A 288,358-nucleotide genomic window follows, 5' to 3' on the forward strand; every position below is an offset into this window, starting at 1 on the left:
TTTGTGATATGAATCCTCATACTAAGAGAAAGAAAAAAGTGTAGCCTATTTGAAACCGAAAGAGTATGACCGAAAATGCTTACACAGATATCCACCTTTTGATTTTTATATCATATATAAATATCTTTATCTTTGATATTTTTCAACCAATGGATTATTACCGATCGAAACTTTGTATTTACTAAAACATTGAAATTTTTTTGAAAAAATTAAAGGACACTTTTATTTAGAATTTGAAATTCCCTATCAAACGACACCAAGATCAAAAATATCGGATGGCAAAAAACTTAAATAGATTCTGACTCAGTTTTTTGCGCTGATTACGAATGCCGGGTGCCACTTTGGCACCCTTGGGCAAACGCCACCATATTGGAAAAAAAACAAACTGATGTTTCTCAAATACTTGAAAACCGTTAATTTTAGAGATTTTTTGAAGAGACATAAAATAAAAAGAGTAAAATTTTACACAAAAGAGACGCCCTCGGTAATTTTCGTTAACCTCATGGTTTTGATAATTTTTTCAACCAATGGATTATACCGATGGAAACTTTGTATAATTCAAATTACTAATTATTATTTTTTTTTGAAAAATAAATGCAAGGAAACTTTTATTTAGAATTTGGGATTCCCTATCAAACCCACCAAGATCAAATACCCTCGTTGCGCAGCTAAACCTGCCGACTAAACGAATTTCCATTTGTCTGGATTGATTTTCAATTAATATATTAAATTAACATTCATGTTTAACGATTACCTAGGTTAGCTGCTACATGGAAACAAATAAAGTCTGTTTTTTTAATTAAAATATCAATAGCTTAGTATGAAATAAATAAATCCGCCAAGTTTGATCAAAATATATCCATAAACAAGCCAACTACAACATTTTACAATATTCTCCCTAAGAATAACATGAGAATTATAAATTTACAATTTTGTGAATTTTTTCCTTAACCAATCACCGTACAAAAACACTTTGATATACTGTACTAAATTATTTGTTTTTTAAGCACCTTAAAAAGGTCTGGGGAAAAATTGAAAAATTTTGTGTTTTAAGGGTAAAAAAATGAGAAAACCCCATTTTTACCCCACAAAACTCCCCGTTGAACCCCGTTCCCATGGTGTGATCATGCTGGTTCGCGAACTCATTCACGTGTATCCCGCCTTACGCCTTCAAACCAAATTTGATCAAAATCGGACAAAAATTACTCAAATTATCGTATGGATGGACATATATAATACATATAAATTTGAACGAATTGTGTTTTTGGCCTCTGGTGACATCAAAATGCAATGAAAAAGTAAATCGGTCCCGGGCCTAGGTCTTACCACGAGATCTACGGTAATAACTACTTCCCTATAGGGGAATTCGCTAAAAGATCGAAATAACACAAATAAATGAAATATAACGTGTTTGTTTGGTGTAAAAATAAGGCAAGGTTAGTCAGGGTCCACTTTATTTTGCCATATCTTACAATTAAAAAACTTAAAAATGCTAAATAAAAGTGTTCTTAATTTTTTTCCCATAAAATTATCCATGTTTTATTACCCCCTAACTTAGGTCTCTTTAACTATGATATAAATATCAAGTCTAGTATCATCAAGATCGGTTAGAAAACCGCCATAATAGACTAAGAATGTTTATGAATAGGCCTAATAAACAAAGTGGCGGATGTCTGGGTATGCATTTTCGACAAACCTTTACATAAACATTTTTCTTTCTTTCAGTATTAGGATCCATATCCCAAAGTCCTGAAACGTTTTTTATGGACATCCTAAAACGTAGAACTTTAGTTAGATAGCATAATGATAGATAACGCAATAAAAAATAGCATTTGGGCATAGAATCGATCTCACTTGAAATAGAAAAGTCGATACTTACTTTCCGTGTCTGGAAATAAGACTTCGCTTTTCTAAAAATTAGCTACCGATATGGCTTTGTCATTCGATTGTAAAATATCATCGAATGTGCAAGACTGGTCTAGGCGTGGACAGATCAGCAGATGGCCAGGATCCTGAACAGCACTACACACACACACAAGATGTTTTCTTCGTCTGGTAAGAGACCCCATTTCTGCATGTTTGTCTTGCATTTTGGTACCTCGAAAATGCAAGACAAACATGCAGAAATGGGGTCTCTTACTTAGAAAAGTCTATCTTCATACTATTCTAAATCTAACACAACTCATCAATCACTCACTCACTGACTCACTCGCTCACTGTATGACTGATCATGTATACAAATTCTAACATACTGTTTATGAAAGAGCAACGCATCTGAAATTGAAATCTGGCACGATTATAGCTTTTGGTCCTAAACAACCAAGAAGACTCCAAAAAATGATTTTCAAATTCCACCCCTCCCAAAATCAAAATGGCAGATTTATAAAATATCAACAAAAGCGTTTTCTATGCTTGTTGCGGCCAAGCCGTTGGTCTAATAAAAAGGAGAGTCCTTTATTTTAAATTAGCTAAAACTTACTTACTAGAGTAACTCTTAAATTTTAAATGACACATCTTTTCGAAGGTTCAAAATCACCCTTAATTTATCCTTTTATACCCTAATTTCGAATCCGCATTGAGAAATAATCTACAGGCAATTATTGTTTCTTATGTGTACCATTGTGGTCTACATTGAGGTCATGATTTGGAATAAGGTCTAATATTGGCATTGGGAATCAATTATTTAGAGATAGCTCGGGTATTCGATGAGAGTCTTGTGTAGGTTAAGGTCCTCAGATATTTGCAACCAGTCATCAGCATGGATGGTCGAGCATGACATGAGCCTGGGAATGTGAAGCCTAGGTCATCTGAAGGCCATTCACCATCAGGATCCCGATCAATAATAACATCACATATCAATATCAATATGTAGCTTGATTACAAAAATGTAGCGGTAGCGTGATATTTCAACCTCTTCCATCACTGATCAAAATGACAAAAAAGTAAATTAATATACTATTACATAATTTGCATACTTGTTAATAAACAAGACATGTCTGCAAAATGTAATATTTATCTTACTACTCTACTAGTTGCTAATGTTTGGTTCGCAGTTCGGCAATTTTCTCGCTGCTACCGCTAGTAAATCAGTGCTAATACTAGCACCGTCTGATTACGGCTTTACTTAATACCTTCTGTTCAAGTAGGACCTTTATTTCAATCGAAGACTAAAATTACAATTTGTGCGTGGACAGTTGATTTTACAAGATTTAAAAAATTCATTTTGGTCGATTCCCGTGAAAAATCGTCTTTCTTCTTAGGATTCGGCCACTATCATACCTCGTCCAGATACTCAATGAGTTCAAAACCCTGTATGGGTCCCTTCCCCCTACCACCCTGAGCGATAGGGATCATTTGGATTCGCTCTAACCTCTCCTCGCCTCTTCATGGGAAAGTTTTCATTCCTTTTCCTTCTTTGTTTTTGCTTGTTTCTTTTTTTTTTAATTTAAAAGTCTGTATGTATCCTTGGTTCTTCCTATTTCCCTAGCCACTTTCTTAAACATATCAAATTCATTGTCCCTCGTCGAGGTTTATTTTCTCATCTCCTATCCAAAACTTCTTCATGTTCTCTCATATTTGCCTCCTGAAGTGGACAATTCATCAATAAGTGACTCGTGGTCTCTATTTTTTTGCACACCTGCTTACTTCCTCTTCCACCAAGCTAAATCTCCACAAATTCGCCTTGAAAACGTCATGCCATGTGACAAACTGCGTTCAATAATGACCCATCTCCCAATATTTTTTCAGTCTCCTTCTTATGATTGGCATATATCCAAACGTTTCCCTTTCTTTCTCATCTGCTCCCAGCTCAATTACCACTCATATAATGTCTCCTGCCTTCTGCCACCCTTGCTTTCCCACAGTCCTACCCGCGGCCTTCTCCTTCAAAATCCTAATCCCTTCTTCAATGAGCACATTGAGTGGTATGGCTCCGGTCAAAGCCCAAATCCTGTCATGTGATACTGTGTTGTATGATTCCCCTTCTTTCAACAAAACTCTTCTTTGAATATTCAAAAGTTTCTTTTTCAATCTTATCTTCTTAGCATCCTTACCCTAGAACTCGCATCCGTAAAGCATTTTTGGCTCAACACCCTTTGTACTGCGTCATCAAATGCTTCAAAGACATACCTGTATTGGCTCTGGCCTTTCCTGCCAATTTTGCGAAGACTCCTTTCATTATTTTGTACATTTCCTACGCATGCTTTTCAAAAGTAATTCCTTTACATACATTCACTTATCAATCAAGCCTGACGACATATAAATATTCCTGTTTTACAAAACAATGGCATTTTTCCAAATTTTTGGGACCCACCCATCCTACCTTCCGTTAAAATAAAATATTTTGTTCGGAGATACAAAAATGATTTAAAATAATATCAATAACCTCTGATCATTATTCCTGTGCATCCATCATAAATAATCATGTATAGAAGAAGGCAGACCATCCCTCACAATAGATAAAATTGTCTAACAAATTATTTTTCCTTTGACATTGATATTTTCCACTCATTTAATAATAACCTGTTATTTAGTTTCAGTAAAACAAAGATCTTGAAAATCACAACAAATAGTGTAACTGTTGTACTTATTAAGATGACTAAAAACCATTGAACCTTTATAAGCGATGTTTGCAGTGATACACCAAATTTTAAACCACAAAACAAGGCATATTTTTGTACGATAGAACAGGTTCACCGAGTTGTTGACGTGATACAACAATGTATGGGGAAAAAATTGCTCAGCTGCCTTCTTGGATGTTAGCCAGGCATTCGATAAGGTGTGGCATGTTGGCTTGTTATATAAAGTGAAAATGTTTTCACCCCATTCAATTTTTTACCATATTAAAATCCTGCCTTAAAAACAGGACTTACCAAATTAAATATCAAGATGTTCTTACTGACCTACATCCAATTAATTTGGGATTCCTCAAGGAAGTGTCCTCGGCCCCCTTTTTGTATTTTCTCTACACAGCATACCTCCCGGGAAACGAGTTTGTAGAAATTGCTACATTTGCGGATGATACTGCAATTTTGTCTGTTGATCAAGATCCAGTTCAAGCTTACCAAAACTTCCACAAAACCTGAATATAATAGCTGATTGGTTTAAAACATGGATATTAAAAAATAATGAAACTAAATCTGTTCACCTTTCTTTTACTCTAAATTGAAATTCTTGCCCTTCTGTCAGAATAAACAATATGCAGCTTCCTGAAGTAACTGAGGTTAAATATTTAGGTATCCATTTAGATTCAAAGCTAACATGGAAAACTCATATTTGGAGAAAATTTCAACAATTGAATTGAAGAACTAACCAGTTAAATTGGCTTATTGGATGAAAATCAAAACTCAGTCTGGAAAATAAATTATGACTGTATTAAAAATATTGAAACCGATATGGACATACGGAGTGCAGCTCTGGGGATCGGTGAGTGCGTCAAATATACAGTAGATATAATCCAACGATACCAATCCAAATTACTGAGGACGATAGCCAACGCGCCTTGGTACGTAAGTAACAGAACACTGCATGAAGGCCTTATGGTACCTACAATCAAGGAAGAAATAACGAAGTTAAGTGAGAAATATATTTCCAAATTAGAATCTTATCCATATCATTTGGCCTTGAACTTGCTCGACAACACAGACATAATCTACAGACATTCAGATCAAGATATTCAATTCTGGACATGCCCTTTCGATTTTTGTGAAGTGTTTCGTCGTTTCGTCTCCTAATAGGCTAATTATTGTTTTTGAACAAGAAAACTACAACAGTTAACGTATTCTCCATAAGAATGGGGCCCTTTAAAGTTTCGTATATCTCCATAAGATTGACATGGGAAACAAACATTGTTATGAAATTCCAGCTGTTGTCAGAAATTAAAAGTGCGAAGAAGAACATATGTTAATTGTAAACAGCCAATAAGATTGTTACACACATTTACTGACTTGGTTGAAATGAAATATACTAGATGAAACCCGTCGAAATCGACGGTTACTGTCAAGGCTTACGCTAATTCATCTAACTGCGATAAATTGAGTGAAATTATACATATTTTGAGCTTTTAGCATTGTTTTTGTTTAAAGAGTAATAATTGTAAAAACAATAATGATATTAATTGCGTTAGTTACCAAATTAATATGGTTGATCATTCAATGAATAAAATATTTCCCATACCGGACGTCATCGGAGTTATTATTAGTATGTTATCTGGTATCTCTTGCTTTGGAAGAACCTTTAAATAGTATTAAAATCGTATTGGTGGATCTTTTGTAGCTATATAAACACTTCCGTGATTTCATCAGTGTAATGCAGATAAATCTATGATTTTATTTGAAAAAAAAATATCTGTTTGTTGGGAAGACACGTTCTAACTTCAAAGGGAGGTATATTCGTTACAGTGTAAGTGTGATTTTTCCTTAGTCATGTCGTGTCATTTCATATCGTACTTCTGTGCCAATGAATAACCCTCTAGCATAGTTTTGAGAAATTGGTTGTGTGGTTACTGTCAAAGCTAGAGTTCATTGACATGGAGGATGTCATTTAGTTGTCTCAGCCTTATCAATTACATAAAGTTGTCAATAAAATCTCGCTACGGAATGTTAGGTGTAGTGGAATATATACTTGAAGTGAAGTTGGCTTTTATTCTTGAACTTGGGGCCTCCTCGTTTATATGGTTGCGCGGGTTCATTGGCAACAAATAATGTAAATAACATAGCAATGTGACATTTCCAAAGAGCAAAAAATACTGTAAATTGGCCGTTAGGTAAATATTGACGTTTACATGCATTTTAAATCAACGTATCTTATGAAGGATGATGTAAACTAGTTTAAAAGGAATATGACCTTTCTGTCATAACAGTAGCTGCTTAAATAGTATTTACTCATTGTGCTATTTTTTACAGCAAAAATGTCGTGTTATTTTCAATAATGTTACTAACCCAGTGGGCCACGGTCCGTAATATAAGCCACTGTAAATAATTTGTTGAAGATAGGTACCATTTTAGGCAAGGTATCTGTGTTTGGATCTTGTTAGACACGGTAAGAGCACAATAAACTTCATCCGCAGATGAATTATCTGTTGGAGAAATATGAGCCGAATTATAAATGTCACAATGCGAGTTTGAGAATTTTGTAATTATATGGGTAAGTTACAGAGATTTTTTTAGGCTGCTGCTCAGTGCACTTTAAGAATATATTTTTTATAGATAAATTAAATGGTTTTTGTTGCTGAGCAGCGCTAGTAAATATGCACAACCCTTTTCGTTAGTCTTGTAAAATTCAAAGGCTCTCTTTGAAGAGTTCTAGTTCTTATTTGTATACATATCTATATTATGTTTTCTCTAAGCTGAATGAATACATCGAAATAACCTCTCTGAAAAGTCTGCAGTATATTGCAGTTTTCCAGCTTAATAACTTTCTAAATCATGCACATTTTCCTTCACAAATATTGTAAAATGTTTGTAACATTTATGACAATAATCTCATGAACCTATGACCATCTGTCTAGAATGATATGATAAAATATAGGCAAAAGTGGTGAAAAAGTCAGATACCGACCCCTAAAATATACATAAGATAGTTCAATAAGAAATAATTGTAAGAGTTACAATCATTACAATTATAAATTACAAATAAATTATAAAAGGATTTTCCTCTGATATCGTAATGGAACGTTGTACAGTAGTGCAAAACATGACATGATACAGAAGAAAATCTTAAAATTTTAAAATCAAAAAATAACATTGCAAAATATTTTTTTTGGACAATTTAGTAACTCCCAATAAATGTGTGTTGTTTAAATTACAATATTTAAAAATTAACAGCTGTTTCATCAAAAAGTATTATCCACATGGCCAAAATGTAAATAAATCTGTGGAGGGATCTTTAAAGGCTTCTGGGGCAGAGCCCTAAGGGAGTTTACTTCGTTTTTCTTTTGATAAATCATCTACAGACCAAGACCTTTCTTTGGACACCCATACCATGTTTCTACGCCCAACCATCCTCTCAAATTAGTGGAGACAAAGTTTCCAAGTAAATATTTAGATTCCCCCATGTTTATCTTATGGGAGAAAATCCAACTTTGATGGAAAATCCTGCCCAAACTTATAAAGATTTCAAAAAACGAAAAAACTTTGCAAAACTACAGATCAGGGAAATTTTTTTACACTTTAATCATCAAAATCGGTCGAAAAATGAGGGAGAAGTCCTGTTTACAAAAATCGGCTTAGCGTATTATATATAAAGATTTGAATTTGGGTCTGCGTAAATATTGCAATGGAAAAAACTAGAGAGCCTGGATAAATTGATATACTAAAAAGAAAACTGATTTAACACCGTGCTGCATTTCTTAGTAATCATTGAAAGAGCCGATTTGCAAACTATGCAAACATAGGAAAGTCATAGAACACCACCAAGGAGAAGAAATAGAAATAATGTTTTTTATATTGATAATCGTTATTATTGACAACCTAATGCGGCTATGAGTAAGGCTATTTGTAGAAAACACTAAAAAACAAGATCAGCTTTTAAAAAATGATAAGATATTAACAAGAAATGTTGATTATATCGATCCGTTATGTACATCTTGAGTATTTCCATAATATTTGAGTCGAATATTTAAAATTCATCAGAAATTATGACTTTTATTCGTTTTAAAATAACGCCTGTAATACTTAGCAATTGCTAGAATTCGTAGATAGCATTGCTGTAATGCTGTAACAGCATTGCTAGAAGCCAATGGGGCAAAGCCCTCGGTCACTATCGACGCGTGAATAATGGATCTTAACGGATCCTCGGTATAGTAGTTATATTGTGACAAAATTTAAGCCCAGACGGTTCAAAGTTTTTGCTGGTTAGTAACACACACATAGACAGACACCATTCGATTTTTATATAATATTATCATGGATATGTCCGCATGTATTTCCATTTCCATCAAGCAAATTTGCAGGATCAAATTAGCTTAAATTTAAATGTACTAGAACTAGACTGAAGAGAAGTGCCATTATGTATTTTTTTTGTCCCCTGGATATTGTTATTGGAGCCTTTACTCCAGGCCCTCAATGTTCTGAATTGTGGATTTAATAGGGGTTGGTTTTAATATGAGATAAAATAAAAATGAAAATAATAAAATGTTTACATCTGCTTCACTTGCATTTTCAAACTTTTCATAAACTCCCACTACAGCAGAATAAAACAAATTAAAATATCAATGTTGTAAAACTGAAATGGTAAGCTTTGCTTTTTTACTATGTATCTATCACTGGAGCTGTAGAATAAAATATGGAGCTATGGAATACAATGTATTCCCTGATCTATTAAGTATTTATTTGGTAAAACTTTTTAGTGTAATATTAGCTCAATTTTGCAGCAACATAAAATTAAATATTTAGTAAAATAAATTTTGCAGCCAATTTTTTAAATTCCAAGTTCAAGATGCTAGCACAGTGTTTCGTAGACAAACTTGAGGTCAAGGTGTTTGAAACGAGGAAAACGAAAGAGTCTTTAAATCACAAAGTGTGTACAAAGAAAAACGTCAGGAAGTACCCGGTAAAGCAGGTTGCCTTGAAACCCGACACCGTTTCCAGAATACATGATGCGCTCGGAACTATGGTGATTTGCTACTTAAAAAAACAACATACGACTAATAGTGAGACAAATTAGTACTTTAAGTAAATTAGGCCTAGTTCAAGTATATTGGTTCAATTGTAGAGCGAAACACACGAGTCAAACTCCGCGGCCTTTGTCTGTGATTTCAGTTGTTGTATTGGAAGCTTCTTTATCATATCTAGCATTCATCTTGGCATTGTTACAACACTAACTTAACCTTGTCTTTGCTGATCATTTCACTAATCAAATATACGTGTCTTGGCTGAACAGATTGTTCTGTGAACAAAAAGACCACTTCTAGGCAGATCGGTGATACCACGATCTTGGCAGCAGCTATATGACGGTTTTCCTGTTAACAAGTCTGTATTTTTAAGGCCATGCATGGTCTTTTGTGACAGCGTTCAACGATCAAAACTTTAGGCTAGACCACGAATACTAGAAAAATACCGGTATGGATCATAAACATAAACAAATGACTTTTTTGGCATGAAAATAAACATTATTTAACATTGCATAAATGGAACTGCCAAAACATATTATGTTAATGCTATTAGTATGGGATTCGGGCCAACAACGTCATTTGTTTATGTTTATGATCCATGCCGGTATTTTTCTAGGATTCGTGGGCTGGACTAATCCATAATCTTCTAGGGACCACATAAGTTTGCAGTTGAGGGAGGAGCCTATTTACCATATGGTTTTGAATGAACCAATGAGAACCGTGTGGTGTTGCCAAATCTAATAATACCAGCTGATTTGAAAATATTGCTTAGTATATTTTTATTAGTGTTGTCATTGGCGATATGGCAACGTCGCACTAGCCTTGTCTTGTGATTGGCTGCCACCAACTGCAAACTTACGTGGTCCCGACACATTCGTTGCGCTCTATAATTTAATGAATACCATCGAGTTCCTATTATTGCCAGCAAAAGTGAAATATTATCCAAAAGGAATACAATACTAAATAAGGTCTTCATGTATAAGGTAAGTTACAAGGTAGAAAGGGTAGTGTAATCTTACTATTAAAATAAATATTAAATAGTCTCCGTCTGTGTGTGTGTGTGTTACTTAATCACGTAAAAACTACTGAATCGACTATGCTTAAATTTCATAAAAACATAGCTACCATACCAAGGATTCGTTTAGGACTATTTACGCTTCGATACTGACTAAGGGATTGGTTTTGGTTTTCAAAGTTCTGATGTGAGGGTTTAAAAGTAAATATTGTTTGATGTCCATGGCTGCAATGAGAAAACTCACAATGTTTACAATTGCTATGTCATCTCCATGTAAACAATCAGAACTGCCAAACTAATTTCATTTGTCAATGCCACACAGCAGACTTAAACAAATAATAAAATGTAATATTCGGCAAAAAATGTGGCAGGTTTATTTAATTTAAGATTATAGACATTGATTAAGGAAATAAGCAAGATTGTAGTCATTGTCTGTTACGCCAACCCCATACGAAGAACGGGTACCCTTCTAGTACAAAAATTAAACTTTCTTCTTACTTAACTGTGTAATATTTATAAATAAAAACATTGTTGAAACTTAGAGAAATTGTTTTTATAATATGAAACTTAACTTCAAATGGAACAATGCATTACTTAACTAGCAGCTTTGACTAACGCAGTGTAACAGAAATTAATTTAATTAAACTCCACCTCTTAGTTTTTGTTTCGCGTTAATCATCGTCAGGTCAGTAAATGAAAGAGCCAACCAACACAGGAATGAACACTACTTATAGAAAATACAAGGAAAACGTGTATTCCTTTCTAAACGGGTCCAGGTTTAGAGGGAAACATTGCGTACTGAAAATGCAAAAATAAATCTGTTTGGCAGCATCAACAATAATCGGTTAACTGTCTGGGTAGCCGATTGGTTGACATTTAAGGCTATACGATCACATTGTACGCACGCTTGCGCAAGTATTTTGATGGTACACGAGTGTGACCTCTGGGGTGTCCTCCTGATTGCGAACAGTCCTGATTGCGAACAGTCCAGACTGCGAACATGTTTGGTTCTACGAGGTGGAGGGGGTCGTCCGTGGGGTGGGGAGGATTCCTGATTGCGAACACATTTTGAGTGGTCGGGGTTTTCAACCCTTTCATAGAAACCCTTAACAGAATGATTTAGCCTAAATCACAACTTAAGACTGGTAATATACATAATGGAGAGGATGAATGTTCTTGAAGACATATCTTTATGAGACGTAGTATAATTTTACGTAAAGCCGCTTGTATATTAACAGACAGATTCTTCCAGACTCACAAATTCGTTCTGATAATAGGTATTTAACGTGGCTGTTTATTTAAAATTAATTATAATGTGTTTGACTTGAACAAGCAACAACAATAACTAAACAAACTCAGAGTAAAAGAAATAAAACAATAATTTCATATGAACTGGGGTACCTGATGCTCGAAATCAAGCAACTGCCAAGTACCGGTATTATACAGAAGTTATTTTAAAACTACAGTAATAACAGTCATAATTTTCGATCAGTTTAAAGACCCAACTAAATGCTTATGATTGTAACTAATTGAAATACTCACGCTGTTTAATAGCGCTTTGTAATAATAAACACTTAGTTTATTTTAGCATTTTTTGGACCCGGCCTTATTTTTTAGTGTTTTCTACAAATGTTTTCCGACGTAAAGCTTTTTACCAGTAATTCATCTCCCCAAGTGATTGTGTACCTGGATCCCTTACTGTGAGACCAGGCCTCTCCTCTACTCTTCTCATACGTATAAGATTTCCTATCAATTGTCTCCTCCACCTGTTTTCAATATTTCTCCTTTAAACTTAAGAAATTGTCTGTTCTTCCAACAAAACTGATTGAGTTTAGATTTGTCTATAACCTATTTACTCCCAAAAATCTGGTGAGTTTCTTTTTATATACAGTTGTTTTTGTTTTTAAATTTGTTTTCAATGTAATTCTTATGGGGAAAATGCGACCCTTGAGAGCGTTTCATGCCCTTAAGGGTAAGGGTTTTTAAATTCTAAACCCTTTATGCAAAACTACAAATTGAGACGAATTATTTGACACCTCAAACGTTAAAATCGGCCCAGAAATAACGGAGGAGTTTTGTTCACAAAGAACAGCCCTGACGTATTAATATAAGAGATACTGACTATAGTTTAACATAATTAGCCGAAATAACATGCATTTGCCAATATCACATTCCAAACTCAATCATTACCTAAAAAAAAACATCGTCAACGAGCAATTTGAATATCAACTAAAACAAATACAGTACTTACATACATCTTACATCCTAAATAACATGTAGCCTATATGCATTACACATTACAACATCAATCATTCAATCACATTCCAACTCAATTATTACCAAAAAACATCAAAAACAAGCAATTAAAACTCACGTTCAACAACAGCGATTAAACCATCTTAACAGATTCCAAAATATTTGTTCGCAGTCTGGACGACTCATGTTCCGGTAGTCCACAGCATCTGGGGTGTCCTCCTGATTGCGAACAGTCCTGATTGCGAACAGTCCAGACTGCGAACATGTTTGGTTCTACGAGGTGGAGGGGGTCGTCCGTGGGGTGGGGAGGATTCCTGATTGCGAACACATTTTGAGTGGTCGGGGTTTTCAACCCTTTCATAGAAACCCTTAACAGAATGATTTAGCCTAAATCACAACTTAAGACTGGTAATATACATAATGGAGAGGATGAATGTTCTTGAAGACATATCTTTATGAGACGTAGTATAATTTTACGTAAAGCCGCTTGTATATTAACAGACAGATTCTTCCAGACTCACAAATTCGTTCTGATAATAGGTATTTAACGTGGCTGTTTATTTAAAATTAATTATAATGTGTTTGACTTGAACAAGCAACAACAATAACTAAACAAACTCAGAGTAAAAGAAATAAAACAATAATTTCATATGAACTGGGGTACCTGATGCTCGAAATCAAGCAACTGCCAAGTACCGGTATTATACAGAAGTTATTTTAAAACTACAGTAATAACAGTCATAATTTTCGATCAGTTTAAAGACCCAACTAAATGCTTATGATTGTAACTAATTGAAATACTCACGCTGTTTAATAGCGCTTTGTAATAATAAACACTTAGTTTATTTTAGCATTTTTTGGACCCGGCCTTATTTTTTAGTGTTTTCTACAAATGTTTTCCGACGTAAAGCTTTTTACCAGTAATTCATCTCCCCAAGTGATTGTGTACCTGGATCCCTTACTGTGAGACCAGGCCTCTCCTCTACTCTTCTCATACGTATAAGATTTCCTATCAATTGTCTCCTCCACCTGTTTTCAATATTTCTCCTTTAAACTTAAGAAATTGTCTGTTCTTCCAACAAAACTGATTGAGTTTAGATTTGTCTATAACCTATTTACTCCCAAAAATCTGGTGAGTTTCTTTTTATATACAGTTGTTTTTGTTTTTAAATTTGTTTTCAATGTAATTCTTATGGGGAAAATGCGACCCTTGAGAGCGTTTCATGCCCTTAAGGGTAAGGGTTTTTAAATTCTAAACCCTTTATGCAAAACTACAAATTGAGACGAATTATTTGACACCTCAAACGTTAAAATCGGCCCAGAAATAACGGAGGAGTTTTGTTCACAAAGAACAGCCCTGACGTATTAATATAAGAGATACTGACTATAGTTTAACATAATTAGCCGAAATAACATGCATTTGCCAATATCACATTCCAAACTCAATCATTACCTAAAAAAAACATCGTCAACGAGCAATTTGAATATCAACTAAAACAAATACAGTACTTACATACATCTTACATCCTAAATAACATGTAGCCTATATGCATTACACATTACAACATCAATCATTCAATCACATTCCAACTCAATTATTACCAAAAAACATCAAAAACAAGCAATTAAAACTCACGTTCAACAACAGCGATTAAACCATCTTAACAGATTCCAAAATATTTGTTCGCAGTCTGGACGACTCATGTTCCGGTAGTCCACAGCATTTTTGAGGTGTTCGCAGTCTGGACGATTTTACCCTTGTTCGCAATCTGGACTGTTCGCAATCGGGACACAACCAACTCTGGAGGTCACTGGTTCGACTCCAGCAAGGATGACGTTTTTATGGGCCGAGATTCCTTTTGCGTTGGGATATCAATAAATGACGCTGCTCTCTCACAACGATAGGTAAACGATAGTAATAAAAGACCAGGGTCTGGACCGTTCCCTTACGAATAAAGGGTATAAAAAAAAACGGACACGTACTTTCTACCATCAGCTTGTCAACAACACTTATGTTGTTGATGGGAGTAAGCGAGGTTAAAGAGATTTCATGTAGTTATTTTGAGTCAAATAAGGATATTTATATATGAGTCTTAAATTCATTGCACTATTCTGCCAAACTGAATGAAACAACTAATCATATGGCAGAATATAAAGTTTATATACACACAGAACACAGAAACAGAAACAGAAACAGTTAATATAACATAATAAACTCAAATACATTTTATATTCATTACTGTATTGTAGCCCCGGGGAGTAACTATGATGTATTAGGTGAATTTCTATTATTTGTGGGTGAAATCACAAAAATATATGTAACATTTATTCCGCTATTTTTAAAGAATTTGGGGTTGTTCGATTTTGTTTAAAGTTAAATAGACCATAACATACTAAATTGTAATCAAACTCATACGAGCCGTTTTTGTGAGAGCTAACATTTCTATTATTTCATAGGTTTTACGTGAAAATCGCCATTAAAATCAAAACTTCAAACAAAAATTCATATAGATCCCATAACATTTTACTATTATGTATAGTTAAGGAAAGAAAAAATTGTAAAAATGCCAATGCCGTGATATCGTACTTGAGCGTATAAATACGAACAAGTTTTGTATATCATATCTTCCTGCATCGCTCTGTCTTTGCCTTGGTGACTCTCGTTGGCATTTCCTGCATGTTCAAGACTTGACCGTGGCCGTGGCCGCTGCCCCAGACTGACTGCCAGACACGGAAGGAGGAAGCCACGGGTATGTCTGTCTGTTGTCGTACCTCTACCAACAATACTGTCCTTGGTGATCTCTCCTCACACCTTCAACTTTTGCATATATTTATGATTATTAATTTATAGTAGGATACACTTTAAGTCCAACTTTTCAACCGACCTTTCCATCGTTAGTTCAGAAATAGTTCGGAATAAAAATTAGTTTAAAATCAATTGCATTACAACAGTAGCCATTTGGGCCCTGTTTCATAAAGATACTAGTCTAGTAATTACTAGTCTAGTAAATACTAGTCCCGTATTTACCTGTCCTACTAATTTGTGTTTCATAAACGTTTTTATACCGCTAGTAAATACTGGCGTATTTTACTAGTCACGTGACCAAAACTACTAGTTACGTGACCAACTTTACAAGTTAAACTTTCAAAACAAATTTCTAACCTCAATCACGGGTTTTCAAACCCTTTATAAAGGGTTTTAATTTTGTTTTCATTTCATACAAAAAGTAAATAGTTGTAGAAACGCAGTGTTTTCTTTTAATTAATAAATATATAGACACATAAGTAAAACAATCACACATTATTTATCAAACCGCTATTATTTATGTTCATCAATGAGCCCGACGACGCGCCGCGCGCAATCAACCAACACGGTGATTGTAGGCCTAGTTGCGGCGCTCAACTGTTGGGTGGAAGTTGATCTGTGTCTGCCGCATTCGCTGTTATTTGTATAGTTTTCGTTTTATTCTGACATATAAAATTAAGCTTGCTATGAGTAAAGAAAAGAAGGCTCAAATTTTGAATGTAATTAAATCGTATAAGGACATTTTGTTAGGAACGTTTTCAAGTACCCTAACCTATGTTTTCAAATATTCGAATGCATAAGACTATTTGGGTTAAAAACCATTCTGTGATATTCTAATTTTGAGTCTACAAACCATGAATAATAAGCCTAAACGTTTATTGATGTAACAAATAATTGCAACGCCGTTACAAGCAATGGAGAAGTAGGTTTTCAAGTATAGTAAAACATGGCATATGCGCTATTGCAGGGCGTAGCTCAGAGGAAGAGTTTTCGCTTCTCATGTGGTGGGTCCCTGGTTCAAATCCGCACCACTCACTATACTTTAGTTCCATTAATTAAACTTTTACATGTTTTACATTTAAATAACAGCTCTAATCAACATTTAATTTTTTACTAGTGTCCCTGTTGCTCGAATTCGAGCAATTGCTATTACAGGCGTTATTTTAAAACGAATAACAGTCATAATTTCTCATGATTCGACTCAAAGATTATGGAAATACTAAAGATGTACATAACAGATTATATCAATTTATCCAGGCTCTCTGGCTTTTTTCCATTGTAATTTACGCCAACCCGAATTCAAATAGTAAATATTTAATTTCAACCAATTCAGTAAATGTTTATAGCAAACTGTTAAATTTCAAACTTATTGACTGTTTACAATTAACATAATATGTTCTTCTTCTCACTTTTAATTTCTGACAACAGCTGGAGTTTCATAACAATTTTTGTTTCCCATGTTAATCTTATGGAGAAATACGAAACTTTAAAGGGCCCCAGGGCCTCACTCTCTAATTATTTCCCTAAAAAGAAAGTTTCCTGCACAACTTCAAGTTACGCTCTTTCCAATGAGACCAAAAACATGTCAATCGGTTCAGTAGCTTCGGAGGAGTAATTGTCACAAAAAACCTGCTTGCGTATTAAATAAGTATAGATTACTTTGAATAACAAATTCAGAATACCAAAGTGGATTAAAAGTAATTTTTAATGATAAGCAGTTCAGTCCAAAGCCCAAAAATCAAATATAGACATACAAAATTGTTATTACATCACAGGGTTTTAGCTATTTAGGGAAACAAATAATGAGCACCTAAAAAAATTCAATGCAACCCCTCTTTAAAATTGTCTTACTATTATTTCCTATTAAAATGTCTTTAAATAAAACCGAGAGCCTTGGGTGTAAAATAATCTGATTAATGTTGCAATGTTGGATACATTTTTGTACATCTTTGTATGCAATACGGTATGCTGTTTTAATTTGGTTTCTCTCAAAGCTTAAAAATCTTTTCTCTGTGATAGCTAAACAGTTGATATAACCATGAAATTTAACTCAAGTAAAATTAGACTAAAATTGCACAGAAATTGATAACTTATAATTATAATTAATTCTAATAGGGCGATTGTACATACATTATCAAATTCAATTTCACTCTTTTTGTACTACGCCACATTTATTGATTGTAATTTATATCTAATAATAATTATAATTTTAGCACTCATTGATATATTTTTATCTTAAATTGCAAACGTGAGCCAATTCGCACTTGCAAAAAGAACCTAATAATTCATTTTTTTTCAATGATGTGAGTAATGGAACTCTCTTTCCAAAAATACTAGTCTACTTCAAATAATACGAGTGTAGAGAGGTTGTTAGAAAATGGCAAGTATTTACCAGTGTAATTTACAAGAGTAAAACTTTATGAAACACATTGCTGTTTACACTAGTAAAAACCACTAGTAATACTAGTCCCTACACTAGTAACTAGTATTTTACACTAGTAGGTTTTTGAAACGTAGACTTGTAAAATACACTAGTATTACTAGTCCATGGACTAGTAAATACTAGACTAGTAGTTTTATGAAACAGGGCCCAGGTATTATCCTTTGAGGCTGACGAGGCATTTGATGAATCTATATGCATCGCCAAATGCTGCAATATCCATAAAAGACATTCGTCGTCTTCGGAAAAAATCACACTAGGTACCTCATGTCTTGACATTCTACAGCTATGCGCTTTTCCACAGTCATGTAGTGCATGGTCACTTTACGATACTCCTTCTCTTCTTGGTGACATTACGTTTTAGTCCAGGGAGCTAAAACCCTACTGGACTGAGGCTGTTTTAGGACTATTTCCTCTTCAGCCAGTCCCGAGAGAACCCTGACTGCACACCACGTGCTGCATCACCAAAATAAGGCACTAGATTAATTGTACAAACAATGTGAGTACTGCCGACCCATTTTCAAAGTCCTTAGGGTGCTCACAATAGGGTGTTTCAAAAAACGGTTTACCGAGTAAGTGTATTTGTTTGAAGCAAATAAAAATCTACTTTATTTTTATTATAATTTTTTTGAAACTGAATTTACACTACACATAGGTTGTAAACTTAAGAAAGATTTTCAAAATGATTTCCACTTCTATGCAGTTTTCACGGCGTTTTTTTAGACTTCCAACAATCTTTTTGCATAGATCTTTATTGTTGTTTAAGGCTTAAAATTCTCTTGCGAATTGATTGGCCCCCAAGATCCTGGGATCCTGTGACCGCTTAGACTTTTCTGTTTAGGGGATAATTAAAAAATAAGTTTATTTCAAAACAGAACCTAGATGTTCTGTGATTGAGAGCAGCCATCGCAAGATAATTTGAAGCCTTTAACAACAATAAAAATCTATGCAAAAAGATTGTTTTAGGTGTGAAAAACGAGGTGCTCACGTGTTTCAAGGCGCGGCTCTAACTGCAAATATGAATAAAATAAAAGATTGAGAGTGTATTTTAAAAATAAATAAATTATAGCTGGATAACACAAAAACCATACTGAACTGTTTTGTTTATATATCAAAGGAATTATTTTCTTGTAGTTTATGTTTACTTCAGAATGAATGCATTATGAAAATAACACATAAATGTTCTATATGAATAAGAAAATAATTTATTTTGATATCATGATAGGGAAAAGAATCTAGCTTAATATTAAAACGTTACTTTTCCAAGTTAGAAACATTGAAATGCAATATAATCTTTTTTTAATACTATGCATTTTTTTAATATTATGCAGATTAACACCTTTAGTTATAGATAGTAATCCTGCAATTTGGACATCCTCTTTAAATTTTGTATCAAACATCAACATAGAGACGCGCCGACTTAAACTACGTGAGCTTGACTAATACAAAAGTTTACTTTATTGAACTTATTTCATTCTTTTTTGAGCGTTTGAAGTCGGTTGTAATTTTTACAAAAATAAATTATCTAAAGTCAGTGGTACATCTGTTTCTCGTAAATGAAATATATACTTATCTCAGTATCCAGTATCCAATGCCAATGGTATATTTGGTTCCCATAAATGGAATGTCTATTTGCAGTATCCAAAGTACCCAAACTGATTTTTGAAACACCCGGTATAATTCAGCATGTTCTATTCTAGTAGTCTTGGCAAAGAAAAGAAGAATCCAATTAAGGGCGTATTCAACGCACTAATGTAGTCTGCTCATAAAGATCATGTGAGGTAGAGATCAATGTCGATGACAAGAAACTGAGGGATCGCTGAACTATGCAGAATGGGTTGTCTCGCACCGCCACCCAGCCAATCAGCGTAAACGGTAGAGGCCAAAGCAGGCCATTTCACGGCAAAATCGGTCATGTCGAGTTTTACTTCCGATCAAAGACAAGATGTCCTTACTGTTTTCCGATCATGACGCGCTTCAGCTGGAGGAAATCAATCCTCTAGAACTACTGTTTATCACGTTTAGTCTAGGTAGGTTGTGATCCCATGAATCTGCTTTGTAGTGAATTCCCCACAGTATCAATACGAGATACGTTATGAATCGAAAAAAATCGCCAAAGCCACAGATATAGATATTTACACTCATTTTGCACCACATTGCACATCTTAACATTTTATATGAACTTCCAAATTTAATTTTACAAATTTGAAAATATGTACCTAAAAAAACAACCCAAAGACAAGTTGTTTAAACATATTGTGTTTATATAAAACAGTGTTATTATATAAAATTCTAGTAAAAGAAAGTGCAAAATATTACAAGAAAAACTGCGGTTGCAGTTTGGTAATACTTTCACATTATGAGTCGGTAACTGTGGTTAGGGCCTACACTACAGAGTTTTGTAGTCGTGTAGCGGTTTGTTGTTGTGGTCGGTCAGAAGTATGACATCAATGCGTGAATTGTTTCATGTGACACCAGTCACCACTGACACTTATAAGTAAGGAGTCTGGAAACCTGATACACAACTATCGACGTTTGTGCTTATATCACTGCCAAAAGATCAGCTAGTTAAGACCGTCAAGCTGTGACGTGTTCATTATTGCCTAAACGTAGTTCTGAAGTTAGTCGTGTGAACCTGAATACAACAAAAGTTCATCACATAGACGACTAAAACGAAAATGCACAATGTACAACTATTTTGTGAAAATTGCGTTTCTTAACACATATGAGTAACGGTGTACTATTTTGTATTTTCCGGCCGGTTTGTGAATTTTCTGTATTTCTTCCTTGAAATTGTCCCGTTTTATTTTCCATGTAATGTAAATGAATGTGTAGAGACTGTAGTTGCTGGAAGGTTGGAGCGCGAACATGTATCTGCCATGGGTACTCACGTTCAAATCCCGCAAACCACTGATATAGGTTTGTACCATTTTTTATTTACTATTGACTTCACAGTTTACGCTGAAAGTCATTATAGATTCTAATGTACACATTATGTTTAAGCGAATTCCCCGTATTGGGAATAAGCTATTACCGTAGTACTCATGGTAAGACCTGTCCCGGGATCGATTTACTTTTTCGTTTTGAGGTCTCTAGAGGCCAAAAACACGTCTGTTCAAATTCATATTGATCCGATTTAGATGAAATGTGGTATAAAAGTGTAAACCTACATTTATTCGAACGAGTTCGCGAACCAGCATGATCGGACTATGGGAACGGGGGTTTATGGGGGTTTTATGGAGTAAAAATAGGTTTTTCTCATTTTTCATTTTGACCCTAAAAACACAAAATTTCACAATTTCTTTCCAAACTATTTTGTGGAGCTTAAAAAAACAAATAATTTAGTATATTGAAGCGTTATTGTACGCCTAATGGTTACGGAGAAAATTCCAAACAAATTTTAATTTAAAATACCCATGTTATTCTTATGGAGAATAAGTAAACTGTTGTAGCTTTCTTGTTTATGAACATATTTTGATAGAATTTGGAAAATACATTCATTTCTTACTAAACTATTTATCATTTTACAAGAAAAAACACCTTTTTACCCTCCCTGTTGCAGCAAACCTAAGTACTCGTTAAACTAATTATATTTAAATAACGAATAAATGTGATATTTTAAAGGAGGAATTTTAGTGTAAATCTAATCAGGCTAATGGAAATTCGCTTAGTCTGCAGGTTTGCTGTGGCGGGGGTATTTTCATGTGCATCATTGCCTGTGTTGAAGTATTAAAGTAGGTATAATGTTTAGCATCGGCATTGTTAAACATAAAATATATATTGATTGCTCGGGATTCCTCCACATTGTCGTGCATCTTCCATCTCCGCTTAACATGCTAGTTGGCTTTCTATACGATACTAGTGTCCCTGTTGCTCGAATTCGAGCAATTGCTAAGTATTAAAGGCGTTATTTTAAAACAAATAACAGTCATAATTTCTGATGACTTTAAAAGATTCGATTCAAAGATTATGGAATGCTCAAGAGGTACATAGCAGATCGATATAATCAACATTTCTTGTAATTATCTTATCATTTTTCAAAAGGTGATCTGGTTTTTTTAGCGTTTTCTACAAATAGCCTTACTCATAGCCCCATTAGGTTGTCCATAATAACGATTATCAATATAAAAAACATTATTTCTATTTCTTCTCCTTGGTGGTGTTCTATGACTTTCCTATGTTTCTATTGTTTGCAAATCGGCTCGTTCAATTATTAATAAGAAATACAGCACAGTTTTAATTCAGTTTTAGTTTTTGTATATCAATTTATCCAGGCTCTCTCGTTTTTCCATTGTAATATTTACGCCAGCCCAAACTCAAATAGCCTAGTAAATATTTCATTTCAACCAAGTCAGTAAATGTTTGTAGCAAACTGTTAAATTAGCAAACTTGTTGACTGTTTACAATTAACATATGTTCTTCTTCTCACTTTTAATTTCTGACAACAGCTGGAGTTGCATAACAATAATTGTTCCCCATGTTAATCTTATGGAGAAATACGAAACTTTAAAGGGCTCCAGGGCCTTACCCTCTAATTATTTCCCTAAAAAGAAAGTCTCCTGCAAAACTTCACGTTACGCTCTTTCCAATGACATAAAAAAATGTCAATCGGTTCAGTAATTTCGGAGGAGTAATTGTAAAAAAAAACTGCTTGCGTATTAAATAAGTACGAGCATAAGGGAGTATGTTTTATCTATGGTACGAGTAATGTCCAGTGGTCGAAACTCGACCAAAAATATGTAATGTACTCACTTATGTCAATGTTTCACCCCACACTGTAAATAAAACATGTGATTGGAGTTTCTTCCATTTGTTTTGATTTTCTGTTTATATTTCGTTGTTATTTCGTCACCAGCATGGCAACGCATAAGATCCATGTAAATTTTTTCAAATTTTTAAACTCATTTTTTGCGCTTATCTTTGAGCCTATTTAAATTTATAAAGGGATTCTGCATACCTACAGGAAAATAGCTTTCTAACGGTATGCGTAGATTTTCCCTACGATGCACACGAGCTGAGAAAAAAGGTTTTAAAGAAACATGCTTGCCTATTATAGATAGATAAAGGGATTCTGCACACCTACAGGAAAATAGCTTTCTAACGGTATGCGTAGATTTTCCCTACGATGCACACGAGCTGAGAAAAAAGGTTTTAAAGAAACATGTTTGCTTATTAATATATAGATAGATAGATAGATTTGATTGTACAATCCATTATATTCGGTGGAGCTTTAAGAGACATTGGCTAACATAAACTACAGCTGCAGCTGATGGTTTCCCACAGTTACAATTTGATCTCATAATCACCACTTCGCCATCACCGCAGCCTTGCAGCTTGCAACAGTCGCAATCCACCAAACAGTGACCCATGACTTCCGTCTGATACCACAACTGGGCCAAAGGATGAGCATCCGTCCATCATCACACATTATACTATCACTATCACATGGTTGATAAGCCAACAGACAGACCATCCCGCTTAAAACCATGTCTTAGGGTATTCAAAGTATTGATGTGCGGTTTTTGTTAGCGAATTTCCCTATTACCGTAGGTGGCACGGTAAGACCTATACCCGGGACCGGTATATTTTTAATTTTGATGTCCCTAGAGGCCAAAAACACTAACTTGAGTAATTATTTGTCCGATTTTGATGAAATTTGGCTTGAAGGTGTAGGGCGGGATGGACTTGATTGAGTTCGCGAACCACCATGATGGGACCTGGGGTAAAAATTGGTTTTCTTATTTTTTACCCTCAAAACATAAAGTTCCTTGAAAGTAACCGTCGATTTCGACAGGTTTCACCTAGTCCTTATACGTGAAGGCGATTTCTACGAAACACTACTCCTCCGTTAATAATGGACGGATTTTTACAAACGATGTGTCACAATATAGTAGTTTACGCAACGATTGCGTTAAGTGAGTCTTTACGACACGAGTAGAAAATTTAAGGCACGAGCCTTGGCGAGTGCCTTAAAAACTTCTACGAGTGTCGTAAAGACTATTAACGCGAGTTGCGTACACTACTTTACCTACGACCGTTTTTTAATTACTATCAATCTGGATTTAATTACTAACAATCACTACTGATAACTTTTTAGAGAGGTTATGTTTTCGTGTATTGGTCATTGCCACTGAAAGTGATGCAACGACTTGTTGTATAATCAGCTGATTTCCTGTAATTACGTGTTTGTTAAACTTCGTTAAATATTACATTGCTAGCAGCATTCTTACCATAAATAATATTGTATCAGGTACAATTCGGCAAATATTTCATTTATTTTTGGACTTCCACCAACTTCATTAAGAATACGCGAGTATCAACATGAACAAGTCGGATCAACAATTAAATTGGTCAACTGATCAGGTGATCAGCTGATTAGTTGACGTTCGAAGCATTACAATTTTAATTCTTTTCTCTCAATACTTGAACCTCATTGGTCCGTTACCTGTGTGGATATGAGACAACTATGCGGATATGAAATGAAACTATGCGGATATGAAAGTAAACAGCTGTAAAGTGAAACTTTTCAATTCTAAGAACTGGACTGAAATGGCTACTTTAAAAAACGGTCGTAGGTAAAATTATTTTTTCTATATACGCCCCCTTTCCCCAATCTATACTATTATATAAAAATCTAATGGTGTCTGTCTGTATGTGTATTACTAATAGGTGCAAAAACTACTGAACCAACTGGGCTTAAATTTTACAAAAATATAGTTACCATACCAAGGACCATTATAGGACTATTCACATTTCGATACTGACCGTAGGCTTTGCCCCTTTGGCTTTACAAGTTCTGAGGTGAACATTTTAAAAGTAAATATTGATTGGTCTCCATGACTAGGATGAGAACACTAACAATGTTTGTTTACATTTGCTTTGACACTTAAATGTAAACAAGAAGAACTGCTAAACTGCATATTTCAAAATTTCAGACAGCTGACACAAAGAAATTAAATATAGTATTTTCCATAACTATGAGCCAGGTTTATTTTAATCTAACCTTTTATTATGGATTATTTTATTTTATTAACTATGTCAATGATTATAAAGAAAATTCCATAACCGTTGCTGTATTAACTCCGGCTCTGCTTTGGATTTTTTTAAAGCGTCTAAGTTATGAAAATAATGTTATTGATATGTTTTCATGGAAACAGTATGGAAATTACAATGTATAGATGTTTTGTATGAATTTGGAGGCTACTTTGAATGAATTCTAACTGCTTATTAACATGTGTTAGATTAACTTAACATAACTTGCACATCACATTGTTTTTCCTATGCATATTTAGGTAAATTAAGTTATTGTGTTTTGCTAAACCTATGCTTAAATTAAACTAAAGAATATCATTAATAACTAAATTGTACGTCGTTGATATATGTTTTCTAAAATCTGTTGTATATGTGTAATTATATTTAATTATCAAATGGTAATACAAAATACTCTTATTTTATCTTAACATAGCTTTCAGTTCACATTTACTTTATTTGATACATTTATTTTGTGTGTTTTTCCACACCACTGACTAAATTAAACAAAGGAAAATATCATAAAACTAAGCAGTACACAGTGTTCTTTTGTTTCTAAAATCAATGAAATATCTGTTACTATGTTTACTTAATGGTAAGTGTGAAAATGTAAAGGCAATGGACGATGGAACTGATTAAAAGAACTGGTTTTTATACAGGGTGAATAAAAAGTCAAGACCCCCCCATCTAATATTTTTCCAAGTAAATATACAGAGATATCCTTTTGGGGGTCGTGCAATCTTAGCAGGAAGTTTCTTTTTATGATTTTGAAATTTTTGAGTGTCCCCCCAAAAGGGGGGATTTGGGGGGTAACTCAAATATTTTAAATGTAAACCCCCTTCAAGTGACACCTCATTTTAAAGTGTTTACAAAAACTTAAATAATGGTGAAAACTAGAGGTCGCTATCTCTTCTCTGTCCAAAATGGTAGCCCGTCAAATGTTGTGGAAAATCAATGGTTAATATTGGTTCATAATTGTAATATTGGCTACCATTTTGGATAGAGAAGAGATAGCGAACTCTGGTTTTCGACATTCTTTAAGTTTTTGTAAACACTTCAAAATGAGGTGTCACTAAATGGGGGTTTAAGTTTAAATTTTTGAGTGTCCCCCCAAAAGGGAGGATTGGGGGGGGGGGGGGCAACTAAAAACTTTTCAATGTAAAACCCCAACAAGTGAAACCTCATTTTGAAGAGTTTACAAAAACTTAAAGAATGGTGAAAACCAGAGTTCGCTATCTCTTTTCTATCCAAAATGGTAGCCATTATTACCATTATGAACCAATATTAACCATTGATTTTCCACAACATTTGACGGGCTACTATTTTGGTCAGAGAAGAGATAGCGACCTCTAGTTTTCACCATTATTTAAGTTTTTGTTAACACTTTAAAATGAGGTGTCACTTGAAGGGGGTTTACATTTAAAATATTTGAGTTACCCCCCAAATCCCCCCTTTGGGGGGGACACTCAAAAATTTCAAAATCATAAAATGAAACTTCCTGCTAAGATTGCACGACCCCCAAAAGGATATCTCTGTATATTTACTTGGAAAAATATTAGATGGGGGGGTCTTGACTTTTTATTCACCCTTAAGTAGTTTGTTGATATTTTTTTAGAGTAGAATCAGAGATGCAATGAAACATATACTGTATTTGCTATTACATTTTTAGTCCTTGATGCTTTAATAATCATATTACTTTTGTCTGCTGTCGTTAATGCTAAATTATTTTTAAAAAAATTTTTATAGTACCTATAGATATTTTTTCTTTAATATTTCAAAAGACTGTATTGATAAGGCACAGCAATATTTCTTAAGTTTATAACAGCTGACTTAGTTTTTCTAATGATTTATTGTGAGTGAAGAAACTGAAGATGGAAGGATTTGTGATTTATTATAAGGAAGAGTGAAATTTAATAATTAGTATTTATTTTAGCAACTTCAAAATTTAAATTTAAAATGTCTATAATAAATTAAAAGATATGTAATTAAGGGAGATGAAGGTAAATCATGTATGTCAAAGTTTCATTCGAAGATTTGGTCAGTTTTTTCTAATATCAGCCTACACAAGATTTAAAATTAATCAAAACCAAAATGGTGGTATCCACTACTTACCAGATTTAAAAGTCATAACTTAAACATTTCTATTAAGGCTATAAAAGTTGAATTTTGTTTCTAAAAGTGTTGGCGGATGTGTAACTATTATATGCAACAGATGTAAAGATTAAAAGGTTTATATTTTGTGTCCTCTTCCCGTTGCAAAGCACGGGTACAACAGCTAGTTTATGCAATAAAAGTCCTGTGGCTTTGCCCCCCAGGCCATCAAAATCACAATGTATTTCTTATGCAGAAAAGATTATGTTTACTTAAACAGACGAATAATTTGTAATAATTACAGCTGTTCGTAGTCAATACATGATACTAACAAGAGCGTTCGTTTTCAATTTGGATAACTGGAGTGGAGTGAGTGTTCGTTTTCAGAATGAGTTCAGTTCGTTTATAGATAACTGTGGAGTAATTGATTATTTATCTTTGAGTTGACTCTTTTAAGTCATCGAAAATTATTACTGTTATTCGTTTTGAAATAACGCCTGCAACATTTTTCAATTGCTAGAATTCGAGCAACAGGTGCACTAGTACATATTAAAACGTGACAAGGTTTTTTATTTTACTATTCTGAATCAACCTCTTGACGGATTTTCACGATTTTTGTGTCGAAAGAAAGATAATTTTGAGAACTAAGGATTGTTGAAGCCATAATTTTTAGTTTAGGGTTTCAGTTTTTTAGAAATTAAGTTTTAATTTTTAAAAAGTCTAGCAGCGACCTTCTAGACTAGCTTTTGCTTATCATGTGCTTAACGTAACAGCTGGAAACATTCAGCGTTTGCGACACAAATTCAGCATTTGGATAAAAATGAAATGACATACGTTGATTTATTTTATACTATGTGTATACTATAATCATTAATACGTTCATTTATTCAGTGAGAGCATCACAGATTATTTAAATATACATTGTAAAATACAAGATGTTCCAATATATTTTTTGAATAGGTAGTCTTTAAAATCTTTAGTTTGTTTTAGTGCAATATAATTAGTTATAACTAACAGCTGGTTGATACATGGTGGTTTCTTCCACCATGGGTTGAATATGAAAAAATTCTACAGAACTATGAGGTTAGTTTATTTACTCTGTGACTTTTCATTGCTTATAAGAAATAGGCAAGTAAGATTCTATAACCATTGCTGTATACTAATCGAAGCTCACGAGTCTTCAAAAGAAAGCTTATGAAAATTACTCGATTTTTTTAGGAAAGGTTGGGAAAATAGCAATGATTACATGTTTTAATTCAAATTGGCAGCTTTTCTTCACGATACATTTTGAACTGCTTCAACTATGCTTGAATTAGGAATAGAAATAATGATATAAATATGTACAGTTTTAATGGACTACTCGATTCCCGTACGTAGGACGGGCCAACAGCTCGTAACATTTTAAGACAGCCATTTAGCAAACTATTCCTATTCACATCATCCTAACATTATCCTAACACAGTGGGCTTTTTTAAAATGTGGGTGTTTTAGTTATATATTTTTGTTGATTATGAAAATAATGCAAATTTATTTACAAAGGTTTTTAATAGCTTAAGCTGAGTAACTTGTGAGTATATCGTGTTTGAATAGCATCAATACCGTAGTATGATATAGTATATTCCGTATTTCGTACCTAGGGCCGAAAATGATGTTTTGCCGGCTCGAGATAGTTTTTAAAACGATCGAAAGCTGCAAAAACATTTCGGTGGTACGAACGCTATTTTTCACCACACTATTACCCTATTACCACTATTAACCACAATAATAATGCACGCTGATAGTCAACACAACTACAACTTTAAGGTTATGTGAAAAAATAATTTGAGGAATCAGCAAAAATAATAATAAATAGTTGCTAGGCAGCGATGACAATAAAACAATTCTATTGCAATGCTATGGATACTGATTGTGTATTTAATATGCACTAGATAACCTGTTGCTCGAAACCGAGCAAAACTGCAGGCTGTAATGAAAGAATAACCAGTAAAAAAATAAACAGCAAGACTTAATCAAAGAGTCACTCTCATATAATTTCTGACTGATTATAGAAATATGAAAAATATAATGTTGTAAAAAAATTATAAAAGTAGAATACAATCTTTAAATATAGATCCGCTCTCGTAACTCTTTGGCTATCTCTTATGTACTGTAGGCGGGTGCCCTCTATGAGAACGTAGATGTCAACCACACAGTGTAAAGTGAGTTGTTCAGACTTTTTTTTAGCAAGCTAAATATCTCTCTTGACACCAACCAGTACGACACGTACTACAGCATTGTTAAATTATTTGTACTACCTATATGTTCTGTTTTAGGCGTATTTAAATTAGGTGCGCCAACGAAAGTCTCCGGTTGGGAACATAAGAGGGTTAAGCAAGTAGATCTAACGACGGATCTAGAACGGATTCGCGTTTAACATTATTAGTTTTTGGAAAAGACCTAAGATTTATTTGGCCAGGTGGTACTCTGTTGTCAGCATTAAAATAGCTGCGACATTTATTTAAGTAGCATAAGTAAGCACATGAATCTCATTTGACTCCTCGGACCTCTCGTCCCTAAACATTTCTGCCACAAATTTTAAAGATTAGGCAAATAGATTGGCAATGTTCCCAATATTGGCAATGTTGGCTATTCCCGCATATTTTTTCATGGTATTTTTTGTTTGAATTGTGTTTCAAGTGCTGTTGGGTTCCAGCAGTGCCAACGTCGTACTCAACTATATATCTGTGCGAGTGCGGATTCACGATGACCTTCTAAAGGAATTAGATTATTTACTCGGAGATAACACGTGTCATGGATCTTTAAATTGTTGATCCCATGTGTGATCCTCACATCTAAATGAGCTTCAGAGCTGACCATGGCAAAGGCAAAATTGAATTGACGAATTTTATCCAAATAATTTCTAGATCTAAGCCTCGCAGCACTGTTTTCAGATTGGGAGTTTCCAATAAGTTTCTGAAAGTATAGTGAATTCCGCAGATGAGGTAAACGGGTCTTTCATTTATGGTAACGATGAGTGAAAATTGAACTGCTTCGGTCGTCTTTCCTTTGCTTAAAATGTAAGCCACCACAATGTAAACATTTAACGTTCAGAAAATTGTCTGAGGAGATGTATCCATGATGTATCACCACGGTGGTACTGCCACTCTGTATCCTTCAAATGTCCCATTGGTAGGTTGATGCAAGCGGTCACGCCCGCGTTCCCTCCAGCCACTCACAGTTCTTCATCTTACTGGTGGCTTAATTTTAAATTGAGATAAAATACGGAAGTTAACCAAACTACAGAAAACACTACAACGGAATTTTGCGTGATATGGTAATGCAACGGGTGGGTAACTGCACTGTGAATAATCACTTTCAAACATTCACTTATTCATAACACCGAACTGTAAACGAAACTACATGATAATTTAGTAAAATAAGAAGTAAGTTAAATTAATTCAAATATTAGGTACGAACAATTAATTGTTATCAAGTTCTGCTAGAAAACTATTTTATGAACCATAATTATTTAACAGATGTTTAAATGAAAATATATTACGGCTTTGCTCTGGAAGTTTTAATTCCTGCAGTCTGTGGCTAACCTTAAAAACTATTTAAACTACGTCCATACCATACCATATGTTATTTGTAAACAAAGGGAAATGAGTTTGATCAAATGTCAACAGATAGCGCCGCCTTCCAAACTTTGGCCCTTAAGTGTACTTAAGTGGTGTCCTTTCTTAATATTCTGAGACGTATTTGCACATCTACGTAAAAATACCTTTAATTTGACACCTCAAACTTGAAAATCCATCAAGCCTTTATTGAGTTATGACTGTGAAAAGAAAACTGCTTGCGTATTAATATATAGATTCGTGTTTTCAAAAAGTAAGCGGGCAGCTGATTTTGCGGCCCTGGGGATGTAAAAACCTGCTCGATCCCCAAATGACGATGACAGCTGGCATGGCCAGTAAAACGTAACTTTCAGCCAACAATTAACGTATGCAAAACAGCTAATAACATTATAGTGTGGTGAAATTTTTTTTCATAACATTTGTTTTATTACATATTTTAGACATTATTTGATGATATCTATATTATTGTTTTAATCAAAACGAAAATCGGTTGAAATCGTAAATATGTATGCTTAAAACCGAGCAATGCTTGGTCCCCCGGTACTTTGTTATTATCAACTCATTCTACCCTCGCAGGAAGACATGTGTCTACTGTCTGTGCGGTAACTCTTAGTTTTCTATATACCGGTAATGCTACTGTACCATGTTGGCAACCACTAAAGGTATACAATAACAAGTCACAGTAAGCAGCTAGAACATTTCTCCAAAAGTGGGTTTGTATTTGATAGATGTCTTAAACAATACAGTAAAATATAGGAGAAATGCGTCAACTGTTTCCCAAAACTGGGAGTTTGAACTTTATAATGTGTTTAACAAATAAAAGTTAAGTGAGGTTTAGATAAGCAAAGGTATAAACATTAGTTAATCAGGAAACGGGTCTAACCTTGATCGGTGTTCTAGTTTTCCTAGAGTGTATATTAAAATTGGCATCTCAAGAGTCACCGACAAACGCACCAATAGACAGAAATTGAGATAAGATTCGATTTGGGTTTTATCGTATGATATGAAACATGGTGACAACTAAAAACATATTGATTCTATACAATACAGTGCACAGACAAAACTGTATTTATGTTTATAGATGTGAAATAAAGCGACACATAACATTAAGGAATTGTCCTCGCTAAACTAATCTCAAGTTTGACAACAAATCTAGAGGAAGAGTGGAGCTAGAATACACCAGACGTACACGTAACACTTGGTATACGTGACCGTTGACCAATCTTGTCCTCAAACTGACATTTCACATGGTCGAGGGGTTCATTGGTTGATTACGACTTTTCATTAAGTTTTAGTGAAGTTATCTGACCAAGTATCAGGCTTCGTAACGTTACAAACACAGCAAGTCACGTCTAGAGAGCGTTATAAGATTGCAGCTTACAGTCATGTGGCACAGTAGCAGCACAACAAGAAAACCCGACACAGAGAGTGATAAAATTGCAGCTTACAGTCATGTGGCACTGTACAGCACAACAAGAAAACTCGACACAGAGAGTGATAAGATTGCAGCTTACAGTCATGTGGCACTGTAGCAGCACAACAAGAAAACTCGACACAGAGAGTGATAAGATTGCAGCTTACAGCACAGAAAACGTACTACTTTAACCACGTTTTCTGTGCTTACAGTCATGTGGCACAGTAGCAGCACAACAATAAAACTCGACACAGAGAGTGATAAGATTGCAGCTTACAGTCATGTGGCACTGTAGCAGCACAACAAGAAAACTCGACACAATCGCAAACAAAATAATTCCTCCAGTGTATTGGTCCTATTAATTAATTGTTACGACGATTATCACGAGACATTTGAAAGTAGGATTGGGAATATACATCGGTAAAACTAAAAGGTATAATGAGGCTAATGAGCCATCATTGTATATATTTATGTATTGAATAAATTCAATGTATTATCTTACTTACATCTTACCATTTCAATGAATAATATTGAATCAAAAGGCAAGTAGAATAGTTTCCAAACAGCTATACAGTAGTGCAATAATTATGGTATATAGTCAATGGGACAATATAGAACAAAAGTATAATTTTTAATATGTTAGGTTTATGTGTGTTTAAGTAATTCTTGCAGTAACGGTGTTACGTCTTATCAGTTTTACTTGTACGTATCCATACATTTAATTTTTATTCCATTTTCCTCATTTAACAAAAGATATATCGGTAGGTCAGGATTTCGGGATTTCAGTTAAAAATACTCTGGTTTAACGCAACATGTCACTGAGCAGAAGTGATGAAAGTACTTGGATCGTGTGTGGTGTGCGGCATTGAACACCTCAGACTAACAATGTACCTAATTTACAACGATGTTTCCACAGGAAGAGCCTAGTTAATTACTACGCCTCGGCCTCAGATGAGGTCAAGACTAGTTCTAGGTCCCAAACTATCTGGACCATTTAACAGTTTACAACCGTCAACAGTCGCGACAACAAGCTACCCTATTCCGTGACATATTTTGTTAGATTTAACACTTTAACCTAGTCAAACTATGATAGTTTAAAAATTGTGCTTCTTACTTTGTACTAGTGAATGAAGAACAGTGCATGACGCTGGGATTCCTAAGTATGTTTTAATATGCATAATTATTGGGGTTTTATGCTTACATGTATTTTTCCGTTAACCGACTTGGAGAGTGAAACCATTTTTCTATACATTGTTTATAAATCTAAAAATTTGAATTGGTTTTTTATAGTGTTTGTATGTGCATATACAAACCAAGATATATTACTGAAGTTGTACTGCACTTCTATTTGGTTGTTGTAATTAGTTCATTTAGTCTGAATCTCTGTAACCCTCTTTTTAAAGCTACACAGATCATATCATTCCATTCTTCACTCATCCTTCACTCATGTTTTGGTTAAAATATGCAATAACGTGGTGTCCCCATGGAAATAATACCAAAAATCTCGGGGTTTCTTTTCCGTGTCGTTGGCTCTTCTACCTGGCCGATTTTCATAATAAAGGTCTAAAGGTATGAACGCACAGATTTGCCATGACGCATGTCTTTTTTTATCTTACGTATAAATTTACGTACCCTCATTACAAATAAATTTAATAATTTACCAAACAAATAATTTATTGTTTATTTGACCCAAGAAACATTAATTAAATTTTTTTGTTTCTTAAATGTTTTGGTCTAAGAACTTTCAGTGAAATTCCAGTTTTCATTTGAGCTATTAATTATTAAGTTCGGACGTAGGCCTACCTGAAGCACGCTGCTGAATCACCAATCAACAATAATTTTAATTATTTACGTACTTATCTGAAAAATAAATTATGCGAAACTCAATTTTTAGTGAATTTCCCATATAGGGAAAAAGCTATTACCGTGTAGTACTCATAATAATACCTGGACCCGGGACCGATTTACTTTGTCATTTAGAGGTCCCTTGAGGCCAAAAACACCAGTCTGTTCATATATATATATATATATATATATTTATGGTATATACATATACAGAGTGTCCCACGAAGACCACCAAATCTAGAGGAAGAGTGGAGCTATAATAATACACCAGACGTATACGTAACACTAGGTATACGTGACCGTTGACCAACCTTGTCCTCAAACTGACATTTCACATGGTCGAGTTTCAATTTGAAACTTTACAGAATTTATAAAGTAGGGTTTAAAAATATTATAGGACAATTAATTTCAGCTCCCTAACACTAAAAAAAAAAAAAATGATGGCATGTTGATTTTTTTACTAAAGAATTAACTATATTAAATTAATTAATTGTTATTTATTAACTAGTGATGGATCACAGTTTGTATAGTTTTGGACTCAAATTTTAGGTTATTTACTAGGCTATGTTCTAGTTTCCTGATGAAAAGTCTTATTTCCCTTGAATGATGATAATACAAATATTTTACAAAACCAAAAACACGCTTTTTTAATGTTTTTGAAGTATCATTTATCAAAAATGCCACCATTTTGTTTTTACAAGAGGTAGGGAGCTGAAATTTTCCCAGAATATTTTTAAAACGTACTTTATGTATTGTGTAAAGTTTAAAAATGTTCGGGCATAAGTGGGAAAATAATGGTATGCTAAATTGTATATATGGGAAAGTCCTTTGCTTTTGTACTGTATTTAGTAATTTTACACTGTATTGTAGATGATTTGTCATAAGCATATGTTACGATTCATTTATCTTGGCAACCTAGCTTTCCATAAGACCAATGTTAAAAATATTAAAATTTTGATTTAAGTTTTTAACGAAAAACGAATGGACAGTGGCTGTGTGGACATTGTTTTTAGCCTGAAACAGATACTCCATGTATTTAGAAGAAATCATATGAGCCGTTTTCGTAATCATTGTGCGCAAACGTTACTCATATTATAGTATAAAGTGTTTTAATCGAATTTAAAAATATTTTCGTTGCATACTAAGCAATTAATTATTCAACAAAAAAGACCATATTACCTTCCCTGTTACAGTGTTACAGCAAACCTAAGTACTGATTTTTCTTAATAAGACTCATGGGTTTCAAATTACTCTCGTTCAAAAATTTCTTTGGCCACCATTTTGAACTTTTTGTATTGGAAAATTTTGATATTGTTTACAAAGTGACACCATAGTATAAAGAGTCATGCAAAATTTCAGAGTTTTAAGTATTACGGTTATTGGTAAAAAAATTAAATTTTAACAATAAAAATGGTAGCTTAAAACAAATTATTTTGAATATTGAAGCATTACTATGCGCCTAACGGTCACAAAGAAAATTCCAAAAAAATATATTTCAAATCCCCATGTTATTCTTAAGGTGAATAAGTAAACTCTTGTACTGTATTTTTCTTGTTTATAAACATATTTTGATGAAATTTGAAAAATCCCTTTTTCATACTAAACTACATATTAACATTTCACAAAAACCACTTTTAACCCTCCTTGTTTCAGCAAACCTAAGTAATCGTTAAACTAATGCTATTTAAAGAGGGAATAAATGTTTTTGAAATGTTTTAGTGTAAATCAAATTAGGCAAAAGGAAGTTCGTTTAGTCTGCAGGTTTGCTGTGGCGGGGGTATCATTTTCGTTATTTTACATGTCTTGGAATTAAAATTAATACTCCTATAAATGAAGGTTTTCATTTGAGATATTGGTCGTTTAAATCCGTTAAGTTCGAGATACTGCATTACTCAATTAAAAAGCATTTTCCAACGCTGCGGAGCAGCATTAGTCTTAATATAATAATATGCATACACAAAATATCTCTATTGGGATACTTTGGGGCACCCATTACCATTTATTCAGAAAATTTTATATTCCAATATATGTATGGAGGGAATTTATTAGTCCATTGGTAGTATTTACTGATACAAGTGTACATTCAGTAAAGAGAGACGCGAGAGCTCCTGACCACACCAATATCAAACCACGGTCCCCTTGAGGCGATGAGGCAGATCAGTCGCTACGTCATTGATTTGCTGCCTTGTTCAGGATGGTAAATGTGCCAAAATTATTTTAAATGTTCTCAAAAACTGGGTTTATATAATTTAAAAAATTGAAATAGTCTTTTCCAGGACTACGTATCTCACCCTGGTTTTAGCATAGGGTTGGGTTGCACTCTGAAGCGATTAAGTGAAAGGAAACTACTATAATACGGTTTGTATCGTCGTCCATTGTTGTTTCACCACTGATTGCAATATGATCGGACGCCTAAGTGACAATAGATTCAAGAGAGAACTAAAAGAGTCGTATCTAACTTAAAAAAAATAATTTGACGAACAAATAGTACGGTTTTAATTTTTCCTTTCATGTTGAACAAATTTTGATGTTTTTATGTACAGATTTATTGGATGTGAACGAGATATTGAAGCTTTGGAAATTACTATAAAGAGGTGTTTATTTTTTATTTTTATTAAAACGTTTTTATTAGCTCGCTTTCTTGTCCGGTACAAATTTTGCAATCGATTTTAAATCAACTTCATGATGAGCTTAAGGCTTGAAACCTGAAATATAGCTCACAAATGGAGGACAATGCAATAATAAATCATTTTATTTTCATATTTCCCTTGGGCTACGCCCCATGGGCTTCCAAATATTTTATGTTTACAATTTTGATGAATGTAAATATATCAATTTAAGTCAGCTGTAAATACTTTAATTTGACAGTTTGTTCAAAGAGCATAGGCTAAGAGGTACAAGTTCTGCTCCCGAGAGATTCTTAAGTTTTATGATTATTAGTAGTAACAACATTGCGATTACGGTTAAAAAAGGTTTGGTTATTTATTAATAAGCAATAAAATAGATTTTTCACCACACTATAATGTTTTTAGCTGTTTTACGTTAATTGGTGGCTGAAAGTTACGTTTTGCTGGCCATGCCAGCTGTCATCGTTATTTGGGGACCGAGCAGGTTTTTACATCCCGATTACTTACTTAAAACATGAATGCATATTAAATACACAATCAGTATCCATAGCATTGCAATAGAATTGTTTTATTGTCACCGTTGCCTGGCAACTATTTATTATTATTTTTGGTGATTCCTCAAATTATTTCTTTAAAAACCTTAAAGTTGTAGTTGTGTTGACTGTTAGTGTACATTATTATTGGGTTGAATAGTGGTAATAGGGTATAGTGTGGTGAAAAATAGCGTTCGTACCACGGACCGAAATGGTTTTGCAGCTCTCGGTCGCTCGAGCCAGCAAAACCTCATTTTCGGCCCTAGGTACGAAATATACTATTTAATAGATATTTTCACATTACAGTCTAAAAAGTATAAACTAGTTTATAAAAAAACTTTTTAAAATACCACGTTTTCAAACGCACTTAAAAGAAGAAAATAATTTATAAATATGTGGACAGAATAAACACTTGTAAGATTTAAATCAAAAACGTGGGACGCATGCAATAGATAATAATAATAATTTAATAGGTTAATTAAGATAATCGTAAATTAAGACACAAAATTTCCCAACTTCTCTCTTGACCTTTTTAAAGAGCTTAAAAGCAAATAATTTAGTATATCAAAGTGTTTTGTACAGTAATTGGTAACGGAGAAAATTAAAAAAAAGTTAAATTTAAAATTTCCATATTAGGCTATAGTTGTATAGAGAATATTGTAAAATGTTGTAGTTTGCTTGTTTACGGATATATTTTTATAAAACTTGCCAAATTTATTTATTTTTTATAATTAACTACAGTATTTATATTTTACCAAAAAATACCCTTTATTAGTTTCCTGTTAGAAGCAAACGTTAGCGGGGTTTTTAATTTTTGCCATCGCTGTATAACGCAAATAGTTTGAATGCTAATTGGAGACGAGTCCGAAACCTCATGTTTTATTCCAGTTCCGCAAGGGACTTGCACTCATAATGTTGTAGGTAGGCCCTACATGATAATTAATTAATGAGATGATAACAATGATTTATTTTTATTTTTTAAAATCTGTCAAGCTAAAACCCTGACAATGAAATAAACTGTCAATTAAAGCGATAAATCTGATTATGCATGTGAACAATCTATCACTAAGACCTTGCTGCATATTCGGCATTTAGGGTGCTGTACAATAAATATTTAATTACTATGGCAAATGTGGTGGTGTTGTTGGCAGGATTACTGAGCATTGAGCAGCGGCTACTGAAGTCAACCTCGACACTGTAGGCCTGCGTAGCCTTGACGCGCAGCTGATAAACTATAAGTACAAGAGCATCTCCAGCCACCGTTCAGTCACTGTCTGTCGTCGAGACTCTCCGTCGCTTCTCACGTTTTTCTCGTATAGGCGTGAAGTGTTTGACGATAGTCACGCAGTCGATATTTGTTTGACTTAGATCGATTAGAGCAACATGTCCAGGCTTTTAGTGATTAGTGTATGTTGTCTGCTGATGATTGGCTACGTCACATCGTCACCCATCTGGCTAGATCAGCTGTTCGGAGTGCCCGGCAAGTCCTACAGAGCCCCGCAGGCCGCCGCCCCCGCCGCCGGCGCTGGTCAACGTCAGCCAAGAGACAGGTTCAGGCCGATCTGCAGAGTCATCAGTGGAGACAACTACGTCAATAGGGGCGCGCGGATATATCCCTCCGCACCCTTCTGTCCGTTCGGCAGCAAGTAGATCCTGCGCGGGAACATGTGCCATGTGATACCATACCTGAGTACAAACGTAACTATGGTGTATTTATATTACCGGATTACATCTATAGATAGAATCTTTGACTTTTGGAAACTAAAGTAATTTTATTAAATTGAGCCACCGATAGAGTAATTATTGACATCAGCACGAATACTGTGAAAATGTTACCGTACTTAAACACTTTAAAAAAATCCAATTTTAAAGGTATGTATATAAATTTGATTTTACGAAACTAAATCAAATATAACATTACACTTTGAGTGACTCGAGGATGTGTGATTTGATTTGTATTCTATGCCAAAGGTATTTTTTTTTACATTTTGTATGGAAATAATCTAAACCTTGGTCTTGTTACTATCTAATAAGCTTTTGTTACATAGCATCTTGATCGATATCCTAATGACAGATACGTATATTTACATTGGGTCCAGAAACGAACCAGCAACCTTCAGTTTTGAAAGTTATCATCATTCAAAGGCTAAAATACATTTTCGACATCCTGTATCAAAACTCTGTAGAGAGTAAAAAGCCTTTTTAGTAACAAAACCTTTTTAAAACAAAATCAGCTGTTGTAAACTTCGATTGTAAGCAATCGCATGTATCGAAATTATGTAAAGATTAATTTAATCTGCTGTAGTTTATTGTTGCATTCTATTATGTAGTTCGACATACTGATAGTTATCATAGACTAAATAACACAAGGAGTATAATGTACACGAACACAATCGTAATAGACGAAATCATTTAATCACTTGCTAAACAGCTGCCAGTTTGCGTTAGCAAAAGTGAAAAAAGTTGTTAGTCTTTTTGAGAGCTTTATCTTTACATTAACAGTATTTTCGTTTTCTAACTTAGTTGATTAAAGAATAATGTTGCAATATAACGAAAAATATAGTTCATCACACTGGCATAAAGTGTCTTTTAAATCCTAGCTAATTTTCCTTAAACTTAAACTTGGGTCGAAAAAAATTACATTACGCCCTAGTGATGAAATTACTATTTCTTATTAGGTACTCATTCTACTTCAGTATAAATGTGGCTACAGCTGGTATTTAAAGCTGGCATGACTACTTTAGTATCCAAACATTCACATGCATATTACTTGCATATCTACAAGCATATCTACATCAGTACTTCATTTCAAACTTTAAATAATATACTGAGACCACCGCAGTTATACGCTCCAGAATAGAATGTTGAACAACTATCAGTATATAGAAGTCTTACACACTTTTGTTTGACTGTATTTTTCATTTACTCAAATAACATATTCAATACACATTTTGTTGGATAGTTAAATAACAATTTAAACCGTTATACTGTTATAAAGTTTTACAGGGACTTTAAACATTGAAGACATTTCTAAAGTACCGGTAACTAATATAAAAATCAAAACTACTTAGTTTTAGTGCTTCTTGTGATGTGTATTTGAAGGATTTAGGATAGGTATTTATTATATTTAGTTACTGAACAAGTAAATTGTAGGAATAGAAGAAACTGTAAATAGTTCTTGCAATCTACGTAGTTTGATAAATAAGTGGTAACCAAATAACAAAATTGGACCCTTCCTTGAACTAATTTAGCAGCATTGCAATCTTCCTTGACTTATTGTTCTGTGTCGAATTTTTTATAGGCACTTGTCCAATAATAGTTTTCTAATTCTGTAAAACTTTGCAATACATACTAAAATAAATGCATCCTACCCTAATTATTACTCTAGTCTTACTGTAAAGTTGTAATGCTCTATTTAAGTATACAATGTTAATGGTCAAAATATGCAAATCACCATTAATCATTCGGCTATACGACAATATTTTCACGTGTAGTAAGTACAACTACATTACTTGTATATTAATGTGTTACAAAATTGAACTGTTATTGCGTTTGAGGTAAGAGAACCTATCACACTGTCTTTATTAATGGGATTGTAAATAAAACGTATTTATTGGTTTTGGTTGTACTTCATTCTACCATTCTACCTCTTTATTATTTACTAATATACTTTTATGCTGGTTTTCACAAATTGAATGCTGAGCTTAGACATCCTGGATAAATTGTAAATATACCAATTATGTATCATCATGACAACTTAATTATAAAAGTCGAGAGTTTCATAGTCAACCTTCTTTACTCATCTAAGTTATTATATTTTATTACATTTTTAGTTTTAAATGTTGTAGGCCCTAATATATAAAATTACAATAAATTTTGGTAGTAAAATTTTTTATCTTAGAATATAATAGTACCTAGTTAAAATGTCTCTTAGCGAATTTCCCTATAGGGAAGTAGCTATTACCGTAGGTCTCATGGTAAGACCTAAGCGCGGGACCGATTCACTTTTTCATTTTGATGTCCCCAGAGGCCAAAAACACCATTTGTTCAAATTTTTACATATCTTATCTTACTAATATTATAAGTGTGAAAGTTTGTGTGTTTGTTTGTTTGTTTGTTTGTTTGAAGTTAAATCACGCATAAACCACTGGACGGATTGGGCTGAAATTTGGCATGATGGTAGCTCACATTCCCGATTAACATATAGGCATATTCTTATCTCAAAAATCCTTTCGGGCTCCGCCCCAGTGGCTCTGTAGTTCCCCATGTTAACCTTATGAGTATTCATATTTAAAGGGAATTAAAAAATTTGGCAGAGGATACACGTCCGGTAACCAGACGTGGATTAGACGTCCGGCAATTACTGTCATAACCTAACCTAACCAACCAAACTTGCTGATAATGAAAAAATCGAATTAAGGTTAAATTCTTTCTCTATAAAAAAAAATTATAAAAGCCAAAAATTCTAATAAAAGATGTACAGTTAAGAATAAATGGTATTCAATGCAAAATCTTCGACAAAAAGTTAAAGTCACCAATGGGACTCGAACTCTGGACTTCTTGCATATCAGCCGAGCACCTTATCCACTACACTACGACCACCGATGGCTGGTCATGGTATTGTTGTAGTAAAGGCGTTCCAGGCTCCCGCAACCCCATGACGTCATTGCCGTACGCCTTATCCACGTCCGGTTACCGGACGCGTATCCGCTATGAAAAAATTTATTCAGCTGTATCAACTAAAAAAGTTGGTTCTATGATATACAAAAGCAATAAAAAGTTATAAGATTTACCAACAGGGTGCAGCACTATATTTTTTTGCATTTATGTTAACAGCTAATTTGAACTAAGCAGCAACAAAAAACTGTGATACGCAATGAGAACGGTCAAAGTAGGATTGTTTACAGTTATGTTTATGGTAGATGTGTAATACCATTAGTATACCGTCAATTTAAAGAAGCAAATTTTATCAAACTTTGTCCTCCCCCATTGCAAACGCAAAGTTTGAGTATAAACTGCAATAAGTATTTTAAACTTATATGCCAACCCCGTACAAAGGACGGGTACTCTGCTAGTGTATATATATATTAGGATTAAACATTAACAAACTTAGTACCCAAGAAAAATTATTTATTAAAATATTTACTGACTACTGTTTCGGCTCCAAGGCCATTTTCAAAGTAAACAAAAATCGAAATAAAATATTACTAAGAATGGAACCCTTCTATACAAAAGACTTCTACGTAATAATAAAATTTCCATTTGTGTGACTTTTTATTTTCAATTAAATCTAATTCAATAATATTAGGTTTAACGAGTACCGGTACCTAGGTTTGCTGCCTTCAGGGAGGGTAACTAAGTGTGATTTTTAGGAACATATTATTAGCTTAGTATGAAATCAATAAATTTGCCAAGTTTGATAAAAACCTATCCGTAAACAAGTGATATTACAACAGTTTACTTATCCTACTAATATTATAAGTAAGAAAGTTTTGATGTATGAATGTATGGATGGATGGACGGATGGATGGATGGATGGATGTATGAATATATGGATGGATGGATGGATGTTTGTGACAAGTAAACAGAAAAATACTAAACCGACAAGGTTGAAATTTGGTATGATGATACTTAAATTATTTTTTATGAAATGGTGACCATACATAGTAGGTATTTTAAGCCAAGTATGAATGGAGATGAGTGTTATAGGATAGCAAACATTCCCGATTAACTAGACATATTCTTACCACAAAAATCCTCTCATGCTCCGCCCCAGTTGCTCTGGCTCTGGAGTTACTCATGTCAACCTTATGAGTATTACAGAGCATAGAATAAATATCGAGTCGCCGCTCCTAGACCTACAGCTATACCAGTAGTGAAGCCGATTTCCACCATCTTGGAAAGAGAGTCGGGCTCGGAACTTTGAAAACACGGCGTCATTACCACTGTGTTTCTATGCTACTTTATGAATTAGATGAAGCTACCGCTCCGAGTATACATATAAGAACTACCCCCCTTCTATATTGACCTAGGACTCTGCCTCGTGGGCTTTTTAAAGTTCTGAGGTGAGAGTTTTAAAAGTAAATATTGATTGGTGGTTTCCATGGTAACAATATAATGGTTTAAATGTAAATGCAGACCGGGCCACGAGAAGCCTGCTTCACTCCAGACGGCAAGTGCCGCCTCTACATTTATTCTATGCTCTGTAGGCTAGTCAATCTAGAGTCAAAATAAGCCTAACATCAAACTTAAAGCAATAGAAATTAAATATATGGGATTTTGTCAACAAAGGGGTCCACAACATCATACTAAAAATCGAGAAAAATCGAAGTGGCGGAAAGCCGCCATATTGGAAAAAAGCTTCCGCCATATTGGATTTATGTAAGCTTTTAGTAAAATGGATATAGTTTGACAACTAAGCGTCTTAAAAATCTGCGGTTTGTTTTAATAGCTTCCTCATTAAGTCTACTTCAAGATAAAAACAACTTTTATATCATTTATATATGGTTTTGTTTAAATGAGAAAGCTTTAAATTCAAAAAAATACCAAATTTTAAAGATTTTTTTAGTAAAACCTTTAATTCTTTTGCTAATATGAACTCAAGTGATATGAAAATACATATTTTGTGGCTATAAAAATAATCTGCATTAAATTTTGAACAATAATAACCATCACATCAGTTTGCATCTTGCTTTGAAGATGGGATATATTATGGGATATATTTGTTATCAGTCTTCAACTTGGAACGCTAGCCGTGACGCGCGCTGCACCGCTACATCTAATCCGGGTGAAATACAATTTGAGGGGGGAAAGATTGCTTAAAGAATATTTAGACCATTATTTTGAAATCATTTATACAGGATAATATACAAACAAAAATCCAAAAAAAAACCGAGTATGGGAACACTGAAAAAGTAGACGTTTTCAAACATAACAAAATTCAATTTTTCATAATAGACAACTACAGTAGTAGTCAGAGAAATATAGGATATGACCTTAAAATGTTTTCAATGAAACGTTTTATAGTTTTAGTTTTAGTGTTGGGGTGGCAGAGTGACATACTAAAAGTTGTTTAAAAATTATCCACGGGAAACCCCCTAAAACGACTATGAAAAATGGCGGCTTGACAAATTAAAAAAAAACACGTGCATATTATGAACATTTTTCGAGAAATTGACTTGGTACTACTGCTGAAATTTATTCATTTTCTAGTTCCTAATTTCGATAGATAATCCTTTTTTGACCACCATCTTGGAATGACATATTGGATATAAATAAAATATTTTAAATGTAATGATAGTTTTGTGACACATAAATTTAAACTAGATTTTTACGATGATTTCAATTCTAGAATACTTTTTTAGATATCCTTTTTAGTTTTCAAACGACCCCTTACATTTCTTATGAACGTTTCGTACTTTGATTTTTTTAATGATATTTCTTACATCTCCAGTTATTATTAACGCTTGCAGTCCGTTCTGGCCTTAAACTATTCAGTGATGTAAGGGCTGTCAGTTATTTGGGCTATTGATCATTAAAATCAGAAAATTTTGAGACGAGCTACAAACCACAACACAATATGAAATAAGACGTTATTATAATGTTTATATCTCGGGTTGTATTAACAACACAAGATATAAATCTTCACATATTATCTTCATATAAAACGTCACCAAGTTCTTTCTGGTCTGAAATTACCCAGTAAATGATTGGATTTCATTTTATTAATTACTAATTAAAATCTCAATCAATCAATCAAAATATCTTTATTTCATAATATGCAAACTAGTCCAGGCAACGAATGCTAAAAAAAGGGTATAGAGGGAAATGTTTGGAACACAATTTCTGACTTCGTAACTTTGTTTAGTATAGTTAGGAGGTTAACATACCAAAAGTCCCCGCCTCTAGCCCTTGTGCTGTGGGGGAGGGGGGGGGCTTGAATGTACTATTTTTCGGTTTTTTTGCTGATATTTCGGAAACCATGCGTCCAAGCGAAATTATGCTAATATACAAAATGAAAGCTTATTAAATTTCCAGCAAGTTTGTAATTTACCATTTTTTGATATCTTGTATAGTTTTCGTATTATTTGCTATCAAAAGTTTGTAAATTTGGAAAAATACATTTTTTTAAATGTAGTGTGATTAAAATCTAGTGTTGAGCAAGGAATTTGAAGTCTTGCAACAGCTGTTGACTACTTAATATATTTTTATTTATCACCTTACATTACTAATTGGTTGGAACATTCACTATCAAGTAGCTAAGGTAAGTGATGGGCTTCTAAAAAATAGCACAGATACCCTATAGAAAATATATACTTGTGGGCTGCCTAACCAGCTTCCTCACACTTGATGACCTAGCTAGACTATTGTAATGGGAAAATATGGTGTTATAACCATGTTATTGCATATAAGAGTGTCTATATGACACTGGAAACCAATCACAACCATAAAATTGATACCAAGACAATTGACATGTTTAAGTTGGAATTAACATAAAACATTACATTAGTGAGTAGCCTTAGCCTACTATTGAATCAATTCAGCCTTGCTATCTTAGTTTGGAAAGGACTACAATCCGTTTTTATCCTCTTATTCTCTAGGAAAGAAGGTAAGGGACATCTTTTTCTGGCACCATAAACTATCTAAACAAGGATTAGATGATATTTTGAACGCGATTCTACTTGATGTGACCAAAAATCTTCAGCATTTGAAAAAAACCAGGTTGCTTGTGCGAAGTTGTATCTGAATTCCCCAGTGGCCCAAAATGCATCATCTGTCTTTCACGCCCCCTCTCCAACACCACCCAAATACAAAAGGTAGGGAAAATGTACATCTTGATTTGATATGGGCTTCAGCGAGAGAGGTATCGTGCACTCAACTTCAATCTATACAGGTAAAAGTCAATTTTTAAATCGATAGTCTCCATCAAGCCTAATATCTCTTGTCTTCCTCCGACTGATGGTGCTTTCAAACATCGTTTCCTATCATGTACATTCCAAAAGGTTCAGCTGTGGCTGGGAAATAACCTGCCTTCTCTTATGTAAGAGTGGAAAAGAATAATAAAAACTCTGTAGTAACAGAGTACACTCAGCATGAAACTACACTGAAGGATATCCTCAAAACTGTTTTCTGCCTATGCACATAAAACTGTACTCGTGCAAAATCAGGTAGCAAAAAAGCAAGCCTAAAATAAGTATACCAAAAATGTCAAAATGTTGTCCCTGGAAAAGATGACTAAGAATATGAAGAAAAACAGTATACCTATGAAAAAAAGTATAAAAATGATGAGGATGGTAGTCCTTATTAAACTAAGATAGCAAGGGATAGAATAGTAGGCTACTTACTGATGTAATTTTTTATATTAATTCATTCAAATATGTAATTTATCTTTGTTTAAATTTAATGGTTGTGATTGGTTTCCAGTGTCATATATACACTTTTATATTCATTAACATGGTTATAACACCATATTTTCCCATTACAATAGTCTAGCTAGATCATCAAGTGTGAGGAAGCTGGTTAGGCAGCCCACAAGTATATATTTTCTATAGGGTATCTGTGCCATTTTTAGACGCCCATCACTCACCTTAGCTACTTGATAGTGAATGTTCCAACCAATTAGTAATGTAAGGTGATAAATAAAAATATATTAAGTAGTCAACAGCTGTTGCAAGACTTCAAATTCCTTGCTCAACACTAGATTTTAATTTTCTTAAATTTTATTTAAATTTTTTTTTTTTATACTGACAGTTAATTTGCTTTAAAATCTGAACGGAAGGAGGTAAACTAGTAAAGTTATATATATTATTGAAGGAAATTTAATTCTCTACAACCCTATGCCCAGCATTTATTTTTTGGGTGCATAGTTTGAGAGGCAACTTGTCAAAAAGAACAAAAAACATGAGAAAAAAATGTATTTTTCCAAATTTACTAACTTTTGATAGCAAATAACACGAAAACTATACAAGATATCAAAAAATAGTAAATTACAAACTTGCTGGAAATTTAATAAGCTTTCATTTTGTATATTAGCATAATTTCGCTTGGACGGATGGCTTCCGAGATATTAGCAAAAAAACCGAAAATGGTACCTTCAAGCCCCCCCCTCCCCCACAGCACAAGGGCTAGAGGCGGGGACTTTTGGTATGTTAACCTCCTAACTATACTAAACAAAGTTACGAAGTCAGAAATTGTGTTCCAAAAATTTCCCTCTATATCCTTTCGTTGCCTGGACTAAACATATAGTTACATGAAATAGAGTCATGGGAACTAAAACTAAGTAAGATGGTTATTCAAAGAATATATAAGGTTAAATTGTATTCTAAATTATTAAGAGAAAGAGTCAAAATCAAAAGAGTCAAGAACAAAACTCCCCGATAGAAAAGAAAGCTGATTGGATTAGAAATGCTTTTGCCAAATTTAAAAATCTGTTTGTATTATTTCTTTCTTTTTTGATATTTTGTGGCAAAAGATCAAAATATTTGTTTCCTTTATAGGTGATTTTTTTTTAAGAGCTCTAATTTATGATGTTCAACCAATCGATGGGGTCTTGTATTATAGCTATGGACAGTATTACCAAATGTTAGTTTATTGTTAGATACTACAAATTTTATTGTTTCAAAAATAAATAGGCTGTAAACTGTAAATATTTTCAATTTGGAAAAATCATTTTTAACTACATCAGATTTTTTTTTAGATTCAAAATTACCGTTAATGCCCTTTTCTGTTGGAGTAATATTCTATCCATGTTTAATTTAGAGGTTGACCCATAGATGCAGATACCATAAGACACATGTGAATGGATTAAGGCAAAATATATTGTTTTTAAAGTTTCAATATTGCAAGAGGTTGCCATTTTCCGAAGAGCATACAAACCACTTGTTGTTTTTTTAACTACATGATTTACATGGTCATTCCAAGTTAGGTTTTCATCAATAACTAATCCCAAAAAAGTTGTTTTCTCTAATTGATCTATTAAGTTTTCTTCAATAAATATTGTGGGATTTAATTTTTGCTTAGTCTGTTTGGTTGTAAATGTTACAAAATTTGATTTTTGTGAATTCAGCAGAAGGTTTTTACTATCAAAAAAGTCTTTAATCATTGATAAGTTAATATGAGATGCAATTTCTAGGTTTTCTTTACTATTGGCAGTTACAATCATGTTAGTGTCATCGGCATAGAGACAAATTTTATTGTTCTTGTCCCATATCACCCCTGGTAGACCCTTCAGGTAACAGAGGAATAACAAGGGACCTAGAATTGATCCCTGGGGGACTCCATATTGTATGTTTTGCAAGCTCGAACTATATGTCTCCTTATATATAGGTTTTGAATTATTAAAATAATGACTTATTTCTACAAACTGTTTCCTATCTGAAATGTAAGATTTAAACCATGCCAATTCTGTACCTTTAACTCCAAGAGAGCTTAGTGTATTTATGAGAGTACTGTGGTCTACAGTGTCAAAGGCTCTAGACAGGTCCAAAAAGATACCAATGACTTTTTCACCTTTATCAATCGAATTTATGATTGACTCAACAAATTCCACACCTGCTGTTATGGTGGACTTCTTTCGTCGGAAACCATGCTGCTGCTCATCTAAGAGGCAATTTATTTCAAGGTGATCTAAAAGTTGGTTGTACACAATCTTCTCTAAAGTTTTTGAAAATACAGGAAGCAATGATACAGGCCTATAGCATCTGACATCCTCGGGGTCCCCCTTTTTAAAAATGGGGATTACTTTTGCCACTTTAAACTGGTCTGGAAAAATACCTGACATTAATGAGTGATTAATAATATGAGTCAAAGGAATGGATATGAATTGCCATGATGCCTTAACTATTGTGATAGGAATATCACAATAAACCTATCAAATATTTTGTCAGATTAAATTTGTAATCTGACAAATTTAAAATGAGACATGGACTTTTATTTAAAACTAGCAGTTATCCAGCGTGCGTTGCTGTGCTAATAACTATTATTTGAAATTTTTTTTTCTTCTTTACGATAAATAATAAAAACGTATACCAAAAACAAAAATAGAATTGTGTTCTTTTAATTGCCAGTGGATAAAATATGTTTTTTTTTGTGTTTTTTTTTCAATTGGTTTATAGATATATACGTTTTTTAGGCGTCTACTACCTCGTGAGCACGCAACATACAGCTGTCCGTGTGTAAAGCATACATTTTCTAACTTAAACCGGCGACAGTCAGCGATTGCCCTTGTGTCTTATAATGGTGACTGCGAAAAAAAGACGAAAGGAAATTATAGTCGCTTCAATTCAAAGGGTAATTCAGATGAAATCAACGGTATTCTAGGGATTAAGACTATTTCTCGTTTAAACTTACTACTGATGATTGTTGTTTGGATAAGATTTGGTGTAATGTTTTTAATCGTCAGTTTGGTTCCGTTGCACAGCATCCGTGGATTTAAGTTTCGCATTAGTATTATTTGAGCTCTTCTTTTAATGACAGTAATGTGGTGGGTTAATGACAAATTGGAAGGCATTTGAATACCTGATATAGCTCACACGATTATTTTTCACTTAATAATTTATGTTAGATTGTGTGGGTATAGAGCAAAGGATAAAGTTATTTAGGCATTGCTATCTCTTTTAATGTTTACAATACTTTGATAAAGGTTTTGTATGTTTACATATTTAACATTGGAGAATTCAAACGTTGTTCAGTGCACTGGTATGCTGTGTTTAGGTTTTAGTCAATGGTTTAATATATATGGACTTATCGAAAAGTAAAATAGTTTTCTGTGCTGCATTCTGTGAAAACAGTGTGGCACTATTTCAAATCATGAGTAAAAAAGAATGCTGTGATTATTCAAGCCTACAAAGCAGTTGGTGAAAGTAAACAAACTGCTTTTAAATTATATTTATTGTATGAATTGTAGTTCCAAAAGTCTGACAATCAACCCCTTAAAACCCTCTGGGGCGGAGCCTTTATGACGGATCTGCACCAAACTTCACACACACTATCCTTGAATAATATCTGGAAGTTTCACTACAATCTGTCTAGCGGTGTCGGAGTCTATAGGACACATACATACATACATACTTCCTCTTTTATAGGTATGGATTAAATAATTTTTATTTTGCGAATTGTCTTCAGTTAAAGACGTTTCTTCAATTCTAAATAAATAAATACGTAATCTATAGCAAAAATAAGAGTCAATACTTAGCCGAATTATTTAAGGCCATAAAGCGTTTTTGGAGTTATTCAAGATTGAGGATATATGTATTTAACTAAAGACAGTTTTCAAAATAAAATAAAATAATTTTAAATGAAGGTTCATGAGTCAATTTAAATTTGTCAGATTTTATTTAGTGATCAATAAAAAAAGCCAAACATTTAATCAATACATTCAGACCATAAATAACTTGATGGCGTATTGGCAATCCAAAATATAAATCTTTTAATAAAAACTGACTTCCTAAAAAGTCAATTTAAGATTGTGTTGGGGTTTATAGCTCGTCTCAAAACTTTCATATTTTAATTATCAATAGCCAAAATAATCAAATGACAACCCTTACATCTCTGAATAATTTAAGGCTAGAACGGACTGCAAGTGGTAATAATAACTGGAGATGTAAGAAATATCATAAAAAAAATTTCAAGGTACGAAACGTTCGTAAGAATAGTATGGGGTACAGTTTTCGTTTTAAATTATCTTAAAAGCAAAAAATGATATTTAAAAACTCATTCCAAAATTGAAATCATCGTGAAAATCTATTTTAAAATGGTGTGTAACAAAAATATCATTACTTTTAAAATATTTTATTTATATCCAATATGGCGATCCAAGATGGCGGTCAAAAAAGGGTTATTAATAGAAATTAGGCACTAAATAACAAATAAATATCAGTAGTGTACCAAGTCATTTTTTTAAAAAAATTCATAAAAATGCATGTGTTTTTTTATTTGTAAATTTTAGAAAAAGTTGCCATTTTTCATAGTCGTTTTAGGGGGTTTCCCGTGGATAATTTTTAAACAACTTTTAGTATGTCACTCTGCCACCCCAACACTAAAACTAAAACTATAAAACGTTTCATTGAAAACATTTTAAGGTCATATCCTATATTTCTCTGACTACTACTGTAGTTGTCTATTATGAAAAATTGAATTTTGTTATGTTTGAAAACGTCTACTTTTTCAGTGTTCCCATGCTCGGTTTTTTTTTTTGTTTGTATATTATCCTGTATAAATGATTTCAAAATAATGGTCTAAATATTCTTTAAGCAATCTTTCCCCCCTCAAATTGTATTTCACCCGGATTAGATGTAGCGGTGCAGCGCGCGTCACGGCTAGCGTTCCAAGTTGAAGACTGATAACAAATATATCCCATAATATATCCCATCTTCAAAGCAAGATGCAAACTGATGTGATGGTTATTATTGTTCAAAATTTAATGCAGATTATTTTTATAGCCACAAAATATGTATTTTCATATCACTTGAGTTCATATTAGCAAAAAAATTAAAGGTTTTACTAAAAAAATCTTTAAAATTTGGTATTTTTTAAAATTTAAAGCTGTCTCATTTAAACAAAAACATATAGAAATGATATAAAAGTTGTTGTTATCTTGAAGTAGACTTAATGAGGAAGCTATTAAAACAAACCGCAGATTTTTAAGACGCTTAGTTGTCAAACTATATCCATTTTACTAAAAGCTTACATAAATCCAATATGGCGGAAGCTTTTTTCCAATATGGCGGCTTTCCGCCACTTCGATTTTTCTCGATTTTTAGTATGATGTTGTGGACCCCTTTGTTGACAAAATCCCATATATTTCATTTCTATTGCTTTAAGTTTGATGTTGGACCGTATTTTGACTAGCCTACTGTGATGAGTATTCATATTTAAAGAAATTAAAAAATTTTGTCAGCTGTTTCAACTGCACAAGTTGGTTCTATGATATTTAGTAGCACTAAAAAGTTATAAGGCTTACCAACAGGGTACAGCACTATTATGTTTTTGGCGAATTTCCCCTTTAGGGAATAAGCTATTACCGTAGTACTCATGGTAAGACCTGGACCCGGGACCGATTTGCTTTTTCGTTTTGAGGTCCCTAGACCAAAAACACCATCCGTTCAAATTCATATATATATATATATTTATATATGTGTCCGTTAGCGCGATAACTCGAGCAAAAATCATCCGATTTTGATGAAATTTGGTACAAACGTGTAAACCTACGTTTATTCGAACGAGTTCGCGAACCAGCATGATCGGACTATGGGAACAGGGGTTTATGGGGGGTTTTATGGGGTAAAAATTGGTTTTTCCCATTTTTTACCCTAAAAACTTAAAATTTAGCAATTTATTTCCAAACCATTTTGTAGAGCTTAAAAAAAACAAATAATTTAGTATATTGAAGCGTTAATATGCGCCTTATGGTTACGGAGAAAATTCCAAAAATCTGTAAATTTAAAAATCCCATGTTATTCTTATGGAGAAAAGTAAACTGTTGTAGTTTTCTCGTTTATGAACATATTTTTATCAAATTTGGAAAATGCATTAATTTCATACTAAACTATTACATTTTACAAAAAAACACCTTTTTACCCTCCCCGTTGCAGCAAACCTAAGTACTCGTTAAACTAATGTTATTTAAATATGGAATAAATGTGATATTTTTAAGGAGACATTTTAGTGTAAATCCAATCAGGAAAATGGAAATTCGCTTAGTCTGCAGGTTTGCTGCGGCGGGGGTATTCGTATTTATGGCCACAGCTAATTTGAACCAACTAGCAACAAAAAGTTGTGGTACACAATGAGAACTTTGTTTTTTTTTCATGGTTTAGGTGCAGTGGTAGAACATTAGGGCTATGGTAAATGTGTGCTACACTATAGGACACCGTAAATTAAAAGACCAAATTTTCTGTCCTCTTCCATAACTGCAATAAACATTTATACTTATATGCCAACCCCGTACGAAGGACGGGTACTCTGCTATACACAATAAAGGCAGCCTAAAGTTGGTGCTACTTAAGGGCCAACCATAGACCAAAAACGTTGGCCCAATAAGTTAAAAAACACAATTTTTAGCTCAAAATTTGTAATAAGTTTTAAAATGTAACGAAATTGTGGGTAGAATATCACGACAATTCCCCGACAATGGCCCGACGAAACTACTTGTAATGTGTTGGGCCAACAACACAAATACTGCGCTTGGGCCAATGTTGGCAGTTTGTTGGCAAACCCACCATCTGCCAACCACGCCAACCAATTCCCAAAGTTGGCCCAACTAACCTTGTTGTTAGTGTAACTTACTAAGCATCATTACTTTATCTATAATGATAAAGAAATATATTACACCGTTACGGGACTTTTCAATTACACTGTATTAACATTATAAGCTGTTGGAGATGCGCTAATAGGTTGCAGGTTTGTTGCAACAGGGTTGTTTAAATATTTAATTGACTTTTAATGACAAATATATACTATTATATTATAAACGGCAACACAAATCTGATACGTGCTACCTGTCAACCTTATATACTTGCTACCTTGCCTGTCAACAATTTTAAGTGGGCCCAAACTTTCTGAACTTCTTTGTGCGTTGCTTGCAAGCCTCAAAACCAAGACATGGACTTTAAGAGTCTTCCGTAGTGGAAGCCATGTTGGATTTCTTCCCCATAAGAACAATGTTAACTTTGGGCCCAAATATCTCATCAGCAAATTGTCATATAATTATGGCTGAGGAGTTAAATTTAAGGAATTGTGGTCCTCTAGAGATTGACGTTTTTTATTTCACAATTTTTAATTTTTATAATGAATAATTGATTATTAATTAGCTTAAAATTAAGCTAATTATTGAAAGGAAATGAAAATGGATTTTCGAAATTCAAAAACCTCAGTCACGAGTCTATTATGTTAAAAATACAAATTATAAATTTCTAAGCTATATCTTAACAAATAACGCCGTTACGTGTCCACAAATGATGTAATGTCTAACATTGTTCTTATGGGGAAGAAATCCAACATGGCTTCCACTACGGAAGACTCTTAAGAAGAGTGTGAAGAAAGAAAATTGCCTCAGCCGAGTCACTGCCTGTAAACTCTGCTAGAGGCAGTTACAGTCACCGGACATGAACTAGACACGAAAAACGTGAATCAAAATTAAATGCGATAAGAAGATAAGAAATTATATCCTATTTCTATACTATTATCTCACTAAGTAATCCAATAATAATAATCCCCAAATAATCCAAAGTTGCAGTCTGGTAATAGTCAATCAAACACGACATTTTGTAATACATCGTTTAATAATCTTCATCAGCATCCATGAGCACATACTGTTCAACATCTTCACATGATCACCGTCTGGACCGGAAGGCCGCTGTTCCTTTCCTTACTTTTGGGTCTGCATACCCACATGATCAAATATATAATAGTGTAAAATACACAACACACACGCTACATCGGGTTATTAATCATAAACTAGAGGCCGTCCAGTGGTCGAAAACTCGACCAAAAATATGTAATTTACAGACATTGACTGTTGGATACGGACTTCTCTATTTCACCCCATGCTTTAAATAAAACATGTGATAGGGATTTCTTTTGAAAGTGTCTTGAAATAGTATATTTCGTACCAAGGGCCGAAAATGAGGTTTTGCCGGCTCGAGATAGTTTTTAAGTTCGAGACGAAGTCGAGAACTTAAATCGATCGAGAGCTGCAAAACCATTTCGGTCTGTGGTACGAACGCTATTTTTCACCACACTATACCCTATTACCACTATTCACCACTATAATAATGCACACTGATCGTCAACACAACTACAACTTTAAGGTTAAGAAATAATTTGAGGAATCAGCAAAAATATAAATAAATAGTTGCTAGGCAACGGTGACAATAACACAATTCTATATTGCAATGCTATGGATTTTGATTGTGTATTTAAAACGCATTCATGTTCTAAGTAAGTAAGCGGACAGCTGATTTTGCGGCCCTGGCCTGTAAAAACCTGCTCGGTCCCCAAATTGGCGACAGCTGGCATGGCCAGCAAAACGTAACTTTCAGCCACCAATTAACGTATGTAATACAGCCAAAAACATCATAGTGTGGTGAAAAAGCATTTTTCACCACACTATGATGTTTTTGGCTGTATTACATACGTTAATTGGTGGCTGAAAGTTACGTTTTGCTGGCCATGCCAGCTGTCATTAATAATGTAATAGTAGGGTATAGTGTGGTGAAAAAGCATTTTGTATCAAGGGCTGTTAAACAATTTTGCCTATGTGGCAATATGATATGAATGCCGTCGTATCACGTTGTGTGGCTTTGGACCAGCAGTGTTTCCCGTAGCAAAATCTGCATTCTAAGTTCATAATTCCAATGTCTGAGCCACAAAACTCCCGAGGCACTACTCTTACGCACATTTAAAACTATCCATCAAATTCGGTATAATAACGACATCTTGTTGATTAACTCTCATTATAGAGACGGTTACGGTTTCTTCTTTCTACCCGGCCAGTTAAATGTTCGCCGGTGAGGCATTTCAGAATGATACTTGAAAGTCACCCAAATGTCTATAATATCAAATAGGTTAATACAGTAAAATAATTATCAAAAAGTATAAGTATTTAATAATCGGATATATTACACAACACACAATCAGTGCAAAATCAGACTTACCACCATTGAGAACTAAATTTGTTTATGTTATGATTTTGATTTTATATTTTAGAAGATGATTTATTCTTTACAGCTGGTGAAAATACCACAAAACAAATCCTATACTCTAATATGAGCAATAAGCGAAAAATTCCTTAAACAATAAAATTATGTTTTGACCCAAAAAAAAAAAAATTAGCACAAGCAGGAAATTTGGTACAGATGTTGGGTGTACCTTCCTTTTGAAGATACTAAAAGTTCCCTAAAATTGAAGCTGTGCTTACGGCCGCCATATTGGAAAATGGCGGCATATTTCTGTATTTTTGGCTATAGTGACTTTGTTAGACTTTGTTAGTTTAGAGATACAGGAAAAGTCTAAATGTAAATACCCCCGCCGCAGCAAACCTGCAGACTAAGCGAATTTCTATATACACAGCTGGAATTCCACTAAATTGTTCCCTTAAAATTGTTAGATTTATTTCCTATTTAAACATCATTAATATTAATGAGTACTTAGGTTTGCTGCTACAGGGAAGAAAATAGGGGGGTTTTATTGAAATATTAATAGCTCAGTATGAAGTAAACAAAATTTCAACATTTCATTAATAAATGTCCATACACAAGCAAGCTACAACACTGTATTTATTCTCCATAAGAATAACATGGTAATTTTAAATTTACATTATTTTGCGATTTTTCCCTAACCGTTAGGCATGCAACAATGCTTCAATATACTAAATTATTTGTTTTTTTGAGCTCTACAAAATGGTTTAGAAAGAAATTGCAAAATTTTATGTTTTCAGGGTAAAAAATTAGAAAAACCCATTTTTACCCCATAAAACCCTCCATAAACCCCTGTTCCCATAGTCCGATCATGCTGGTTCGCGAACTCGTCCAAATAAATGTAGGTTTACACGTTTATGCCAAATTTCATCAAAATCGGATCATTTTTGCTCGAGTTATCGCGCTAACGGACACATATATAAATATATATTTATATATATAAATATATATATATATATGAATTTGAACGGATGGTGTTTTTGACCTCTGGGGACCTCAAAACGAAAAACTAAATCGGTCCCGGGTCCAGGTCTTACCATGAGACCTACGGTAATAGCTTATTCCCTATATGGGAAATTCGCTAAAAATGTAGTCCATCTAAAAATACACATATTTTGTATTTATAATTTTTCTGTAAACCCAACAGTTTTTGAGTTATTTGTGATCAAGTTTATTTAGTTTTTCTATTTATCAAAAATATACGAAAAACGTGGAAATTGACGGTTACTTTCAATGTTAACGATAATTCATCCCACTTAGTCAAATACTGTGACACTATAAAATCTTAAAATTTAACTATATTTAATGAGCAAAACAACTCCGCCACAGCAAACCTGCAGACTAAGGAAATTTCCATTTGACTGATTGGATGTTTTATTAAGTGTATATGAATAAAATTAGGTTTAACAAGTACCTAGGTTTGCTGCTACGGGGAGGGTATTATAGGGTGTTTTCCTAGTAAAATATCAATGGCTTAGTACAAAATAAACAAATTTTTCAGGTTTGATCAAAATAAATCTATAAACAAGCAAATTACAACAGTTTACTTATTCATAAGAATAGCATGGGAGTTTTAAATTTACAAATTGTGGTTGTGTTTACTAAAAAGATGGCGATTATTCGTCTTGATTCTAATACTAACCGAAGGGGTTTTCAAAAGGAGATGGAGCAAGTTATTTAAATAATATTAACCAAGTACCGGAAATGTTGTATGTAGTGAGGTAATCAACCACATTTTGTAAAGTACGCAAAAGTCATATTAATATTTTATCCTCATTTTGTACCTATTTAATAAAAGTAACATTTTAATATTTTGACGGCACTACCACACTAACTAACACAAGCAGACTTGACATCTCATTGTAAATTTGGAAGGTCGTTTTTCGTGTCTAGTTCATGTTGGTGACACTGAACGCTAGTGACGAAGAGTTTCTATTATTTTAGGGGCAATTTTGTGATTTGAACTATACTGTTTGGTTATAGAACTAGGGTAAGCGCGATTAGATCCTTTTATTTGGTTTAACGAGGTTTTCAATGACTGAAATAACTAGAAACAATTTGTAAACAAATCACGACCTCTACAGTCGGCCAGACTGAATTAACTAACAACAAAATACTTTGGCTAATCCATAAGGATAACGATTTTATAGGAGAATGTTTTATCCATGATATTACTCGGTTTAACTGAGTGGGATGAATAATTGTCGTAAACCTTGAAAGCAACCGTCGATGTCGATGGTCAACACAACCAACATTTGTATATTTAAATTTGTAAATTGTAATTTTTAAACTTCCATGTTATTCTTATTAATTAGTTACTGTTGTAGTTTGCGTGTTTATAGATTAATTTTGATCAAACCTGGAAAATTAGTTTATTTTATTCTAAGTTATTGATATTTTACTAAAAAAAACGCACTATACTACCCTCCCTGTAGCAGCAAACATAGGTAACTGTTAAACCTAATGTTATTTACAAGGGTGAGGCAATGAGAACGCTACAATTTGTTTTACCTGTCACATGTTAATTGTTGCAACAATGAATGATCAGCTGTGCTTAAAACATCAATTAAACTATGCCAACTTAGTAAATATTATGCCTGAGGCTATTAACACTGAGATTTTGATGTGGAAACCTATTTATAAAATAGTGGTTCTTGTGCAAAAACCCAGAGATTGTTTGGACCGTATTCCATCCTTGGTCAACATGGCGCTGTTCCAGATTGGAAAACAATGTTTAACTGGGTAAAATTATTTAGGATAATCGCTTAAAAAAAAAAAAAATTAATCGGTGGGTGCCGCAAAACTCTTTGTACACCAGCAATTGTTAAAAGAATATGAGTCCCAGTAACTCAAAGTCCGAAGAGATTTGCCAGGAAGCTTTTGTTGTTGAAAGCTTTACGTTGGCTAATTTTTTGGGGAGGGGGGGGGGGTTGATCTAATAAGCTACTCGACGTTCTAGGTTTTTCAAAGTCACCCCACAGATTTGCTTGAACCGAAGCTAAGGATAGTCCAAAAACTAAAGTGATTCCTGAAGAAGTGCTGGAGGAGTATTTGATGGAGTTCAAGTGGCTAAAAAGGAATGTCAAGTAGGACAATGAAGTCACTTGTAGGATTTTGTTCTCAAGAAATTGAAAAATGACTTTGTTAAGTTAAAATGGCAAAAGATATGCTGTGTTTTGTTGTGCTATTTATATCCATAGGGTGAATATTATTGAGTTTGTACTGTTTATGAATTGGGGAGCTTTCATTGCCCCACCCTGTACATGTAAAACATCCAATCAAACGGAAATTTGCTGAGTCCACAGGTTAGCTGTGGTGGAGTTGTTATACTTATAAATGAAGTTCAATTTTAAGGTTTTATAGTATCACACTATTTAATTAAATGGGATGAATTATCGTAAACCTTGAAAGTAACCGTCAATTTCCATGTTTTTTGTCAATTTTTTTATAAATAGAAAAACTAAATATACTTCAACACAAATAACTCAAAACCGTTGGGTTTAGGGAAACATGATAAATACAAAAAATGTGTACTTTTAGATGGACTACATTTTGTACATCTAGCTTTTTCCTGTATCTCTAATAATAAAGTCTCTATAGCCAAAAATACAGAAATATGCCGCCATTTTCCAATATGGCGGCCATAGCACAGCTTCAATTTTAGGAGACTTTTAGTACGTTCAAAAGGAAGGTACACCCAACATTTGTACCAAATTCCTTGGTTGTGCTATTTTTTTTTTTTGGGGTCAAAACATAATTTTATTGTACTATGTATGTATGTATGTAATGTATGCTTCCTTGCACCAAGATCTCAAAAACGGCTCCGACGATTTTCTTCAAATGTTGTAAATACCTAGTTTATTTTTCGCCTAAAAACGAGTTTACTGCAGTTAGAACTGCCAACAAAAATCTAATTACGTAGAAAAATGAAACTGAAAGTCACTTTTTTTTTTACATTAGTCTTATGGGTTGCTAAGTAACCATGTCGGTTGAATTAAATAACAAGGAAAAAGTAAACAAAAAACTTGTAAGTTGTAACATGTGTTCATAAAGGCATCTACCCACTGTATACTAGCAAATTACAGTACTACAAAAGGAAAAACATCACTTGTTACTATTGGGCAAAGATTATACTGAAACTTACTCGATACATTGTAGTGATGATTGTAGTAAAGGCTAGCAGTGTGGAGTGTGGGATCTGTTATGACGATTAGATTAAAGTAGATTTCCCTTCCTTATGGAACAGCTGAAGCCAATTTTATTGTTAGTTTTATCCTGTTTTCTGTATATGTCGTGCTATGTTTACAATTTGTTTCTTTTTATTAAGGTAATTTAAAACCTCGTTTAACCAAATAATACTATCTAATCATAAACAATAACTTGTCCACTAGCTTACAACCAAACAGTGAGACACAAAGTTAAATTAGAAATTTCATATTAATAAAAAATTAAATTTGGCTTATGGCAGATTATCAAAATTGTTTCCTTTAACCAACAAAAAATCATGTATGTCTATTAAGAATGGAACCCTTCTATACAAAACATCTCATCGACGTCCACTATTGTTGTACGCCTGCCCGGTATGGGGAACTGCTTCATCAAGCTCGATTCGTAAACTGCAAAAGTTTCAAAATAAAGTTCTAAGGATAATTCTAAAAGGTCCCTGGTATGTTTGAACCTGTCAAATACATTTAGAACTGGGAATCAAACATATAGAAGATTTCATCAAGAAAGTTGGTACATCAAAATTATTTACAAAACTTCCATTAACCAGCAGCATTGGATTTTATAACACAGGCCAACCTTCTGAAATCCAGAGACTCCGACTAAAACCCAGATTGCCTTTAAGATGTTTTATTATAACAATTTTTTTTCATTTGTGTTTCATTGGTGGACAGCGCCTTTACAGTCCGACCCGCTAAAACAGTGACAATAAGTACCTGAGGGGCTAGCCATTGCTGACCTCTACCTCCTTAGTCAATGTTAATGTACCTCTACCTATGTTAATGCAATTAATAATGGTATTTTTTCTTCTTATATTATACCTAACCTGTATAGCAATGTAATGCTGATCGGTTAAAAAATTGTTATAAAAAAACAAATAATGAGAAACTAACCCTAAAATAATAAAAACAAATGGTAAACAAAACACGACATATCTATATACAGATAACTAAACAGAACTAACAATAAAAGTGGCTTCAGCTGTTCCATAAGGATGTGAAGGTACCTGAAATCCTAAAATGCTATGGGAAGGGAGGGAAACAGGTCCGCGACGTAGGAAGTGGCGTAGGAAGTAGTAAAGCTTAGCACCGCAGAGTGAGGAAACCGTTTGTGGCAGTTAGATTAATGTATCTGATGTACTTAAATGCTATGAGAAGGGATGGAAACAGGTCCATGACGTAGGAAATGGTGAGAGAAGTAGTATATTCTGGCATCGCAGAGTGGGCTCCGAGCAAAGCTCGGTCCCCAGGTACTATTATTAATGTCCACACATCAACGTTACACATCAAGGCGAGCTATCCGGATTGCGGGAACTGTTTATGACGATAAGATTAAAGAATCTTTTATATTACTTCTCTGTGCTGCAATCCTAAAATGCTATGAGACTGGGAAGGTAAGGAAACAGGTCCGCGACGTTGGAAGTGGTAAAGGAAGTAGTCAAGGCGAGCTGTCCGAAGTGTGGGAACTATTTATGATGATTAGATAAAGGTATCTGTAATCTTAAAATGCTATGGGAAGGGAGGGAAACAGGTCCGCGACGTAGGAGGAGATGAAGGAAGTAGTAAATGCTAGCAGTGCGGAGTGTGGGAAATGTTTGTGGCAATTAGATTATTGTATTTAAAATACTAAAATGCTATGGAAAGAGATGAAAACAGGTCCACGACGTAGGAAGTGGCGTAGGAAGTAGTAAAGCTTAGCACCGCAGAGTGAGGAAACCGTTTGTGGCAGTTAGATTAATGTATCTGATGTACTTAAATGCTATGAGAAGGGATGGAAACAGGTCCATGACGTAGGAAATGGTGAGAGAAGTAGTATATTCTGGCATCGCAGAGTGGGCTCCGAGCAAAGCTCGGTCCCCAGGTACTATTATTAATGTCCACACATCAACGTTACGTGGTTTGCAGTGCATTTCATTTTCATACAGTACACATTTTATAAGTAAAAATGTGATTGGAATTTCTATCATTTTGATTTTCTGTTTATATTGAGTTGTTATTTGGTCACCAGCATGGCAACCCATAAGACCCATGTTAATTTTTTAAAATTTCAAATTCATTTTTTGTGTTTATTTTTGAGCCTATTTTAATTTATAAAGGGATTCTGTACATCTACAGGAAAATATCTTTCTAACAGTATGCGTAGATTTTCCCTGTGATGCACGTGAGCTGAGAAAACAGGTTTTAAATAAACATGCTTGTCTATTAATGTATAGAAGATTACATACTTTCAACATGACTAGTGTGGCTGTTGCTCGAAATCGAGCAATTAATTGTCAAGTATTGGTATTTAACAGGAGTTATTAAAAAAAAATAACAGTCATCTTCTATGAGTGCTCAAATAGTCCAAGAAAACTAAAAAAACTGACACAGGAAACGTAAAAAATTGCAAGAAAACGTTTTATGACTTTATTTTGTAGTGTTGGGTCTGCAGACTGACATACGAAAAATTGCCAAAAATGGCTTAAATTTTATTAATCACTATATAAAATCTGACTAATCTAAAGTGAGTCGTGGACCTTCATTTAACATTAAATTATTTTTATTTCGAAATTTGTCTTTTGTTTAAGACATATATACCCAATTATAAATAACAATCAATAAGCAATCTTTAGCTAAAATAAAAGTCAATACTTTGACGAATTTTAAGACCATAAAGAGTTTTGGGAGTTATTTATAATTGGGGATATAAGTATTTTACGAAAAACAAATATCAAAATATAAATAATTTAATGTTAAAATTAAGAAGGCACTATGCTCATTTTAAATTTGTCAGATTTTATTAAATGATTAATAAAATTAAAGCCAAACAATAAATGAGTAATTTGAGACAACAAAGAACTTGGTGACGTATTAACAACGCGAGATATACATTTTTTAATAAATAAGATTTCATAAACGTTAAATTTAATATTTTTTGGGGGATCGTAGCTCGCCTCTAACCCGTTTGATTTGAATTATCAATAGGTCAAATGAAAGCCCTTACATCACAGAATATTTAAAGGCTATACTAAACTGCAAGCGTTGATAAGAACTGGAGATATAGGAAAAATTATCTAAAAAAAAAATACGAAAGTACGAAACGTCCATAAGAAATGTATGGGAGAGAATTTAAATTTTCGTTTGAATATATCTTAAAAACGTAAACAGATATTTAAAAACGGATTTTGGCATTGAACTCAGAGTAAAAATATAGTTTATAATGATGTGTCTCAACGTTATCATTACATTTGAAATTTTTATTTATATCCAATATGGTGGATCCAAGATGGCGGCCAAAAATGAGTTCCCTATCGAAATGAAGTACTAACCACTAATAAACATCGGTGGTCGTCCCAAGTCAATATCAAAAATATTTTTTGGATAAAAATGCATGTGGTACCTTTTTTTTAATTTGTCCAATGTTGGGAAAAGCTGCCATTTTTAATAATGATTTTAGGTGGTTTCCGTTGGACCGATGTTTGGCAACTTTTAGTAGGTATGTCATTCTGCAGACCCAACACTACAAAATAAAACCATAAAAGGTTTTTTTGAAATTTTGTTAAGGTCATATCCTATATTTCTGACTAAAAATCGACCAATTGTCAAGTACCGTTATTATACAAGCGTTATTTAAAACTCCAGTTATAACAGTAAAACAATTTCGATTTCGATAAGTTTAAAAGACTCAAAGCTTATGTAACTAATTGTTCAAATACTCACTCTATTAATAACGAGTTGAAGTAATAAACACTTATTGTAAAAATATTTTATAATTTTTTAGAAGCCGTACTTAATTTTTAGTGTTTAATACAAACGTTTCCCGACTTAAAGCTATTACATTCAGAAATTTATAATTGGGCCGTCTTCATTATTTAACAAATAATTTAGGTCTGTTTTTTTTTTTTTTTTTTTTTTTTTTTTAATAAGATTCCTACGCATTAATATGTAGAGGTTTTATAATTTGTTTTAAAAGTTTAAGGTTTCCCAGATTGAAAATAAGTCTTGTTAATACTGTGGCTAGCAAGGGCTGACTTAACTTTACTGACATATTAGGTACTACCACTGAGTTCAGGAAAACTAGAGTTCTATCATAGTTGTGTGAAATGTGAATTTAATTCTAACTTTAAATTAATAAAACAATCAAAAACTAATTTTAATCATATAACAATCAATTATAACAGTGCTAATCTAATGGTAATTAAATAATCTATATTCAAATACCAGTATCCTCTCCAACTACCAGAAAAACAATTCAACTACTTGAGGCCTAAACAGATTAACAGAATCGTATTATATACTGTAGTATCAAAAATATTTTAAGTATTGCGACCATTGCAACTGTCGGCTACTCTTTCACTACTTGAAAACACCCATAATCATCAAGCGCAGAGAGCTCAGGAGGTAAGGTAAGAGGCTCATGAGGCGAAGGTATCAGAGGTTCGAGACTCGTCTGGGCCAAAAACTTTTTTCTCGTTTTTTTCTTCAAAATTTGTGTTTATTAACTATTTAATCAATTTACTAAACTTATAATTAAGCTTTTCATACTAAATCTATATTATTTTGTGTTTTTTATGTTCAGGCCCAGACCACACATTATCCCAGGGACATCCCATAGTAGTCCCATATGTCCTGAGAATGTCCTGAGGACTACCCTGGGATGACCTCGGATGTCCCACGGATATGCTGTGAGCTTATCCGTAGGACATCCCCGGGCGGGGACATTACGCATTCCTGTGGATATCCTGGGATATCCCAGGTTGACCATAGGACCACTATGGGATATCTTCCATATCCTGTCGCAATATCCGTGGGATGTCCTGAGAGGAGAAAGTTTGCTGTCTGGGAATTATACCAAGCCGCTGCCTGTAGTTAGAAGTCAAGGCGTATGAAAGACTTGTATACGCCTTTGTTAGAGGTGGCCGTGCTTCACCCCGGACTTCATAAGTTCAACTTCAAATCTGAACCAACTCTATTAATACAACTATTATTGATTGATTAAGTTAAGCTAAACAATACAGAATACAGTAATACAAACAAATAATCACACCTGATTTTAATAAGGCAATAAATTGAAAGAATAACTTACAAATAAGTACTGCTGAAGTATTGTTAACATTAGGTATATGGAAAGTTCCCTTTAGAAAGCAATTAGGGCAATTTATGAAAAAAATAATGGATAGTTTTGCGCAAGGTTTCTCGTGACGAACATTTTAAGCATATGGTTTATGGGGGTGTGACTTGTAGTTTTCTCAAAAGTTCATGGGTTTTTTGGGCTTTATATATGGATTTTAGTTCTAGAATAGTTTTATTCAACGACCAAATATTTACAAACACGTTGGTGCACTTGGAGTTTGCAATAGCTGGAATTGATACAATATACATACTGAAAACACAATCAGAATAGACTAGACTGAACTGAACGGAACAGATTGCAACTGAACAGCCAGAGGCTATATAAAATTTAATTTGAGGCATTTATAGTTTTATTTTATGAACAGAACTATTTTTTCTAGTAGTAAACCTTCATTCAATTTTGTCATTATCAGCAAGTTTGGTTAGTTAGGTTAGGTTATGACAGTTTAATTAAAAAATTAATTATATATTTTTTTAGTTTTAGGCCTACAAAATTTTTTTTATTTCTAATTTTTAAACTCTCATTTTGTCCGTATTCAAAAACTGCAGCTGAAATAAAAATCGTGCAGCCTAGAGCCATAGACTAAGGGAGTATGTTTTATCTATGCTAGAGCCTAGAGCCAACAGAACAGAACAGACTCGACGATGACTGACAGTGACAGATGACTGAGACTGAGACTGAGACTGAGACTGAGAAAGTGAGAAGGAGAAGAACTAAACTGCTCACTGCTGCTGAGACCGATAGCCCTTTTATTTACTCAGAACAGAAAGAAAGAAGAGTAATAATAAACGCAAACTTCATAACAAAACAAAGTGTTTTTATCAATCTCTTTATCGAACGGTGTAAAGCAAAATTACTATAAAAATGAACGGCTAAGAGCTATATCTGTTTAGAAAAATATCCATTCATCGTTTATAGATACTGTACACTAGCCTATTTCAAAATAAAATACTAATATGACATAACTTAATTACGATGACAGAACAACAAACAATACTGCCAGAAATCGAAGTTTTCCGTACTGACCAATTCTATATTTTGCTAAATAACTTATCAAGCCTCTGGTGTAACAGGAAAACCGGGGAGTATCAAGTGAAACCAGGTAAGTAGGCCTAATTCGTTTGCACTCTAAATTAATATCAAATCTGAAACTTAAACTAGGCCTAGATCTAGACCTATGCTTTTGTTTACGCCAACTAAGCTAAGTATTTAATTTATCCTTTGAATAGGCCTACCGTAGCTTAAGGATGTTAGGGAACTATTTTTAGGTAGGCTAACTTACCCATTTATAAAGGCTAGAGCCTATTTTTATTTTATTAACATGTTCGCTACTGCAATAGTACAAAATTTTTCATTCTCATGGACCAGCGACGCACAAATGTGACGGTCAGTTTCTACCCATAGACTGCTGTTGCATATTTGCGTCGGGGTTCTAATGTTATTAAATGCTTAAATATATATCTTTGTAACAGTCTAAGTTTAATTTAAGGCATTGAATTCCCTGCAGTGGTCTACAGAGATGTCTGACGCACGACTGTGTCGCTTGGTCTGTGGATATGATGATTGGTGTCGGTGACGTCATATGATGGTTGGAAAAACTGGTCTGTACTTTTCTGCATTAGCCTATATGTATGCAGTATGCTGCATTATCCTATAGCTTTTATATTTGTTCGGTTATAAACTGTTCTTAAATAATCTGTTTTTTTTTTTACTTACTTTCACCTCAAAACACAAACAAAAACGAACTGTCGCATATAACTTATGCGGGGTTTGGGCTAAGTATGATATTTTCACTACCGGTAGGCCTATTGTCTTTGCTGTAGACCGGGCGTCGCGAAAATGTGACATTACAAAAGGTTATAAAAAATATAAAAATAACAAGAATAAATGATTTACCCTACAAACACGATTGCAGCGTATTACAATGTAAATGATCACTGTTTTACAAGTTTTCGTGGTCCGTGTGTAGGCTACTGTTAACCAAGTGACAGACGGTCTATGTGTAAGATTCAAATGTATACCACGGTCTGTGGCAATGACCGCTGCGTCGCATATATGCGTATGGTCAGTAGCGAACGTGTTAAACAACATTGGCTGGCTAAACTTAGCCTATTTTTATATTTCACATTAATTATAATTTGAAAATATTTACAAAAGCCTTTTAGTTGTAGTACGTTCTGTAATGATAGTGTGATCTGATGTAGGCTGGGAGCTTGCTAACTCTGGAGACCCGGAGTGTCTGGGCATGTGCTATGGACTGGTGGGACAGGTAGACCTTCTGTCTGATACTCACCTGCTGTTAGTCAGGGAAGTAGCTAGAGTAGGCGAGTTGCAAGGCAGAGGCACTATATACAAGATCCGATCTGTCTCTCTGCTCCAGGTTGGTATGCTTTATTGTTTACTGTTAACTTAGGCTGCTGACTATACCAGGGACCTATTTTTAAGTGTTAATCAGGCCACTAAATATTTTTAGGTTTAACCATAAGTACCGGTACTCAATCCAAGGTTAACCTTTTGTGCTCGGAGAGGTCATTTAACGTCTGTCCTACGCAGTCGGATGTCCACATATAGTGGCCATCGCCATAATCGTGTCAGCTCAGAATTAATATTGCAACGTTGTGTCTCACAGCTTGGATGGCCACACATAGTGCCTATAACAAAATCTGACTTCCGCTCGGATGGCCTGTGCCAGTGCCCACAACACATTTTTTATATTTGTTTAATAATAGGTATAGTAGGATGTCTGATGAGTGCTGCAACCTATCAAGTAACTCTTAAACTACATTAGCGAATGCAATTCCCGCCTTTTTACCGCCAAGAAAAGGAAAAAAAACGTATTGATCTGAAGCTATTTATCACGACATGTCACTTGTTGTTTCAGTGTTTATGAAGCTGATTGATTTCCTGCAGCATTACTACAGGCCAAAACTGTCAATCTTTCCTTGCTTATTTTCAAACCAGGTGCACTTATTTCTTCTTTATAAGCCAGACTCTGTTTAAGCAATGCCTTAAAATTAAGCCCAGTTTCATCAGCATTGTAAATTTGCTGCGGTGAATAGTTTCCTTCAGCAATCAGGTCAGCAAATGTATCTGAAATGTATTTGGTTGCAGCAGCCTTATTGGACGATAGACGTTCACCCGTAATGGCTAATTGTCGTATGCCGTGGCGCTTCTTAAAACGATCAAGCCAGCCGGTGCTAGCAGAAAAAGACGTGTCTACGTTCATTAATTCATTTAGCTGTAGAGCTTTTTCTTTGATCAAGGGTCCACTAATCGGGGTACCTTTTTCTCTCTCTTGAGAAAACCAAACCAACAAAGCACTGTCGTGGTTCTCCAGTGGTGTGATTTTCGCTGTATGGCGGGATTTAGTACACTTACTTGTGGAAGCAATACAAAACTGGTCTATTTTTAACCGGTTTTTCTTCCAGTCTGTGATCGTAGCATTCCCCACTCCAAACTCAACAGCCAATTTTGACGCACTTCCACCATTGTCTAATTGTTTTTTAACACTTCAAGTTTGTCTTAACCAAACTTTAGTTACTTTGCTTTACTTTACTTAGTTTACATTAGTTAGTTTTACTTTTAGTTTGTATGTAACCGAAGTGTTTACGTTTTGAAGCCATTTCACCACATTCACAACCTCAAAAGATAACGTTACAAAGTGTACATAAATGTTACTAAGCACCAGGTTTGTTTGCTTTATAAATTTGTCCGTTCTGAACACCAGAATTGCCAACCTAAAGAACAAAATTGCAGTACAGTAAAACCAATGCAGTTTATCGTAAAAACAACAAGTGGCCCAGTACGTGCAGCCAACTATCGGGGAAAGCTGAAACTACTAGCTCCATCGCGTAACGCGATAAGGTTCATTTTTGGCCTTAATCGCTTTAACCACGTGTCCTACCGAGATGCTGCTAAGCTCATCCCAATGGATGACATGTGCAGAAAGCTGACCTGCTGCCTGGTCCACAAAGTGCTCACGCTGGGAGAGCCTCATTACCTCAGTGAGAGGCTGAAGTACAGGAGGGAGATCTGTCTACGTAGTACTCACTCACGCTTTAACTACTGGATGGATTGGGCTGAAATTTGGCATTCTAATAGCTCACATTCCCGATAAACATATAGGCATATTCTTATCTCAAAAATCCTTTCGGGCTCCGCACCAGTGGCTCTGTAGCTCCCCATGTTAACCATATGAGTATTCATATTTAATGGGAATTAAAGAATTTAGTCAGCTGTTTCAACTAAAAAAGTTGGTTCTATGATATGCAAAAGCATTAAAAAGTTATAAGATTGACCAACAGGGTGCAGCACTATATATTTTTTTGCATTTATGAAAACAGCTAATTTGAACTAAGCAGCAACAAAAAACTATGATACACAATGAGAACTGTCAAAGAAGGATTGTTTACAGGCATGTTTATGTTTTTAATTTCATGAATGATTTGTGATATTTTGCAGATTTTTAATAATTTATTTTTCTCTATTGTTTAGGAAAAGTGGTAAGACTGGCTATGGTAGATGTGTAATACCATAACTTAGTACAGTATACCGTAAATATAAAGAAGCAAATTTTATCAAACTGTGTCCTCCCCATTGCAAACGCAAAGCTTGAGTATAACTGCAATAAGCATTTTATACTTATATGTCAACCCCGTACGAAGGACGGGTTCTCTGCTAGTATTAAAATATCTCAACCCGAACTCAAAAGCAATTTGTAAAAAAAAAAAATCACACACTTCACTTTGGAAATATTATTTAATAATTTGAATTATTTGATTTAAAATTATTGTACTGCATTATGAGCTTTTCAAATTGTTATAAAAAGGGTAATGAATATTGCAATTTTGGGATTATGAATATCTAGTTCCAGGTAATTAAATCCAATTGGATTGGTAAAACTATTGTTCATATTGTCTCCCTTGTATAATCAATTTCAACAAGCTGACTGACTGCAGCATCTCGCATTCGTCAGAAAACTACAATCCCTGGAACAACTCAGATTTTAGGTTAGGTTGTTTAACTTATGTTTGCTATTTTCACACAGTCTCTTTAAGCCAAATGTAGATCTGTGAAAATAAAAACTGCATTGTTGCTGTTATAGGCTACTATCATATCAACTCTCTGTTTAAACTTTCAATGTTCAATGTTCTTATATTCAAAAAATGATAAAATACAGCTTGACATGGGTTACAGTAGGCCTTTGTGACTTAAGCCATTTTCATTTTCAGTTGTGGTCTCGTAATGTGCGGGGCTATTCCCCTCACATTGATGACTGTTCTGGTTCCAGAAAAACACGCTTTTCAGTTATTAACCCTCCGAGTGTCCATAGTTTAGGCCTTAATGTCCGCCTATTTTTGGCGCATTTGCAAGGTTTTATTAAAACGGATCTGAAAAGCTTAAAACAATGTTAATTCTACTGTTCTATATATCATTTTGTTTGGAAAATCATGGGCTTCAATATCATACATAAAACCTAAGGAATATTTGTTTCAAAAAAATTTTTTAGGTAAAAATAAAAATTACCTATTTTGGAAAAATTGAAAAAAATATAAGTTTGCGCTCAATGAAATTGTATAAATTATAGGCCTATAAATATTTGAAAATAGCCACTTTGTTCTAAATTTTATGAGGATTACAAATATATAATAATATAAGGAAGTAGATTTGCAAATAAATAAGTTATGGGCGAAAAACAGATTTCAGTACATAGCGTTTAGCTAAGAATGCATAGCCTAACCATAGCTAGGAATCTGGCTGATAATTTACATCAATATCACTACCTACTTCTTCAGGATCATCAACCAGCCCTTCAAAATCACTTACATCTTATAATGCACCACGTATATCACTACTTTTGATTTTTAACACTAAAACAATGATAAACATAATAAAACACATCAGTCATCGGTCCGAGGTTAACTTACCTGTTTACAAATACGCACGTCAGCTGTCTGCTACAATTACGATCGGCTCGGAGAACATAAAGCGCTTAGAGACAGACCTCTGGAGAAAGCTTAGAATCTAATGAAAAGAACGATACCTAACTCGATCCAGTTCAATCCGATTTTGTCAGTCATAGAGCCTTCGCCGTAAACAGTGTTCGTGAGTCGCTGCAGCGACGCATGACACTCGGGGGGTTAACTTTGTGGGGTAAAAATACGAACATTGTATGCTATTTTTAAGTATCTCAAAAACATTTCTGTTGTTTCTTTCCATAGCTTTGTTTAATTTTATAAGAGCAAATTTTAATCTCGTAAGTGTGCAGGGTGCAGTTTACACATATGAGACCCGATCCAAATATTTGTTTACCCTAGAAAAAGGCTGCAGAAAACAGACTTTTCTGTATTCATGAACCCTTGTAAATTTTACAATAACTTGCCCAAAAGGGTACAAGATTTCCATTAAAAGTGTTTTTGAAGCAAGTTTATTTATTATTTCATTGTCAATTGTTTTACAATGTTAGAGAATCTAGGACAGCAACCTTCTCTGACACTCAGTTTGATTTGTTGCTTTGTGTTTGTATATAAATTAAGAAACCCTCAAAATTTATGCGTTTCACTCATGTGTGAATGTATTTAAGAAAATATTTTTTGTGGTAAATTAAGAGTTCTTAATAATCTGAATTAATCCCAGGTAACTACAAAAACAGCTATAAGATACACTTTGCGGTCCAGATAATTAGCCCTCTTTAAGCCATCACAATGATCGTATTTGTGATACTGGTAACATGTCACTTGATCAATATGTCAGCCTTCAGCTTGGCCGCTCACACAAAGGATCATTGACTTTTCCTTTGACATTAAGTACCTAATCCTAATGACATTGACCTGTGAGATAAACTGTCACTTGTTATTTTCTGAACATAATTGTTTTGTCACACAACAACACTTTGAACACTTTAATTTTTCATACCTTTAGATAGTAGAAAAATCATTTTACAAGCAATGATAAGTTAAAAAAACACTGTATATAAGGAACCGTTAGAGTAACAACATTAATTAATATTATTATTGATTTGTTGGTGATCTTTAGTATGAAAGGTTATTTAAATTTAATTAACATTTTAACTGTAATTTTACCTTTTAGAAAATTATTGTTGATTGCTAGTCATATTTATCTGCTTTTCCTGATCCGCCTCAAGTCTATACAGTGTTTAATATTTTATTTGCCAAATAAACTATCTTCATGTGAAATTATTGGAAAAGAACTGGCTTTGTTACAAATGTACTTTGATATAAAAAAAAATCTAGGCCTATAGTATAAATATGATTTTATTTGAGCTTAAGCCTGTCATCATTTGCAGTTGAGAGGTCACGAGGTGGCAACCTCTGAGCTGAAGCTGAAGCAGTGCCACAAGCACAGTAACTCACACGTAGGCAATGCTGTAGCAGACAACATGCAGAGACTAGGACTGTCCAAGACCTGGGGCACTCTCAAGTCTGCTGGGAGTACCATCAAGAATACCACACAACAGGCAGCATCTCTGGCTACCATGCAGGTAAGCAATAATTACCTAGTTACAGTAACTCACACGTAGGCAATGCTGTAGCAGACAACATGCAGAGACTAGGACTGTCCAAGACCTGGGGCACTCTCAAGTCTGCTGGGAGTACCATCAAGAATACCACACAACAGGCAGCATCTCTGGCTACCATGCAGGTAAGCAATAATTACCTAGTTACAGTAACTCACACGTAGGCAATGCTGTAGCAGACAACATGCAGAGACTAGGACTGTCCAAGACCTGGGGCACTCTCAAGTCTGCTGGGAGTACCATCAAGAATACCACACAACAGGCAGCATCTCTGGCTACCATGCAGGTAAGCAATAATTACCTAGTTACAGTAACTCACACGTAGGCAATGCTGTAGCAGGCAACATGCAGAGACTAGGACTGTCCAAGACCTGGGGCACTCTCAAGTCTGCTGGGAGTACCATCAAGAATACCACACAACAGGCAGCATCTCTGGCTACCATGCAGGTAAGCAATAATTACCTAGTTACAGTAACTCACACGTAGGCAATGCTGTAGCAGACAACATGCAGAGACTAGGACTGTCCAAGACCTGGGGCACTCTCAAGTCTGCTGGGAGTACCATCAAGAATACCACACAACAGGCAGCATCTCTGGCTACCATGCAGGTAAGCAATAATTACCTAGTTACAGTAACTCACACGTAGGCAATGCTGTAGCAGACAACATGCAGAGACTAGGACTGTCCAAGACCTGGGGCACTCTCAAGTCTGCTGGGAGTACCATCAAGAATACCACACAACAGGCAGCATCTCTGGCTACCATGCAGGTAAGCAATAATTACCTAGTTACAGTAACTCACACGTAGGCAATGCTGTAGCAGACAACATGCAGAGACTAGGACTGTCCAAGACCTGGGGCACTCTCAAGTCTGCTGGGAGTACCATCAAGAATACCACACAACAGGCAGCATCTCTGGCTACCATGCAGGTAAGCAATAATTACCTAGTTACAGTAACTCACACATAGGCAATGCTGTAGCAGACAACATGCAGATACGAGGACTGTCCAAGACCTGGGGCATTTGTAACACAAATTCAGCATTTGGATCAAATTTAAAGTCATACTAAGGGTTGACTCATTTATACTATGTGTAATGCTAATCATTGATACATTCAATCCTTCGATAAGAGGATGACAGATTATTTAAATATACATAGTAAAATACTAGGATGTTCAAATTATTTTTTTAAGTAATCTTTGTAATCTTCGGTTTGTTTCAGTGTAATAGAATTTGTTTTAACTAAAAGCTTGTTAATTATAAAAATGCCCTATAAAACTATGAGGTTATTTTATTTACTCTGATTTTGTCATTGATTATAGGAAATAAGTAAGATTAGTAGACCACCGAGATAAGTAACACCATCGATGTGTACAAGTCGAGGCTCTGTACACGAGTAAAAGATATGCAAATTATTTTACTGCTCAACCTTTTTGGAAAGGGTATGAAAATAAAAATTTTTTCATGTTTTAATTCATCTTGGCAGCTTTTTTTGTACAATCAATGTTTTTGAATGCTTGAACTTTGTTTGGATTAGGCTCGAAACTATTGATGTCATAAAGAAATCCTCAGGAACACGATTTTAAATTACCACCACAACCTCAGACGGGTTTTATCCAAAGATAAACTGATGGATGACATAGATTGAACACAGCGGCATCATTGACCTAGGATTCTGCAATTAGACAAACCATCCTTTTATGAAATATAAAAAGTTGTTTGGCGTGTGTTTAGTTGTGGTTACATTTGCAGGAATATTTTTCAGTTTAAATAAATGAATATGGGGAATTACGATGTACATTGATTCAATGAGGGTGGTTTAATTATCAAGGATATTAGAACTGATAACGGAATGGATAATAAACATAGACAGTTAATTACGTCACTCGATTACTAGCGTCTTTACTTTTTATTCCTTCAACATGTGACCAGTTCTTTTGTTCAAATGAATATTATTTTATTTTTGACTCAGCTGTTTACAAAACAAACTAATATGTTGTTGTGTTTACTTTTATTTATTTACAATTATTTATTTAGCAATTGATGAAGTAAAAATTTACATAAAGGATGTGTGTGGACGATTCGTTTAATGATGTCAGGACACCAACGTTATAATTATGTGTACTGTGAATTTTAGTGGATGTCTTCGGTTTATTTTAGGGAGTTTCAATTCAGACCGACTGGAAATTGTGTATAGTATGAGTAATTGTATTGTGGTGATATTGATTATGGAAGAGGCAGGTATGCGATGGAAGGTGATATCATTGACTAGGCCTATACACTTCTCAATTGATAATTACTCTTTCTACTGTAGGCTGCAATAAAATTTGTCTTTATACGTGTAAACTAGCTGTTCTGAATTATAGGCCTACAAAGTTTTAACTGACTACTCCCATACGTAGGACGGGCTAACACCTATAATTTAATAATCGATATCAAAACATAATGTCGGAAATCTGTTTGTACACATTCAGATAGTAACTTAGCAAAAACAACAGACAAAGTCAGAATTGATCTTCCGGTCGCGCATAGCAATAAAAATTCACTTTCACGTCAGTGACCCAGGCGATGCCATGTGATTCTGAAGTGTAAGTTTCCGAAATTGAACAAAAGGATTGTTTTTTGTTATTTTTTTCTACCCACCCTACTGCATAAGAGCGTCAACATAAATTTTTCTTAAAACAAATTAAAACAACAAGTTCTTATAGATAAAATCTAAAAACTAAAGACCATTGTTATAGTCACTGCAGGCATCTTAAAAAGTCTTAAACACTGTAACAACCGCGTGACAAAGAAGACTCTTAACCTCTTTGTCCACATTATTTTCCATTTTTAGAGGAGTGGGCAGTGCATTGAATAGTTTAATGCCATTGTAAAGTAAATGAAAAAAAGCAGTTATGTGTTTTTGACATGTCTATCAATAAATGACTAATTAATGATACTAATGATTAAATAATGGATTTCATTAATGTTAAATGATTAATTAATGGCTTCTCAAGAATCATTACAATTTTGTAGCCTTAGTCATCAATCTCTATTGAAGTTCATCACCAGCTGAAGGATGTGAATGAAATAAAACTAACCGTTCTATGAATGTGGGAACCGGCTAGAACAGTAGTGGATAAAGTAATGAACACGATGTTGGTTCAGATTTTAACTAGCTTGCTTGGCTGCGAAGGGAGCTCGATGAAGACCATAATTTATGGACATCCCTCATATTTTACACAATAATTAATTAATCTTTAATGCATTGTACTCTGTTATGCAAAATCAGGTGAAAGGTGGTAACCAGATCAAAGACAAGGAGAAGTACGAGCGCAGGTTAGTGGAGGAACTACACAGGGTGTTCACAGACACGGACTCCTTCTACTTCTGTATGGACAGAGACGGACGCCCCGCAGACCTCACCAACACATTGCAGAGGCATTGCGAGCTGACACTAGCCACACCTAGCTGGCGCAATGCCGACAAGCGCTACTTCTGGAATAAGCACATGCTCAAAGAGATATTGTTGCTCAATGTGAGTAATGTACAATAGCCCTACTGTTAGACTACGGTCTCTATTGTTCCTTTTAATGACAAAATTTCAATCTGAAAAATTTACATACCAAATTAATTGTGATAAAAACATGGTGGTTACACTGAACGCTTTTTCCGATGTTTTGATGGTCAGTCAGTGTGTGTGCCACCCAGCAATATTGATGGACTTGATAAACTATACAGGGTGATCAACAACTCAAGTAGGCCACCATTGGGATATCGGAAACGGTAAGAATTAGAGAAAACTTTAAATGGGGGACATTCCTTTATTTTTTGTGGCAGTTAAAAATATGATTTTAGTTTTTTGAAATTCAGCAGCCATTTTCCAAAATGGCGGCCAACTTTGAAATTTCTTATGGAACACCCTATATTTTATATTTGATCATGTTTTCGGATAGAACATGCAATTTAAAATCTTTTTTATTCTTGACATTTTTTTTTCGATAAACCCACTCGTTTTGGAGTTACAGCCTATGGAAAAATGACTTCCGGTGCACATTTTACAATTATGTAGCTCCTAGTTTTCCACTTTTCAAGTTTGTCGCCATTTTTGAAATAATAGAATTAATATTTTTAACGAATTTTATGGTCTTTTTGGAATGTGGGTGCAATTCTAAGATTTATTTACTTTTCACAATTTTGCTCTAAACTTACTCGTTTAGGAGCTACATGATGTAAAATGTACACCGGAAATCATTGCCTCCTTGAGTTGATCACCCTGTATTTTCTTGAGAGCCCGTTATTAGTTAGTGGATTCTGGATTGTTATTGAAAACAAAGCAATATTTGCGCGAGCAGATATTTGTTAGTAGAGAAGAGGAAGGACAGTTTGAAATGTAATTTCACGAGTAATATCTCCGTTGTAGTAGCCTAATTAAATTTTTGTCTTTCACATCCACAACTATATTTTTTGTCAAATTACATCATTAATTAACAAACTAAGGTATGAAACAAAAATACTTTTCCGAAGATGACCTCTCAAAACTACTTCTAGCTTGTTTTCTATTCTGCTAATGTAAATAAGCAGCTGTTTAGTAAGTTATTGAATCATTTCTTCTATTACGATCGTGTTACTGTACATTATACCTAGGGGTGTGCGAAGCAGCAAAAAATTTTTGATTCGAAGCAACGATTCGATTCAAAAGATTTTCGATTCGATTCGATGCAACTCGATTCAAAGCAATACGGTATTTTTCTATTCATAATTGTCAATTGAGTGGATTAACAATAATTAAAATTTACCACATTTGTGTAATACAAATTTTTGTTGATGTGGTAGGCCTATTCATACTTAACATATGAATTTTAGGTGAAAAAATATTTATTTTCAATCATAGGGATTAGAATAACCTGTATTGCTGGAAATACCAGTGAGCTGCTTTACTTCCCTATTTCATAATTTTTACTTGGAATTGGCTCAACTGCAAGAAAGAAGAAAATAATTTTTTTTATCAAGACATTCATTCTCATTTTAATAACTGTTTAAATTACTAAATAGGTACCGGTAGCTAAATTACAACAAATTTGAATGAAACTTAATATAAAAAGACCATTAAGAAATAAATTTACATATCACAAGTTTAGGGCCTGTGGACCGGCTTCAGGACTGCAAGCAAGAAGAAAATAAAAATAATATGTTTCCACCATGCAATATGTATCATTCATTCCCTACCTCCTAACTTCCTTAGTATAATAACCTCACACTTACATTATTTGTTACATCATCATAAATAAAGAATTATCTATTATTGGCATGAGTAGGCCTACAGCTTTACATAGGCATTATTTTTATAGGGCCTAAAATAGTAATAGGCTAAGCAACATGACAAGTGGAGAACTCATTGAAGAAAAGATATTGTGTAAACTAATTTACTATAAAACTCAAAAACAGTAAATAACACACAAACATTGTTTATGGTATAATTATTAAGGACTGTAAAAAATGCATATCATGTCATACAGTAGTATAGACCTACTGCACGAGATTAAAATCCTAAAACAGCTGATTTTGATAGCTAATGAATGAAAAGAATTAAAAATCCATAAAATAAAGCCAAACAATATCACAATTAATTAGGTACCCGAAAAGTAACTCTTAAATAATATATAGAAGATTAAAATAATATTAAATTAAGAGAAAAGAAAGTTAAATGCTAACTTCTAGCGCCCTTGGACAACAGGTCAATGTTTTTAAACTACCCAAAATGTTTTTGGAACAGCAGGGTCTTTTTATCTGAAGGAAGGGTAGTAGTATGTCAACAAAAACAATGAACCACTCTCAACAGCCAGGCCCGGGCAACGTTTCATTGGAAATAAATTGTTCTTTTTTTTCTTTTGCCCGAACATTCGGGGATCGGCAGACCCCTAACAAAAATAACAAATGTATCAGTATATAACATTAATCTTACTAGTTAAGTATTAAGTAACAATTTTTCAGACTTATTTTTAAAATGATTTTGGAGTAACCTATCTTGTTTTGGCTAGGTTTACAGTAGTAAAATATTTTTCACACTGCTTACATCAAGACAAAAAACAAAACCTCTCATCATTTGCAATGTCAAAACAAAAAAATATAAAACAATTAAAGTTATATTTAATGCAAAGAATGTATTAAATAAGAACGCCTTCGTAAAGGAAACGCAACAGCAACGCGCTCCTGTATTGCGGGTATTGCATTGACTTTCTGCAGGCGTTTTTCGTATATGGATACTGACTCCCTCATGAATCGAATAGTTTTTTGACCACCACTGAATCGAATCGCGATTCGATGCATCGAATCGAATCGAATCGAAATTTCGATCCATTTTCGATGCATCGCACACCCCTAATTATACCGTATATAGGTCAAACTATTAACAAGAATGCAACATTAAGCTAAATCCTTACCTAATAAATTAACCGATAAATAATTTTGATCCATGCGATTGCTACAATACAAATTTTCAACTGTTTCCATCAGTTGATTTTTTCTCCCTAGGGACTAAAAAGGCTTTTTACGCCTTAGAGATTAAAAATGCTATTTTATAGCCGCAACACATTAATAAACATAGCTGTTTTTGCTGCAGTATGACAAAAAAAATATTATTGATTTAATTTTTCAAATCAGCTGGATGTAATTGTGAAATAAATGCATTTGACAGTCTATCAACGTGAATGTAAAAATTATTATGAGTTTCCTCATGATTGCCAGAAACCAATCAATATTTACTTCTTATAATCTCAACTCAGAACTTTGAAAGCCCGTGGGGCAGAGCCTGTGGGGCAGCCCGCCCTCCTCTTCTATTAAGAAATTTAATGTTAAAGTTTTCATAGAAACAAAGTGTACTGCCACTGGCCACTGGGTAAAATATTAGGGCCTACCCTTAATTTATTTACTACTGAATTTATGATGAAACAATTGTTTGGTCATTATATCGGTGGACCAAAAAAAGGCAGTGGTGAGGGGGAAGGGTGTTTGATAATGTTGCGTGGTGGGCTAAAAACATCTCATGGGAGGGGGGGGGGGCCCAATGTTAATTTTTTGTAGATACTGCTTTTTGGCATAGTTTTTGTTGAAAAATTATGTATATTTATACTGCCATAGACACCTGCTATTCTCAGACTATACAGGGTGAATAAAAAGTCAAGACCCCCCCCCCCCCCTCTAATATTTTTCCAAGTAAATATACAGAGATATCCTTTTGGTGGTCGAGCAAGCTTAGCAGGAAGTTTCATTTTATCATTTTGAAATTTTTGAGTGTCCCCCCAAAACGGGGGATTTGGGGGGCAACTCAAATATTTTAAATGTAAACCCCCCTCAAGTGACACCTCATTTTAAAGAGTTTACAAAAACTTAAAGAATGGTGAAAACTAGAGGTCGCTATCTCTTCTCTATCCAAAATGGTAGCCCGTCAAATGTAAAAAATCAATGGAAAAATTGTTAATATTGGCTGCCATTTTGGATAGAGAAGAGATAGCGAGCTCTGGTTTTCACCATTCTTTAAGTTTTTGTAAACACTTCAAAACAAAGTGTCACTAAATGGGGGTTTACATTTAAAATTTTTGAGTGTCCCCCAAAAGAGGGGATTTGGGGGACAACTACAAATGTTTCAACAGAAACCCCTATCAAGTGACACCCTCTTTTGGGGGACACTCAAAAATTTTAAATGTAAACCCCCATTTAGTGACACTTTGTTTTGAAGTGTTTACAAAAACTTAAAGAATGGTGAAAACCAGAGCTCATTATCTCTTCTCTATCCAAGTGGCAGCCAATATTAACAATTTTACTATTGATTTTCCATAACATTCGTTGGGCTACCATTTTGGTAGAGAAGAGATAGCGACCTCTAGTTTTCACCATTCTCTAAGTTTTTGTAAACTCTTCAAAATGAGGTGTCACTTGAAGGGGGTTTACATTTAAAATATTTGAGTTTCCCCCCAAATCCCCCCTTTTGGGGGGACACTCAAAAATTTCAAAATGATAAAATGAAACTTCCTGCTAAGATTGCTTGACCACCAAAAGGATATCTCTGTATATTTACTTGGAAAAATATTACAGGGGGGGTCTTGACTTTTTATTCACCCTGTAGATACTGTTTTTGGCATAGTTTTTGTTGAAAAATGATGTATATACTGTTATATCTCAGAAAAGGCTGCAGATACGGCCATTTAAGTGTGTTTTTCAGAATCCCTGACTCCAAAAACCACAAGTTACATAAAAAACTAAAAATAAAAAATGCTGCTCTTACTGCCTCCTTTTAGCGAATTTCCCATATAGGGAATAAGCTATTACCGTAGTACTCATGGTAAGACCTGGAGGCGGGACCGATTTTTTTTTTCGTTTTGAGGTCCCTAGAGGCCAAAAACACCATCCGTTCAAATTCATATATATATATATATATTTATATATTTATATATACACGGCCGCGCCCGGGAAGCCAGTCACATAAAATATACACTGGAAGTCAGTCAGTTGCACCCCCCAATATATTTCAAGACTATGATATATATATAATATATGTTGGTAAATATCTTAAGCCTAGACATATCTGAACGTATATATCTCTTTTTTTCTTAAAAATACTAAAATATAATTACGTAAAAAATGCTATGCTAATGCAGTCACCACCGCATTTGCATGGGAAAGCCAGTCACGTAAAATTTGTGCTGCTAAGCCAGTCACTATATATTTTACCGCATACCACTGGAATCCAGTCACTGAAAATCCACCCGGGTATCCCGTCACTTCAGTCACTTTCACCCCTGCCCTTCTTCTTTGTGATATTTATTTGTTCTACAAGCTTGAAAATCCGCACCTCAAACAAATGGATTATGCTTCAGGCATTGAGCACTCTCATAACCCATCTTTCGCACTTCATTTTAATTAGTTGTCTTCCAGATTACTTAACAATTACTATTCTACAGATTAAATACCTAAATGTCAATGTAATCTTTGGTCGTCTTAATAGTCGTCCTGGCAACTGTGGATACAAATATGTACCGCACTAATTCGCAAGCGTAAGGTGGGAAGTTATTGCTTTATAGTCGCACAATTAGGCCTATTGTTGAGTCCTTGGAGGCAAGCGGCCATCTTGGATGATTTCAAAAAGCTGCAAAATTTATCGTCCAAAAATATTTTTCAAACACCAAAGTGTTTATAATTTAAATAGCTAGTATACTGTGGGATTAGAAATGTTCTTTGTAGTTTTGAATTATTCTCCAAGGGAGTCCATAAAATAAGTTAACGGTCACGGTCATCTTGGAAAAAGGCCAACTAATACGAAAACAATATCCTGTGTTGCGCGGGCCGTAGCACACAAATAGTTTTCCCGCCTCAAACAATCAAAGGCGTGTGGAACAAGGCAAAATTCTTGTCTCTTTTGTGGCGAGAGGTAGGGGCGAGCCTAACGGGTTCCATTGATGGGCTACCCGGCTACCGACCGACCTGGGGTAGCGACTAGCGAGCCAGTGGATGGTTAAAGGTTCTGCCGGTTATTTCCATCTTATTGCTGGTTCTCAAGCTTTTTGAGCTCGTTGTACAGTGAAATATTACTTCCCTATTTTATATAGCCACAATCAAAGCGATTTTCACAAGAAAGAATGAAGATATAGACTCAGTGATGTGTGGTTACTTAATTAAATCATGTTTCTTGATTGTTTACCCTTTTGTAAGAGCCAATAATCAATCAACTTATATTTCTTTATTTTTCGATTTATTATCTATATCAATTCAAGAGGTAGCCCTGTACCACCTGGTTAACAAATATACCGATTACATTTAACGTGTTTTCTTTGAGTTACGCCCCATGGGATTCCAAAGTTTCACAATGTTTACATTTTTGAAGAATGTAGATAACAGAATGTTTAACGAAGTCAGCTTTAAATGCTGTCAATAAAGTTCTTTGATTTTGCGGTCCAAAAGGTAGAAACGATTCGATTTGTGAAACTTTTAACTTTTGCTACGGGCCTGTTAATTGGAGATTCTGACATTCTTAATTTAAGGAAGTAAACGTATTAACATGCAAGTGTTTGGAGTGGGATTTGAAATATGTGACGTGTATCAAACTTTTTCTCTTCAAAATCCTCTCCGATGTAAAACACAGGTACGGCAGCTAGGTTTATTAGAATTCAAAAGTTTTTTAATTGTCCTCCAATGTTTAGAAATTATTTTTCGATCAAGTTGTTTAATGAATAAATAATTGTTTTGCCAAATTATGTTTCGAAAACAGGAACTAAAAATAGATCAGGAAATAGATATTTAAGTTCAGAAAACAAAGCCAATCAAATAGGCCTACGTACTTTTTAAATAAAAACATTGGTCAGATGGTTTTTAACTTTGCTGTTTATTCAATAAATTTCTAATAAAAATCACCACAGGTACTAATCTATATAAATAAAATTAGAGTTTTGTCTGTACATTGCTCAGAATCATCAACTTTTAGATTATTTTTACGTTTTAAACATTCAAGAATCCGAAAAAAAGGTTTCATCTCAATTCCGTTATTATCTCAATCATCAATTATTATCTCAATTCCGTTGTTGTCTATCTTCCGTCTGTCACGGTCCAAAGGCCATTTTACGTGGCCTTCTCCTGAAAACGAGAGTACCTATCAAGATCCTCGAATCATTTTAATGTATTCACTGGATTGGCGAAAGTGTCTTTAGCTATTAAAATATGGCCTCGCTACTTTGTAAAAAAAACTTACGGACGTTTAAAACCCAATTTTGTGCGATTTTTGTCAAGTTTTCTCACAATCACATAATCATCATATGAAATAGCGAACAGCTGTTCGGATCAAGATTATTTTTCTCTAGCTGTCACTGATACGTTTACATTGAATATTGTTTACAAATACCGCAATCATTTCAGATCAAGTTTCAAAAGCAAATCCAAACCAAGTTGGATTAAAACCGTTTTTCCTTACATAACGGATTTAATTAATCGCAAGTGCAATAATGTGTAGGGTAACCGTAAATGAAAATAGAGCTTCTTTGTGTATAGAATTTCTATCGAGTTTTGGGTTTATAACCGGGGAAAAGACTTTGACTCAGTGTTCTATATGCCTGGGAAACTTACATTTTTTACATAAGCGTTACCAATAGCTTACATATAAGGTTTCAACTCGTTGACGGCACTTCAATGGTGGTTGTGTAAAGTGTTTAGAGACAACTGCAGTGGGTGATTGTAACAGAGGTTTACGGATTATGCTCAAATTGTATTTCTAATGTGTCTTCTCAACGCTATGTGCTGCTCGCTGGACCATACGTCCAACAGACCAATTATCCATCTCTTGGGTTCGTAGGCTTAAAAACAATTATTCATAAGTTGGTAGCGCATATAACTCAGTGTTCCGTACGGACAGGCCAAGAGCACCTTTGATAGTGAAATTTCCAACCTGAATGTTTAATGGCGAGGTTGAGGTATAGTATTTTAACTATATATCGTTTGGTTAGTTAGGTAAGGTTAACCTAACCTAACTAACCAAACGATATATGGAATTAAACAATTGAATAATCAATATTACTAATTTAATTGTTTGTGCCAACAGATATGGAAGTGTACCCCTCATAGATCTATTACGCATTTTTTTTTTTACTTGAAACTGTCAGATACTGTATTTGTTTGTATATAATAGTTTGGCTAGCATATCTGAAAATATGCAAACCAATAGTTTTTCTTTATTTAGGAAGGTTTCAACTGACCACTAGAGGATCCCCGTGCGTAGAACGGGCACACAGCCAGTAATTAATATTTAATTAATACATCTTATCTTACTAATATTATAAATGTGAAAGTTTGTGTGTTTGTTTGTTTGTTTGAAGTTCAATCACGCATTAACTACTGGCACAGAAGATATACTGTTTTTAATTTATAAATAATTTGTCATATTGTGCGAATCTTGGTGATTTGAATTTGGTGATTTGCTTTTTTCTGCTGTTTAGGTGCAGTGGTAGAACATTATTATGGATATGGTAGATGTTTTATACTATATTATACCGTAAATTAAAGAAACGACACGACGAGTGTCGTTGTCAATAATGTCGTCTGATTCTGACTGATGTCAGATGTTACACTGAATCGGTCACAGGGATAATAATTAGTTGTAACCTACCACTAGCTTACCTAACTAAGTTTGAGTGTTGCTATTTGCAGTGTGGGATGATTGCACTGGACAGTTTAGCTATCTATTTCAGAAAAATAAAGTTTAAAATAAATCAAATTCTAGGATCTGTTCTTAAGTTGTGGCCGTTTTGAGATGGATGCTTTCAGAGTTCAGTTTAGCCTAGCCTGAACAACTGGATTAGTAGCTTGACTTAGTGGTTCATCCATGTTTAGTTTATAAACACTAATCAATGCCTAATCTAGATTACTGTAGGCGAGAGTTAAGAAGTCCTCTGAGCCAAAGCGAACGCAGCAATGTTTGTATGTTGCCGCGCGGTATTTGCAGGTGTTCTTTTGGTTTTAACACAGTGGATGTGAGCCCTGACTGCCGCGTGAACATGAGTTAACCCGCCCGGCGCGCCTAGACGTCGAGTAGCAAGCGCCTGCATTTTTAGAATAGGCCAGGACTCAGAGGACTTCTTAACTCTCGCGGACAGTATAGGTGCCTTATTCTACTCTGTTTTAAAACTAATATACATAGGCATAAGCTTTAATTTTTGTATTAAATACTGGGTGCATCATTAAGGTAACTCCGTTAGGTTGCTTTTTATAAATAAATAATTTCATAAATCACTGATACCCTATATCATCTAAGTGTGCTCAGTACATAATGACACTCTCTCAAAAAAGTACTAATCCTAACCCAAAAAAATATAGATAGGTAGCTTTAGGCCTACAGAGGATGAGTGTTTATATTTATATCACTTATATTTATATGTCTGTGGTTAGGTTTTGGTTATGTTTGCCTTAAGATGGCTATAAGCTTAGGACTAGATATCAAATAAACTCCCAATTAACTTATAGTGCAGCCTAGCCCTAATTTGTCAGTGTCAATGAAATAGTGCAATATCAAGGACAACCAAACTTGGATATACAACCATGTTTATACCTAAGGTTCCTTTTTGGTACTCACCAACAAGGATCAACCGTAATTATTTTCAGTCAGAAAGTGTCCTGAGTTTCCAGAAAATTGTAACTTATTACATTTTAAAAATTGAGGGTAAATTAAACGTTTCGGTTCTGGTTTTGGAGCGAGTCCAAGTTCTTGCAGTGACTAATACTTCAAAGGAAGGAAGGTGGGAAGATTTTCATACTACTAATAGCCTTCTTTGAATTCAGCGTGAAAAATACTGGGTAATTTCTATAGTTTCGGCCATTTAGGGGAACCAAACAAATTTTTAAAAACTCTTCTATCTCATCATTTCAGTAAACTATGATATTATTATTTGAATAGAAGTTAAATGTCAAGAAAAAAAAAATACCGCAAATTATTATTTTTGGGATAGCATTATATTGACCAAGGAATACTCTCAAAGTGTAAAGTTTCCCGAACAAAGCTCGGTCCCCAGCTACTTGTCAAACAACGCAATAATGTACGTTATTTCATAAAATTTGTACCTGAGAAATATACAAATGGAAAATGCATTTCTCGTAAGTGTAAGCAAATCTTAAAATGATAGGATTTGTAATGATACGATCTTAAAACGAGCAATTCAGTATTCTTATTCAAAACACCAAACACCCGCCACTGGATCAAAATATGCCCGCACGGCGCAATCCGGCACGGTGGGAAGCCCCTCTCGTACAATTTAAATTACGTACATAAGCCAAAAATAAAAAAAATATTATTTAGAACATTTCACTTTTTGTATACAGAATCCACTGTTTTTAAACTAACCTGACCAAAAAATAAAATAAAGTAGTAGCCGACAAAAAAAGTTCCGTGGAAATTTGCTATGTCACGTTTCATAAAACATTAAAAATAATCGACTTTATTTGAATATTTAAAATGAAAAGTACCGGGGGACCGAGCCGTGGCTCAGTATGTATATTTCGATTGTAAAAGCAATATAGAGGAAACTCGTGTTTTCTTTATAACTAATTTCGGCTTTTATTGTTTAAGTTTCAGTGGAATTTTAATTTACTATGATGTAACTTTAAATGGACAATGCAACACATTAATTTATTTTAATCTTACACATTTCTGTTATTGTAAATAAATCATAGAAATTAAAAAAAAATAAAAGTAGTATTTTTTAAATACGTTCCTAATGAATGAATTAATATGCGATCACAGGTTAATACAGTAGCAATCAACTACACAGCATTAAAACAGCACAGTGTATGTAAGGGGTGTGATTTATTTCTTGGTACTAAATTAAGTTATTCTTCAAGTATAAGTAAAACTTCAGCATGGGCATACTCTCTAACGTACTATCATATGATGGATTAGCTGAAGGCAGATAAGTCCGAATCAAGCTTATATTGCTTACTATAAAGATTGTTGTAATACAATTAACTTTAACTAGTGGTCGTCCAGTGGTCGAAAACTCGACCAAAAATATGTAATGTACAGGTTTCAAATGATTTAGGCCTAAAACTTTTTTTCCCCGTGTGAGTAACTAAGGACTTCTGGATAATTTAAATATGATATTTATATGTTTCTTACTCAGGAACAATGCCGTTCCGGGACACTATATAAATGGACGTTAACGTGATTATAAATTTGCATTTTACATAGTCAAAATACAATAGGTATTGCGCAACCGTGATATGTTAAGTCATTAACCTTGGTTTACTAATAAAAACTACACCGTATGCTTACTCAAACAAAACAAAACTTGCTTACTGTACAGCAATAAATCACGTAAAGAACAAAACAAAATGAAAATGTAGACTAGAAGACTACTGATACCGTAGTCATCCTAGGCTACTACTACATGATGTTTCAGAACAGAAGTATGGGGGTAAAAATATTAAATAACTCATAAAACACCATAAAATCATAGTACTGTACTTAAGTCTTTCTGGTAATAATAACAATAATAAAAATAGGATAAAGATAAAAATGATGTAAAACACCTCTTATTATTTCTCTTTGTTCTATTATTTCTTTGGTTTCTCTACATCCACAAGTTGTCATGGTTACTAATCACCCAACGACCCAACCACAAAATATTGTAGTGTTGTGACAGCAGACAGAAGCAGACGATTGTCAGTATGTCAGTGTCAGTGCAAGATTGTCAGTCTGTAGGTGCGAGCGTATAGGTTGACCTTGACGATACTGATCGATATTTCTCCGTTTTGCTTCCATCTTATTTTTGTTAAATGAACTGTAATATTTCAATAATTGGGAACCTACTGCACATAAAAATTACCGTAAATAGTTAAATATATCGTTCATATCGAAATATTAGACTGAAAAACACAGTTAATAAAACATTTTCTTGGGATTTGTGAGGTTATATAATATATAGGCATCATGATGATGCGACTCCAGTTAAGCGAGGTTTTACTGTATTTTTGCAAGTTAAAGTTACAAATAGAAAACCCATTATGGTTTGTATTCAATGACCGATGTATTATACAAAATAAATTATAACTTATTTTGATATTAATCAGCAGCATTTATTACAGCTTGCAGCACTTATTGGTATATATAAATATCCCAGTTACTATTAGTAAAAAAAAAATAAAACACAAAATTGTGTGGCCATTCAATTTTTATAAACACAGTGTTAAACATTTGACTCTGCAGAATACCGGATGGTAAAGAGTGTTTGGTTTCAAGAAAATAAAATAAAAAATAGTTTAACCTGCTTTACTATTTATTTTGAAAAATAATAGATAGGAAACCATAAGGATAGGTATGGGATTGAACTGAAATAATTGCAGGAAAACTTAAATCGTAAAGTCCACAATCTGTACATTGTTAGAGAGCGAGAGAGAGAGAGAGAGAGAGAGATTTGATAAGGAATCTGAAAAGTAAACAAATAATCGTTTCTGGCGTTCGTTATATTGTACCCCCCTCCCCCCCCCCCCCGTATTTGCACTCGTGACCACTTTTTGTTGCTTCCTTATCATTCATCCGTCCCAAAATATAATTCCTGTAATAGTTTGTTTGTAAAATTGAAATTATTATAAAAATATTTTATCTTTCGGGTGTAGTTTCATGGTTATTCTTATCAGATAGAATAATATCGTTGTCATATGTAATAGTTACTCCTTCGCGTTACGCAATTGCGTAAAAAACAGTTCCAGTATCTCGGACAAGATTCACGTATATTTCTCGAGATAAAGAAAATCCGTATAGTTCCCGGTCCGTGGAAACACTGTAAATACTAGTATAAAAAATATTGTATAAAGGAGAAGTTGACTAAAATTTCAACTGAAGGTAAAAAAAATCAAAATAACTTAAAATATGAGATGATGAACGGGTAGGATCAAGATTCAACCAATTATAATTAATTAATATTCGACGATCCTTATTAGAGGTGCATCATATTTATTTGGAGTATGAACATGTTTAAACATTAACACGTAGTTAATCACTATCCCAACACAAATAGTAACAAGGAGTAAACGAAGGTTACAGACCGCTGGGTTTTACCGCTACAAAGTAGGGTAGGGTCAGGGTGCCGTACTGGCTACACTACTCCACGATAGAACTCACGATGAGACAGTCTCCGCATTGGTATTGCAGTTGCGCTTATCGACACAGGCAGCAGCACCGGTTTGCTGTTTTCATACGTATAAAGTGCACGGGAAGCCATACCTGACTGGCTTATGGGAGAGCTGACTGGCTTTCGGGCGGGTGACTGCCACACCGAGTAAATTACCAGCGCACTGACTGCCAAACCGGGTGGGCACAAAAGTATATATTTATATATATATATATATATATATATATATATACAATACAATACAATATTCTTTATTGTTAATTCGTCAAGAATTACAATAGTGTCAATACAATAGTGAATTGTACATGTTAATTTTCATAAAATTCCTTTATTGAGTAGAAGGGTCTTGCGATTAGCCACTTCTTCAGCTCCTGGTGTAGCTTGTTGCCAGTCAGGTCTCTCAGGTAGTCAGGTAGATGGTTCCTCAGCTTGCAGCCAGTGTAGGAAGGTTTTTTCTCCCAAAGAGTTGTTCGGTGAACTGGTAGTGCAAATTTGGAGCCATGACGGGTGTTGTAGTGGTGCAGGTCTTGGTTTCTTGGGGGGTTTATTTCATTCACATACTTAATGGTTTCAAGTATGTAGAGAGACACCACTGTGAGGATTCCTAGGTTTACGAATGCTAGTCTGCAAGTCTGTGGTGGTACAAGGTTGGCGAGGGCTCTTATGGCTTTCTTTTGAAGGACAAGAATTCGATTCATATTTTTTGTTGAAGTTCCTCCCCACACTGTCAAGCCATATCTAAGATGCGACTCTACCAGTGCGAAGTAAGCTGTTTTAGCCACAGAGAGTCCGCCTATGTAGTTTATCCTTCTGACGACATATATTCCAGTACTGATTTTTTTGCTTAGGTGGTTGATGTGCTCTTTCCATGTTTGTTTGTTATCAAGGATAACACCGAGAAATTTTGTGTAGTTTTCTATTGTTACATCCTCTAATTGAGGGACTATGCTTTTTTCTTACTGAAATTCAGAGTTGTAGTTTTTGTGGGGTTTATTGCTAAGTCATTGTTCTTTGAGTAGAGGATAGCTTTATTTAAGATCGATTTTGAATTAAGGTAAAGGCTTTGGGCTGTGTTGTCCTTGATCAAAATGGTTGTGTCATCTGCATACATGATTGCAACAGCATTTTCACTCTCAATTTGTTTGGGGAAGTCATTAGTCAATAAGATGAATAGAATCGACCTAATACAGAGCCTTGTGGAACTCCTCTCGTCAGCTTGCTTTTTGAAGATTTGAAACTTTCTGTGACTTCATTTGATGAGTTTTTCAGTTCCACAACTTGTGAACGTCCCGTTAGGTAGCTTTTGAACCATTCTAGCGCAGAGTTTCTTATACCGAGTCTTTCAAGTTTCTTGCATATCAGGTCGTGGCCCAGGCAGTCAAAAGCCTTACTGTAATCAAGGAAGATGGCGGAAATATATTGTTTATTTTTATATCTCTGTATATTTACTTGTTTACACGTAAGAATATGTGTCCGTCAGCACGATAACTCGAGCAAAAATGATCCGATTTTGATGAAATTTGGTACAAACGTGTAAACGTACGTTTATTCGAACGAGTTCGCGATCCAGCATGATCGGACCATTGGAACGGGGGTTTACGGGGGGTTTTATGGGGTAAAAATAGGTTTTTCCCATTTTTGACCCAAAAAACATAAAATTTAGCAATTTCTTTCCAAACCATTTTGTAGAGCTTAAAAAAACAAATAACTTAGTATATTGAAGCGTTATTATGCGCCTAATTGTTACGGAGAAAATTCAAAAAAATTGTAAATTTAAAATTCCTATGTTATTCTTATGGAGAATAAGTAAACTGTTGTAGTTTGCTTGTTTGTGAACATATTTTGATCAAATTTGGAAAATGTTTTTATTTCTTACGAAACTATTCAAATTTAAAAAAAAAACAGTTTTACCCTCCCTGATGCAGCAAACCTAAGTACTTGTTAAACTAATTCTATTTAAATCAAGAATAAATGTTATATTTTTAAGTAGACATTTCAGTGTAAATCCAATCAGTCAAATGGAAATTCGCTTAGTCTGCAGGTTTGCTGCGGCGGGGGTATTTTAGCAGTTTCTGTATCAGTCCTTTAAAATAGTTTTTGTTTAAACTACAAGTGAGAATAGTCCCCTAAATGTTGAGGATGTAACATAGTAACATAGCGCACAAGCGTCTAGGTTTTAAGGATTTCTTTGTGAGGATGACAGGCTTAACTGAATGGGAAAGAGTCCAAACTGGTACTGGATACACAAAACATTACAATATACACAAAATTAGAATATTTCACTGTCACTGACAGCATTTTCAACTAAGGAAGAATAGTTAGTTTGAATATTACTTTTGTCTCGGAACTACCTTGGAAAGTATTGTGTGTTCATTACTTGAAGGGGCAACAGGCTTATTTAGACTCAAGATGTTAGGAGGGAGCGTGGACTTATCAATGTGATCTCTCTGTACACTCTCTGTGATTCAAGACACAATATTTTGTTGTCTTCCTGAAGTACATTCAACTTTTACTTACTTAAAAAGTCAGTATTCTTTAAGTAGTTCATTTGGCCTAGTACATTTTTATTATTTTTTTACTAGGACTTCTATAGGCTATATAAGAAATATTTCAGAATGAGTTATATGATAAGCAGTAACATATTTGAAATTTAAAATAGAAATTTCTATGTTTGTTAGATTAGTTCTAGCAATCAATCTATTAGCCTGTTTTTATTTGTGTTTTTCTATATGGTTTTTCTATGCTAATGGCATTTTCTACATTTATTGGAAGGGATCGTTCCAAGGCCTCGTTTTGTTACTATTTGACATGGAACTTTTTATTAAGATAACATAATTAATTTATTTATAACCCAATGAAAAATGAAATCAAGGTTTAGAATAAGGTCAGAACGGCTTCTACCTACATGCCATTCTGACCTCAATCCAATTAAATTTTGACATAGAACCAGTAACCTTCACATTCATAGGCGTTGGTGTCTGCCACCAAGACCTGTATGGGTTTGGAAAACCCAGTTCATCATGCCAGTTAAATGCAAAGAAAAAGATGCAGTTTTTTCTGTGGTTGCTTTAATTATGGTTAGGCCTATTGTAGGTTTAAAATGTAGTTGTAGGCCTATGATGTTTGTAAAACTCTTAGTAGAAGAAAATCATTAGAAAATTGACCATGTATTTGAAAGAGTGTACAGTGATCATAGTATTTTTTGTGTGTGGAAGGACCCACTGGCTGAGGGCTGGGTGCTGCCCGTTGTCCAAGGGTTCATGCAGATTGAGCAGTGTCACGTGGAGGTGGGGTTTGACCTTGACAAAGACACTGTACTTCCTAAATATGAGGTAAGTTTTTCTTCAATTACCTTTTTATAATTTGGTTGTCATGCCCAAAAAAGTCAAATCCTAAACTACAAGGAAACCGTAACCTTACACAAAATGTAACACAGAACACAGTTGATACAGATTTTTGAGAAATCACTCAAAACCTCCTAAACATGTTGAATACAATATACTGTAATACAAATATAGTATAGGGGCAACTTATAAGGGGAGGGGTGTAGCCAAATCAACTAACAGACAAAACAACAACTGGCAGGTAGAGAGTGGGTCATAGGCGACCGGCCAATGGCAAAACGGCACCTCTGGTGCAATTAGAGGGTAGAAGGGTGGTGAGTGTGTATGGTAGGAGAAGGCAAGACATTGAAGGGGTTATGGTATGCAGTATTGGCAAAACAGCAGAGTGTTTTGATGTCACATTTTTATATTGATCTTGTCATGCCTCTCTTAACATTCATTATTGGTTGATACAAACTTTAATCAAACCTATCCAAAATTATATTTGAATTGCCTAGCATGTTGATTTTATACGGTAGTATCAGAGGCTAAGACTTAAGAAGCACATTCCACTGTAACTAAAAAATAAATATTTAGTAATTAGACTAAGGTTACCTGGTGATAAAGCCAACAACACTTACAGCTCTAGCTTAAGACAAGCCATCATGCTTGATTTACAACATCAAACAAGCTTAACTAACAACCTACAAAGTACTTAATTTCGCCAAACTCAATAGAGGGTTAATACCCTACTTTTATTAATCCTCTATTGAGAATATTTATTTACCATTGAATATTATAGCTATCATATTCAATGGTAAATAAATAGCCTACAACCATTGATGATGCTATTAGAAATTTTATTTTTCAACATTTAAGAGTCAGTAGGACTGCCGGCCATCTTGGATTTTCTGCCATAACAGCAATGTTAATGGTTGAAGCATATTATGGCATTGTTTATTAAGATAAAAATTGCAAAATATCTCATTTTAAAGCTATCAAAACCGCCGATGTGATTTGCTATCTACTTTTTAATTTTAATTGTTATTATTACATATAAAAATCCAAAAAGCAATTCACACAAAAAATAAATTTAAGTAGGGTAACACATAAAATATTCTGCTCGGTAATCAAGCTTACGGTTCATGATTAATATGCTTCAACGTGGACGCATGTTTTTGCTGATCAGCGCTAGGACAACCACTGTTTAGCCTGGCATCTGACAGTCAACAACAATGCAAAATTATTGATTCCTACCGACTCTTAACATTTATTGTAGGGGTCTGCGGTGCACCGAAAAAGTCGGTACGGTACGGTACAAGCTTAATTACCGTCATCGGTTCGGTACAGAATTTTACACGGTACAAATTCGGTTCGGTACAGCCTATTATAATAATAAATTACTTTCAGTTTACTATCGTAGTCAACGGCAGTTGGTTCCGAGCACATAAAAGTCTTATCAGATGTTTGTTTACGATCTTCATAATTTATTACTAGCGTGATGATGCAATAAAAAACCCATTAGCAGTCCCAAATCCATTAACATTTTATCACGACAATAATTGTTGTATTGAAGTACTTCCAAGAACTGTTGAGTTTTATCACTTTTATTTCTTTACGACTTTCCCCAATTCTGTTTTATCATAAAAATAATAGTTTTATGATGACTGTTAAATGTTATCTCTAACTTAATCAGTATTTTCGTGAATATTGAATTTGCCGCTGGCCATTGCCTACTGCCATAAAACTGTTTATGGCTACATATTAAACTTGTAACAAATCTACAATCTTATTTTATAAATTAAATATTTGTTATGGATATTTTATCTTTCTATTGACGACCATGGATATATACAAACTTTTGTCGTAATTTTAATTACAACATCAAAATACAATATTGCACAATTGTGATATTTTAGGCCATTGACCTTTATTATGCATCCGGTATTGCTGTTTCAGAAGAGAAGCACGTTGATAAATTATAAATTGATATTCCCGTAGTTAAAAAGAATTATTTTATAAACCTATAAAACAAAATCATAAAATCTTACATAAAGATAACAATAACGGAAATTGTAAAAAGGGTATAAAGATAACAACGTCATTCTTTCTCTTTGTTCTTCTATTTCTTGGGTTTCCCTTCATCACGCATTCAACAAGTTGCCATGGTTACTAATCACCCATGTCGTTATCAGCTTTTGTGACATAGCGCACAGCAGGGGGTAAAACTTGACGAAAATCAGTAAATTTTTACCTATTATTTAATTACCAATGAATGTACGGTACTACTTTATTGGTATTTGGTATTGTATTAATAATCGGTCCAAATGGCAGATTTTTGTCAAATTTTACACCAAATTTATTGAAATTTCAAGGTGAATATTAATAAAACAATTATTACCAAATATTTGTATTCATTTAAAAGATTGATTTGTGGTATTGGGTTCCCCACTGAGTGCAGCCGAGCTGCACTAATGAGGGTCGGACCTTCTTGGGGGTGAACAATAGACGGCTTATCAGACCCTCCCCTCCCCCGTGGTCTGGAGAAAGCATGTAAAGAAACTATTGCACAAGCGTGCGTGACTTGACATTGAGCTGCTTCAACTATAATTTTGTCAAATGAACTGTGATGTTTCAAAATCAAAAACAATAATTTGGGACCATACTGCTTAACAATAATGGACTGCAATTATTGTTGAACATACAATCCATTTTTAACAAACTAAGATTATACGATTCAAATACAATTATAAAAATTATCTTGGTATTTTACTTGGGGTAATGAAGTTATGTAGGCTAGTGTAATTCTCGGTTCATCAAGGTTCAACTGAATTATGTTTGGCAGTGAATAAGTGTAGAATGCAATTTATAAATTCAGGGATACACACCTTTTACACAGTTATAAAGTCTAATTGCCCAACATCAAATCTTACTCTGTGATAATCCAAATTTTAGTTTCAGAAAAAAACTTTGCAAGAATTGTATCCATCTTATAACTTAAATAGTTTTGAAGCTGATAAAAAAAACGGTCTTTGCCATTACTTCATCATAACCTCCAGTTTTTCATTGTCATCTGCTGTAAAAAGCTGGCAAAACTACACTGTCTTCTACTGAATGCTTTTATATGTTTTTAAAATAAAAAAAAAACAACTAGACATTGTGTTGGTTGGAAATAATTTATCAGTTTTGTGAAATTATCTTGTCAATAAATGTTTCAAACATGTTTATTCATAAAAACTCTCATCCTATTTTTAAACTACTTTATCATGGCTATTCAAAGTATCTCAGAGTAAAATAGGTAAAGCCTTTATCTGAACTGTGATTTTTCTTGACACAATCCTCGTAGTAGTAAAAGGTTTTGTTTTAATAATATGTGGTACAGTAATTGTTGTTAGAAAACCATGAATGTAGGATACTATCCATTTTCATAGTAATGTCTATGTATTAAAGTTAAAAATAATGGTTTGGATACAGTTCTGAGAAGAAAACCGCAAAAATACAGGTAGCCGCGTACCGTACCGATTTTGTACCGAGAACCGAGGTACAAAATATTGTACCGTACCGAACCGTACCGACCTTAGTTTTTCTGTACCGCAGACCCCTAATTTATTGGATAGCATAAAAATTGAATGTTGTCACAAGTTCAATCCACCAGCTATAAAGGCCAGAAACAAAAGCCTTGGGTGTGTTGCATGCATTGCAAGCTTAGTGGTTAGCGTCTCCGACTTCGGTGCGGGAGGGACGGGTGCAATTCCTGGCACATCCACAAAACTTTAATGGGTTTGGACCGCTTTCCCTTAAAAGCATTTTTACCTACTCATGTTGACTTCTAGTAAAAAATGCCACTGCTTACGAAATATTCAAATATAAAACCAGCTATTCTACTATAGCATGATAGTCTTACCTCGATACAGTGTAAGTAGAGATATTCTGATAACAATGGTAGTTTGTTGTAGGTGTTCACATTGTCACTGCTGTCTCGTAGCAGCAGATACAGAGCTGGGAATCGCTACAAGCGCAGAGGTCTGGACAACACTGGCCACTGTGCTATCTGTGTAGAGAATGACCAGATCATTGCATATTCTGATGATGAAGGTTGTTTGTTGTAGGTGTTCACAATGTCACTGCTGTCTCGTAGCAGCAGATACAGAGCTGGGACTCTCTACAAGCGCAGAAGTCTGGACGACACTGACCACTGTGCCAACTACGTAGAGACTGAGCAGATCATTGCATATTCTGATGATGAAGGTTGTTTGTTGTAGGTGTTCACAATGTCACTGCTGTCTCGTAGCAGCAGATACAGAGCTGGGAATTGCTACAAGCGCAGAGGTCTGGACGACACTGGCCACTGTGCTATCTGTGTAGAGAATGAGCAGATCATTGCATATTCTGATGATGAAGGTTGTTTGTTGTAGGTGTTCACAATGTCACTGCTGTCTCGTAGCAGCAGATACAGAGCTGGGAATTGCTACAAGCGCAGAGGTCTGGACGACACTGACCACTGTGCTATCTGTGTAGAGAATGACCAGATCATTGCATATTCTGATGATGAAGGTTGTTTGTTGTAGGTGTTCACAATGTCACTGCTGTCTCGTAGCAGCAGATACAGAGCTGGGACTCTCTACAAGCGCAGAAGTCTGGACGACACTGACCACTGTGCCAACTACGTAGAGACTGAGCAGATCATTGCATATTCTGATGATGAAGGTTGTTTGTTGTAGGTGTTCACATTGTCACTGCTGTCTCGCCGCAGCAGATACAGAGCTGGGACTCGCTACAAGCGCAGAGGTCTGGACGACACTGACCACTGTGCCATCTGTGTAGAGAATGAGCAGATCATTGCATATTCTGATGATGAAGGTTGTTTGTTGTAGGTGTTCACATTGTCACTGCTGTCTCGCCGCAGCAGATACAGAGCTGGGACTCGCTACAAGCGCAGAGGTCTGGACGACACTGGCCACTGTGCCAACTACGTAGAGACTGAGCAGATCATTGCACATCGCCATCACCAAGTAGCCCTCACTCTAGTCAGAGCCTCAGTGCCTGTGTATTGGTCCCAACCTGGCTACAAGTACCGCCCACCACCTCGGCTGGACAAAGGTCATAGCTAATTAACTAGTTTTAAGATGCAATCATAAATTTGTATATGGTATATGATTTCATATTGTATTAGGGCGGATATATTTTTAGAGTCAAGCCAAGCCTAGCCTAAGAGCCCAAGCGATAAAACACTGAGTCAGAATATCAGCCTGAGCTTTTCCTATCACAATGTTATCACAATTCCAGAACAGATCTATAATGATTGGGCGTTAAACAAATTCACTATCGATAACCAATGGTAATATTCCCATGATTGTGGGTTGCACAAATATGCTCTAAACACAGAAGACAAAAATGTTGTCAACATGACAAAGGGAGATGTACATGATGTTCCCACAATTCCGGATCAGGGTAGACAATGCTGATGTCTATACGATAGCAGGAGGTGTTTAGAATTTTGCCGTCATCTAAGAAAACAATGATGAAGTCTCCGCAGCCGTGGGATATGATATTATTGGATCACAGATTATAGTAATGATTACAATGTGATCAATGTACATCACAAAAAGTACTCTAGTAATGAATTTGCATTGTAGTCCAAGCAAGTTAAACATCATAAACCTTATCATAGCTATGTAACCAAAGATTCTTACAAAGTGATAGGAAAGGTAAAAATCTAGCTGACAGTTGTCTACCACTACTTGTGTTTTGTACTCGCCTTCATCTACATACCTACACTATCTCAAACTTGTCAGTACAATTTGTCACACTTGCCCGCCTCTGTCTGTAATCACCTTTATTTGATATGATGAGTGTGTTAGAAAGGAGGGGGGTTGTTTATTATGTCATTGCTCTTAAATTCAAATATATAATAGGCCATGGAAAAAACATAGCTTGTTTGGTTTATACTAGCATAGTTTATTGTATAAACATAGCATAGTTTATTGTATAAACTACAACTGTGATGTTGAGTGATTCACTTTTTTCAGTAGAACTCCAAGTATCCAAATCGCGGGTTTGCTTACAGAATTGCTTACAGAAATAAAAAGAAAACTGAAAATCAAAGTAATAAGAATCGTTTTTAAAGAAGGCTGGAGCTGTGATCGCGGCAAAATTAAAAATCTCTCTTGCGGTTGTGTAGAGAGAACATCACTGTCTCCTGCGGTCACAGAAACATCGTCATTGTTTTTTTGATCGCGTCAAAATCTTGCACTAACCTAAGCGGTCTAGTAGACATCATCATCGTCTACCGTGGTCATGGAAACATAGTTATCGTCTTCAGCATCTCACACCTCCCCCACAAAACCCCTTTTAACCCTTCAACGCGTGACTTTCTAGATGGCAGACCACCCCTCCCGCGGAACTTTTCCAAAGCTTTTACTGGGACCGTTACATGATTACATAAAACCTACAATAATTAACTTATTTATTAATGGATTTTTATAATTCTTCCACCAAATTGAAGAACAGATCATAGGCTTTAAAAATATATAATTAAAATAAAAGTTTGAATGTGATACATTATTTATATACCTCTTAGAAGTTAGTTTATGTTAGTAGGACCGTCATATGTTTACATAAAACCGTCAATAATTAACTTATTTATACATGTATGTTTATAATTCTTTCACCAAAATAAAGAGCAGATTATAGGCTTTAAAAATATATGATTGAAATAAAAGTTTGTATGTTATACAATAGTTACATACCTCTTAGAAGTTAACCTTTGTATGGTAGTCTTCGAAGCATGCTCCAAGACACAGTCCTGCTTCACACTTGGGACACCAATATCTGCTGTCTCTTCTTACTCCCCGTTTTTCACATACACAGCACCTCTTTTGTGCATTAACTTTACTTCCTGTAGGTGGTATCAGGTAAATGAAGTGCCTTTCTGTAAGTCTAGCAGGTCTCGGCTCAATTGAAGGTCTTCCGAAAACAGGTCTTGGTACTTCAGGGCCATGGGTCTCAAAAAGCATCTTTATAAGATCTAATCGAAAGGCTAGGTGGTCAATTTTCTGGGTATTAGATTTCCAGATTATAAAGGAATTCAATACAGAAATATTCAGAAGGCGTTTAAAGATTTTTATGTACCATTTCAGGCCCCTTTTTCTTTCTAGCTGATATGCGTGCAGCATTTGGTCCCTCATATCAACCCCTCCCATTTGCTTGTTATATTCATACACCAATGCTGGCTTCATTTCTTGCCTCCCATTCTTGCTAAGTCTTTGCTCCATTTCATGGGAGTGGAAGGTAGAAATGAGAGTGACGATTCTTTTGTCGCGCCACTTCATCACCATCACATCTCCACTGTGTTTTACTACAATTTCTCCTTTTTCTAATTTTTGACTTTTGATTTCATCTGGAACATTTTTCCTTGATAATTTTAGGGTGCCACATGTGTCTGTCTTTTTTTCTTTTAATAATTTTGAAAGCTCAGGGGAATTATACCAATTATCCATCCACAAAGTAAATCCTTTATCAAGAAGTGGCTCCATAAGGGAGAGAACAATCGCAGTGGACTTGTTTGATTTAGGTGGGATGATAGGATTATCAAAGACCATGCCTTTTCCGGTATATACAATGAAGGACCACGTAAAGCCTGAGGAGGATTCACATATCTCAAATGATTTTATCCCGAATTTGGCTGCTTTTAGGGGCAAATATTGCTTGAAGCCCAAACGGCCCTTCCACAATGTCAGAGACTCGTCGATGGATATATTTTGAGACAGTCTATACGAGGATTGAAACCTAGCGTTCAGATGTTCAATTACAGAAAAAATTTTGAACAAACCCTTTTGGCCCTGATAATCACTGATCTTTGTATCATCACAGAAGTGCAAGTTCTTAGAAATGGCCTCAAAACGTTCACATGGCATTGTACTTGGAAAGATGTCTGAGCGCAAACAGGGGCTTTTGGAATAGTAAGATCTAATAGTAGGCCTCTGGTCCACACCCATCAGCATGATTAGAGCTAAATACAAATACATTTCATCTTTGGTGACAGGACTCCATTTCCAGTTCCTTGAAAACTGTGGGAAAATCATGCCAAGCTTTCTGTGCTGTTGCTCCGCATAGAGATTGGTATTTTCTATTTTGTACTATTATGTCCAAAAGCGTGTCATAAAAAAAAAAAAAAAAGAACAGATCTAGGGGATTTTCAACAGGGATTTTAGGACCAACACCACCAAACCCAACAAAATTTTCTCTGTGAGGAATGTAGTCCTCAATTGTCACCCAAACCATAGAAGGCACATCAGTTGTAGGCCTACGGTTATATCTAAGGGGTACATCTCCCGCACCTAATACAACTTTATCGATTGTCACATCGACAGAATTTTGTTGAGGAATGTGCATTTCAACAGGAATAGTGTGGGTTTCAATTTCCATAGGAGAAATAGGCCTAGGCTCACCATTGTCTTGGCGGAGGTTATGTCTAGGAATAAGGAGAGGAATCTCATCGTCACTCTCTAAATCATTATTTTCTAGGTCTAACGTTTGAAATTGGGCATAGTCTACATCAAATGAATCGTTATCACTTACATCGGATGCATTATCCGTATCCAAAAGCCAGTGATCGATCTCACTACTTCTTGCCATTGTAAAACAAACACTAAAACTCAGCTCCAAAACACAACACTTTAGTACTTTTACATCCCTATTTTACGACAACACTTCATACATACATACATTCAGCGGTTGAAACTAATAAAAAAACTTATACTAATACTCAAATACGATTTTAGAAAATGTTTTACCAGTAAATAATATATTACACACATAAAACGTACGAACAACACACGTATGTAATCAAAACAAACAAGGCAGAAGTCTGGACAATCATCTGCTGAAAACAGCTGATGAATTTCGTCATCCAGAGACAACCGAAAAAACGTAAAAAGGATTTATTTTAGTGGTTTGTGTAGCTCATTTCATCTACAATGTACTGCAGTATTGCACAAGCCCACGTAGTTGAGTACTTACTCACTAGATGCCAGCATCTACTGGGACTTCACTGAGCGTACGCAATACGTCAAAACACGGCGGCGGCGTATCACGTACGGCAATACACATTGAAGGGTTAATCAGTTGAAGCCCGAAGAGTCGCTTAGCATAACCCGGCTCTGTGAGTCACCAATATTGTTGTTTTTGTATGCTATATATTTTTATAAATAAATAAATATGTAAAGTAAAAGTTTTTGTTGATTTCATGTACAATTTTAATGATTTTAACAGGGTTTTAATTTGTACGTGAGTACTCAGTTATTAATGTTGAATTTTACTTTATATATAGTAGCCCTATTATTCTATTCTTTGTTTTTATGTTAATAATATGTAAAAAAAACATTGTTTGTCTAATGTTTCAACACCCGAAAAAAATCTTAGTCTCACAGATCGTGTTTTAAAGTAAAAAAGACACCGACAAAGACTTAATATGAACTATTATATTTTTCTAGATGAAGCTGAAACTAGCATTGCGTTTGAGAGACATTTTGAAGAGGAGTTATCTCGCTATGGACCAATCTGTGTGGTAAACTTAGTGGAACAAACAGGCAAAGAGAGAGTAATATGGGATGCCTTTACCAATCATATTATGCAATACAACCATCAGGATATCACATACGTCACTTTTGACTTCCATGAATATTGGTGAGAATATACATTTTATTTTTTTGTACAATTATTTCATAAGAAAAACATTTATTGTGTGTTTTACTTTGTACTAAACTAGTATATTTCTTGCCTTAAATATAGTATAGTTCAATGATAATAGCTCAAAACAAAAGGCAAATTTCCATTTTATCTGACCTTGTTACCTTGTCTGGTTTAGGTAATTTCATTAAGACTTAAGTTACTATAATGGCGGTGTAAGAAGACAGCTAGGGATGTTTCGATTCTTGATACCGATTCTCGATACCACCGATACTTGGACATTGGTATCAGTACAGTGATTCGATTGTGAAAAGTTGAGTCTGATACCGATACCCGACATATCTGCAAAGATCGCCCGATTGAAAGGAGATGAGCTATCAAACCTGCCTTAAACAACCTCGAGCTTACCTCATTGATATTAAAAACAGTGCTTAGCTTCGAAGAAATAGGGAGAAAATCATTGTAATGAGGTCAAATAGTTGCTTAACTTTTGAGAGGGGAGAATATCATATAATAATGAGACATTTGAAGTGTTATTATTTTTGTTTCATATTAATTTAATCTTGAAATAGAGGTTGATATTGTATTTTAACTAGAGGTGGGCCGATACCGATACTCGATACCAAAATACTCTCGATACCAGCGGTATCGAGGTATCGTCGATACTCGATACTTGCCTGTTTTGGGTTCGATACCGATACTGACACTGAACCACTGAATGCTACGAATCATCAGTCAGAGCGCCGAGCGGGTAAATTGCCGTTGCCGTTACGAATCCTAGCTATTTGCCTACTTAGAAATACACTCTCAACACGAGTCGAGTAGTAGAGGTTAAGCCGATTTCGTTGATATTTGACAAGTAAATAATAAGAAAGGAAAATGTTTGAGTTTTATTTAATCCCTTAACCCCTTTCAATATTGACATACTAGGCCTAATAATAATCGGCAACCTAGACATCGCTTGCGTCATCCATTTCACTGACAGCGACAGCTGACACTGGGTGATAGTGATAGGTAGTGGTGTGCAGCGAGTGCGATGTATTGAAATTTCAATTCGATTCTAAAAAGGGATGTGTCGATTATCGTCATCGATACCACCATCCATTGGTTACCACTTGGACATTGGTATCGGTTCGGTACCAAGACTCGAATGTCAAAAGTCGATTCCGATGACACCGACACCCGACCGGGATAAATATTTTATTTTAACATTTATTAACTTTATAGCTACAGTATTAGTTTTGTAATCACGGTTAACAATTTTCATAGCCAACTTAGAAACTATCTAGTTCAAAACAGCGACGGTGCCGGTGACATTGTTTAGCTTCAGCTCATTGCACAACACAATCTACATTTCAAGATGTCAGACTCAACTCACGAGACAACCGGCGTGCGAATGTCCCGCCAACACGAAATTAATTACCGGTATACTAAACAATGTCTGTATCAATAAGTCATAGTTCCAGAACTATAGCTATCAATAATAAACTATTGATAGCTAAATAAACTATGTATCAATAAGATATTTAGATGTATTATTTTTATTTTTAGTACAAAATAAATACCTAACCTTAACACGTCGAAATTTTCAGTTTCCTCCCTGCATTATACGCATCATTAGAAAAATTATATTCAACGATTAAACTTTAACATCGTCATCGTCGTATGGTTAGGCTTGCTTTATATTGCGCCAAAAAGTAGGTCCATATTTATCTGTACTATCTACCTGATTAAAGAGTTTAGTGAAGTTTTAAGTGCTACTATGACACAATGCATTTATTGAAAAATATCATAAGCCTTAGTCCATGTAGATTATGTAATGTTATAACGAATGGTGAATGTTGACAATAAAAGTATGTAACAACAGTTCTCATTGGCCAGGAGGCGACAATGCACACCATGTCAGCCAATCGACTTTCGGGTTTCAATGGAGCAAATGACGATTGCTTAGACATAGTTTTATGTGCTTACTGCTTATTGTGGGTGGGAAGGGTATCGATAATTTATCGGGATTCGAGATCCGATATGTAGTACGTGTTCGTTTATGCATAATGAGTATTAAAGTATAAAAAAAACTAGGTTAGTTACAGACAGGTTCAAAACATCGATTGTTCCGATCCATTTTTGACACCCCTACACGGAAGTTGTAGTGACGTCGTGCTCGTGCATAAGGGCCAGGCAGGCCGGTTCACAGTGAATCCACTCTGCCGAACCTATACTCTTGGTATCATCGGGAACGTAGTCAAACACTTATGTTACTAAATAAAACTATGGCATCTTTTATAAAAACACTCTTTTGGAGATTCTAGTCCCAAAACATAATCTTTATTGTAGGCTAAAAGTAAAACTTATCTATTGCCATACTTTTCTCCACATACGTCGACTTAATTCTACAATCTCTTTAAAAAATACCAGGTTTCAGTCAACAAAATACTGTTGTAAAAATTTAAAGTGTGCTGTTTTAGCACAGTCATTCCTTGACCACGATCGTTTTACTCACTATATATAGAGAAAAGACTCTCCTTACAAAAAGTATTTATAGGCCAAGATGTATGTAGCTTTTTATAAAAGTATAACTGAAATTGCTTTTAAAAATAAATACAAAAACTGTCAAATGACTTAGATTAATACTTGTAGGCAAGCCTATTTATAAATTAGAGGAAACTTTAATTGATCTCATCATAGTCAAATTCAAACATTTACAGTGTTTAAAATAATTAACACTCAGAAACGCTTGTGTAATGGAAATATGCAAGCGACTGACGCCGAGGGTAAGGGAGGGCATGTGAACCAGGCTTTAGAGCAAACTTTCTCTTTTCCTACCCCATGTCCCGTTAGACGGTGGGCGGGGATTCACACTAAATAAACACTCAGTTCATTCATTTGCAGTAGAGAATAGTTTTTGTGGCAGTGACGTATGTCTCTTGTCTGCTCTTCAGCTCTTCATAGCTCACACGTAGATTTCTTTAAAAAAAAAACTTACAGAGTATTTGTAGGCCAAGATGTAATCTTTTTTAAATTTATAGCTTAATGAGTTAACTAAGACAATTGATGCAATTTCAAATAAATACAAAAACTGACAAATGACAGATAAATACTTAAAAATAAAAAGCCAATTTATAAATTAGAGGAAACTTTATTAAATCTCATGCTTTAGTCAAATTCAAACATTTACAGTAGGCCTATTTTAAAATAAACACTTAGTTCCATATTTTTGCAATTGTTTTTCGCAATTAATAATAAACCTTTAACACCAAAATATAAGTTTGATACACATACATATTGTGTTTTTTATGGTATAACAGTTTATTATATTATCAGTGGAAGAAACTGTGCAAAAAAGATAGGTATCGGAAGTATCGGTATCGATAGGTATCGAGAGTACTTTGGTGGTATCGGTATCGGTATCGACAATTTTTGGTATCGGCCCATCTCTAATTTTAACAAGAAGTTTTATTTAATTAGTAACCTATTAATGCAGTGGTGGTGAACGTCAAACCACCAAGTAACGGGGGGTCCATAATAGAGGTGTGCGGTTATCCGAAAAATCGGGTCGGATTCGGTTCGGTTCGGATATCCGTATCCGAACCGAGCCTAAATTTGATATCCGATACTATCCGTTATATATCCGACTTTTTCGGATAGACAACATATTTTGACGTTTTGGACAGAAAACTAAATCTTCATAACCATCATTAGTTTCCCTGGACAAAATTACAGCAATACGTTTCCAACGACGACGACGTAACAGCAAAGGACAAAGAAGCCGTATGATGCAATACCGATGTCTAGTTTAGTCATTATCAGCTGTTTTGCTTTATGATTAGATTCGTCTGGAACGTTATCAGCTGTTTTGCTTTACGATTAGATTCGTCTGGAACGAACATACATAAAGCAGAAAAGAACTTCCATGGTCAACTCGTGCTTGTCTCCTGATACTAGGGGCGCTATGCGTAATGGTTTTTTTTTTTACAGTACTGTTTTAAATCATAAAAATCTAGCCTACTTATGTGCTGTTACGTAAACAATAGATTTAATGTTTCCCGAAAAAAGTCAGAATAGAAACAATAGAAAGGCAACACAATAGAAGGGTGGGAGGGGTTGGGCAATGACCTCGAAAGGAGCCCGGGTAACGGGTAGCAACAGTGAGTCGAGTAGGCCGTGAGGGGGGAAGGGGTGGGTACGACCTTGAAGCTATATATAGATTTGCACTACTTCCCTAAATCTAAAGGACTGGCGAGTGGTATTCCAATCACAGGACAAGATACGTTGTTTTTCGAGTATTCATTGCCCGGTTTGACTTTGGATTGCCTTATTGTGTAGAAACTTTGAATAATCAAAAATAAAATTAGAACTAACCACGATTATTTAGTATTGATTGTGTATATTAAATGATTAAATGATAGGGACCAGGGGAAATATACAAACTTTTGTCATGATTTGAATTTCAACATCAAAATACAATATTGCACAATCAAGATATTTTAGGTCATTGACCTTTATTATACATCCGGTATTGCTGTTTCAGGAGAAACACGTTGATAAATTATAAATTGATATTCCCGTGGTTAAAAAGAATTATTTTATAAACCTATAAAACAAAATCATAAAATCTTACATAAAGATAATAACAATAACAGCAATTGTAAAAAGGGTATAAAGATAACAACGTCATTATACTTTCTCTTTGTTCTTCTATTTCTTGGGTTTCCCTTCATCACGCATTCAACAAGTTGCCTAGTTGCCCATGTCGTTATCAGCTTTCGTGACATAGCACACAGCAGGGGGTAAAACTTGACAAAAATCGGTTAATTTTTACCTATTATTTAATTACCAATGTACTTGATTGGTAATGTATTAATAAATTGGCCGGTTTTTGTCAAATTTTACACCAAATTTATTGGAATTTCAAGGTGAATATCAATAAAACAATTATTACCAAATATGTTTATTCATTTAAAAGATTGATTTGTGGTATTGGGTTCCCCACTGAGTGCAGCCGAGCGGCACTAATGAGGGTTGGACCTTCTTGGGGGTGAACAATAGCCGGCTTATCAGACCCTCCCCTCCCCCGTGGTCTGGAGAAGGCATGTAAACAAACTATTGCACAAGCGTGCGTGACTTAGACAATAGACAATTTTCTTTATTTGTGATTTCTTTAAGAAATACAATGGCGTCAGACATTGAGCTGCTTCAACTTTAATTTTTTCAAATGAACTGTGATGTTTCAAAATCAAAAACAATAACTTGGGACCATACTGCATAACAATAATGGACTGCAAAAATTGTTGAATTTAAAATCCATTTTTAACAAACTTATAACTTTTTAACTTTTAAAACTTATCTTGGTATTTTACTTGGGGTAATGAAGTTATGTAGGCTAGTGTAATTCTTGGTTCATCAAGGTGTATTAGTGATGTTTTCTAAACTTGGCAAACCCCAAGAATGCCACTTAAGGCCAATAATCTGTTCCAAAAACGTAAGGAAATACAATGTGAAAATAAAATTGAGATAGAAATCCTTGTCTTGTGAGAACCAGGAAACAACATAAAACATAACCTCAAGTAAACAAACCCAAACGTTTTGACATCAGTCCTGCTGAGCTTAAGTGTTGTGTGAAGATTTCGGCTGCTAGTGTACTTAATTCAAGCAACCAACTTTTGAAAATAGATGTTGTGAATTGTGATTTTCAAGAGAGAAAAACTGTGGACGTGGCTAATTTGAAATTGTATGATTCAAAATCGCCATTTATGTTTATTTACACAGCTTTACAGTGTTTTATATGTTAAAAATGCATATGCAGCTTATTATTAACCGCGCCGAACTATCCGAATCCGAAAATATCCGAATCCGAACCTCCCAATATACGATCCGATCCGAACCGAGCCTCAACTATCCGATCCGAATCCGATCCGAAATGAAATTTCACTACCCGCACACCTCTAGTCCATAAATAACGGATAATTTTTAAACAAATGTTACGAGTAGAATTTTTATTGGATCGTTGGACAGTACTACACTTTGCCTTTTGCATTGAAGCCTATTTAAAAAATAACTGTGATTGATAATGATCCTGTGATTGTAACTCAGCGGTTATTTCGAAATCCGACCGTCGTCATGGTGTTGTTCCCTCTAGGAATACTATCTATAGGTGGGTGTTTAATTAAGAACGAAGGGATCTGTTCTCAAGAAACCTCCAGTGAGATCAAAGTCTGTACGTACAGATGAGAACATCGCAAGAGTTCGGGAATCTTTTCTCCAAAGTCCAAAAAGATGGGCAAGAAAACATTCTGTTGCTTTAAGTATTTCTAGGACCAGTTTAAATCCTATTTACATGCCAATTTCAATTTACATCCCACAAAGTACAAACAGGTTGATGCACATAAGCTCAATCAAGGTGACCCTAGATTACGTCTAATGATTTAAGACTCTTTCAGCTGATTGAAGGGGAAACCGTATAACGTCTGACAAAGCTCACTTCTACCTGTGTGGTGGAGTTAACAGTGACACACAGAATTGTCATTACTGTGCAGTTGAAAATCCCAAATAAAACTTCCAAACGCCTTTGCATAGCGAAAAAGTAACTGTCAGGTGTAGTGTAGCACGTTATGGAATAATTGAACCTTATTTTTTTGAAAACCAGAATGGAGCAAAAGTTACCATGATTAAAAAATGCTACACATCAATGATTTAAGACTTTTTAGTTCCCCAACTGCAACAGGGAGGTTTACATATGAACTTGTTGTGGTTCCAACAAGATGAGCTACTCCGAATATGACAGACATGACAATGAATGCCCTGCGCAAACTCTTCTCGGGCCTTCTCATTTCCTGACACGGCGATATCGCTTGGCCTGCACGGTTGCCGGATTTATCTACATGCGATTTTTGGTTGTGGGGATACCTGAAAAGCAAAGTCTATGCCAGAAAACTTCAAACAATTCAAGACCTAAGGAACAGCATCATAGATGTAATATATGAATGTCAATGATTTGTCGAGTATTCAAACATTTTCAAATAGGGTTGAACCCTTGTGTGGTCATCGCTGGAGGTCACTTGAGTCTTGAGTGATGTCATTTTTCATACCGGTAAATGTAATTGGCATTGAATTGTGTGTAAAACTGTAGTCTAGTAATAAAATAAAATTATTTTTCCAAACGGCTACTTTATTTTTTAAATCATCCGTTATATATGGTCCACCTGTTATAAAGGAGGCCTTGGAGACAGAAATCTTAGTTTACAGATAGTTTGTGACTTTTAAGTTGCTCTTTTATTTGATGTTTTATAATCCAACACATTTTTAAGCTTTAAATGCAGAGATTAATTTTGCACCATACACTATAAAAGTTACTTACATAAGTCCTCAAAAAATGTAAAATCAAGTAGATTTTACTAGTTTGTTTATCCTTACTGACATGACCATGTCCCTCACAATTTTGTATAAACAAAATTCTCAAAATGTGTTTTTACCATTTAGTACATCTAGAATGTGTAATTTTTGTACATGGGTAATTTTTGGATGTTCATTGTGAAAGTATTGCATGTGCATATCCATATTGCTCCAAATTTTGTAAAAACTATTGTAAAATTGAAAATTTGAGGATTTAAAAAAAGTTTGACTAATATTGGGTTAAAAGGAACTAACGACTAACGTATAAAAAAACATAGGATGTAAGAGTGTGGAATTGAATTTTTGTGTTTTAGCAAAGGGATGAGGTTTGAGAATGTATCAACCCTTGTCTCCTGTCTGTCAGATGTGATCCATGAGCAAGGCTTTACTTGGAAAGACAAGCAAGGATTGATATGTAGACAGAACGGTGTCTTCAGAGTCAACTGCATTGATTGTTTAGATCGCACCAATGTTGTTCAGGTACAGCTCATTCAGCTCATTTAGTTTAATTAGCAGGGTCAGTAATATCATTAAGTATAAAGGTATAAGAGGGGATAGATAATGCTAATAGTTGTTACCGATTTAGGCGACTTAGTTTGGGCCACTAAGCGCTTGGGTCGCAGTAGTGGGTCGGTAGTACAGTGCGCCTCTGAGGACCTTTTAATCATTTAGTCTTATGAGTGTATTATAAAACAACAAAACTACAACCAAACAAACAAATTTAATCAACAAAATGACATTTTACAACCTACAACCTACAAGATATTTGGTATTACTTCTTTGCGACACTCACAAATTAATTCTACTTTCGGTAAAAAAAAACTACACGAAAAGTCCATTTTTACATATTTTATACAATAACTTGTTTATTTATAGAGATACGACCTCGGACTCAATAACCATTATTGTAGTCCACATTTTTAGAATTACAACGACGTTTTAACTGATGTTCTATCTTTTACCGTTTTCGAAATATCAGCGTTTTAACGCATAGCGCAAACCGCCATGTTTGCCCCTCCCTTCCACCTTATCGACCACTTTTGAAATAGGCGACATACGTAATTTTGATCACCACAGTCCATATTACAATAATCACCAATAACATTGCGTACTACTTTCATGCATGCTCAACCCCCCTCAGCGCTTGGACTATAAGGTCTACAAAATGGTTTGGAGAGAAATTATGAAATTTTGTGTTTTTAGGGTCAAAAATGGGAAAAATCTATTTTTACCCCATAAAACCCCCCATAAACCCCCGTTCCCATAGTCCGATTATGCTGGTTTGCATACCCATTCGAATAAACTTAGGTTTACAGGTTTGTACTAAATTTCATCAAAATGGGATCGTTTTTGCTCGAGTTATCGTCGAGTTGGACATATATATATGAATTTGAACGGATGGTGTTTTTGGCCTTTGGGGACCTCAAAACGAAAAAGTAAATTGGTCCCGGGTCTAGGTCTTACCATGAGACCTACGGTAATAGCTTCCCTATATGGGAAATTCGCTAACAACCAGACTGCCTTACCGACATGCCCGAGGTGGAGTAGTTTGGGACGCTGACGCTACCCTGCAACAGTGCTGTTTAGGTAACGATAACCTCCATTAAGTGTCTACTCTAGTATGTGTATTGTACAGTGATACAGACAGCTTTTTGTCTTAGTAAAAAATCGGGGTTGTACAGGGATACAGACAGCTTTGTGTTAGTTAAAAAATCGGTGTTGTACAGTGATACAGACAGCTTTGTGTTTAGTAAACAAATCGGTGTTGTACAGTGATACAGACAGCTTTATGCTAGTAAAAACATTCGGGGTTGTAGAGTGATACAGACAGCTTTGTGTTAGTAAAAAAATCGGTGTTGTACAGTGATACAGACAGCTTTGTGTTGGTAAAAAAATCGGGGTTGTACAGTGATACAGACAGCTTTGTGTTAGGAAAAAATTGGGAAAAAAATTTGAAAAAATCGGATTCATCAAAACCGGATCCAGCCCAAGATCTGGAATTTTTTGGATCCGATCCGGTGCCGGTTCTAGCTCGGATCCGGCGGATCCGGTAGTCCGATATCCGGATCCGACCATCACTAATGCTATTGCGTTCGCTGATTCACTTGCGTGCCGAGGCTGCGTCGCATTTTCAAACGTACTGCCAAAGGGGTTCTCGCAGCGAACGTGTTGAAATAAATCAAGGTTTATGTTTATACCAATTTTATAAAAATAAGTTCATTTTTGCTCTAGTTATCCTGCTAACTGACACATATTAATTTTAACGGATGGTGATTTTGGCCTCTGGGGACCTCAAAACGAAAAAGTAAATTGGTCCCGGGTCCAGGTCTTATCATGAGACTGTGTCATTAGCTTATTCCCTATATGGGAAATTTGCTAAAAACAAATATTTTTATTTGTAAGTGCATGTCTCTGGTTCATGTCTTCACAGAAACATTTTTGTCAATATTATTCTATCTTGATTTTGGCCACCATCATACTAAACGTAATGTTTTAAAGATTTTTCTCAAATATAATGCTAATTATAACAATAATGCAGTAGTTTTTATAAGGGGTGTGCGAATAGTGATTTTTAGGTTTCGAATTGAATCGAATATTTTTTTACTATTCCGAATATTGAATATTTTCGAGCGAATATTCGTTCAAAGAGTTTTTACGTTCAATTGAGATTGACGAAATGCAGCATATTATGTAAGTATAATAAAATGTAAGCCTACATGTAATGATAAACACCTCACTCAGATTAATAAGGTTTTAATCAACTAATAAAACTGTACTACAACAAGTATCCTAACATTTTGTGTTTTGACTAAATGTAAACAAAGATTAAATTATATGTTTTACAATACAATAGTTTTGAACAAATTAAACAAGGAACAGAAGGAAGGCAAAATATTATGACACTACAAAAACTAATATTTATGTAATGTGGTTAAATAAAATTTTATTTGATATTTTGATTGTGATTAGGCCTACTTATTTATATCTCTGTTTTTCTTTCCTCCACCATTCATAATGTATTATTCATAACCAGGCCTTATGCTATACCAAGGCCTGGTAGCGGGACTTTTTGTTGGTGATTTTTAAATTTTTTGTTAAAATTCTGTAGTCTGAAATATTAAATATAAAAAGATCATAAACAAATAAATTATTACATATCACAAGTTTAGGGTCTGTGGACTGGCATCAAGACTGCAGCAAGAAGAAAATCAAAATAATATGTTTACACCATTATGCAATATTATGTATCATTCATTCCCTGACCCCTAAACCTCTTAAGTATAATAACCTCACACTTACAATAGCATTATTTGTAACATCATCATAAATAAAGAATTATCTATTATTGGCATTAGTTGGCCTACAACTTTACATAGGCATTTTTTTATAGGGCCTAAAATAGTAATAGGCTAAGCAACATGACAAGTGAAGAACTCGTTGAAGGAAAGATATTTTGTAAACTAATTTACTATGAAACTCAAAAACAGTAAATAACACACACACTCATTGTTTATGGTATAATAAGTAAGGACTGTAAAAAAATGCATATCATGTCATACAGTAGTATAGACCTACTGCAAGAGATTAAAAATACCCCCGCCGCAGCAAACCTGCAGACTAAGCGAATTTCCATTTGCCTAATTGGATCTAGACTAAAATGCCTCCTTAAATATATCACATTTATTCCCTATTTAAATAGAATTAGTTTAAAGAGTACTTAGGTTTGCTGCAACAGGGAGGGTAAAAAGTGTTTTTTATTGTGAAATGTTAATAGTTTAGTAAGAAATTAATGTATTATTCAAATTCGATCAAAATATGTTCATAAACAAGCAAACTACAACAGTTGATTTATTCTCCATAAGAATAACATGGGAATTTTAAATTTACAATTTTTTTGAATTTTCTCGGTAACTATTAGGCGCACAATAACGCTGCAATATACTAAATTATTCGCTTTTTTAAGCTCTACAAAATGGTTTCGAAAGAAATTGTGAAACTTTGTGTTTTTAGGGTCAAAAATGGGAAAACCCCATTTTTACCCCATAAAACCCCCCATAAACCACCGTTCCCATAGTCCGATCATGCTGGTTCGCGAACTCGTTCGAATAAATGTAGGTTCACACGTTTGTACCGAATTTCATCAAAATCGGATAATTTTTGCTCGAGTTATCGTGCTGACGGACACACACACACATATATAGGCTATATATATATATATATATTCATTCATTGATTCATATATATATATATGAATTTGAACGGATGGTGTTTTTGGCCTCTAGGGACCTCAAAACAAAAAAGTAAATTAGTTTCCGGGTCCAGGTCTTACCATGAGTACTACGGTAATAGCTTATTCCCTATATGGGAAATTCGTTAAAAATCCTAAAACAATTGATTTTGATAGCTAATAAATGAAAAGAATAAAAAAATCATAAAATCAAGTCAAACAATATCACAATAAATTAGGTACCGTACCCGAAAAGTAACTCTTAACTAATGTATATAGAAGATTAAAATTGTATCAAATCAAGAGATAAGAAAGTTAAATTCTAACTTCGCAACTTAAGCAGAGCCACTAGTGCCCTTAGCAACTAGCAACACAGGTCAACTAGTGCCCTTAGCAACTAGCAACACAGGTCAATGTTTTTTGAAAGAGCAGGGTCTTTTTCTCGGAAGGAAGGGTAGTAGTATGTAAACAAGGTCATAGACCCTCCCCCTCCCCTCCCCTCTTACACCACCCGGTTGCTTCAATTGCTGACAAAATGCTAGTGACGAGACAAGGAAGTAGGGACAACAAATATATTTCTTTATTCAAAAACATAAAACTGTTATAGATCATTTTGAAAGAAATTAATTCACTGTAATTTGTGAGTTATAATATTGTATTGGATCTTAGAAATATCTTTTTTTCTAACTTAAGAAAAAAATAGTTTTACTGACGGTAACTTACATCAAATTATAAAACATTTAGGCCTAACCTCTTTGTTGACTTACTTGCTGATGCCGAACCAGACGATCACTAGTGTTGTTAGTTGTTACTGAATGACAAAAAGGACTGTAAGAAAATAAAAGAACAAGATACAGATCTGTACACTAGAACAGATATTTCTTTTGTTTATAATTTTTTTATGTAAAATACTGAAATATATTTTGTACTAGGTACGTAATAAACAATAAATAATTAAACTGTTACCTCTGGATAAATAGTCTTTCTTTTGACTTTGTTTTCTTTGCACTGTTTGTTGCGTCACAGCTTTTGTCTTGTCAGTAGACGACTGGACTGGCTCTGGCTAGTGGCAGTTAAACATTTTAATTCCCCTGTAATCGGGGACCCGCAGACCTCTAAGTTAAACACAAATCATGAAATTGACCGTAAAATAATATAAACAAAATTTCGACGGCACTAGCGATCAGTGTCGCCGAACATGAACTATACACGAAAAACGAGCTTAAAATTTTACAATGGGGTGAGAAGTCTACTTCTGTTGGTTAGTCTAAGGTTCAACCGGCTTACTTGGAAAATAAAACAACCGTGTAACACCTTATGTTTGCTTTAAATAAAGTTTTACTTTTAAAAAATGAGTAGCATAAATCTTTGTTAAAAGTAGAACTATTGGTGCCATTTTTTCTCACAGCATCCATACTAACTTGAGCTTACTTCAAATTTAGCTATATTTCAAAATCTGAGATATTTTCTTCTTTTCCTTAACTCGTCTAAAATAACATACCTTTTCCTAATGCACATTTTTGGACTTGGTTTTGGTGTTGGTATGGCGCAAGTAGATTCCTAACATAAAATGAGGATGAGGTTATGGTTGAGAAAATAAGGTTTAAAAAAATAGACAACAAACTTAATTTTCATTTTATGGAGGTTGGGATTTTGTTATTTCTTGATTTGCAGCAGGGAAACTGTTCTATAATACAATGGAACAGTTTATAACCTTCATGGTCGGCTGATTGAAATGGCAGCAGAAGCTTGTGTATGTGTAGTGTGTGGCAACACTGAATGCGTGAACTTTATTATGCAGCTGTCAGCTGGAGTGGAGCTGCGCAGCTGCCGCGCCCGTGTTGGTTCGATGTCGATGTCAATTGTATTGCGTAATCTTGACAGTAAACTCGTAGTAGGACTTAATTTTTATTTAATTTACTTTTTATAACTATGACACAATATAAATAATGATTTAATTTGGAATAATATTTGATTACAACCTACTTTTAAATGGTAGGTCGTCATTCAAATATTCGATTCGAACTTCGAACCTTTTTAGAAGTTTTCGAAGTTCGAATATTCGCACACCCCTAGTTTTTATTCATAGGCCTAGTTAACAGTTTAAATAGTTAATACATATCCCCCAATTTTCAAAAATTGCTTAAGCCTCAATCTCATCCAAAAAGCTATATAATAGCCTTGAGTATAGATAGATATATACATTCCATAGCCAAGTTTTTGACAGGTTTGAAATTTAAATGGGCACAGTTGGATTGAGTCCCCTACAGAGTGTGCTGATGTCAGTCGCTGATTTCTGTACAATCTGTTTAATTTTTTAATCAAGTCAAACTGATAAGACAACTTATTGTAAGCTAAGGCATCTTTTATGTTACATAAACTATTTGAGTAACAAAAACTGAGACAGAAAATAGAAGTTTAGATTTCAGTGCATTTAGTGTGAGTGGCTCATTCAACTTTGTTCTTAGATACTAAAAAATAGGTCATGGTTGTGACCATTCAACAAGTCAATGGTCATAGTGTATGAAATGTTGATATTTTACAAAGCAGATTTCATGTGTACTATGACAATGTAACTTGTGTTATAGACTGCTCTGGCCAAGGCAGTGCTAGAGTTGCAGCTGACCAAGCTTGGTCTGATCACACCAGAGGGTAGTCTGCCCCACACACTCAGAGTCTCCTTCCAACTACTGTGGGCCAACAACGGAGACACCATCAGCAAACAGTATGCTGGGACCAACGCACTCAAGGTAAGCAGGTCAGGTCAAGCCGAATAAAACTTTAAAATTTTCAATCACAGAAAGCGTCGACAAAGATGCAATTAAGAATTGACAAATTCGCTGCAATATGCCCTGTCCACAGGATTTGTTCTTGATTTTGATGTGACCACGGAAGACGTTCTCGAATTAGTAGTGACCATGGAAGACGTTCACGACTTCACCGTGACCATGTAACTTTTGCAATTTAACTGAGATTGCAAGATACAGGACCGGTATGTTCATGATTACAGAATATGTTCACAATGGAGTCATATTCTTTCTTGATCGCAGCAAATTCCTGGACATCTCCCGCAGTTCAATTCAAATTCTCTTTATTCATTTACAGTACAAGCTAGACAATTAATAGTGTCAAATAAATATAAAAATGTATCTTAACTTACTTATTGCAAAAGAATTATTATTTTTAATGAAATGAAATCTTTTTATTAGAATTTACGTTACATTTCTTGCATTCCCATATTCATGTAACGGATACAAAGACAATGAAAAGATATATCCTTAAGTTTTTTTTTGCATTTTAATTATTTTTCTCTAATATAATTTTAGGTACCTAAACTAAATCTAAATACACATTTGATGTCAATAAAACTACTTTTCTTCTCAAAAATCTTTAATTTATGTTGTTCAACTTGACTAGTATACCTTAATTTATAGTGTTGATAATTTATAGTATCAAATGTTTGTTCTATTAGTTTGGAGGTAAATTTTTTTATTTGTAATTTTGTTTCATAAATGTACAAGTCATAGACTGTCATAACACCTAATTAAGAAAAAAACTGGTTTCACTGTTTTGTGATTATCTTAAATGTTGAAGATAATTTGGAATAATTTTTTGTTGATGAAGAATTTTGTATATGTTTTTCTTAGTAGTTTCTCCATAAATTGCTATACCATAGATAGGACATATCAGAATTTATTAACACGTTCGCTACTGAGCGTCGCATATATGCGATGCCGCGGTTATTGCCACAGACCGAGGTATACATTTGAATCTTACACTTAGACCGGCTGTCACTTGGAAAACAGTACACACAGATCATGGGCGAAAACTTGTAAAACAGTGATCATTTACATTGTAATACGCTACAATCATGTTTGTTAATAATTTTTTCTTGTTTTTTCGTATTTTTTATATCCTTTTGTAATGTCGCATATTTGCGACGCCCGGCCTACAGTAAAGACAATAGTGAAAACTATCATAGTTATCTTGAAATAGACCAAACGTCGGATATATGCGACAGGTAATTTTTGTTTGTGTTTGAGGTAAAAGTAAAGTTAAAAAAAACAGATTATTCAAGAACAGTTTATAACTTAACAAATATAAAAGCTACATAGGATAATGCAGCATTCATACTGCATACATACATACAGTGATGCAGAAAAGTAAAGACCAGTTTTTCCAACTATCATATGACGTCACCAATCATCATATCCACAGACCAAGCAACGCAGTTGTGCGTCAGACATCTCTGTAGACCACTGCAGGGAATTCAGTGCCTTCAAATAGACAGTTACAAAGATAAGCATTTTAATAACATTAGAACCCCGACGCAAATATGCGACGCCAGTCTATTTTAATGTGACTAGCCGTCGCATATATGCGACGGCAGTCTATGGGTGGAAACCGGCCGTCGCATATGTGCGTCACTGGTCCATGTGAATGAAAAATTTCGTACTATTGCAGTTGCAAACGTGTTAATGCAAAATAGATTGTTATTATTTAAGTATCAATATCACACACAATTGACATTAGTCGCAGGGCGTAGCGACCTTTTGATGTTACCAGTTACATATTCAATATGCTTATCCCAATTTAAGTTTTGATCCAATATCAATCCGAGATATTTTGTGTGCTCTACTTGACTCAAGTTTGTTTGTATGATCAATGTAATTATTCGGGGTCAATTTAGATCTTGATTGTTTTGTAGAGAATGATATAAATTTTAATTTTCTATAATAATTTATAAGAGATTGTTGCTACTTGAGAATTCATTAACAGATGGAAGAAAAAAAAATTCAATTTAACTTCCTCTTGGGAATTGTCTGTAACTGTTATGTTGGTATCATCAGCATAAAGCAGGGTGTCTAGTAGTCGGGAAAATCGGGAAAGTCGGGAATTAGTATTGAATTGCAAAATGGTCTTGAAAAGTCGGGATTTAGTCTTAAATTTGATTTCAAAGTCGGGAATTTTCATGATTTTGCCTCGATCGTCGTCTTGCGTTTACTTAACCGCGAAAGCCAATGATGATGATGTCTACACGGCCTCGGGAAATGTTCACGATTTTGCCGCGACAGTGGACGACGACGATGACGTTTCCGTGACCACGAGAGTCGACGATGACGTTTCCGTGACCGCGGGAGACGACGATGACGTTTCTGTGGCCGTGGGAGTCAATGATGATGTCTACACGGCCGCAAGGAATTTTAATTATTTTGTCGCTATCACGGACGACGGTGATGACGTTTCCGTGACCGCGGGAGATGACGATGACGTTTCCGTGACCACAGGAGACGACGATGATGTCTACACGGGCGCAGGAATTGTTCATGATTTTGCCGTGATCGTGGACGACGACGATGACGTTTCCGTGACCACGGAAGATGACGGTGATGTCTATAAAGCCGCAGGAAATGTTCATGATTTGGCCGCGATCGCGGACGACGACGATGACGTTTCCGTGACCGCGGGATACGACGATGATGTCTACATGGGCGCGGGAATTGTTCATGATTTTGCCGTGATCGTGGACGACGACGATGACGTTTCCGTGACCGCGGGATACGACGATGATATCTGCTTGGCCGCGGGAATTGTTCACGATTTTGTCGCGATCTCGGACGACGACTATTACGTTTCCGTGACCGCGGGAGATGACGATGACGTTTCCGTGACCGCGGGAGACGACGATGATGTCTACACGGCCGCGGGAAATGTTTATGGTTTTGCCGTGATCGCGGACGATGACGATGACGTTTCCGTGACCGCGGTAGATGACGATGACGTTTCCGTGACCGCGGTAGATGACGATGACGTTTCCGTGACCGCGGGAGACGACGATGATATCTGCCCGGCCGCGGGAAATGTTCTTGATTTTGTCGTGACCGCGGGAAATATTCATGATTTTGCCGTGATCGCGGACGACGACGATCACGTTTCTGTAACCGCTGCAGTCAATGATGATGTCTAAACGTATGGTATGCGGAAGATTTCATGATAAAAAAAAAACTTTGCTAGTTAGAATTATTCTTACTAGCAAAGTTTGGTTTTTACAATAGTTTTTACAATAGTTTGGCAATACAAAATTATTTTGTATTGCTGCATTATTTCTTTACTTGAAAACACCACATTATCATAATACTACTTTATGACAAAGATAGGGGTTGGTGTAGTATTATTTAGAAAATTTGGTTAAGCTATAAAAATTGGTATCGGTATCAAGAATCGAGAATCGATACATTTTGGTATCAACACCCACTAATTGTTGAAAAACTAGTCTTGAAAAATTTGGAATTAGTATTAAAAAGTCTGGAATTAGTCTTGAATTTTATAATGGAAATAAACTAGACACCCTGATAAAGACACACTGAACCTTCTCCATCGACAGCTTGTGGGAGCCCACTCATATAACAAAGAAATAAAAGGGACCCCAAAATAGGTCCCTGGGGGACACCATATTTCATATTTTTGTACTCAGAGTAAACATTTTGAGTATAGGAGTATTTACCGTTTGGATGGCTGAAATTATGCTGTATTAGGACGCATTATTGCCTGCCTTGTAAGTATTAACCGAACCACTTAAGCTCCTCATTATCTATAATATTAAAACGTGACAGGGTTTTTTTATTTCACGATTCTGAATCAACCACTAAACGGATTTTCATGATTTTTGTGTTGAAAGAAAGATAATTTTGAGAACTAGCGAATTTGGAAGCCATAATTTTAGTTTAGGGTTACAGTTTTTTGATAGTTAAGTTTTAAATTTTAAAAAGTCTAGCAGCCGACGCTAACATTTTACTCTAGCTTTTGGTATAATTCCATTTGCTTAACTTAACAGCTGTAAACATTCAGAGTTTTCGACACAAATTCAGCATTTGGATGAAAATGAAATGACATACGTAGGGTTGACTTATTTATACTATGTGTAATGCTATAATCATTGATACGTTCATTTATTCGGTAAGAGGATGAGAGATAATTTAAATATACATAGTAAAATACTAGGTGTTTTAATTTATTTTTTTGAACAGCCTATAAAATCTTTAGTTTGTTTTAGTGCAATATAATTTGTTATAACTAACAGCTGGAATATATGAACATAAAAAATATAAAAATATTAATTTAATCTGGAATATAAAAAATATTCTAAGAACTATGAGGTTAGTTTATTTACTCTGTGATTTTGTCATTGATTATAGGAATTAAGTAAGATTCTATAACCATTGCTGTATACGAATTGAAGCTCACAAGTGCTTATGAAAATAGTTTTACTACTCAAATTTTTGAGGAAAGGTTGGGAAAGTAAGAACGATTACAAGTTTTAATTAATCTTGGCAGCTTTTTCTTTGCAATAAATTTTGAACTGCTTGAACTAAGCTTGAATTAGGAATAGACAATATATTGATATAACTATATACCGTTTTAATGGACTGCTCGATTCCCGATTTTTTTTTTTTAATTTTTTCCCCTGCTTCTTGAATGGTTGGTCATGCTATGCAATGACAATAACAATAACAACTGAGGTTCAACGATGAACGATAAATATGGTAACTTTTCCCATGAGCGTGTTGTGGTTGCTCTTGACTATGACTTGAAAAATAACATAACAAGTGGTGGCATTTGACATGCATCTTTATGGTAACTCTTGACGTTAAACTATGAAGAGAAAAAAACTTAACAATTGGTAACCTTCCCATGAGCGTGTTGTAGTGACTCTTGACTATGACTTAGAAAAATAACAACGCAACAACTGTGGTAACATTCCCCATGCATGTGGTGATATCAAGGAAATGATGCAACAAGAGCAGTGATGGACGGTTTCTTCATTGTGACCTCATTGACTAGTTCGTTAAGTCAACATGAGCACGAGCTATCCTTACCAAGCTTCTGAGGACTTTGGTCATCAAGGAGCTCAACATGTTGAATTCTCCCATGCCGAGGGTCACAAAGTTCCTTTCTGTTTCTGCTGGCAAACAGCCTCTGGCACCGAATACAATTGGTAGTACCAATACCTCATCGACTCCCATGTCCCTCTTCACAGCATCAACAATGCGTCCATACTTGTCCTTCTTTTCCTTAGAAGCTTCTCTCAGTGACTCGTTCTGTTCAAAACAAATGGTGACGTCCAGTATGATGGCGCCCCCTGGTGTCTTGACCACCAGGTCAGGGCGCAACCAACTCACCGTCTCGTCATCCTCCCCATCCACTGCCTCGTTAGTAGCAAACAATTGCTCCCTGGCACAGGTGTGACCGCATCCTAGGAAGTGATCTTCAATTGATGTCACTATGTTGTCATGCCTCCCAATCCTGGCCGCTCTTCCTGCTGGGCATGCCCCCAAAACATGGCCCAAGGTTTCTGGCGCAGCTCGGCACCGTCGACATGTGGTGTCAGTCTCTTCGTGCCTCGCCAAGTATTCTCTTGTTGGGAAGGTGTTGGTCCGCATGCGTATCATGTCTATCTCTACCCCAGGAGCTAAATCAGGCCTGACAAGCCACCTGTTGCCAATCCTGTTGCCTAGGAAGAACTGAGCACCCTTCCCCTGGGTTGGTTGCCTTGCCCAGTCAAGCGCCCGCTCCTTTTTCCTTCTTTCTTTCCAAATGTTGACCTTGGCAACAGTGCATGGCCACTCTAGCCCCATCGATCTTGCCGTTCTAACTGCTGTTGTCTCCATACGCCCTCTGAACAGTCTCTCAGCCAGTGAGTCATCAGAACCGATCAAGGATGGCAGTTCCTTGAGGTTCACCGCCCTAACATTGTCTCTGAACTCGAGAACGCCCAGGCCACCATCCTTTCTGGAGCAGTAAAGAAATTAGTTTGATGTGTGCTAGTTTGATGACTGGTAGGTGAAACATCTCCTTGACCATCCTTCTGATTTCTAGATCAAGACTCTGCAGCTTGCCGAGTCTCGGAGGATCCCTGATTAGCAGATGTAGATACGCCGGAATTAAGAACTTGCAAGTGAGGTTGAGTTTTTGACGGGGCTTCAGGCGTAGATGCTGTACACTACCGACCGCTTCGATGAGTTTCCTTCCGTTGTCCCAACTTTCAAGCCCGTTGTTAACAGAAAAGTAGCCACCCAGATACTTGAATGTTTCGGTATGACCGATGCATTGCAGATGGTTGCCAACGATGTTGACTGTCGGCTGAGACATAATCCAAGTGTTGTTGGCCGCCTTGATTCCAAATGCAAAGCATTTTTCTGGAGAGAGCCTAATATCCAACCGGTCCAGAAAACGAGAGGTAATGGTTGGGAGCGACTGCAAATCCGTTTTGTTGTTTGCCAGTAGGACCATATCGTCAGCGAACGCCAGGGCAGCCACATCCATCCCGTCAACATCCATGCCGAGCCCAAATTGATCGACCGTCCGCAGCAAGGGATCCAAGACCATATTGAAAAGGAGCGGTGACGATGGGTCCCCCTGCTTGACTCCCCTCTTGATGTTAACCTGAAAATGGCCACAGTTCTTGAAAATGGCCCTAGAACTGCTGTACATTCCATCTATGGCCCTGATAAGAGCAGGTGGAGGGCCACTCTTCTCCAACGCTTCAGAGATTGCCCAATGTGGAACCGAGTCAAAGGCTTTGGAAAAGTCAAGCACCGCTACACAGCTAAGCTGGACCGTTTCCCCCTCCAAATCAATTCATCAAGGTATCTGGTGTTGGCGAAGCACCCATTGCCAGCCACAAAACCTCGTTGTCTAACATCTAAGGCCACCTTTTTCCTTAGTCTATCGTCAAGTACTCCACTGAAGATTCGGGCAAATGCGTTTCCAATGGAAATTGGTCTCCAGCTGCCGGCCAGTGCAAGGTCTTTCCCCTCCTTGGGGATAACTGACGTAGTGTTGATTGACCAGGCATTGGGATATTTTCCCGCCAAGAGGATTGCATTGAAGACTCCGGCCAAGACGTGGGCGATCCCTCGGAATCTCATCAAATGTTCCTTCCTGATCCCGTCCGGTCCTGGCGCTACCTTGGACTTCATTTTCTTTATTCTAAACTTGATATCTGATGCTCTTATCGGACTCAGGTAAAATGTCTCTCCATCAAAAATAGGTCTGGCAGGCGGATCTCTCTGAGCGGCACCCCAGAGTTGAGAATATGTTCGCTCCAACTCATGTTTTGGAGGTTCAATCTCTTGCCTCCGAAACCCCCTCTCAAGTCTTGTTAGTACGGACAAGTTCAGCCAAACGAGCTGGGTCGGCCTTATACAGCTTCTGGATTTCAGCATCTGACGAAATGGCTTTACTGTTAAGGATTTTGGTGGCGTTACTCTTGTCAGCCGCCTCAACAATTATAGAACCCTCTCTGCCGGATCGAACTCTCAATATTTGAATCTTGTCTTCCCTTGGATTTAAGGCGGCAACCACCGCCCTCCTGGTTTCCTCAGACGATATCTCAGGCCTGCCCTGCTCATCGGCCCTTGGCCTTATAACAATGGCATTAGGGCTTGCAGCTGGGTTGTTCTTGGCTGCTTCGGCAAAGGATCTTGCCTTACCGGACGGGGTGCCTACAAGAAGCAACCCCGTCAACTTCTTCAGTTCTGCCTCCACTGATGCTCTTCCATCCACCAAACCGCTCAGGTACTCAATCTCACTAGCCTGGCGAGACATGATGACAGACATGAAGTTCAATCTTTCAAGTATGGCCACTTTATTCGGTCCAAACAGTTTTTCACAGTGGCCCACTATTTCTCTTGCCGCTCCCTTGAAGGATGTCTGATCACCCAGTCCTCCACTGTACCTGAAGTCCTCCAAAAGTTCATCCTCGTTGATCCTCTTCCTCTTAGAATTGGAGCTCTCACTCAAACAAGACTGGCTGGACACAGTGGCCAGATGGTGGATGTGGACCCTTCTGCCACATCCTAGATCTTGCCTCCTCTTGTTGAAGGCGCCTGAGCTCATCTTCAGCCACCTTAGCTTCCCGATTGGCCCTGTCAAGGTTTTCGGCATGCTGAGCCACCTCCGCCGCCTTCCTTGCTGCCAGGTCCGCAGCATCATTTATCGGTGACCTTTCCAAGCCTGCCTCCTCCGCATCGCCTTGTTGCTGCCCTCCTGGAGTCTTGATAGGCGATCGACTCAACCTAGATGATCTTCCGAAGAATTTTTGATAATCGTCTTTTCCATCTTGGTCGAAGGCCAGTAGCCCCGGCCGAGCCACGGGCGTGGCTTCCGACAATCAAAGTGACGTGCACTGCACTCCTAACAAGATTACCAAGTGAAAACCCAAAAAAACTTTTGAAATTGGGGCAATGTGGATATACTATTTTTTTTTCAGTGCTGCTTCAGGCCACCCCCACGTTCAAGTCTCCAAGCCTTCCAATGACCCACCGTTGAAGTCTCCTAAGTCAAATGCTTCTGTTACTCCGACCATTGAAGTCTCCAAGAAAATCCCTTCGCCTTCTCCCTTTTTTCCCTGAGGGGGGCCCAGATCCCAGTGGGTGCCAAAAAATTATCCCTGAGGGAAATTGTCCCCAGAGAAGGTTAAACCTGCCCAAAATTACCCTTTTGGGTAATCCTCTTCCAATTCCTGTTGTTGTTGAAAAGTGACTCAAACAAATTTAATATTCTTATACTTCTCACTGTTTTTTTGGTTTGAAAATGGCGGGAATCTGTCCGGAAGTGAAAAAATCGGATTCTGACCAAACCAAATCTAAAAAAATTTTCCATTAAGGAGCTAACAGGAAATAACCTCAAAAACTGACATGTGCTTCAATGAATCTAAAAATTTACCTTAAGGCAAAAAAAAAATTATTAAAATTTTTTAATTTTTTTTTTGCAATCCCACGGACTGATTTTCTCAAAATTTGGTGGGAAGCACCCTAACAGCGACCTGTATTTTTGTGTGAAAGAAATTTTGATGAAGCTGTGTTGTTTCCAAAAAAATCGTAGATCCTGTGTTGTGGCCTAATTTCCTTTTATTGAAGCTGTTTGTTGATAGAAAATGTTCAAACTTGGTGTCTTGCTGAGTCTATTGTGTTTTCTGATCCTGACCTGCGGGCTTTTTGCCCAAAAAACTCCAAAAAACGCCCAAAACTGGAAGTTGAAGAACAAATTTTTAACAGTCCTAAAAAAGTTCTGTTGGGGCGGAAAAAACAATTGTGAGCATTCAAAAGAGTGTGTAAGAGCTATGTACAGAAGAAAATGACTTACTGCCTAGCCAAAATGTAAAAAAAAAAAAAAAAAAAAAAAACTAATAGAATGGGTTTTACCACCCGAGTGTTACTTTGAGGTTATGCACTTGCCTTTTGACGTTAATGAATTAAAATTCACAGCCAGAGATCAAATCCAAGTTTTGGCACCTTGACGGACCCCTAAGGGATGCACCTTGACCCAAAACACCCCACCAACACTCGAAAAAATAACCACCAAAAAACAGTTTATTTTCACTGGTAAACAAAAGCTGAACTCACTCCACTACGGTTAAGAGTCATCATAATTTTTTTGTTTGAGTAAGCTGTGATTTTACGTTACAGTTTTTATTACAAGGTTATTAACTTTACATATCATGATTGAGCAAGAGCCTACTAATTGTATTTTGATGATGTAATAAAAGGCAAATTACCACATTAAAGGCCATTTACATAGTTTTACATGGTGTCTACTCTCCGGGAAATTCGGGAAAACCGGGAAACCTCCGGGAATTTTATCTTACCTTGAAATGTCCTGGAAAACTCCAGGAATCCACCCAAACCTCCGGGAATCCGGAGCCCAGTCATCGGAATCGTCGCCTAACCGAAACACTACCGCTTTTGTTGCCACGATCGCGGGAAACGATTATCGGTGTTGCCGAAACCGCAAGATATGCTCACGGGTATTGCCGCGATCGCGGGAGACGATTATCGGTGTTGCTAAAGCCGCAAGATATGCTCACGGGTATTGCCGCGATCGCGGGAGACGATTATCGGTGTTGCCGAAACCGCAAGATATGCTCACGGGTATTGCCGCGATCGCGAGAGACGATTATCGGTGTCGCCGAAACCACGTGAGATGCCTACGGGCGTTGCCGCGATATGCGCACGGGTATTGCCGCGATCGCGGGAGACGATTATCGGTGTTGCTAAAGCCGCAAGATATGCTCACGGGTATTGCCGCGATCGCGGGAGACGATTATCGGTGTTGCCGAAACCGCAAGATATGCTCACGGGTATTGCCGCGATCGCGAGAGACGATTATCGGTGTCGCCGAAACCACGTGAGATGCCTACGGGCGTTGCCGCGATCGCGGGAAACGATCATCGGTGTTGCTAAAAACGCAAGATATGCGCACGGGTATTGCCGCGATCGCGGGAGACGATTATCGGTGTTGCTAAAGCCGCAAGATATGCTCACGGGTATTGCCGCGATCGCGGGAGACGATTATCGGTGTTGCCGAAACCGCAAGATATGCTCACGAGTATTGCCGCAATCGCGAGAGACGCGTGAGATGCCTACGGGTGTTGCCGCGATCGCGGGAAACGATTATCGGTGTTGCTAAAACCGCAAGATATGCTCAACACGGGTATTGCCGCGATCGCGAGAGACGATTATCGGTGTCGCCGAACCCGCGAGATTTCCTCACGGCTATTGCCGCGATCGCGGTAGGCGATTATCGGTGTCGCCGAAACCACGAGATATGCCCACGGGTGTTGCCGCGATCACGGGAGACGATTATCGGTGTCGCCGAACCCGCGAGATTTCCTCACGGCTATTGCCGCGATCGCGGTAGGCGATTATCGGTGTTGCCGAAACCGCAAGATATGCCTACGGGAATTGCCGCGATCGCGAGAGACGGTTATCGGTGTCGCCCAAACCGCAAAATATGAATACGGGTGTTGCCGTGATCGTTGACGGTGTGACGTTTTGTCGCTGATGTTGAAGATACTGCAAGATATGCTCACTGATATTCCCACAATCGCGGGAGATGATAACTGGTGTCGCCTTACCTACCAGTTATACTGTTTTATTATGTTGTATAAAATATTATTCTTTGGAAATGTTTTGTTTCAAATAATAATAATCATTATTAATAATAATAATAGCCTAATAATAATCATTTTCATTTATTAGCTGGTTGCGATTAGTTAAACGGGTTCCGATAGTAGCTCCTTAAAATTCAGGAATTTGTCTTGAATTCTCCTGGAAAACTCCTTGAATTTTTCAAACCAGGTTTAGTAGACACCATGTTTTAGGCTTTTATGTCATGTTAGATTAACTGTAGTTTCAGTTATCCTGGTTTCCCTCACCCCTATTACCCCGGTTAATTGAGGTTCTACTGTATGTCATCCATTCCTGTTGAAAATCTATTACCAAAAGACTAAATTATCTTTTCTATTACTCCTTCATCAACTTCTTTAAATTTGAAGCTGCTGATTGGTGGAGGTGGTTTATTAGATGGTTAAGAGGTGGTTTATGAGATGGTTTAGAGGTGGTGCATATGTTAAGACTTGTTTGTTTACCTTTTATTGTTATCTTGCAAAAAATAACATGGGGATTGGAGACCAATAGACCCATAAGGCCTATGTTAAATTTATAAAAGTTTAAATTCACGTAGAGAATAGCCCTTTGTCCAATTCGTACCATTTCAGATATACCTTAACATAGTTGGTTACTATGACTGTGCTAAATTTTGTGTGGATTGCTTCAGCCGTTTTGATTGTAAAACCAATGTTATTTTACCTTTGCTAGGGGGACTACACGAGAACAGGGGAGCGAAAGCTTAGCGGAATGATGAAGGATGGAATGAACTCAGCTAACCGGTAAGTCTGCTATGTAAAACTAAATAGTAAATAGTCTTTTGATTATAAGATGAACCTTATGTTACAGTATCCATGCACTACATATTGCAGCTCTGAACTTTTTTTGAAAACCCATCTTCTAAACTCAGCTAATAAAAGTTTTAGTAAATTTGTATATACATTTGAAAATAACTAAAACCCACTATTTCTATTTAGATCAGAGTTTCCATTTGAGAGAACTATAGACTTTTTGAGAAGGTGTGAATTTGTTTGAACTATATGAAATTTAGGTGGATGAAGATAACTTAGTTATTCTAAAAATAGCATTTTAGTTAATTTCAGATTAAGTAAACTGTTTTTAGTTGAGACCGATTTGAAATTTCAGAAAAACGTGATTGGGTATAACAGGATGATTTTGGGATGTATTAAAAAAGATTCGTAGAAAATTAACTGGAAAACAGAGTTTTATTATGTTAGTTGCTAATGGGGGGCCACCAGTAGATCGACAAGATACTTAGTCGTCTGGCCACTAGACCGTCTTTTTTCATTAAATAGATAAATACAAACCTGTACGTCGACAAGTTATTTCATCGTCAGTCCCATTGACCGGTCTGTAAAACTAAATGATTAAATACGAGAAACCAACTGGCCGTTAAAAGACCCGACCAACAAATCACTTGATCGTCTTTTAGGTGGCGACAGGGGGCAGAGTGGGAGGAGCTAACCGGGATTACCCAGGAGTTTGAGGTGCTTCCCGTGGTTGAACCTCCTCGCTTGAGGCTAGAAGCCAGTATTGCCAACTGAAAGTACAGGGTGGGGCAGGGAAATATCCCTACTTTTAAGATGGCGCTGTGAGTAGTGGGGGTGTGCTGGAGGAATGGGGTTAGGCTCAAATGACGCTTTTGTTTTGGGAATTTATAAGAATTTCACTGTCAGTAGAAGACATGGCTTGTTCGAGTGAGCAATGTGCTTTTGCACTCGAATTGTTTTTTTTTATCTGTCTATTTTTCCTGTGCAGCTAGCGTGCGCTGCAATTTTGTTATCAGATAGCCTGCCGCAAAGCTGTTACATTTTGGTGTGTGTGAAGGATATCCATGTATGTGGTAGTGTATTGCAAAGGATATTTGGAGCTCAAAGAACCTGATAATATCCTGAAGATGGATTTTTCAGTCTCCGCAATGTTCTGCTTGTAAGCATTTTCAACCTCGAGTCGAGCCGAGCCGAGCTTTTTAAAACATTTTCTAGCCGAGCTTTTCCTAGCGTCACCTTATCTAAATTATTAAGCCTTTTTTTTCTAAAAAAAGTGCATAATAATAATAATGTTCAGACAATTTTTTAATAAACACAATGTTATTTTAATATGTTAAAGAACATTCAGAATTAATTGTCAAGACATCAAATAGTAGATAATCACAATAATAACTGAACTGAACTAAATTAAGATGCAAGAAATAAAAGGATATCGAAGGCCTTTTTTTTTTTTTTTTAACAGAGGGCCAGGCTTACAAGTTACCATGGGATTGCATCGCAGCTAGAACAGCTTATTGTGCACCCTCGTTCACAGGTCCTCATTCTCCGTCAAATCCCACGTCCTTGGTGAACCGTGAGAGCCTCTTGACTATGGTGACCTGTTCTTCCCTTTGATCTCCCATCAATAGGCCAAGGGATCTCATACGCAGACCTTGTAGGGCTGGGCACCTAAATATACCTTCACAGCTTTCACAAGGTCTCTGGCTGGGGCAAGCCGTAGCGAGATTTCCCTGAAAGGACTCAGCTTCTGAACTTGCTTGACCAGCCAATCCTTTGTGGCTGCGTCAGCACAGCCTCCACCTTTCTTCCTGGAGGCTTCATTAGAGTCAGCTTTGGGGGTACCACCCTTGCTCTGCTTTTTCCCAGCATCCTAGTTCCCGGAGGAACTGGCTTTGCAGGCAGCAGAGTTAGGGTGCTTGGCAGCCCACACCAGCCTCCTCTCACTTCTGGATAGCACCTTTTCGCCTTTGGCTAAAGCATCCGCTATCCTCCGTCTTTGCAACTCACCCCTGGAAAGTAGTTTTTCGTACGAGGGATCTCATACGCAGACCTTGTAGGGCTGGGCACATAAATATACCTTCACAGCTTTCACAAGGTCTCTGGCTGGGGCAAGCCGTAGCGAGATTTCCCTGAAAGGTCTCAGCTCCTGAACTTGCTTGACCAGCCAATCCTTTGTGGCTGCGTCAGCACAGCCTCCACCTTTCTTCCTGGAGGCTTCATTAGAGTCAGCTTTGGGGGTACCACCCTTGCTCTGCTTTTTCCCAGCATCCTAGTTCCCGGTGCTTGGCAGCCCACACCAGCCTCCTCTCACTTCTGGATAGCACCTTTTCGCCTTTGGCTAAAGCATCCGCTATCCTCCATCTTTGCAACTCGCCCCTGGAAAGTCGTTTTTCGTTCCTTTCCGGTTTCTGCGAGCTTGTCGTCATCGTCAGATTTCAGTAGACCTTTCTCCTCCATTTGGGTCAGACTGTCTACATTGTTCTCACGAATACCGGGTATTTAAGTCCACCTCCCCAGTGACCCGATTAGAGAGATAAGGGGTGTGTACGACTGGGTTACCCCTGGTTCCCAGAAGGCTCCGTTAAGACACTGAATATTAGGCCCCCAGTGCCACAAGACTCTTGGCACGGATCGCATTACACCTTAGTCTAGGGCCCCCCTCACTTGGTTCTGTAGGTGGACCAACACCCAGTGGCAGAAGGTAGCTCTCCGCAGCTAACAAGTGAGAGTTGGGGTTTAGGTTGTGGCCAATTTGCCGAACCAACCCCGCATGCGAGGTTTGGCCGGAACGGCGCGAAATTTTCTCCCACTCACTAAACCCCCATACCTTCCCTATACTGGCTTCACTAGACATTGTAAATTTATATACCAACGTCCCAATCAAGAAGACATTAGATATTACTCGAGACAACCTGTCAAAAAACTCCGAACTTAGCCCCGAAGCAATTGATGAATTGATTACCTTACTCAGAATCACCTTAGAACAAAACTATTTTTCATTTAACGACAAATTCTATTTACAAAACGACGGCTTGGCTATGGGCTCTCCCCTGTCCAGCATATTATCGGAAATTTACTTGAACCACTTCGAGAATGAATCCATTTTCTCCGACAGCAATAAACTCTGCAATAATATAATTTTTTACAAAAGATATGTGGACGACATATTCTTGGTTTTTAAAGGCAACTCTAGACAACTGCAGCTTCTGAATAATTATTTAAATAACATATCTTCTAATTTGAAGTTTACTTTGGAAGTCGAACTAAACCAATCTTTAAATTTTCTGGGTTTAACGCTTACCAAAGACAATGACAACATAAAATTCAAAATATACAGGAAACCAACTACTACCGATAACACCATTCATGCCTCATCTAATCATCCACAAGCTCACAAAATGGCAGCTTACAACAGCTTCGTTAACAGAATGTTAAGAATCCCAATGTCACCAGAAGACTACAACTCTGAGTACCTCATTCTGAAACATATAGCTGTTAGCAATGGCTACCCCAGCAGTATTATTGATAAGATAATCAACAAACAAAAAAACAAAATTAGTAAACCGATTGATAAACCCAGCAACTTTGTATCTGTCGAATTCGGAGCCAACCTACACTATACCTTAAAAAACAAATTAAAGAAACATAAAATCACCTTAGCCAGTAAAACGTCAAACAAACTACAACATCATTTGAGCCTAAACAACCGTAAACAAAATGATAATGATTTAGATTGATTTTAATGATTTTTATTGATTTAATTGATTTGACACCAGGTTTAAAGAACATCTCCCTAAACCAAAACTGTCACTACAACGTTCCAAATTTGCAGAACATTTAATTAATACCAATCACAATGTCAATAGTTGCCGAAATAATTTACAAATCTTGCACAAATGCAGTAAAGGCCCTCTCATGAACGTCTTAGAGAGTCTAGAAATTTATAAAGCTAATAAAAAATCCCCTCAAGACGTCTTGAATGAAAAACTAAATTTTGGTTCAAATATTTTATTCGATAGAATTGCAAGCATCGACAACAGAGCTAATACAAGTCTTTATCAGCTGACGTACCCCCTCCCCCAAGGTCAATGTCACCAACTGGACAATGGATAGTTCTGTCGTGTCCGCCGTGTAACCTGTGTCGGTTTGTCCCGTGTTAAATGTCAATCGTCTTATATGTGCCGTAACTTGTGTTTTTTAAATAATGAACTTTATGTGTCAACTTGTATTTATATAATGATGAAGACTTCCGTCGGATTTTTTACTAGCTTCTACATGATGTTTTGAATAGGATTTGACAATGGGTCTTTGTACCCGAAACTAGTCATCTTCTGAACTTTAAATGTTAATTGTTAAAGCTTCTAATTTTATTTATATTTTCTAACTAAAACACAGTCTCAACACCACCCCTCCCCCCCTAAGCCGGGAGGCCCAACACTTTGTCCTTGAAACACCCTTGCCTTTGAAACAATAAACCCTTACACCCTCATTGCTGTTTTGACAACAGGTTTATGAATACGATTACTATTTTTCATCTTCTAGAATTAACTTAATCAATATTATTATTATTTCCAAGTTACAAATAGGAAACTACCCCAAATTATGGTATTCAATGACCCATGTATTGTATTATCAAAAATTAATAATTGATTACTTATTTTGATAATAAAAAGCATTCATTACAGCACGCAGCACTTATTGATATATATAAAATCATCAAAGTAACTATTACTTTATACAAAACTAGCTGTACCCGCGGGCTTTGCCCCGTTTAACTTCATAAGTGAGCTCGTTCGCATGGCTCAATCACGTCCTGGTTGAACCCGCGGGCTTTGCCCCGTTTAACTTCATAAGTGAGCTCGTTCGCATGGCTCAATCACGTCCTGGTTGAAGTTCGTTCGCTACGCTCACTCACTTTTAGGTTAGAGCTCGTTCGCTGCGCTCACTTGCCTTCAGGTTAGCTCGTTCGCTACGCTAACTCGCCTCCAGGTAGAAGTTCGTTCGCTACGCTCACTCACCTTTTGGTTGCAAATTAGCTGTTGTCATAAATGTAAAAGAAATAATAGTGTTGCACCCTGTTGGTAATCCTTGTAACTTTAATGCTATTGAACATTATAGAACAGAACCAAATTGTTTAATTGAAACAGCTGTTAAGATTCATTAATTCCATTTAAATATGAGTACTCATAAGGTTAACATGGGAAACTCCAGAGCCACTGGGGCGGAGCCCAGAGGTCGGAGGGTAAAATCCTTTCTTAGTGATCGTCTACTACCCAAAAGGAAGATGCCTGCCAAGTTTAAGGTTCCTAGGTCTTATGGTTTCTGAGATTTCGTGATGAGTGAGTGAATGGTATTTGAGCTTTATATATATATATATATATATATATATAGATAAAAGGTACTAGCATTCAAGGAGACGGGATGAAAATCATTTCAAATTTCATAACAATTTTTGTTTCCTATGTTAATCTTATGGAGAAATACGAAACTTTATTTTACCAGTATTTAATTTATATGTATATGAATGTGTAATGTATGTGAAACAAAACATGACTAATACCAGTTTTCTTGGCCATAATCAAACTTACAACACTAGGCACAAAAATGATTTGAAATTAGAAACACATAAATTAGAATTAAAAAAAGACCACATATAGGAGCGCCAAATTCTTTAATAGATTGCCAGAAAGTTTGAAAAGTGTGATTAATATTAAGAAATAAAAAAAAAAAAATTTAAAGAGATTCATGATTGAGAACACTTGTTATTCTATTAATGAATTTTTAAATAACAAAAATGGCGTTGTTGGTAAGATTTAGGTATATTGTATTATACTTGTAAATAGGCTAATTTTAATGTACTTATTTTTATTTCTTAGAAATAAGATCTGACACCATTCATTGTACATAAATTGTACATATTATAAATAAGACATATTTGATTTGATTTTATTTGATTTGAACCAGGTCAGTAAACTGTTGGTAGCAAACTGTTAAATTAGCAAACTTATTGACTGTTTACAATTAACATATGTTCTTCTTCTCATTTTTAATTTCTGACAACAGCTGGAGTTTCATAACAATGTTTGTTTCCAATGTTAATCTTATGGAGAAATACAAAACTTTAAAGGGCCCCAGGGCCTCACTCTCTAAATTTCCCTAAACAGAAAGTTTCCTGCACCACTTCACGTACTAGTGGTCGTCCAGTGGTCGAAAACTCGACCAGAAACATGTAATGTACACGCATTGACTATTGGATACTGTAGTTGTGTGAGCCAGTTACCGAAAATTCTATTTTCTACCTTATTTTTTGTTGCTGACAAAGTTGATGGGTCATAACAGTTGCTTTAGCTCATCTATACTTATTTAATACGGTTTTTTGTGACAATTACTCCTCCGAAACTACTGAACCGATTGACATGTTTTTTTGTGTCATTGGAAAGAGCGTAACGTGAAGTGGTGCAGGAAACATTCTTTTTAGGGAAATTTAGAGAGCGAGGCCCTAATATGTGGTCTTTTTTTAATTCTAATTTATGTGTTTTTAATTTCAAATAATTTTTGTGCCTAGTATTGTAAGTTTGATTATGGCCAAGAAAACTGGTATTAGTCATGTTTTGTTTCACATACATTACACATTCATATACATATAAATTAAATACTGGTAAAATTCCTAGTTCACTAAACCTATCCTTTACATGAGCCTTGTACTTCAAACCTAGCATGATTCTTAACATTTCTTTTGGAGTTTCAATAACTTTTTTAAGTTTTTGTGAGTTGTTGCTCCGTATACACAAATGTTATATGCCAAATGTGAGTGAATCAAGCTAAAATATATTACTTTTAAAGTGGCTAAATCACAGAATTTAGATAATCTTCTAAGGACATAAATTCCTGAATTCATCTTGCCTTAAACTTTGTTAACATGTTTATTCCAGTTGAAATTGCAATCCACAGTTAACCCCAAAAATTTACCATCCGTTACTTCTGAAATAATGTTGTCATTTAATTTTATTTCTGTTGAAAAACCATTTTGGTTCTTATTTGTATTGAAATTTATAAAGTTTGTTTTATTTAAATTTATCTGTAAGTTTAGATTTGTCAAAAATGAAACTATGTTATTTAACTCTTCTTCTGCAGATCTTTTAATATGTTCATCAGTTGGTCCTGAAACTTTCAAATTTGAATCATCAGCATACAAAACTACTTTGTTGGCATTATGATCATCCAATATATCATTAATTCCATTTATGTAGATAATGAATAATAATGGGCCTAATATTGACCACTGTGGGACTCCAAATTTTATGCACTGTGTTTTTGAATTGATTTTTGTTTGTTTTCCGCCAGTTGTATAAGCTATTTCAACAAACTGTTGCCTATCGGTTAGATATGATCTGAACCAATCAAGTGCTTTGCCTTAATACCAAACTGTGTCAAAATTTTAACCATGGTACCATGACAGACTCTATCAAATGCCTTTTGTAGGTCCATAAATAGTCCAATACATTTTTCACCCCCGCTATCAATGGCATCAATAATGGAATCGATAAATTGAACGGTTGCTGTTTTGGTCGACTTTCCAGTCCTAAATCCATGTTGGTTACCATCAATTAAGCGGTTACTTTCAAGAAAGGTCATTAATCTAGTATAGAAAGATTTTTTGTACATTTTTGAAATGAAATATTTACTTTTTTAATTTGGGTTGGCGTAAATATTACAATGGAAAAAAGCAAGAGAGCCTGGATAATTTGATGTACCTACTAAAAGGAAAACTGAATTAACACTGTGCTGAATTTCTTAGTAATCATTGAAAGAGCCGAATTGCAAACTATGGAAACATAGGAAAGTCATAGGACAACACCAAGGAGAAGAAATAGAAATAATGTTTTTTTTTTTTTATTTATAATAGTTATATGGACAACCTAATGCAGCTATGAGTAAGGCTGTTTGTATAAAACACTAAAAAACAAGATCAGCTTTAGAAAAATGATAAGATATTTACAAGAAATTTTAATTAAATCGATCTGTTGTGTACATCTTGAGTATTTCCATAATCTTTGAGTCGGATCTTTTAAAGTCATCCGAAATTATTACTGTTATTCGTTTTAAAATAACGCCTGTAATACTTAGCAATTGCTCAAATTCGAGCAACAGGGACACTAGTACTTTTTTAATACGCAAGCAGGTTTTTTGGGACAATTACTCCTCCGAAACTACTGAACTGATATGTTTTTGGTGTCATTGGAAAGAGCGTAACGTGAAGTTGTGGAGGAAACTTTCTGTTTAGGGAAATAATTAGAGAGTGAGGCCTTGGGGCCCTTTAAAGTTTTGTATTTCTCCATAAGGACAACATAGGAGATAATTTTTATTAACAGAAACATATGTTTGTTACTTGAACATAGTCAAAGTTTACTAAATAATAATTGATGTGTATTATGACTGTTAATGTATATTACATTTCAATCAAGGATTGTATACCTTAAAGTTTACTCATAATGGATCTTACTACTCTATTTTAATGCTGGGAATAGTAAAATTTAGCTGAGAATAAGTTATTATGATTTAGAAAACTTTACTATGATAATTTATGTATTTAAAATCACAAATCTTTGACATTATTAATTCATTTGAAACAAAACAGCTTATCGACAAACCAAACAAATCATCCACTTCATGTGAATAATGTAGTTACACAAACATAGGTTACACAAACAATAACTTGATTATTTTTTACTTGTGGGTGTATTTTGGGTTTGCAGTTATGAAAGCACCAAGCCAAGTAACTTAAGCACTTTAATTAAAGAAAGATCAGCACTGTTCTTACCCATCAACTATATTATATGTTGTTTTAAGTAAGGCTACAACTTTTAATAGGTTACACAACATATTCATTATGGGAAAGTTTGACGAGGGTAATCTTCCTGGGCCCTGTTTCATAAAACTACTAGTCTAGTATTTACTAGTCCATAGACTAGTAATACTAGTGTATTTTACAAGTCTACGTTTCAAAAACCTACTAGTGTAAAATACTAGTTACTAGTGTAGGGACTAGTATTACTAGTGGTCTTTACTAGTGTAGACAGCAATGTGTTTCATAAAGTTTTACTCTTGTAAATTACACTGGTAAATACTTGCCATTTTCTAACAACCTCTCTACACCCGTATTATTTGAAGTAGACTAGTATTTTTTGGAAAGAGAGTTATTTCATTACTCACATCATAAAAAAAATGAATTATTAAGTTCTTTTTGCAAGTGCAAATTGGCTCACGTTTTCAATTTAAGATAAAAATAGATCTGTGAGTGCTAAAATGATAATTATTTGATATAAATTACAATTAATAAATGTGGCGTAGTACAAAATGAGAGAAATAAAATGTTATAATGTATGTACAATCATAGAATAAATAAACACGTACAATCGCCCTATTAGAATTAATTATAATTATAAGTTATCAATTTATGTGAAATTTTAGTCTAATTTTACTTGAGTTAAATTTCATGGTTATATAAACTATTAGTTATCACAGAGAAAAGATTTTTAAGCTTTGAGAGAAACCAAATTAAAACCGCATACCGTGTATTGCATACAAAGATGTAACAAATGTATCCAACATTGCAACATTAATCAGATTATTTTACACCCAAGGCTCTCGGTTTTATTTAAAGACATTTAAATAGGAAATAATAGTAAGACACTTTTAAAGATGAGTTGCATTGTATTTTTTGAGGTGCTTATTATTTGCTTCCCTAAATAGCTAAAACCCTGTGATGTAATAAAAATTTTGTAGGCCTATATTTGATTTTCGGGCGTTGAACTGAACTGCTTATCATAAAAACATTACTTTTAATCCATTTTCGTATTCTGATTTTGTTATTCAAAGTAATAACAAAATTAGATGTTGATCATGTTTTTTTAATGTAAAAACATGTACAAGTTTAATTAATGGAATAAAAAGTATAATGAGTGGCACGGATTTGAACCAGGGACCCGCCACATGACTAGCAAGAACTCTACCTCTAAACTACGCCCTGTCCCTGCCGTAGTGACTATGCCATGTTTTACTATACTTGAAAACCTACTTCTCCATTGCTTGTAACGGTGTTTCAATTATTTGTTACATCAATAATCGTTTAGGCTTATTATTCATGGTTTGTAGACTCTAAATTAGAATATCACCAAATGGTTTTTAACCCCAATTTTCCTTATGCATTCGAATATTTGAAAACATAGGTAAGGGTACTTGAAACCGGCCCAATAAACAAAATGTCCTTAGACGATTTAATTACATTTAAAATTTGAGATTTCTTTTCTTTACTTATAGCAAGCTTAATTTTATATGTCAGAATAAAACAAAAACTATACAAATCACAGCGAATGCGGCAGCAACAGATCAATTTCCACCCAACTGTTGAGCGCCGCAACTAGGCCTACAACGGGCTACTACAATCACCGTGTTGATTGCAGCGACGCGATGCCGCGCCGGCGCGTCGGCGGGCTCACTGATGAACATAAATAATAGCGGTTTGATAAATAATGTGTGATTGTTTTACTTATGTGTCTGTATAGTTATTAATTAAAAGAAAATACTGCGTTTCTACTACTATTTACTTTTTGTATCAAATGAAAACAAAATTAAAACCCTTTATAAAGGGTTTGAAAACCCGTGATTGAGGTTAGAAATTTGTTTTGAAAGTTTACCTTGTAAAGTTGGTCACGTGACTAGTAAAATACACTAGTTTACTAGTGGTATAAAAACGTTTATGAAACACAAATTAGTAGGACAGGTAAATACGGGACTAGTATTTACTAGACTAGTAATTACTAGACTAGTATTTTTATGAAACAGGGCCCTGAAGGTAACTTTAAGACTAAAATCGTAGTATTCATGGAAGTACTTTTGTGGTTAAGATATTGTTTTTTTTAGTGTTTATTTTTAAAAGTGTTTTCTTCAAGCAGCATTTTTTGGTTTGATATGATAAAAAGTTTTGTTAAATTTGGTTTTAAAAATCATAAAAAAATAACTACCCTATAACACACTTGGACACTTATTAATTTACTAAATAAAATACACATAGAGCTAGGAAATGGCTGGACTGCTTCTCTTCTAACTAAGGATTTATTATTACTGTATTTAATCTTTGACGTTGAGCCAATATATAACACGATGAGTTTGTTTTCTAAATTCATATGTAATTTTGCGGGGCATTGTGCCACACAGGTTCACTAGTTAGGATTTAAAATGCTTTGAGGTTTATAGTGTGAACTTTATTAAAATTGTAAAAATAAAGAGTAAGAATGTTGGTTTGGTGTTGGTAGTTACTTACGAGTACACTTGTGTGATTCTACACGTCAAGCAGTCGTGGACATAATGCAAGGTCGACCCCCCTCCCCCCCTGATCAGCTCAATACCTTAGCAGATGATACAATAGATGTCCTCTCGAACTCGTCCAAGTACATTCCAGAAACCTCTGTAATTTTGCCAGAAATCAATCTAACTTTGGCGCTGTATAAAGTTTCAAGGTTAGTTCCAAGAGAGAATTTCAAGTACTTTTTACCAAAAAGTGAATCATTCCCAATTAACCTTTGCTTATTCTATCTTGAACAACTCAGCTGCCCCAATTATCACTTGGAGTGTCATTGCACCGTTGCACTTTATGTTATACAATGCTTGGTTTAATAATTCCCTTATATATACTGTATGACCATCAAACAATACAAAATATGTAAAAACTACAAATAGTTCTTACTTAAATGGTGTTTTACTTATTAATGTTTGATTATTTCTCATGTTTTTTTTAAACATACACTAAACATTTTAAGGAAGGATGATATGCCAAATACAAGTTTAAATTTTCAAGGCCATGATTTACATGTTTTCAACCAACATAATACACCTGCAAAATTATTTCTCACCTCATGTTGTCTAACTTTAACATAAGACTCTCATGATATCTAAAGATTAATGTTGCACATACAGAACAAATTCCTAAATTAATTTAATTCAAAATATAATGTACCGCATGCTTTTATGATGGTTTGTTGTTTCAGATACTACCTAAGCAGGTTCAAGGATGCATATAGACAAGCTACCATTGATGTCATGTTAGGTATGATATACTTAAAACATTCAACACATTTTTTATTTCTCTATAAATCAATTCAGTTGGAGAATTTCATAATAATTTTGATTGTAAATAAAAGAATATCAAGTTAATAAGCTAGCTATTTATAACCGGAATGAATTATGCCAAGTTTTCAGAATTAGTAAGTTTATGTTGTCTCTGTTAGATAAAGCATGATTATGTTCTGTGTTCTGACTAGTTGGTTATACACTCTGTTGATGTTGCAGGTAACCCTCTGTCAGAAGATATGCTGATGGGAGGCTCTGACTTGGAGGAGGACAACCAAGCCAGTGTTGAACATGTCAAGAATCTCATAGAGGACTGCAAAAAGCTGCTCATCTCAGACTCCACCCTGGCACTGGGGGCTTGGGGCCTTATAGACGCAGATCCTCAGTCAGTCACACATTACGCTACCACTTGTTTAACTGACTAAAGTATAACGTAACTAGCAGTGAAACCAGACAATGCCCTGGTCCAAAAATAATGCTCAGTTGTCAAATCTCCTCACAATATTCATTTTAGGCTGGGCCTATTCTATGTGGAATAACAGAACGATATACAAATTACAATAAGTATTTTATTGGAAAAAATGTGACAGATAGTTAACGAAATTTAAAAGGCTAGACAATGAAAAGACTGACAATGGAATATAGGTTTAAGTTATAATAAAATGGAAGATAAGTTTTAAATAAAGTTTCAAATTTACAATAGTATAATTTAGATGGGCTCTATCTCAGGGTAGGGTGTCATGCTGGCTTGAATGCAAAAAAAAATATAAATTAAATACTGTCTAATTAATTAATGTGTTAAACTTACAACATCCCAACAATGAAATCAAATTTTGTGGTTGTCCAAAAGGTAAGTCCAATGTGCACTGAATTTAAGTGAGTTTAAAATACAAATTTATACTTAACTAGCAACAGTGCCCTTTGTGGTTAAATACAACGAACGGTCTCTAGTAAAATGATGGTTACGAAATCCATACACCACTTTACTCACTAATATTAATGGTACAGTTTAAGCACATAACATTAGAATCACACATTTAACATAAAGAACACACTTTAAACATAAATGCAAATTGTTAACAACAACATTTAATCAAAGAAAAAATAATTAGATAACAATATAACAATAAGCTGTTGAATTATTAACACATGTTTCGTATGATTAGATTATGCATACCGGTAAACCAATTATTGCCATCTATAAAAATAATTGGTTTTTCTTTACCGAGTCGGGTTAGCTCTTCTACCCGACCGATTTTCATAATTTTGGCCTTAAACTAAAGGTATGGACGTACCTCAGATTTTCATCAAGCATCGGCATTCATTTTGACGTATATTTTGAGTTATTCACAAACTGACTCCCTGTACATTTCTTATGGGAGTTAAATTTGGTTTTTTTTCGAGTTCAATGTTTCGCAGGCGGGCGATGGTTTACAGGAGGGCTCTTCAACCTGTCCGATTTTCATAATTTTGGTCTTGAAATAAAGCTTTGCAAGCACATATTTGTCATCAAGCATCATCATTAATTTATCTAATGTATTACTCGACGAAAGAATTTTTTTCCTCTTCAATTAAAGATGTATTCCAGCAGTTCTAATTGCATTATACATTTTGGTCTAAAAACCTTAAGTGAAATACCAGCTTTCATTTGAGCTATTGATTATTAAGATTGTACTACCTAAAGCACACTGCTGAATCACGAATCAAAAATAAATACAATCATTTTAGTACCTATCTGCAATCAATGATACGTAACTCTATTTTTATTTAAGTTATTTTATATGTCTTGGTAGTGAAATACTTCAAAGGGTTTCACTTGAGATATTGATAGTTTTAATCAGTTAAGTTCAAGATAATGTATCGCTCAATCAGAAAATAGAAATTTGATTATATCTTGGATATGGAATTTAGTTTTAGATACATTTACTTAGTTCTAATTACGTTATTCTATTTGTTTTGACCTAAGAACCTTCATTGAAATACCAGCTTCCATTTCATTAAAGCACACAGCTAAAGCACGACCAACACTAATTGTTAAAAAAATGGAGTTATTTATCATCGATTTATAGCCAAATGATCTTGCTTGCAACCTTTAAGGCCCGTATTACACTATCATAGTTCTATGACATATATCTATTATCATATGTCTTTGATGAAAATTATTACAGTGTAATGTACCAACTATTATAATGGTTTTGAACTATGATAATATGTTCTCCTTGAGAGAACATATTATCATATATTTGATAATATAATATGTCATAGAACTATGATAGTGTAATACCAGCCTAACAGTACTTTCATAATTATTTGCAAATCTTCACAAATTAAGCTATCTAATGGCCTATTAATTAATAAAATCGGTTCAGTAGAACTGTAGATTTAATTGTACAAAGTTTTACAACACTTTAATTAAGTATTTTCTCACTACTATAAACCTGGAGGTTGCTTAACGTTTTTGCAAATAACTTTGAAACGGTGAGGAAATCGACCAAAGTGGAAGGTGATATTCTGAAAGAGAATAAAATTTCCTACAAATTACTATTATGAATTTCTTGAATATACTCAATAAAGGCAGCCTAAAGTTGGCTACAGATATAACATTTAAATATAAACCTGGAATAAAAGGAGTTTTAAATGTATTATTTTTTATTTTTTTATTTTTTTACCTTGAATATCTAATAAAATTTAAGTTTCATAATTATTTGCAAATCTACACAAATTAGGCTTTCCAACGACCCATTAAGTAACAAAATCGGTCCGGTAGAAGTCTAGATTTAGTTGTACAAAGTTTAACAAAAATATATCTAATTCAGTATTTTCTCACCACTATAAATTTGGAGATCACTTAGATTATTGCCAATATCGTTTAAATGGAGGGGAAATTTACCAAAGTGAATGTGGTATTCTGAAAGAGAATAAAATTTACTACATATAACTACTATGCAATTCTTGAAAATACTTAATAAAGGCAGCCAAAAGCTGGCTACAAATAGAATCTTGAAAAGAGAAACTTGAAAAACCCAGTTTTTAATGTATTTTTGTTATTTTTATTTTTTTACCTAAATATCTAATAAAATCAAAGTTTCATAATTATTTGCAAATCTACATGGGTTAGGCTTTCTAATGACGCATCAATTAACAAAATCGGTCCAGTAGAAGTCTAGATTTAGTTGTGCAAAGTTTAACAAAAATATCCAAACTCAATATTTTCCCATTACTATAAATTCGGAGGTTGCTTAGCTTTTTTGCAAATCACTTTTAAATGGTGAGGAAATCGACCAAAGTGGAAGGTGATATTCTGAAAGAGAATAAAATTTCCTACAAATTGATACCATGCACTTCTTGAAAATATTAATAAATGGCAGCTAAAAGTCGCGCCCAAATAAAAAGTGTGAAAAACACCGTTTTCAATGTATTTCTTATGGAAAACACGTTTTCTTAAATTTATCACCATAAATCATTACAAAAACAAACTTTCATAATTATTTGCAAATCTACACGACTTAAGGCGGTTTCACACTGGCGTCCGCGGACGATAATTTCGTCCGCGGACGGATGAAATGATCCGGATGGATGCTAAGTGCCCCCTTCAAATTGCGAGCTACGTTTCAAACGTCCACTCATTCGCAAATGCAAATACTGTAGGGAAATTGGTCATTCCTCCTACAACTCGGTGGAGGTGTACAAAATGTCTGTGCATATTGTTACATGGTATCAGTCCGGATTTTCTGTTCCGTGGCTTGATTCAAGTACAGTAGTGATGATAGTGACGACGAAGTTGTACTTTTGTACCCATTACCAAAAATGACAAAGTGGGTTTATCCGATTAACAGGAAGAGGTAGCGATTTTGTGAATTCCATCACCTAATGAACGATCTGAAGCAAGATGAAGACAGATTCTCAACATACTTTAGATTAACAGCCAATCAGTTTGAAGAGGTGTTGAAAATGATTAATGGTGAAATAAAGAAAACCGAGACAAACTGTAGAATTCCGATAAACGATTTTTTTATTGATGATTTTTTATCTATTATTTGGGATTATTAAATAAATGTACCGAGCAATGGTAATATGGAAATGCAATCTCACATTGTCTAATGTGCTTAAAGGTGGGCGGGATTTTTTGTATACATAATACTATACATCAATGCTTATAGTTTTATCTGTGGAATCAATTAATTGATAGGTCGTTGAAAATCATACAACGATATTTTGAAATAACATAATTGTTGGAAAACCCGTAAGAGTAAAACTTATTACAAAAAATTGTTTGATAATAAAATAGAAATTATTGAAGTAAAAAAAAAAATTATACCCTTTAGCAAACATTATAATTACTGAAAAATATTTAAAATAGGCAACAAGTAGTAGTAGCACAGTACAATAGTTTTAAGTTAAGTAAAGTTAAATATATGAATACAACTGAGTATGTATGAATATATGAATGTATACAATTAACACTGAGGTGAGGGACAGATGCCGCGCTGTGCTAAACGTGGTTTGGTGCTTAGTGCGCATGCGCGAGAGCGTGGACGTCCGCGGACGTTTTAGAAAAATCGCTCCCGGAGCGATTCCGCCAGTTCGTCCACGGATGAAATTCTGCGTCCGCAGATGGACGCTACGTATCAAGGCGCAATGTGAACGGTCCCATCTGATAACATGGGCAACGATTTATTTTTGCATCCGTCCGCGGAACCGCCTTTAAGCTTTCCATCAACCCATTAATTAATAAAATCGGTCCAGTAGAACTCTAGATATAGTTGTACAAAGATTTTTAAAACTGAATTATATTTAGAATAGATATAGAAAGAATGTGGAAAGTGAGTCCTCTAGAGGTTAACTGTAATATAAATTTGATATAAACTGGTTTTGCTTATTGCAATTAAGTTAAATTTAATTTGAATAAAATCTTGACTCCTCCTTTTAACAGTTTTTAACTATGGCTTCCTCTCATCAATCTCAATGTTCACATGGGTCTATTGTTGAACACATGGATCACTGTTTCCCTGCTTACTTGAATTTTGATTCCTTAAGGACTAATTTTGAAATGATATAAGAAATTTTGATGTATTGCAATTCTCTTACATATTTAATAAATAACTAAGTTGTGGGCTTTGTAAAAAAAAATATATATAGCCTATGGAATGGATATTATTAATGATTAATTGAACATAGATTAATGGAATTGTACCGGGTGTTTCAAAATGAATGACGGGGTTTTAACGCTTTATAACTTTTATACTATTCAGTTCAATTCAAAACATCTTTATTCATTAGTATTGTATTAAATTTATTAAAATTAATTTTATTCTCTTTCGGAACAATACCTTCCACTTTGGTTGATTTCCTCACCATTTAAAAGTTATTTGCAAAAACGTCAAGCAACCTCCAAATTTTTAGTGGTGAAAAAATTTGAGATCTATTATATTATTAAAGTGATACAATCAAAATTTATGTAAACGGTTTCATTTACCAAATAAAAATATAGGCATATGGCACATCAAAATTAAGCTTAGAGTGTGTAGATTTCCCGAAAAGTATTGATATGGACGAATTTCCTAAGGGCTCTGCCCCACAGGCTGATTTCCAAAGGGCTACGCTTGGCATGCTTCCAATGTTTAAATGATTTTTAAATCTAGTTAATGAAACAGCTGGTCAGTACAATGAACTGGTGTTTGTTTATTTACTCGAATAAGATGTTTGTGACGCTTTATGTAGATTGAGGAGGGTTTGTTTGGTTTTAAAGTGAAGTTGTATACGTTTTTTAAAGTATTGCTCAAAGTTTAATTTTTTAATTTATATAGTAAGCTACATGTGAAGAGGCTTGACTAAAATTGAAGAAAATTGTAAAACATATCATTCATGAAGCATCAATATGAAGCAATAATTGATGCTATTGCTACACTAAGGTATGTTGTCATATTCTTAGGGATCTATTAACATCAAAAGTATGGGTTTGAAAGTAAGTAGGTTTACGCTTTTAAATCAGTTTATATTTTCAAACTAAATCATATTGCTGTATTTTAAAACACACATCATGCACCACTTAATTAGCTCTCTAGGTCACATTTTCTTCCCGTTGCAAAGCACGGGTATAGCAGCTTGTTACTTTTTAACATTGTACAATTAAATCTACAGTTCTGCTGGATCGATTTTGTTAAATAATGTGTCTTTTGAAGGCATAAACTCTTTGAGTTACTTTTCTTTTTTATGTGTATTTTATAGTGGTAGGTAAGTTTAATAGTATAAAAGTTATAAAGCGTTAAAACCCGGTCATTCATTTTGAAACACCCGGTATAAATAAGGTAAATGAGTACTAGGCCAGCCCTATCATTTTAGATCTGGATGATTTTCTGAGGAGTGGTTTATAACAAAGGTGTATGAACAAAAATTAACATATTTTAAGAAACTTAATACTAAATTGAAATGAAATTAATAAGTGCTTTATTTACAACATATTGATACATACATTCACAGGTAAAAAATTACACTTTATGAAACAATGGTTAAATAACCGTCTGTTCGGTTGGCACTTAATTTTAAAACTTAATACTAAATTATGATTGAATTAAATGAAATATTACACAGTAATGGCATAGACAAAAGAATTAAATATAGACTGACTAAGGATGGTTCCGCAATGTGCCGCTAGAGCGTGCTCAGTGTTTCTCGATTCGCTGCTCTCGTCGACTCATCGTCTGCTACCAGCACTATCACCCTTGCAAACAAAATGCTACCAACTTTTCTTTATGGGTAGAGTACAACATTCTGAAATTTCGTAATTTTAATTAAAAAGCTCATATTATTCAAAAATCCCTAGAAATCTTTTAAACACCGGAAAATAATGAAAAGAACTCTTACTCCCCGGATTCTAGGGAATTCTCCAGAAGTTGGCCAACTACCTACTTGTCATGGCAACGCTCGATAGCGCTTGACGCTGCAGTGGTGTGCGCCAAAACTATACGGAGCTCCTAGAGGTGGACGCCAGAATATATGCTAACCGCAGCACTGCTGTCAGTTTTTAGCGAATTTCCCATATAGGGAATAAGCTATTACCGTAGGTCTCATAGTAAGACCTAGACCCGGGACCGATTTACTTTTTCGTTTTGAGGTCCCCAGAGGCCAAAAACACCATCCGTTCAAATTCATATATATATAGGTATTTATATATGTGTCCGTTAGCGCGATAACTCGAGCAAAATTGATCCGATTTTGATGAAATTTGGTACAAACGTGTAAACCTACATTTATTCGAACGAGTTCGCGAACCAGCATAATCGGACCATGGGATCAGGGGTTTATGGGGGCTTTTATGGGGTAAAAATGGGTTTTTCTAATTTTTGACTCTAAAAACTTAAAATTTCTAAATTTCTCTCGACCATTTTGAAGAGCTTAAAAAAACAAATAATTTAGTATATTGAAGTGTTTTTGAATGTACATTGACTACGGAGAAAATTTAAAAAATTGTAAATTTAAAATTCCCATGTTATTCTTATGGAGAATAAATAAACTGTTCTAGTTTGCTTGTTTATGGATATATTTTAATCAATTTTGGCAATTTGGTTTATTTCATACTAAGCTATCAATATTTCAATTGAAAAAACACATCTCAACATCTTCCCCATAGCAGCAAACCTAACTACTCACTAAAATTAATGTTATTTAAATAGGAAATAAATCTGAAAATTTATAGGGAATATTTTAGTAGAAATCAAGCCGGGTAAATGGAAATTCGCTTAGTATGCAGGTTTGCTGCGACGGGGGTATTTAAAATTCTTTTGTCTATGATAATGGTTATAAAACGACATTAAAAAGTAATTAATATTCTTGCTTAAATATGTCAGTGCACCACTCCCCCCCCCCCCCCACACATCTTATCACAGCCTGATCTAAAGTGTATAAGTTACTTGGCTACCAATCGAATATACATATATTTATATCTCCCTGACCATTTTCCTTAGATTCCTATTTATTTCTCTTTAATTTTTAATTTAATATTCTCCGTCAGTAAAATAAAAAAAAAAAAAACAGAAAAAACCACACGTTTATAATAGCCTACGGTCGGGACACCGTAAGTTTGCAGTTGAGGAAGGAGCCTATTAACCATATGGTTTTGAATGAACCAATGAGAACCGTGCGGTGTTGCCAAATCTAATAATACCAGCTGATTTGAAAATATTGCTTAGTATATTTTACAGTAATTAGTGTTGTCAACGGGCGATGTGGCAACGTCGCACTAGCCTTGTCTTATGATTGGCTGCCACCAACTGCAAACTAACGTGGTACCGACTCTAGTTAGACAATCATTAAATTGATAATATACTAATTAGTTACAAACAGCTAGTTTAACATTTAAGTTTTTTTACTTCCATTTACAAATGATGAATATAATCTTTTGCTAACAAAACACTTTCTCAATTTAGTTGTCATTGACCCACTGAACCGTTTCCTCATGAAACAAGCATCAGAACCGGCTTCCGATTTTACAATAGTATGAGAAGTCTACTTGTACTAAAGTCAATAATAAATCTGTGTGTTTATAATAATGGCCTATTTAAATCAATATTGATTTTATTTGCTAGTCAATTGAAACAGCTGATTGAAATAGTCTTGTTTTAATTCCCATTTACGTGTATCAATATTATTTGTTTCGATCATAAAATTATAAAGGTTGAAATCAGGGCACCCAAACATTGCCAATCATACTTAAACTATCTTCAAAACAACAAGTTTCTAATTCCCAAAAGCTTTACTTATAAACATTGACTCATCCACGATTCTGAATCAACCACTCGACGGATTTTCATGATTTTTGTGTTGAAAGAAAGATAATTTTGAGAACTAGGGAATGTCGAAGCCATAATTTTAGTTTATGGTCCCAGTTTTTTAGAAATTAAGTTTTAATTTTTAAAAAGTCTAGCAGCCGACGCTAAGATTCTAAACTAGCTTTTGGCATAAAATAATTTGCTTAACATAACAGCTGTAAACATTCAGCTTTTGTGTCACAAATTCAGCATTTGGATAAAAATGTAAAGACATACTAGGGTTGACTTATTTATACTATGTGTAATGCTAATCATTGATGCGTTCAATTCTTCTGTAAGAGGATGACAGATTAATTAAATATGCATAGTAAAATACTAGGATGTTCAAATTATTTTTTAAAGCAATCTTTATAATCTTCGGTTTGTTTTAGAGCAATATAATTTGTTTTAACTAACAGCTGGTTAAATATAAACTATGGAACTATGAGGTTATTTTATTTACTCTTATTTTGTCATTGATTATAGGAAATAAGTAAGATTAGTAGAGATAATTAGACCACAGTTTAAACCACAGTTTTAACCAAAATTAATTAAACCACAGTACAAATCGAGGCTCTTTACACAAGTCTTAATAAAAAAGGATAAATGCAAATTATTTTACTGCTCGACTTTTCAAGGAAAGATTAGAAAAATAACAATGTTTACATGTCTTAATTCTTAATGGTAGCTTTTTGTTTACAATTAATGTTTGTCTGCTTTAACTTTGTTTGGATTAGGCCCGGAAATATTGATGTCATAAAAAGAAGATAAAGAATAATCAGGAATCACGATTTTAAATTACCACCACAACCTCAGCCGGGTTTTATACAAAGATGAACAGATGGATGACATAGATTGAACACAACGTCAACATTGACCTAGGATACTGCAATTAGACAAACCATCCTTTTATAAAATCGTGTTCAGTTGTGGTTACGTTTAGGGGCGCCTATATCAGCGCCCCCAAACGTGAAAATATCACTATTATTTCAACTATGAATATATTGTAGTTTAAATTAACTAATATGGGAAATTACAATGTACGTTTATTCAATGAGGGTGAGTAATTATCAAGGATAGAACTGATAACGGTATAGATAATAAACATCGACAATTACGTCATTAGCTTTACTAGCGTGTTAACTTTTTATATTCCTGCTACATGTGACCAGTTCTTTTTTTCAAATGAATGTTATTTGAAGCAAACAGCTGTTTCAAAACAAACTGTTATTGTTTTTACTTTTCTTTGTTTACACTTATTTATTTAGCAATTAATGCAGTGAAATTGATATAAAGAATAGGTGTGACAATTAGTTTTGATGTTAGGACACCAAAGTTAAATTATGTGTACTGTGAATTTTATTGGATATTATCGTTTTATTTTCGGTCGTTTCTATTCAGACCTACTGGAAATTGTGAATAGTAGTTGTATTTTGGTGATAATAATTATGGAAGAGGCAGGTATGCTATGGAAGGTGGTATCGTTGACTAGGTCTATACACTTCTCAATTGACTATTACTCTCTCTACCGTAGGCTACGGGTACACTTCCATATCCGTTGGCACAAACAACCGAATGAAAATATTGATTGATATATCGTTTGGTTAGTAAGGTAAGGTTAACCTAACGAAACGATATATTGAAAACGAAAAGTATTCCCTACAGGGAAATATGCTAAAAACAATTTAAAGTTTACTTATGGCAATTTTATGTAAGCAAATACAAATATTTTGAAAAAATATTAATTTTTCTACTATTCCCTACCTGTGAGGGTATGGGAATCTAAATTATAGTTCGGCCGCTTAGAAAGCGACCTCCTCCAGCATTGGTTTAGCATTAGCACGCAGGTCGTTTTCTAAGCGGCCGAACTATAGTGCTATTTTGTCACCAATAGTTTAACATATAAAAATTTTTATAACTAACTTCGTTCCACCCTTTATAATATTTAAATTTGTTCTCAAAATTTTATATTCATTGAATGATTTGATAATTATACGTAATACTGGCAGCAATGTACTTATTTTTTGAGAAGTATAAAAAATAGTGTAAACATATCCTAAATACATTTTAATATATATATATAAAGCATTTGATATGCATTATCATTTAAATATTATTTTCAGCTATAAAACAACATAAAAAATTGTGTAATTTTTTCAGGCAGGTATATGCACCTACATTTTTGAGAGTATCAAAATTAGTGTAAACATATATATCCTAAATACGTATAAATATACATATAATAATTTAGTATATTGAAGCGCTGTTGTATGCCTAATGTCACAGAGAAAATTTAAAAAAAGTGTAATTTAAAATTCCCATGTTATTCTTATGGACAAAATGGAAACTGTTGTAATTTAATTGTTTATGATGATAAAATTTGGCAAATGTATTTATTTCATCCTATAATATTGACGTATGGTAAAAAACACTTTTTACCTACCCCGTAGCAGCAAACCTAAGCACAAATGTAATGTTATTTAAATTGGGAATAAATATGTCTAATCTATGAAAATATTTTAGTAAAAACATAATCAGACCAGTTGAAATTCGCTTCGTCTGCAGGTTTGCTGCGGCGGGGTATTTAACTTTTCAGTGATACTGGTATTTTTTGTAAATAAATAGGACAACGCAAATGGGTTAAGGGAAGTCGCTACTGAAACTAGTGATTTAAAAAATCCTTTTAAACATGATCATATATACTTTTTTAGGTTTATTTAGTCTAAGAAAATGTTTGCCGCTGTTAAAGTAAAATACCCCCGCCGCAGCAAACCTGCAAACTAAGCGAATTTCCATTTGCCTGATTGGATTTACACTAAAATATATCACATTTATTCCCTATTTAAATAGAATTAGTTTAACAAGTACTTAGGTTTGCTGCAACAGGGAGGGTAAAAAAATTTTTTGTTGTTGTAAAATGTTAATAGTTTAGAAAAAAATTAATGTATTTTCCAAATTCTAAAATGTTTACCGCTGTTAAAGTAAAATACCCCCGCCGCAGCAAACCTGCAGACGAAGCGAATTTCAACTGGTCTGATTATGTTTTTACTAAAATATTTTCATAGATTAGACATATTTATTCCCAATTTAAATAACATTACATTTGTGCTTAGGTTTGCTGCTACGGGGTAGGTAAAAAGTGTTTTTTACCATACGTCAATATTATAGGATGAAATAAATACATTTGCCAAATTTTATCATCATAAACAATTAAATTACAACAGTTTCCATTTTGTCCATAAGAATAACATGGGAATTTTAAATTACACTTTTTTTAAATTTTCTCTGTGACATTAGGCATACAACAGCGCTTCAATATACTAAATTATTATATGTATATTTATACGTATTTAGGATATATATGTTTACACTAATTTTGATACTCTCAAAAATGTAGGTGCATATACCTGCCTGAAAAAATTACACAATTTTTTATGTTGTTTTATAGCTGAAAATAATATTTAAATGATAATGCATATCAAATGCTTTATATATATATATTAAAATGTATTTAGGATATGTTTACACTATTTTTTATACTTCTCAAAAAATAAGTACATTGCTGCCAGTATTACGTATAATTATCAAATCATTCAATGAATATAAAATTTTGAGAACAAATTTAAATATTATAAAGGGTGGAACGAAGTTAGTTATAAAAATTTTTATATGTTAAACTATTGGTGACAAAATAGCACTATAGTTCGGCCGCTTAGAAAACGACCTGCGTGCTAATGCTAAACCAATGCTGGAGGAGGTCGCTTTCTAAGCGGCCGAACTATAATTTAGATTCCCATACCCTCACAGGTAGGGAATAGTAGAAAAATTAATATTTTTTCAAAATATTTGTATTTGCTTACATAAAATTGCCATAAGTAAACTTTAAATTGTTTTTAGCATATTTCCCTGTAGGGAATACTTTTCGTTTTCAATATATCGTTTCGTTAGGTTAACCTTACCTTACTAACCAAACGATATATCAATCAATATTTTCATTCGGTTGTTTGTGCCAACGGATATGGAAGTGTACCCGTAGCCTACGGTAGAGAGAGTAATAGTCAATTGAGAAGTGTATAGACCTAGTCAACGATACCACCTTCCATAGCATACCTGCCTCTTCCATAATTATTATCACCAAAATACAACTACTATTCACAATTTCCAGTAGGTCTGAATAGAAACGACCGAAAATAAAACGATAATATCCAATAAAATTCACAGTACACATAATTTAACTTTGGTGTCCTAACATCAAAACTAATTGTCACACCTATTCTTTATATCAATTTCACTGCATTAATTGCTAAATAAATAAGTGTAAACAAAGAAAAGTAAAAACAATAACAGTTTGTTTTGAAACAGCTGTTTGCTTCAAATAACATTCATTTGAAAAAAAGAACTGGTCACATGTAGCAGGAATATAAAAAGTTAACACGCTAGTAAAGCTAATGACGTAATTGTCGATGTTTATTATCTATACCGTTATCAGTTCTATCTTTGATAATTACTCACCCTCATTGAATAAACGTACATTGTAATTTCCCATATTAGTTAATTTAAACTACAATATATTCATAGTTGAAATAATAGTGATATTTTCACGTTTGGGGGCGCTGATATAGGCGCCCCTAAACGTAACCACAACTGAACACGATTTTACAAAAGGATGGTTTGTCTAATTGCAGTATCCTAGGTCAATGTTGACGTTGTGTTCAATCTATGTCATCCATCTGTTCATCTTTGTATAAAACCCGGCTGAGGTTGTGGTGGTAATTTAAAATCGTGATTCCTGATTATTCTTTATCTTCTTTTTATGACATCAATATTTCCGGGCCTAATCCAAACAAAGTTAAAGCAGACAAACATTAATTGTAAACAAAAAGCTACCATTAAGAATTAAGACATGTAAACATTGTTATTTTTCTAATCTTTCCTTGAAAAGTCGAGCAGTAAAATAATTTGCATTTATCCTTTTTTATTAAGACTTGTGTAAAGAGCCTCGATTTGTACTGTGGTTTAATTAATTTTGGTTAAAACTGTGGTTTAAACTGTAAATAAAATAACCTCATAGTTCCATAGTTTATATTTAACCAGCTGTTAGTTAAAACAAATTATATTGCTCTAAAACAAACCGAAGATTATAAAGATTGCTTTAAAAAATAATTTGAACATCCTAGTATTTTACTATGCATATTTAATTAATCTGTCATCCTCTTACAGAAGAATTGAACGCATCAATGATTAGCATTACACATAGTATAAATAAGTCAACCCTAGTATGTCTTTACATTTTTATCCAAATGCTGAATTTGTGACACAAAAGCTGAATGTTTACAGCTGTTATGTTAAGCAAATTATTTTATGCCAAAAGCTAGTTTAGAATCTTAGCGTCGGCTGCTAGACTTTTTAAAAATTAAAACTTAATTTCTAAAAAACTGGGACCATAAACTAAAATTATGGCTTCGACATTCCCTAGTTCTCAAAATTATCTTTCTTTCAACACAAAAATCATGAAAATCCGTCGAGTGGTTGATTCAGAATCGTGGATGAGTCAATGTTTATAAGTAAAGCTTTTGGGAATTAGAAACTTGTTGTTTTGAAGATAGTTTAAGTATGATTGGCAATGTTTGGGTGCCCTGATTTCAACCTTTATAATTTTATGATCGAAACAAATAATATTGATACACGTAAATGGGAATTAAAACAAGACTATTTCAATCAGCTGTTTCAATTGACTAGCAAATAAAATCAATATTGATTTAAATAGGCCATTATTATAAACACACAGATTTATTATTGACTTTAGTACAAGTAGACTTCTCATACTATTGTAAAATCGGAAGCCGGTTCTGATGCTTGTTTCATGAGGAACAAGTTCAACAACAAATTCTAAAATGTTTACCGCTGTTAAAGTAAAATACCCCCGCCGCAGCAAACCTGCAAACTGAGCGAATTTCCATTTGCCTGATTGGATTTACACTAAAATATATCACATTTATTCCCTATTTAAATAGAATTAGTATAACAAGTACTTAGGTTTGCTGCAACAGGGAGGGTAAAAAAATGTTTTTTGTTGTAAAATGTTAATAGTTTAGAAAAAAATTAATGTATTTTCCAAATTCTATCAAAATATGTTCATTAACAAGCAAACTACAACAGTTGATTTATTCCCCATAAGAATAACATGGGAATTTTAAACTTTCAATTTTTTGGAATTTTCTCCGTAACCATTAGGCGCACAATAACACTTCAATATACTAAATTATTTGTTTTTTTAAGCTCTACAAAATGGTTTGGAAAGAAATTGTGAAATTTTGTGTTTTTAGGGTCAAAAATGGGAAAAACCTATTTTTACCCCATAAAACCCCCCATAAACCCTCGTTCCCATAGTCCGATCATGGTGGTTCGCGAACTCGTTTGAATAAATGTAGGTTTACACGTTTATACCATCAAAATTGGATTATTTCTTGAGTTATATATATATATATGTATATGAATTTGAACGGATGGTGTTTTTGGCCTCTAAGGACCTCAAAACGAAAAAGTAAATTGGTCCCGGGTCCAGGTCTTACCCTACGGTAATAGCGGCGGTTTTTTTGCGGTTAGGTACTACGGTAATAGCTTATTCCCTATATGGGAAATTCGCTAAAAATATTGTTTTACATATTTTTTTGAGTTTTTTAGCTTTTTTGAGGGGAAAAATGTGGGTTTTTAAAATCTCTTACAAATTGTTAACTACTTAACCAATTTTATTGTTTGATATCTCATTTTAAAGAGCAAGAAAAGTACAAACTTATTGTGCATGCTCATATTTCTTTCTCAATTATTTTATGAGTTATGGCTTCATTAAATAATCTTTTTTTAAATTCCTGTGAAATTATTTTATTTTTAGTGAATTTCCCATATAGGGAATAAGCTATTACCGTAGGTTTCATAGTAAGACTTGGACCCGGGACCGATTTACTTTTTCATTTTGATGTCCCTAGAAGCCAAATACACCATCCATTCAAATTCATATATATCCGTTAGCACAATAACTTGAGCAAAAATGATCCCATTTCGATGAAATTTGGTGCAAACGTTTAAACCTACAGTGCGGAAAACAGCGAACTACTAGTTTTAGTATCTGTATAAACAAGTTTGAGTGCTCCACTTCGCTTTTTGAGAAAAATGCCGATTTAGTTTTTTCAAATTGTATTTCTTAATGCTACTATGTAAAAGTTCTTTGTGAACGATTTTGGCCCATTATTGATTTGAGGTAGATTTACGCAATATCGTTATTGAAACAATACAGTTCATTTGATCAAAATGACATAGAACAAAGTAATGTCAAGAGCGCCAAGGTGACGTCACGCATGCACTAAAAATTGTCTGCTCTTTTTACATCTGTCTGCTCCAACGATCATATAAGACCAATATATGGAGCTCGCCTATACAACTAAAATCTTAACAACTGAGGCACGGTCGGCCATCTTGAGAAGTGATAGAAGCTCTAAATGTTTTTGATAATGGCACAAAAAAACAAACCCCCCGCTTCCAAATAACTCAGTATCTAGCCTGCTTAGAGTAAAGGTAAATGGTTGAATATCTGATCCCATCCGAGCCTTAACTCTTCAATCGGAAATGAAATTTTACCATCTGCACAACTCTATAAACAAAAACAATTTACCTATACAACTAACAAACAATAGACAGGGTACAAGAATGCAATTAGATAGTTTGACAATGCGTATAGTATGAATACTCGATTCAACCTTGAGTAGGCCTACTCGTAAAAACTAGAGTAATTACTGGACCGTCAGTACTCGCCCATCCCTAAAAATTGCAGGCTATACAATTCTTATATTACCTAGAGTTGTTGGTTTGGGATTGAATAAAATTAAAAATACCAACACTGAAATATTGTTTGGTGGCTATGATCATGTTACATTGCAGGACGGGAGACCCCAGTGAGACTGAGATGGACACAATCTTGATCCTCACCAGAGACTCATACTATGTCGCAGAGTGAGTAACACACTATCTTACTGTGAATTTTATAACTAGAACACTCGCATAAAGCCTCAACTATTTCATCTTCAGCTATCCAACGTTCTGTATCATCTGATTCTGCCTGTAGTCAGTAGTACAGTAGAGTCCCACAAACTCCGCACTCGATAATCCGGCAGTCTGGATAACTCGGCCATCACCAGGCTCAGAAAATTATTAATTTTTAGTCCGAGTTAATCATTCGCAGCTTGTACCAAGGATTTGTTGTACTATATCTGATGACTTAATAATAACTTGTAATATAAATATAAATAAAAGAGGCAGTTAATAAGCTAAAAATTTGTAATGTTCTTATTTTTAACCCTAGTTCCCGATAACCCAGAATTTCACAAACTCGGCACTCTTCCAGTCCACATTACGCCGAGTTTGCGGGACTCTACTGTACCGTGAATTGCATGCTATTTCCGTTTGGCATGACGGAACTCCATATGTAGCACAAGTATGTCAAAACAACTCTCTTTTGTTGCATTCAATTTCACTGTACTGTAATATACATGGTGTCCAAAAAAGAATGGCGGGATTTTAACTATTTAAACGTGAAATTGGAGCTAAAATAAATAAGTTTTGTTTTCTGTGTAACAAGGGAGGAATCGTTAAGGCTGTGGTTTCCTAGACGCGTAATAGATGCGCTGCGTGTGCGCATCTAAGACGCAGCACACTTGTCTTATGGAGTTTCGTGTAAGCGGTTCCCAAGGCTGCGTATCTAATGCGCGCGCATCTAATACGTGCGCACCAATAGCTGCGTATTTCACCGACTGCTCTCAGAGCAGTCAAATCTGAGTTACGCTGCGTTTTAGACATTTCTTGTGCAATGGATTTGGAAGTAAATGTTGTCCAGATGGCAAAATTCTCCACCAACAACGCAAAATATATTGAATTTGTCTATTGAAATAACATATTATGGAAGTAGGCCTACGTTGTTCATAAAATTAAAATTTTTATAGTATTACATTCCATATCATTCGTTATGTAGTGTTAATTTTCCCATGACGTGTAATTTTAATATTTAATTCCCTTATTAAATGTTCCCTACAGTTAATTTGTCCTCACATATTTCTAATTTGTAAATAAACCTAATGTTGACAAATATTCTTCTCAAGTCAGCACAACACCATCTCCCAAATAAAATAGCCCCCATAATTGTTTTGAGAACCCCTGAACGTCTTAGAATTAAGCCTATATTAATTACTAGCATAGTACCCGTCCTTCTTATGGGGTTGGCGTATAAGTATAAAATGCTTATTGCAGTTATACTCGTAAATAATATACTATTTCGTCAATTCGGTAAATTCCGAATAGGTAGGCCAAAATATAGTAACAGGCAACAGGTAAAGCAAAGTTGGAGAGGTTTAATTAAAATTTATTGTTTACATTTTAAATTGACATTTTTGCTTTAATACTACGGTCAAAACTTCCGCTAGGGCAACGTACAGTTCCTAATCATATACTTTTCACTGCTTACGCTTCTTCGAAACTGTCAATACCAAAGTATACATTTCATTATCTAAATCATCGTATAACATCATAGTAGCCACTAGTAATCTCTCCCGTGAACTTATATTACGCACCAACCGTGTGTATTGTACGCAGTCTAGGAAACCACTCACGGCAGCTGCGTTTTGGGGCCTGGATAAAAGCCGCAGCGCATCTAAACCGCTGCGCATCTATTGCGCGTCTAGGAAACCACAGCCTGACCTTGGCAAACGCAAAACATGTATGCAGTATCAGGCTGTCTTTGTGACTCACACGCCTGATGCCAGTCGCCAATACTACGAGTTTGACACAACAGAAGGCACAGTATATCTGTGGTTCCCAGCATGTAAATCGATTGTTAAATTATATTTATTTATACTCACCCGATGATGAAGCGATTCCTCACTGGTTTAATCAATTTTGTGACACAGAAATTTTTTGAAAGGGCATTCACCTAGCCGGACTAAAAAAAGTAACAACAAAGTCAAATCCTGCATCAAAAGCAAAAAAAAAAAAAAAAAAAATACAATTGCCCGACGAAGTCTTAAGTTAAACACACATAATTCGACACACTAAAATATTAGTAAAAGATTGAGACTTGGTGCCTAAACGATTTAGTTAAGGTATCAGATTTAACCCGCTGATTGCTGAAGTGTTCAGACTTTGCCAGTTTTACGCTCCAGCCAGTTTTACGGTCATTGATGACAATGACAATCCAAATTTCTTTAAATTTTTAAATATTGTATAAAAGCAGGATGTCTATCAACCGGGAAAACTGGGAATTATGCGTGAATTTTGTATTTTACCGGGAATTTTCAATTTGCCACGATCACGCATGAAGATAACGTTTCCATGACCGGGGATACGACGATGACGACAATGACGTTTTCGTGACCGCGGGTGACGACAATGACGTTTCCGTGACCGTGGGAGACGATGACGTTTCCGTGACGGTGGGAAATGATGATAATGTCCAAAAATATTGCATGACGTTGATGACATCAGGAAATTGTTTGAATTAAGCAATGATCGAGGAAGATGATGATAACTTTACTGTGATCCTGGGAGCGGATTATAACTTTTCCGTTACCGCTGAACAATATAAGGATTTTGTCACGACCACAGAAGACAGTGGTGATATTTCTGTTACTGAGTGAGATATTCAGGATTTTTCAGTTATAGCAGAAAACAATGATGGTGTCTCTATGACAGTGTTAGATGATTACGATATAACCTCGAGTTTGGCTTGACCAAAAATTTCAAAATGGCACACTTCTAGAAAGTTTTATTTTTATATTTGTTGTAATATCTTCATTTACCTTTAACGTGGTATTTATTTAATGTGTTTGGAAGGGTTTAAAATTGGCAACGTGAAATTTTTGTAATTTCTGCAATAATTATTCCTGTAGGTCATTTGAAAAACAACCCATAACTCCAAAATTACATACTTTATGAAAGTACATAAAGACAGGGGTTGGTGTAGTAATCCTTACAGAAAATGTGGTAAAATTGAAATCTTCTGTATTAACAATCTATTTTTCAGGTGTTTGTATAGAGATTCGACAAATTTTGGTATCGACATATCACTATTTTAAAGAAGTTGTTGATAAATTGCAGGTGTAAGGATTGGTTTTTTAATTTTCGGTTTATTTAATTAGTAGCCTAATTTACAAAGATTGAATAATTGTGTCAGGCAATATTACAGTAACCATAAATTTTCTTAACTAATAAAGTTTCTTTAACTGAGAATGCTCTTTCCGATAACTAAAATAGCAAGCTGTGTTAGCGCTAAAACAGCATTGCGGAAGTTGGCGCAAAACATGTTGTAAATTTTAGTATGAAAAGTACTACTTGGAATTTTTTTTACTCATGAATAATTACTCATGAACTTTTTCTGGTTGGCCTGGTTAGACACTGTGAAAAGTATAAAGTATATTCAATTTGACGTCAAATTTGTTTGATAATTTTAAATATTACCCAATCAAATAGCCGTCCAAAATTCCAGCATTCTTTTTCGGACACCCTGAACAATTATTTTCAAAATTTTAATGATGACTTGAAAAAAGTTTTTAAAGTGAATGTACTCATTACATAGAATTTACCTAATAATTATTTGCATGTAATGTTAAAGTTTTCAATGCTCAAAAATATTTTTTACAATGTTCTTATTCCTTTGTATCTATTGATTTTAGGTACGATGATCAGATTGACAGAGTGACAAAATATCACCACGTCCCTCTACCAGATCTCAACCTGATAGAACTAGGAGTTGTCGATTTATCATTCTCCGTAGCTCAATCTACAATGCAGCTGTTCAAGGTAAAACAATCATTAGCCTACAGCCTTAGCTGGAAATAGATTTGTAAATTAGATGTAAAGTATTTTAGCCTAGATAAAGGCATTATGCATATTGAATAAATATAGCATATAGCATATAAATATTGCATGTAGCATATTGCATAAATTTTGTGTGGAGTAACCGGCAAGGAACTGTTTGGTCTTAAAATTCCATTGCAATTGATTTAACTCATCAAATTTGATTCATTACATTCCTTAAGATATTTTGCACTTACTATAAATAACCAAATTCAGTATTGCAGGTATCTTATTACTGAAGATATTATTTACCGAAAAACTATTGTTGATGTTGTTCTAAAAAGTAAATGAACAGCGAATAACTAATAGGAGGGTCAAATATTGTGAAGAGGACGTGTTTGGCAATGTTGTGCGAGTAGGCTGGCAGTGTTGATATACAATAGCTTGTTGTGCTGACCTGTTGAAGGCTGTTGTTTTAAGAAGGCCAGTGCACTTTATCAGGGGGACAGTTGTGTGTGTAGTGGGAGTGTGGAGTACTGGAGGACAGGAGGACAGGGTCCTTTTGGGGCAGCTGGAGCGTTTGGCCTTGGGTCCAGGTTAGACAATTTTAAGGGTTTCCAAATTGGGGTTTCAGTTGTATACTAAGTTATTATCATTGTTACAGTCCACTCTTTCCTTTTTGTTTGATTTATTTTTATGTTCTTGGTATTGTTTTGTGGGCTAACAATAAAGTTGGGTTTTGTAACCAAGTGCTGAGATTTTTCCTGCCCTACGTCACCCAAAGTAACAGTGGGTACCTCAATATGCTGAGGCTACCCACCGTCACAAAAACTCAGATCTGTATAAAAAGTACTGGTAATAACATCACTGTAATCTATTTTTTTACCCTTGCATTAATTTATTGTATTGATTGTTACAGCACAGTCTTGTAATTTTTTACCATTTTATTCAGGATACTGCCACACTTTCCGCTAAACTAAACTACTATCTGATGTTACAGTCAAAGAATACAAGAGGCCACTACTGCCTGAGACTTAACTACTCTGTGGCTGGTCAGTCGGAATACTGCCACACTTTCCGCTAAACTAATCTACTATCTGATGTTACAGTCAAAGAACACAAGAGGCCACTACTGCCTGAGACTTAACTACTCTGTGGCTGGTCAGTCGGAATACTGCCACACTTTCCGCTAAACTAATCTACTATCTGATGTTACAGTCAAAGAATACAAGAGACCACTACTGCCTGAGACTTAACTACTCTGTGGCTGGTCAGTCGGGATACTGCCACACTATCCGCTCAACTAATCTACTATCTGATGTTACAGACAAAGAATACAAGAGGCCACTACTGCCTGAGACTTAACTACTCTGTGGCTGGTCAGTCAGAATACTGCCACACTTTCCACTAAACTAATCTACTATCTGATGTTACAGTCAAAGAATACAAGAGGCCACTACTGCCTGAGACTTAACTACTCTGTGGCTGGTCAGTCGGAATACTGCCACACTTTCCGCTAATCTAATCTACTATCTGATGTTACAGTCAAAGAATACAAGAGGCCACTACTGCCTGAGACTTAACTACTCTGTGGCTGGTCAGTCGGGATACTGCCACACTATCCGCTCAACTAATCTACTATCTGATGTTACAGTCAAAGAATACAAGAGGCCACTACTGCCTGAGACTTAACTACTCTGTGGCTGGTCAGTCGGAATACTGCCACACTTTCCGCTAAACTAATCTACTATCTGATGTTACAGTCAAAGAATACAAGAGGCCACTACTGCCTGAGACTTAACTACTCTGTGGCTGGTCAGTCGGAATACTGCCACACTTTCCGCTAAACTAATCTACTATCTGATGTTACAGTCAAAGAATACAAGAGGCCACTACTGCCTGAGACTTAACTACTCTGTGGCTGGTCAGTCGGGATACTGCCACACTTTCCGCTAAACTAATCTACTATCTGATGTTACAGTCAAAGAATACAAGAGGCCACTACTGCCTGAGACTTAACTACTCTGTGGCTGGTCAGTCGGAATACTGCCACACTTTCCGCTAAACTAATCTACTATCTGATGTTACAGTCAAAGAATACAAGAGGCCACTACTGCCTGAGACTTAACTACTCTGTGGCTGGTCAGTCGGAATACTGCCACACTTTCCGCTAAACTAATCTACTATCTGATGTTACAGTCAAAGAATACAAGAGGCCACTACTGCCTGAGACTTAACTACTCTGTGGCTGGTCAGTCGGAATACTGCCACACTTTCCACTAAACTAATCTACTATCTGATGTTACAGTCAAAGAATACAAGAGGCCACTACTGCCTGAGACTTAACTACTCTGTGGCTGGTCAGTCGGAATACTGCCACACTATCCGCTCAACTAATCTACTATCTGATGTTACAGTCAAAGAATACAAGAGGCCACTACTGCCTGAGACTTAACTACTCTGTGGCTGGTCAGTCGGAATACTGCCACACTTTCCGCTCAACTAATCTACTATCTGATGTTACAGTCAAAGAATACAAGAGGCCACTACTGCCTGAGACTTAACTACTCTGTGGCTGGTCAGTCGGAATACTGCCACACTATCCGCTCAACTAATCTACTATCTGATGTTACAGTCAAAGAATACAAGAGGCCACTACTGCCTGAGACTTAACTACTCTGTGGCTGGTCAGTCGGAATACTGCCACACTTTCCGCTCAACTAATCTACTATCTGATGTTACAGTCAAAGAATACAAGAGGCCACTACTGCCTGAGACTTAACTACTCTGTGGCTGGTCAGTCGGAATACTGCCACACTTTCCGCTAAACTAATCTACTATCTGATGTTACAGTCAAAGAATACAAGAGGCCACTACTGCCTGAGACTTAACTACTCTGTGGCTGGTCAGTCGGGATACTGCCACACTTTCCGCTAAACTAATCTACTATCTGATGTTACAGTCAAAGAATACAAGAGGCCACTACTGCCTGAGACTTAACTACTCTGTGGCTGGTCAGTCGGAATACTGCCACACTTTCCGCTAAACTAATCTACTATCTGATGTTACAGTCAAAGAATACAAGAGGCCACTACTGCCTGAGACTTAACTACTCTGTGGCTGGTCAGTCGGAATACTGCCACACTTTCCGCTAAACTAATCTACTATCTGATGTTACAGTCAAAGAATACAAGAGGCCACTACTGCCTGAGACTTAACTACTCTGTGGCTGGTCAGTCGGGATACTGCCACACTTTCCGCTAAACTAATCTACTATCTGATGTTACAGTCAAAGAATACAAGAGGCCACTACTGCCTGAGACTTAACTACTCTGTGGCTGGTCAGTCGGAATACTGCCACACTATCCGCTCAACTAATCTACTATCTGATGTTACAGTCAAAGAATACAAGAGGCCACTACTGCCTGAGCCTTAACTACTCTGTGGCTGGTCAGTCGGAATACTGCCACACTATCCGCTCAACTAATCTACTATCTGATGTTACAGTCAAAGAATACAAGAGGCCACTACTGCCTGAGACTTAACTACTCTGTGGCTGGTCAGTCGGAATACTGCCACACTATCCGCTCAACTAATCTACTATCTGATGTTACAGTCAAAGAATACAAGAGGCCACTACTGCCTGAGACTTAACTACTCTGTGGCTGGTCAGTCGGAATACTGCCACACTTTCCGCTAAACTAATCTACTATCTGATGTTACAGTCAAAGAATACAAGAGGCCACTACTGCCTGAGACTTAACTACTCTGTGGCTGGTCAGTCGGAATACTGCCACACTTTCCGCTGAACTAATCTATTATCTGATGTTACAGTCAAAGAATACAAGAGGCCACTACTGCCTGAGACTTAACTACTCTGTGGCTGGTCAGTCGGAATACTGCCACACTTTCCGCTAAACTAATCTACTATCTGATGTTACAGTCAAAGAATACAAGAGGCCACTACTGCCTGAGACTTAACTACTCTGTGGCTGGTCAGTCGGGATACTGCCACACTTTCCGCTAAACTAATCTACTATCTGATGTTACAGTCAAAGAATACAAGAGGCCACTACTGCCTGAGACTTAACTACTCTGTGGCTGGTCAGTCGGAATACTGCCACACTATCCGCTCAACTAATCTACTATCTGATGTTACAGTCAAAGAATACAAGAGGCCACTACTGCCTGAGACTTAACTACTCTGTGGCTGGTCAGTCGGGATACTGCCACACTTTCCGTTCAACTAATCTGCGCTTCTTTAACAATGTTGCTGTATTGATTAAAACGGAGGAAGAGATGACTGGTGGGTTACTGGTTTACTTATAATGCTTTTTAGTGTTCAATAGGTTTAATCAAATATTGTAAAGTTCAAATCATTTAACCAACATTTAAGTGTTTGAGCCTGGCTTGATAGTAATGGATACATCTGAAGATTCAAATAGTTACTTAACCTAGAATAAGTCATATGTATTGTGATATTTTAAATTTCATAATTGGTAATATACCCTTGATCAGAATCAAGAATTTACCAATTATTGAAAGAAAAAAGAAAATTTGGAATAAATAACCTTCAGAATAACTTTCTCTTATTCTATAATATGATTAATGTTTGTACACACAAGGACTTTAAAACGGTTCCATTACTTTCTTCTAAATATCTTGTTATATCTTGTAAATATCTGTTATAAATATCTTAGTTTTAGGCTAAATCAATTTATGCTAAGTAGTCCAGGACCTGACTAGGGTTCTGTGTGCATGTCGTGTATAGAGAATTTTGCTTTTGCATTTCAATATAGGTGTCTTAGGAAGTGTTTTCCACTCGGGTGTCAAGTTCGCACCTGGTACGTTTTCGAGCTATGACGTCATCAAAATGGCGGCCATTGATTTTTTTAATTCGTATATTTCGCAAACTATTTGTCGGATCGGAATGAATTTTTGTTTGTTTGAAAGATAATTTTAAATGCTACCTGTTTTATATTTACACATTTGTTGTATGTTTAGTACATTCTTCGTAATATTGCAAAAACCTGTATTTTTAAATATTTTTGAGTTATTTTTGTTTGTAACGTTTTATTGATACAATTTATCAAAAACCACCAATGAAAAAAGTTGTAGAACATTTAAAAATCTTTACAAAAATACCAAATTCGATATGTTTTACTCAACAGATTACGTCAAGAAACTAGATAAGTCTCATAAAAACACCAATTTTGGCGCAAAAACGCCTATTAGTCCGGCATCTAGGGCAGTTCGCAAGTCTTATAAAGACAGTTTCACCATTCAATGTTGATGTATGTGTCTAAATAAGTGTTTTCAACTCGGGTGTCACGTCTGCACCCACTGCAGTTTCCGGTTATGACGTCATTAAAATGGCGGAAAGGGCTAAATTAAAAATAACTATATATTACACACCATGTATCGGATCGGAATGAACTTTTTTTTGTTTGAAAGAAAAGTTTACATGCTATCTTTCTTACATTTGCACTTTTGTTTTATGTTTAGTACATTTTTCGTAATTTTGCAAAAACCTATATTTTTAAACATTTTTGTGTTATTTTTGTCGATAACGTTTTATTGATACAATATATCAGAAATAACTTAAAGACAAAGTTGTAGCACGTTAAAAGAGCTTTACAAAAATACCAAAATCGATATGCTTTACTTAAAAGATCACGTCAAGAAACTAGAAAATCGTACAAAACAACCTAATTTTGCGCAAAAACGCATATAAATCCGACATCGATGGCTGTGTACGAGTCATATATAGACAGTTTTACCATTCAATGTTGATGTATGTGTCTAAAGAAGTGTTTTTAACTCGGGTGTCACGTCTGGACCCACTGCAGTTTCCGGTTATGATGTCTTTAAAATTGCTACATGTTACGATTTCACCAGCTATTTTACTTAAAATAAGACCATTACCCTCTTTTATGCAAATAAAAGCACAACAAATCAATGTAATTAGTCCATAGGAATGTTTCCACTATATAAATACCCCCGTTGCAGCAATCCTTTCGACTAAGCGAATTTCCATTTGCCTGGATTGATTTTCAATTAATCTATTAAATTAACATTGTTTGAGTTGTTGAGTAAATTAACATGTAGCAATTTTAAAGACATCATAACCGGAAACTGCAGTGGGTCCAGACGTGACACCCGAGTTAAAAACACTTCTTTAGACACATACATCAACATTGAATGGTAAAACTGTCTATATATGACTCGTACACAGTCATCGATGTCGGATGTATATGCGTTTTTGCGCAAAATTAGGTTGTTTTGTACGATTTTCTAGTTTCTTGACGTGATCTTTTAAGTAAAGCATATCGATTTTGGTATTTTTGTAAAGCTCTTTTAACGTGCTACAACTTTGTCTTTAAGTTATTTCTGATATATTGTATCAATAAAACGTTATCGACAAAAATAACACAAAAATGTTTAAAAATATAGGTTTTTGCAAAATTACGAAAAATGTACTAAACATAAAACAAAAGTGCAAATGTAAGAAAGATAGCATGTAAACTTTTCTTTCAAACAAAAAAAAGTTTATTCCGATCCGATACATGGTATGTAAAATATCGTTATTTTTAATATAGCCCTTTCCGCCATTTTAATGACGTCATAACCGGAAACTGCAGTGGGTGCAGACGTGACACCCGAGTTTAAAACACTTATTTAGACACATACATCAACATTGAATGGCGAAACTGTCTTTATAAGACTTGCGAACTGCCCTAGATGCCGGACTAATAGGCGTTTTTGCGCCAAAATTGGTGTTTTTATGAGATTTATCTAGTTTCTTGACGTAATCATTTGAGTAAAACATATCGAATTTGGTATTTTTGTAAAGATTTTTAAACGTTCTACAACTTTTTTCATTGGTGGTTTTTGATAAATTGTATCAATAAAACGTTACAAACAAAAATAACTCAAAAATATTTAAAAATACCGGTTTTTGCAAAATTACGAAGAATGTACTAAACATACAACAAATGTGTAAATGTAAAACAGGTAGCATTTAAAATTATCTTTCCAACAAAAAAAAAATCATTCCGATCCGACAAATAGTTTGCGAAATATACGATTAAAAAAAATCAATGGCCGCCATTTTGATGACGTCATAGCTCGTAAACGTACCAGGTGCGAACTTGACACCCGAGTGGAAAACACTTCCTAAGACACCTATATTGAAATGCAAAAGCAAAATTCTCTATACACGACATGCACACAGAACCCTAGTCAGGTCCTGGACTAAAGCTCTGATCTAGTAAAATAATGTTTTTTTTTTTTTTACATAAAATGGCAAATGTTTCTATTCATAACCTCAAATAGTTCTAGTTCAGTTACTATGATCAGAGTAAAAAAGTAGTTTGAGTTTAGTGTCTTAAGGGGATATGGCAGTGAAAATGCTAACTTCCTTAACATTATCACTAGATCTTTCAAACTTATACCATGTGTTTTATAGGCATAAAGAATAGGTATAAACATAGTTAAAAGTACATTTTTTCGTTAAGTACACCCTTAATATTTTTTTTAGTTTTTTTTAGGTAATTAACCAAATTTGATATAACTTCAGTTCTAATTATTTTATTTTAATCATTAATCATCAGTTTGCAGGGAATAATGCCTTCTAAATATTAAGGTAGAATTATAACAGTATCTTGATTTATTACTTTTTTATGGGTCATTCTGTAATTTTAAAAAAAGAAATTGGTTTTCTGTGGAAATAAAAAAATATTTTTTTACTTTAGAATATACATACATTATCAATTCTACCTAATTATTTAGATAATAACATTCTAAACACTTGGTAAAAATTTGAATCATGTAGCATAAACTGTTTTGAAGATATATCAAATTTAGTAGTTAAAAATGTTAAAAAACTGATTAGCGGGAATCGCACGCTAAAAGTTACATGTGGTAGGGGAGGAAAAGGTGGAAGGTATTGGGGGAATAGAATCCCCCAAGTAAACAGTGTTGCCAACATGCGTTTGTGACCATTCTTGTGGGCCTGTCAGACCGGGGTTTCGGTAAAAGTGTTAATATAGTCTACCTAAGGAAAATTTTAAATTTTACTGCCATTTATACACACAAAAAGTGAAATTTAAAGTATGTTTTTGAAAAAATATTTATACATAAAAATTTTATTGAAAGTAAATAATTTTGGTTCCAGTTGTATATAAAAGCATGAATTATAACCTTAAAAAAAATGCAGGTTGATAGCTCTAGTGGGTTATAAGCAAATGGGACATTAAAGTTGCTAATTTTACGTTGTGACCATAGGGCATATGATGCCCCCTTAATCTGGGAAATATGCTGCAGCTCAAGTTTACTATATTGTGTGGGTTTTAGAGTCACTAAGGGCTGTGGCTGAGACATTGGCTGTAGGGATGGAAGTGGCAGGGCTGGCACCAGCTCCTATCAAGCTGTGTGAAAAGCTGCAGCGCAAATCCACATTACAACCATCTTGGACTCACCACAGTGACTGTCTCTCAGTTCCTACAGGTTCTTTACCTCGTAATGTGTCAGAAACTCAGCTGAATAACATTAAGAGTGCAGGTGTGTTAAGGCTTCAAATAAATGTTTGGATTTATTTTAGCTGGGTAGTGTTTTTAGTATTCCATTCCTCGTCACCATTGTTAAATATGTAAAAATAACCTTTGAATCAAACACAATAATTAAATTCATTTTAATTAAAAATCTTAACAAAAACAATCAACTGTAAACAAAAGTATTTATTTAAACATGTGATTTCATACATTAAGCAACATTAATTGAAGCATGATTTTAGGCAGTAATAACCATCAGTAGTGTTGAACGACATCCAAGTGCTACGACGTCCAATGATATAAGTCAGTGTCAGGACACCAAAATACAATTTTTGAGCTGTTAATAATGTTTGAGTTGTCAAGACGTCCGTCCAATGTAAAATATTTGACTTTTGCACGACGTCCAAATCTCACCATGTCCAAAAAAGTACAGTAACTGCAATTAACATAGTCTTTCTACAAGCTCTGGACGTCATGAGATGGGTCGTTGTGAAACAGCGCACTACTCTTAAAAAAGTAGCAGTTGCACCACGTCCAAAGCCGCTGCCAGTTGCACCACGTCCAATAGCTCAGTGCTATCCCACAACGTCCAGAGCGCCTGCACATTGTGAGTACTGTTTTACCGCCTCTAGTGCATACTAACCTAAACCGAACCTAAGCTAACTTAACCTTGCTCAGTATGCAGGAGCTCTGGACGTCGTACAACTGGCAGCGGCTTTGGATGTGGTGCTACTTGTTAGTTTTTAAGAGTATAAAGTACTCTGTTGCACGACGACCAATCCCATGACGTCCAAAGCTTGCAGAAAGACTATGTTTATTGCAGTTACTGTACTTTTGGTCTTTGGACAGTTGCTACAGTTGAATAGTGGTCTTGGTCGTCATGAGACGGCTCAAAAATTATATTTTAGACGTTGTGACACTGAATTATACCATTGTGTTGTCGTGCAACACTCCCATATCCATCACTGATAGTGTGTATTTCCAAAAAAAAGAACTAATACTGTACTAGTGTGAACAGATAAGCGTATTTGTATTTTACTTGACTTGCTAAGTTAATTAGTTAACTCTAAATTTAGTTAAAAAAACGGGCACAAAAACAATAATTTTTATGTTTTACTATTTCAGGAACAAAAGCATTGTCAAATATGTCTCAACAATTGAGTAAATTGAACAAGTTAGGGATCGGCAGAAAACACTCAGAAAATAACCAAGCAGCTGTTGCTTCTGGAATTAAGGTAATTAAGTTAAAAAAATAGGACTTAACAAGGTGATTAGCAAATTGCGATTTTTAATAGAGTTCAAGACTCGTTTCCTAGACAAAACGTATACAGTAGACCCCCTCTTAACCGACCCTAATGGGACCGGACCTAGGTCGGATAACTCAAAAGGTCGGTTAAAACGGGCAATCCCTAAAATCATAACATAATTAAGTGTTATAAATTTTGAATTATATAATCATTATTTTGAAGTGCTTGTGATAAACTACTCTTATCTCCTTTTTTTTCCTATTGATAGAAAAGTCATAAAAACACTAAACACCGTTAAGTCAAATAGGCCTACTTTAAGTGGAATAGATTATAGTACTAGGCAAGAGTCAATAAAAATTCCTATTTTAATAACTTTAGTTCTAACCCCCCTTCCCTGCCCTCCCTACAAGTTGCATTGTTTGTTTACTCTAGCGATATGATAATCAGTTCTCAAAATCGTAACGCACTTTACGATTTTATAAATTTGCCGCACAGATAACAAATCAGATCAGGATGTGCTCGCACTATAAACGATGATGTCAAACTGACAATATGCTATATTTTCTGTGATCAATGCAAAATAATTTATTCTTAGTCACATCCTGTGGAGATAAGCGTATGGTTTGGTTCTCATCGCCCAGCGTGGGAGCGGAAATGCCGAGATTCCTAGAAAGCGGCGGTTAAGCCGAACTGCTCTCAAAGCAAGGTCGGTTAAAACAAACTGTGATATTTTACGATGGAAGGCGGATAATCCAATTATCGGTTAATACGAGGTCGGTTAAGAGAGGGTCTACTGTAATGCAATACCATTTCCTTTTACCTTTCAAAATTTTGTTATTAGGACTGTTATAAGGTGAATAAAGATAACTTGTAATCACATCATATTTGATCGAATTATCGTGTTAACGGGTGTAGGTCTTACCATGAGACCTATGGTAATAGCTTATTCCCTATTTGCCTATTTGGCAGAGCCGTCTTTATAAAATTGCGAGGCCTTGTTTAACCAAGCTCACCGGGGGATCTGGGTGGTACGAAGTATCCCCCAGCTGAGGGGGGGGTCTGGGGGTCCCCCCCGGAAAATTTTTGTAAAATTATACTTGTAAAGTCGTCATTTTAAGTACTTTGACGAAAAAAAATTAATATTTTACACTCTGAAAATGGGCGTGAATATTATTGCTAATTACACATATTATTGTTCCAATTCCAAAGTGGATATCATAAATATTGCACACGAAATTCTTTACAATCATTAATAAAAAAAATTAACACTTCTCCTTTACTGTGGATTGTGAATTGAATTAACACTTTGTAAATTAAACAAAGTGGCGGGATGACAATAATTAATAGTAAATGCTTAGGCTATCTTGTTTATTTATTTTTTTGTCAAGTTAGGTTTATTGTGTTTTCGGCAGTTGGTCTGTGAAGGGTGTTTTAAAGTTAAAAAAATATTACATAAATAATTGTCAATGAGATACTTGCAAATTCGTCATTTCTTTTACACTCTGTAAATGGCCGTTAATATCATAGCTAATTGCACATATTATTGTTCCAATTCCAAAGTGAATATCATAAATATTGTCCACGAAGTTCTTTACAATAATTAATAAAAAATGAACACTTCTCTTCACTGTGGATTGTCGTCCCGTCACTTTGTAAATAGTAAATGCTCATAGGCTAACTTGTTTATGTACTTTTTGTCAATATAGGTTTATTGTGTTTTCGTCAGTTGGTCTGTAATGGGGGGTTTAAAGGTAAAAAAATATTACCTAATTGTCAATGAGTTTTTAATAATAAATTAAAAGAGGTAGTATCATTACAGTGTAATTGATTCACAGTGTTACTTTTTACTTTAATGAAAAATATTGTTATAGGTTTATGTTTATTGCGAAATGCGAGTAGTTTACAGTCAGTCTTATCCACGCTGATTAGGGGAAGTACAAATGAGGCATTAGTTCAAAATTCCTCCGTGAACAGCGCTGTAGTAGAGAGCACTTTGACAATGAAGGTTTACTAATCGCAAAAATAGTTCTGTTCATAAAATAAAATTATAAATGCCTCAAATTCAATTATTTTTAATATTTTTTTAATTATAAAATTAAACTATCATAACCTAACCGAACTAACCAAACTTGCTGATAATGAAATAATATAGCAAAAGTTTACTAATAAAAAAATAATTCTGTTTATTAAATAAAAATAGAAATTGCTCAATTAAAATTTTATAATGACTTAATAATAAAATTAAACTGCCATAACCGAACCAATCCAATCAAACTTGCTGATAATGAAAAAATCTTAGTCAAAATGTTAAAGTTACGAGCGGGATTTGAACCCGGTACCTTTAGCATATCAGCCCGGCACGCTAACCACTAGACCACGGAAACCGATGTCTTAAACCCGTATTGTTACGGTATTGGCGTTCCCTCAGCTAATAAGAAGCCCACAGCTGTCATCGTAGGCTCTTTTATACCTCCCCTGAGTAAATACCCGCTGATTATCCATTCAATCCAGTAAACATTTACATCTGTAAATAAATTGAACTTAATTAATCATGCAATAGAACTTTAATGGCACCAGTAAGAGTAAGCGTATGACTCACTCACATTCACCGGGGTGGCTCGGTGGCTGCCGCGAGGCTCGGGTTCCGTCAACGCCGCCGAGCTGTCAAACGTTGTTTGATATTCTTTTGTGTTTTAAATGTCGTTCGTAGGTTTTTAATCGATACAACAATTGATATAGGCTAATTCATAATAAATAAGACATATTTTAGGCACATGTATCTGTCTGTCCTTTATTTTTTTATTTTCATTCCAAAACATTAACTTATTTCTAGCGATAGTAAGGCCTCGCCGGGTAGGCCTCGCCGGGCAGGCCTTCTCCGGCGCGAGGCCTGGAGCGGCCGCTCCACCCTAAGGACGGAGCTGCTATTTGGGAAATTTGCTAAAATTAAATGTGTAACTATAGAAGGCAAATTAGTTGATTGTAGATCTATAACATAAAGAGTGATTTACGTTCCCCATTCAGGTTTCAATATTATCAATCAAGTTGATTATTTAGTAGTATGTTTCATCGCCTGGGTGTTGTCAAAGCCTTTAGTCTATCTTGACTTCATATGGTTTAGTTAATATGTATAATTTCAAATAAGGTCAAGACAGGTGTTTATTGTTTTCAATGTTTACATTTTACTTTTGTAGTTAATCCTTACAGTTTATATAAAGGAGTTTACTTTTAGTTATTTCAATTAAAATAGATACATTTTATCCAGTGTGAGTATTTATCAGTACTAATAATACCAGGCTATCCATTTGAGTCACAACAATTATTTGGCGACAAAGGAAAAACTGAATTATTACATGTAAGATTACTAAATTTTTCAGAAGTTGTGCTCAAATTATTTTCTATTCAAAATGAATGAAGATCAGTTTAATCAATTCCTTACTATCTTTCAAGAACAACAAAGACAACAGCAAGAAAACCAGAACAAATTTATTAAAGAAGTACCTACTAGAAACTATCTTAAAAAAAGAATGATCAACAGACTGAGATACCTCGGGTCAACTACTCAAATGTGGCTCCTTTTGAAAACTATGATCCAACGTAAGAAAATTTGTCATGTTACCTAGAACGCTTTAAAAACTCTTACACCATGAAAGGTCTAACGGACTCGAATAAGATTGGACAAGTTTTGTGCATCTCTATCGGCAGTGATCACTATAACAATTTTAATTCTTTTCTGGGCCCCAAGAAACAAATGAAAAGTCTAAACTAGCATGAGCTTATCACAGCATTCAAGCAGTTATTGATTCCTAAGAAGAATGTTGTAGTATCTCATCCCTATTTTCTTAATGTATTTCAAAAAGAATACCAATCAATAACAGAATTTGTGGCTTCCCTACAACGTGTTATTGCTGAGTGTGAATTTTCTTTCAAGTGTTCATGTGACCAGACAGTTTCAATTGCCGAAGTTTTCCTGGGAGCCCAGTTTATTCGAGGTTTGCGAGATGACTGGTTACGAGAATAAATTCTACAGTCAACTGAAACTACTTTTGAAGGAATCCTAACCAGAGCAATCGCCCTCAATGCATCAAAAATTGAATCCAGGGAACTTTCTAAACGTTCACATTCAAATAACCAACAATAGTAATAGTAATAAGCAATAGTAATAGCAATAGTAATAGTAATGCAAATTTCAATGTATGTGACGATGTGAATAAAGTTCCACATAAAGCTAAGCATTATCAATTACAAACTGGTAATCGACCTTCCAGACATCAACAGTGTCACTCCTCACACTCTCGAACACGTCCAGATCCAATCAAACTTGCTGTAACATTTTGAAAATCTGTTTTATATTCACCACATGCCTTTTCTATTATCCAATGGAATTACTCGAATTAAAATTAAAATTACATAGCATGATTTGTCTAGAGGGGGTAGTATTCCAGTCGCGGACACGGCTTCCATATTGGTTTGTTACCAGATTTAGTGACGTCATGTTTCACCTGGGGGGGTAGTTTTCCGGGGGATAGTATTCCGCATCCCCTTAGAGACTACCAGTTGGAACAGATTGTTCTCTCAATTAGTGGGAAAGACTGTCATATCCTTTAGTCTATCTTGACTACATATGGTTTAGTTAATATGTATAATTTCAAAAATAAGGTCAAGACAGATGTTTATTGTTTTCAATGTTTACATTTTACTTTTGTAGTTGATCATTACAATTTATATAAAGGAGTTTACTTTTAGTTATTTCAATAAAAATAGATAGGCCTACATTTTATCCAGTATGAGTATTTTTTTTATCAGTACTAATAATACCAGGCCACCCGTTTAAATCACAACAGGTGTAAAGTGACCTGTTTACGTCTTCAAAGTGACTAAGAATAACATCAACATCTATAATATTAAAACGAAACAGTGTTTTTTTATTTCACGATTCTGAATCAACCACTCGACGGATTTTCATGATTTTTGTGTTGAAAGAAAGATAATTTTGAGAACTAGGGAATGTCGAAGCCATAAATTTAGTTTAGGGTCCCAGTTTTTTAGAAATTAAGTTTTAATTTTTAAAAAGTCTAGCAGCCGACGCTAAGATTCTAAACTAGCTTTTGGCATAAAATAATTTGCTTAACATAACAGCTGTAAACATTCAGCTTTTGTGTCACAAATTCACCATTTGGATAAAAATGTAAAGACATACTTAGGGTTGACTTATTTATACTATGTGTAATGCTTATCATTGATACGTTCAATTCTTCTGTAAGAGGATGACAGATTAATTAAATTATACATAGTAAAATACTAGGATGTTCAAATTATTTTTTAAAGCAATCTTTGTAATCTTCGATTTGTTTTAGAGCAATATAATTTGTTTTAACTAACAGCTGGTTAAATATAAACTATGGAACTATGAGGTTATATTTGATTTACTCTTATTTTGTCATTGATTATAGGAAATAAGTAAGATTAGTAGAGATAATTAGACCACAGTTTAAAATAGTTTAGACCAAAATTAATTAAACCACAGTAAAAATCGAGGCTCTGTACACGAGTCTTAATAAAAAAGGATAAATGCAAATTATTTTACTATTCCACTTTTCAAAGAAAGAATAGAAAAATAACAATGTTTACATGTTTTAATTCTTCATGGTAGTATTTTGTTTACAATTAATGTTTGTCTGCTTTAACTTTGTTTGGATTAGGCCCGGAAATATTGGTGTCATAAAAAGAAGATCAAGAATAATCAGGAATCACGATTTTAAATTACCACTACAACCTTAACCGAGTTTTATACAAAGATTGAACACAACGTTAACATTGACCTAGGATACTGCAATTAGACAAACCATCCTTTTATGAAATCGTGTTCAGTGTGGTTACGTTTGGGGGTGCCTATCATCGCCCCCAAACGTGAAAATATCACTTTTATTTCAACTATGAATAGCCTATATTGTAGTTTAAATTAACTAATATGGGAAATTACGATGCACACCTATTCAATGAGAGTGGGTAATTATTAAGGATAGAACTTATAACGGTATGGATAATAAACATTGACAATTACGTCATTAGCTTTACTAGCGTGTTTACTTTTTATATTCCTGCTACATGTGACCAGTTCTTTTAGTAATCGTGAGTTATTTTTTTCAAATGAATGTTATTTGACCAAACAGTTGTTTCAAAACAAACTGTTATTGTTTTTACTTTTCTTTGTTTACACTTATTTATTTAGCAATTAATGCAGTGAAATTGATATAAAGGATAGGTGTGACGATTTATGTGTACTTTGAATTTTATTGGATATTATTGTTTTTTTTTAGGTCGTTTCTATCAGACCTACTGGAAATTGTGTATAGTAGTTGTATTGTGGTGATAATAATTAATTATGGAAGAGGCAGGTATGCTATGGAAGGTGGTATCGGTGACTAAGTCACTTCTCAATTGACTATTACTCTCTCTACTGTAGGCTACTTATAATCAGCGTGCGTCTGTGCGAATCGGCTGCAAATCTCACTTCAATGTTTTCACATCGTAAAAATTGCAGAATTGCTGTTTTATTGTAAAATTATCGGATTTAAAATGCATATCGTATAGGCCTATGATGGAATAAAAACATATTTGGTCACACAACATTTGTTTACAAGATGATTTTTCACATTAAAACTGCAAGAAACTTTGTCTTTATATGTGTAAACTAGCTGATCTGAATTGTACACGGTTTTAACTGACTACTGAATTCCCGTACGTAGGACGGGCTAACACCTCGTTTTATATTGAAATTTTTTTTAATTTTATGATTTTCTCCTTAACCAATAGTTGTACAGGGTGCGGCAAAAAACAGGATAATTTTCTGCAGAGCACTGTTCAGCGACAGGTCGTCTGAGAGTGGTGGGAGTAGGCTCGTTGGATAGCCTATACAATGCCATTTCTTGTAGTCATAGAGCAGTGGTCGCCTGAGCTACGTGCGGTTGTTATCCAGTCGTTTTTTAAATGTAGTAAATCAGTCATTGCAGCTCAGTGGCAATTTGTGCTTTTATTCTATTAGGTCGACATGGAGAGGTACCGTCGTGATAATCTGTATGGATGACACAATTAAACAGATTATTATTCTAATTAATCTGTAGGGATGAAAATTAACCTCAAAATTCGTTTAACTGAGCAGTCAGACATGTTCGGGCAGCCGCTTATTTTCTGGCGGTCCTACGAGGACTGTCTTCCACAGCAGCACGAACTCTATCAAATGTTAGTTGTCTGGCATCCGTCCTGACTTTGGACGGTCTTTCAGCTTTATTTTCAATGCAGAAGCCGTTGTTCTAAAGTTAGTAACCCACCGCATTATTGTGATACGCAACAGAACTTGTCCATGTCGCCTGAATTGAAAGAATGCATGAAACTGCCGATGCCGCTGATTTGCAACGAATGAGTTCAATACTTTTTTAAAATAACTCCATAACAACAGCACGTAGCTCAGGCGACCAATGCTCTATGACTACTAGAAATGGCATTGTGTAGGCTTTCCAACGAGCCTACTCCCACCACTCTCAGACGACCTGTCGCTGAACAGTGCTCTGCAGAAAATGATCCGGTTTTTTGCCGCACCCTGTACAAACACAAATAAAGGTAGGCATACTACTAAATTATTGGTTTCTTCCCAAAATGGTTGAAAGAGAAGTTGGGAAATTCTATATTTTGAGAGCCAGACTTGAGAAAAACAAATTTTCACCCCATAAAATCCCATTCCTATTGTCCAATCATTCTGGTTCGTGAATTCATCTATAAATAAATAATAATAAAGAAAGACACATAGGGGCCTATATGAATATTGAATATATATATATATTACAGTACAGTATTAGCCCATGGTGGAAGGAAAAAGATAGATGTGATATTCCATGTAAATTGATAAGTGATATCATAACAGTACTAGTGATATAAAAATCAACAATAAGGTTAAATAAAATTGGTAGTTAAGCCTGCCTATAATAGAAGAAGACCAGATGTTTGAGTCAATCTTATTAGTAACCCAATGCAACAATGAAGAATAAAGTGGTGAACAGTAAAATAGGCATCTATCATGGAAAGCATTTTATTTTGTAATTTTGTGTTGATAATAATTTGTTTTAATGTAAAAGTCGCTAGGTCAACAAAAGAAGCAAGAAAGTAATATTTGTTAGTTATGCCTTAAATGGATACCGAATGTGGGACCAAGAGAAAAGAAAGATAATCATTTCAAGAAATGTGGTTTTTATAAAGAACAGTGTGCTTTACTACTAAACCTAAAATTGATGATCGACAAGATGTTAAAGAAGAAGCTGAACTAGATGAAAGTGAAGAACTAGAAGAAGAAGAGACTACCTGAAAATGAAGAAGAACGCAAACAGGAACCAGAAGACCTAAAGCAAGAAGAAATTGAACAAATTGATGAAGAAGAACCTGTAATAAGAAACCAAAAATATAATTTTTTTGTGAAAATGGAAAATAGATTTCAAAGATATATTCCGTCCTGTAGTGGACAGTTACTTCTCTAAGATTACTTCTTGTCTTGATATAGCAGCACAAGAAAACATTCATATACAAACATTTGACATAAAAACATCATTTCTGTATGGTATAATGGAAGAAGATGTGTATATAAGTTCATACCAGAAGGTCAACTCTGTAAACTAAATAAATCATTGTATGGTTTAAAACAGGCACAATGCTTGTGGAACATGAAATTTACTTAATTTCTTAAAAGTGAAGAAACGACACAACTGAAGTCAGATCAGTGTATTTTTAAGAACCTTGAAAACGACCTGTACTTAGCAATATACGTAGATGATGGCATTTTGATTAGTAAAAATGATGAAAAAATAGCAAACCTACTACACAACTTGAAGATGAATTTGAGATGGACGATAAGTCCGAATACAAAAGTTTAGGGATGTAGAACAAATGTAACAGGGATGGAATTTCAAACAGTCAAGAAAAGTACGCAAAACAATTTTCTGGTAGATTCAATATGAAAAATTGCAAAGAAGTTAAGTGTGACAAAATTGAGCTGAATGCTTATTGTGATTCTGATTTTGCAGGAGACACTCAAGACATAAATACCCCCGCCGCAGCAAACCTGCAGACTAAGCGAATTTCCATTTGACTGATTGGATTTACACTGAAATGTCTACTTAAAAATATAACATTTATTCTTGATTTAAATAGAATTAGTTTAACAAGTACTTAGGTTTGCTGCATCAAGGAGGGTAAAACATTTTTTTTTTTGTAAAATGTGAATAGGTAGTGAGAAATAAAAACATTTTCCAAATTTGATCAAAATATGTTCACAAACAAGCAAACTACAACAGTTTACTTATTCCCCATAAGAATAACATGGGAATTTTAAATTTACAATTTTTTGGAATTTTCTCCGTAACTATTAGACACATAATAACGCTTCAATATACTAAATTATTTGTTTTTTTAAGCTCTACAAAATGGTTTGGAAAGAAATTGCTAAATTTTATGTTTTTTGGGTCAAAAATAGGAAAAACCTATTTTTACCCCATAAAAACCCCCGTAAACCCCCGTTCCCATGGTCCGATCATGCTGGATCGCGAACTCGTTCAAATAAACGTACGTTTACACATTTGTACCAAATTTCATCCAAATCGGATCATTTTTGCTCGAGTTATCGTGCTGACGGACACATATATATATATATATATAAATATATAAATATATAAATATATAAATATATATATATATATGAATTTGAACGGATGGTGTTTTTGGCCTCTAGGGACCTCAAAACGAAAAAAAAAATCGGTCCCGCGTCCAGGTCTTACCATGAGTACTACGGTAATAGCTTATTCCCTATATGGGAAATTCGCTAAAAGTACAAGTGGATATGTAATCATGTTCGCAAGTGGACCTGTGATATGGTCATGAAAACAGCTCATTTTAGCACTTTTGACAGCAGAAGCAGAATATATCTCCGCTTCTGAATGCTGCAAGGATCTAAAATATTTGAAAACACTAATTAGTTAACTAACTAACAAGCCAGTGAAAATAACACGACAATCAAAGCACAATGAAAATGATTCAATCTGGTCAAATGAACCACAGAAGCAAACTCATTGATGTACGCTATTACTTCATAAGTGAACAATTTCATGAAGGCCTGTTTGCACTCCAATACTGTAGGTCTGATGAACAGTTGGGTGGCATTTTCACTAAATCTCTTTCTTACCTTAAATTTTAAAAGTTCAAAGAAATCCTTATTCAAAGTTTAGCCTAACTTTGAGTTGAAACTTACAGATATAAGTTAATGAAGTAGATAATATACTGTAAATATAATGTAAATATTATTTATGACATGACAATAAATAGACAATCTAATGATAACAATGTATTTTCAAAAGACCTATGATAATTGTTATTTCAACTTTGTAAAACATAAACAATTTTTAACTTTGCTAGCAGATAAGATTTTGCAAGGATCTAGCTTTGAGAAACTTATAATTTTTTATAGGCCAAAATATTTTTTTCTTAAGGGGTATTGCTGCATATTGCTCTGGCTCAGAGGACTGCTTAACTCTCACCTACAGTATGGTAATAGCAGTTCCCTTTTTTAGCCCAAGCAAATTAGGAAAAATAGAGGAACAAATCTATGTATTCCCAATTTTTTCAAAAATGTGTCGGGGAGGGTCCCCTAATGAATATATGATAGGTGAGAATAAAATCACCCTACCGCTCTCTGGTGGTGGGAGGTGTAAATGCCCCAATTTGCGGTTTTTTGCTTATAACTTGAAAACAGCGTGTCGTAGCTTAAATTGTTCAATGTAAAAGTTAAAGCTTATTAAATTTGCTACAACTTTGATCGTATACATTATTAGTGAAAGACGCATAGTTTCTGAGATATCCGCGCTCAAAAAAATATAACGTTCGAAAAAAGATTTTTATCTCACATTTTTTGTTTGAACTTATTTGTTCCTCCTTCTGTGTTATTTTTCAGAAATATTGACGGAAAGAAGGTTGTAGAGAATTAAATTTACTTTAATAATATATACAAATATGTAAATAGATAAGATGTAGGTATAAAGTTACAGCGTTTTTAAGATTAAAGGAGAAAATCATGAAATACATAAATAGTTGCAGAGTTTTGATTTTTTATCATTGCACGATTTGTATGGTTTCTGATAATTGTTTAGGCCGAATATAAGTTTATTTAAGGTAAAAATTGGTAATAGTTATGTAAATAACAATTTGACAAAATAAAAAGGTTATCTATTTATTACGATGATCCAAGATCAAACAATTAAAAAATACAAAACAAATTCATACTTAATTATAGAACTAATGTTGACTGAGCCTTTGTTCTTGCAAAAATAAAGGCTAAGGTAACATTAGTTCTATAATTAAATATTCTAGTTCTTGCCACTGAGAAATACATCACAAATTCATGTCATGATAAAGATTGATCTTATCCTTTTCATTGTCTTCTTCCTCATCATCTTCACATTGTTGTTGCATGGTTCAGGCAAGCTCCCTCGCAGGTACATACCTGGGAACAGTGGATGCCATTTTTTCTGCATCCACGCCTGGATTCACATTCAGTAGGCTCAGTCAACATTAGTTCTATAATTAAATATGAATTTATTTTGTATGTTTTAATTGTTTTAACTTGGATCATCAAAATAAATAGATAACCTTTTTATTTCTTGTCAAATTGTTATTTACATAGCTATTAAATTTTTTTTCCTTAAATATACTTATACCTAAACAATCATCAGGCCTAAACAATCATCTGAAACCATACAAATCGTGCAATGATAAAAAATCAAAACTTTGTAACTATTTCTGTAATTCATGATTTTCTCTTTTAATCTTAAAAACGCTGCAACTTTATACCTACATCTTATCTATTTACATATTTGTATATATTATTGAAGTAAATTTAATTCTCTACAACCTTCTTTACGTCAATATTTCTAAAAAATAACAAGGAAGGAGAAACAAATAAGATTTTAACGATAAATGTGGGATGAAAATCTTTTTTCGAACGTTATATTTTTTTGAGCGCGGATATCTCAGAAACTATGCGTCTTTCACTAATAATGTATACGATCAAAGTTGTAGCAAATTTAATAAGCTTTAACTTTTACATTGAACAATTTAAGCTACGACACGCTGTTTTCAAGTTATAAGCAAAAAACCGCAAATTGGGGCATTTACACCTCCCACCACCAGAGAGCGGCAGGGTGATTTTATTCTCACCTATCATATATTCATTAGGGGACCCTCCCCGACACATTTTTGAAAAAATTGGGAATACATAGATTTGTTCCTCTATTTTTCCTTATTTGGACTTATTTGCTTGCACTATTTGGGAAATTTGCTAAAAATAATTAATGTATGATTTGATTGTATTTTGAGTGCTATGGAATACAATTGTTGTAATTTTTTCCTGTTAAGATTTTAAAATAAAAATATTTCCTTCCCACATAATGATACTTTTAAATAGCCTACTGCTTTTAACATGGTATTTCAATCACAGAGAAAGTAAATGATGTATTACTATTCTAAACAACTTGTATTTTAACCACATTTTTCATTGTGTTTAGCAAACTGAGGCTAAAGCCACATTCACTCTGGGTGTGGAACAGGCCAAAGAGTGTACCGAAGATGATGATGACGACGATGACGTTGTCGTTGGAAAAGCTGATGACAAACTTGGACGTCAAAAATCTACTGAAGCCTTCATACCCAATGTAGGCATTGTCATGAGTAATGCAGACATCAAACCTGTAGAAATGACCCAGCACGCTCCTAACATCACTGAAGAATCTCTCAAACAGATCGTTCATAAAGATGTCAACATTAAAAAGTATCCTCTCCAACATTCTGTGACGGATAACAACATCGATGTGTCCAGAATAAGTCAAAAGGGGGAACAAGGTACACCCGGTATAGTTGTTGAGAAAGAGAAAATAAAAATGGAACCTCCTAAAGATTTGCCTCTAGAGAACAAAGATCAACAGAGATTGTCCACCAATGAAGTGTTGGATAAATCAAGAAAGCTTTCACATTCCTCTGGTGAAGTTGATTCTAACAATGATAAAAGATCAGATGTTGATCACTTAGCTGTGGATGGGGATCGAGGAAGCTCCCAAAAGGAGCTGTCCTTGGGCATTTCTGCTTCTCAGAGTGAAAATGCGATCAAATCAATAAGAGCGACAGCTACAACTGTCCTAACTAGCCCGTCCACAGTTTTATCCCCTTTTTCAAAATTAGCCAAAGGGGTTCAAAACTTTGGGGCAAATCTCGATCCGAGAAAAGTTGTTGAAAAAGTTGGTAACAAACAAACTGTTACTATGGATCATATCGTTTCAGAAAATGTAAAACTCGAAGAAAGGTGGAAAAAGTCCAAGTGTAAAAGTCGACTTATTGCCGTTTAAGTTAAGTTTTGTATTCCTTACCTATGTGATATCAAATTTACAAATCCAAAGTTATTTGATTCTTTTAAGATACCCAGTGTTACGTATATACTTTATTACCTCGTAATTTTTACTTTTAAGTGTTATTTATATATATATATATATCTTCTCCTTAATACAGCTTTCCTTATGAATGTATGGGAACACATTATTATGTGTTTGTTATGTCTTTCGTTAGTTTTAAGATAGTGTTGCGTATATTTAACAAAAAATCTTTTACCTAATGATTTATATGTATCTTCCTGAAACATTGTTCAATATCATGGTATTTTATCTATTGTTACACATTAAATCCACTTTTGGATATTTATAAGTATTATACATTAAGTATTTTATCATCATTAGATAAGAGAAAAAAAACTTAATTGAATACCTAACAACTACATGAGTGATTAAGCTGTACCGATCTTGTTAATCAGCAGTTTCGTTAGCAAATAGTCAGAATCTCTAAAGAACACATCATTGTTCTGTAAAAACTCATTTTGATGTTGTTCATGCCAAATCAATAGGTATTTTTTTTTTTTTTTTTTACCGAAAACCCATTGGGTCTTAATATTGTATATATACCATACCTCTTGTAGAAACAAAACTCTAAAAATGATATCCTTATCGCTGAGAGCGTTGTTTATGATATGTAAAATGATGACTGAAATATATAAATAAAACTTGTTAGTTGCTATCACGCTTACCATGGTACATCGAAAAATATATGCAAGTGGTCGTATTGTCAATGCTATATGTGTCTCATCAGGGTCACCACTCACCAGTATTCTGGTTTGCTGTATGATTAAATTGAATATAAACAATAATTATTTTGTCTCAAGAACATTTCCAAGTAAAATTTACTTAGTCATTAGGGAAATGAATACAGTATCTTCTTTCAATAACTTAGGCCACTGAGTTTTTTGGCAAGACATTAAGCTCAAGTAGAGTATTGCATGTAGTACTCGACATACGGTACGGTAGCTACTTCTTCACTTGGCACCTCTAGACAAACGTTTGGTTAACTTTAGAAGTGCCTTCTCTTTATTTTGCTACTGGTCCATGAAACAAAATAATAGATAATAAAAGTTAAGTAGGAACAATAATTGTGAGCACTGCAGTCAAATAAAATATGAGCTTCAAAATCATTGATAAATATTTATTTAACAATGTATTTTTAATAACTAAGCACCTATAAAAACTGTATTTTTAGGAATTTAATGGTTTTGATTAAATTCTTAATTGAACAGGACTCAAAATAAAAATGATTGTGTTTTCTTTGATTTAAGTTACTTTTAAACCTAAGAACAATAAAAGTGTATGTAAACCTTGATGTAATGCTTACATTTTATTTATAACTATGAAACATATCGACAGATTTTATATGACATAGTATCTTTTTGTAAATATATGTATGTGAAGACAAAGAGTAAATGATACATCAACATTATGTTGTTAATGCTCATCTTACAAAAAAAGGTAAGACGCTTGATCTAGAACTGTGCCTGAATCTTGTTTTTAGGTAGAAAACCCACCAATACTTAAACATGTTGCTTTGCCTCTGTTGTGTGTGGCACAGTGTATGAATGAATATAAACTGTGTTTAGTACAGAGCATATTGCATAGGGTAGTATGTTTGTTAGCCTATCGCTTTGTGAGTTTTCAATTACGAACAAAAGCACACCTGTGTCCTGTGATGTGAATCCTTTATTTTCATGAACACTGATTGATTCTCATGAGTTTATGGTTTATTGAAGTGTTAAGCTGCTCGCGCACTACGGCGGCACGGCACGGACAGGCGGCCGGCACGGCAATTTTTAAAAGTTAATAACATTGAACGTAATATGAGTGCGCCCACTACGGCGGGACGGCCGGCAACGGACGTTCGGCAGCTTCCGCCGTTTGTTAAAAAGTCCGGGAGACAGAACTCTAGGACATTTCCGAGCTGCCGTACCGCCCGTACCGACCGGGAGCACTGCACACCGACCGGTCAGGCGGCACGGGACTTCTGCCATTCTCAACTGGTCTCTGTCAAAGTCGCAATGTTTTCGTGTGTTGTAAACATAGATGTTAGTAAGTTGATTGTTCTGGTTGAGAAATATCCGAAACTGTACGACATGCGACATCCGGAATATTTTAATTACGCTCGGCGTGAAAATATATAGGCAGAAATATGATCTATTATGAAACAATCAGGTAGGTTTTTTTGGTGTTACACAATATTCTCTACAAGATCAGGAAACGAGGTGTGGAACTCTCCAAAACTCAGTCTTTTCATTTGTATGTGGTTCATCCAAAACCTTTGCTTCCGCCTTCTTGTCTCCTCTTCCTCTGCTAAAATTAAACCTCCTATCACCACTTTATCTACATCCATCTTTACTCATAAGTTTTAGCTTGCAGACTGTCAACTGTCCTAAATTGCGGATGTCCCGTCCCGTCCGTCCGTGCCGTGCCGCCCTAGTGCGCACACCCCATCTTAAAAAAGCCGTCCGTGCCGAACCGCCCGTCTGTGCCGTGCCGCCGTAGTGCGCGCGTAGCTTTAAGTTTCGTTTCAAACTAGCCATGAATCAGAAATCTCAATTTCATAAATTAATTACTGAGTATAGAGGGTCTTTTTTACCTTTTAAACAGTAAGATAGTAAATGTTTGATTCTAACACTATTGCCTTAGGTTTCTTATATATTTGGTTCTTGTTCTTATATATTACAGGTTTCAATATTTTTTATTTATTTGTAATTCGTCTACTCAAATGCATCAATATTAAATTATATCTTTAATACCCCCGAAATAGAGGAAATCCTTTGTTACCTCCTTTGATGCATAGAAGCTTCGGTCCACCAGCTTATGTTTATTTTACATACAAGCATTATATTAAACTAAACGAGTAATGTCCAGTGGTCGAAACTCGACCAAAAATATGTAATGTACTCACTTATACCTATATGTTCCTACACTCACTTATGTTAATGTTTCACCCCACACTGTAAATAAAACATGTGATTGGAGTTTCTTCCATTTGTTTTGATTTTCTGTTTATATTTCGTTGTTATTTCGTCACCAGCATGGCAACGCATAAGATCCATGTAAATTTTTTCAAATTTTTAAACTCATTTTTTGCGCTTATCTTTGAGCCTATTTAAATTTATAAAGGGATTCTGCACACCTACAGGAAAATAGCTTTCTAACGGTATGCGTAGATTTTCCCTACGATGCACACGAGCTGAGAAAAAAGGTTTTAAAGAAACATGCTTGCCTATTAATATATAGATAGATACCTAAATCTGAGAGAGGCACAAGGATGGTAAAATCACAATAATAGGATTTGAATAATTAAGCAAAGTAATTTGTTATGTGTAAAACATGTACAAGACTTTATCACTTTATCTGAAATTGGAACTCATTCATGTTTTCATGTAACAGAGTTTTTGACACACTAACTTACTCTGTTTAAACAAACTTTCCACGCAAGGATTTAGTCCGGAAAACAGCTGTTTGCAGGCTGCTTAATCAAAAGGGGTTCATTACTTACTACTGTACTGTAATGAGTTTTTACTGGACACCAGCTGATTATAATTGGCAGTGAGTGGTTATAAACAAAAACATATGTAAGGAGTTTATGAGTAATGATTGTTAGTCCTTTAGTCAGTGGGAATATATAACGGATTTGTACATTTTTTTAATAGGTTAGCTTAGAGTATTGTGGCGAAAAACATTGTACTTAACTCGTCCAAAATGTGTTTACTGGACTCGTATAGAATCCTACACTCAACTTCGTCTCGCGCAGGAACGACAACACTCGCCCGGTAAAACACCTTTAGAACTAGTAATGTAATGTATACTATTTCATCACACCGTAAAGAAAGTAGCTATTTCCGATAACAGCCGATATCTAAGAAGGCAATTTGATTCCCAAGCTCTAATTTAGAGCAAGGGAAAAGCAATCGGCTGATTTTCATTTGCTCTAAATTTACATTACCTTGCTCTCAATCAATTCTCCATTTGCCCACTTGTTACATATTAAATAAAAGTTGTGTTAAGTAAAATAAGTGTATTATGAAATTAAACTTAAATAACAATGCATGCAAACAAAAACTTAGTGAACTTATTAAACATAACATATAGTATTAATCAAACATATAGAACATATTAGAAGACACATCACCACTACACATGCTATTGTTGGTTTACAATTCATTTCTATTATTGAAATCAGCTGTTTTTATTGTTGAATACATGACCTTAAATATGCATACACTAATTTTGCTATGTTTAAGCTTGTAGTCAAACTTCTAATTTTCTAGTTGTTAAGTAGGTTTGCTAGAACCTTTTAGTTTTTTTTTTTTTTAATAAAATAATCAGAATTAGAAAATTTAATAGTTTAAATTTTATTGAGGTCTGTTATTTTGTGTGTGAGCATTTTGCGTTGTGATGAAAAGTTCATAACTTGTACCAAAAGTGATTTTCTGACACTTGCTCCAATTATTCTCGTTCTTGGCATAGCCTCGTACATGAAAATAACTCTCACATGCAAGGCGGTGTTTTTGTGTGAGGCAAAGCCAAAATTGCCATGAAATTGCATTATAAAATGCCACTTGAGGTACTAGTTATGAAATATACTATTCTAAATGTTTTTACCTTATTCTACAAGTTTAATCACAATTACTTCTATTCAGAGCTATCCAGAAGGAGAAAGTATGATGTACCATTAGTATACAACCTTGTGTTCAAGTTGTTAGTTGCTAGAGATGAGTAATAGCTAAGTGTACTTAAACCAGTTTGTGTTGACTGGTGCTTAGACTTAGCTTGTGGTTGTGACTTGATTCAACATGCCTTTGCTGTAAAATGTAGAGCTAGAGATTGATATGGCAGGTTTAGTTAAGTAATTATTAAAATTTGTATTTGAATCTCACAGTTACCTACTGTTTTTTATGAAGTTAGTGTTTATAATTTTTTTACTATAAATGAGTTCTATCTATTACTAGGCGGAAGTGTCTCTAGGGTCGAGAATGACTTTTGGCTCCAGTGATAACCACATTTTTCCCATACTGCACCAACCTACGTTGTGCATTGTTTCCCTTTATTTCTTATCTCCTAATATGGTTTCAATCTTGTTTAGCTAATATGAATGAATCAGACCATTTACAATTTCTTAAGTCTGCCATTCTTTGGGACAAAGTGAATGTGTTGCACAAGCCAACTTGTAGTCATTTTTTGCATTTACAATAATCAGAAACATTGTTCTTTTCGCTAACCTTAAACAATTTATTTTAAAATAAGTTGTGGGATTATTGTAAGTGCACAAACCTCAAACATTTCTTTAGTTTTTCTTTTATTTCTGTTTTCAGTCAAAATTATATTGGACTTCTGCTCATAGTATGCCTTGTTTTATCAGCAAATAACAGAAGTGTGAGTACTGTGACAAGGCTGTACAATGTACATTAACAAAACCGAATTGCCTATTTTACATTTTCAATTTTTTTATGGAATATTTTTGCTGTGTTAAATAAAATAGTTCATAGATGTATATTGGGTTCTTGTTTTACGAGCTTGCTTATGCCTTTTATTCATAAAACCTGAATGACACATGTAGCCACTCTTCCTCCTTAAATAACTTCTTGATCAGCATTGTACGTGTTATTAAATTTACGGAAATTAAATAAAGATACGTCTTATAACACTTAAAACATATATTTACGCTTATACTGTTGCTCACAAGACAGTAAATATACAAAAGATGGTAAGTGGTGATCGATTTCACACTCCAATCATCATCAGACCCAATAGGCGAATATCGATCACCACTTACCATCTTTTGTATATTTACCGTCTTTTGAGTAACAGTATAAGCGTAAATATATGTTTTAAGTGTTATAAGACGTATCTTTATTTACTTTCCGTCTTCCTCCTTGTAATGAAAAATAATATTTGGGAAATTTTTACCATTGGTTGAATGCATATGCCTACATCTAACCTTTAGTACACAGCACTTCATAAGTAGTACACAAAAATCATAATATTGTTTTTGATTGATTACTGTTCCTAATAAGTTTGCAATTACTGTAGTGAAATTCTTTATATTCTCCATTTTTTAGTTTTCTTGTAATCATTCAATTTACTTTATAAATATAGGAATTATAAAAGTAAATTATTTAAAAATCTAAATTGCTGAACATTTTATAAAGCTTTTATGTGTCTGTTATTTATATATGTATCCTTATTTTTATACATATTAGTACCGACCAGCTAATAATGAGGTAGAAAACAATTATTTATTTGGGGTTGTATAGGTTTGAAAAGTGTAAACATTGAACAGCTGTTGCATTTTCTCTAACTGTTGGTAGCCTTGTAGTTTGCATACGTAATGATGTTAAGAATAATATTCTGTCAATTAAACCATCCCGAGGCTAGCTTGTACCATAAATTAAATATAGTTGTTTCATGTGTTCATAACAGTTTTTTGTAAATGTAACTGTAGTAATATTTTGTAGATATGTAATATTATTGATATAATTAGCATCTGAATGTACGTTCAATAAAGTATTTGTGATCAAATTCATGTATTTTGGTTTTAAAATCTCATATCATCACAAGTTTCAGTGCTGTCCTTCATTTAATTTTTTCCATAGAATGCAGTTTTTCGTGATACAGTTTGATTGAGAAGATAGAAGTAAGACAAGAAAGGTTGGTCCTCCAGTTACCACAAACTGCTCGATACTAGGCTGAGAAAACGTTGATTTTTAAACATTATTATTCTTTACAAAAAATTTTTAATAATTAACTATTTCCTATGGTTATAGAAATCAGAAATCTTTATTGTTTCATATATTATTTACTGAAACTACACAGTGTGTTTTAGGAATAACTTAGATTAATGTGTAAGCAGATCGCTACACATTACTTGTACTTAGCTATGAAACAATTCATCCCTAGGTCAAAGACCTGCTTGTTTTATTCTTAGTTCATATAATATAGCTCAAAGGTGGGATCACTGACAACAACAAATACACTATAAAGCACTCTAAAAAAGCAATAGCGTAACTGGGGGGCAGGAGTGCGCACGGGGTAAGAGTACGCAGAGCGGACATTTTTACTTTTGTATCATTATACAGCTTATATTCATACAGTGTGGTAGAAAAGTCCCGGAACGGTTAAATATTTTAAAAAATAATGCAGATAGAGCTAAAATACTTGGTACAAAGTTACAGGGCATAAAACTCTATTTTAACACATATTCAGTACGGTAATTCAATAACTCTTCAGGGGGACGTCCCACAAGGAGTCAGAAGGAAATCTTAAATGGAAGCATAGGTCAATATGCACATCAAATTAAAGGTCTTTTTTAGCAAAATACAATGCCGCAAACCGCACTTCAAAAGGTTGATCCTGCGCAAAATTACAGTTGTTCAAAGATTCATTTAATTTACATTGCTATTATACGCTTTCTCCTCAGGGAGCACAGCCCTAGGAATCGGAAGAAAATTGTTAAGGTAAGAATAGGTCGATATGCACATCAAATTAAAGGTCTTCACTTTTAGATTACGATGCCGTAAATTCAAGCTCAAAAGAATGCCTGAGTAAAAAATGGCAGTCGTTCAAAGATTCAAAATGGCGGATTCAAGAAATCTTTGAACATCTGCCATTTTGCGCAGAATCAACCTTTTGAAGTGCGGTTTGCGGCATTGTATTCTACTAAAAAAGACCTTTAATTTGATGTGCATATTGACCTATGCTTCCATTTAAGATTTTCTTCCAACTCCTTGTGGGCCGTCCCCCTGAAGAATTATTGGATCACTGAATATGTGTTAAAATAGAGTTATATGCCCTGTAACTTTGTACCAAGTATTTGAGCTCTATCTGCATTGTTTTTTAAAATATTTAACCGTTTCGGGACTTTTCTACCACACTGTATGTGCAGTGCCTCATATATATTTTAATTTTACCAGGTTATGTAATGGTTTTAACCACTTACATGAATTAAAATTAAGAAAACCTTAAATAACATGAATTTATGAAAACAAGTGAACCAAATAGATTTTCCATGTTGGGGGGGAGGGGGAGGGGTCCAGGACATAGAGATTGCTTTGGTTGCCTGTAGGTAAATTTCCTGGGGGTAAAATTCTGGGTCAAAGAATTTGAGCTAAACTCATCATAGGGTAAAATTCCAAAATGTACACTCTTGGTATTTTAATTTGATATATTTTATTTAAATTTACAACTGTAAAAAGCATTAATTTGTTTAACTTATGTTGTGCAACTCAAAAGATCGCAAGTGAGTTTTACGCCCTTGGCTGTGACATCAGCTTTATTTAAGAGTAAATGCCAGGGGGATAATTAAACTTCTCCACTACTCCAGTGTAGCGTGGACAAGAGTACACAGTGATAGTACAGTCACTCTAATACATACAAACAACTTGGTGTGTAGAGCTAGGGATAGGTCATACACAGGTGATCTAAGTAAGGCTTTTAGACCTATCACCCTTACATCGTTCCTCCTGAAGACCAAGGCAGTATAGTGTCGTGGGTTCGGATCCTGGTCACTGCCACTAACTTTTATCAGTACAGTTCACCTTTGTACTGTACCGGCTCACCCCTTGCTTTGCTGGATACGTTCCACACACAAATCTGTAGTCTATGTGGACGGGCCACAACCCCCCCGTCCCGTATTGGGGATGCAAGGTTAAAAGAGGCCGCCAACCTCTAAAAAAAAAAAAAAATAATAAAAAATAAAGGATAGGGTCCAACCAACACGCCCATCAGAAAGGAAAGTCATGTGAAACAGCCCTCCATGCACTGGTTTGCAGGATTGAAAATGCTATCTCGAACAAGTAAATAGCGGTGGCTGCATTTCTTGATATAGAAGGAGCTTCTGACAACACTAGTACTCGCTCTATTGTATCAAAGCTGGTATCAGGAAATGTGGAAAGCACTGTTGTAAAATGGGTAGGCAATATGCTCGAAAGTAGGAGAGCACAAACTTCTCTGTGTGGGACTGTGAGAGAGGTCAAGGCCCAAAGAGAGTATTGTCGATAGTGAAAAGATGGTGAAACCAGGAAGATCTGAGGGTGAATCCAATGAAGACTGTAATGGTACCATTTACAAGGAAGAGAAACGTTGTCACCACTAGCGTACCAACTTTCTTTGGTAATCAGATCCAGGTTAAGAGGGAGTTCAAGTACCTAGGAGGAATAAGGCTGGACCACCTACACTACACTTATGATGATAAGACTGTTGGGAAGACCTGAGGTCTAAGCCCACAAATGACTAACTGGCTATACACTAGGGTTGCAAGACCAATGATGGTGTATGACTCGGTAGTCTGGTGGACCAAGGTAATGCAAACTACCACTGCAAAGAGATTACAAAAGATCCAGCAAGTGGCATACCTTAGCATCACAGGAGCCATGAGAGGCACTCCAACTGCAGCCCTGTAAGTAGTGCTAAACCTCCCACTTACATCATTGTGAAAGGGGAGACAAGGATGGCAGCCTACAGATAGTTTGCAGTGGCATCTGGAAGTATAATGCCTTCAGTGAGCATACCTTGTGGACAATGTGCAGATGGACACCTTGAAAATATTACTAGACAGGATTGTGAAGATCACAGATCTAGAAAAGCCATACAATTTCAACATTGTTGACAGGGCTTCCTGGGCTGAAGGCGAACCTGAATACATGATAAGGGGGATCACTTGGTATACAGATGGCTCGAAAAAGCCAACGGGCACTGAGGCCAGAATATTTAGAGTCAGACCCAAGGCGCAGTTTTGCGTAAGCCTGGGGAAACTGGCCACTGTATTCCAGGCAGAAGTTGTTGCCCTGTCCGAGTATGCAAGAGTGTGTTTGAAGTGTGGTCTGACAGGCCACACCATATACATGAACTCGGACAGCAAAGCAGCACTAATGGCACTTGACAGTTTTGACTTTACCTCTAAGGCAGGATGGGACTTTCATCAGGCCATGAAAGCCCTGGGAGAGAACATCAAGAGATTAGCTGGTTATCCTTAGTTGTGTTCCAGGACACAAAGGAATTGCTGGCAATGAGGGAGCTGACAAGTGGGCAAACAAAGGAGCTGAAAGCCCGCTCATGGGTCTAGAGCCAACGTGTGGTATTGCATACAACACAGCACGGAGGCATAGAACATCGAAGGAGCTGAGAAAGAACAGAAGGCAACATACAGTCAAAGAGAATAATGCAGACACCTACCAGTGCGATAGTGACAGATGCTCTTGGGCTGAATAGGAAGACCCTGCAGAAGGTGGTTGGCTTCATCAGCGGCCATTGGGTATTCCAAGAACATCTACACAAGATGGGAATTCAAATAGAAAGCCTCTTATGTAGGAAATGTGGTGAGGAGGAGGAGACAGCCTTCCACGTGATATTTATGTGCCCAACCCTACAAGGTCTGCGTATAAGATCCCTTGGCCTATCGGCTGGAGATCAAAGGGAAGATCAGGTTACCATAGTACCAAGGACCTGGAATTTGACGGAGAATTAGGACCTGTGAATGAGGGTGTACAATAAGCTGTTCCAGCTACGATGCAATCCCATGGTCACTTGTAAGCCTGGCCATCTGTTGCCAAAAAACCAACCATGACACTTAGATCACCTGTGTATGACCTATCTCTAACTCTAGAGACACACCATGTTGTGTCAGAAAGCGGCTGGATACCACCCTCTACACCTTACTCCCCAACACCACCTAAACCACCTGTTACATGGAGGCTGCTATGAGTAGCACAAACATGACACTTAGGCACAGTACATGTGTCCCTTCCAGGCTTCGGTATGAATACCATCCTTGAGGTCCTCCATGCTGTTGGTATGACTCCACTGGCTAAGCTGGTCCTGAACAGACGCACCAAGGGGAGTATCAACTGGTCCCCACCTTCCTGCAAGAACACAGGATAGACGCCATCAGTACCAGAAGCTTTAAAATGCCCTAAGAGTCCATTTTATACCCGTAAAGGTGATCACAGCCCTAGCGCAAACCCAATCTTCCCTTGTCGTCCGCACCCTAGTCTCTCTTTCCATCTCATCTTGGACTGTGTTCTGCGGTTGCAAGGATCCTGGGAAGTGACAGCTCAAAAGGCTCTCCAGCATTTCTTCTGGACCATCCGTATATGTGCCATCCTCCTGAAGCATTGTTCCTAAAGGATTGGCTTGGCCTCAAGCTAAAACTCAATGGAGCTTTGCACATTCAAAAACACTTTCCATGTTCGGACGAAATTCCATCCATGACTCTTTCTTAGCTAGCTTCTAATTGTCCTATTATAAAGAGTGGGTTGGCAGCACTGACTGCATGTGATTAAGACTACTGGTACGACAGCTCCCACATTTCTAGCAGTTTTAGTGGATTTATTGACGTTAGAAGACTTAATTTTGTGTTAAAAGATTATTTAGTGTCCGCATAAGATTAATTAGCTATCTGCCCGAAGCTAATCGTGTGCCGAGGTAAATAATCGACATATTGTGGTGCGTTGTGGTGGTGCGGCCGAGCGGGTCTGTGCGGGCGAGTGGAGCAGTGAGGACACCACGTGGTGACAGACATTTTGAGGTTATATGTCCGACCGCAAAATCAGTGATTATTTTACTCCTCGTAGATTTAAACGACATAGATACTCTAGTTCACCAGAGTTGGAATCGAACACAAACCCTGACAGGCGTGCTAGATTGACGTGCGATATGGATAGTGTAGCGGTAAGCAGTTTGACTATGGGTCAATTGTTAGAGGGACTAAATGATAACATAAGTAGACTACTAGACCAAAAACTCGCTAATCTAGCTTCCAAGCAGGATTTAGTCACCTTATCGATGGAGGTTAGTAACCTTAGTAAGGGATGTGATAAAATAAATGAAGACATAGACTCATTAAAGACCCAGAACTCGAGGTTGATTGCTAGAATAAATGACCTAGAGAGTCGTTCGCGGCGAAATAATCTCGTGTTTAGAGGACTAAAGTGGAGTGGTACACCGGATTTTTGTCAAATTATAAGGGACTTCTGTTCGGAGCATTTTGGAACTGATAAGTCTAAGTTATGGGTCAATCGCGCACACCCCTTGGGGAGGGACGGTAAAGCCATTATAGCGCATTTTCCGGACGACTATGACCTTGAATACATAATGGCTCATGTGAGGGACCTTAAAGGCACCAGGTACGTGGTCCATCGAGATTTGACTCGGGAGGTTAGAACGAAACGCGCCTATCTAGCCGAAGTCCGTACGGAAATTGAGAAAGTCTCCGGGAAGCTCAGAATGCCGATCGTCCACGACCATCTGAAGGTGGAGAACACTCGCTTCACCTGGGAGGAGAATAAATTGATGGCTGGGAGAGAAGACGGAGGGCAGAAGCTACTACACATCCTCGGCAAGGACTTCACGGATTTTCTTAAGAATCTCGCTGAGAAGGGCCCTGGGAAGAGGACAGACCGCAACCCAGGTGTGAGAACAACGTACGCGGAGGTGACGAAAGTGGCGATGGAGCAGCAGCACGTGTCGACGGCGGCGGGTACGACCAAACCGACACCGACAGTATCGCCGGTGGGGTCCATGGCTTCATCTCCAGGTGCCAAGGTCTAGGGAGTGAACGCCGATCCTGTAAGTGTCACTACTTTCAGAGCGAACAAGGAACTTAGTATATTAGCATACAATGTTTGTGGACTTAAAAATAAGCTAGAGGATAATTTATTTATAGATTTTGTCAATGAGTATGATTTAATTTTTTTACAAGAAACATTTATTAATCACGAGCAACATGATTTAGTTTTAAAAAGACTAGTTAACTTTAAGATAGATTTTAAATTTGCAGTAAGAAATGCAGCACTAGGTAGACAGTCAGGTGGTATAGTTTTAGGAATAAATAAACAGTCAAAATTCTTCAATAATATTAAGTTTGAATATTTTAGAAATATAACTGCTTTTAAGTTACTGGAAGAAAACTATAATAGAGAATTTATTATTTTGCCAATTTATTTGAATTATAGCACTTGGGAAAATGATTTCGAAAATTTGTATGAAATAATCCATGGTAACAATGGTAAAAATTTAATCGTAATTGGAGATCTAAACAGTCGAATTTCTAGTGAGCAAAACATTACTGAAGATACTAATATACTGACCAATGCATGCCTAAATTATGATCGAAAGTCAAAAGATACAGTTTTAAATGTAAATGGGAAAAAAATTTTAGAAATGTGTGATGATTTTGGATTACTTGTATTGAATGGGAGAACAAAGTGTGATTCTAAGGGCGAATTTACTTTTGTAAATAAATTGGGAGCGTCAGTGATAGACTTAGCACTTGTTTCAATTCATTGTTTACAAATAGTTAGTGATTTTAAGATAATAGAGTACATTGGGTCAGATCACTTGCCAATACAATTAACTCTTAAGATAAGGAAAGAATTAGATTCCAGAGTCGAGGGACAAGTTTTATCTTTACTTCCAAGATTAAAGTGGACCAATTTTGATGATTTTAATTTTAAGGAAAGAATACACACTGCTGCTTTAAATTTGCAATTGGACATAGACGAGGAAAGAAATGTTAAGAGTCTCATTCAATGCATTACAGAGTCAGCTCATGTTAAACAAGTAAAGTCAAATACAAATAACTCTTTCAAGTTTGCAAGGAAACAGCCATGGTTTGACTTACAGTGCGCTAAAGCTAGGCACAATGTGTTTAAACTATTGAGAAAGTACAGAAAAAGCGATGAAATTGAGATAAAAAATGAATATATTGAGGCCAACAGATCATTAAAAAATTTACTTAAAGCAAAAAAAACTGCTTACTTTGACAATATGTATTTATCTTTGACTCAGGCTAAAGACAGTAAATGTTTATGGAAACTTATAAATAGTTTTAAGATTCAAAGTCCTAATACAGGTGGTCAAGTCAGCCCAAACGAATGGTTAGAACACTTTAAGAGTCTCTTGAACCCGCCCCTGCTGTCAGCCAATGTCTGTTATGCGCTTCCTCTTATTCAAGACGACTTTCTAGATAAAGAATTTAATTTGAACGAATTAAAAACAGTTTTATTGAAAGTAAAGAATGGTAAGGCACCAGGAGCTGACGGAATACCCTACGAGTTCTTTAAAAATGGTTCAGAGTCATTTTTAGTTAAGTTGCTGAATTTTTATAACAATATTTTCAAAACTAATAAAGTACCGAAAAGTTTTAAACAATCAATTATCTATCCTCTGTTTAAGAAAGGTGATAAAAACATTGCACAAAATTATAGGGGTTTATCATTTATAGATTGCGTAGCTAAGTTATACACAAGTTTACTGCACAACAGATTAAATCTTTGGATAACAGATCATGATAAGCTGTGTGAATATCAGGCTGGTTTCAGGAGTGGCTATTCGACAATTGATAATGTTTTTATTCTTTCAAATGCTGCAAAATTGTGTCTCAGTAAAAAAAAGGGTAAATTATATACTTTTTTTGTAGATTTTAGTGCAGCTTTCGATACAATAGATAGAAATGCTTTGTTTTATAAGTTATCATGTCTTGGTATTTCTACGCATATGTTACGCGTTTTAATGGATTTATATAATGGTACTTCGTCAGCTGTCTGGTGTAAAGATGGAATAACAGACTACTTTGAAACAGGCCTCGGTCTAAAACAAGGAGATGTTTTGAGTCCTTTATGTTTTAACTTATTTGTAAATGACATTATAGATTCATTAAGTGGAGGCTGCATTTTTGGAGATGTTCAAATTAAGGCTTTGTTATATGCTGACGACATTGTGTTGATGGCTCCGACGGGAACCAGTCTGCAGTTAATGATAAATGACCTTGAGAGATATTGTCAACAATGGAACTTGACTGTGAATTTAAGTAAGTCAAAGATTATGGTTTTTAGGAAAGGAGGGAAACTGAGGAAAAATGACAAATGGTATTTTCGAGGTGAAAGAATCGATGTGGTTAATGATTATAAATATTTGGGAATAAACTTAAATTCTAAACTATCCTGGGGTTTGCATTTAAAACACAAGTGCAGCTCTTCAAAATTAGCAATTAACAGTATTTGGAATACATTTCTAAATAACAAAAATGTACCTTTAAGTAAAAAATTCACTATTTATTTTTCAATTGTCAGATCAACTCTTTGTTATGGGTGTCAAATATGGGGTTTATGGGAAAGTGATTATGTAGATGGGACTCTTTGTTATTTTGTAAAGAAAATTTTAGGATTGGCAAAAAATACTCCCAACTATGCATTGTATCTCGAAACTGGACTAGAAAAAGAGTACATTTATACACTCAACATGCATGCTCGTTACATCATACATGCTCTGTCACTGCCGCCGAACCGTCTACCAAATAAATTAGCAAAGAAAATAATCAGCGAAAATATTTATTGGAGCAGAGATTGGAAGGGTCTTGGAAGTAAACATGGAATTGAATTATCCTTTGATGTGAATTCCATTGAGGATACCCAGCGACACCTGTTATCAGTAGTAGAGGCAGTAAGGGGGGAGAGCAGGCGGGGGTTAGTCCAGGCGGCATTGGCCTCACGATACCACACAACTTATGCTTCACTGAATCTTGACCTTGGAGATAATGGATATCTATCAGATAACGTTCCTGATATTGTTAGACGATGGGTATTCAAAGTAAGGACAGAGACTATTTCCTTAAATTTTAAACCTTGGATGACAGACGCTAATTTTATATGCTCTTTGTGTAATCTAAATGAGAATGAGGACACTTATCATTTTGTTGCTCGTTGTCCAATTTTAACACAAATTAGAAATAAATGGCTATTGAAACCTATTTTAACTCGCTCAGAGTTTATAGATTTTCTTAATGGTAAGGATTGGCGTTCGCTGGCAAATTTTCTTAAAGAGGCTTGGAAGTATAGGTGGGATTTGGTTTTAGAATTCAATGTCTAGCAGCAAAACAATATACATATTATAGCTTATTACAAATATTTCACATGTTTAGTTATAAAATAAACATGTGAAATTAGTATAAAATAAAATGTTGTCAACCCGGCAGACGGTCTTATGACCATTGCTGTAATGTGCTGTTTTTAGTAATTTTGTTGTTGTTATGCAGAAGATTATGTTTAGTTATAAGTTCATATGTATTTATGCAGTTTATTTTTGTGTTAATAAAGCACTTTTTCATTTCATTCATTTCATTTCATTTCATTATAAAGAGTGAGCATCTTCCAGTAGTTTTTCCAGTTTCCCGTATGCTTTGCTACATTATACAGTCTGCGAAACTTCCTCCTCAGGGCCTCTAACCCACTGTTCCACCAGCAGGCTTGCCTGCGGATATTCTTTACAGTCTCCGGGCAGGTTTCTTGGTACGATCTTAATAATGCCGCATTCAAAAAATTCGCCATACTCTCTACCCCTTCCCTTCTGTGTCTTTCATTTGGCTTAGTCTGTCCCCTAGCACCTCTCGATACTCTTTCCAGTCCGTCCTTCTCACATTCCTTTAGGTCTCTTTTGTACAGATCGAGCCTATAGTAAATTCAATGTGACTGTGATCTGACGCTGAGTGGTCATCAGATACCCCCCCATTTTGCCACTTTTGTCACCGCATAATTGCTAGCCAAAGTTATGTCCAAAACCTCTTCCCTTATTACCACCCCTCTCCTCTGTCTAAAGTTAGGCCACGTGATGGGTGTTGGCGTCGCAGCCCAACAACAGGTGTCTCCTTTCCCTGGCTCCGTATTCTAATACCATCCTCATTTCTCTGGTCGGTGGTGGTTCCCGGGAGTCATACAGCAGGTATACTGAAGCAAGTAGGATTCTGACGGCACCGTCACCCATCTGCCTGTATACCTCGTTCAAGGCATAATCCCTAGAACAAAGATACACTAAAGATACACAAAGATAGTGACTTTCAGTGTCTTAATATTTCTACTGACAAAAATGCAAGCTCTAGGTTTGTCACTGTCAGTATCACATATCAACTCATCTTTTGCGGTGCCCATCCCCATGATTCTGCCTCCTGCAGTCCATGGCTCCTGGGTCAGAGCCACGCTTATACGATCAGCAAGGATCTTCTGGCAAAGCGTAGCCGTAGTTGACCTTCTGTGCTGGAGATTGATCTGGAGCACCCCAACCATCCTCTACTTGTGGGGATCTTTGCTCCCATGCAGCCTGAAGGTAACCCTTTTCGCAGCCCAGGAATGGGCGCATCGCAAGAGACTTCAGCTTCTGCAGGGAGTTTTTGTCAATTATCATGACCAGGAATTGTCTGCCAGGGTTTGAGATCCCCCAACAACCATCCAGTACCGGTACTCCGTGTCAAGGTCATTATGCAGCTTGCATCAAGTCCTTCTTGGTTATTGCCCCCGTTGAGGTGGGAACAAACGCTGATACCTTCACAGCTTTCAAAAGGTCTCTGGCTGGGGCAATTTGTAGTGAGATTCCCTCCAAAGGACTCAACTCCTGAACTTGCTTGACCAGCCAATCCTTTGTGACTGCATTAGCGCAGCCAACCACCAAGGCTCTGCCTTCAAGATGGCAGCTGCTTATCCTGACGTCTTTGCCATGAATGACCCGCCTGGACAACTCCCCTATTAAGTATAAATTCGTACAAAATATATGAACACAACTATTGAATCATGTTTATTTCTTCATAATGAAAAGTAAACATTGAATTATTTACAATGTGAAATTAATACAGTCATATGATAAATATTAAAATTAAATGAGAGAGTTTTAAATATATAACAATTCCTCCCCACTTATTTGAGAGAAAACTCATTTACAAATCCATTCTTTTGATGGGTTTCCTGATTCTCGTTGATCGGCGAATCTTGGGGGCGAAGGTTGGTTGTGAGTATGCGGCGTTTTGTTGTCTGCTGGTACTCGGCCCCTGGGCCTCTTGTTGGCTGCTTGTACTCGGCTCCTGTGGCTCTTGCTGGCTGCATGTACTTCCTTGTTATGTATAGGACTTTTTGTCTCAGTATTAAACATAAAGTTCACTGTAGGACTCGATGTTCTAGAGACTGCAGTACCTTCCCCACTTGAAGTGCTACTTAAGAAATTTTCAGTATCAAGTGAACTTTCTGAATTGCCTATCAATTTACTTAACATGCCGTATCTTGATTTTCCCATGAATAGCGGTTGTCTTGAGCTACTTTGATTGGTGTTTCGGAATATGAAAGTTCAATGTGTTTGCTTAGGAGGTACTATGGCTATTTGGTCACATCGTCTGTTTGGACTTCCCTGCCTTGTTTGGGGCAATGAGCTAAGTAGAGGGCTTTTGTAAGAAGTAGAATCTTTTGGCACTTCACAAGCTCGAAGTTGATTGAAGGGCCGTTTGATTACATACCCTTCATCAAGTTCTACAAGGTAGTGAAGTCGCCCTAGTCTTTCCACCACAGTTCCAAATTTCCACAGATTTGATCCTGCATAATTTCTTGACTGTACTCTCTCGCCAATATTGTAATGCTTGTTAAATATTGGTTGTTGAGCCTCATTTTTGTCATCTTCACTAGGCCTTAAGTGATCTAGCTTTGTTCTCAAGTTCCTGCCAAACATTAATTGTGCTGGGGATGCACCAGTACTCAGTGGTGTAGCTCGGTATCGAAATAATAGTGCGCATAGTTTTTCATGTAGAGTGCCCGGTTCAAACTGCATGCACTTCAGTTTTGTCTTGAGTGTTTGGCAAAATCTTTCCGCTTGGCCATTTGTAGAGGGGTTTCCTGGTGCAATGAATCGGCTTATTCCTTGTCGTTTGCAGAATGCTTGAAACTCGGCTGATTTAAAAATTGTAGCATTGTCACTCACTGACCAATATTTCTGGTAGGCCATGGTGACTGAATATTTCTCTGAGTTGATGAATAGTACTGGCAGTTGTTGGTGCACTTTTCATTGGATATATTTCTGGCCACTTTGACCTAGCATCTATAACAATAAAGAAGTTGTGATGTAGAAAAGGTCCTGCATAATCTATGTGGACTCGCTGCCAATTGCGTTTTGGTATTTCCCAAACATGGGTAGGAGCCTTCTCTGGATTTTTCTTATTTTCACAACATGCCTTACAACTTGCTACCATACTCTCAATATCTGTATCAATATTTTTCCAGTAGCAGTAGTTTTTTTTTGCTAGACTCTTCATCCGCACTATTCCTACATGAGTTGAATGTAGTTCTTGAAGGATTTTCAGTTGTAGCTTTTTTGGAATAATAACACGATTTCCTCTAAACATAATTCCATCTTGAAGTGATATTTCTGGGTCAGCCACTTCTCCATTTAGGAGTTTTTCCTTTAAACGAGAGAGTTCTTCATCAAGTGATGTTTCTTTTTCTATGTACATACATACATTCATACATACATTGTTCAAACACAACGAATAATAATACATCGTCGCTTGAACAATACATTGTTCAAAAACGCTTGAGAATCTTTGCTTGGTGGATTTGATAACAGTCTTTGTATCAACCTCTGGTTTCTTCATACTAACAAGATTAATGTTGTGTAAGTTAATTTTTAATTTTCGGATCCAATCCCTTCCAAGAATAGGATTTTTAGGTAGATTTACAATGTATAGATCTTCTCTGCTAGATTTCCCTTCATATCTTATGCTTAAGGTACAAACCCCAATTGGTTTGAAAATTTGTCCAGTATAAGATCGAAAAAGAGCACTTGTTTTGCAAACTGGAACACGTAAGTCTAGTTCCTTGAAGTCATAATTGTTCATTATGCTAACACGACTTCCGGAATCACACTCAAAACGTTGTTGTTTACCATTTAGAGATACGTTTACCATCATTCTGTCATCTCCTTTATCATTATTCAATACATTTATAATCCGTTGAACGTCGTATTCATATTCAGAATCAATTTCATCAACTCTTTTTACATTTTTGTCTGAAGACTGTATTTCCTGAATTCGTTTTGTTATACACACTTTTTCTATGTGTCCATCCTTATGATAATATCTGAAATTTAGTTCATATATTAATTGACAGTTTTGTGTTTCGTGGTTATTCCTTCTACAGTGTAAACAGACATCTGAAAGTCCTAGTTTTTGTAGCCTTTTGTTTTTGTTGTCTTTCTTTTTGCTTGAGTCATATTAGACTTTACCATTGGTTGAGAAATGTTTGTTTTTAGGCCCGATTTTGTTTATGGTTGTTTTACTGATTTTGTAAATATCATTCTGATTATTACTGGCTGTATATAAATTATGGTTGTCAAGTTTTGAAGCCTATAGCCAAGGTGATTTAAGGCTTTTTCAAACGATATTTCACCCGGTTGTAAGAGTTTTTCTCTGATGTCTGAGTCATATAAGCCTCTGATGAATTGAGCCCTGAGCATGAGGTTTGTAACTGATTTTGTGCATTTTCCGTCTTTACACCCAGATTTGAAATCTGCTGAACAAGCCAGATGTTTGAGGACTGTAACATAATTTGTAATTGATTCATTCCTATCTTTTAAACGTGATAAGAATTTATGCTGTTCTGTAAGTATGTTCTTCTTTGGGCTTAGGTGCTCATTTAGTAATATCAGTAACTCTTGGTATGTTTTTGAGTCTGGTTTGTCTGGAGATGTTAGACTGCAGATCAGATTGTAATGATTAGCACCTAAGCAATTGATTAAAAATAAACCTTTCAAGTGTTAAGTCTCTGAATCATTGTCTGTCAATCCTTTTATTTTAAAAAAATATTTCTAAACGCTGAGTATAGCTTTCAAACGTTTCCTTATCTTCATCATAAGCATCAACATTAATGCATTGCTTTGTAATAGTTCCTTGGATTCCTTGGTACTTTTTTCTTTGATCTAGGCTGTTCTGTTTGTTGACTTGTTTGTTGTGTCATTAATGTCATAAAATTGTTTAAGGTAGATATAAGGTCTTGTATTTCAGTCATTTTCTTCCTCGTCGCCAAACTATTAAGTATAAATTCGTACAAAATATATAAACACAACTATTAAATCATGTTTATTTCTTTATAATGAAAAGTAAACATTGAATTATTTAAAATGTGAAATTAATCCAGTGATATAATAAATATTGAAATTAAATGAGAGAGTTTTAGGCCCGGTTTCCCCAACTCATTTAAACTTAGTTTAAGGTTAAATGGTGATTTAAAATTAGTTTAACTTTGATTTGTGTTTCCCCAAATTTAAACTAGGTATTAATCTAAGTTCAAACTAAACCACCTCTCGACTTGGTTTAACTACTGGGGATAAAATAAACTGAGTTCAAATTAGTAAATTACAACAGTAACATAACCTCAAATCAAAACAAAAAGTAGGTGTTAAAACAATAATAATTGAAGCAACTACAAATCCATTTGGACGAAAATAGGCTGGGTTTAGGGCTAGCTTATAAGTTAAGTTTTATTTATATTTTAATTTATTGTGTTTATTAAGTTATTTTTTTTTTGTACATTTGATTTTATTTCAAGTTAGGCTACTTTTAATTTCAGTATTCGCCCCTTAACTCAAATGGAAGAGTTAATAGACATTTTCAAAGAAAAGAAGATGAAGATTATGACACTTTAGTACATAGAACAAGAGGGCCTACTAAAATAAGGGACAGAATTGACCATTTAAATAAATGGAATGAATCTGAATTTGATAACAACTTTATAATAACTTGATAACATAACCTTAAACAGTGATGTTATTCTAGCTGCATTCCCACTTTGCTGTCTGCTCTACTGAGAAACTGAATGAATTGTAGCGTAGCGTTGTGGTGGTTGAAGGAAACACTAGCCCAAAGCAAAGCCCACCGAAGATTCCTAAAGCCCCCCACACACTACCAGACCAGACCTCCAGACCAGACCGTCTGGCTGCAACCAGACCGTCTTGGACGGCTCTACACACTCCCAGACCAGACGGTCTAACATTCGTAATTGAGAGACCGTGGTGAGAACTCCAACAAATGGATGAAGACTGTCACGATGGTCGGCCGTCAGACAGACAGCGCTACACACTAACAGACCAGACAAAAATAGTGGTGGGGGAACCTCGGACCGTCTGTGGTCTGAGGGTTCAACCATCAGACACGCAGACAGTCTGGTCCGAGAAAATCGGTCTGCAGACAGCCCCACATACGTTAAGACAAGTGCCAGACGCCAGACCAGACGGTCTGGTCTGGAGGTCTGGTCTGGTAGTGTGTGGGGGGCTTAAAAATACAAATTCAGGATTGCCAACCGCTCGAATTGCCGTTTATCTTAAACGAAGCCAGTAAATGTTGGAGAAACCGAACTCACATTTTAAACGGAGCTTAAAAATAAACTAGTTTATTATAAACGTAGTTTACACCATTTTGGGGAAACCGGGCCATAAATATATAAAATCCCCCTTGACTTTGTTGGCTTCTAGGGATAGGTCATACACAGGTGAGCTCAGTGACATGGTTGTGCTACTCATAGTAGCCCAGTTGTAACAGGTGGCTTGGCTGGTGTTGGGGGGTCAGGTGTAGAGGGAGGTAGTCCAGCCGCTCACAGACACAATGACATGGTTGTGCTACTCATAGTAGCCCAGTTGTAACAGGTGGCTTGGGTGGTGTTGGGGGGTCAGGTGTAGAGGGAGGTAGTCCAGCCGCTCACAGACACAACGTGGTGTGTAGATCTAGGGATAGGTCACACACAGGTGAGCTCAGTGACATGGTTGTGCTACTCATAGTAGCCCAGTTGTAACAGGTGGCTTGGCTGGTGTTGGGGGGTCAGGTGTAGAGGGAGGTAGTCCAGCCGCTCACAGACACAATGACATGGTTGTGCTACTCATAGTAGCCCAGTTGTAACAGGTGGCTTGGGTGGTGTTGGGGGGTCGGGTGTAGAGGGAGGTAGTCCAGCCGCTCACAGACACAACGTGGTGTGTAGATCTAGGGATAGGTCACACACAGGTGAGCTCAGTGACATGGTTGTGCTACTCATAGTAGCCCAGTTGTAACAGGTGGCTTGGGTGGTGTTGGGGGGTCAGGTGTAGAGGGAGGTAGTCCAGCCGCTCACAGACACAATGACATGGTTGTGTTACTCATAGAAGCCCAGTTGTAACAGGTGGCTTGGGTGGTGTTGGGGGGTCAGGTGTAGAGGGAGGTAGTCCAGCCGCTCACAGACACAACGTGGTGTGTAGATCTAGGGATAGGTCACACACAGGTGAGCTCAGTGACATGGTTGTGCTACTCATAGTAGCCCAGTTGTAACAGGTGGCTTGGGTGGTGTTGGGGGGTCAGGTGTAGAGGGAGGTAGTCCAGCCGCTCACAAACACAACGTGGTGTGTAGATCTAGGGATAGGTCATACACAGGTGAGCTCAGTGACATGGTTGTGCTACTCATAGTAGCCCAGTTGTAACAGGTGGCTTGGGTGGTGTTGGGGGGTCAGGTGTAGAGGGAGGTAGTCCAGCCGCTCACAAACACAACGTGGTGTGTAGATCTAGGGATAGGTCACACACAGGTGAGCTCAGTGACATGGTTGTGCTACTCATAGTAGCCCAGTTGTAACAGGTGGCTTGGGTGGTGTTGGGGGGTCAGGTGTAGAGGGAGGTAGTCCAGCCGCTCACAAACACAACGTGGTGTGTAGATCTAGGGATAGGTCATACACAGGTGAGCTCAGTGACATGGTTGTGCTACTCATAGTAGCCCAGTTGTAACAGGTGGCTTGGGTGGTGTTGGGGGGTCAGGTGTAGAGGGAGGTAGTCCAGCCGCTCACAAACACAACGTGGTGTGTAGATCTAGGGATAGGTCACACACAGGTGAGCTCAGTGACATGGTTGTGCTACTCATAGTAGCCCAGTTGTAACAGGTGGCTTGGGTGGTGTTGGGGGGTCAGGTGTAGAGGGAGGTAGTCCAGCCGCTCACAAACACAACGTGGTGTGTAGATCTAGGGATAGGTCATACACAGGTGAGCTCAGTGACATGGTTGTGCTACTCATAGTAGCCCAGTTGTAACAGGTGGCTTGGGTGGTGTTGGGGGGTCAGGTGTAGAGGGAGGTAGTCCAGCCGCTCACAAACACAACGTGGTGTGTAGATCTAGGGATAGGTCACACACAGGTGAGCTCAGTGACATGGTTGTGCTACTCATAGTAGCCCAGTTGTAACAGGTGGCTTGGGTGGTGTTGGGGGGTCAGGTGTAGAGGGAGGTAGTCCAGCCGCTCACAAACACAACGTGGTGTGTAGATCTAGGGATAGGTCATACACAGGTGAGCTCAGTGACATGGTTGTGCTACTCATAGTAGCCCAGTTGTAACAGGTGGCTTGGGTGGTGTTGGGGGGTCAGGTGTAGAGGGAGGTAGTCCAGCCGCTCACAAACACAACGTGGTGTGTAGATCTAGGGATAGGTCACACACAGGTGAGCTCAGTGACATGGTTGTGCTACTCATAGTAGCCCAGTTGTAACAGGTGGCTTGGGTGGTGTTGGGGGGTCAGGTGTAGAGGGAGGTAGTCCAGCCGCTCACAAACACAACGTGGTGTGTAGATCTAGGGATAGGTCATACACAGGTGAGCTCAGTGACATGGTTGTGCTACTCATAGTAGCCCAGTTGTAACAGGTGGCTTGGGTGGTGTTGGGGGGTCAGGTGTAGAGGGAGGTAGTCCAGCCGCTCACAGACACAACGTGGTGTGTAGATCTAGGGATAGGTCACACACAGGTGAGCTCAGTGACATGGTTGTGCTACTCATAGTAGCCCAGTTGTAACAGGTGGCTTGGCTGGTGTTGGGGGGTCAGGTGTAGAGGGAGGTAGTCCAGCCGCTCACAGACACAATGACATGGTTGTGCTACTCATAGTAGCCCAGTTGTAACAGGTGGCTTGGGTGGTGTTGGGGGGTCAGGTGTAGAGGGAGGTAGTCCAGCCGCTCACAGACACAACATGGTGTGTAGATCTAGGGATAGGTCATACACAGGTGAGCTCAGTGACATGGTTGTGTTACTCATAGTAGCCCAGTTGTAACAGGTGGCTTGGGTGGTGTTGGGGGGTCGGGTGTAGAGGGAGGTAGTCCAGCCGCTCACAGACACAACGTGGTGTGTAGATCTAGGGATAGGTCATACACAGGTGAGCTTAGTGGCTTTTTTATATTTAGATTACAAATGGTTTTATAATGATTGTTATTGTTACTCATCTTTGCTGATGTTTCCTTGTCATATTGTTTAATCTGGTTTAAACCTTTGCTTTCATTACCTGCAAATCATGGGTAATACAAATTGAACAGTGTCATATCATCAGGGTTGATGTTGATCACTACCTAGACATTACATTAACAAAAATGTCTAAATTAATATTTATGCTCACAATGTTAAAGAAGCTGTAATTAAATCATGTTGGTTATCGTTTGATGGCTAATATTTTGACACTGTGATAACGATCGTTTTTAAGATTGAGTACTAAATTCACAGCTTGGTAAAGATTACAAACTGCAAAAATATACATAGAATTGTGTATAATGATTATCTGATTTGCTTTTACAATTGTCATTAATGTTTAAACTTAGTTTTTAATATCGATTTAAATATTAGGAAAAATTTGTTAGTTAATTACTGTATTTTAAGTTTATTTTATAAGTTTATTTTTTAACAGGTTTATTTTATAAGTTAACCTCCTGAAACATCCGTTTTCATCAAATTAATTCATAATGCGAGATAAGCACCAGTTGAATTAGTCGTCACACAGGACTACAGTAGTTACATTAAACGCATACTTTGTAAAATCGGTTTTATTGTTTTCTTCAGATAGAGCAGCCCTAAAAATATGCTGTGATTTTTATTCAGATGCCAAGCTAAAAAGCATTATTATTTTAAGTGTTACATTCCCAAAATAATAGCATTAACTTATCAGTAATCTAATCAGTCCTCAAATCCACCATAACCTAAAATTTTGTGTTTCAAATTTTCAATAATTCATTGCCTGTTTTATTTTATGTCTAGCAACCTATAGATACAACGGAACCTAGATAAATATTGGTCATGAAGTCCATACACCACTTCTTAGTACTGTAATAAATTAATTAGTGGTACAGATTAGGCTTATAACTATAGAAACACACACATAACATAAGGTTCCCACTTTTACCACAAATTCAAATCGTGAACAACAACGTAAACAAAAAAATCAATTAAATAACGATACAACAATCAGGTGTCAAATTATAAACATGTTTCATATGATCCGATGATGCATAACGGCACCCCATCTACTTATTGAGTCTTAAGTTTACATTTAAGTCGCAATTTGGAAACCTCCACTGTTCGAATTGATAGTATTTTACAGATTCTATTGACGTAGCTAAATAAGGTGATAACAAATAACATCACCATGACCAATACAACACGCACTTGTATTGATAATTGATTGTTGTGTTGGCAACGTCTTGGGGTAGGCCTATATTATTGCCCAAGAAGGATAAAGTATGTTTTGCGTTTTCGTTTTTCAAGAATATAAAGTAGGCCTACCTAATTCGCATAAGAGTGTCATATTGAGGAAAATTTCAGAATGTATTCACAAAAACTACCTGAAACGTAGAAAATGAAGACGAGAAATAATCGCCCGAAACGCACGAACAACTATTTCCTGATAATGTTTTGAGATAGTTGAATGTAGAACACTTGCTTGAAAACAATACTTTTCATAATTATGTTGAATGTACAAAATTTAAGAAAACGGACCTCCTAAGGTATGGTGACAACTATTTGTACTTTTTTCTCAAAGCAGGAAGTCTTTAAGTTTCATCAGCTAATCGTATGGATCCATGCAGGATTATTTCTGCATGGATTGCAAAATCTGACCAAGATTGAATAAATGTGGATTGGTTTAGATTCAAGATCGGGTTCAGTGGGTTCACCAGATTACATTAGCAAGCAAACACAGGAAAATATACCGATACAAAGGATATGTATGTAATGTCCACATCTATACTTATGAAAGTTGTTATAGATTTTGATAGTTCTGAGCGAAACTGACAAGTTAAATATTGATGAAATAGTTGTATTTTGTATTATATCTATAGTTAATTTTGATTTATTGCTTTATTAAAAAAAAAACATTAAACGTGACGCTGAGTGGAGTAGGTAACTGGCTTTTCCTACTATGAAAGTAATCCAAGTTTTAAAAATTCAGTAGGCCTATTAAAAATCTCTGTACAACTAAATCTACAGTTCTACTGGACCGATTTTATTGATTAATGGTTCGTTGGAAAGCTTAATTTGTGTAGATAGAGACCAAAAACACCATCCGTTCAAACTCATATATATATCTTTATATATATATATATATGTGTGTGTGTCCGTTAGCGCGATACGAGCAAAAATCAACCGATTTTGATGAAATTTGGTACAAACGTGTAAACCTACGTTTATCCGAACGAGTTCACAAACCAGCATAATCGGACAATGGGAACGTTTATAGGGAGGTTTTACGGGGGTAAAAATGGGTTTTTTTACCCTAAAAACAAAAAAATTTGCAATTTCTTTTTATACCGTTTTGTAGCGCCTAAAAAATAAATAATTTTGTATATTGAAGCGCTGTTGTATGCCTAACGGTCACGGAGAAAATTCAAAAATAGTGTAATTTAAAATTCTTATGTTATTCTTATGGATAAAATTTAAACTGTTGTAGTTTACTTGTTTATGGATATATGTTGATAAAATTTGGCAAATCTATTTATTTCATCCTATACTATTGACGTATGGTCAAAAAATACTTTTTACCTTCCACGTAGCAGCAAACCCAAGCATTTGTTAAATCTAATGTCATTTAAATTGGGAATAAATTATGTCTTATTTATGGAAATATTTTAGTAATAATGTAATCAGACAAGTTGAAATTCGCTTAGTCTGCAGGTTTGCTGCGGCGGGGGTATTCTTATGTTACATGTTGTTGTTCACAATCTGCATTTGTGGTTAAAGTGTGTTCCTTATATTTTGTGCGTTTCTAAAGTAATGCGCTCAATCTGTACCAATATTTGTTAGTGAGCAAACTGGTGCATGGATTTCATAACCATTACCTAGAGACCGCTGTATTTAACCACAGCGGCAAAATCAATAGAAGCTTCAAGGTCAGTTATAGTGCAATTCTACTTTATAACATATGGTTTTAAAGGTTGAGCTGGAAGCTTCTATTGATTTTAATCCTAGTATAGTTGCTGCAATAAATCTAAAAATACCCCAACCGCAGCAAACCTGCAGACTAAGCGTATTTCCATTTGCCTGATTTGATTTTCAATTAAATATATTCAAATAACATTAGGCTTAGTACCTAGGTTTAGTACAGCGAGGGTAATGAAGTGTTTTTTTTTTGTAAAATATTAATGTAGAACAGGAAAATGATGTATCCACTCAAATACATGTTGGTAAAAGTAATTAACAAATCGCTGTATTAAGTTTAAAAACATGTTTTTTTTTTACTTAAAATAATTTTTGGTATGCTAATTTTTTGACTTGGAACTCTTATATGCATCATCACACTTCATTTACTTTGTACTTACACAACAAAATGTTCGTCACACTGACTTATAATCACCCTGTATATGTGTTCATATTTACTATCGGCGTCTACGGTAACTCGAGCAAAAATGATCCGGATGTGATGAAATAAATGTTGTACAAACGTGTGAACCTACGTTCATTCGAACGAGTTCGCGAACCAGCATGATCGGACTATGAGTTCGGGGTTTTATGGGGTAAAAATTGGGGTTTCCCATTTTTTACCCTAACCTAAAAACGTAAAATCTAGTAATTCTCACAAAATAGTAAAAAAAAAGAAATAACTTAATATATTGGAGCGTCGTTGTATGTCTTATGAGAGGAAATTCAAAAGAAACGTGTAAAATAATAATTCTCATGTTATTCTTATGGAGAATAAATAAACTGTTGTAGTTAGCTTGTTTATGGATATATTTTAATACAATTTTATAATTTTGTTTATTTTATACAACAGTTCTTTATAACTATCAACATTCTAATAAATAAACACACCTCATTACCTTCCCTGTAGCATCAACCCTAGTACTCATTGAAACTAATGTTATTTAAATAGGAAATAAATCAAGGAAATATTTTAGTGAAAATCTAGCCAGATAAATGAAAATTCGCCAAGTCTACAGGTTTGCTGCGGCGGGGATATTTTCAATTTGTCACCTAATTTTTCGCTAACTTTTTATTTGTTTTGCATTCAACTTTTACAAATCATACGAGGGCCTTGAGCCATCATACGAGGGACTCTTTCGATAACATTAGTTGTATGTATATTGAAAGGCTTTTTATACTCTCATTACAACGTTTATGAGCAAAATTTCGGAAATATACTTTTTTTAGTTTTCATCTGTATTAGAAAAACATCTGTTACTGACAAGGGAGATAACTGACTGATGGACAAGCAAACTTAAATCTTTGCATGTTATACCAGTAGGGTTGTTATTGGATTTTGTGATAGTCTACAGTATTAGCAGTGTGCCATTGTGATTCGGGTACGCGAGAGGTAGTGAGTGGTGCGACCCAGTTTGTGAGTTGTACGTGCTCGAGTGGACGACATCCTCTAATGATCTTCTCCTAGTCTAGTCGCATTGGTAATCTGTTAGCGCAAGTGTCCTGAAAATAATTCGAATTCAATCATTTAAAAAGTATTACAGTACAGGTTATAAAGGAATTTTCATTATGTGTATTTTTATGTCAAACTGATTTAAAAACAAAAACAATTTAATATCTAGGCTACTAGTGTACCTGCTGCTTGAATTAGAGCAATTCCAAAGTATTATCATCACACTCTTGGGTACAGATAATATAGGCTACAATGTTTTTAGATAGATAGCCTCCAGAGCAAATTCAACCTGTGATATTTGTCGGTTTTCGACATTTGCTGCTACGCCAACATTTTTAAACTTCACAGGTAGTTTAGGAGAAAATCCCTAGACACTTTTCAAAATCATCACACTCTTGTGCACAGATAATATAGGCTAAAATAATGCTTAAAGATAAGCTTTGCCATATGCCGTTTTGCGACATTTGTCGACTGGCGACACGCTGCAACACCAACACTATAAATCTTTGCTGGTAAGTAGTTTAGGAGAAAAATCCCTTGACACTTTTTAAAATCATCACGCTCCTTTGTACAGATAATAAAGGCTATAATGCTTAAAGATAGATAGTGTCTAGAGGAAATTCGAGCTGTGACATTTGTTGGTTTGCAACATTTTTTGACAGGCGACGCATGCTGTGCCACTATTTTAAAACTTTGCTTTAACTTAACCTATATCATATCAATTTACCAAACTTAGCTCAGTTTGAAAACGTATAACCTATTTAAGTAGGCCTATATCTTACAAATTATACATAGCTAAACGTGGTGCCTGAGCTTAGCTCCTCATAGATAGGCCTATGCATAAAATGGTTGGGTAGCTAAGCCACATAGGCTAGGTCTAGCTCAACTAAGTTTGCCAGGTTGATCCTTGTTGGTGAGTATCAAAAAGGAAACTTAGGTGTAAAAAATGGTTGTAAATCCAAGTTTGGTTGTCCTCGATATTATTGCACTATTTTATTGACACTCACAAATGATAGGCTAGGCTGCCCTATAAATTATTTGGGAGTTTTTAGCGAATTTCCCATATAGGGAATAAGCTATTACCGTAGTACTCATGGTAAGACCTGGACCCGGGACCGATTTATTTTTTCATTTTGAGGTCCCTAGAGGCCAAAAACACCATCCGTTCAAATTCATATATATATGAATTTGAACGGATGGTGTTTTTGGCCTCTAGGGACCTCAAAATGAAAAAATAAATCGGTCCCGGGTCCAGGTCTTACCATGAGTACTACGGTAATATATATATATTTATATATATATATTTATATATATATATTTATATTTATAAATATATATTTATATATATATTTATAAATATATATTTATATATATATATTTATATATATATTTATATATATATATATTTATATATATATATAAATATATATATAATATATAATATAAAAATATATTTATATATATATATGTGTCCGTTAGCACGATAACTCGAGCAAAAATTATCCGATTTTGATGAAATTTGGTACAAACGTGTAAACCTATGTTTATTCGAACGAGTTCGCGATCCAACATAATCGAACCATGGGAACGGGTGTTTATGGGGGGTTTTATGGGGTAAAAATGGGGTTTTCCCATTTTTGACCCTAAAAACAAAATATTTTGCAATTTCTTTTCAAACCATTTTGTAGAGCTTAAAAAAGAAATAATTTAGTATATTGAAGCGCTGTTGTATGACTAACGGTCACGGAGAAAATTCAAAAATAGTATCATTTAAAATTCCCATGTTATTCTTATGGAGAAAATGAAAATTGTTGTAGTTTACTTGTTTATAGATATATGTTGATACAATTTGGCAAATTTATTTATTTCATCCTATACTATTGACGTATGGTCAAAAAACACTTTTTACCTTCCCCGTAGCAGCAAACCTAAGCACTTGTTAAATCTAATGTTATTTAAATAGGGAATAAATATGTCTTATGGAAATATTTTAGTAAACATGTAATCAGACAAGTTGAAATTCGCTTAGTCTGCAGGTTTGCTGCGGCGGGGTATTTTTTATATCTAGTCCTAAACTTATAGCCATCTTAAGGCATACATAACTAAAACCACAGAGAAGTAATATAAACACTCATCCTCTGTAGGCCTAAAGCTACCTATACTTTATTGGGGTTAGGATTAGTACTCTTTTGAGAGTGTCATTATGTACTGAACACACCTAGATATAGGGTATTAGTGATTCATGAAATTATCCATTTATAAAAAGCAACCTAACCGAGTTACCTAATGATGTACCCAGTACTTGATACAAAAATTAAGGTTTAGGCCTATGAATATTAGTTTTAAAACGGAGCAGAATAAGGCACTTATAATCTAGAGTATGCATTGATTAGTGTTAATAAACTGAACATGGATGAACAACCAAGTCAAGCTACTAACCCAGTTGTTCAGGCTAGGCTGACCTGAAAGCGGATCCATTTCAAAACAGCCAAAACTTGAGAACATATCCTAGGGGTTGATTTATTTTAAATTTTATTTTTCTGAAATAAATAGCTAAACTATCCAGTGCAATCATCCCACACTGCTAACTGCAACACGTAAACTTAGTTAGGCAAGCTAGTGGTAGGTTAAAATTATTAATTATTATCCCTGTGACCGTTTTAGTGTGACATCTGACATCATAGTCACTATCAGACGACATTGGCGACAACGAACCAACGAACAGAGTAATCTAGTGATGATAATTATTATCAAAACCATTAAATATATAAAAATTAAGATATATCGCTCGTTTATATTGGCAAAAATATTAAATAAACAGTAATAAAAGCTGAGGATGATATAAGAATAGTTTTTTAATGGATTGGAAACTCATTACTCTGGAAAGTTTTATAATGTAATAAATTTGGGTTGTTCGTGATTTAGCAGTGTGCTTTAGGTACGTCCGATCTTAATAATCAATAATTCAAATGGAAGCTGGTATTTCACTGAAGGTTTTCAGGTAAAAACAAACAGAATAACGTAATTAGAATTGATTAAATATATCTAAAACTAAATTCCATATCCAAGATATAATTAAATTTATGTTTTCTAATTGAACGTTTAAGGATATCTTAACTTAACTGATTAAAACTATCAATATCTCAAGTGAAAGCCTTTGAAGTATTTTAAGACCAATACGTATAAAATAACTGAAATTAAATTTGAGTTACGTATCATTGATTGCAGATAAGTACCTAAACGATTATAATTATTGTTGATTCGTGATTCAGCAGTGTGCTTTAGGTAGGATTATTAAGATTGGAATCTTAATAATCAATAGAACAAATGAAAGCTGGTAGTTCACTAAAGCTTTTTAGACCAAAACATATAGGGTATTGTAATTATAACTGCTGGAATACATCTTAAATTGAAATAAAAATCAAAAAATCATTTTTTTTATACTTTAGATAAGTTAATAATGATGCTATCACAAATATGTGCTTCCATGGCTTTATTTTAAGACCAAAATTATGAAACTCGGTCGGGTAGAAGACCTTTAACCCGACTCGCAAAAGAAAAACCAATAATTTTTATAGATGGCAATATATTTAACAGCTTATTGTTTTATTGTTATTTAATGGATTTTTCTTTGGTTAAATGTTGTTGTTAATAATTTTCAATTGTGTTTAAAGTGAGTTCCTTATGTTAAGTGAGTGATTCTAATGTTATGTGTTTAATCTGTACCATTAATATTAGTGAGTAAAGTGGCGTACGGATTTTACAGCCATTATTTTACTAGAGACCATTGTATTTAACCACAACGGGCTCTGCTGCTAGTATATATATAATACAATATTGATTGTTGTATTATTAAGGTTTGTAACATAGGCAATCCTTTATAGCACTTACGTAGTATTTGTTTCATTTAATTACAATACGGCGAAAAGAATAAGTTGCACAATAGCGTAAGATTATGGGAGTAGACCACCCCTATCAATATGCTGTCCTACAAAAGAATATCAGATGTTTGTGTTCACGTCGATAAGCCGCTCAGTCCCAGGTTAATGAGAAGGGACAGTGTGGGGGTGGGATAGGCAAGGGCTCTTCACCTTCACAAACACCTTCAGAGGGAGAGAGAGAGAGAGTTGGCATGACTGAGCATTAGACTAATATATCGAGTGGCACTTTCAGAAAAACGACTCTCTACTGAGTATTTAGTCTAATACATCAAATTACACTTTCAGAGACAGCCACTTGATTGAGCATTTGACTAATTCATCGACTGCCACTTTCAGAGAGACAGCCACTTTGTTGAGCATTTGACTAATACATCGACTGCCACTTTTAGGGAGACAGCCACTTTATTGAGCATTTGACTAATACATCGACTGCCACTTTTAGGGAGACAGCCACTTTATTGAGCATTCAGACTAATGCATTGGTACATCGACTGACACCTTCAGAGACAGAGTCCCTCTACTGAACATTTAGACTAATAAATCGATTTACAATTAATTACAGAGAGATGGCCACTTAATGAGCATTTAGATAAGAACATCAATTTTTACTTAAGTCCCCTATGTGGAGAAAGTATTTTTTTCCTCAAAATTTACCAGTTTAGGTTTTAGGTATACATGTATATATACAGGGTGGCTGAAAAGTAACTCGCGCCCCCCCTTAACTTTTCAACCATTTGAGATATTTGAAATCGGTTTGCGGCAACCTTCTTAGATATGAAGGGCTACAATAATTATGGTAAATTTTGAAAACTTTGCTCTTAGGGGTAGTGAGGGTAGGGGGTAGCTCAAAATTTTCAAATGGCAAGTATAGTCGAGTTTGGTATCATTTTACAGGTCTTGACGAAACAAAACAATTGACATAAAGAAAACGAAAATCAACCCAATAAAAAACAAAATGGCACCCTAAAACGTATCAAATCCAAATAACCATGAGGGTGGCTGGAATTTACTATTATTTTAAGCACCCCCCTTTACCTTTTTAACTATTTGAGATATTTGAAATCGGTTTGCGGCAACCTGTTTCGATATGAAGGGCTACAATAATGATGGTAAATTTTAAAAATTTTACCTTTAGGGGTAGTGGGGGTTGGGGGTAGCTTAAAACTTTCAAACAGGAAGTATGGTCGAGTTTGGTATCATTTTACAGGTCTTGACATAACTATACAATGAACATAAAGAAAATAGAAATCGGACCATTAACAACAAAATGGCAACTAAAAATGATTAAGACAATGGTTATTAAAAGTAATTTTTAACTGCCATTTTGTTTTTAGTGGTACCCCCAACCTCCACTACCCCTAAGGTCAACATGTTTGAAATTAACCATCATTATTGTAGCCAATCATAGCTTAGCAGGTTGCCGCAAACCGATTTCAAATATCATAAACAGTTAAAAAGATAAAGGGGGGTGCAAGTTGATTTTCAGCCACCCTCATGGTTATTTGGATTTGATACGTTTTAGGGTGCCATTTTGTTATTAGTGGGTCGATTTTCGTTTTCTTTATGTCAATTGTTTTGTTTCGTCAAGACCTGTAAAATGATACCAAACTCGACTATACTTGCTATTTGAAAACTTTGAGCTCCCCCCTACCCCCACTAACCCTAATGGCAAAGTTTTCAAAATTTACCATAATTATTGTGGCCCCTCATATCTAAGAAGGTTGCCGCAAACCGATTTCGAATATCTCAAATGGTTGAAAAGTTAAGGGGGGTGAAAGTTACTTTTCAGCCTCCCTGTATGTGTGTGTGTGTGTGTGTGTGTGTGTGTGTGTGCGTGTTTTGGGCCCCCCTGAACCCAAAAAAGTGGGTTTCGGTGTCTGTGTGTAAATATACGTTTTGTGTGTGGATATGTACAGAGCTACAGACTACACCTGTAATCCAATTTTGATGAAAATTGATATGTGGGTAATGTATGGTATCTATATCTTTTTTTAATTTTTTATCGTTATCAAATATGCATCATTCTCAAATATCGTTACTCCCACTGCTTACCAATGATAGATGTTTTTGACAAGTTAATGGAAGAAAGTATGTGTCATAAAGGTGATACCGTTTATTTATTCGACAGTTTTCTAGTTTCCGTGGGCTGTAGAGTTTAATCCGTTTAAGTTATCGTTCATGTACTTATTGAAGAGGTGTTTGAATAAAGATGTATATACAATACACACACATACAAAGATAGACAATTTTTCCAACAACCCGAAAAGGGTTGCTGAAATTAACTCTTGAAAAAGAGTTGTGTTTATACGCTGTATGGTAATGGTTTGACGGTCGGTTATCGAGGGAATAGTTGACCGCCATCGATTCACCACACACACATTCAAGTTGTGAAGTGACGTGAGGAAATAACTAATAAATATAGGATATAACATTCAACCACTGTGCGTGTGGTACCCACCCTGTCCCTACACCTTACTACACCCATTCAACATAAGCATTAGCAAGGAAATAGCACACGTGTATTATCACTACACCAAAAGTTTAAAATTATCCTAATGCTTTCTAGAAATACCATCGTTTCAGTACTGTATTATAAGTAGTATCCGGCTTGCCAGTTGAAACTTACGTGCACTATATATGTGTGTGTGTACAGAGCAACCCGTGGCCTGATTTTGATTAAATTTAAATGGAACTTGTACCCGGGACCTCGGACTCCGAAGCCCCGAGCTCTACCACTAGACCAGCCAGCTCTCTATTATGGAGTGACGTTAAATAGACATTTTAATACCGTTCCCATGTGACTAAAACCAAGCAATGTGAGTTTCAGTACAAACCTTGTAAAGTGATTTACTCATTACGGAACGGTTAAGTTGGGAAAATGCAATTAAAGCTGCACTGGATTACATGAAAGCACTACAATTAAAGCGACAGAACCAAACTACGCGCAGATTAGCCTGTTGTAATTAGAACTAAAGTACACTGACATTCGATATTGTACGTCAGGTATTGATTGTGATATTCCGACACACAGTTATGCGTCTCATGTATCTAACTTTGACAATAAAATGTGGTATTACTGTGAATACTTAAAAAATACAATATATTGTGAAATCAAAATATAATAAATACCGATATTTCTTCGGAATTTACTTAAACTAGTCAGTTGTATTACTATATGCTGATATTATAAAAATATGAAGCACAGCTAAAGATAACACTGCTTATTTACGTTATATTTGACCTATTTTTATTTTATTTCTAGTGTACAATCAGGTTTTTCTCAGATAAACCACAAACGTTAAGATCCATTTCCTATCCTGCGACTGTTACGACTCTAGTCGCGCGCCTAGAGCCGTACGGCTGGAGACGCTTGTCTCAATTCCTATGCCGCGACTCCTACGACTCCCACGACTAGTGACTAGTGAAATTGCACCACTGACCGTCATGGAATAAGCACAGTTGGCAGCGAATATATTACTTGGAGAAAAGGAGTTTAAGGAATTATTAACGTGCATGGCAAAAATCAATGAACAACCTAATCCATTGTTCATGGCACGGTGAAAATAGGGGGTTCAGAGTATTCTTATTCAGAGAAATCTTCTTCAAGTATTGGGGGTGAACGTATGGGTGGTGACGAACCAGTTCCATCAACTTTGAATCATCTATAAAGGTACACACCTCAAACTTCGTATGTTTAAACTATAAATCCGTTACAGCCGCGCGGCTCCAGTCGCTTCAGTCGCGCGGCTGTAGACGCTCGATAGGAAACGGTTGCATTTACTTTGCATTAAAGCAGTCAATTTTTTTCAGCCGCGCGACTAGAGTCTTAACAGTCGCAGGATAGGAAATGGACCTTTACCGAGTAGATTATACATCAAGTATGTACTGTATAGTAATACTCTGCATAATAGTGATATTACTGATATTAACTTATTACATACATGCTGATCAAATCATATAGTTTGAATTTGTACAATATTTAGCTTATGAACATTCATAACATTAGATACAAACGTTAAGATAATACTACAGGTATTATCAACAACAACTTTAATTGTTAACTATATCATAAAATGTATAATTATAGGCCTACAGTTTTATTCTGTAGATGAAAGCGAATTACAGTATAATGCTGAGCAAGGCTAAATCATGACAAGCTATTGGGTATCGCGTAATAGTATATTACGTTACTAGTCCTGAAAATAGGTGTTTACCGGACGAGTGTGGTCGTTCCCGTGCGAGACGAAGTCGAGTGCGGGATTACCATACGAGTCCGGTAAACGCATTTTGGACGAGTGACGTACGGTATTTTACACCACACTAATATATATGTACAGATCCTTTTATATTACCACCGACTTAAGTACTATCAATCACTAGTCATAGCCTCCGAGAGGTTATGTTTTTGTTTATAACCTTATAACCACTCATCACTTGCGTGGGACGTTCGTCAAAACAGTGTTGTGTGGCGTAAATTACGAAAGCAGGTGTAAATTAAATGTCAACTCAAAGTAAAATTTTACAATTTTAGTTTAAAATCCTTGATTTATGTTCTCAACTCGAATTACATGTTCCTAAGGTCACACAGGGTGATGTAAATTTAAAAGGGTCATAAATTTAGTTTAGAATAATATTGGAAATAATTCAGTATTGAACAATAGTTATTACTTCACTACTTACGTAGTCGAGCAGGTAAGTTCTTACTTCACGAAGGTTAGGCATACAGTTTTCTTTCTTGAGGAAGGTTTAAAGCACTAAATGATTCGAAACTCAAGTTCCAACTAGCAATCTTCATTGTCTACACAGGGGCTTCAACATGTGTTTTGAGCAAAAGTTGGCAACAATCCAAAGAACGATAGTTTTGTCAAAGTGTTTTGACAGTTTTTCAGTATTTACAACACAGAGCTGGAGATACTTGAGGTAGCACTCACTGTGAGGATTGAGAGACGGCGGCCGCCTTATGTACTATGGGTAGAGTATAGAGTACATTGTACCTAGTACATTGGAACTAGGGGCTGAATAGGGGATTGTGGGATTGTAAACAGCCATGAGCCAATGTGCTGGTTGATTCCACTAGTTGGTACCATCATAACAAGATTTTACAGCGTTTCGATTTTCTAGCAGAGTTGCCGTGCCAATGCTACCTCCAGTTGTATTAAGATCGAAGATTTAACACACAATTTTTTTTCACAAGAATTCGTAAACATATGTTTATGCACGTTTTAATCCACGTTTACACTGCAGTTCTCAACAATAACGTTCCATTTTGTTTAAACTCCGGTATTAAACGTAGGCCTAGGCTTAGTCTGTCAACAATGGTTATTGCTAAAGAATCAGCTGATTTCTGTATTTTATACTATACTTTGGTGTACAGGTATTTATCTATCTGCTCTTGTTGTATGTCTCAGAACTAGAGGGATGTCCCCCAACTACAAGCTGATATACTTCAACGCCAGAGGTCGCGCCGAACATATTCGCTTCATCTTTGCCTACGCCGGAGTTGACTATCAAGACTACCGGGTACCCAAGGAGAAATGGCCAGAGCTGAAAAAGAGTGAGTTTTTTTCGTGACATATATACATACTATATAACTTATTGAAATGCGCAAATGGATGATTCGGCTACCACTACCTAGTACCTACACAATTAATTACAAAACAACAGCCGTGGAAGTGAATACAACTATAAATATATTGTTTCATATTAATACTTAACCCTTTTAGGCACATTTTGGAAAGATCATTCAAGTCACTGAGCTGAATTCTTGAAAAATTTGAAGTTTTAAAAATAACATACGTTTTTAAAATTGCATGTAGCATATCTTATGTAATAGAGAGGTTTGTATAACCGCTAAGATTTAATAGCACAATCCTCCTTCCTAAAGCTAATAGAACAGTACAAACTGGATGTCTTTATAGTTCATGATACTTTGTGATTAGTATTGTATAAAACGGGAATCCCTCTCAATTAAATTATCAATGAACTAGATAGGTAAAATAATCTGTGATCGGATCTGGGTCAATTGCGTACCGGTAATTAATTATGAGTGATATATTTCACTCATGAGGGCTGAATAATAACTATCACGAGGAGATCCGTGCGCAAATCATACATTTTAATCGGATTCCTTAATCTTCTTTCAGAGACCTTTTAGTTCTCAAAGATTATGTTTTTTAAAGATATTTATTAGGTGAATAAAACAACTAATTTGTCAATAAACTAACTTTGTTGATTGTGTATTATGTATACCATAAATAGTGATGCATCTTCCTCAATATGCTACAATTACCAATAAAAGCAGCCTATTTAAAATCCATTAATGAACGGTTTTGCCTTTTGTTTAAAATCATGACTGGGGTTAAACTTTCAACTTAAGGGTCAGTTATTTCTGTAAAATTGCAATGCACTGGATTTTCAAAGGTGACCTTTATATAAAATTATATCAAAAGGTGGAGGGAGGGTGGGAGGCGTACTGTTTTACAGAGAATAACCCTTACTGTTTGTTTAGAAAAAGTATGTCCATTGTATACTTATTCAGTAAAAGGCTCTGATATTTCTAGTGAATTTATAAATATTTATTTTAACTCTGTTTGTTTTACTTGAAATCTCTCTTCCCAGTGATACGTGTTATGATCATAGGGCTTATTAAATATTATTAAATGTGATTATTAAATTTTATGAAATTATCATGGTTATTGAACTAAGCGAGCGCAGACAGTTCGTATACGTAAATTTTTATACATTTTGTCATACGCAATCTCCTCCTAGATGGAAGCAATCGTTATACAATTTTGCATATCGTAGCGAAAAAATACCATATCGGCATATCGGTGAGTGCCAACATGTATATGATATTAAAAGGTCCCTCAGAAATCCACCTAAAGGGTTTTTAAGTTTTTTTACGTATTATTTTCATGCGGGTTTAGTTCTTGGGGTTCCGTTTAACCGCGATTTATTAATTTATAACGAATTGAACAGATTATAAATACCGGCATATTCAGTAAAAAAAAACTCTTGTTTACAATTTGGCTGTGGTCCAACATTCAATTTGAGGATCTCCTGTTGAATATCAAGATATTTTAGTTGCCATCAAACTCTTTAAAATGAGTTTTATCAATCGCGAAAATCGATTAAGTAAGACGGGTGAAAATGTATATAAATACCCCCGCCGCAGCAAACCTGCCGACTAAGCGAATTTCCATATGTCTGAATTGATTTTCAATTAGGCCTAAATATATTTAAAAAAACATTAGGCTAGTTTTAACATGTTCCTAGGTTTGCCCCTACAAGGAAACTAATAAAGTGTGTTTTTTGGTAAAATATTAATAGCTTAGTATAAAATAAATAAATTTGCCAAGTTTGATCAAAATATATCCATAAACAAGCAAACTGCAACATTGTACAATATTCTCCATACGAATAACATTGGAATTTTAAATTTACAATTTTTTTAGTTTTCTCCGTTACCAATAACCGTACAAAAGTACTTTTATATACTAAATTATTTGTTTTTTTAAGCTCTTTAAAAATGTCTGAAGAGAAATTGGGAAATTTTGTATTTTTAGGGTCAAAAGTGAGAAAAACCAATTTTACCCCATAAAAGCCCCCGTAAAGCCCCGTTCCCATAGTCCGATCATGCTGGTTCGTGAACTCATTCAAGTTTATCCCGCCTTACACCTTTAAACCAAATTTCATCAAAATCGGACAAAAATTACTCAAGTTATCGTGTTCACGGACATATATATATATCTAATATATATATATATATATATATATAAATTTTAACGAATGATGTTTTTGGCCTCTGGGGACATCAAAATGAAAAAGTAAATCGTTCCCGGGCCTAAGTCTTACCATGAGACCTACGGTAATAGCTACTTCCCTATAGGGAAATTCGCTAAAAGGTAAAGAGAAACCCCTTATTGTATTAGGTTCTCGGCTATGAAAACTTTTTCATCTGTGTTACACAGAGGAATAAACTATAGACAAAGGTATGCATATACATACAGTCAGAAGAATGCTGCTATTGACAAGTATACAAGTAGCCTATGTATGTGTGTTATCCTGGTACAACCCAACTGTACAACATACAGTGCTTATGCTATTATAATAATATAATCCTAGTGCGGATAATGTTTCTCTTTGCGTGATTCACCTCTTCGTGTTGCATGACTTTACGTCGTGCTAAAATATTTTAATTAAACATGTTTGTACTCTAAAGTATGTTAGGGTAGTTTATTTATTCATGTGAAATTGCTTTATCTATATTATAGTTTATCTTCGATAGGAAGTAAAAATTACGTCTATCTATTACCGTTATAAAATTGAGGTGGTGTCTGTCTGTCTGTCTGGGCAGCTGTCACGACTAAAATACGAAACCATTACAGCCAAAATTAAGCACAAATATGGTCCACATATCTAGGAATGTCATAGGTCTATTATAGTTCACTTCATATGATGCCTATAACATTCCAAGATATGTGGACCATCTTTGTGCTTAATTTTGGCTGGGCTACGCCCCTTGGATGTCCACAGTTTTGAGGTGAGGTTTTCAAAAAATATTAATTGGTCTCCATGGAAGCATGAGAAAATTCACAATGTTTACCTTTGCGTTGACATTCTAATGTAAACATCAGAACTGCCAAATGCCCTAATTCATGATTTCAGACAGCTGGTCCAAAGAAACTAAATATATTTTTCCTATAGTCACCCGACAAAGTTGGCTTCCTTGTACTGTTTTATAGTACAGAAAGCTGCTAATTGCTGCATATTATTTATACTTTGCCGTACGGTTTATACTTTGTCGTACGGTTTATACTTTGCCGCACATCAGGATTCCAACGAAACAACACAAAACAGCGTGGTTCTATTATACACGTAATCCATGTACGCTTAGAAATAGGTTGGCAACACTTAAAGATAATAATACTATAAGCAGCTGATTGACTATTATAACTACGATTTAACCTGTCATTTCTTGTTATCGTTTCGGTATTTCTGAACTTTCTGGACTTTTCTTTTAAACGTTTTTAAAACATTCCTACGATCTTAATAAACAAGAAAATACCTTTAAAGCCTTTTTTTGCGTGGAAACCACTTCAAATTACAAAAACATACGGAACTATATTCTCAAAACGCGGAGCACATTTCTTGCCGAGGAAAAATAGCGGAGTGATACGGACCGCGGGTACTGCTTTCTCTAGGGCACCATTTGTGTTGCCAGCTGAACCTAAAAACGTGTTGTATAGTGTTTGAAAGACTAATCATTTATATGCTTTATAGTGACTGTAGGAAAAATGTAATGTGTAACACGAGTGCAAAAGTTGCGAAGTACGGGTACAGCAGCTAGTCTTCTATAATACAGGGTGTTAAAAAAAGCTGGGGAAATAATTAACTTATTGATTCCTTGGGTAAAAATAAAGAGAAAATGAAAAATAACATTTTTCCAAAATCGCTTCGTGAACCAGATATCCGCCATTTTGTATTTTTGACATAAACATTTTTATCTTTGATTTTTTTTCAACCGATCTTTATGAAACTATATTCAACTTGAGATTTCAAAATGGCGGCCATTTTAATTTTTTAAACTTAAATGACTCAAAATGGCTTATTTTATGAAAAAATGTCAAGAACACTTTTATTTAGCATTTTTAATTCCCTATCAAACAATACCAAGTTTAAAAAGATCAAAATAGAAATTGCCGAAATATTACGACTTTTAGCTAGTCAGGTTGGCCCCATTTAGTCCAGTCATTGAATAGTGGAATTTAAACAAAATTGTTTCAAAAGGTTTCTCAACGGAGCTCCTTACTTTCATACCTCCACAAAACACAAAAAGAATCTACCGAAATCTGACTAGGGGAAATCAGGCTAATAACTGCTGCAATACTTTGTAACTGCTCGAATTCGAGCAACATGTACACCATTTTTATGTTCTCCGAAAGCAGTAGGTATACACAAGTGCTTCAACATACAATTTTTTAAGATCTACAAAATAAATAGTAATAAGTTACAACTTTTTATGTTTCATGGTCAATCATGGGGAAAGCCAATTTTATCCAATACCCCCCTACCCAATAAAATGCCGTTCCCATTGTCCGATTATGGTGGTTCTGTAGATATAAAGATGCGCTGTATAATGTAGAAATCTCGCGTTTGTAACCAATTTCAGCAAAATCAGATAACGCACTATTTCTACCTTGTCTAGATCGTCCTGCACGAAATCGAGTCTTTTCTTGAGATTTCAAATCTAGCAAGAAATAGGCCTACACTAGTGCAGTATAAGAGTAAACGATTCTGGTGCTCTGATAAAGGAAAGACATAGTACTTGAATCATAATACATTTCAATCAATATATATCAATTATCACAGTAACCAAACCTTAGGGCGAAAATATAATTGTATACAGTAACACACTGTATAGATGCAAGTATACGAGAATATTCAAAAGTCAATGGTTTTACCTATTAAATATCTGTACATCTCTAAGTGTTATCATTCCCCTTTTCTTATTACTACCTGTTCGCTTATTGTAAGTGTTTTTGTGATCGTAGGTATGCCGTTCGGTATGTTGCCGGTGCTGGAGATGGATGGCAAATACATCGGTCAGTCCAACGCCATCGCCCGCTACCTCGCCCAGCAGTATCAGCTGACGGGCAAAGACGAGAAAGAGGCTCTCCAATGCGACGTCATGGTTGACACCCTGGCGGACCTGAAGCAGGGTAAACTACCAACAGCATTTATCAAATACTCATATAATACTGCTATAACACAGGTCATCAACTAATACAGTGGAACGCAACTTCTTACTCAAGCATGTATTGATGTACTGTATGTATCATTAGAAGCAACGAATAACGTGAAATGTATTACTCAGATAGGTTTGCCGATGGATTATATGATTGGAAACACAATTGTTTTAATATGTACCAAGACGCGCATTTCCTTTGTTGGATGAAAATTGGGTCTTTTCTTTGAAGTCACTTTTAAGATACAGTAAATTAATTTAATGCTATTTAATGCTAATGTCGTGGACATGTTCCATGACGACCCGCAGGAATGTGGAATCTGATCCGACCGATTTACTTTTTAGTTTTGAGGTTCTTAGAGGCCAAAAACTCCAACCTTTCAAATTCATATATATATATATAATATATACAATATATAATATATGCAATATATATTATATAATATTCATATACAAACAAACAATGTAAACAAAAGTTAAGTATTTAATGTTATTGGAAGTTTGAATGTCCGAAACATGTAACTTCTACTAAAAATATAATATTCAGGGTGCTCAGTTGTACTTTTTTTAGCGAATTTCCCATATAGGGAATAAGCTACTACCGTAGTACTCATGGTACTCAATACTCATGGTACTTTTGGTACTCATGGTAAGAGCTGGATGCGGGACCAATTTTTTTTCGTTTTGAGGTCCCTAGAGGCCAAAAAAACCATTCGTTCAAATTCATATATATATATATCCGTTAGCACGATAACTCGAGCAAAAATGATCAGATTTTGATGAAATTTGGTATTAACGTGTAAACCAACATTTAGTCGAACGGGTAGTAAGATAAGGAATGAATATGATATTTTTAAGGAGAAATTTTAGTGTAAATCCAATCAGGCAAATGGAAATTCGCTTAGTCTGCAGGTTTGCTGTGGCGGGAGTATTTACAACTACAATAATGCACAGTTCTCAATGTGAGGATGTTGGTGATTTTTCAGCTTTGGCTGGGGGCCAGATTCCAGATCCCGAGACGTCGTGAATTTTCGTCATTTACCAAACATAATAAAAAATGTCAGCACTTTTTGAATTAAAAATAAACATCAAATTACTACATTATATTATCATTATCATTTAAATACTAAACATTATTTTTGTTGTTGTTTAACAGAAAACGAGTGCTTGACTACGTAATTTGTATACGAATAACGCTGGTTGTTATGAATGTAGTATTGGCTATTTTCGTTGTTTTCTGTAGTATTGTGGCTGTATCGCTCCGAGCAAGACCCCATCAAGAAGGAGGAACGACGCGCCACACTCCTGAAGGACACAATTCCTTTTTACCTCAAGCGCTTCGAGAAGGCCATCGCTGAGAACGGTGGCTACTCCGTGGGTAGCTCGGTGCGTACCTCACACATGCATTCGATTTGTAAAGTATAACAAGCTTACACAATATTGACCCAAAAATAATACAAAGACATATGTACACTTTTAAAAAATAGATACGTTTTAACCTTAAAATTAGAAAAGGCAATCCTATATATCACTCCATGATCCTTCAAACACTTTTTTCTGAGCTTGTGTGCATTGCAGGAAAAATCCTCGCATACTGTTAGAAAGATATTTTACTGTAGATGTGCAGAACCCCTTTACAAATTTAAATAGACTAAAAAATAATCACAACTAATTAATTATTTGTCAAAAAAAATTACGTGTGCCTTATGGTTTGCCATGCTGCTGACGAAATAAACAGATAATCGAGACAAATGCTAGAAATTCCAATCACTTGTTTTATTTACAGCGTGGGGTAAAAATAGAGAAGTCTGTACATTATATATTTGGTCTAGTTTTCGACCACTTGACGACTTCGACTTCTAGTATTCATTAATGTAAAACAGAAATCACCTTTGTATATTTATTTAAAGAAATAAATATTAAAAAAAGTGCATTTACATTTTTGTTTTAGTTTAGACGGTTGTATGTTTTGTTGTAGTTGATATATCTCAATCAGGGAGTCCAAAAGATGGCAAGGTTATTACAGCTGCAAAGAAACCAACTTTATCATACAGTTTATGGAATTACAACTAAGCCAGTCATTAACACTATATGTGTGCAATTGTCCGAATTAATTTTGTTTTACCTATCCTAGATACTTCTTTTAAGTGTATTTTGATACACCTACTTCTGCAGGTAACATGGACGGACTTCGTATTTGCTGTTTCTCTAGAAAACTTTGAAATAATCTTCGGCAAAGACTCGCTGCAGGCCTACCCTCACCTTCAGGCGTTGAAGGAACGAATCTTCGCACTGCCAGCCATACAGAGTTGGGTACAGAAAAGACCTGTCACTGACTTTTAGAGTGTTCATAGTGGTCGTTTAGGACAGAGATAGTTTCATGTTGATGCGAGTATGTATTAACCACTGAGTGGTTCCATAGAACCAGCAACTGTACAAACCTTAGATTAATGGATGGAATGTGCTACAAAATACTTACAGCATTCATCAAATAAAAAAAGTATCGTGACACCGTTAAGATTTTCAATCGATGTGATCTGAAACACAAATAATAATGTACAACAATTTGTTAACAGTCAACAATCAATGGCTTGCGTCCATAGTTGAATTAGGTTTGTAAGATAAAATATAATTTCAGTAGTGCTATGATTTTTTTACGTTAGTTGACAAACTAAAAAATTATTTCCATTTCAAAGTTAATACAATTCATAATTATTTATGTATTGGTCAAATAGATATACCTAACATTGTTGATGCCACATTTACTACTTGTGAAGAAAATTATAACAGTCGATTTAAACATCATTGTGCATCAAATTGCACTAACAACAATGCTATCTGTACACTTACGGACCTGTATCTAACTGGAATTATAACAATATGTGTCAATCCAGCATGTACATGACTATGTTTATCTCTGAAATTTAGTAATCGAGATAATTTATATTTATAGAACAATGCTTTTACGATTATCAAATGACAACATTTCATTCTTGTGGGTTACCTACTCTAAAATTGACCTATTTTAAACATTTGTGGACTGGGATCACTAGTTCGCCGTTTGTTTTCGTACTCATAAAATAGTATATTAACTGAATGATTTTGTAAGGATTATTAATGAAAAAATATCAATTTACAAACAGGGAATTTATTCTGTCGAGTTGTGTCGAATTCAATTTACCAATATTTAAACAAATACTCTTAAATAAGGGATTAAAAATAATAAAACTGATTACTCTGAAAGTATATTTTTCAAACAAAGCACTATAGAACTAACTCCTTAACTGTGCAATTTCGTAATGCATTAGTATTACCATTGACTATATATTCAAAGGTATTACGCACAGAACGAAGGTGGGGACCATAATAACTACATCACTGGTTAAAAACTAATCGATAAATATTTTAAACTTAAAACTTAAAGTTTTTATGTGTATATTAAGTCAATGTGAATAATGTGCCCGTTTACATATCAGGACTGGATTACCACATTCTAGTATTATTATCTGGCCAGACATCGGGTGATCTCATGAGCTTGTAGTAAAAAAAACATAGGACTTGGAAATATCTACTTACAAAAATATGTTTTATTTTAGAAATATTACTCCTACATCCTATCTGATTCATTATGGTGCTGTACTACTACCACATTGTATTATTACTATTATAAACCATATTTAAAATACCTGAAGTTATAAAATAAACATACATATGATAAAAAATGTGTATAACTCAAAATTCCTTTTATTTTCTAAGCAATCTGAGCCGTCAACTGAAGTACAACCGTAAATAAATGTATATTGTCAATATAAAATTGTAATTTCAGTAGTATTCGACCGTCAAACACCTTGTTCCTAAACGGCTAAGTTAAACGGGAAAGATACTAAGAAAAAACTATACCATTAAAACCTGATTTGAACTAAAAACCATTTTACGTACACGTTTAAACGTAATTTTTAGTAACACAATTTTATATAGTGTACACTGTGTCAATTGTCCTGGTAACAACAGTTATTTTTCAAATGTGTATTTTTTTATTGGATTTACTAGTGATGTAAGCGAATCAGAGATGGTGTTTATGTTGTGTCAAGATAAGAGTGTACAGTCACAGTTGTTGTTCCATAGTAAAGTATATTTATGTACTGAATGGTCGATGGCCTATAATGTGTTCTTAATAAACTGTTTCATGTTGTTAAATGTTTTATATTTATCCACTACCTAAATTTTCACTTGTAAAAAGAAACATTATCAACAGACGTAACGAGAAATAATAAAAAGAAAACAAAATATGAAACCTAAATACATGTTTACATAGACACAGCAATAAAATAATAAAAATAGTTTAATTAACTGACAAACCCTGATTAAAAACTGATTACTGAGAACTGATTACAAATTTGAATTAGTGAAGAAAACTCCCAAAAAACTAATGAGGCTACTTTTCCAACAACAAATGTTGTCTTATACCGGAATCTCAGCATGTAGAGGACATTTAAATTCATAACAAATAACTCAATGATTTATAGATATTAATTTCACAGAAAACCCAATGTATTTTGTTGATATGCGACCAATTTGTTTACTGGTGACAAAAACTACGATTCACGGGGATAGTTTTGACGATGTTTATTCAAAAAAATTACAAACAATTTCAGTCAAACGCCCTTACTGACGACAGGAATGGTAGCTTAGAATAAACTTGGTACCAATGTAAACAGAAACATAAACACTGTTTCACTCACTTTAAAACACAATGGCAACCACCAATTTACTGTATTATTTTTGTACTGTGGAGTACATTATTAGTATTCAGTAAATGAGTATGAAATAAAAAATCTTCCGATTTCCTAATATGCAAAACTGCAACCGAAAAACGAATAACGAGTTTTGTGCACTTTTAAAATACTTTATTCGTCGTTTTACCTCAAAGCAATACATAGTATGATATAAAGTTCGAGATTATTTATCATTTATTTATCGTTAAATAATTTCACCGTATACATCTAATGCACTTATTATGTTATAGAAATCGGTATACGTATGAGTTGACTAATAACGGGTCCACAAGGAAAAAGTGTTTATTATTAATTTAAAATCCTAAGGGATAAACGAGGCATTTAAATGGGGGGTGGGAGGGGGTTCCACTTGATCGCGCAAATAGGACGAGTGGCGCGTCAATACAGTGATGGGCAGAGTGAATGTATCAATCTGAGCTCTGAAATTAGTGAATACAGTGCATCGCTCCGTGCTTAGCTGTAATTGTTTAAACAAATCAATAACGTTAGAATTTTTCGTCTTAAGACGTTACGTCAGAGCTCGAGATTTTTTCACGTTACTCGAGGCTATACCTAGGGGTTGCGGCAATATCACTTCTAGCCCAGTCAATAAAGGTTTTGTGTCTAAACAAATTAGTGACAAGCAAAACTATATACAATCGTTAGTACCCAACTAGATATACATTTTCCCAAAAGTGCCTAAAAATCCCCCCGGTGCTCTTCCCCCCCCCCCTCAGCAATTGCATGGTTTTACTAAAACACGTCTAGTTTACGTACAAGTTGACTAATTCGGTAAAATAATAGCTTGTTGTTATTAAAACTAAGTTTCCTACAAAAAATATCGTATACATGTTTATCGTCAATCTAACCGTTTTCCCGTAATTTTAGTATAATTCATATCACAGATTTCATATCAAGCTTTGACATATATTTATCTACTTTATTACTCGACCATAAAACATAAATTTGTTTTTTTTTATTACATGCTCGGCAAACGCCATTTTACAAGAGAGATGAGTTGACATTGATAAAATTAAATGTGACTTAATGTGAAATGTGTGAGCAATAATTAAATATTATAACAAACTAGTGGCATGTAGGGATATAAGTCCCTAAAGAGCTCAAAATGTAAAACAACTTTTTTTAATATTCAAACAACCTAAATAATCAAATTATTTATTTGTTAAGATGGATATTCCTGCACACCATACGTTTGTCTAAAAAGTCTCTCTGTTTGCTTTGGTTGTTGTCATCGATGTATATCAAATACAATGTTTGTCCTTTACGTTACCAAGCGACCATCCGTTTGTAGGGAAGTATACAGTATAAGTACTATATCAAATTAACAGTTTTATTAGCCCAATGAGTAATATTTTATGGTTTTTTGTTCCATTTCCCAGTTGTGGAAGACAATATTGGCACTTGATGCAAAAATCCTTGCTTTGGTTTTTGGTTTTCAAAAAGTCTCAATTATAAGTAACGTTATCCCTGGTTTTAATATAGTATACAGAGCATTGCGGAGTTAACTTGCGAAGAAGTAAACCAACTGCGTGTATTGAATACTGTAGTCCATGAGCCAAACCTAAAAATGACCTTAATTGGTACCACCTGGGGTGGCAAGTGCTATCAATGTTTTTCTTGCATATTTTTATGTGTAGATCAAGAATATATGTGATAGCAATGCATAAGTAGTAGCTTTATGTACAAAAAAGTAGGTTTTATATGATAAAATTGAATTTTTTTCTTTAAAAATGTAATTTTGTCTCATACATTGGTAAGAAGACACCAGTCAAGGTAGCACGTGCTATCAATGTTTTTCTCGTATAGTTTTATGTGTAGATCAAGAATATATTTGATAGCAATGCATAAGTAGTAGCTTTATGTACAAAAAAGTGGGTTTTATATAACAAAATTGAATTTTTTCTCAAAAAATTGTATTTTGTCTCCTGTGTGGGAAGGTACCAGTCATGGTGGCACATGCTATCATTGTTTTTCTTGTATAGTTTTATGTGTAGATCAAGAATATATGTGATAGCAATACATAAGTAGTAGCTTTATGTAAAAAAGTAGGTTTTTATATAACAAAATTGAATTTTTCTCAAAAAATTGAATTTTGTCTCATTTATTTGTAAGAAGGTACCAGTCAAGGTGGCATGTGCTATCAATGTTTTTCTTGTATAGCTTTATGTGTAGATCAAGAATATATGTGATAGCATTACATAAGTAGTAGCTTTTATGTACAAAAGTAGGTTTTTATATAACAAAATTGAATTTAAAAAAAAATTGAATTTTGTCTCATATTTTTGTAAGAAGTTACCAGTCAAGGTGGCACGTGCAATCCATGTTTTTTTGTATGGTTTTATGTTTACATTAAGGTGATAGCAATGCATAAGTAGTAGCTTTATATAAAAATAGGTTTTCATATTTTAAAAAGGATTTTTTTTCTCAACAAATTTAAATTTTCTGATAAATTTGTTAAAAGGTCCCAGTCAAAGTGGAGGCACGTGCTATCAAAGTTTTTCTTGTATGTTTTTTTATTGAGTTTTGTATGTAGATCATAAACTTACATTATAGCATTATCCATGTAGAAGCTTTTTCTTAAAGAAATCATTTTAAATTTGAAAATATCAAAACTTTTGTTTGAACAACATGTTTTTGGCATGAAGATTGATAAAAAACGTTCCAATGAAAATTTTGTTAATGTAAATGTTGTTCTTTTGTCCAATATCTAAAACAAAGCATATTTATTTTTGTCCGTATGTCTTACTATTTATTCGCTATATGGACTGGAGTGCGTTCTGGCTCCATGCTTCAAAACATCAAGTGCGTCTCAAATGAGCCCGTCCAGTCTAGCACCAAATTAACATACCTATTGATATTTGTAATATATATATATTGTATATTATATTTATATAATTATAATGTTATGGCATTATATAGGGTATAACTGGTAAAGAACACAAGATTATAGATATTGAATTCTTTAATTATTTCTTTAATGAATATGTCAGTGTATGCCCTTTACAGGTGTTTGGGTTAGAAATAAAGTAGTTTTAGTAATTTAATAAAACAGTTCCTCATATTCTTCTTCTGTAACTTTATCTTCATCGTCGTCAGGTTGGTTTGTGCAAGTTGCCAATTTACAAAGCTGAGTGCACTTCAAGCCATTTGCTATGCAGGGACATTGGTCTTCTTTGAAAATTCTTTTGCAATCACAAGATATCATTTCAATGACCGCTTGAGGTGCTGGAAGTCCTTCCATCCAATCAATCCCTTTTTCGTCTCATTCGTTTGTCTCCTTCACTAACCACCCATGCCCAATAAGACTTGGAATTTCATCAGTTTTCATACAGTTTTTCCAAACTGCAGTCTGGTATACTAATTGGCCCGTCGAGTGTGTTTTAAAAGGCAGTCGTCACATGGTGGTAGCTGATGGGGATCAACTTCACCCTTCTTAGAACAAAACATTTTATATCTATACTGGTTTACTTTATTGGTTTCCTGTTAGTCTCCATAAAGTTTACACACAAACCTTTGTAGGCAATTGAACAGTTCATCTGGAACAACCCAGTTAGTTCCCAGTTCTTGAAATATTTTCTGACATTCTTTGTTCCTTCGAACCATCTTCAGTGCTGCAATATTGCCTTTACTTGTGCCTTAATTTGTATTTTAAAATTTAAAATAATATTGTAAGAAAATCCTACTACAGAGATGATGCTACAATGTTTATTTAAGATCTACATACAAAAAAAAATAAAAAAAAACGTTGATAGTACGTGCCTCCATGAATGGTACCTTTTTACAAATGTATGAGGAAAATCAACTTTTTTTATAACACCTATTTTTCCATAAAGCTACTAGTAGACTCCCTCTAGTTCGGCTTCGGTTGGATCGGCCGTCGGATGGTCGGGCCCGGTCTCAGTGGGACAAGTCATATCGTCACGGGCGAATGACGTTCGACAGGATTCAACTTGAATGTTTAGTTTCCGGCCATAGAAGTTAACAATTCATGTCAGTTTAGTTGACGGGTGCTTTTATGCGTGAATTGTTGGTATTACCTATGTACAACTATGTTACCTACATAACCTCAAAAGTACCAAGAACATGTTATAAATAGTTTTTCTTCAGTCTAATGTGTTGAAATGCAGTGTTTAATTAAATATTTCGGACATTTTTTTATGCGGTAAGTCCCCCATTATTGTTTTTGAAACACCACGGTTTATTTGACAAAAATAAATTAAAGCAAAACAAAATAATAGCCATCGTTAGCTTCAAGGTCAAGCTATCCGCTTGCTCTGACAATCATCTGCTCTTTACACAACTTGCTATCTCACAACAGTTTGTGATTGGGTGTTTAGTAACCATGGCAACTTGTTGAATGTGTGGATAAAGAGAAACCAAAGAAAGAATAGAAGAACAAAGAAGAAAGAATAAGCACGTCATCCATCTTTAACCTATTTTACGACCTATTTTAAGACTAAGTATTATGATTTTATGCTATTTTATGAGTTATCTAATGATTTTATTGACATCCTTATGTTCTGAAAACAACATGTAGTAGTAGCCTATGCTGACTACGGTAGCAATAGCTTGCAGTACTAGACTTTCTATTGTTCTGTTCTTAACGGGATTTATTGATGTACGTACAGTGTTGTGTGTGTTTTTTTTTTTTTTTTTTTTTTTGCTTGAGTATGCGTGATTTGAACGGTACAGTTTTTATTACTGAACCAAGGTTAATTCATGATTGCGCAATACCATTATTTGTATTTTGATTATGTAAAATGCACTACATCCGGTTAGTCCGGCCGTTTTGTAGTCCGGCCAGTGGTCCGGTCCCGAGGTGGCCGAACTAGAGGGAGTCTACTGATACTTAGGCAATGCTATCACATATATTCTTGATCTCTACACATAAATCTATACAAGAAAACATTGATAGCACGTGCCACCTTGACTGGTACCTTCTTACAAATAAATGAGACAAAATTCATTTGTTGAGAAAAATTCAATTTTGTTATATAATAACCTACTTTTTTTACATAAAGCTACTACTTATGTATTGCTATCACATATATTCTTGATCTACACATAAAACTACACAAGAAAAACATTGATAGCATGTGCCACCTTGACTGGTACCTTCTTACAAATGAGACAAAATTAAATTTTGAGGGAAAATATTCAATTTTGTTATATAAAACCCACTTTTTTGTACATAAAGCTACTACTTACGCATTGCTATCACATATATTCTTGATCTACACATAAAACTATACAAGAAAAACATTGATAGCACGTGCCACCTTGACTGGTGTCTTCTTACCAATATATGAGACAAAATTAAATTTTTGAGAAAGAATTTAATTTTGTTATATAAAACCTACTTTTTGTACATAAAGCTACTACTTATGCATTGCTATCACATATATTCTTTATCTACACATAAAACTATATAAAAAAAACATTGATAGCATGTGCCACCTTGACTGGTACCTTCTTACAAATGAGACAAAATACAATTTTTTTTAGAAAAAATTCAATTTTGTTATATAAAACCCACTTTTTTGTACATAAAGCTACTACTTATGCATTGCTATCACATATATTCTTGATCTACACATAAAACTATACAAGAAAAACATTGATAGCACGTGCCACCTTGACTGGTGTCTTCTTACCAATGTAAAAGACAAAATTAAATTTTTTGAGAAAAAATTCAATTTTGTAATATAAAACCTACTTTTTGTACATAAAGCTACTACTTATGCATTGCTATCACATATATTCTTGATCTACACGTAAAACTATACAAGAAAAACATTGATAGCACTTGCCACCCCAGGTGGTACCAAAATATCAATTGGCTCATGGACTACTGGCTTGATAATATAGAGCGATCAACTACATTAAAGTAAACAAAACAAAAATCAGCTGTGTGTGGCTTCTAATGCTATTCTTATGGAGAATATTTTACGTTATATCTAAATTTTGTGTAAAATTTTTGGGAATTTTACTATTTTTCCCGCCGTCACGGGATTGAGACCTTTATTTCGAGACCTCTCCCACCATTCTACGTCTTCCCAGTCACCCACAATTTTGACGCAAAGAATCGGCTTACGTAATTAATATATAGACTAGTGGCTTGTAGGGACATAAGTCCCTAAAAAGCTCAAATGTAAAACAATATTGTAATATTCAAACAAACTCAGAATAAAATTATCTATGTGTCAGAATTGATACAGTGCTACAATAATAGAAAAACTCATATTAGTACCCTGGCCCAGTTCCCCCAGTGATTATTTCTAATCTTATAGCCCTACTCGCCTTTGGCTCGCTGGGGGCTCCGCCAGGCCCCCTAGCTGTTAGTCGTCATTAGTAGATAGTAGTTTAGTTGTTTAGTCGTCATTAGTAGATTAGAGTTAAGTTGTAACAAAGCAAGAAGTGAAACCGTCAATATTAAGGTATATAACTTCGAGTAAGTTAACTTCGAGCTCGACCTTAAAGAACACCTCATAAAAGTTCATTTTTAAAGTTGTGGTAAGAGAGTATGTTAGTTAAGTATTTTTACAACTGAGTTGTTGGTCAAACGAAGTACAAATATAAGGAGAGTAGGGTTCGTTATAGTGAAAATCGACATTAAAGTAATAACGATTCCATGAATATATAAGAAGAGATTGATAAGTTCATAAGTTGATAATAGTAAAGTATTGTATGAAGTAAATAGATTGTAGTAGATCGGAGGCCAGGAAACGTCGGAACCATATTTGCAATTATTAAAAAAATATACAAGTTAGCAAACTTTTGTATAAGATAAGTAGATTGATAATTTAATAAGATGATAATATTAAAGTATTATATGAAGTAAATAGATTATAGTAGATATTCATGTATATATTTATGATAATAAATTAAGTAATGTTTGTTTCCCTGTCGGTTAGCCATAAACTTTATGGGCATATCCAGTTCCGCCACGAGGAGGCCAGGAAACGTCGGAACCATATTTGCAATTATTTAAAAAATATACGAGTTAGTAAACTGTTGTATAAGATAAGAAGATTGATGTAGATTGATAAGTTAATAAGTTGATGATATAAAAGTATTATATGAAGTAAATAGATTATAGTAGATATTCATTTATGTATTTATGAAAATAAGTTAAGTAATGTTTGTTTCCCTGTCGGTTAGCCATAAACTTTATGGGCATATCCAGTTCCGCCACGAGGAGGCCAGGAAACGTCGGAACCATATTTGCAATTATTTAAAAAATATACAAGTTAGTAAACTGTTGTATAAGATAAGAAGATTGATGTAGATTGTTAAGTTAATAAGTTGATAATATTAAAGAATTATATAAAGTAAATAGATTACAGTAGATATTCATGTATATATTTATTAAAATAGATGAAGTAGTGCTTGTTTCCCTGTCGGTTAGCCATAAACTTTATGGCATATCCAGTTCCGCCACGAGGAGGCCAGGAAACGTCGGAACCATATTTGCAATTATTTAAAAAATATACAAGTTAGTAAACTGTTGTATAAGATAAGAAGATTGATGTAGATTGTTAAGTTAATAAGTTGATAATATTAAAGTATTATATAAAGTAAATAGATTATAGTAGATATTCATGTATATATTTATTAAAATAGATGAAGTAGTGCTTGTTTCCCTGTCGGTTAGCCATAAACTTTATGGCATATCCAGTTCCGCCACGAGGAGGCCAGGAAACGTCGGAACCATATTTACAATCATTCCCAAATGTACAAGTTAGTAAACTTTACTAACTGCTTAAAGGAAATATATACAAAAACTAAACTAACTACTAAAAAAAAGAAAAAATATATATACAACAACTGGGACTTTTGATAAGGTAAGCCCCCTATCGTACTGTCAAACTAGAATACTAAACACACAAAAAAACTACTTATTTCTAATAAAAATAACTAAAAGGAAATATGTACAACAACGGGGACTTTTGGTAAGGCAGGTCCCCTATGTACAACTGCCGGTGTTGTCAAGTCACGACGGGGAGTTTTGATGAAGCAGATCCCCTAGCCTACTGCTGGTGGATTCATAGTTTAGACCATAGTTTAGTATTTCTTTGCTAATCCGTCCTCATTTTTAAGTACTTAATTGTTCATAGTATATTATTTTTTATTTGTTGGATGTATTTTTGGTTTGAAAACATATTACCGTTTTTATATTAAGCCTACAGTTAAAAAAACTAATCATCTAATGATTACGAACTCTTTTGCCACTGGTTAGGGTTTCATTATCATGTGAACGAAACCAATCACGAAAAAAACTTTTCATCATCATTGATATAGGTACATATTTTTGGTTAGTAAAACGTAAATAAACAGAAACTAAATCTAGGGTTTGCTGTTATGGATGCTCCCTTTACTATCAGTACAATGCATGTTAGGCTATATTATTTTAACCTTTTTCCTTGGAGCAACGGGCAAGTAGGTACAATCTGTACCTGGTTAAAATCTCCTCCAAACAATGCTATTTTCCCGCCCATAGTAATTAATGAAAGAAAAATATGTATTGCCTGTGCGAACCTATTTCATATTTTATACCCAGGTTATTCTTTAGAGTAGCTGTTGAGGTTATTCCACTTGATACAAAATATAGATTAAACACTACAATTAATTACGTGTCAAATTAAATGTTATGAAATTTACAACAAAATTTTTAACAAAACTTCACATATGTTTTGAAATAAAAACCAAACAGAAGTTTTCTAACTAATCTTGCATCGTTGATTATTTAGTCAATGGGGCTATTTTATCATACACATTCCTTCAACACAACAATAACATTGAAATGTGAAGAAATGTAATCAAAGTAAAATAGTTTTGTAAACTTTCTAGACATATGTTTTAAAATAAAGCCTAATTTACATAAAAATACACAAATTTGCAAATTGCACAGTAAAATTGATTTCAAAATTCTAAGACGTAACAAAAAGGTCTCAATTGTAGGCAACATTATCTTTGTTTTATATAGTATACAGTACATTGCAGAATTGACTGGAAAATGAGTAATCCAAATGTAATATTGCTTACTGGCTTAATGATAAATCACGATCAGCTGTATTGAAGTAAACAAAAATCAGCAGTAAATGGCTTCTAATGCTATTCTTATGGAGAACATTTTACGTTATATCTAATTTTGTGTTAAAATTATGGGAATTTCACTATTTTTTCCGCCGTCACGGGATCGAGACCTTAAATGTGAGCCCTCTCTCGTCGTTCTACGACTTACCAGTCGTCCACAATTTTGACGCAAAGAATCGGCTTACGTAATTAATATATAGATGATGATATGAAATAATAATAAATAATATGTAATATAATAATATGAAATACGATAACAACACAGTTTTGATGAATAAATATACATGATTTACAGGACGTAACAGCTATACAGGCATGTTGCACGAAAAACAATATAAATAGACAATTTAACAACAAAAACAAATATGAATAGACTGTTAACAACGAAAACTGCATAACAAACCATTTTGAATAAGACAATATAGATCATTTACAACAAAAACAATATAAGTAGACTATTTAACAAAAAAAAAAAATAAATAAATAAATAAATAGACCATTCAACAGCATAACAGAAAGAGAGACAAATGAATGACACTATTAACAAGATTTTACTACATGTGCATTCTTCTGAGTACGGCACTCGTTTCGGACTTGAAGGATGAGACACTGCGGCCAAAGAAATTGACGTCACCACAGGCAGATGCTGTTCCCTGTGCGCATCAGGCGAGGTACTGGACTGTGCTGAATGTAAGAGGCGGAGTAGTGATCTCTTTTAAACAATTGTTGATGTCTGGAATGACGAGGGACGTGGAAGTCGATCTTTCCCAGCAGCTCAGGACAGTCCAATGACCCATTTACTAGCTTGAAGAGGAATACTGCGTCCATCAACTCTTTTCGAAGAAGCAACGGCGGGAGGCCAAGAAGCTGACCAATCTCGTTGATTTCAACTTCCGTGTAGCGAAGACCCATCTTGGCTCCGATCAATCTGAGAAAGCGGTTTTGGACTTTTTCTAGTTCATTGACCAATCCCAGTAGGTAAGTTGACCACACAGTTGAGTTGAATTCCAGAATTGAGCGGATGAAAGTCATGTAGAGAGATTTAATGGTGGTAAGGGAAAAGGGTCCTCTGGTGGCTCTGAAGATGAAACCGAGCACGGAGTAGGCCTTGGAGCAGATGCGAGATATGTGAAGGTTGGATATGAAGAAAACCCCCAAGTCACGGAAGCGTCGCTTTGACAGACTTCAGAACTTGAAGACCAATATGGTAATTGAAATAGTTCATCTGTGAAGAGCGTGTGAACTGCATGACCACACACTTATTCTCATTCACATCCATAGAGTTGATTCGACACAAATGAATAACATTGTCAAGGTTTCTCTGAAGGCGAGCGTTGCCATCCTTTGAGGAAATCTCACAGAAGAGTTTCAGGTCATCTGCAAAGAGGAGAAACTTAACGTCCAGAATATCTGCGATGTCATTTATGAAGATGTTAAATAAAAAAGGGCCAAGCAGAGACCCTCGAGGGACGCCAGAAGTGACACTAAACAGATCCGATAAGGCCAACGAGTGCCTTACCATAATATTTTCGAATTCTTATTTCAATTCAAGATTTATTTCACCAGTTATAATTATATAATCGTATATTTTTTGTCTAAAATCCTTCAGTGAAATATCGGCTATCAAATCGGACGAGTTTCAAGCAAACGGAAGGTGAACAACCAACATAGAAGTTATCTTTTATAAGGGTTTTCTATGATTAAAAATCAATAGTCCCAGTATTGTTTGTATTTTTTTATACGTTTTAGACTCAATATATAGTAAACTATAGGCTTTAAATTGAGCTATTGATCATTTGAATCAGTTAAGTTCAAAATGCTGTATTACAAAAAATAATAAATTTGATTATTTCCTGGATATGATATTTATTTCAACGCTGCGGAGCAGCATGAGTCCTCTAGTAAATTAATTAAGGTGGTTGCTTGGTTTAAATCTTTAGAAAATATGGCAAATTTATTTTTATTTATCGTGGGGTTTCAAGATGTAATAAAATTGAATTGGTTTTTGTCCGTTGTCGTGGCAAAGCTTTTGGAGAATTCGACGATCTTAGGAGTGTTGTGATTATTTTCACGCGACTCCATATCAACAGATGCAAACTCAGTTAACTCAGTTGATGTGAGGGTGATATAGAGGCCCATTTCATTTAAAATATTAAATGCAGACTGCTCTATACCCATGAGAAATGTTAATAATCCGACTACTTTTACCTGATACAGCCACTCTCTTTAGAATGGTTCAGCGTTGGTTGTTTTTAGTTTTGCACCTCGGGTATTAATCTCTTTCCCTTCATAAACTGCAATGTATTAACCAACAAAGTTGTAGGAAACTATTCAAATTATATCGTACTGTATAACCCTGTATAACCTATTACCTAAATGACGCATAGTTATAAAGGGTTAAGCATTTAGGAATAGAAACATCTTATTAACTACTAAAACATATGTAAGTGTTAGTAAAAACTGGTTTATGTTTTCACATAAATCTGTGAGTGGTTAGCTAACAGTTATTTACGTTTTCGTACGGGTTTTATGTCACGTGAGATGTAAGGTGGATGTAACCCTGCAAACAAAGTGACAAGAGTGATTATTGGTTCCTAAAAGGCTCCTCAGAACCTTTTAGCTTTTAACTTTCTCTCTCAATTTCTCTCCCTTTCATGTAAAAGCTCTCACTTATTTAATTGGAGTTGTTTATGTATTATGTAATCGACTTGAACAGCTTAAAATCTTAAGCGTTTTCATACATTGGTGAAGAAATGTTGTTATTATGCATGTTTATCAAAGGCAAATAAAATTTAATTTGGCATGGGAACTAGGCAAAACCAAGGAAAAGTTATTATTTTATATGACCTTATCACTGTTTTCAAACTAATAATTTTGTATTCAGCCATACTTATTTTAGTCTAGTATCTGGTGTGAATTTAAAATGAGTTAAGTAGAACAAATGTAATAAATACAATTCGTCCTTTAAAAGAATAAACGAACTTATTATAAAAGCCTAAAAAATATTTAATAATAAAATATTAAACCTCTCGGTAAAGCCCGGATAAAAATGCCTGTGACGGTGGTCATTTATTAACTAGCCGCCGAATCCCTTTATAAATAAAAATAGGCTTAAAAATAAGCACAAAAAATGAACTTAAGATGTTAAAAGATTATAAGTGGGTATATATATATATATATATATATATATATATATATATATATATATATATATATATATGGGCCTTATGGGTTGCCATGCTGGTGACGAAAAATAAAAGTAATTCCAATCACATGTTTTATTTACAGCTTGGGGAGAAAATATAAAAGTCTGTACATTACATATTTTTGGACGAGTTTTCGACCACTGTAAGTAGTGGTCCTATATAAATAGTAAACCTGTAGTCATATAATATTAACTAGTGAACCTGTGCGGCTCAATGTCCCGCAAAATAACAAATATGAATTTAGAAAACAAATTCATCGTATTAGGCCTATATATTGACTCGACGTCAAAAATTAAATACAGTAATAATGAAGCCTTGGAAGGGAAGCAGTCCAGCCATGTTCTAGCTGTATATGTATTATATTTAGTAAATTAATAAGTGTTCAAGTTCAAGTATGTTATAGGCAGCAAGCAAGGTTGTAGGGTAGTAATTTTTTAAAGATTTTTAAAAAACATTTAACAAAACATTTGATCATATCAAACAAATAGGCCTATGTAGCATATTTTGAGGGTCATAAAAATGCTGCTTGAAGAAAACACACTTTTAAAAATAAACACTAAAAAACTATATTTTTATCACAAAAGCACTTCCATGAATAGGTACTACGATTTTAGCCTTAAAGTTACCTTCAGGAAGATTACCCTGGTCAGAGATTTCCGTAACGAATATGCATATCCTATTAAAAGATGTAGCCTTACTTAAAACAACACATAATATAGCGCTGCAAATGCCAAAGGTAACAGAAATTAGCATCTTTCCATTTTAAAAGGTAAGTTTGTTTCAGACGGTTAATTTTTATCCTCGAAATCAAAATATGTCCCAACTCACTTGTTCCAGTTAAGACTTTACATTCTATTACGTTGTTAACCATTCTGATCACATGAAGCCTTGTGCCATTATTGAGGCCCTTTTTGATGTATTGATATTCCTCATCAATAAAACCACTGCCCCCTTTTATTAGTCTAATCTGTGTCTTGGCAATCTACTGACCTCTATATTTAAACACTCAGTTGGATTTTCTAGATGGGTGTCTCCGCCTTCGTCTGTTTTCAAGGACCCACTATTCTTCCCCTTCGTATACTGACAATTAATTACCTGACTTGTCAAGTTCATGTAGTAATTCATTAATACTGTTAGTTTGTAAAGAAAATTAGATAAAATACTTGGCTTGGTGCTTTCATAACTGCAAACTCAAAATACACCCTCAAATGAAAAAGATTCAAGATATTGGTTAAAAAAAAAACTATGTTTGTGTAATAACATTATTTACATGAAGTAGATGATTTGTTTGATTTGTCGATCAGCTGTTTAGTTTCAAATGAATTAATAATGTCAAAGATTTGTGATTTAAATACACAAATTATTATAGTAAAGTTTTCTAAATCATGGTAACTTATCCTCCACTAAATTTTACTATTCCCAGCATTAAAATAAAGTAGTAAGATCCATTATGGGTAAACTTTAAGGCACACAATCCTCGATTGAAATGTAGTAGATATACATTAAGAGTCATAATACACAGAACTTATTATGTAGTAGACTTTGACTATTTTCAAGTAACAAACATATGTTTCTGTAAATAAAAATTATCTCCCATGTTATCCTTATGGAGAAATACGAAACTTTAAAGGGCTCCAGGGCCTCAATCTCTCATTATTTCCCTAAAATGAAAGTTTCCTGCACAACTTCACGTTACCCTCTTTCCAATGACACCAAAAACATGTCAATCGGTTCAGTAGTTTCGGAGGAGTAATTGTCACAAAAAACCTGCTTGCGTATTAAATAAGTATAGATGACAAGGTGTTTTTTATTTCACAATTCCAAATCAACCATTTGACGGGTTTTCATGTTTTTGTGTTGAAAGAAAGATAATTTTGAAAGGAAGGGAATTTCGAAGCCACAATTTTAGTTTAGGGTTTCGTTTTTTAGAAACAAGGTTTTAATATTTAAAAAAGCCCAGCAGCGTCACTAACGATTTTGTCGTTTCAGTAGTTGTTTAACTAACAACTGGTTTCAAAATGTGATTGAAATGTTTATGCTACAAATTATTATTTCACTTTAAAATTACCCAATGTATTTTAGTTTTACCCAAACTTAAAGGCAACGCAGCCAGGAAATGTTTAATTTGGACTATCCACCTCAAACACTTGCGTACAACCAAGTTTTGTCGTAAATACAATCCGTGTAAGTATAAGTTTATGCCAAGAAAATTCCAACTCATGTTTTGGAAATATTTGTTCAGCAAACTGGCGCTTTGTTTATGATATAAGTGGTTTACGTGTTGATGTCGGCATACCGAAATGTTCTTTAGTAAAGAAAATGAAAATCGATTTACCTAATTATTACTGAAATACAAATTATTTAAAGGGGAACAGTTTATACTTGCAAATGTGAAGTTTAATGAAAGCGGATTGTACTGAAAACTGTTGGACACAGAAGTAACTATTGCGTCAGTTACTTAGCAACGCTGTGTCGTCATGGACAATAGCGTCGTTGGTATTGGCAGTCTGCAAAAATGTCTACATCAAGCCTACCCAGCAGGAGTGAGAGGTGCGATCGGTTATCTGTATTTCAGATGCAGGGGTTAGTTTTCATTTATATAGAAAAGCGGAAATATATCAGCTACAATCTAATATAAAACAGAAAGTTTAGGAAAAAATTGAAAAATAATATCTTGAATGTCTTTAGAGCATTGCGATTTTTAATTTGTCAAAGTGTTCTTATGTTTCTTGTAAAAAGAAAAATATCTTTACATACATTAAGCAATAAAGTTTTTATTTTATTATATCACATTTATAAAATTTCACATTCATAACCAATAACAATTAATTAATTAAAATGGTTGCTACTGTTCCCAAGCAATCATAAGCTGAAATTAAAAAAAACACTTTTTATAGTTTGTTAATTAGTAAAAAAATTATGACGAACCAAGGTTTTGGCTCTCGGAATTAGAAGAAACGGGTTTTATCCAATTTTTGAAACCTTCAACTGAATGTCGTAAATATCGTAGTATGCAGCATGGGTAAAAGTACTTTAACCTGCATGACCATATTTTTGGCCCTTGGTTCAAAATATACAATTAATTGTAAAATGTATGAAAAACACATTTTTAAAACGTCAGGCTCTGATTTATTGCATTAATGTAATTGCACCAACTTTGTTTGATATCACGGTTCTGTCCACTAACAATATGTTTCAAGCTACATTCAAACGAGCATTTGGTAGTGTTGAATTGACGCAAATGAAAATGTTTTCCTGCATTCACCTGACAAAGTGGGCTTCCTTGAATTGATTATAGTAGAGAAAGTTGCTAATTGCTGCATTTACTTACTTTTGCCGCACGCGTTTTATGCTGAGGTATTTTTTTTGCCGCACACCAGTATTCCAACCAAACAACACAAAACAGCATCCTTTTATTATGCACGTAATCCATGTGCGCTTGGTAATATCTTGTCAACACAGATACTACGACTCTGATCAGCTAGCCCAGTTGTTTCCAATTTCGTTCAAAGCGACGTTGGATTAACATAACCTAAAACGTGTTGTTTACTGTTTGAAATACTAATTATTTCTCTGCTTTATAGTAACTGTAGGAAAAATATAATGTGTAACACGAGTGCAGAGTGGCTTTGCGGCACTCGAGAAACTTTCCACACTCGACCACGGCTCGTGCGTAAACACTTATCGCGTGTGCCACTTCGCACACTAGCTACACAAATAACTATTTTTCTTAGATCATACGATTATATCTTACGGAACAAAAGTGAGAATGCTGACATAAATTTAAGAGTGAGACGTTTTTATTGATATTCTTATGTATCGGTGCTAAACAATGTGATAAACAAAAAACAGTATTAGTATAACTAGTGGCTTGTAGGGACATAAGTCCCTAAAAAGCTCAAAAATATAAAACAAATAATCTAATATTTAAACAAACTAAGGAACATATTATATATGTGTCAGAATATATATATATCCCTGTAAGCCATATCTTTTGTGTGTAAAAAACAGTTTGTTGTTTGTCTTTGTTAGCCTTTATTGATGTTATTTTCAATAAATCATGGAATCCCTACATAGGTTTAACCCTGCTAAAGGCAGCAAACATTTAATTGTTTGTGAATAAATACTGGTTTATTAGGGTAGCTTTGGTCTTGTGGGTGATAAAAAAAGACTTCCCTGAATTGAATTATGGAAATTGTCTTCGTCAAATATGAAAAGGCAAATAAAGGTGTGTTGAGGTAAGCTTCGTTCTTGGCAAAACCCGCCAAATTAGCATCCCTACCCAGTAAATATTTCTAAGTTTATACTATTACAGTAGTGAAAAGTAAAGGCATTCCATTGACTAAACTTGACCCTAGATTATTCTCATCAACATAAAAAAACAACAATTAGCGTAAGTGTATGTGGTGGTATTCCTCTTAAAGGTGAGATTGACGTTACATATTCTATCAAATTAGGCCTAATCATCGGCTGGTTCTTAACTCTTTTGCGACCAACAGACAGTACCTGTTTAAATCTCCAAAAAATATAGTTTTTTTCTCCCATTGGAACTTGTCATAGCACTCACTTAATTAACAAATATATATTTCCTGTACGAACCTATTCCATCTTTATTCCCAGATTATTTTCTAAGAGTAGTCGTTGAGGTTATTCCACTTCATACAAAATATTGATTAAACACTACAATAAATATCAAATTTAAAATATAGAAATCTTACTAATAATATAAATGTGAAAGTTTGTGTGTTTGTTTGTTTGTTTGTTTGAAGTTCAATCACGCCTTAACTACTGGACGGATTGGGCTGAAATTTGGCATGATGATAGCTCACATTCCCGATTAACATATAGGCATATTCTTATCACAAAAATCCTTTCGGGCTCCGCCCCAGTGGCTCTGTAGTTACCTATGTTAACCTTATGAGTATTCATATTTAAAGAGAATTAAATCATTTAGTCAGCTGTTTCAACTTAAAAAGTTGGTTCTATGATATGCAAAAGCATTAAAAAGTTATAAGATTTACCAACAGGGTGCAGCACTATATTTTAATGCATTTATGAAAACAGCTAATTTTAACTAAGCAGCAACAAAAAAACTTTGATTCGCAATGAGAACTGTCAAAGTAGGATTGTTTACAGTTATATTTCTGTTGTTAATTTTATGAATAATTTGAATTTTTTTTTAATTTTTGATAATTTATTTTTATACATTGTTTAGGTGAAGTGGTAGAACATTATGGCCATGGTAGATGTGTAATACTATAGAATACTGTAAATTTAAAGAAGCAAATTTTATCAAACTTTGTCCACCCTCATTGCGAACGCAAGGCTTCAGTATAACTGCAATAAGTATTTTATACTTATATGCCAACCCCGTACGAAGGACGGGTACTCAGCTAGTTGTAGAATAAATCTAAAACATATGTTTTGAAATTAAAACATAGCAGAAGTTTTCTATTTAATCTTGAATCGGTAATCATTTAGTCAATGTGGTTATTTTGTGTTAAACGTTAAAAATACCCCCGCCGCAGCAAACCTGCAGACTAAGCGAATTTCAACTTGTCTGATTACATTTTTACTAAAATATTTCCATATATAAGACATATTTATTCTCAATTTAAATAACATTTAGAGTGCTTAGGTTTGCTGCTACAGGGAAGGTAAAAAGCATTTTCGACCATAAGTCAATAGTATAGGATGAAATAAATAAATTTGCCAAATTTTATCAATATATATATCCATAAACAAGTAAACCACAACAGTTTTCATTTTCTAATTAAGAATAACATGGGAATTTTAAATTTGCACTTTTTTGAATTTTCTCCGTAACCATTAGGCATACAACAATGCTTCAATATACTAAATTATTTACTTTTTTAAGCTCTACAAAATGGTTGAGAAAAAAATTCCAAAATTTTATGTTTTTAGGGTCAAAAATGGGAAAACCCCATTTTTACCCCATAAAACCCCCCATAAACCCCTGTTCCCATGGTCCGATCATGCTGGTTCGCGAACTCGTTCAAATAAATGTAAGTTTACACGTTTATACCAAATTTCATCAAAATCGGATAATTTTTGTTCGAGTTATCGTGCTGACGGACACACACACATATATATATATATATATATATATATATATATATATATATATATATATATATATATATATATATAAATATATAAATATATATATATATGAATTTGAACGGATGGTGTTTTTGGCCTCTGGGGACATCAAAATGAAAAAGTAAATCGGTCCCGAGTCCAGGTCTTACCATGAGACCTACGGTAATAGCTTATTCCCTATATGGGAAATTCGCTAATACACAAATCTGAAAAGTTGCAAAGTAAAATAATTTATTTCCACATTCAATAACGTAACTAAAAAGTCTTAATTATTATAGGTAACGCTATCCCTGGTTGTATATACTGTAGTACATTGCAGAACTGGCTGGCAAATAAGTAATCCAAATGTTAACATTGCGCACTGGCTTGATGATGAATCACGGTCAGCTGTATTGAAGTAAACGAAAATCTGCAATAAATGGCTTCTAATGCTATTCTTATAGAAAACATTTTACGTTATATCTCGTTTTCTGGCATCTTCAAGGGAATTCTGCTCCCTGGGGTCAAGACCTTTAATTTAAGACCCCTCCCACTTTACTGTGACTTTCCAGACGTCCACAATTTTCTGGTAAAAATTTTGTCTTACAGAATAGTATATAAGGATATAACTATGTGTATGAATGGCACTAGTAAAGTGTTGCCGAAACAGACAAAGATTGTTCAATCTAATTTTCTGGAATCGATCAACTTCGACTGGTTCGAGTACACGCGATGTTGTTATGATTTATTAATTACATTTGCTCCAAGAAAATCGTGCGAGTCGATATAGTACACAGTCACCGTGGAGCGGCGCGACTGAGAGATCACATGAGAGAAGGACATTTTAATTCTATAGCAATATCAGAATGAATACATGACAAAAGTTGCCCCACTTTACATGACCTGGTGTAAAGTTTCATTGGTTTAGTAGCAATAGTGCATTACGGTAGTAGTATTGCCTTGTAATGTAGCGTTCAAAATACAACTGCTACTTAGGGCCTACTTAGTGTGTGAAATAGCGTATCAGAAGCAAAACAGCATCCTGATCAGCATCAGAAGGTAAACAACCATGTTTCTATTAAATCTTCCATAGTCTTGGTTTTGAGGTCCTATGGAAAGGAGTCTTGCGATTCAGAGATTAACGTGTCCATTTATCCATTTATGTCTAAGCGTATTGAATTATATCAAATGTTAGGATTTTACATTTTTACGAAAATTATACCAATTTAAATACTTTATCAGTTAACAATTGGAAACAAATTGGAAAGTAAAGTGTTTAAATTACACATAACTTTATTGTTTTCCGTTGAATATTTGATTGTTTAAGTGGCTCAACGTCTTTAATAAATTTTGCCTTAGATCTGTATTAAATTGACCTTAGAGTGTGAGTCTTATGGAAGATTTACGGTTTAAACCAAAGTTTTATAAAATTACAAGAATGCAGCTCTGTATAGTGCATGGAAATATTAATGCACTCTTTAAAAGAATGTTGCGGAAACTTCGTCTGAATCAAGCTAGCATAAACCCGCCACAGAGCCCTTTTTATACAAGTTTGTTATTAATATTAACGCTATTATAAATATCAACATCAATATGATAAGTAAAACGGCTTATTTCTAGTATTTTCCTATAACTTTGTATTTTTTATTTGAACTTTACACTGTGCAGTTATAAAATAATATGTGATTAGGTAAGTTAATTTGATTTTATAATAAACAAGGTATGACAATAAAATTATCTACGTGTTACAATAGCATTACTTACGATGGCTACATTTAGGTGGTGTATTAATAGTTACTAAAGATCGTCCAGTGGTCAAAAGTTCAACCAAAATTGTGTATGTACAGATTTCTCTATTTTCACCCCACGCTGTACCTAAATTAATTGGATTGATTTTCTGCTCATATTTTGTAGTTATTTTGTTACCAGCCTGTCAACCAATAAGGCCCATGTTAATTTTTTTAATTTGAAATTCATTTTTATGCTTATTTTTTAAGCATATTTTAGGGATTCTACACATCTACAGGAAAATATGTTTCTAACAGTATGCGTAGATTTTCCCTGCGATGCACACGAGCTGAGAGAAAAGGTTTTCAAGAAACATGCTATCCTATAATTAATTTATAGGTTTTTTTTATAGTTTACAAAAATGTAATGTAGTACTAAAGCAAACATCTACATAATATACATAAACCATTGTGTTTAGTATTCTCTCGCACAAGGAAAGGATGCCCAGAGGAAATTTATACCTGATCTGATAAAAATAATAAGCTTAAGAAACTTAAACTGGTAAAAAAGAATAAAAGGACATTGTTAAACTTGTAGAAAGTTAGTTTTGCCTGAGTGATTAAATTCAAATAAAACTCTCCAAGTTTCATCACGTCTACAATCTTGTTACTCATTAATGGTAAAATTTTAGTAAACTGCCATTATGATGTATATATCCGACATGCATGTTGGATGCATTCAATTCGATGTATGTATTCGATGTGTACACACAAATAGAGAAGAACAAAAACATTATTGATTCAATGACCTCCTACTTCAACACTGTACAATGTTTTGGTTTACATGAGCAATACTCCTTCCCTTCTGGCACAGTTAACCGTTGGAATAACTTCGTTAACCATAATAGTTGAGGTCTACGCTTATAATGTTTGTCATAACTTTATCGGTCAGAACTTACGCATTACAGTACTTCATTGATTTGTCTGTTTAAGTGGTTGTATTTTGGCGAATTTCCCATATAGGGAATAAGCTATTACCGTAGTACTCATGATAAGACCTACTAGTAGATCCGGGACACACACACACACACACATATATATATATATATATATATGTATATATTTGTGTGTTTGTGTCCGTTAGCACGATAATTCGAGGAAAAATGATCAGATTTTGATGAAATTTGGAAAATGCAGTCATATCTTACTAAACTATTAACCTTTGGAAAACCCCTTTTTACCCTCCCTGTTGCAGCAAACCTAAGTACTTGTTAAACTAATTATATTTAAATAGGGAATAAATGTGATATTTTTAAGAAGACATTTTAGTGTAAATCCGATCAGGCAAATGGAAATTTGCTTAGTCTGCTGGTTTGCTGCGGCGGGGTATAGTTCAAACTGATTAGAGTTCTTATGCTTGAAGAGTTGTGTAAGATTTAATGTTTGGACAATTTTTCTTATAAGAATGCAGCAAACATAGTGCAGGAAAATCTTTTAAGATAATTTTAGACAATTATTATTATTTGCTTTTAAAGCATGTTTACTGAAAAGTGGCGTGGCGTTAAACAGCGTACAGTAAAATGTATTGTTTTGTTCATGTGCTTTTTGTTTTGAAGTATTCAAACATTACATTTTAAAAATTAGTAAAATGCTTTTGGTGTAGCTGAACTAATTTAGACTAATAAAGTCTGCACAATGTTTGGAATGAGAATGAGCTTATCACGTAAAAAAGTTATTCTATGTTATAAATTAAATTACTTTTCATTGCCCTTGTAACAATGAATTCCTTCCTTTTTTTAAAGTAAAACTTGACCACTCAAGAACTATTTTACTGAATAAAAATTAATAACCGCATTTTTAAGCATCTACATTATCACAAAATTGTTACTTAGTAGATTAACCTTTGAATCTTTGATGGTCCTGTTTACAATTTTAATTTATCTTTGTATACGAATATTACATCAACCAATAACAGGCTATACTTAAATCAAAAAACACATCACTAACTTTACTCCTCTTAAAACGGTTTAACTCACCTTAATATATTTTTTTGTAATCACATAAGCATTTTCTAAAATAATAAGTGTTTTATGATCAAATCAAATTCGACAAAATAGTAACAAATCAAAACCAACCTGTTTTTTAGTTACTTGTGTAAACTGTTACAATGGTCCTGGTCCACTTGGTTTCACATTATAAGAACAGAATTTATTAGTGCATAATGTGCTGTTTACTTATTAAGCTGACTCAGTACAAATCAGTCAGTTACGGTTGTTCAGTTTTCAATCAGTTATCTATGTACTCCACCCCACTACATTATCTCAGGTGTTGCTATACAGATCCACCAATCACCACCAGTTAATCACTTCATTACCTACTGATGTTTCGCTATGTTTAATCATTACTCCATCACAAAATATACTTCCTTAGTAAAATTGCGTTTCAAAAAGTTATTAAAAAAACTGTATATAACTGTAGAAGCACTTTGACGGGGCACAATAAAAAGTTCTATTTCATTGCTCTAATTACACAGAACCACTTTAAAAACTTGTATCTCTTCACCACATAAAAAAATTTAACGATTTTAGTTTGTCACTTTCACCACACTGGAGAATTTAGCCAGGTACCAAATCACAATTTATTTTGTCCGATAATGTCCCTCAAATACTTTACTGACATTGATTACAGTCCGATTTACTCTTTGGAATAACCCTTTTTGCAATCCATAAGAATACTCTACTTAACCTTTTACTTGTTAAACTTATTGTAATTAAGTAGGCATTTCATAATATTTAAAATATAGATAATCTAATAATTGGTATTGTCAGGGATTGCTTTCGAGCAAAATGTAGAAAATGTAAATTTAGTCATGACATGGTTAAAATGGTCCCGTCCGTAAGTCCCGTAATTGTTTAGCTGCATAAGCTAGGAACACAGAAAAGCTCTTAACACAGGACGGGTACCAATAATTCAGCGGTTGGGACGATGTGCTGGCTGGATAAACCTGCGTTGTAAGGACATTTAAACTGATAGACAAAACACTACCAAACTATATACTTAGGCTAACAAGACCATTACATGCAAAACTTTAAAGTTAAAATTTGCTTAATTTATAATGCTCAATATGGAAGAAGAAGATTGGAAAAAAATTATACAGGGTGACAAAAATGTCTGGAAACGGCTTAATATCTTTTTAATTAAATCCGTTAGAATAGTCAAACCTTTCACATCAACTTACATGTATAAAAACTACTACAGTTTATTTCCAAGCATTTTCATGTTTTTACCTCTACCAGGGGACGACCCATGAGGAGTAGGTACATAATCTTTAATGTAAGCATAGGTTGATATGCACATCATTTTAAAGGTCTGGTCAAGTGGAGTTCATTGCCGGAAACTGCGTCAAAAAAGGTTGATCCGTTACAAAATGGCGGCTGTCCAAAGTTCTTGTGGAATATACCTTTACAGGCCTTATTGGTAAATACATTAAACATGATCTTGAGAGCTGAAATTGTATTTTAAAGTCATCTAGTTCATAGACTAAGTTTATTCAATCTTCAAAACAAATTTAACCGGGTTTCAGATTTTCCTGCTAATGTTGACTATGAGTATTTACCAATACTAAGCCTGTGCAGGTATATTCCGCAAGAACTTTGAAATGCCACCATTTTGTAACGGATGAACCTTTTTTGACGCGGTTTCCGGCAGTGAACTACTATTGATCAGACCTTGAAAATGATGTGCATATCAACCTATGCTTACATTAAAGATTATGTACCTACTCCTCATGGGCCGTCCCCTGGTGAAGGTACAAAAATGGTAACGCTTGCAAAAAGTAGTTTTCATACATATAAATTGATGTGAAAGAATGGAATTTTCTAACGAATTTAGTTAAAAAGATATCAAGCCGTTTCCAGACTTTTTTGTCACCCTGTATATATAAAGTGTGTTCTGAAATGGAGTTTTATCTAAATCGAGGATAAAACGTTTGTTCGGTAAGATGTATTAAAAGTATCTCAGTTGGAATAATATGTGGGAATATGTTCCTTCTGAAATGGCATTAGCATTGGCAGTAGGCCTATATCGAAGAACCTACTGTAATATTGTGAGAGAAATAATCCACCGTGTCCTGTTGTTCTTATCGTACCCTTTTCTACCAATACACGTAGTAGTAATATAAAATATGGTAAGTGGAAATTCTTTAAGGTTGGATTATCACGTTACTTAATTTGAACTAAATGAACAAACTGTGTAAAAAATGTGTGTTGAATTGACCGAAGTGTTGAAGTTTACTTTGTCGTCTCGCTTTTAGTTATGGAGAAAACGTTAAGGATTGTAGGTTTTTTTTATTTTAAACTGCTTAAAAACTTTAAAATTTGTTTAAATTTACTCTTTAGAGGCAAATAAAAATATTAAATACTGCTGGGTTTTACATACCGTATTTATCATGATGTTTTGAATTTTGACGTAGCCTACTGTTGATATTTGCTTGACCAATCTTTTTATTATTCGTTAAATATGTTTACCTACGACCGTTTTTAGCGAATTTCCCATATATGGAATAAGCTATTACCACAGGTCTCATGGTAAGACCTAGACCCGGGACCGATTTGCTTTTTCGTTTTGAGGTCTCAGGACATAAACACTATCCGTTCAAATTAATATATATAATATATATGAATTAATATTTGTATATGAATACTCTATGCAGTATATATACTCGTATATGTGTGTGTAAACGATAACTCAAACAAAAATGAAATTTGGTACAAACATATAAACCTACAATTATACAAACCGAACCAGCATAATCGGACTATGGGAACGGGTTTTATGGGCGTAAAAATATATTTCTCTCACTTTTGGTCTTAAACAACAAAATTTCATAATTTCTCTCCAAAAATTTTTTTAGATCTTAAAAAAAAAAATTTTTGTATATTGAAGCGTTGTTGTATGTCTAACGGTTACGGAGATAATAAAAATATGCAAATTTAAAATGCCCATGTAATTTTTATGGAGAATAAATAAACTGTTGTAGTTTGCTTGTTTATGGATTTATTTAAACCAAATTTTGTTTATTTAATACTAAGCTATCGACATTGCAATGAAAAAACACATCTCAATATCTTCCCTGTAGCAGCAAACCTAAGTACTCACTAAAATTAATGAAATAGGAAATAAATCTGACAATTTTTTGGAAATATTTTAGTAGAATTCCAGCCAGGTAAATGGAAATTCGCTTAGTCTGCAGGTTTGCTGCGGCGAGGGTATTTAAAGTAGCCGTTTCAGTTCAGTTTTTAGAATTGGAAGTTTTCACATAACAGCATTGTTTACTTTCATAACAGCATACTTTTACTCATAACAACACGGGTAACGGACCAATGAGGATCAAGGGTTGAGAAAGAAGTAGCAAAATTGTAATGATTCAAACTTCAACTAATCAGCTGGTCGGGCCAATTTAATTGTTGGGTGGTGCAATTAGTGTTTGGTACAATGTTTGTTGCATCGTCAGAGGTTATAAACGAAAACATAACCGCTCTTAGAAGTTATGAATAGTGAGTGAGAGATTTAGATTAGGAACCTGGCTGTGGATGTGCAGGAAAGATGAGACAGGAAATAGAATATGCGTACTGTGTGGGGAAATAGAGAATGGATGGCATGCATGTATTGAATGTAGGTACAATGGAATGGGCAAATCTGGAATGGACAGTATGTTTATGAAAAATAATATGTCGACATTGCTTGAGTTTGCGGAACATTTGAAAATATATTTTGATATATTAGAGAATGAATGGAAAATAAGGTCCGCAGGCAACATACATCTGCCCTCCCCCCTCTTGACTCAAATCCCCCTTAAATGTCTGGTTTAAAATTTCAATGCGGATCTCTTTCTTTTAATGCATTTTTGAATATAATTTATTTTGAATGTTGGCTCAGCTATCAGTGTAAATATTTATTTTTCTTCTACCGGTATTTGGTGTTTATACAGTATTTATTTATCAGATATTTATTGGTTGGTTATTAAATCATTTATTGCATGTTAATATTTATATAATTTTTTATTTACCTAATTATTAGTAAAACTAATGTACCAACCTTTGTTTTTTTTCATATAATTGATTTTGGAAATGTATTTTTTTTTAAGTACCCCTTGAGGGAAAAATCAATAAACGATGATGATGATGAATAGTGATTTTTAGTAATTAAAACACCGTCGTAGGTAAGTAGTGCATGCAACTCGCGTAAATAGTGATAACGCCACTCGTAGAAGTTTTTAAGGCCAAGGCTCGTACCTTAAATTTTCTACTCGTGTCGTTAACACTATTGTTACAAAAACTACTATATCAGTTTTATAATTTTCTATAATGTTTACGGGAAGTAGTGTTCTATCCTATAGACGCAGAATGAAGATATGTTTACGGTAAATGATCGGTAACGGAAGATCGTCTTTCACAATGTCAGAGTGGTTGAGAATATGCTGGAGTTACCACCACAATATAGCTAAGAACGCATTATTTTTATGTTACATCAATAATAAATTATATCATTTAAAAATGACTGGTCCTTTATACTTTAACGTATGATAAATAAAAACGTTGCCTAGATTAGCATTTTTTTCACATTATCACATGCTCACCTTAAGATTATCCAAGGCCAATATGTATACTACAAGAACAGCTACAATAATTATTTAGCTGATTCAGTAAATAATATCATTGGGTCCAATAAAAAGCGATCGTAATAAATAGTAAATTAAACAGGATTTTAGATTGTTAAATTGTTCGTGTATAGTCCTCGCCACCCTAAGTTGAGGCAGCCCAAGGCCACACGGCGTATATCTAGTGCGGCCTTTGGCTGACTCAACTTAGGGTGGCGAGGACTATAGTAACAATTCGTCGCTTGCAAAACAAAGGGTAGTAAAAGTGCCTAGGCTTGTCATAATTTATGTACTTGCATCCCATCGACATGCAAGCATCAAATTGGACAATTCAATGTAAAGTACATTGAACACAGAACAGTTATATATTGGACAGTTTCAACGTAGAATTTAATCAAATTGGACAACACAAAAATCCGAGTTTGCAGTAGGTCTACACAACTAGAGACATCCCTCAACCTCAAAAGTGATGTTTTAATTTTGATCGCATAACCTTTCAGGAACGTTAGTATGAACGTATTAAACAAGATTCAAATTTGTAAAAACTTCGAAACCTGGACTGCTGAATGTACAATAATTATTTTTTGGATTGATGAATGATATTAAAGACTTGATTAGTGACATTAGTGGCTTTAAATACATTAACAGTAAGCGGTGTATTCCTTGTGTACAAATTTGAGTGTTTTGGTGTGAGTCTGTGTGTCTGTTTGTTTGTGTGAGTGTGTGTTTGTATGAGATAAACTAAAAACCTACTAAACCGATTGGGCTCAAATTGGACACACAATAAAGCTACCGTTCCGATGATACATATAGAACTATTGCCCCTTCGATATTGAACTGGGACTCTACCCCGGGGGTTTTCAAAGTTCTGAGGTGATTTGTAACTCTATTTTAAATACATATGTATTTCGAAACATATTTAACCAACCCGGGACTTTTTGGATACCCTGTATAAACGGTCTAATCAGTAAGCCCATTAATGAACTCTTTTTGTCACTCAACTTAATTTGTGTATTATAAAACGCTCATGAATAGCAACCGCTTTTTTTAAATTTAACTTCAATAATTTAAATTGGCTGAATATTGTAAACATGTGATAATTTTAAGCATGCACACATCATATTTACTAATTAATATGAACTAGTTCTCCACATAATTAGCTTTTGAGGATTTTTTATTAATATTCATCATGATATCACTAAAATGATATTATAGCCGAGCGTTTTTCAGACCTTGAAACATCGTCTAAAATAATCATAATATTCTCAAAAGTAAATTATTCTTAAATTTGCCTCGAAATTACAAGGAATTTTCCCATACTTCCAACAATCAATTATTATTCTTAGTTTTAAGTTAATTTTTGGAGATGTTCCTCAAACGATCGAACTTGATTCATATTATACTTTTATACTTTCAAGTTGTTGTATTGAATGCATTTATTACATCAGTTTTACATTGGCCAGATATCTGCTAGCAGTTTCTCAAGCTGCATCACTGATCGAACTAGACTGAGAGGGTTTCTTCAACAATGGTTTCAGGGGTTCAAAAGCCTTTGAGAAGCCTATTTCACTTCCTATTGGATATCTCTTTGAATTGGAGACTTAAGTTTGAGTGAGCTTATTCAACAAGAGAATGACACATTTGCACTCAATTGTGGTTTAAGGATCTACTACTTCTGGAACAAACGAAACGCACATTGTTTTACTAGAGTATAATTAATTTTTGATTAGACAAACAACATCAGATTTCTGACTTAAACAGTTTTGATAATTACTTATAACCGATGTAATAAATAAAACACACATCCATTGACAAATGTTAATAAATACTACAAAGATATTACAATACTTTAGAGTACATTTTCAAACAGTACCGTTCAACTATAAGGTTAGCTCTTTAGATGTGATAGAATGAGTCGAAAGTTTTAAACAAATAAATTAGCATAGGCCTACTGTCTGAACGAGAATGTTTTCAGCCTACCCCAAGGGAGTGTTGTAATTGCTGTTTTCCCGCTCGCCCAGTCAGCAATGTCACTTATACCATTGAAATAGTGTTTGTATAGTCAATGCCTAAACCTCGCACCATTGGCTTGTTTGTATTTTACTTTGATTGACAGCGCAAATATTAGATCCACTATTCACGTGACAATCATTTCGACGTTGGATACCGCAACTGACATATGGTTTTGAAAAACCCGGAAACTGGGAGGCTGGGTATTTTAATAGTGTATACACTTCAATAAAGTTGAAGTATAAACTAATATTATATTGATCTTTTTTATATGGTTTAAAATTATATTTATAAACTAATATATAAATATTGGTTTTCAGTTGCTGTCAGAGTCAACAATTATCGGAAATCACATAGCAACTGATTAAATTTAAATGTCCATATTTTAGTGAAAAATTGTTTAATTAAAGTAAGTTAGTTATTTAACGTAGAAAGATAATCAAAACCACGTAAAACAACAATACTGTCAGCTGAGGATAGGAACAATTAATTCTATAAATTATTTATGTTTATTAAATTTCCTTATTTTAATATTTTTATTTCGTCGATTACAGCATGCAGTTATTGATCTGGATTATGAAGGTTATTACGAAACGCAATACCATATACATTTGTGTAAATGTTTCATGTTTTTCTACGTCATCGGTATTATTATTGGCACCAAATTGCTTCCACGTCGTAAAGGGTAGATGGATATGGATTGACAGATGTCAATGCAGCTCTGAGCGGATGACGTAATACAGTCAGGGAGGTTGAGGAGGGGGGGGGGGGTTGTCGGTCCAGAAAGATATTGAACTTTTCCTTAACTTGTAATTCAAGAACCAGCACCTTAACATTTCTGTAGGAACTTTTAAACATTTAGTCCAACCAACAAGACCTACTGATGTATTTCTTCTTAAACCGGTTTATACTTTGGAAATTATATTTCAATATATTTTCAAACACGATTCGTTTTATTTATTGTTATAGATAAGAAGCATACATAAAACGTTAGGGTTTGGAAGTACTTCTAAATGAATGTAAATATACAAAAACCATTAAAACTATGAATTAACGAACCAATTTCCTATTTTCTCTCGTACGTTGTAGATGTAATACAGGGTGTTTTTTTTTTAACTTGCTTCTTTATTTTTGTAAAAACTGCAATAGATATAAATATACAGTTTGCGGTAGGGGCCACAATTGGTGTGAATTTAATGTGAAGTTCCCATTCACCCTTTTTCTCCCGCTACCCTTAACTTAAAATATTTAAATTGCAAGGTAACCCCTTTGGCAGGATCTCTACGTCAATCCTATCAAAAGTTATGGCAGTTCTAAATTTGAATGTATCGCCCCCTTTTTTTTTAAGAAAAAACACGTTTTTAAACGGCTGTAGTTTGAAAAAGGCAAGAGCAAGCAAAGATTTGAAAGAATTTACATGGTAAGAAATTAAATTTTCTACAAAACACTCTTAGACGTTTTCCGAAAATCGTACTCTTTCACCTTAAAAAATCGCCCTACTTCTAAAATATGCAAAATTTCTCGGATTTTTTACGGTTTTTTTATTGAACAAGCATTTTTCAAAGGTGTGAGTAGCTGACATGCTTGTTCAATAAAAACCGTAAAAAATCCGATAAACTATACAAATTTTAGAAGTAATTTAGAAGTAACATGCAGATCCCCAACTGATTGATTAAGTCGCGATCAACAATCTGTAAAATTTCATCGCAATCCAATCACTTGATTGGAAATCGTGTTGAATATCATCTCGATTTTTGTAATAGTAGTTTACAGTACACATTTTTTGCACATAAAAATAATTTTCTTTTCCGTCATTGCAAAGGACATTTCGATTAAAAGACCTTTTGACAAAACGAACGAAGTTAAGCGCCATCAAAGCGACATCTGTGGCGCTTTAATTATTGTCTCAAAGTAACAGGTCAATCATCACTTTCATTGTGTTGATCGCATAAAGCTTTGACTCAACTATTCTTTGAAAGTAATGTTTTTGTCGTCATTGGTGCGGCACATTTATTCGAAATCGATACAGGCCCTACTATTGGTTTTTGTTTTAATAACGTTAGAAGCTAACTTAAATAAATTGGTCGACTAGTGCTTCTTATTTATCTTTGAATTCTCGACTTTCACGTAGCTTACAGAACTTTCTGTGCAAAATAACAAATTTACACCATTGGTATTAACACAATTGGCTGGTGAAAAATTAACTTAGAGTACCTACATACAAGTTTCGACACAATGTGTGAGCTGTAATCATCGATCTCTGATGGCTGTAATACAGCACCTGATTTTACAATTTATTAGTTGTTGCTTGTGTCATACATTTTATTAATTAAAGAATAATGTTTTCCTGTTTAATGTTGTGATAAAATGTATTTTATAAAAGCATTTTTACCATCCCAAATCTCGTTTATTCACCGAGGATGAATAAAAGTAGATACTTGTTATAACTATGAATAGCAGATACTTGTCAGTCTTGATTAAGCTACGCTCACGATAAGATTGGCCAACTAACTTATGTGACGATATGTAACAACTAAGGAGCTCCGAACACACACGTTAGTTGAATGGACAGTGTTCAATCTCAACATTATATTTGACATCACACGTCTATGTCTGCCCATAGACTCTTATCACCTATCATTGTATTATGTGTCTTGCACAACACCATATTTGCAAGGCAGCTATAACCCCTTAGTTGTGTTGACGTTCAATTTAAAATTTTGAAGTTACACATGACCTCTCTCTTACTGAACGAATAGCGGATTCGGAGATAGTTATACGTTTGTGAGTTTGTCACTGTGTTAGGGTCACGATAACTCAAAAACCCTTAAACTAATATCTTTCAAATTTTGCACAAATAATAAGGACACCACTGGGAAGGTCACATTAAAATTAGAGACAATTACGCTCAGTGGTAATTATAAAATCATAAAAAAAATTGTTAAATTTATGACATAAGAATAGCATTAGAAGCTACCTTTTTCTTATTTTAATTTGTTTACATTTTACGACCAACAATTTTGTTGTTTACTTTAGACAAAGAGAAGGACTTTTCTTCTTAACTCTTTTTTCATGGAGTAAACAGTTTGACGTCTATGAGTACTGTATATGACATTATAATTCTACAACTTCCAGAATAATGAATTGAAAAGAAGTTGAACTTTTACAATATTAGTCAGCAGTTATTATATACAGCTTGTATACATCATTAAAACTGATCATTACATCACAAATATGTATATATTTATAGCTGTAAATAGTGAACCGAACCGGATTTGCTCATTGTACTTGAAGTTGACAGTCGTCTGTTACATCGTCATGACGCTCGACGAAGTTAGCCAAAGCGAAGCTCTACTGTTCATTTTGCTAACAATCATTTAGTTGTTATAAAACTACTTGACCAATTGAGCTGATTTTTTTCATGAGTAGAGCCAATGTTACCACAGGCTTAAAGGACCTTGTCTTCTTTTATTTTAATAATCTAATAGGGCTCTGCCCTGACATTTTATTAAGGTCAATGTTGTTATTCAAAGTAACCATGAAAAGCCTTTCGAAATGCCACTCAAACCGGTACGGCAATCAATAGTTGTATTAATACTTATTAATATTAAGTCAAACGGGGTGAAACCCGCGGGTAACAGCTAGTATTATATACGAACTATATTTTACAAATATATTTAACAAAACTAGTATTAGTTTGGTAAGTTAAAAGTTTAAATACTGTATGTTCATATCTAATCAAGTGGACTAAAGGGCTCTTTAATAAGTCACCAAAAGCATTTAAAGTAAATTCGGTACATTTCCTACAATACGCCTATATTTACTTTTCTTGGGCCAGTGAGGTAGCCAAGATGTGCGAGGTGTGAGGGTTGACATTTACATACCGCACTATCGATCTACCTTACCCATCGCCTTTTGATACATTTCCTGGGTCAGTGAGGTAGCCAAGATGTGCGAGGTGTGAGGGTTAACATTTACATACCGCACTATCGATCTACCTTACCCATCGCCTTTTGATACATTTCCTGGGTCAGTGAGGTAGCCAAGATGTGCGAGGTGTGAGGGTTGACATTTACATACCGCACTATCGATCTACCTTACCCATCGCCTTTTGATACATTTCCTGGGTCAGTGAGGTAGCCAAGATGTGCGAGGTGTGAGGGTTGACATTTACATACCGCACTATCGATCTACCTTACCCATCGCCTTTTGATACATTTCCTGGGTCAGTGAGGTAGCCAAGATGTGCGAGGTGTGAGGGTTGACATTTACATACCGCACTATCGATCTACCTTACCCATCGCCTTTTGATACATTTCCTGGGTCAGTGAGGTAGCCAAGATGTGCGAGGTGTGAGGGTTGACATTTACATACCGCACTATCGATCTACCTTACCCATCGCCTTTTGATACATTTCCTGGGCCAGTGAGGTAGCCAAGATGTGCGAGGTGTGAGGGTTGACATTTACATACCGCACTATCGATCTACCTTACCCATCGCCTTTTGATACATTTCCTGGGTCAGTGAGGTAGCCAAGATGTGCGAGGTGTGAGGGTTGACATTTACATACCGCACTATCGATCTACCTTACCCATCGCCTTTTGATACATTTCCTGGGTCAGTGAGGTAGCCAAGATGTGCGAGGTGTGAGGGTTGACATTTACATACCGCACTATCGATCTACCTTACCCATCGCCTTTTGATACATTTCCTGGGTCAGTGAGGTAGCCAAGATGTGCGAGGTGTGAGGGTTGACATTTACATACCGCACTATCGATCTACCTTACCCATCGCCTTTTGATACATTTCCTGGGTCAGTGAGGTAGCCAAGATGTGCGAGGTGTGAGGGTTGACATTTACATACCGCACTATCGATCTACCTTACCCATCGCCTTTTGATACATTTCCTGGGTCAGTGAGGTAGCCAAGATGTGCGAGGTGTGAGGGTTGACATTTACATACCGCACTATCGATGTACCTTACCCATCGCCTTTTGATACATTTCCTGGGCCAGTGAGGTAGCCAAGATGTGCGAGGTGTGAGGGTTGACATTTACATACCGCACTATCGATGTACCTAACCCATCGCCTTTTGATACATTTCCTGGGCCAGTGAGGTAGCCAAGATGTGCGAGGTGTGAGGGTTGACATTTACATACCGCACTATCGATCTACCTTACCCATCGCCTTTTGATACATTTCCTGGGCCAGTGAGGTAGCCAAGATGTGCGAGGTGTGAGGGTTGACATTTACATACCACACTATCGATCTACCTTACCCATCGCCTTTTGGCAATTTAGAGTTACGGGACTGTAGTTAAAATCACATTGAGCTTTGTTGGCTACGCAAAGTTTTGTCATAATAAAAAAACAAACACTCATTCTCGGTGGCCGTGGTGATTCTTGTATTTTCCTTGTTTATTAAACTCGAATAATCGGATTCGAATAAAAGTAATTTTATAAAGTTAAATACGACTTCTTTTATTGAAAATATATAAATATTTTATTACAATATCTTTTCATTGCCAATTATAATTTTAATTATAAATATTAATAACTAAAATTTAATATAGTAAGTATCATACTATAGGTAGTCATGTCATAATCAGATAGAAGCCTAATTACTTTATATTAAAATAATATAATTAAACTGGAATCTTTAGTTGCATCAAAGTGATAAATTGAAATACTTGCACTTACTTTTAATTGCACAGTTAGCCGTTTATTATATCGGTGTAACGGTTATATGCCGAAGCTGTTGTCTACAACCATTTTATTATCATTTACTGGAGATGAATGACAGGGATAACTACTCATTAAACTTTTCCCCTCAGGCTCTAAGTTAGTAGGGACAATCATTCGTCAAACTCATTTTCCAAACTAATGCGACCAATTAGTGTATAACATCGCAGTTGAAAGTTGAAGATTGGATGTTCCACCACCATCCATCTCCCCAGCCACTGTTGAGGCAGCCATTTGTTCGACATCCGACTGTTTAACATTTAACTGTTACAGATGGTCTGCCAATGTTAACATCGTAGATTGTAGAATTTAAAACATGTATAAACCCCTGTGTACTGTCTATAACGTAATATTTTCCTGGGGATGTTGGCCATAAATTAAGGACGATGTTAACTGTTCCATACATTCAATGACAAGCAAGTTAAACATATTATATCCTTATAACGGGTTTTAAAATAATAAGTTACTTTGGTAATAAAAAATATCAGCAAATTGACACATTACACCCTCCGATTAGCTTGTCAACAACTTTTCTAATCTTAGCGGTGGAAGTAAATATGATATTTTTATGATTTTATGAGTGAAATCCCAAAAAGAGCAATACATTTTGAGCTGTAACCTTTACAGCATTGATGGTTGTAGGAACAAAAACTGTGCAAAGTTAATATTGTGCAGTATAGGCACAGACAATAGAATTATATTGTCTGTGGTATAGGCCTAACCCTCAATTATTAATAAAACTCGTTTAATTCGTTTTTGTAAAAGTCCATTATTTAATCATCATAAAGTTTCAATAAATTGAAAAAAAAAACTGCCTGGAGGTTCCATGGATTAATACCCACATACCAAATTTAATCAAAATCGGACTACATTGTGTAGTCTGTAGCTCTGTACACATCCACAAACTCTTATTTCCATTTGCCTGAGAAGATTTTTACATAAATAAGTCCTTAAAGTTTACAGACCTATACGGTTTTAAAACAACATCAGGTTTCACGAGTATTTAGGTATCAGGCTGCTGAAGGCAATAAAGTATGTTTTTTTTTTAATGAAATGTGTATAGTTTAGTATGAAATAAATTAAATTGCCAAATTTCATCAAACTACATCCCAAAACAAGCAAAGTCATTTAGTTGTTTTATATATAAATAGAATTTAAACTGATGGTGTTTTTGGCCTCTGGGGACCTCAAAACGTTCACGTATATTGGTCCCGGGTCTACGTCTTGCCATGAAACCCTTATTCCCTATGTGCGAAATTCGCCAAGAAAACTCTATTTGTCTTTTTTCTTTAACAATTTTCGTGTCCCAGTATGTTTGTGTTTGTGGTCGTCGTATAGATAGAAACCCCTTGATGGCATCTAGAGACCATGACCATGACCATGAGGTCTTGATTGGCTATGGTTAAAATGTAATTTTATCGACAAAGGTATATATTCACCGTCAAAACCTTTTGCTGTAGTTACAACTGTTTTTGAGTTGGGATGGAAAAGTAAATAAACCACTATATTAGATAGCAGTTCAGGAGCAAGCAACAACAATGAATAAAAGACATGTGTGAATTAGAGTGTTGGTCACTCAACTGCTCAACTAGTCTCTATTTTTTTTTCAACGCCAGTGGCATTTCACGAGAGAATAAATGTTTAGATGTGCCGGGGATTGGACCCGTCCCTCCCGCACCGAAGTCTAGGCTAGCAACACAACCAAGCTTTAACCACCAATCCCAAACAGTGCCTCTTTTAAACCAAAGTACAGCAAATTTACAGATATTTGAATTCAATGTATAAGTTTGTTTACAGAAGATAACAGCATAACATTTTGACAACTAATAGCTCAAGCCTCCCTCGGATTGAGGTGTAGAATAAACACAATACTACAATACACCAGATACTCTATTGTGAAAACTCTGACCACAATCCACAATACAATTCCGCTTTTGCCTCCCTCGGATTGGCGTGTAGAACAGACACAATACTACAATACACTTGGCACTCTATTGTATGCACTCTGACCACAATCCACAATACAATTCCGCTCTAGCCTCCCTCGGATTGATACGTAGAACAGACACAATACTAAAATACCCCTGACACTCTTTTGTGAACACTTCAACTACAATTCACCCCATGCTCTAGCCTCCCTCGGATTGATACGTAGAACAGACACAATACTACAATACCCCTGACACTCTTTTGTGAACACTTCAACTACAATTCACCCCATGCTCTAGCCTCCCTCGGATTGATACGTAGAACAGACACAATACTACAATACCCCTGACACTCTTTTGTGAACACTTCAACTACAATTCACCCCTGCTCTAGCCTCCCTCGGATTGATATGTAGAACAGACAGAATACTACAATACCCCTGACACTCTTTTGTGAACACTTCAACTACAATTCACCCCTGCTCTAGCCTCCCTCGGATTGATATGTAGAACAGACACTATACTACAATACCCCTGACACTCTTTTGTGAACACTTCAACTACAATTCACCCCTGCTCTAGCCTCCCTCGGATTGATATGTAGAACAGACAGAATACTACAATACCCCTGACACTCTTTTGTGAACACTTCAACTACACTTCACCCCTGCTCTAGCCTCCCTCGGATTGATATGTAGAACAGACACAATACTACAATACCCCTGACACTCTTTTGTGAACACTTCAACTACAATTCACCCCTGCTCTAACCTCCCTCGGATTGATATGTAGAACAGACACAATACTACAATACCCCTGACACTCTTTTGTGAACACTTCAACTACAATTCACCCCATGCTCTAGCCTCCCTCGGATTGATACGTAGAACAGACACAATACTACAATACCCCTGACACTCTTTTGTGAACACTTCAACTACAATTCACCCCTGCTCTAGCCTCCCTCGGATTGATATGTAGAACAGACAGAATACTACAATACCCCTGACACTCTTTTGTGAACACTTCAACTACAATTCACCCCTGCTCTAGCCTCCCTCGGATTGATATGTAGAACAGACACTATACTACAATACCCCTGACACTCTTTTGTGAACACTTCAACTACAATTCACCCCTGCTCTAGCCTCCCTCGGATTGATATGTAGAACAGACAGAATACTACAATACCCCTGACACTCTTTTGTGAACACTTCAACTACACTTCACCCCTGCTCTAGCCTCCCTCGGATTGATATGTAGAACAGACACAATACTACAATACCCCTGACACTCTTTTGTGAACACTTCAACTACAATTCACCCCTGCTCTAACCTCCCTCGGATTGATATGTAGAACAGACACAATACTACAATACCCCTGACACTCTTTTGTGAACACTTCAACTACAATTCACCCCTGCTCTAGCCTCCCTCGGATTGATATGTAGAACAGACAGAATACTACAATACCCCTGACAGTCTTTTGTGAACACTTCAACTACACTTCACCCCTGCTCTAACCTCCCTCGGATTGATACGTAGAACAGACACAATACTAAAATACCCCTGACACTCTTTTGTGAACACTTCAACTACAATTCACCCCTGCTCAAGCCTCCCTCGGATTGAGACAGAATACTACAATACCCCTGACACTCTATTGTGAACACTTAAACTACAATTCACTCCTGCTCTATTTAAACACACATTTTTCTGCAAAAGAGGGGTGAAATGTTTAAGTTTTATTCTACTATTAAATGTTTCTTAATTTAAAAATCTGTTATAGCAATCTTTTGCCTTTTATGAAGTATCTGAGTTATTAAAGCCATCGCTGGGATTTGAAACTCGTTGTTTGATCAGTTTTGTTGCCTAACTAACCCCAAACTTTAAATCGACCCAGTTAAAAGTTTTATTATCAAACTTTACAATAAAGCAAACAAGCTACAAAGCTACTTACAAATAAAGTATGTAATGTTAAAGTCGCATTTATAACTCCACCCTAAAATGTATAAATATTCATTTAAACGATTTGAAATTAATTATTTGTTGGTAAACTGTTTATCAAGTTAAATGTTATAGCATTAACATAATATTTTGTCGTTAGCATTTTCTTTGATGTGCTGTGTTGCAATTCCTACTGTACCTATTAGAAATTGCATAGGCCTACATTTGTGCCAGATGTATAGAACAACGTATGACAACAACAATGTAATGAACAGCATAGCATGATCATTGTATGATCCATAGTTAAACACTAAAATGTATTGAACAATGCGACAAAAGTGCTGAATAGTACTGAAATAATGCTGGAGAACATCAACAACTGATTTTGGTATTACCTTTTCAAACAAATTTAGTTTTATAAACCATATATATTGGTATATTGTAACGGTAGGTATTTCTACTTGAGGTACCCACTGTTAATTTGGGTGACGTAGCTCAGGAATAAAAATCAACACTCGCTTACAAAACCCAGCTTTATTGAAACCCAAAACTACACAAAGAATACAAAGATAAACTAACAATCAAAAAGGTAGAGTAGACTAGAACTGTATGAATCATTTAGTTAGAATCTGAAACCCCAATTTGGAAAAGACTCTTAAACCACAATTTGGAAAACCCTGAACATAGTCTTTACTGGACCCAAGCCCAAAGGGCCTTGGGCTCCAGCTTCCCCAGCAGGACCCCATCCTCTGGTGCACCACACAAACACTACCCACCAAACACCGGTCCCCATCTTAATGATTGATAATTGATAACCGAAAACTGACCCCGTGATCTAGTGCACTGACCTACTTAAACAGCATTCAGTAGGTCAGCACAACATGTTATTGTTTAACAACAGTACCAGCCTATTCACACAACATTGCCAAACACTTCCTCCTTCCATTACAATATGGTTTTTCAAAATAATTGTCTAGTTTTACATTTTTTTGTATGAATCGTCAACGGTAAAAATATTGAATTTAACATTTTCTATAAGTTTTAATATCTAACTTGTATCTCCATAACTAGGATGATTGTTTAAAAACGTGATGATTTGAGGGTTTTTTTTAAATATTTCTTAATAAAAAAACACCAAAATACGACATTTTTGTTAACTCGCCCTCGCCTTAATTTTGGATCAATTTTTATGATTAAAGTGTCAAATTACTGGAATATTTGTCAAGATTTCCAGAATATCGGTTATATTTCCTTTGGGCGGATAGGATTCGCCCGATTTCGCATTCTAATTTACATGTATTTCTTATGGAAGGAGTATTTTAATAAGATATGAATTAAATAAGTAATAACTGGTAATCTGTTTAACCAAAATAAACAAATTATATACTTTTCTTGTAGAAAATTTAATCTTCTTCAATTTTATAATTTAGTATAGGATACAAAAGTTGATAGTTTTCGAGATATAATTAAAAAAAAACAAAGTGCGAACCTTTAACCCCCCCCCACTTTCCCCCCTCCACTCCCTGGCTCACCACCTAGGAGTCAGGACTTTTCGTATGTTAACACTCTAAGCCACCTGAACAAGTTTCTGAAGGAATCGCTTAGTTACCGGTACCTGCTCACGCACTCTACACCCACTTTTAGATAATTCATTGACTGGACTAATGAACAACTATATAAGGGGCAGGATCTCGTTAACATTCAAACGTCGTAAAGTCGTGTCAATGTCATCGTGGTGAATCGATCACGTGATCCCTTCAGTTGCTCCCATTCATGCTAAAAACATCATGCACATTATTGGGTTTTTCGGTTAACTATTCGTGAAATGGTTGACATGTTTAATTATGAACCACAATTAAACGTGAATAATATAGAATGTACGTTGAAATACACATCTTCTTTTAAATGTGTTGCAAAGCTACTAAATGTGTTGCAGGTACTGTCTTAAATATTTTAAGTCATACCATTTTGTCATTTTTTTGTTACCGGTATTATAAAAAGATTTTTTAGCCAGTAAATATAAACAAAAATATTAACAATTTCAAGGTATAAAACATTTTGCTTGAACCTCTGTGTTTTGGATCCAAAGTGCGTCAGAAGTCACGAGGAAAAACATAATTTGAAATGATGATAAATAAAATGAAATAGGTCTGTACGATGATCCAGATTGAGGCGTGGTTGTGTTGGATAGAGGTGAGGATGGAGGACACTAAAATCTCATGCGGTGTATTGTTGTATACGACTGGAGTACATGCTGAGAGGGGCAAGTAACCTACGTATCACGTATCAGCATGCCGTGTAGTTCTGTACACGGTTAATCTACTTAAAATGGACAGGTACAAATCGTGCATATGCTGTATACGACTGGAGTACATGCTGAGAGGGGCAAGTAACCTACGTATCAGCATACCGTGTAGTTCTGTACACGGTTGGTCTACTTGAGATGGACAGGTACAAATCGTGCATATTGCTGTATATGACTCAACTATATGCTGAGAGGGGCAAGTAACCTACGTATCAGCATGCCGTGTAGTTCTGTACACGGTTGGTCTACTTGAGACGGACAGGTACAAATCGTGCATATTGCTGTATATGACTCAACTATATGCTGAGAGGGGCAAGTAACCTACGTATCAGCATGCCGTGTAGTTCTGTATACGGTTGGTCTACTTGAGATGGACAGGTACAAATCGTGCAGTGTATTGTTGTATATACGACTGGACTACATTCTGAGAGGTGCAAGTAGCTACGTATCAGCATGCCGTGTAGTTCTGTATACGGTTGGTCTACTTGAGATGGACAGGTACAAATCGTGCATATGCTGTATACGACTGGACTACATGCTGAGAGGGGCAAGTAACCTACGTATCAGCATGCCGTGTAGTTCTGTATGCGGTTGGTCTACTTGAGATGGACAGGTACAAATCGTGCATATGCTGTATACGACAGGACTACATGCTGAGAGGTGCAAGTAGCTACGTATCAGCATGCCGTGTAGTTCTGTATACGGTTGGTCTACTTGAGATGGACAGGTACAAATCGTGCATATGCTGTATACGACTGGACTACATGCTGAGAGGGGCAAGTAACCTACGTATCAGCATGCCGTGTAGTTCTGTATGCGGTTGGTCTACTTGAGATGGACAGGTACAAATCGTGCATATGCTGTATACGACAGGACTACATGCTGAGAGGTGCAAGTAGCTACGTATCAGCATGCCGTGTAGTTCTGTATACGGTTGGTCTACTTGAGATGGACAGGTACAAATCGTGCATATTGCTGTATATGACTCAACTATATGCTGAGAGGGGCAAGTAACCTACGTATCAGCATGCCGTGTAGTTCTGTATACGGTTGGTCTACTTGAGATGGACAGGTACAAATCGTGCATATTGCTGTATATGACTCAACTATATGCTGAGAGGGGCAAGTAACCTTCGTATCAGCATGCCGTGTAGTTCTGTATACGGTTGGTCTACTTGAGATGGACAGGTACAAATCGTGCATATTGCTGTATATGACTCAACTACATGCTGAGAGGGGCAGGTAACCTACGTATCAGCATGCCGTGTAGTTCTGTATACGGTTGGTCTACTTGAGATGGACAGGTACAAATCGTGCATATTGCTGTATATGACTCAACTATATGCTGAGAGGGGCAAGTAACCTACGTATCAGCACGCCGTGTAGTTCTGTATACGGTTGGTCTACTTGAGATGGACAGGTACAAATCGTGCATATTGCTGTATATGACTCAACTACATGCTGAGAGGGGCAAGTAACCTACGTATCAGCATGCCGTGTAGTTCTGTATACGGTTGGTCTACTTGAGATGGACAGGTACAAATCGTGCATATTGCTGTATATGACTCAACTATATGCTGAGAGGGGCAAGTAACCTACGTATCAGCATGCCGTGTAGTTCTGTATACGGTTGGTCTATTTGAGATGGACAGGTACAAATCGCGCAGTGTATTGTTGTATATACGACAGGACTACATGCTGAGAGGGACAAGTAACCTATGTATCAGCATGCCGTGTAGTGCTGTATGCGGTTGGTCTACTTAAGATGGACAGGTACAAATCGTGCATATTACTGTATACGACTGGACTACATGCTGAGAGGGGCAAGTAGCTACGTATCAGCATGCCGTGTAGTTCTGTATGCGGTTGGTCTACTTGAGATGGACAGGTACAAATCGTGCATATTGCTGTATACGACTGGACTACATGCTGAGAGGGGTAAGTAACCCAGTAAGTAACCTACGTATCAGCATGCCGTGTAGTTCTGAATACGCTTTCTCTACTTGAGATGGACAGGTACAAATCGTGCAGTGTATTGTTGTATAGACGACTGGACTACATGCTGAGAGGTGCAAGTAACCTACGTATCAGCATGCCGTGTAGTTCTGTATACGGTTGGTCTACTTGAGATGGACAGGTACAAATCGTGCATATGCTGTATACGACAGGACTACATGCTGAGAGGGGCAAGTAACCTACGTATCAGCATGCCGTGTAGTTCTGTATGCGGTTGGTCTACTTGAGATGGACAGGTACAAATCGTGCATATGCTGTATACGACTGGACTACATGCTGAGAGGGGTAAGTAACCTACGTATCAGCATGCCGTGTAGTTCTGTATACGGTTGGTCTACTTGAGATGGACAGGTACAAATCGTGCAGTGTATTGTTGTATATACGACTGGACTACATTCTGAGAGGTGCAAGTAGCTACGTATCAGCATGCCGTGTAGTTCTGTATGCGGTTGGTCTACTTGAGATGGACAGGTACAAATCGTGCATATGCTGTATACGACTGGACTACATGCTGAGAGGGGCAAGTAACCTACGTATCAGCATGCCGTGTAGTTCTGTACACGGTTGGTCTACTTGAGATGGACAGGTACAAATTGTGCAGTGTATTGCTGTATACGACTGGACTACATGCTGAGAGGGGCAAGTAACCTACGTATCAGCATGCCGTGTAGTTCTGTATACGGTTGGTCTACTTGAGATGGACAGGTACAAATCGTGCATATGCTGTATACGACTGGACTACATGCTGAGAGGGGCAAGTAACCTACGTATCAGCATGCCGTGTAGTTCTGTATACGGTTGGTGTTGGTCTACTTGAGATGGACAGGTACAAATTGTGCAGTGTATTGCTGTATACGACTGGACTACATGCTGAGAGGGGCAAGTAACCTACGTATCAGCATGCCGTGTAGTTCTGTACACGGTTGGTCTACTTGAGATGGACAGGTACAAATCGTGCATATGCTGTATACGACTGGACTACATGCTGAGAGGGGCAAGTAACCTACGTATCAGCATGCCGTGTAGTTCTGTATACGGTTGGTGTTGGTCTACTTGAGATGGACAGGTACAAATTGTGCAGTGTATTGCTGTATACGACTGGACTACATGCTGAGAGGGGCAAGTAACCTACGTATCAGCATGCCGTGTAGTTCTGTACACGGTTGGTCTACTTGAGATGGACAGGTACAAATTGTGCAGTGTATTGCTGTATACGACTGGACTACATGCTGAGAGGGGCAAGTAACCTACGTATCAGCATGCCGTGTAGTTCTGTATACGGTTGGTCTACTTGAGATGGACAGGTACAAATTGTGCAGTGTATTGCTGTATACGACTGGACTACATGCTGAGAGGGGCAAGTAACCTACGTATCAGCATGCCGTGTAGTTCTGTACACGGTTGGTCTACTTGAGATGGACAGGTACAAATCGTGCATATGCTGTATACGACTGGACTACATGCTGAGAGGGGCAAGTAACCTACGTATCAGCATGCCGTGTAGTTCTGTATACGGTTGGTGTTGGTCTACTTGAGATGGACAGGTACAAATTGTGCAGTGTATTGCTGTATACGACTGGACTACATGCTGAGAGGGGCAAGTAACCTACGTATCAGCATGCCGTGTAGTTCTGTATGCGGTTGGTCTACTTGAGATGGACAGGTACAAATCGTGCATATGCTGTATACGACTGGACTACATGCTGAGAGGGGCAAGTAACCTACGTATCAGCATGCCGTGTAGTTCTGTATACGGTTGGTGTTGGTCTACTTGAGATGGACAGGTACAAATCGTGCATATTGCTGTATACGACTGGACTACATGCTGAGAGGGGCAAGTAGCTACGTATCAGCATGCCGTGTAGTTCTGTATACGGTTGGTGTTGGTCTACTTGAGATGGACAGGTACAAATCGTGCAGTGTATTGTTGTATACACGACTGGACTACATGCTGAGAGGGGCAAGTAACCTACGTATCAGCATGCCGTGTAGTTCTGTACACGGTTGGTCTACTTGAGATGGACAGGTACAAATCGTGCAGTGTATTGATAGTGCTAATGTGGCTGGTATGGGTGAGATAAGACATTGACGTCATTGCCTATCTCACGCTATGCTGTATTTCGCCTCCCCTTTTATTCCCTACATTTTTATCTCCGTAGTATTCCCTCAAATTTTATTTTGTAATTCATGGGAAACTTTAAATAATATACTTATTTAATTTAACACTTGTTAGTTATTTCATTATCAACTATACAAATTTAGGCTGAGTTTGAAGTATTTTCCTACAGATTCAGTTAACTAGTCAAAATGTAAAAAAATTACATGTTAAAAATAAGATGATAGAATAATACGATATATTAGTTTAATGTATATGACAGAAATACAGAGATTTCGTTTCGTTTAGGGTTTTACTCTCCTGGATACCCTGGGATCTTCCACTAGTAGATAATCAAATAAGGAACAGCTCAGTTCAGTTATCCTTCTCTGCTTATTAGATTACACTCAGCCGCAGGCGGTTCTATGATCTGCCTTAAACTTTTATTTCCAACCAACCTGATAAAAGTTCGTATACCGTTCAATATTTCTTTGATTTTACAACACCACATATTTAACGTTGTTGCACTAAATTCTTAGAAACAGTATCATATTTAATAACATGTATTTATTAACGTGTTTATTGCAGTTATAAACATACGTTGCATTGCAACGGGGAGAGGACACGGAATAGGAAAATGAAGTCCTTAAAAGTTACCGTACAAAGTAGATACTCAACTACTAGCATTGACTATATATACCTGTAGGTATATATAGTCAATGCTACTACTGAATTTAGAATCAAAATTCAATTGTACAATAATATAGCTTAGTATTTTAAATTTCTTTCTGTGTTAATTCGAGCAAGTGCTAAATTATTATTAGGCTACTTATTTCAATGTATGATAAATACTATTATACAATTACATATAATATGTACTGAATATGAAATATGAAATCAATGTAATAGTAAGCTTACTAAGCATTTTTAAAAGATAGCCATCGTGTAAGGCCTTTTACCAAAAAATACGGCTGATTCCGATCCGTTTTGCAGCAGAAGCTAATAATTGCGTACGCTAGTCTAAACCTCGTCTCAGCCCTGTCATTTCACTAGAGTGAAATTCACCAAAAATAACATCATGTCATAGCACAAATAAACAGGATACTTTGGTTTTGAAAACAATTCTTGAATAAAGTAGTTTTGTACTTCAAGAACTTCTACGTTGTACACTCAAAGGTGTAAGTTTAGTTCAAATATTGACTAATGGTTAAGTTGTGTAAGACTGGTTGGTGTTACATAAATGAAAAATCGCACACGACTTCAATTTGTGGTTGTATGCAAGGGAGTTTCATGTGAAAGCTGAATCTGTGAATAGCGCTCATCAGCGAGGCCACAAATAACACCTTACAACTATTGATCCGGACCTCACTCCACCTCTAAACTGTCTCAGCCTGCATTCATCTACCTCCAACTGCCGTCGGCGTACTCCACTTTATAGTTCTAACTACAGTATTATCTGGTTCAGTCAAAACCTGTGAGATACTCTACTGGAACCCGACAGGGATCATGTACTAGAGTTTTGGCTAATACTCTACTGTCGTAGAGATGGTCATGTTTTTGAATGGCAAGACCCGTGCGAGCCTAAACTACTTATACACCTCACCTCACCACGCAGTACTCATGTTTCCCGCTTATTTAACAACTGCACTTACTTGAACCATAAATACGCGGGAACAATGTAATAGTACTTCAATAGCCTCTAAAGTAACCTACCATAAAAGTGCACCCATTAAGCCTAAAGTTTTTAAACAGACAAATTCTCTTTATTAAAAAGGTAATTTTATTTCTTGTTGCAAAGTTGCATGGTAGCTCAAGATGAAACAGTTATGACAAGACTATACCGGTTGGACTAGAAATAACGTTTTCTCCTTTGTGGAAAGTATGAGCGGAAGAGTTGCCTAGACATGTTGTAGTATTGGACACGGACAGGACACACCTTGTTGATAAGTTTGCATCAATACATCAATATCTAACAAGTAGCAAGTTGCATGGTCACTTTAAAGTACTTGACAGCTAACACGGGCTCTGTTAGCAACCTAGAAGTAGAAGTTAGCAATCTGAGAGTTCCTTTCATGTTTCATTACACAATGAAACATGTGTATGTGTTTTGTTACATTAATGTGTAGGTAGCTTTTCATATTATGCTATGAAGGAGAGTTATCCTCCACATTGAATCTTTGAACTATATGTTTATTGAATTAATTTCATAGTATTTGATGTAAAAATTACATGTAATGTTTCTTTTTGTTAATAAAATTGAATTGAATTAAATTTGAACTGTCTCGGCCGTACTCAGTATTTGCACTGTGTATAGGTAAAATACCACAAACAATCCCTTGATTTGCCACCTGTGTGGAAATAAAGTCAAGACCATAGCACCGTGCATAGCAAGACCGAGAGCAGCCATGTATAGCCATGTCAATGTAAACCCTCTCATAATCTTGGATAAAGATTCTAGTTATGAATCTCTTTGAGTTGGTATTTCCTAATAAACTGGGTTTAATGTTATCAGGTCTGTTACGTCATAGAAAAATAATGTTACAAACAACCAATATAAATTTTAAGGACAGATCGTATTTTTGAAAATGTTGGTAGAAACACCGGAAAATTACAAATCCCACGTAAAAACCCCTTTTGATTAAGCCTTTTGACAAACAGCTGTTAAGTTCGTTAAAACAGTGTAGTATGGCGAAATAGTATATTTCGTACCTAGGGTTGAAAATGAGTTTTTGCCGGCTCGAGATAGTAAATCGATCGAGAGCTGCAAAACCATTTCGGTCCGTGGTACGAACGATATTTTCCATCACACTATATATACCCTATTACCACTATTCACCACTATAATAATACTGATAGCCAACACAACTACTACTTTAAGGTTAAGTGAAGAAACAATTTGAGGAATCAGCAAAAATAAAAATAAATCGTTGCTAGGCAACGGTGACAATGAAACAATTCTATGGATTTTGATTGTGTATTTAATATGCATTCATGTTTTAAGTAAGTAAGCGGGCAGCTGATTTTAGGGATGTAAACACCTGCTCGGTCCCCAAATGAGGATGACAGCTGGCATGGCCAGCAAAACCTAACTTTCAGCCACCAATTAACGTATGTAAAACCGCTACAAATTTCATAGTGTGGTTAAATAGTATATTTCGTACCTAGGGCCGAAAATGAGGGTTTGCCGGCTCGAGATAGTAAATCGATCGAGAGCTGCAAAACCATTTCGGTCCGTGGTACGAACGATATTTTCCATCACACTATATATACCCTATTACCACTATTCACCACTATAATAATACTGATAGCCAACACAACTACTACTTTAAGGTTAAGTGAAGAAACAATTTGAGGAATCAGCAAAAATAAAAATAAATAGTTGCTAGGCAACGGTGACAATGAAACAATTCTATGGATTTTGATTGTGTATTTAATATGCATTCATGTTTTAAGTAAGTAAGCGGGCAGCTGATTTTAGGGATGTAAACACCTGCTCGGTCCCCAAATGAGGATGACAGCTGGCATGGCCAGCAAAACCTAACTTTCAGCCACCAATTAACGTATGTAAAACCGCTACAAATTTCATAGTGTGGTTAAATAGTATATTTCGTACCTAGGGCCGAAAATGAGGGTTTGCCGGCTCGAGATAGTTTTTAAGTTCGAGACGAAGTCGAGAACTTAAATCGATCGAGAGCTGCAAAACCATTTCGGTCCGTGGTACGAACGCTATTTTCCATCACACTATATATACCCTATTACCACTATTCACCACTATAATAATACTGATAGCCAACACAACTACTACTTTAAGGTTAAGTGAAGAAACAATTTGAGGAATCAGCAAAAATAAAAATAAATAGTTGCTAGGCAACGGTGACAATGAAACAATTCTATGGATTTTGATTGTGTATTTAATATGCATTCATGTTTTAAGTAAGTAAGCGGGCAGCTGATTTTAGGGATGTAAACACCTGCTCGGTCCCCAAATGAGGATGACAGCTGGAATGGCCAGCAAAACCTAACTTTCAGCCACCAATTAACGTATGTAAAACCGCTACAAATTTCATAGTGTGGTTAAATAGTATATTTCGTACCTAGGGCCGAAAATGAGGGTTTGCCGGCTCGAGATAGTTTTTTAAGTTCGAGACGAAGTCGAGAACTTAAATCGATCGAGAGCTGCAAAACCATTTCGGTCCGTGGTACGAACGCTATTTTTCACCACACTATACCCTATTACCACTATTCACCACTATAATAATAATGCACACTGATAGTCAACACAACTACAACTTTAAGGTTATCACGTTCGCTACTGTAATAGTACGAAATTTTCCATTCACATGGACCAGCGACGCACATATGCGACGGCCGGTTTCCACCCATAGACTGCCGTCGCATATATGCGACGACTAGTCACATTAAAATAGACTGCCGACGCATATTTGCGTCGGGGTTCTAATGTTATTAAAATGCTTATATCTTTGTAGTGGTCTATTTGAAGGCACTGAATTCCCTGCAGTGGTCTACAGAGATGTCTGACGCACAACTGCGTCGCTTGGTCTGTGGATATGATGATTGGTGACGTCATATAATAGTTGGAAAAACTGGTCTTTACTTTTCTGCATCACTGTATGTATCTATGCAGTATGTGTGCTGCATTATCCTATCCCAGACAGCACACTTTCTCCTCAGGACATCCCACGGATATTGCGACAGGATATGCAAGATATCCCATAGTGGTCCTATGGTCAACCTGGGATATCGCAGGATATCCACAGGAATACGTAATGTCCCCGCCCGGGGATGTCCTACGGATAAGCTCACACGCATATCCGTGGGACATCCGAGGTCATCCCAGGGTAGTCCTCAGGACATTCTCAGGACATATGGGACTACTATGGGATGTCCCTGGGATAAAGTGTGGTCTGGGCCTGAACATAAAAAACACAAAATAATATAGATTTAGTATGAAAAGCTTAATTATACGTTTAGTAAATTGATTAAATAGTTAATAAACACAAATTTTGAAGAAAAAAAAACGAGAAAAAAGTTTTTGGCCCAGACGGGTCTCGAACCTGGTACCTTCGCCTTATGAGCCTCTTACTTTACCTCCTGAGCCATCTGCGTTTGATGATTATGGGTGTTTTCAAGTGGTGAAAGAGTAGCCGACAGTTGCAATGGTCGCAATACTTAAAATATTTTTGATACTACAGTATAGGCTATATTTGATTCTGTTAATCTGTTTAGGCCTCAAGTAGTTGAATTGTATTTCTGGTAGTTGGAGAGGATACTGGTATTTGAATATAGATTATTTAATCCCCATTAGATTAGCACTGTTACAATTGATTGTTATATTATTAAAATTAGTTTTTGGTCGTTTTATTAATTTAAAGTTAGAATTAAATTCACATTTCACACAACTATGATAGAACTCTAGTTTTCCTGAACTCAGTGGTAGTAATATGTCAGTAAAGTAAAGTCAACCTTTTGCTAGCCATAGTATTAACAAGACATATTTTCAATCTGGGAAACCTTAAACTTTTAAAATAAATTATAAAACCTCAACATCTTAATGCGTGGGAATCTTATTTTTAGAAAAAAAAACAGACCAAAATTATTTGTTAAATAATGAAGACGGCCCAATTATAAATTCGGAATTACTGAAAATAATTACATCAAGAACAACACTGTAACATATCCAAAATTCAAAAGATAAATTTTTCTAATATTATTTTTTTTTCCAATATCCTTTAAATCATCTGTTTTAACTTTGTTTAAAATTAATTTATTAAGTAAATATTTACTTTTTGTACTAGTGTAAACACAGCCTGAAGAGTGAAAAAAACAAATTATTATATATTGGCCTTGTTGAACATTTAAATTTAGATATACATTTCATCAGTGGTAGTATTTTTTTTCTTCAGTTTGTTACCGGGACATTACGGGACATTACAGGATATCCAGTGGATTTTGTACATGTCCCGGGATGTCATGGGACATTCTGGGATATCCTATGGCATTCGTACATATCCCGGGACTTTACAGGATATCCTGAGGTTAACTTACAAATCCCGGGACATTACTGTATATTGTAGGATATCCTGTGGATTTCGTACTCGTCCCGGGATTTTGCGGGATATCCTGAGGATAGCGTACATATCCCGAGGCATTGGGAATGGGCACACGGGAGGGACTAAGGCTAAAGTGTAGTGACGTCATATCTCTAGTGGCTAATGTCTTCTCTTGAGGCAGCACGATTACCGTAACGAACCAATGTGTTTCCAGCGGCGTTCGTGGCATAGTTGGTAACGTTTCGGATTTGTATTCAGGAGGTCCCGGGTTCGAATCCCGCTGGGAGCACTAACTTTTTGTCAACAAATTTTTCATATCAGCAAGTTTGGTTGGTTAGGTTAGGTTATGACAGTTTAATTTTATAATACTAAATTTTAAAATTAATTTTATAATTAAATAGAAATTATAATTAATCATTAATTAGATTTTTATCTTTATAGTTTTTATATTATCAGCAAGTCTGGTTGGTTAGGTTATGTTATAACAGTTTAATTTTCAAAATTAAAAATTTATTTTATAATTTTAAAGTTATTTTTATAACTAAAAATAAAAAAAAAATTAAATTTTTTCAACTTAGCAGTTCTAGCGGCGAACGCTGACACTACAAGATATGTTAGCCTTAGTCCCTCCCGTGTGTCCCACCGTTCTCAGGACATATGGGACTACTATGGGATGTCCCTGGGATAAAGTGTGCTGTCTGGGATGTAGCTTTTATATTTGTTCAGTTATAAACTGTTCTTGAATAATCTGTTTATTTTTTACTTACTTTCACCTTAAAACACAAAAAAATGAACTGTCGCATATATGCGACGTTTAGTCTATTTCAAGAAAACTATGATAATTTTCACTATTGTCTTCGCTGTAGACCGGGCGTCGCAAATATGCGACATTACAAAAGATTATAAAAAATACAAAAAAACTAGAATAATTTATTTACAAGCACGATTGTAGCGTATTACAATATAAATGATCACTGTTTTACAGGTTTTCGCCCGTGGTCTGTGTGTATTGTTATCCAAGTGACAGCCGGTCTATGTGTAAGATTCAAATTTATACCTCGGTCTGTGGCAATGACCGCGGCGTCGCATATATGCGACGCTCAGTAGCAAACGTGTTAAGTGAAGAAATAATTTGAGGAATCAGCAAAAATAAAAATTAATAGTTGCTAGGCCACAGTGACAATAACACAATTCTATTGCAATGCTGTGGGTTTTGATTGTGTATTTAAAATGCATTCATGTTTTAAGTAAGTAAGCGGACAGCTGATTTTGCGGCCCCGGCCTGTAAAAACCTGTTCGGTCCCCAAATTATGATGACAGCTGGCATGGCCAGCAAAACGTAACTTTCAGCCACCAATTAACATATGTAATACAGCCAAAAACATCATAGTGTGGTGAAAAATTAATGATCTAATTGTGTGTTGTATAACATTGTATACATAACATATATTAAATAGCAACCCAGTAGACGCACAGGCAGCACATGCCTATGTCTGCTGTATTTCATATAATAGAATTAATTGAATTAATTTATACAGAAATGTTCTTTTTATTCTTAGTCTTAGATTTATGTTGTAAGTATATTTTGTATTAAAAAGTATGTTTTGTTTTCTGTATATATTATGTGGAAATAAACACATTTCATTCATTCATTCATTCATAGTGACTTTGCCATCAAAACTGTACAAAGACTCGGGATAACATCACAGCCTTCTTATAAGGTTGATTACTAGTATTTCTGAAACTAGAGTTTTGGCTGCAGTAGTTATTTATTTGTGCAACTAGTAAACAAAGTAAGCAATTGTTGAGGCGATTGCACTTAATACGAGCAATCACTCGAGTTGCACATTATATTTGTCCTACAGTTACCATAAAACATTGTCTCACTGATAAGCGAATTTTACTTTACTTTCCCAAATCAGTGAGAGAACATGTATATTGTTAGGTAACTGTCGGAAAAATTAGATTGTTCGACACAAACGAAGCTTGTGTATATTTTATGGGTCTTATTCTCTTAGAATAATCACTAAATTACTTGTCGAGATTCGATCCAGCGAGGTGTGTTGTTAACCGAATGAAAAAGTTAAAATAAAAACCAATAATAAAACCTAAAACAACATCTTATAACTTGGTCAAAAGCATTGAAATAACTAAGAACATTGTGTGTTAATTTTAGGATTTCTAGAATGTTTTCTATACTTTATAACATATTCCTTTTCCTGAAGAATATCCTAACCAAAAATATTTTATGCTTGTTTATTATCAGTTTTAAAGAAAATGAATGATTATAAGTAAAAAAATACCCCCACCGCAGCAAACCTGCAGACTAATCGAATTCCCATTTGCCTGATTGGATTTACACTAAAATTCCCCCTTAAAAAATGTCACATTTATTTCCTATTTAAATAGAGTTAGTTTAATGAGTAATTAGGTTTGCTGCAACAGTAAATGTGTTTTAGCGAATTTCCCATATAGGGAATAAGCTATTACCGTAGTACTCACGGTAAGACCTGGACCCGGGACCGATTTTTTTTTCGTTTTGAGGTCCCTAGAGGTCAAAAACACCATCCGTTCAAATATATATATATATATATTTATATATATATATATATATATTTATTTATATATATATATTTATATATATATATTTATATATATATATATGTCCGTTAGCGCGATAACTCGAGCAAAAATGATCCGATTTTGATGAAATTTGGTACAAACGTGTAAACCTACGTTTATTCGAACGAGTTCGCGAACCAGCATGATCGGACCATGGGGGCTTTTTTGGGGTAAAAATGGGTTTTTCCCATTTTTGACCCAAAAAGCATAAAATTTTGCAATTTCTTTCGAAACTATTTTGTAAAGCTTAAAAAAACAAATAATTTAGTATATTGAAGCGTTATAATGCGCCTAATGGTTACGGAGAAAATTCCAAAAAATTGTAAATTTAAAATTCCCATGTTATTCTTATGGAGAATAAGTAAACTGTTGTAGTTTGCTTGTTTATAAACATATTTTGCCCAAATTTGGAAAATGTTTTAATTTCTTACTAACTATTAACATTTTACATAAAAAACACTTTTACCCTCCCTGTTGCAGCAAACCTATGTATGTTTTAAACTGATTCTATTTAAATAGGGAATAAATGTGATATTTTTAAGGAGACATTTTAGTGTAAATCCATTCAGGGAAATGGAAATTCGCTTAGTCTGCAGGTTTGCTGCGGCGGGGGTATTTTTTGTTATTTTGTTTTATTTGTTTACTATGTTAATATTTTAGTAAGAAATAAATGCTTTTCCACAATTGATCAAACTATGTTCATAAACAAGCAAACTACAACAGTTCACTTATTCTCCATCCATAAGAATGACATGGCAATAACAACGCTTCAATACTAAATTATTATTTTTTTAAGCTCCTCAAAAAGGTTTGGAAAGAAATTGCTAAATTTTATGTTTTGGAAAACCCAATTATTATCCTATAAAACCCCCCATAAACCCCCGTGCGATCATGCTGGTTCGCGAACTCGTTCGAATAAATGTAGGTTTACACGTTTATACCAAATTTAATCAAAATTGGATAATGTTTGCTACAGCTATCGTGCTAAGGGACACACACACACACACACACACACACAC

At 35.1% G+C, this 288,358-nt stretch overlaps 2 protein-coding genes across 3 annotated transcripts; both read left to right on the plus strand.

The window, feature by feature from the left end:
• The first annotated feature begins 66,058 nt into the window (after window positions 1-66,058).
• LOC128997356 (phosphatidylinositide phosphatase SAC2) lies at window positions 66,059-190,596 on the plus strand. Its single transcript, XM_054422997.1, has 21 exons — window positions 66,059-66,413; window positions 67,516-67,691; window positions 72,618-72,812; window positions 76,124-76,369; window positions 92,708-92,824; window positions 97,537-97,635; window positions 97,690-97,915; window positions 102,310-102,502; window positions 110,209-110,374; window positions 116,711-116,872; window positions 128,783-128,853; window positions 140,178-140,381; window positions 140,910-140,968; window positions 141,211-141,376; window positions 157,734-157,805; window positions 161,513-161,639; window positions 162,637-162,684; window positions 165,798-165,942; window positions 169,992-170,198; window positions 171,314-171,423; window positions 184,035-190,596. The coding sequence occupies exons 1-21, from the start codon at window positions 66,287-66,289 to the stop codon at window positions 184,866-184,868; spliced, it is 3,750 nt and encodes a 1,249-aa protein (XP_054278972.1). The 5' UTR covers window positions 66,059-66,286; the 3' UTR covers window positions 184,869-190,596.
• Window positions 190,597-209,761: 19,165 nt separating this feature from the next.
• Window positions 209,762-233,217, plus strand: LOC128983216 (glutathione S-transferase-like). 2 transcript variants are annotated; one of them, XM_054402429.1, is made up of 5 exons: window positions 209,762-209,856; window positions 223,682-223,827; window positions 228,827-228,994; window positions 230,264-230,406; window positions 231,196-233,217. In XM_054402429.1, the coding sequence occupies exons 2-5, from the start codon at window positions 223,692-223,694 to the stop codon at window positions 231,361-231,363; spliced, it is 615 nt and encodes a 204-aa protein (XP_054258404.1). In that variant the 5' UTR covers window positions 209,762-209,856; window positions 223,682-223,691; the 3' UTR covers window positions 231,364-233,217. The 2 variants fall into 2 exon arrangements, with proteins under 2 accessions (XP_054258404.1, XP_054258405.1); XM_054402430.1 differs by lacking the exon at window positions 209,762-209,856 and adding an exon at window positions 221,924-221,943.
• The last annotated feature ends 55,141 nt before the right edge of the window (window positions 233,218-288,358 follow it).

Source organism: Macrosteles quadrilineatus, unplaced genomic scaffold (genome assembly GCF_028750875.1).
Source record: "Macrosteles quadrilineatus isolate MER2022 unplaced genomic scaffold, UCM_ALF_1.0 Scaffold_1__1_contigs__length_201487025, whole genome shotgun sequence".
NCBI classification, from domain to species: Eukaryota; Metazoa; Arthropoda; class Insecta; order Hemiptera; family Cicadellidae; genus Macrosteles; species Macrosteles quadrilineatus.

Bases quoted from the DNA above. Each gene is read 5' to 3' on its own strand.
- LOC128997356 (XM_054422997.1), top strand. From the start codon at position 66,287: ATGACAGAACAACAAACAATACTGCCAGAAATCGAAGTTTTCCGTACT. The intron at 97,636-97,689 runs GTAGAGAATGAG...TGTTTGTTGTAG, and splicing joins CTGACCACTGTGCCATCTGT to GTGTTCACATTGTCACTGCT. The intron at 110,375-116,710 runs GTACAGCTCATT...CTTGTGTTATAG, and splicing joins ATCGCACCAATGTTGTTCAG to ACTGCTCTGGCCAAGGCAGT.
- LOC128983216 (XM_054402429.1), top strand. From the start codon at position 223,692: ATGTCCCCCAACTACAAGCTGATATACTTCAACGCCAGAGGTCGCGCC. The intron at 223,828-228,826 runs GTGAGTTTTTTT...TTGTGATCGTAG, and splicing joins ATGGCCAGAGCTGAAAAAGA to GTATGCCGTTCGGTATGTTG. The intron at 230,407-231,195 runs GTGCGTACCTCA...CTACTTCTGCAG, and splicing joins GCTACTCCGTGGGTAGCTCG to GTAACATGGACGGACTTCGT.